The 260,768-nt window shown below is 42.7% G+C and overlaps 3 protein-coding genes and 6 long non-coding RNA genes across 10 annotated transcripts; 5 read left to right on the plus strand and 4 right to left on the minus strand.

The window, feature by feature from the left end:
* Positions 1-1,882: 1,882 nt before the first annotated feature.
* LOC138241252 (uncharacterized) lies at positions 1,883-3,803 on the minus strand. Of its 2 annotated transcripts, none has more exons than XR_011190434.1 (2): positions 3,717-3,803; positions 1,883-2,235 (listed from the first exon to the last, which is right to left on the minus strand). It is a non-coding gene; the product is annotated as an uncharacterized lncRNA (long non-coding RNA). The 2 variants fall into 2 exon arrangements; XR_011190435.1 differs by having other exon boundaries at positions 1,883-2,239; positions 3,717-3,802.
* Positions 3,365-97,323, plus strand: trabd2b (TraB domain containing 2B). Its single transcript, XM_006635278.3, has 7 exons — positions 3,365-3,847; positions 9,132-9,692; positions 56,738-56,884; positions 67,244-67,418; positions 88,876-88,966; positions 96,292-96,537; positions 96,850-97,323. Exons 1-7 carry the CDS (start codon positions 3,740-3,742, stop codon positions 97,049-97,051), a joined length of 1,530 nt encoding a protein of 509 aa, XP_006635341.1. The 5' UTR covers positions 3,365-3,739; the 3' UTR covers positions 97,052-97,323.
* Positions 52,981-107,478, minus strand: LOC107078427 (uncharacterized). The gene is made up of 3 exons (XR_001479363.2): positions 107,443-107,478; positions 54,168-54,218; positions 52,981-53,036 (listed from the first exon to the last, which is right to left on the minus strand). It is a non-coding gene; the product is annotated as an uncharacterized lncRNA (long non-coding RNA).
* A 13,583-nt stretch (positions 107,479-121,061) lies between these two features.
* Positions 121,062-121,740, plus strand: LOC107078483 (uncharacterized). Its single transcript, XR_001479407.2, has 2 exons — positions 121,062-121,237; positions 121,350-121,740. It is a non-coding gene; the product is annotated as an uncharacterized lncRNA (long non-coding RNA).
* An 87,393-nt stretch (positions 121,741-209,133) lies between these two features.
* LOC138241151 (uncharacterized) lies at positions 209,134-248,164 on the plus strand. The gene is made up of 3 exons (XR_011190329.1): positions 209,134-209,372; positions 209,890-209,954; positions 247,666-248,164. It is a non-coding gene; the product is annotated as an uncharacterized lncRNA (long non-coding RNA).
* Positions 222,420-224,714, minus strand: foxd2 (forkhead box D2). Its single transcript, XM_006635061.3, has one exon. It carries the CDS (start codon positions 224,286-224,288, stop codon positions 223,218-223,220), a length of 1,071 nt encoding a protein of 356 aa, XP_006635124.1. The 5' UTR covers positions 224,289-224,714; the 3' UTR covers positions 222,420-223,217.
* foxe3 (forkhead box E3) lies at positions 238,584-241,057 on the minus strand. The gene has a single exon (XM_006635062.3). The coding sequence runs from the start codon at positions 240,777-240,779 to the stop codon at positions 239,529-239,531; it is 1,251 nt and encodes a 416-aa protein (XP_006635125.2). The 5' UTR covers positions 240,780-241,057; the 3' UTR covers positions 238,584-239,528.
* Positions 241,720-245,330, plus strand: LOC107078441 (uncharacterized). Its single transcript, XR_001479375.2, has 2 exons — positions 241,720-242,129; positions 245,024-245,330. It is a non-coding gene; the product is annotated as an uncharacterized lncRNA (long non-coding RNA).
* Positions 248,165-249,522: 1,358 nt separating the features above from the next.
* On the plus strand, positions 249,523-253,593 carry LOC138241152 (uncharacterized). Its single transcript, XR_011190330.1, has 3 exons — positions 249,523-250,665; positions 250,831-250,996; positions 252,040-253,593. It is a non-coding gene; the product is annotated as an uncharacterized lncRNA (long non-coding RNA).
* The last annotated feature ends 7,175 nt before the right edge of the window (positions 253,594-260,768 follow it).

Consider the following 260,768-nt stretch of genomic DNA (forward strand, 5'->3'; position numbering starts at 1 on the left):
TGAGACATTAATGTCTAAATCAAGAATAAAGCAGGTCATGATATCAGTCATAAAAAGGTCTTGATCTGACGAGAATTATGAGGACCATTACTAAATTAACTGGGATGATCTTGATTCTAAGGCTTGAATCTAAGGCTTGAGAAATGGGAGACTGAGAAAGAGGCTTCAACAGACTGAGAAAGTAGGGTTTCAACAAGAAGAACGTTAAAATTCGTTTTACAAAAAGCAGCTGAAATTTTAAAGGAGGCAAAATCTGACACTCGCAGTGAACAGTCTCAAAGACTTGTATTAATGCTTTCGAAATGAGAGCACTCAAGGATGATTTAGGCCCCATTAATTTAAATACCGATATAGAAAAACTCTGCAATCGGCTCATTGCTCAAAGTCAAATATACTGCATGCACATCTAAATGAAACCAACTGGAAATCAGTGTAGTGTTAGGACCTTGTTCTCCCAAACTAAGAGCTTTATTAAACACTACTGAAGTAAACAGGGCTGATAACTGGTCTGATATTTTAGAGCTCACCAGTGATGCGTGTCGTTGGTCAGGAAGGAGGGAAGCAGATTGGGGAGAGTGGGGAAGTCCAAAGGAAAGGTGAACATGTAAGATGCTCCAGAAACCTGATCACACCAATTGGAAAGTGGATACTAGGATGATAATGATGAAAAGTTTAGGAAAACTTTCATGGTTTGCATCCAAATCTTAAGGTGATTCTTGGATTAAAAATGGATTTTTCTGAGGAATGGGACAGGTTATTCCCTGAGGTTTAAGAAACTGCTAAAAGACGGCATATGGAAAAACACTACAATTGAAATTGAAAGGGGAAACAGAGAAAGAAATAATAGGCAAATTGTTTGTAGATGAAGGGCCTTTCAATTTTTCAGCAGATCAAAACATTTTGTAAGATCAAAAGATCTTTCAACAGAAAGATCAGCCTCCTGAAAATTGGCAAAATCACCCATATAATCCACAATGGAGACAACATACTACAACAATGGTTTTGAGCAGGGACAGGGTCAGAGCTGGGGTTGGGATGGCTGTCAGAACCACAATTAATAAATCAGGCAGGCAAACTAAAGACAGGAGTCTGAGCGCACTCCAAAAGTCACAACTCAGGCAGACCAAGGCCAATATCCTCAGACCGAACTAAAGTGGTAATTAAAAGACATTTTTACTCATTCTGGCTTGGGTCTGCGTCCTTTCTTTTGAACCTACAGTATAGAAATAATATCTCTGACACCACCTACTCCTAAATCTTTTTTCCGGGAGACAACCTTTCCAACTTCTTTTTCGCATTTTTCCCCACTGCAAGAATGAGAAAATCCTCTCAAAGTTATGTATTTTCTATTATTTGTCTCAATTAAAATATAAGCCTTCTTTTCTAAGTAAAAATATATTTTTAAAATCTGAGTAGGGGGCTGCATCAGCCTGCGTAGGTTGTGAAGGAACAGGTAAAGGTTTATTCCACGCTGAAAGGAAAAGAAAAGAGAACATTTTGTGTTTCGACTGTGGAGCCTTCTACAGGGGTCACCATTTCACAGCAGAAACGTTGTGTCTCTTTTCCTTTCAGCATGGAAAAAACCTATATCTTTTTAAAAAGCAGACAACACACACTATTGTTATGTTTCATATGAAATCTGTCTTTGAAAATATAACGTTCTTTTGGTTCACATACAGTAAGTGGGTCCTCCTCAAGTCACTATATCTCCTGTACAGAAGTTTGACATCGCCTTCCAGTCTGTAATGCTGGGACTGAAAGAAGATTTCCATAAAGAGACATACAATGACCTACAAATAAAACACAAATTGCAGAATTCCTATGACAGCGCCCAAAAATAGACAACAGAAATATTTGGAAACGAAACAAGATTGCTGCTTACTGTATGTATGTAATGTTTAATCCAAATTTAATTCAGAAACTCAGTGTCACAGACAAAAAAGGAAGGCAGTTTGCAAATCCTTCTCACAACGCTGGGTGCAAGAGACAAATAAAGCTGGTCACAATTCAAAGCAGATCATGTCCAACACAGAGACACATGTACGAAGAAAAAAAAAACACTACAAGATTCTCTTTGTAATGTTAAGCAAATGGAAAAGGAAATCTTGAATAAGGAGTTTGTGGTTCTGGTTATGAAGGATGTCTGCCTTGAAGAAGCCACCCAGGGTTTTCTAGGCTGATGGGACTTTGCTTCAGGCGCAGACCCAGATGTGTAGGAAACCGACAGTTAGTTCTCTTCCTCAGGGTGAAGATTCCAAAATCAACAAGAGAAATGAAGGGAGAAGAAAAAGGAGAGAGAATAAAACTTCAGAGCTGTGCTCACCATGTTTTTTTCAACAGAACACCAGCTTCTCTTAACCCACTACTTGTAAGACACAACAGTAAAGCAGCAAAATAGACTGTCAGACATAAAATGACCAAGAAGAACACACTAAAGATATGACTTGCTTTGACTGTTTGCATACTCGGATTACTATGCAATCTGTAAGGAGAGAATGTTAAAATTGACAATGCTTTCAGTGCTAATGTACTTGAGAATGGTCACATGAGAACTGTTCTCTAGGTCCACTTAAGTCTCACTGTAATATTTTCTCATTCATTTGGTTTTCAAAACTGTTCTGCTATGGTTATGCTGTCTAGTGTTCACATTCACGACAAAGGATACTGAGTTCCACACTTACTTGAACCTATGCTTTCTCTTTTTGTCAGAAAAACACATGGCTCTGCAGCGTGCTGAATTATCAGTGTCTTCAAACAATATTTTTGTCGGTATAAATATATAGAGGTAAATAGGGTCCAGGATTAAATAACACAATGTTTTGTAGTATCTTGAAATACTGTAAAGAGCAGAGAATTCTTGACTAAGCCTGGACTGGCTGTTAAAGCATTGCCACATGATTGTAATGATGAGTATTATAAGAGAATAAACATATCACGTTGAAAGATTTAAAATCCTAGCAAAATATAACGTTTAATTATGATGCGACAAAAACTTAATAAGAAAAAATGACATTCAATAGTTTGAAAATAGAAATCATGGCTCATGAATCAATTGGTAATTACTAAAATCAACCGATGTTGGGAATACATACTGTTTTCTCATACTTAAGTTATAAACCGAAATGATTGTTTTCTTTGAGACTTCTTTAATCAAAAGTAAACTAATAACGTATCTATTGAATTGTTCGAGTCGACCTATTAAATCGTTAAAAAGGACCATCAAAGCCTACATTGTGAGTCATCGCGCCCTCTAGTGGCCTGTGTGTTGTGTGTTTACAATTTTTAAGTTTTAATGGATTTTCTAAAGTTTAGCATTCAGACAAATTGTCAAACTGGGTTCATCCCCGCCTCCCGTGTTGCCCAAAATCAAACTTGAAATCAACAGAACACGATCCTTAACCCACGAGTTCCTGAAAGGAATTATTTCGCCTTCTTTCCTTGTATCTTTAAAAAGAAAAAAAAAACCTTCCTACCTCCTCCTCCGGTAAACAGTAAAGCACAACTTCATTCAGCTTCACTCGGCAGGGTTAGGGGGAACCGAAGCAAACGGGAGCATGGCGGAAATTCGGGCAGACTTGTTCGCTTCTTTCCAGGCAACGTAAGGCGAGGTGCAGTGTGGACCGTATTTTAGTTGTTTATTATATAACCTTGTATAAGGGTTCAACTATTAATAAAAAGACAAGAAAAGGCAGCGCACACTCTGAGGCGGCCGATACCTTTCGCACTTTCAGAAGTAAAGATGCGTTTTCACCCTGGATTGTGCTGGGTCCTCGTGAATGCGCTCCTGCGGTGTGTCTCCTCCAGAGCAGCCCAGAGTGGGACAGGGCATTGCCAGCCGCCCAAGTCGGTAAGTTACCTGTCGGACCTGATGCTCACTGCCGGACCAGTGCTGCGGCACCCACACTTGATTTCTGACGAGACAGCCTGCCTTGCGCTGTATCCCCATCTCACGGGGGAGAACGTATTTATTTTTAAAATACACGTTGTGCGCCTCTTAGCAAAGTTTTCATAGAAGCACGTCTTTCTAAAACAAATCGTTTTTGATTTGGGGGAAAAAAAGACAAATTGGGGAAACCCCACAGCAGTGGTCGCCGACCACTTTACATTTTTTTTACTGACCTGTTAAAATTATTATGAAAGGAAACCTTTGGCATTCTGAATTGGAATTGGCTTAAACTGACTATGTGTTGGAAAAATCTGGGAGGACAGACAGGAACAACAATAATTGAAATTTAAAATAACTGTCAAGAACAGAATTATGTATTTTGTTCACTAGATACATTATTCAGTCAGGAAATATCGCTGTGTCATGGGTTTAAGTTAACATTATCTCGTTTTCACCGCCGTTTTCAAGACGTAAGCACAATTTTACTATAGGAAATGTGAAAAGAAAACATTATTTTGACTATTTTCTTAGTTATTAGATGAACTAAGCGTATCAATAACTGATACAGTAAAATACGGACTGTTATCTGTTAAACTTTATAAGAACGTTTTGAAGATCTGAGACTGAGCGTCGGTGGCTGATTAATTGAGTAATTAATACTAATAATAACCTCCTCAAAACCTGCATTGCTGATAATAGGAAATGAAATGCTGAGTTCTTCATTACACAAGTGCTTCCTACTTACTTTCGATTGAACACCAATAATTGTAGAAGTTGTTCATGTCCACTGCGGTCACAGTACAAGGGAAATAACTAAATTAAATCGGGAAGTACATTTTATTTCTTGTTCTCGTAATAATTTGTTTAACACAGATATGCTTTATATACGCACATTTTATTTCACCGCGCTTACATCTATGCTTGCTTGCGGCTTCAATTAGAATTCTTTCTTTAATAGTGACAAACCCAAATTTCGACCCCAGAGGAAGAGATTGTTTTGCCCGCTTTTGACGCACACTTGAACTTCTCTTATGACAACATTGACGAAACGTCGAAAATTTAAACTAGAAGTGCACGACCAATTACAGCTACACTGCCAGGCTTGCAGTATTTTACCCTATAGGCAGATACTAAATGAACTTCAGATCAGTCTTTTTAATAGAGTGTCAGAAATTTACAAACTCAAAACCACGAGCAAATCTATTGAAAGAAGCATTTGTTTAAACACTGATTACAACACTTTTGTTGAAACGAAAACAAAAGTACATTAAGTGAATTTATTATACAGTACATTAGACTCATAGCGTGTTTGTTTATCGATTTTTGTTACCTTGTTTTGTATTAAGGGTATATCAATTTCGGAAACAGAAAGGTACAACATAAGCTGCTAAATTTAACTCCATCTACGACTGAACTATAGTTGTAGTAATGTTGTAATAACCTACACGGGGGCTGTTCATATACTGTATGTCTTCAGTATTTTTAGTTTAGCAAAATAAAACGGGATTCTGTCATATCCACTTTAAATGCTTATTCATGAAGACGTACAAACAGAACACAACTTGTTCCGATTTGCAGACAAATTAGATAGCAAAATTTAACATAGGGCAAAATTGCGAAACTAATTTAGAGAAGAAATGCAAAACAAAGGTGGGGATTGAGTGCCGAAACATGAACGATGCTCTCTGCGTCGATTGTCCTACAGGAAATTCTCTTTTGCACGTCGGGCCTACAGCATGACTATGGTGCGGGCTATTTCTGGGTTTATTGCCTCACGTCAGTTAATTTCAGCAGTTTAAATCACACCCAGAACATTCAGTGAAAAAAAGTGCAGGTTAATTCCACACAAAGAGTAGAACAGACATCCTTTTCAGGTGTCTCAGACCTGATTAAGGCCACACAACCGAAATGATCCGTATTGTAACTGTACCAGTTTCTTTGTAGACGACACGATGCTGCACCTCTTAACAATTAACACTTCCGTCGTTAAATTCCATGTTTCAATTTTTATTTAGCGACCTAGATTTGACCCACGGACTATAAACATATCAGGTGTTTTAGTGACATAACTGCATATCAGCCCTAAAATCTTAGAATTGACTTTTTTCATTACATTCGGTGCTTATTGTAATAATGTCTTAATGTCCATATCCACTTGCTTCCCTTTTGAACTGTAGCTACAGTACAGTTCAGTACAATTCAAATTGTTGAATTGTCACACTCCCCAGTTAACAGAGGTACAGTACGAAAGCGAAATTCTTCACGTTCCGTTTTGCACATGTGGAAATATCAGTTCTCATTGTTCTTAAGAGTATTATGCCGAGTATTGCTGATCATCTGTTGGACCGGTCTCTGAATTGGATATCAACTATTTAAAACAGGACCATTTGAAATAAGCTATAAAGAGCTATTTATAGACTTTGTACTATGTCCAAGTTTTAAAAAACCCATCTACTCGGGTTTTTTTGCCAGCATCGTTTACCAACCTTTTTATTAAAAAATGAACACTTTTACCCTTGAAAGTTGGGACCTTTTTGTCTACGCTCGCCTTATAATGATTAAATATCGTGTTTACTCATACTGAGTAGGTTTGTCCAGTAAATATGAAGCCAATAACAATGAGGCTGTCATGCTCAATGCTACAGAATGTAGTACAGTATGTTGCCCTTTGTATATCACAACCAGAGTATACACATTCTATTCTACAGCAGATTATATAACAATGTTCTATACTCCCTCTATATATACAATCGATTCAAATTTTAAATATCCTTAAATTGATTGACTAAGTTTACACTTAAATTACAAAGGAAGAAAAACTAATTTCCTATAGGTACATTATCGATGTATTTTGTTAACCGAAACAAAAGTATAACACGGAACGTTATTTTTTCGAGGATATATTTCAGGGACAGGACGTTGGAACAAGCACACGTATTGTATAACTGTTTTCACTGACGTGGTACCGTTAGTCTTTCCCTGCCAAGCCCCGACACAGCCCCGTCAGTGTCCCGTTTGTGTCACAACCCAGATGACCGACTCAATTGCAAAGCAGTAGTAGATATCGCGACTTCATACGCAAAAAAAAAGTTCGTGTGCTATCAGCTTTTAGGGATGTGATATTAGCTTGGAAACGTAATGCTATTACAATTACTGAAAAAATAAATGACATACTGTAGACTTTTTCTGAGGGTGTCAGTTACCAATTTGCAATCGAGTCAGAAACCATATGAAGTCACTCAGAACACATACTGTAATATTACGTAGGAGTGTACGTCATATTTCATGACTATTCCTTTTACTGTATATCATTTTTTCGTAATGTTTTGTTGATATAGAAATATGCCTTTCATTGCAAGGCAGTTTCAACAATTTATGGCACTACTGCGTGCGATCCAAGCAGCAATATGTGGTGCGTACTTTGTGTAGCTTTATCAAGGTAACAATTTCGGCAGGTTATAAAAATGAAATGTCTTCTTTTGAAATAGGCCTTTTTATTTTAAACAAACATGGAAGAACTGTAAAAAGGAAAAAACATTCTGTCCATCTTACAAGTTTAGAGCCAAAGCTACAGTAGCAGCTACAGTATTGATCTGAGGATCTCAGCCAGCTGTCTGATTGACTTTGTCCCTGCTTTTGAAAATTTTAAATGTTCTTTGTAACCTTTGCTTTTCCAAGACAAAATCCATTAAAGGGTGTAAGACTGTACTTTAAGCCTGTAAATATACAGTGTGCATAGCCGCTATTCTACAGTATGTACTCCTGAGTATCTTATTTGTCATTTGGTGACCATATTCTATGTAAGAAAACTAGAAAAATTCATCCCTATAAGCTCTATACTGTACAGTAGCTACAGTAAGTGAAAACACCCAGTTTTTGTGCCTGAAACTCCTGGCTGGGAATCTAGTTCAAGTTAACTTTGTGTAAGGGATATTTCCTTGTATCTGTTCTAAAGAAATTCCATTTTAGTTTCCAATTGTGTTCCTGTGTTCTTTTTTTGTAAACTGAGTGTAAAAGAATGAATTAACTTTCTTTTCCCTGAGGATTTCACAATTGCATCTTATACTTATACCCTTATACTCTTTCTAAGGGTGTAATATAATTTTTGTGGAATTGTGACTAAAACTGAATACTTCATTATTAATGAGGTATTTATAATGCAGTGTACAATTTTAACAAAATTATTTATGACTGAAATTTAATGCTTTCAAATAGATATCCTTACATTTTGTTAATTTGTCTTTGTAATGTTGTCTGGAAGAAGAATTATGTCAAAATGAGCACATATTAATCTCTTTTGTGTTTCCTATAATTCTTTCTGTCTGCACTTACTGTATCTACAATATGTCATTTATTGAATTTACTTTGCTGCCTCTACAGACTTTGCTGCCCTTTCAATTTTTGTATCCTTTCTGTGTTTTCATCTGTTTTGTATTGCTTACTGTGTATGTTCTGCTTGGTTTCATTCATGCTTCTCTCACATTTCATAATACTTTATCGGAATAATTCAGTGTTCAAGACAGACACCCAGAATTGTGATTCTCTTCCAGGATGGGTACATGTGAATAAACCATTATGGCAAAAGATTTCTATTTTCTGGCAGGGTTTGTTTTCTGGTCCATTTTTGAAAGGTTTCATAGTGGGCATTTTCGTTTGAAAAGCTGTAACGGTAAAGAAGAAATTTAAGCACAGAACATACTTGACAAAACATGGAGTATAAGGAATCAAATAAGCCGTGGATTAAATATAGTAAGGAATTTTTTCAAAGCAAATGTTATTTGTTTTTCCGTTATTATTCACCCCAAAGAAAAACACATTCTTCTGTTACTTTCACTTAATGGTGCTGATAAACTGAAGTTTGTAGGGGGGACCAAATTGTAATATTGCACTGGACACTCTTTCCTCACTATTAGTGCAGCAAATACAGCAATTAGAATTTGACCAGACTATTGAAAAGGATTGAATAGTCTGTATCTTCTTGGAGTTTGGAAATACTAGTAACTGTCTGCTCTCAGTTGTATAAATAAGGGTAATTAAATAATTGTTGCCCAGAGTTCATCGTGCTAATACCCCTCCACAGTTCTCAAGGTTGTCACAAAGAGTCCAGACTTCCATCTTCATATTTCCAGGTGGTCATCCTTCAAACCACGCAGGTTAGAGGACAGCCAAATGCTCGGTTGTCTGCAGTTGCTGTATGTTCTTGTGATTTAGCTGCCCTCCAAATTCCGGTCTTTTTTCCTTTCAGGAAAGCGACATGAACTCGTTCCTCTGGAAAATCAAGAGAGATCCCCCTTCCTTCCTTTTCGGGACGATCCACGTGCCTTACACCCGCGTCTGGGACTTCATCCCGGAGAACTCCAAGGCGGCTTTCCAGCAGAGCAGCAACGTGTTCTTCGAGCTCGACCTCACCGACCCCTACACCATCTCCGCCCTCACCAGCTGCCAGCTGCTGCCCCAGGGCGAGAACCTCCAGACGCTGCTGCCCCGCGACCTCTACCGCCGGCTCAAGCGGCACCTGGACTACGTCAAGCACATGATGGCCCACTGGGTCACCCCCGACCAGCGCGGGAAGGGGCTCTACGCCGACTACCTCTTCAACGCCATCGCCGGGAACTGGGAGCGCAAGCGCCCGGTGTGGGTGATGCTGATGGTGAACTCGCTGACCGAGTCGGACGTGCGCTCCCGCGGGGTGCCCGTGCTGGATCTATACCTGGCCCAGGAGGCAGAGCGACTGCGCAAGAGGACGGGCGCTGTGGAGAAAGTAGAGGAGCAGTGCCACCCTCTCAACGGCCTCAATTTCTCCCAGGTAGGGACGGCCGGAGCCCCGTGAAGGGAAATGGGCCGATTTCCCCTCAGCCCGTGAATGAGCCTCAGTGGACTCTACTAGTTTCCCTACTAGTTCGAGCACTTCGGGCGGTTTATAACGGTGTTTCGTGTTTATGTTGGGGGGTTTCCTTCCTTTCGGAAAAAGAAACCAGCGGGGGAAAAAGACAAGTGAAATTAAAGACTTGGTCCGGAAGTGGAGGCACTGACCGGGACTGTTAAGGAGTAGAAACACGCTAATAAAGACATTGCTGGTGCCCTAGTGAGGAGAGTCCTGCAGCAGGGGAAAGTGAAGAAGAGGAAACTCTGTGGGTATAATAGCTAGGCAGTGCTTTGCTTTGGTATTGACCGTGATCAGAATTAAAAGAACAAAGATCTTACAGCCCAAAGTAATACAATATCAAAGAAAGAGCTACGTAATTGTAACATTTAATATAGAAATACTGTATATACAAAAGCCTCCTTTGTTTTTTTCTGCATGTATAACAACTTTTGTTATGAATACAGCTTAGTTAGGTGAGAAAACATAGTTAGGTTCTTTACCGCAATCTTTACCTCATATTGACCTTCAACTTCTTGATCACAACAGCTCAGGGAAAATCATGTATGAGTAGCCAGCAACTTAAAACAAAATGTCTAAAATGTACCACTGAACCGTGATACTGCTTAAAGAAGGAAAACCATTAAGTGAAAAGTGTAAAACAAAGCAAAATGCCTGACTTTTGCGTGACAAAGTATAGCTTTCAGGATCAGAATCAGCCTTTGGGTATATGGAGGTTTTGTTTTGAGGCACAGCAGTGCTGTCAGGGCGGTCTGTGTGAAGGAATCCATCACACATCTGTCAGCAAGCTGATTGGCTACATGACATTATCTCATACTTGGTATACAATACGGTTCCTACTCAGTCAGTAACCTGAGATTCTGTCACAGCCAAAATAGTTTGCTTACCGATGACATAACATCAAGACATTTCATTTTCTGGGGTTGTAGGGTGATATAGAGTTTGAAACAAGAGGTCTTTAGAAGTTGTTTAAGTGATGTCAACTACAGGAAAACGGCTCAATTTAAAGCCAGTGCTGTAATGTAGGAGTTGGCAACCTTGGCACTTTCATTACATTCCTTTGCAAGTCAGGCTCCTTATTTATAGGCGATCTTCAACAGCACAGTCATAGTACATTAAGTAAATAAAATACTTGCTTGATTGAAGTCCTGAAATGGAATGGAATCCCTGATCTAATGAATTTGTAATACAGCGTTGTATAATCTTCTGTCCTCATGAGAAATTCCTCAGTGGGAGTAGACTCCCGCTGATCAGAGCTTGACTGCAGTTCTGTTGGAGAGTGTTAACATGACGTCCAGGCTATTCACGATTTCAGGAGAGCATTGTGACAGGGTCACTAAATTCACACATCTCTGAGGCACTATTGTTTAAACATCAACTTCACACTGAGCTGTCAGTATCATAAGAGCCTGTCTAAGCAGTCCCTCCCACATAAGCCCAAAGCACTGAAGAGGGGCCCGCAGTAGAGAACAAGCTATTGAATTTTTCATGTTTAAGGACATTATGCTCTTTAACTATATTGTTATTTTGCAAATTAGGTTTTTAGATATGTTCAATTAAATTTAGATTAATACATCCTAATTAGACCCATTGTGCAAATGAACAGATCACATTTAAGATCAAGCTGTGCATAGAACCAACAATAGCCTCAGTCCCACTCAGCTCCTTGTCTTGCCTGGCTGTCACAGTGTGACAAACCACGATGCTGGTCTCTTCATGAGTCTTTTTCTCCTCTAAAGACTGTTTTTTTTCACACTGGTGAGCACAAAGGACCCTAACAGACCTTGTGTCCTGTACATTAGTTACTTAGTAATACTAGCAGGACAAGTTTCTTCTCCCCAGTGGAATTGTTTCTTCATGTACCTGCAGTTAAAAATTCCACTACGCTTTCATGCCAATACTAGAATAATTATTTTTCAGCTGCTTAAGAAGGGGCAGGAGCAAAAAGTCTTGAGAATCACACTGCTAATGGCTTTATTGCAGTCAAAGATTACTTAATTAATTGCTGGAGTGTTGGAGTAAGGACTTACAGTGAAAGGGGAAGGAGAGACCCCAGTAATGACAGTAATCCATTGCAGTTCGTAAGCATGCAGCTCCAGCTACTCTCAAGAGCGTGCTCTGCCCCTCCAGTCACACATCCTGGCATGTTGTTTCAGGGCTGCCTGGAGCTGCTGTGCGGTAACAAAATCTGGATATCCTGCTGCCCGCAATAAAGTTGTGCTAATTTGAGAGATTTCCCTTGGCAACCTTTCTCTTTCATCAGCACCTCTTAACTACACTGTCAAGACAGGCTTGTCACACACGTAGTGAGCCACTTAAAATTCACTTTCAGACCAGTAGGCATCTCAGCCAGTACAGTGCAATTCTATACGCAAAGGGCATTCTCCATATAGAAACGTTTGACTGGTTTTCTCTCCTTTTATCCCCAGTGTTTCAGTAATGTACACCGTATTGTAAGGATCTTTAGCTGAGTGCATGTATTGTATGCTGAAGTAAAATTCTATATGGAGATAGCAAGGGTTTTTAAATGCGGTCCGTTTGCTCAAACCAACAGACTGAGTCAGTTACAGCTTTATGAATCCTCTTTTTATATAAACACAAGCTGGCACATTGCGCCACTGTGTCTTAGCTGCTTTTCCCTATGTCTTGTCAAACTGATCGTGGCAATGTCAGCAGAACAGTTTTAGATATTTTCCTTTTAAATTGGCTTCATAACTCTGCTCTCCTCCCCGCTGATAGCTGATGTGTGGTGAGCGTTCTGGCGCACTATGGCTGCCGTCGCATCATCCAGGTGGATGCTGCACATTGGTGGTGGTGGAGGGGAGTCCCCATTACCTGTAAAGCGCTTTCAGTGGAGTGTCCAGAAAAGCGCTATATAAGTGTAAGCAATTATTATTATTATAATTAAACAGATTCATCTGAGCTCAACTGCATGGTCTCATATAACAAAATGTGGATGTTCAGTTTTCCCATGTATGAGGAATCCCTTCTGAGGCTAGGAATATTCTCCAGCAGGTTTTGATGCTACTGTAACTTACAAGTTCATCTGCTGTTGCCTGTGTGAGAATTATGCTGAAAATGATAAACAAATCATATTTATTTAAACTGCCATCTTTAACCCACATCCCAGTGGTGCATTCTGGTGCCCTGTATTCTTAAAGTACTTTCGTCCAAAGACTTTCTGTTAACTGTCGAATAACTTTAGGAAGGCTAGAGTTGGTGCCAATGTTTAATTATTGGAGGGTCGACCTGAAGCCACACTAAATGAAGTATAAATAGGGGTAACAGATGCTCGTTTCCGAATGTTCATTAGTTGGCATCCCTCCCTGTCAGACTCTGTAGCAGCTCTTTGACTCTTTGGTAGTGATTGTGATAGCCTTATCCATGTGGCCAGGCAGTTTGTTCCCTCAAGCAAGCAGGTTTATGCCAAATCTGTATCTCTGTTTACTCTGAGAACTGATTTCTGCTCTTTTCCGTATCCAACATACTGTATAACGCCTAAATAAATAATATCTGCCAAAAGACACAACTTGTGACATGGGAGGTTTTAAGTTTGTTAAATATATTAAAGTAAAAAGTTCCAGTCGCCTAAAATCAGCTTGAAGCTCTTTGCCTTGTCATTTTCTTGGTATCTGTGTTGTTTCAGCTTGAATCGGTTACAGTGGCTTGTGTATCTGAGAATGTTATAAGGGAGGGTGTGTACAGATAGAGGAGACACCGAAAGGCCTTAACTAGAATTTGGGCCAGTATGCAAGCTCATTTGTTTTCTAAAGAGAAGACAAACGCTGAATAAACGCGAGACTGCCAGTTCTAGAAAAGGCTGGTGGTTTGTTTAAACGTTGTCGTTTGATGGCATCAATCTTAACTATCAGCAATTGAAACTGGTTAAGTATGGCTAAAGTTTTTATGTGCTAGTACCAGTGAACTTTGTCTGGACTGGCATGGGCTGGGAACCTACAGATCAATGCATTGATATTACTGTATACCAGATTTAAACTAGTCAGGCCATCCCTCTACCAAGACTTATCTTGAGATGTTGCTTTTGGTAAAGATGCTGTACAAAGGGTCGTAGCCGTGGCAAGTTGGAACTAATGAATCTTTACTGAGGATCACGTCTTGAATGTTATTTACAGTAGTAGCTCTTAAGTCTTGTAATTTGAGTTATTTTTATCTCCTCCGACTGAGGCAATTGTACAATATTGATACTTTTATTGGTGTTTTATTCAAAAGACATGTAAGGACTCCCATCAGCACTGACGGGCATGGAGAAAGGTAAGTTAAGGTTTACTGCCTACTAATCAAAGAACAAATTATTTCACTTATTCAGTTATTGTGGTTCTGTTATGATCAGCCCACATATTACTTGTTCACAATAAAAAACAGCAGCTTACACTATCCTGTAATTAGCCTAGCAAGATTAACTTTAAATGTTTGTGATTCATCTTTTACTCCTGAACTGTGAAAAATGCCTTAGTGCTTTGAAGTAGGATCCTTTCTAAGACACACTAACACTGTATATTCCTGTCAAAGAACAGCACAAACTTCAATATTTCCCCCCCGTTTCACACTCCAATATTTTTCTGTAGCTTTGTTCTTATTTCTAAGGTTTGTGTTAGTTTGTGAATGCTTCATACAGAATGGAAGTCCTGGTAAACAAAAATGTTGTACAGAAAAGCCTCCACTGGTGTATGTCATTCACATTCAAGCTCTTGTTCAGTGTGCCACTCATTGCTGAAACCAAATTAAATTAAAAGGTGTTTTTTCAAACAAGAGTGTGGATGTTTAATCTAGGGCTGCTGGAGAACAATCTGTCCTGACAGCTGGTGGGCTTGTTTACTGTGAAGTGTCTCTGACATTACAGAAAGATGGAGGGGAATCATCTTTCGTTTGTGAGAGATCAGGGCTTATTTTGATAAGTCGAGCAGCAAAGTAGGTAAACAAATTTTGGGCGTGCAACTTTCCCCGATATTTGTTTTTGATTGTATTCTAGTCAGAGCCCACCCCGGTGTCCGTGGGCTGAGGTCACACGAGCTGGCGCCCCGCTCTTGCACAAGGGTCAGAGGTCAAAGCCTTGCTGACAGTGCTGGTTGGTGTCAGGAGACACTAGTCTGTGCAGATTAGTACACAGACTGGCTTTCATGGGGCCACAATTTCTATTTTTAGAGAAATTATTTGCCAGACCTGAACCCACCCCAAGGTCCATCATTTCATCCACGCAGATTGTTCTAGGCACATCTTCTCCATGTTAAGCACTGTGGTACCAACTTACACAATATACTGAAAACGAGCCACTTTAAGTGAACATGATATATTGTTTTAAATGGAAAATACTTGAATTTCTTAAACTAAATTATTTCTATTCTACACTTAATATGTGACCCCCCCCTCCAAGTACTTTAAATGTGGAGAAATAGATATTTCCTTGAAAACTGGACTAAGAGATCAACACAGATGTTGATTTAAAGCTGAGGTTTAGGAGAGAGCAGGAGCTGCAATCATTCTCTGCATTCTAGTTGACATGAGGAGACGTGCAGTAGAGACCCAAGGGACATTGGAGATTTCTGTGGGAATCATGGGAAATGCAACTGTCTGTTGTGAAGAGACAGGCAGACATTTTGCACCAGGTTATTCTAAGCTAAGGGACATCCAAATATTGTGGCACATCTCCAGATGAATGTAATTAAAAATTGACTTAATGAAACCCCTAAGCAACACACGTGATTTAATAGTGATTTCATGACCTCTACATGACCTGCTTATAATAAAATCTCAGAACAAGTTGGATGCCGAGTTTTGAGTGTTTGAACCACTATGGAGTGTGCACAAAACATACAGTTTCACACAAACAAATCTCCCGAAAGAAGCAGCTGACAGTAATGTCCCGATTCTTGAAGATAACCATTACTTGCAATCCTCATACCTGAGCAAAAACCAAGAGCCCTAAACTAACCTGAATGATTAATTACTTGCATTAGAAATACAAAACACATGGTAAAACAGTTATAATATAGTCATAGTGGAACTGATAAAGCCATCATGAATGGTATGCTTTATGATCTTATCACTCATTATGGCTAACCAAATTCTAAAACTGTGATAATGGCAACACCAGACACTAGGTTTCAAATTAACAATACTGCCAGCGTGTCACTATTCATTTCCGTGTTTGAGCGGTCTGTCTTTGTCTTAGAATTTCCTACAGGATTCTAGTTCTGACAGTGGTCCCCTTTTGGGAAAGACTGCACAGTTAACTTTCAGTTTATCTTTCAGTTTGACTCTACAATAGTCATTCCTAAATCGACAGGCACAGGAGAGTTCTACTCAATTACTACATGTCACCCATTTGCAATATTCACTGCATTGTCACTTTTACTCAGAAACACTTGTGCATTGAACCTGGCTTAACATTTAAAAACGTTTTCATTTTATTAATCACTATTCCCCCTTTACAATGGGAAACTCGATTAATTTAATGCTCCAATGTTCATCTTCACACTATGCACTACACAATTATTCTCTGGTTATTATTTTTTTATTAATAACCACTAATTTCCCCTATAACTATCTCCACCAGCTGATCCTGTTTGGCCAGAGACACCACTCTTTAATCAAAACTTGCACCCCTGACACAGCTGCAGCAACAGGTTTGTCAGCACTACAACAGATATTCACCCTCTGCTATCCAAGTTCAGATATAGACTGTCTTCCTTTTCTTCCTGACTTCTCTTATAGTCTTCACAATTAGCCCAGAGATGACCCAATCACACCAGTTCCTCTCCCTTATGTGGAATTGCACTCCCTGTGATTGCTAATTACTTATTCAGAACATCTGCTTCTCTTTCAAATGGTTCTTTCAATGAGCAGTCAGCCTTCCAGACAGATAGTTTGATAGCTATTTAGCATACTGACTTCTGAATATTAAAATATATCCCATAGTGCACTCAAATTCCAAAAACACTTTTGGCCAAAGCAATAGCAATTAGTAAAAAATTACTAAAGATATTAATAATAAATACATATTGTTTTTTTGTATTTACAAAAAAATATTTCAGAAGCTCATTGTCTGTCCCTCTGAATTTGGGACACATCCTGGGGTGCAGCTCTTCTGAGGTTCCCCCCTGCCCAGTAGAATTAGAAAAGCTGTTCTGATTCTGGTAGGAGATGGAATTCTAGCATTAGATTGGTTATTTTAGTGAAGAATGTTTGATCCTAATTTAGTTCTTGCATTCTTGCACTGCAGCAGAAAGTGCATCTCTGTCTCTGTTTCCACTTCCTGGCAGTGGGTGCACAGCCAGGTCTGCCTGTGTTGCCCAGTTTCTACGGCCAGGCTGTAGTCACTGAGCCCGTACTTCATCAGAAACTGTTTCTCCTTGCGGAACCCTAGCCTGCTTAGATACTCAGCTAGTGCGTCTTTTTAGTCTGTTGTCTTTTTAGGGCATAGTAGCTTTCTTATTTGTGTTTGTGTGTGTGCGTCCCAGTGTGTGAGGCAGTGTTGTCTGGTTTGTGCTGTGATTGGTTGACTTTGATTTGTGCAGTTCTGGTTTTGCCGTCCTGAGGCTGGTTGATGTCAGTGAGCTGCAGGACCAGTTGGGTGAGGGATCAGCTCGGCTCTTGGATCAGGGCCTCATGGTGGTAGGAATTCTGGTCACTACATTTTAGGTGTAGTCAATATTTTATTGCTCTTTTCTGTATGTTGGTTAGCAGTGTGTACTGGCCTATTTCAGGCCTCCATCTTCTGTCCCATTTGTTTTAAACCTTGTTTACTATCAGACAGGATAAAAAACCGCCTGGAATTTCCTGTTCTCAATATTGCTAGTACATTCTCTGGCTAAAGACTGACAAACCGCTTAATCTTCACAATAATAAAATGCAGCTCTGGGAAACTGTATTTCTTTTAGTCCATCATACACATTTTTTCATGTCAGAAATGTAACTGAAACTGATCAACTTCAGTTCAGTAATTAAATACTTTAAGAGTGGTGTATGACAGTGAAGAGTCCCAAATGTTTCTGTTGCATTATTATAATACCTCGGTATTTCGAATTTAATTAATTTGACTATTCAGGTGCTTTTCATAGTGAGTTTACCAGCTGAAAAGTCTTAGCTGTCGGAATGGAAATCTTCTGTTTTTAATCTTATTGATCCAGTAGCACTGTGTTTTCTTTTATATTCGCTGCCATTTGCACCTCCCTAACTCTTTTTCCACATTGGACCTGCTGGATTAGGGACCTGGCTTCGGGGATTTTATTTATTGAACGTCTGTCCTCCGTATCCTGAGTATGTTTCTCTCCGTATTGAATGTCCTAGCTGTGAGAACGAATTCTCCACATTGAAACTGCTGATCCCAGCACAGTGTTTTCTGAAAGAAATAAAGGACTGGTATTGAACAGCCTTTTGGTTATGTTTTTAATGCCAGCATAATCCCTGATTCAAAATCCCACACAAATGGATCACTCGTTTCTTCCTTATTTAGCAGTAAGGCATTACAGAAGAGAGGAAAGATTGTTTTTTTAATTTGACACAGATTTTGAGTAATATAATTCATTGACTTTTGAATTAAAAATGGATTCTAAATTATTTCCAAAAACTTTCCTCTCAGTATGTTATGGACATTTTGAATGAACAATGGTATTGTAACTTTGGAAGTATGGAGCATTTGAATTACGTCTGATTATGAATTATTATATAAAAAACCAAATAATCCTTTTAATTTGATAATAATCTCTGTTCAATGTGAGAAAGACTTAGTCTTCGTGTATGCGTTAATTAAGTAGTTTATGCCAAGGACATTAAATTGCAATAAGGATGTGCCCCATCCTATACATTTAGTCATTCACAATGAAGTAGCACCCATGCACCCATAAACTGCGAGGTGAAAAAGATGTGTCAAATAGCAGCACAGTTTTAGGACGATCTACCTTTCAGAATAAAAAAATAGGTAAAGGCTTCTTCCATACTGAAAAGAAAAGAAAATAAAAGAAATGAGACGTAATGTTTTGGCTGTGGAGCCTTTTTGAGGTGCTCTCTTTCCTTTCCTTTCAGCATGGAATAAACCTTTACCTGTTCCTTTCCAGCCTACGCAGGCTGATGCAGCCCCCTACTTGAACTGATAAAAACTAAACGGCATGAAAACGTGTACCTATACAGTACAGCCCTCCCAAGATAGGTTGCTGGGTGGCTTGTGAAGAATGTGAGCCACCTCACAGAGAGCAGGCTTAATATCCCTCTTCTTATGTTCACAGTGTGAACTCTGTGTCAGAACAAAGACTGTATTTTATTAAGAGAACCAATTTGTTCTTAATTGACCTGTCTGGTTGCAAGCGGTAAAAAGAATCTTCTGTGTCCTGCCAACATGTTTGGGAGATCAATGTGAGAAATGGCATACTTTCTGGAATAATTAGCTCTAAGCGGTCAGTCGTTTGTAACATCCCTGGCTTGTTTTGTTTATGTGAAAATCACATTTTCCCATTTTCTTTTTACGGGCTAGATGTACAGAAGCTTACAGGTTGTTTTACAGCGCCAGAATTGTTTCCATCTGGAATCATCTCGCTCTGTGCCCTTGAGGCTGTCTTTCTTCATGAAGTCATCTCTGATTGCGTTAGAGAAAATGTGCCCAGATATCTAAATATCTGTGCATGCACTTTCCAGTGTGAAATCTTACTGCAGGGGTTACAGCTCATCACCTCCTTCACATACCGTAGATATAACTTCCTTTGACTGCTAAATTGCTGTCCTCATTGGACTTTACATTGTTTTCTTGTTACATTTTTCTGAACTTTTGGTGTTGTTGCCAATCTGTTTTGAAATTGTCTTTACAGATGGTGAAGGCCTGAAGATGTATATTAAAATATTTCTCTGAGGGCTATGATGCCTTGGCTTTAGTCACACAGGTGTTGTGCACCTGTTGTGTCTTTCCATTACTCTAAAGAGTTGCATTTTTCATAGGGTAGTTGACACTGTATTTTAATAATGCCTGTGCTATTGTTCATGGAGTGAGTTAGGTCCTTTGTATTATGTAAGTCCTTCAACTGTTGCTGACAAATGTTTTGTGACTTAAGTTTCCCACTGACGCAAAAACCACCAGTTGCAGTCATAAAGTTTTAGTAGTGTGCACATAAATCCTAATTTTTTATTTCCTTCAGGAACACTTTGTGCCCATTTTAAGAAAAAAAAAAGACAGACTCAAATAAACACGCATTTATAGGGAATTTGTGTAATGTTACATGGTTGAATGTGGATTGGAACTCATTTCTGCCCTTTATGCAATTTAAACCAGTTTTCACTTAGTTCTGGTCCCAAAGAGCCTCTGGTTCTCATTGCATCCATTGGGAAGCTTTTAAGGTCATGACCACTGCATTCTTGGAACTGTACCCAAAGAAATGTATTCAGAATCAGGAATCATGGATTAGGTGTACAATAATGTGACCCCATTCACATCAGAAAACACTGACTAAAGCCACAAAGCCCAGTGACCATCACTACAATGATAAAACAGTAAAAATAAAAAAAAATCTTAATAATAAAACACTTCCAAGTCCATAAATGTTTTTAAAAAGATAAAAAAGAATAGGTTCTGCTTTGGAGGATGAAGCACTAGCAATATGTGAAGATATATTTATTCTGCCATAAGTAAAAGGACAGTGAATTCAAAACTGCTACTGTACTTCTGTGGTATGCTCAATATTTCGGATTTAAGATGAAACGATGAATATGAAGCAACAGTACAGAATGTACTGAGTTGTTCTGTGCACATATGCGTTAACTTTTTAGAATAATACCACTTTTTGTGTTCCATCCCTCCCCATTTCACCTGACTTGGGGGGGATTGAACACAAAAAGTGCTATTATTCCAAATATAAGAACAGAAATACCCAGAAATAAAAGGAGGCATTGTGTGTTTCCCTCATATTAATTTGTTCATCTCAAATCTGAATTACATGAGTATGCAGGAAAAAATAGCAATGCTGACTTCATTGTCCAAATATGTACCTTATGGAAGGCACTGTATTTGCATGTCTGTAAATCATTCACAACACATAAACATGCATGAGCACTAGAATGTGGAAAATGAAACAAGTAACAACCTTGCAGTGAACCCTGTTTGCCAAGTATGTTCGTCCTGGCCACTGTGCAGGCTGGGTTCATGGCCTCTAATGCCAAGCCTTGTAATGGAGCCCAAGCTTAGCTCGGCTGTCCTGCTCTAGCAATGCGGGAACAGAGCTGAGTGAAGCAGCAGGCAGGAGCAGAAAGGGGCAAGCAAGTCCCACAACCATGGAACATGGGATTGCATACACAACAGGGAAATCTGTTTATCCCTGAGAGATTATCAAAGGCTTGAATAAAGTGCAACAATCGCTGCCATTGGACCTGACTGATTTGCTGGGTCTTTTCCACTCTAATCTCCTCACTCAGAGACTGACCTGTTGTTTTAAAGAAGGACAAAACCAGATGTGAAGTCTGCACCCACATCCCTCCTAACCCAGGGCTGGCTTGGAACCACAAAACAAGGAGAAAACCTGAACTGCACGATGTTACAATATTACACAGAAATGCTGACTATATTGGAAAAGTCAAGGTTTGTGTTACAGTATATAAACACAGTCCGTCTTAAAGTAGGAGTCACTTAATATAACTTCAGAAAACAAAATGGTACAGTTGCTCTAGTCAGACTCACAGACATTTACAAAACACACCAACACCATATTAGGTATTGTAATATCAGGAAGGTACCTTACTGATAACAGTAGTGCTATCAGTTTTTACTAAGGCGCCTTGATACAGTACTTCTACAAATTAAATGACATTAATGAATCAACTACAGTTTGAAATGACTGTTAGTTTTATATTTTTTGCTACTATCTTCAACTGGCTTACTGCCCTGCATATTTAAGGCAGACAGTTTTTGCTTTAGGTGTCATAATGCCCAAGTTATACTGCATCTGACTCTTTTTCAAAAGGAAGACAAATGACAGAAATTCTCACATTTACAGTACATGGCAGCTGAGACCCAGAACTTCGTAGAAAAAGGTCCAGAAAAAGGAAAACACCAGCTTGAAAGATGAGACCTCAAAGATAAAATCCACATTTTTGAAACAATGTAACTGTTTAGAATGGAAACAAAGGACTGTGATGTGGAATGAAGTAAACCTTTTTAAAAGTCCTTTCTCCCATTTTCTCTTCCATTAAACTACTATACTGTATGTACTGTAGTCAGTTTGAAAACCTTTCAGTTTTCTTGCACTGTTGGCCATAATGAAGTTTAAATGTGAATGAAAAGATTGTATTTTCGAATATGAAACTGGATTTAAATTATTCATATACACCCTATTATTGTTATGTTAAAGACCTTTATGTACAGTACATGTTAGTTGAGGACAGTGGCTTGGTTTGGAGTTTTAATTAAGCTCTGTAGTCACTTGCTCATTTGAGTCCTAAATTTATTATTAGCTGACTAGGAGCACAGCTCCTCAAACGCCATCACATAATTCAGCAGAGTTGGCTCTCTGGGGCTGGCAGTGCATATAGCAGCACAGATGTGTAACAAGCAGATTTCTGGAAGAGCAGTGCTCACAGTCTTCATTTTCCCTGGGATGTACAAGTATTGCAGCAGTGAGCAGAGACGAATAACAATTTGCAACTCTAAATGTGGAGTGCATAAAAATAAATATTACTGGCATTTGTAGTCTCTGTGAGCAGCTATTTCAACCTTTTTAACTGTGATGTGGTTAAGGTGCTTGTAGCTACAAAACAAGCACAAGCCTACTCTATTCAGTGTGGTCTCACAACATTTGCCCCATATTATTATTTTTAATTAACAGTCCCAAATACTTGTGATCATTGACAACCTCTACAGTCTGTTTAATACAATGGATTTGAAGCAGGCTACATTTTAATTAAAAAAAACTCATGAACAGGTACTATACTGTATGTACTGAGAGGGCAAAAAGGACCTAAACTCTTTCTCTGCTTTGAGAGACATGATACAAAGGATGAGTGGAAGGAGATTCAATCTTTGTAAATCATCACCATGGAAACGTGGTGAAACAAAATGAAGAAAATAGGAAAAGGTGATAATGCACTTTAAAGAAATGTGTGGGTTAGGATATGGTCATAAAACATCTCAACCCTTTGCCAGGATGTCAGTATCCTGGGAGACGAATAATCTGGCTCAGCACCTCTGCAGCTCTGAGTCTACACTCATCTCAAGTCACAGGAGAATTAAAATTCATCATTACTCCCTTCCTGGAAAGAGACTGGAGTTGGAAGCTTAGTGTGGCTCCTACATGCGTCTCGTGGAGTCAATGGTTATTTGAAAGTACAGCAGATCCCTTTGGGGGACCTTTACAAAAGTGAATGATGGAGGCACATTTGTAGAAACAAAAAGAAAGTACTATGCAATCAGGGTGAAATAATGTATTGTTGGACGATTGTTAGCACTGTTCTGGCTGCGTATGGTTTCACCGAAATAAATCTCGCTGAGAATATGAACGTTTTATTTCCCAGATCAGAAGTATCAAGTACTCTAACTCTACTTATGGTTTCCAGTCGCAGCTGGGTGTGCGTCCTCGTCCTCCAAAGTTTCCTTGCACTTTTTAGTGCCTCGCTGCCCGTTTACCGATTTAGGCCTTATTTAATTCTCTCTGCAAAGTCAGTCTGCTTACAGTAAGTTTGGTGGAGGAATTGGGAAATTTAATTTGGAATTGGCTCCCTTTTTTTCCCCTAACCTTCAACCCTTCGTATTCAAAATGTTTTCTGTCCAAACAGAGAAGGACAGGCCAAGGAAAATGAACAGACTGACAACTCAAAGAGCACAGCAAGGGAGAGGGGCTAGAGCCACAGTGGGGGAAGAGAGGCTCAGACTGGGAAACATTCTCACAGGAAAACAGGAAACCTTTCAGTTTCTCTATTTTCACTCCTGCCAGGAGATGCAGTTTCATAGTTTTCTTTGCATCAGATTTGAAAGGCAAATCGGTCAATTTCACCTGTCATTCACTGTTTTTTCTTCTTCGTTCGGTCCCTGGAACAGTTTAAATCTAATATCAAACACATGTGAGCATTTAAGAGGCAAATGAGTTGAAAAATCAAATTTACTTAAAGATTACTTTAAAGTTTGATCCCCAAAGGGTCACATTCGTCTGCCAGAGACTGATGGCCTGATTTAATTATACCTCAGGCTGAGACAGAGTGAAGGAAATAAGCACTGAAATAAGCTGACTAAATGGAATTGGTAATAGGAGCATAGTCACTGACTTAGTGCTGGAGGTGTACAGCAGGTGAAAATGCCTTAGAAAGACGATGAGCTGCTCCTTCTAAAATTACTTGGCTTTTTCTCATTTGAAATTCACCCCTGTGTCTTTACCAAATGGTGTTTTAACGAAAATATAGAAACTTCACAGGGCCTTTCCACACCTATATTATCTCTAGCTCACATTCGACTGTCAAAAGTTACCCTCACACTGACCAGCAGATTTTGCACGTCAGCCGTGGTCTTTAGAAAACTCTTTACAAATCAGCACTTATAAAAAAATGTTTGTGGAAAAAATTAACATTCCACCCTGTGGGCATGTGGTGTTGCTGTTGCTAAGGTGCTTATAGGTTCAGAATTCTGAGGTGTTCAGGGACAGTGAGTGTTTCTTGAGGCATCGAGAGGCTCAAGTCTGATTTTCTTCCTATGTAACCGTACAATGAACACTTACAAACTCCCTAAAATGGAACTGGGGAAAGAGGCAACTTCTCCTGCCTAGTCAGTCATCTACAAAACTAAACTAATACTCTATAGTTTTATTATTTTAAAACTTCTGTTGGAATTCTATAGTTGCTCTTTCCACAAAAGGGCATTCCATGAAATGCTGTTTGATATGATTGCCGTGTGTAAACAGTGCCTTCATAGACTTTGTGGAACCTGCGTTGTGATTTCAAGGATATCCAGAATTGCAGGAACAGTAAGATCTGTAACCTATTAATACACCACCAGAAAAGCTCATTTCTGAGAAATATCTGGTTCACTAACACTAACTCCAAATAAACTACAAATTATCCAATCCTTTATTTGCAAGTGAATATTGCCAACTATTTCCTTTTTATGTTCCCAATCAAATTATTTTTCTTCTTAACCTACTGTAGGTCTCCAATATAAATACCGTATGTGTGCTTAGTTTTAACAGCCATCTGCCACTTGTTCCATTGTGAGTCCCTCAGTGCCTATAGGACATTGAGCATGAAGTTGAGGATTCATGCTGAGCTCTGGGACAGAACCATAAGTTAGCAGCAGGCAGGTGAGCAAGGGACACTGTCAGACTCAAACATGCATAACCTCAACCAATTCTGTGCAAATACTTAGGAGATCCTGTTGTCTCTAATAGCATAGCCCAGACCTACATCCATTACTGGGCTGAATCCATAGAATTTATAATTAATAATAATTGGTTACACTTATATGGCACTTTTCTGGACACTCCACTCAAAGCGCTTTACAGGTAATGGGGACTCCCCTCCACTACCACCAATACTCCCCTCCAAAACCCCTACTCTTTTGGAGAAACACCCTGGGATTTTTAATGACCACAGAGAGTCAGGAAGTCAGTTTTATGTCTCATGCCAAGGACTGCATATATTTTTACAGTATAGTTTCCCCGTCACTAGACTGGGGCATTAGGACCAACATAGACCACAGTGTGGACGACCCCTGTTGGCCCCACTAACACCTCTTCCAGCAGCAACCTTAGTTTTTCCCAGGAGGTCTCCCATCCAGGTACTGACCAGGCTCACACCTGCTTACAGTAGGTTCAGTGGGTTGCCAGTTGTGAATTGCAGGGTGATATGGCTGCTGGCTATTCCTCAGAACTAGGGCCTTTAACAGCTGAGCCTCCCAGGTCTTCTTGTCTTCAATATCTATTTCATCTCTTGGTAGATTAACACTGTACAACTCTTTCATCGCTTTGAGAAAACTGAGTGGAAATTTTGCTGTGGAGCAAAATCACTCTTGAGTTTCCACTGTAGTCAGCTGCACCCTTAGCAGCAAAAAGATAGAAATCATTGTTATTTCAATCTCACATATCTCAAATATTCGCAGCGCTTGAGCTTTTCTCAAAGCGAGGCGTGGGTTTTGCCTCTGATCTGAGGTACTGACACCAGTGAGCTGTGCAAGGTGAAGCCCCAACTGTTTGCCATTAGAGAAACAGGATGCTGTTCCAAGATTCCTGCTCCAGCAGGACCTCCTCACCACATGCACATCAACGTCAGCTATTGAATAAGAGAGAACGACTCGAGCTCTTTTGAACACAGAACCCACTCGGATATGAAAATTTAGCTTGGCTCTGAAAGCCTGTGTGTAAACAGTGTAATCGGTTCCTGCTGCCCAGGGTAGAGTGATTCTGCCAGCCTGCTAACCTGGGCATTCACAACTCTGGACTCCCAGGTCCTCTGGAGAAGGCCCTCACTGCAGTGACCCTGATGGCCACCTTAAAGCGGTTTATTTTCCTTGTTGCTGAGGTTTTCAAATTAGCTGTATTGCACAGCAAAAGAGACATGTCATCCATGTTAGAAACATTCTCCATCTGTGTTTATCAGTGAATGATACTATAGAACATAGAATATATATTTTTTATAGTTTAACACATCCTTTTTTTATATCACCAAAAGTGTTTTTAATTTATTTACCAATTCAATGTTTTTTTAAACACACTGGTGTATGAAAAAGGAAAAAAATTATCATAAGAAATGGGGTATGTGAAATAACAACTAAATCCCTAGGTTACTTTGTACAAATAAGGGGTTAATTTAATTGGGAGGTTAAATTATTGGGTAACATGTAAGCATGAAAGCCACCCTGTCTGTAATTTCCTGAGTTTGGTCTTCATCACATAGGTTGGTGGACTCAAACCATGTTACAATCAAAAGACATTTCAGAGGACCCCAGAAAAAGAGTAGTTGATGCTCAACCCTCTCCACAGTGATATAAAAGACATTTCTAAACATCTGGAGCTCCATCAATCCATTCTCAGACACATGGGTAATATTCTTCAAATGTAAAATATTCAGGTCCATGGTGACTTGACCCACGACTGGTCATCCTGTCAAGATCTCCCCAAGAGCAATCCACAAGACTACTGGAAGAATGTTAAATGGAGAGACGAGTCGAAAGGTAAACTTTTAGGCCACGATGCCAATGGTATTGTGTGGTAAAAGCTAAACTCTGACTTTCAACAGAAGAATCCAATCTGAACTCCAAACTGTCAGGCATAGTGGGTAGGAGTATTGTGGACTGGAGTTGCTTTGCTGCCTCAAACCCAGATGGATTACTATCACAGAACCATAAACTTGGTGTTATATCAAAATCTGGAGAAGAATGTCCAGCCATCCCTTCATTGGTTAAAACAATGATTCTTGCCATCCTTTTCAAAATGGCTGAAGACCAAGAAATTTTGCCTTTTGGACTGACCAAGTCAAGGTACACACCTAAACGTAAACACCATTTGTGGGGAAGACCCACAGATGGCAAATTACTGTTCTGTAAGGAATGATTGAACAAAATTAAAGTCAATGTGATAGATACACAGCTACAGAAATCATCTCGTTGAAATCACTTCTGTTCAAGGAGGTGCCACCAGTTACTGAATATAGGAGTTCACATACTCGCACAAGGATACTTACTGTTAGATGACTGTTAATTAAATTTTCCAAATGTATCTAATTTCTTTGTTTTATACATGTAATCAAATTATATCTCTCCCTTATTAAGACGTTTAGTTGTAAAATGTACAGACTATAGACCAACGCAGGAGGAGACACAAACGTTTTAGTGGCAGTGTAGATCAAGTTAACAGCAACCTGGACATGTACTGTACCCAATACCAAATTTATACAAAAGGTTACACTGTAGGCCTTGTTCATAACATAAAAGAGCTTGCTCATTGTTGAGGGTTGAGTTGTATTGGTGTACCAGGAATGGAAGGAGCTCAGGGCTTCATCACTCATAGACAGACACAAGAGCATAATATTTAGTTCTTCCAAAAATCATAACTCATGGCTTTGAAACCAAATTTAGAGCTTAATGCTGTGCTATATACATTTTAAAGAATGTTGCGGCAGACTGGGGCTGCGACACCTAATTAATTAATGTGGATGGGGTACTCGTTCTCTTAATCTGTTTAATTAGCTGATTGACTGTGCTGCAAATCAGTCAATTAGCTGCTCTGGCGGCTGCCTCCAGTTCTTAAAAGAAGCTTTTCAGAGAACCCAGTAGAGTTTTTACTTTTGAGGTTTGGGTTTTGAGTTTATTTATATATATAATATATATAACATTACTTGATTAACCCTTTACAATTTCTTGCATTAGGAATTATCTTTCTGCATATCCCAGCTTGCTCTCCATGAGACACACAGATAGGGAGAGAGCCTGGGATCAGAGTGCAGGGTCTGCCATTGTACAGCACCCCTGGAGCAGTTGGGATTAGTTCTTGCTCAGGAGCCCAACAGAGTAGGATTCCTCTGCCAGCTGCGGGATTTGAACCGGCAACCTTTCAACCACAGGCGCAGATCCTTAGCCACGCGGTTTGGACCGTTTATGAGCTTTGTCTCAACTTATTTTGCACTAACTAGAATGTGTTGTTACATTAACAAAAGCATCATTTGATGGAACCTCCACATGTGTACCATGTTTGCATTAATAAGACCACAATTGCGTAAAGTATTGTAGAGATGGTCTGTCAAAGATAGTTAAGGAGATAAACTAGTGGATGAGGTTTTAATCCAGTCAACATACTTATGTGTCCCACAATGCTCCACACTTTCACCAGTAAAGCTACATCTGTAGATTTAACTTATGAATCTGGTAAGAGGCTGGTCTGCACACCTTCCAGAGTGAGCCACAGCCACAGCTAGCACCTGCCAGTATCTCAAACGTTTGGTTATCTGTGTTCTTTAAACTCTGTACCTCTCCTGTTACAAGATTAGTCCGTGCTCAAGCCTGGAGGCTCTTCGGGACAGATCCTCTCCTGGTGTCTGTAGCAATAAGCAGATTGAGAGCACTTGCCACACCATGAATGCAGTGCCAGTCCTTCTTAGAGTGACCTCCTTTGCTGAGTGGGTAGCCATTGTGCAGTTAAGTGGGCTACAGCAGTTGGGATAAGGTATTGTGCTGAAGGATACAACCAGGAATTTAAAGTACCGATGGCGATGATGTGCAGTTTAACATGTCCTTTAGCAATGTTTCATTTTGTAGAAATGAAAAATGTGGAATTGAACAAGCTACTGGAAGATGCAGAATGTTTGGTAACTCTTAAATGTGCAAGTACAGCAGTGATTGTGCCAGCTTTCCTATTGACTGTGAAGGACAATGTTGAGAACAATGAGTGATAATGAGATCACAGGGCACATTTCTGCATTGTTAAAGCTGTTTCAAACTACATAGCACAAAACAAAACCCTTACTACATCACTAAAACATATGACTCTCTAGCTCTAACAAAAGATAAATCCTGGGATTGTCAGCACTTTTACAGCAAGCTTTAAGAACCTCATTAAGATATCAAGAACCAAAACAGGCAAAATCTTGTCTCTGAAGCTAAATTTTCACCAAATTACTACATTAATAAAGCAGTTATATATTTCAACAACTCAAAAAATCTTTAAAAATCATGGTTAAATGATTATTACATTGGTCATCCTTTTCCTACATTATGGTCATATAATAAGAAAGACTACAGCAGCTCATCGTGCTACTTTTAATTTACTTCCTGCTTCTCCATTTTGTTCGGTACTGCTCTCCAGCCGCCTGTGCCTCGACATGTACAGTATATACAGAATGTATCCATCTATAACTTATGAAGGGATACAAACAAGGACAAGATATTTGACTGGTTTGTTTGGCTTCTACAAGCTAATTGATCTAAGGATCTCATCCTGCTGTTTCTTGAAAGGACCCAGGATATCAGCTTGACAACACAAGAGTCTTCTAGACTGTCAGAGTGTGCAGAGTGTGACATTCCTCTGAGCCTGGGAATGGATCTGGTCACTTTTGTCTGGCCTGATTCCAGAGCAGCAACATCTTTTTTTTTGCAATTTGGTGACTAAACCTTCACACAGCATTCTAAATGAGGTCAACGCATCAGACAAATCCATTGTACAATTTAACTCCATGTTTTGGGCTATTATTGTAAATTTGCACATTCTACTTGCCTTGTTTATGGCTTTTGAGTATGTTGAGTATGATGTCATCATAAACCCCTAAATCCTCATCATAAGCAGCTTTTTTTTTAAAGTGTGTGTCATATTATATTTATAATGTGTCCTTTCTTTGCTTATTTTTATGGAAAATGACAGTGTACTAATACTAATATACAAAGTGTAAAACACACCCCAGACACATACTGTAATCCTGTTGCTTGTGCTGAAGTGAATTCTAAGGTACGTGTTCTGAAACCATCACTGGTGTTTAATGTAGCTTTCTAGTCTGATATTCTTCATGATTCACAAGATCTGAACACCTCTGTATAGCAAAAACCTCCCTATTTCCTTTAAGCTTAGTGAGACAGGCAGGTATAATTTTTGATAAACCAAAAGAAAAACGTTTATACAGAATCTAAGAAAACCAAGACCAGGCTACAGAAACCCTAAGAAAGTTAGCTGTAGATTTTTTTCCCTATTGTGTGTGATAAGATGGGATATATTAGGGTTAGCTAATGAACTGCACTTTTGAAGTTTGGTGTTTGTTACAATGAAAATACTGTAAGTATTGCCTTCACAATGAAAATTAAGTATTTCAAGTCTTTTTACAATGCTTTGTACTGTACATGAACACTGAATATGACTCTTGGTGTGTATATACTGTAGGGGATATAGGTGTGAGGATGACAACACCATACGTTTGGCTGCAGTGTCAGCAGCAGGGACTCAAACCCACAGGCTTCCAGTTAGGGGTACAGAAGCCTTAATGTCTGCTGCATGCAGCTTTTGTTTGCTGTCTTCTTTATTCTATTAAAAGAGTATTAATATTCTTGGACGGCACAGTTAGCACCATTTAGCATTGTGCTGGGGCCCTGGGCTCAATTCCTGACCTGAGGTGCTATCTGTGTGTAGTTTGTAAGTTCCCCCATTGTTTGCATGGGTTTCGTCTGGGTGTTCCAGTTTCCTCCCACAATCCAAAGACACACTCATAGTTTCGTTGGCTCCTGAGAAATTTGGGGGCGTGTGCCCGTCATGTGGCATGAGAGGCTCCGGCTTCCCCACAACCCAGCTTCACTTTGACACAGAAAAAGGTTTTCTTCAATCTACTGTACGCAAACGCATGCATGTTTTTAAGCGAGGGCCCTAAGTGCTGGTCTTCTTGAGCCACAAGATCCTTGCTCTTTTGTTTCACGCGTCTATGAAATTATATAATTGAAAGAATTATTAGCTGAAAAGGGAGGTATAAATGTGGTAATGGCTTTAAATTATTAAAAGATGGCAATTATGAGCACAGTCTAATAAATTAAGTGATCAAACGAATAACACTGTGTCAGATCATGGATTCCAGTAGTTTTGTATGCCACTTCAGATCCTGCTTGACTTCAGCCCGTAAAGGTTGGGGGAAGGGCCCTGCTTTATAGCAGGAGGAGATGGTAATACGAGGGAATATAGACTTTCTTGTGAATTTAATCTCTGGAGCAAGAAAAGTGCAAGCTTTAGGAAAAACAAATGTCTGGGCTTCTCTCCACATGACCTACTGAAATCGCAAAGCCACATACACGTTTTTAATGTACTTGTCTTACACGTACAAAGCCAAAATAATGAAGTAAAGAATTTCCCCAGAAACCGAGGTGAGTACGAGCTGCACTGTTTTCAACCTCCCCTCGACACGTGAAAGTGCACTTTATGAGGGCCTAGTGGAGACTGCAGGGCCTCACTGAGCTTGCTGGAGACAACTCAGTCCAAAAGACTATTCACAGGGCAGACTGACCACAAAACCTGAAGGTCCTTTTGAATCCCAGGACAGGAGTGACACCATTTTCTCTCTGTGAGACTTCAGTTCCAAGCTGCTTTCCAGCAAGTCAGAGATTGTTATTACTGGGGTCACAGTGTTCTCAGACTGTTGGGATTATACAGTAGATGAGATAATCCAAACAATTGTTGGTTGGATCCAAGTTTTTGTTATGGCTCTTAACCTTGGTGTTTAATACATCTATATATTTGATGTAGAAAATTAGAATTTTCTCAATTGTGAATTCCATTCTACACTCAGGGTGAAGGTAGAAAAGGCACTTCTAAGTGTGATAAGCAAAGCATCTTGTAGTGCATCTAAAAGCTTCAAACAGAAGCACCATCTGTTGCGAGATATAGCGAGGGTGTGGGTTTTAAACAGCTGTGGAACTCGAAGAAAAAACTGAAGACAATAGTAGAACTGAGCCAGGAGTAGTGCTAAGAAGTTGTTCATCTGAAGGATATCTTAATAATCACATCTTAACAACTGCAACACACCCTCAGCCCTCTGCTAACATGAAGCCCACATGTGCTTCTGCGACGTGACCTCTGGGGCAGGGTTAATTGGGACATTCACACTGAGAGTACCGCACAATGTCCAAACACTGATAGCTTCTCCAAAACACAGACGAATGCTATCTGAAAACATTCCAATAAAATGTGGAAAATAAACTGTCTGTAACAAGCTGTTTAAGAGACTTGAGAGTCTTTTTTTATTTTATGGACGTAAAGTGAGAGAAAATGATTTTTAATGCTTTTAACACTCTCCTGGTTTAAGATGTTGGCTTGTGCTCGTCTATAAATGTTACAGAAAATGTTTATTTTAATGTACCATTAAGAACTGCCTTGCTCTCTGTGTTCAACAAGAAACCATTGATTATATGTTGTAACCTCAGTTTAAAAAAAAGATAGTCAATTTTGGTTAAGTCTGTGTCATACTCCAAGAATTTCAACAGTCAGCTAGCTGTGTGAGGGCAATTTTCTTTTGAGTTTTTTAGAGCAATTTCTCCAATTATTGTGATACAGTTTAGTGAAGACCCGTGAAGGGTTTTGTTTGTACTCAGTTCTTGCGTCTTTTGGAAGTCGATGGGATTTCCCAGCGAAGTTTTTCCCCATTACACACTTGCTAAAATAATAAAAAAAAAACTTTCAACATACAGTACTCTACCCGGACTGCTAAGAGGTGTACAAGCGTGTCCATGGGAAAATGAAAGAATGCTAACAACGGTGAACTGGTACATTGCTGACCCTTTATTTGTGTGCTTTGAAATTCACAATTCTGGAATTTTTAAGCAGCCCTTTCCTGGCACACCACTACTCTCTAACTCTTGGTAGAGCTGTTATATTGATACAGTCTGTCACTGAAATATACAAAGCCATTCTGGAGAGTACAGCTAAAGCTTCTTCATTTTTTTTCCTTTTGGTTTCCTTGTCATAACAGTGGTGCGGTGCCTCTCAGTACCTAAAGCAATTAAAGATCGAGTTCTGACTCTTACTGTGTTAAGCAGTGTGTCCCTGGATGTGGACTTGACAAGAAATGGAAAAGGCAATGCTGTTAAGGAGTAACTGTCAGAATGCCTAATAATGACGAGCACCTTTAATTAATATGTTTTGCAATTGCATTAAACTTGATCTGTTTTGGATCCATTTTGATTCTGTGTTCACAAATGGGGTATCACAAAGACTTTGTAATGCTTTGTGGTCAAAGCAGTTGTGACTACGCTGGGTCTTGGACACTTCACAGCTTTTCGTGGGCCAGTTGGATCAACACTGAAGCTGACTCCAGCCTTCCTGACAGCTGCTTGCAGACAAAGACTTTCTAGCTTGGACTGGATGACTGTGAAAGTAGTCCCACTGGACTGAAAGTTCGGACAGTCTCTCAACTAATATTTTCTGTTACTCCTTCTAGTGTATAAATATTGGATAATACATTCTGCAGACCCTGTGGTTTTAAATCCATGACTGCCATTTCAGTCTTAAGAGTTGATGAGCTCAAGATAACCATTTCTTCTTCTGACAGATTTAGTTGCTTTTATTTAATAAACACATCTTTTTGGGCTTAACAACAGCCTTCCTGCTGTTTTCCCCACTGTTTAGTTAGCTGAGGGGACGTAACGTTAACATTTTACAACTGTATGAAAGATGATGTTCATTAAACGTTTAGGGAAGTGGGAGCTCTGCTGCAGGGTCTGTTCTCGATTTGGAAATTTTGGATTTTCTTTGTTTTGAGTTTTTAATATATATGAAGAATGAGCCAGGAATGTTGGATCTTGTAGAGATATTGAAGGATTCAAATTAGGCAGCTGTCAATTGCACATCTGGCTAGGCAGGTTGCAGAGGGATTAGAAATCCGTAAAGGTCATCCACGTGTTCATTTACCGGATTCATGCTTCGTTATATTGTTTCTGCAAAGTTGTGTGATGTTGCTTCTTGAGAGATCAATTTGACAATTCAACTAACTGTTCCTGTCGGAATGTTTTCTTTAATGTATTCACAGAGCTGAAAGTGAGAACACAATAGGGAGATTTCACTCACCTAAACATGGAAACATACTGTATAGCATGGCCCCATTAAACCTTGACTTATTGAGCTTTATCTTTTAATGGAGTAACTGGACTTTAGCACTTACAAGCAGTCTATTGTGAAAAAATATTGTGGGGTGTCTGAGAGGAAACAGGCTTCTGAAAAAACTACAGAGTACTTTTTGTTTTGTTGGCATTTTTTAAAGGAAACACAAAATGTTTTTCTTTTCCTCCATAAAATTCACACCTAGCACTGGACACATTGCAAGGAGCAATTCAGGATGCCCTCCTTCTGCAGGTCAGTTTAATCCTCCTAAAATCCACTATCCTGGAAACATCTGCAATTACTCAATCAAACTTTAAAGAGCATGATGAGTGCAAACGGCTGTTTAAACAGGGTGTCTTTTTCATTGAGCAAGCCTGCTTTCACTTTGGTTCGGAATAGAGGGGTCTTCAGTTCAGAGAAACTGAAAGCAGATCCACGTGATACACTAACTAGACATACAAGTCTAACTGGGACTGACAAGCATTTAAAAGACCATGGCACTTTACAGCTTAGTTGGCAATATTGGTTTTCACTGTGAAAATGCACAGATTTGCCAAACATCTATGGACAGCACATTTTGATGTTATGATCTCAGTAAAACGCTCAGGTTAATTGTCTTTGGAATACTGCTTTTGCTCTTAACCTGGTTTTGTGTGAGCTTCATGTCAACCTCAAAACTGGATTAGTCTGATTGTCATTAATGTGTTTTTGTTGATTTTGAACTGATACTGAAGAAGGGATCAACATGCGAGATGACCTAGTAAGTCACAAATAGAAAAAGACACCAGCACACCTCCTTATACTAGGGAAATGGGTGGGTGAGGTGAGGTAGGGGCTGTGTGTTTCCTGCTAAATCACAGAGAACCACTGTTTAACGGTTTAGGAAAGATTGTACTTTAAAATGTTTACATCGGTCAAAGTTTTCCACTTTTCAGAGAAAAACACAATGACTCGGCTGCCTTGAAATAGCTCCCTGCATCACACGCATGGCCCACATCCCTCTGCCTCCAGGTACACCAGCTGCCAGTGGCCCTCCCAAGTCTCTGGTGCCTTCCTGCAGTGACACATGACTCGTTTCAGTGCGCAGTCAGTGCTGGCCCTGGAGTGGGTGCCAAGGTCCTGCCACCTGCCTTCCAACCAGCATAACACTGGCCCTCGCTACAGGTCAGTGCCCAAACAGCATGCCAACGGCTCTCAGGCTCACTGACCCCTTGATTATAAAAATCTCTAGATTGTACTCCAGCCCCACACCACTGTCCAGTATTAGTGATAACGCTAGGGCTGGGCAACCCTTCAGACACACATTCACAAGCTTCTGTCCACTCCGAGAGTTTGATTTAATTTCAAATTAGTGACAGCCAGCCAGACCACCATTACCTTCACTTTACCAGGATGATGATACAACAACAACAACAATAATAATATCCCATCAATCCTGTTTGTTGCTTTCTGGGATTGGGTCTGACTCCCCCAACCCTGAATTGAATTAAGTAAGACTAAGAATCTTATTATACAACCATCTAAATACACAGTATACCTTAAGAATAAAAAACCTTCTGCTTTCAGTTTGTAACCTTCAACTCTAAAAAAGAAATTAAAAGGCTGCAATTATTCTGCTCGGAAATGCAGGTTTAAGTGAATTAAAATTCAGACTGCAGCTAAGAACAATGACCAATATTATTCTTTGACGTACTTTGTAAATTTCCAAACTTTTTAAGCATGCTGAGATGATTTTATCAGATTTTCATTTTGCTCATTATGTCCACTAAGCAATCTGTGACACTAACAACACCACAGGAAATGAAACTAAATGTGAAAAATGTGAAAGTCATGCTATAGTATGTGGTATTGGGTCCCGTTAGTTCTATTTTTGAAGAGCCACTGGTCACATTGTGACTAAGCCAGGGACTCCCTTCTTGGTGCTGTCTGTAAATTGTCAGGTCGGGTCAGGACTGGGGGGTATCATACCAGGGATTTCAAATAGAAGCAGAAGCAGCACCCCCACAAACACACAGGAGATGAGAAGCAGATGCTGCTGACAGACATTCACAGCAAGATAGGTCACTCTGGGAGCTTGTCCATGCGGGAGAATTAAACCTATCAGTCACACATGAAAGAGTGCTCTCAATAATAAACACATGTCCCCGTCACAGGCCTGACTTCGCTCTCTCCTGGTGGGAATGCTGCGGATTAGGTGAGGAAGAATCAGGAAACTTGCTGTCCTTTCATAACACGGTTGACTTTCAGGAGTTTTGAAAGGTTTAGGAAGGGCACCGCAGAGACAATGTCGTCCAGCATCACCATAAAGACTACAGATTGACAGATCCTGGTTCTTGCAAGTCTGTCTGATTGTTTACATTGATCAATGCGTCCTGGTTTCACTGCGTCTTCCCGGGGTCTTTTTGAAGGCATGGAGTATAACGTAAAGAATGACAGGAAGCAAGCCTTTCTTGACTAAATCAGCAAGTAAGTAAGCAGAGTATTACTAAATAGCAGAATAGTACTAGAGTTACAGCTATATTTTGTGGTTAACACAGAGCAGGACAGTTAAATTGGTTGTGGTCCTGCGGGTGCTGTTCCTTCGATGCGTTATCACTGAAGGGGACATACGGCCTTCTCATGGCCCGAGATGCTGCAGCGCTGGCTACTGCTTGTGTTGGCTGCCACTTCTGAGCTCTTTCTCAGAACGCGAGGTTCACTTTCCTAGAAGTCGCCTTCACTGATGATACTCTAATTATGGCCTAATAACGGAGGGCAATTTTCTGTCATTACTGGAGCGCTCTGTTTTGACGCCTGGGCGCCAACGCGCTGCGTCCAGCCGCGGAGAGAGGCGAGGAGCTCCTCCCCGCAGCCCCCCCCCGGCCACATGCTTCAGGGCCTGGGGCAGGGGGATTTACAGGGGCGGCTGCCTCTCGCAGGTGGGACGCTGGCTTTTATTAAGATGCTTCGGCGATGAGGTTTAGAACAAGCAGAATTCCAGAGGCAAAGCCATTACAGCGGCAGCAGATGTACATTGTATCATCTTTAACCAGGTCAGTTCCCGGAGAGCGATTGACATGCAGTGCGATGGAGTGCTCTGAAGTAAATTGGCCGGGTCTTGAATCAGCAGCCTCCTGTTGCCTGTCACATTGCTCACACATTCTGACACCATACACACCCTCCGCTCTCCCCACGCACAGGCCTAGCAGAGCAGACAGGCAGCTGCTGGCCTTTGTATTGTTCTTTCGGGTGGACCCTTACCTGCCTAAACACATGTAGACTAGTTTCATTTTCCTTCAGGACTCAAAGATGACGAAGAGCTACATTTGTTCCTGCTGAATCGCATAATGAATGTTGAAATGCCGAGGGCAAATGGGCACCTATTTGTTCTTTTTCAGAGCGAGGAAAACAATAGGTCTTCGTGGAACCTGAAACTTAAACAGTGCGCTTAGCTTAAACTCTCGAGAGCCACACATTTCTGGAATGAATTCCAGTGTCGGCGCTGTTTGAAGACAACTTAGAGAGTTTTTTTTTTTTAAGGGAGAGGGCAGAGTTTTTCATTCTGCGTGTACCTGCAACATAGATCCAAATGAGGTGGCTTTCCTGGTCACTCTTCTGTGTGCATTCCTACATCCTGAGCTTTGAGATTAGCCACCAAGTTATGTACTTGTGGTGTGAGGACAGATATTGTGGCCTCGGAGAATGCTCTAATGTGCAGTTTGCAACCACATGTTTAAAGCCTTGCAGTCATTCCCCCTGTGCACACAAATAAACATCACATTAATAGCTGCGGTTAACTTGCCAGCTTCTGTGTACACAGAGGTATTTTATACTTTATGCTGGGAGGAGGGACTGTGGTGCCAACAACATGCAGGAACAAAAAATGATGCTTCGCACACACCCACAAATACATAAACATCACACTTCTCCTGCAGCTACACCCACACACACATCTGCGCAAGCAGTCCAGACCGCAGTAGATGCTGAACCAAGGCATTGTTAGCAAAAGAAAACGGATCATTCCTTGACGTGCCTCACTTTAACATTGTGCTATTCTCTGTCGCTTACTGTTCACAGTGTATTACCACAAGAATACTGTCTTCTATTTTCACCAAAGAAAATGTTACCTTTTGTTTAAAAGAGGATGAGTTAGCCAACTGTACGTAAACGTGGACATGCACTCATTTGCAAAGGTTCAGATACCTTTCAAAATGTAGCGTTGGAAAAATGCAAAAGAAAAAAGAGTGCCAGTTTTTAAAAACGGTACCATTTTGTTTGGTCCCTTTTAAGTTCGACGTATTTGAAGATCAAATAGATGAAAATAAAGTGCGTCTGCCAGGGAGATTTTATTACTGTGAAAATAAGTCCATACTGTGATGTGATGGGTGAATGAGAGTAAGTCTCGGTTTGGCTTTACGACCGAGTTCCCTTGAGCAGGAAGGGACGAGCAATTGATTTAAATTATTAAGCAGTTTCTCTGGTGCATGTTGTAATTTATAGCGGACAGCTGCCTATGGTGAACACGTAAACTACAGTACCTCAAAGTTTCCTTTCACCATACTCCACTCTATTGCAATGAGAATGCCTTTGATGGTCCCCAATAGATCTCAGAAGACTACTGAAATCAGTCTGTGGTTGAATGCCTCAGTAGCCCCAAACCATCATTTTGTTTTGGTAAACTTTCCAAGACTGAATCTTGATGAAATCTGAGAGCAAGGTTTTTCACACACATTTTTAGACTTTTAAACTTTGTTCAGGAAGCTGGAGATAGGACAGTCAGATTTTTTTTTCTTTTTCGGGGACAACTAGAAAGGTACAAGCGATATTTAATAACTTAAGATTGGTTGGGGTTTTGGTTCGAGTTCACTTTTCTACCCAAGCTGTTCTTTTATGACAGGCAGGTAGTTTTATTAGTCTGATATTTGTCTCCAAATGTTGCATGATTTCCATCAAATACTTTGTGAAATTTTCCAATGTAATTTTCTACTATTATTAGTGATAATGAGAATCCAGGTTTATTTACTAAAAACATAAATGTTTTTCAAAATAAAGACAAATATTTACTAAACCTGAGTTCTTTAGACTTCTTAGCATCTGAAATGACTGTAAGAGAATACTTCGGCTCTTGAAACTGTCTTGAATTGCAACATTTTTACTAATTTTTACCAAATAGTTTTCACTTATATACTTTTTTCTGTAACATGCTGAATGTCTCATTCTTGCAGCAGTAGAAATGCTGCAAGTTAAAGCACTGCTGGCACTGCATGTGGAGCCTCCACATTTCCTCAACTGGCTCCCCTGGATCCTGGCATATCTTAATATTACTGTATTTATAATGAACTTTCACCTGCTGGACCCACTGATTGGGACTCAGTTAAAGCTGTGTTACACGCAAGTTCCATTGTAGCTGTTTGACCATTTGGCACTGTGGTACAGTGGTTAGCATTACTGTCTGCAGCTCGGGGTTCAATTTCTGACCCGGGGTGCTATCTGTATGGAGTTTGTACGTTCTCCGTGTGTTTGTGTTGGTTTCCTCCCACAGTCCAAGGACTGGTAAGTTAACTCACTTCTGGGAAAACTGGCCCTGGGGTGAATGTGTGCATGTCTGTGTTTGCCCAGCAATGGACTGTCGTTCCATTCAGGGTCGTTACCATTCAGGTCCCATCCTGCCTTGCGCCCATTGCTTGCTGGGACAGGCTCCAGCTCACCAGTGACCCTGTATTGGATATAGTGGTTAGAAAATGGAGGTTGAATGGTTGTTTGACCATTCTTCGAGGACACTTAATATAAGTAAAAACATGGAGGAGAAGTTTTTTTGTGGGGATTCTGGGCAATTATTAAAAAATATTTTAAAAGAAGCTCTTTCTTTTAAATACAATCCTTATTTATTTGTGTTGGTAGCAGTTCTGCGATTTGAAAACGAGTTTTGTGTAGGTTCAACATGACTGTGGCATGAGACCTCTTGGTTGTTGTTGTTTAGGATGTTGTCTCTTGTTCCACGTTGTCCACAACCCTTGTGGATATTCTTGGTAGCTGGCAAGAAGGAAGCACTCAGTGTGGAAAATGAATAGAGACAATAAGCAAAACAAAAAGCCTCATCATCTTTGATGACCTGTAATACAACTTGTTGGTGTGTTCACAAATGTCTTATGCAATAGTTCAGGTGGGGAGCTGCGTCAGCATGCGTAGGCTGCAAAGGAACAAGTAAAGGTTTATTCCAGGCTGAAAAGAGAAGAAAGGAAACACAACATTCTTCAGATGTGAAGGCTCCACAGCCAAAAACGTTGTGTTTCCTTTCTTCTCTTTTCAGCATGGAATAAACCTATTACTTGCGTCTTATACAATTACATCTGGACCACCTCATAGTTTTTAATATGAAATCATAATTCCCTGTGTTGTACAAAAAACTGTGAAAATCTGTCGTAAAAGAATAAAAAATATATCGTGAACTTGCAGAAATCCACAGAAAAACTGATCAATAGGCATATCCACCTCTATGGCTGAAATCGCCCACAGAGTACTAAATACATACAAACAATCTGGTGTATAATCAAAAAACCTCAGAGCTTTAATAGACAGAAGAGCGCTTAGCCGCATTGTGGTCTTTGCTGTTATTTTATCCACCACAAAATCAATCATGGAAAAATGCTTCCCTCACCACAAAATGTTCAAGCACAAGTCTGTTGAAGAGACATGGCTGTGGCCTTATAAGCAGCAAAAGTTTTGTCTCACGATTTACAGGGGAATTTTTTAAACCTTTCTCTTCCAGTGCACATTTGCTACCGTCAGACAAATTCCACCTAGAAGGTCAATTTGATTTCGGGTTTACAGTTACTCTTTAAAAAACAGGAAAGAGTGTTGCACACTTTGGGATTGCACTGCAGGAGGAACTCAGGACATTTGGGCTTGAGCATTGTCTGCCTCTGTCCTATCTTGATATCAGTATCGGTCTGCTGGCAAAAAATATGTCCTGAGATTTGAGAAACCTCTGCATTAGCAATCTGACAGTGGCAATTATTTTTATATCCCTGCAAATAAGCTGTTTCTGTTTAAAGTGTATTTGGTTAACACTGATATGACGATACAACTGAAAACACATTTAAGATGTATTAAAATTAACATGAGGGAGAAATAGTTTTTCTGCTTGCTTTCCAGTTAAATGTTCTTAAAGTAGATGTTATTCTGAGACAGCTCTCAGCCCAGAGCACACATCTTCAGCCATTCCATCTGTCTCTGCCTGTTTATGTGCTTGCCAGACTTGGCCTGTCTGTCTGTGGTTGCCGATGTGATTATCAAGGTTTTGTCTGAGTTCTATCTGGCACCTTTGCATGGGGCAGAAGGGTCATGTGACAGGAAGTGGAGCAGAAATGATATAGTGCACTCCTGCTGCTCTCAAGAACATACTTCGCACTCCTTCATCTGTTTTCAATTGCCTTTCTTCTAGGCTACTTGGACCTCAACTATTCTGTGAAAAAAGTACGATCTTCTCATCTCATTGTGCTGATGAGAAAATCAACATCTTAAGCTTCCAGAGTCGTTTTTTAGGCAAGCTTACTTGTGACAGGGGCTTCAAAAGAAGCTTTCCACATTTTCTTATTTGGAATAGATATATCTTTATCAGAAGAGAGCTGGGGAAGCAGCATGGGGAAGGATGGGGACGCTTGTATGTCTAGAGCAAGAACACAGAGGCGGCCACAAATATTTTCCACAGAAGGAGCAATTCTGGATATTGCCATGTGACCTTCTCCAAGAGAGCACCAGCCAGGATGCTCTGTAACTCCTGATGCCCTGGATGGTGGTGATATTTCAGTGAGATTAATAGTGATATTGCAGAAGAGTTTCCGAAAAGAAAAATGCGGAGCGTCATGGGGTCTTACTGTTGTGCACAGATATTACACGAACACACGTGCACTGGCGTCTCTAGATTCCTGTTCTCCGTGAAATGGAATATTTATGTGCCATGAAATCAGCTGGTTGTGCACGATTACCAGAATTAGGTTTTTCATTATGAGAATGGATTGCCAAAGGATATAAAGAGCATGACCAGATTTTTATGGTTTGCATTTGTATTCCAATCCTGGATCAACACAATCCCCTAAGGCAGCCAGTGGTACATCAGTGAATTTGAAGCAAACCAGCATAAACATGTCGGCTTCTTATGTTTATTAGCCTAGCTTTCTTCAACATGATGACTGAGTGCTTTAAAATAATATCAACAACACAGATTGCTGCCTTTTTGCAACTTAACACCCAGCACGCTGCTCAGCACCATAACAGTGAAGGCAGTGTATCTGGTTGCAGTGTAGTCTCAAGTACAGTATGTTGTAGCGGATTTGGGCATCATGCAGGCTTGGCTCAGAAACAATGTAGAAGGATGATATTTTACCACAGGTGCATAAGTGTTGTGGAAAACCAGGACAACTGAGTAACATTTTAGGTGGGTTATTCTAATATTGCACGGGGCTGTAATAAAAATAATAATAGAAGTAACAGACGCTTTCGGTTATTGGCCAAATCCGGAAATTTAAAGCCTCATCACAGAAACTCGCCAAGGAAATTATTCAGAGCAGCTGCCCGGAGAAGACGCCATCCCCAATCACGAAATACACCCATCCCGCCACGCGCACGCACCTCGGTTCAAAGCCCGAGCAGAGACGGCACCGCGATCAGTCTCCCGTCGCTGTCTCTCTTGCCATCCAGGTAGCCAGGCAGCGGTCAGGAAATCGAGAGTGACGGGGCAGGCCGAGGAAGGGGCGGGGGGGGGGGTGATCCCATAAAGGCTTCTGGCTCGCTTTGATTCGAGGGAAAGGCTCCCACTAGCGCTCCTCCGCTCCGCAGAGATTGACTCTAATAAACAAATCATTACAGGAGGCCGCTGGCCTCGCTTTGTTCCAGGTCCCCTGGCCGCACGCCACCGCTGGGGAAGTAATGAGCTGGAATGGAGCAGTTCCCCTGCCTGCGCTTCAGCGTCGTCTGCTAACTTGAAACACATGGGCGCCGCGATGGAGCTGCACCTCGCCTCACTCTCCCACTGTCTGTCTCCGGGCCGCCTGCCTCCCAAAGGCCAGTGGCGCAGCGGCGTGCGCTGCTCTGTGCCAGGGAGGGCGGAAGCCGGCTCCCGAGACGGTGCCCTCGCACACGTCGGGATCCTCACCGATCCTGTTCTTCAGGCCCATCCCAGCAGTCTGGCCGTCAGGAGTGCGGTTTTAAGAAACTATGTGCTGATTAATCATCCCCTGGTATCAATGAATCTGCTTTTTGTTGTTCTTGTGTAATTTGCCTTGAGATAAAGAAAGTATGGATAGACTGACATTGCCACGAACCCGCCACATTTTGACTTTCTCAGTAATCGAATGAGAATGGATAAAGCAAATCACATCAACAAACAGCCTTTCCAAGTGGTGTGCTCTATCCCAGTATGTAATAGCATTGCGAGTGCTGCAGCAGGGGTTACGTTACATTGTAAGGCACAAGTCTAGACCAAAGCAATGTGTCCAGTGTCTGGATTATTTCTCTTTATAGAACAGGCTGATCCTGGATGGAGTTCATTGGTGAAACCTGCCCACCCTCTCCCACCCATTCCCCAGTCACAAGCATTGATCATTTCAGACCCAAATGTGCTTCACAATATTAGGAAAATGAACAATTCTAATACTGGCATTTATAGTGGCATTTGTTGGTGTTGGCAGTTGTTTGGTCAATTGTCAATGCAGAGTGGAGGATTAATACTGTTAAGTGAGTTATGTTAGAACTTGCCTTTCTATGCTAGAATGTACATGAAAACAGTGTACATTCTACGCAGGACGTCACTGAAAGTGAATGAAAAAAGCGAAGACAAGACATTTAATTGGTTGGTATGACAAGGTGCATTGACTGACAGGGGATGAAGCTTACAGCAGTGTCTGACAACTGTGGTAATTTTCTCGCACTGTGTGAAACACTTAGATTGCACCAGACAAAGCCACAGCAAATTGAAATGGCGTGGTTTTGCTGAAGATAAGGTACAAAATCTGGAAATTCTATACTGGACAGGTCATAGCTGATGGTTTTGTGTGTAAAAACAGCTACAGTATAACATAAAATGGTAATAATGTGAAAAATTAAAGGACTTATCTGGAGCAGAGTCAGCAGAGTATGTCGCCACAATCCGTGGTAAAACAGATTCTATGTTTATTAGGGAAAACTGCAGTCAACTAAGAAAAATAATGATGACCAAGACAGTTTACCTACAGTACTCAGATTGAAGAATTATCCAGATTTACTGTGTTTTTTTGTAAAAAAATTATAATGGTTATGATTTCTGCCCTTCACTTCACTGACAGACGTGAATACAGCTCCAGTTTTCTCTTGGCATATTGACACAACACCTACTGTACCTGCCTGGTTCTTGCTGTTTATCAAGGATTTATCAAGGAAGAGCTTGATAAATCTTGCTATATCAACCTGCTAAAGTGATCACTGATATTTACTGATATTTATTTTCCTGAAAGGACATTACATTTATTATCTGGAGCAGAGTACTTCTTGTGGTAAGAAAAAATAATTACAATACTATATTAATAACAAAGTTGTTCAGAAAGTTTACACCGGAAGATATGTCGGCTAAATGAATTCCACAGATAAGTAAATTAATAATTTAATTTATCAACCATATGGCAAGGAGACTATGGTAGAAAAATGGTTAAAAAGGAAAGCTGGAATTACTTATCATATTAAACAAAAAATAACACTGTTAAATAGAATTTAAACTCATCTGTGTATTTTAGATAAATGAAGACCGGTGAATTTTAATTAATGATGATCATAAAATCTTGATTTCAGCAAGAAATTACTTTGTACATCTCAGATATTCCATTTATTTATTGCAGTTGACAATACAGACCAAATAGCTGCAGTACAGAAAAAAAGGAAGGGAAAAAACCATCACATACTAGACAGAGAGGACAAGCTGCCAAACACAGGATGGATTCTGCAGACCTGCAATGCCAGACCAGTGAGCTGCCTTCACTCTTTGGTGTAGGGTACTGTATGTTCTTCTGAACACGGCACTTTGAGCTTTCAATTTATTCATAAACCCTTTTATTTAAGTAAGAGCTAAGGCACTGGCATAGTTTTATTCCCCCCATTCCCCAGGTGACTATTTATACTACCTGTAAAACAGATTTGTGTAGTTTGGAACACTAGCATGAGGAGTGTCAGTCTTGAGCATAGAGCACGTTGCATATACACCGAGAATCCTAAAATTAAGTCATGCTGATGGTAAGACACAGTTTAAGGCAAATAAAAATAGCATAGTAGCCAATGGTTTCATTCTGAGGTTTACCACCATGAGCACTTCTCCTGTCAGAGTCCAGTCAGCTCCTTTAGGGGGTTTAAATACAAGCAGGTGAGTGTTGACACGAAATGAATTAAATCGTGAATCTAATCACAGACCCGACGTACTGACACACCCAAACGAACAGCAGCATGTACTCAGTGATATTAAATGATGGTCACTGGTTAACAGTAAAAGCTGTGACACACTGTTCATACTATCTTGGAGCCACAGTACATACTATAGTATACACCATGATTTAACTGTAGTTCTCGTTATGAATATTATCACAGGCCATAGAATAGAATAACTATGGTACACATCAAGATTATAATCATAATGTTTTCCATAATATAACCACATTAAACATATTACTATAGTATTACCATAGTATATATTAAAGTGCACACCATTTTATAAATACTACTGTAGACACACCATGCTCAAATTACTAATACACATTGCTCCAGTACAAACCGTGGTTACTTCCTCTGTTTTGACTACATTAATTCCATGCTTCATGCAAGAAAGAATCCAGTTTTAAAGCACGACTGTGCTAGGTTTTTAAAATCATAAACATTTTTGCACAGTGCTGGTCAGGAAATGTGGTTCGGCCTGTAGCTCTGAGCCCCATTCACCACCTGTTTTTGAATTGATCAGCAGGGGAGCTGGGGGCGTCGGAGAAAGGTTTTTACCAGGTCTGTCTCCCTTCCCCGACACAGCCAGTCCCACACTGGCAAAGGTAATAAACATTTTGGAACATGTAGGATAGACGTCCTCATTTTATACTGTAATGAACATTCCAAAACGTGAACGCATTTGAGGTTGTGTATACCTTCTCGTGATTGCAGGGCAATCGAAAACCATTTGAGTTTGGGCCTGTTCCAATGGCAAGCTTTGGAAATCCACACGCAGCGCCTTGCTATCGCTATTAACGGCTGCTGTAGACCTTTAATAACTGCTCTAAGCAGAGAGCTCATTCGTCATGTCCCAGCTGAGTCTCAATCACAGATGCTGCCCTGGTCAAGTAGCCCTTTCTCTCTCTTTGAGTCTCCGAGACCTAGTAAATATTGACACACTGTCCCAGGCGGGCTGGCCGGCAGGGTGGATTGTGAAGAGCAGTTCTGGGGGTAGAGAGTGAAGCGTATCCCAGCAGCCTGTTGTTTGCAGACAAGTGTAAGCGCTCACTGCGCGTTATTAACTTTGCTGATGGGGTCAGAGGGCTCAAGGGGATTTGAGCATATTTCTCATGGGGAGCGTGAGCGGTTGAGAGGGTTGTTGCAGCAGTGGGTTGTTCAGGGCTGGGGATGAGAGAAAGGATTTGTCCCATGCTGGGAAAGAGAGAGACCTACAGTGTCTGCAGCGCCCCCTTACTGGGGCCAAGATTGAAAAAGCCCGAGCAGAAGCCCACCCTTTCTACCTCCTGCTCATTGAAGATTCGGCTGCTCTCTGTTTCTGTAGTAATCCCCAGATTTCCTGTGCTCTGTGGAGCTCAGGAAAGCTTTTCAAAAAGGCAATAGGTTTCCAAAGCTTGTGGAACAGTTCGGAGGAGAAAAGAGAATACTTATCAAACACTTTGAAGAACTCAATATTCTTTGGAACAATATCTTGGGGTCCATTCCAAGGTTCTCTTTAAATCATATCCCCTGTCTTTTTATATTTAATCTTCTATGGCATTGTTAAGTGAGTTTATCCAGATTGTATTTCTACAGATACGAGACTCCTTGGATAAGGGTGTCTGCTCCGCACATAATGAACACTTTTTTTACATTTCTGGGAAATCTCATACATGCATGTGAATAAAGATTTCCCTATCAGACAGCATAGCCAAACTGCAGTGATGTAACCATATTTAATGTACTGCATGTGAGCACTTCCACTGCTTGAGTGTAGCCACTGTCCTGCATTCTCAAAAGTGGCAAAAAATACTCCACGGGTGCAACCTTGAGCAATTTCAGCATTCTTGTTTTACATTTTTCCCTTTCCAAATACAACAATGAGATTTTAAAAGAAAAAATTGGAGAACAACATATCAAAATTCCTATGTCATGTCTCAGCTCGGGTGATGTCTGCCTGGCCTCCCAGTCTGTCTGAGTGTACAGTGCTGTTTTGTATAGAGCTGCTGATTTTTCGACCACTCCGTGAGAGATTGCCAAGGTCACTGTGTAATTCCAAGTTGAGACTGGGAGCCCAACGCAGCCAAGATCTACTGGTGTACTTTCTACCACTGCCAGGTTTTATTACTTAAAAGGGTTGCTTACCTTCAAACAAATTAAAGCTATCACACAGAGAAGTGCCAAAGTGCTCTAAGTGTTGTCAGCAGTTCTTGAACGTGGAAATTCAATTTTGAGGCTCTTTCAGATCAACACCTTTTTTTTGTGAACATTACATTTTATATCAACACCATTCGTAGAACTAACCCTCCAAGTCTGAACAGATCAATCAATGGGAAAGGAAACATCTCTCTGTGAGTCCACATGTAGGGTTCCACAGATTATTGGAAACTGAGGATACACAGAGTACAGTAGGTAGAGAAAGTGGCCGTTTGAAATGATAGGCAATGACCTCGGCATTTTGAAGTAGGCAGCTTCAGCTGTGAGGGCAGGCTGGGGTCACTCATGGTGTGTGGTGGCCAGTGTGGCTCTGACGGCCCAGAAAGGTGTGTGCAGAGGGGGGCAGGAGCAGGTGTGTGGGCAGGAGCAGAATAATCGCTGGGGTTTACTGTGCATTCTTTACCCCCTGTTGCTCTATAGGTCATTGTTCTTCTGTGATCCTCCATGACCTTCACAGGCACTGCAGATAAATCAGTCTTTTACTGCTCTGGCCTGGGGAGATCAGACAACGGGGCATTGAGCTGTAGTCTGAGATCGAGATGAGCTCACCCTCTTCTCGTTGCCATTAAACCATGACAAGCACATGTACTCCCGATGTGGTTCCCCTGTCCCCTCTTACATTTAGGAACTAGATAAGAAATACTCATTGACCAAAGCCAAGAATAAACACAGTGAACTTCTCCAGACTTAAGTCAGTCCATTATTTCTTCAAATTAATTTTTAGAACGGATCAGTATTGACATGGCACCTGTCCTCTTACAGGACGAGTGCACTCACACTTGCAGTTCAAATAGAATGAACCCATTTGCAATGGAGTTACAGTATATTGTGCCTCTGAATGAAGACAGAATTCCTTCTCTAAGGAAATACAGTACTGTATGTGCTCAATACTTTTTATAACAGGTTTGCATAGAATACAGTATCTTTTTATAACAGGTTTGCATAGCAGTCATACTCTGAAACATTTCATTGGGAATGCTTGTGTGTGAAGACTGAACATTAAAGACAAGAAAAAGCTGATTATCCCAGCATTGCCTGTAATCTACACATGTGGGAGACATCATTCATCTGCGGCCCACATGCTGCGGAGTTTATAATTCTTCTGGCACTCTGCATGGCGGTATGGGGACTTCTGACAGGAGCGCCCTCTGCCTTTCACCCCCTAGATATGCATCAGACAATACTGGAGACTGTAAAGAGTTTTAAACTCATTGGGAGAAATGCGTTCCTTCCAAGCCATTATTAGCACCTGTTCACTGCTAATAAAATAATACTAAACTAATAAAAGCACAGTCGACAATTGTAATAATCAACTGTGAAACCGAATTTGATTCAAAGTCAATTGCCTTGTTTTATACAAAAATCAGTAAATTCCTGGTTTCTGGATACTGGCTTTCCAGGAGAGTCAGAAATACTTTGCTTTCAATTCTGCATGGAAAATCATTTTTTCATTACACTTTTAATGCGGTGAGCTCAAGGCAACAAAAATGCATACCGAAGGCAAATTTATTTTTTCCATGATTTCCATTTTATTCCCACCAAAATAACTAGATCAAGTTAATTCTTTTATAACTAGTTTCATCTGGAGGGAACAGCAGCCAAGGTTTCTGGCTGACAACCTTACAGCACTCCGCAGATTCAGGTGGTCTGGCTGAACCCCGTTTTAAAAAGTATTATAATGTTTTGGGCTTTTCAGTTGAAGGTGTTTAAGACATGGTTGGATAGGCGAATATCAGCCTCACTGCTCTCAACTGAGGAACTTTTCAGAAAGTTCGAGGGCTCCCATTCCAACTGCCTTCGAATGGAACCAGTGATTGCAGTCTCACACAACATTTAGAGAGAGGTCAGTCAATTTCTTCATATCTACTGTACAACTTCCTCTTACCCTTCAAACAATAACCTTACAGGTTTATATAAAATTATCCCAATTCTCTATAGAGGCCTATAACTCATTAATAGCATTTTTCTAGAAGGATTGTACATAGTTATCATTGTAAAGGTACTATCAGGTCCTCAGCCCCTTCACTTATCCAGCCTGCTCTACAAGGATTGTTCCTACTCTTGGTCATATCTTATGGTTGGCGGTTATTGTTGACTTGCCATCTCACAATTACTTAAAGAATCTGACAAAATGTGGGCATTGTAAAAAGACGATTGACCAATCCCATTTTCTGTGCAACTGCACAACACAACACGCTGGCCAGTGACATTGGACAAGCAACACTCTAAACTGCCAAGATGGCGGTGAAGCACAGGCCGAGACGGGTCTGAGGTTACGTGAAAGAAAAGGAAGACATGGTTGAAGAAGTATTTGTAAAGGAAAGTACTACAGTAGATGACAAAACTGTGACAGTGTGGTCCGATGCCTTCTCTCATCTTGATAACCTTTCAATTTAATGTGAGCCTCCACTTTTCTACCCTTTTTTATTCTTAATGGTGTTTTGCAATGTGGTTTAGCTTCATTCTGAAAATTAGTAAGAAACAAAACAAAAAAAAATTCATGTGATCCCCTCATCGCCAAGGGACTTGCTGCGTGCCTTGTTTGGATCATTGAAATGTGCGATGTCTCCAGGTTCCTCTGGCCTCCTCAGACAGATTCTGGGTTGCCATGAAACCAGCAATTACCAGCTTTTCTTGTGATGGATGATGGGAAAGGTGGGTGAACCAACAGAATCTGACACCTTCGCCAAACATTAGGGGAATTTTAAAGATTTTTTAAAAGCCTATTTGTGAAATAATAGTACCTCATATGTCTCTCTCAATTCATAGCGTCACTTTATGCATTCCTGTATGCCCAACCAATCACATACTGTAGAGTGTGCAGAGTTATGGGAGCAAGTTTAATTCTTGAACAAGAGCATCCTGGAGCTCCTATGGGTTTTTTGTACATACTGTTATCACCTCTTAAACCCATTAGTTCATTAACTGAGGGTTAGCCAGTTCTGGTAAGCTGTATTGTAATAGGCCATTTGTTGCAATGTTGCCAAAGAACAATGTTGCCTTCTCTGTGACATGCTGATAAAGCTGTGCCCATAAATTACCCAGTGAAAGGACGAATGCTGTCATTTCTAAAACAGTTCAGAATTCTAAATATATTCCATCTGGATTTGTTCTCTCTCTTAATGAAACTCATTTTCTATAGGATGAGGGTTTTCTCTTTTTTTCAAATTGCCAAGGCCCTGCTAGACTGATGAATTGTTTTCAATTTTTCTCATAAATTTTAATGTCTTAGTACAGTTGTGCTCCAGGCGGGAGTCCCAAAGTTTGTTAATGAACACCTGATACTTACAGGGCTGGTTAAACACCACAGTATTAGCTATAGTTTTATACATCTTCCTACATCTTTTAATTGTTTTTTTAAACTTGAAATGACTGCTTTGTACATTGTCAAAGAATAGTACCTCAAAAGAAATGAAAGATGGTATGATTGGAAATTCCCCAAAGTCACAAAGAAATCACATCAGTATGGGCACCACCCTGATAAACTGGGTAAGAAAGCTTTCAGAAATAATTCCTTAAATTTGTAATTCTGTTCAACTGAGCCATGTGAAAGAAGCTATTATTGGTATCTCTGATTTTCCTGTTACTAACACAGGAATGTGCTCTTAGAGCTTGAAAAGGAGTGGAGAACATATTTCATAACTGCTCCAGCCCTCCAAAACGCACAGGTAGAAATACTAGCAAGTTTGCAATGGCAGCTTTTTGGGATAATTTTATAGTTTCCAAAGTGATTTTGTCACATTGCTTATAGTACACATTTCCTTCATTTTTCTAGGGCTAATTCACTCCACAGTTCACCGCAAATCTCTGTATGATTTGCTATAGTTGTACACTGGTATCTTTACAACGAAGTTCAATAAGGCTTAGGCCAGGGGCTGTGCAGAACTATGTATCACTAGAAAAAGCCTTGTACCCACCCAGCTGTGAAGGTCACCCCCCCTTCCCCCCGTGCAGTTAAGTGTTCTCAGGGAAACTCCCTGTTCCTGGCACCACTACAAAGGGCATGTCCACCTCTGCCAGCTGGGCAGCCCACAGCCCTTATTGTATCTGGCACCACTAGAAAGACACAGCCAGGATGCCGCCAGGCTCGTGGGCCAGCTTACAAACACTAAGGCAAGCGGGGGATAAAAACACAACACTACAGGAGCCGTTACTGACCTGAGATTGCAAGAAAAAAAAAACAACAAAAGGCAAATGCGATGTAATGGCTTGTTATTATAAAATCAGCAGGGGGCTGCAATTATTCAGCAAAATATGCAATGCAAAAATACAGAATTAGGGATTAAACCATTTACGGATTACCGGTTTGGCAAACAAATTCCTGCTGAGGTCTGTAATTGAAAAGAGATTTTGTGCAACATGTCTGAAAAATTATTGCTCTTTTAGGGGAAAGAAAAGAGGGAAGGATGCGAAAGAAACGAGAGGAGAATATTCTGGACTGTCAGATTCAGTTGTTGAGATGGCTCTGTGGAGATGAAACAACAAACCAGAATTTGCAGTCTTATTGGATTTGATCCTTGACTTGAAAGGGAGATTGCAGAGATTTTATTAAAGTACTTGAAAAGCCACAGTGGCTATTTACAGTGAGAGAAAACTGTGTAGTCGCTTGTCACATAGTTGGTCTATCTGAACAAGCAGCAGGCCAGTTAAACAAACAACCTCCAAAATAAAAGTAGTGAAGTATGGAGTAGTGTTGCATTACTCCCCAATTCACAGAAGCACTAACTCTCTGGGTCTGTAAGGCTGTGTGACTTGACAACCCCCTGGCTCAGGAAAAGAGCTGCAGACAGATGAGGTCAGGTACCGGAGGCAATAATGAGCCTCCCAGGTTCACAAGTTCAGCTTTAAAAGGGATATTGAACAGAAAATGTCTTCATATCATCTGCTGGCTGACCAATGCCCGGACTGGGAATTAACCATTTCTTGTTCAAGCAGAACGCATCACCTTTCAGTGAGGACTTCCAGAGAAACCTGTGTTTTCTCCGTGCTGATGGATGATCTGCTCACTTGGGGCACAGACTCTTCCCCTGTCAGGCACAGCTTACTTCTCTCTAAGGGGATAAATTTCCTCTTTTCCCAATTCAAAGTACTGCAAGGAACAGCTCCCTTTTTCAACCTGAAGTAGAGAAACACCAGACAGTTTTTGCAGGTTAGGTGCTAACTTAAAGCTGAGTTGCCCCTGATGTGACATTTCGCTGTTAATTTAAGGATTCCCAAAAATCTGATCATCATTTCAGATTTCCAGAATGTCACTAAAGTTATGTTGAAAGGGAACCTTAAGCAACATTTCAGTTCCATATTTACACTAAAGGTTAACGTTCTTGTTGGACATTAATAGTAGAAAAATCTTAATGCTTTTAATGCCTTTTTTCAACACAGATGAAATTCCAAAGGGAATGATACCATTATAGTGAATGAGTATGAAATAAAATATGACAGACAATTAGAAGTGGATTGCATAGAATCTGTTCTTTTTTCTATAATCATTGCATCACAGTACAGTACATTGATTACATGAATTACAATTACATTGCCTAAGAAAACAGTGTGACAATGTTACTTTATTTAAAAAAAATGAAATGTTTATACTCTAAAAGCTGGACCAAAAATAATGTTTAAGCAGATTAAGTAATAGTTTCTGTTCATATCATAAAATTGTTGATATACAGATCTTAAATGTGTAGATAGTAATGTACTGTATTGGTGGTGCAGTATTCTTCTCTTTCACTGTGATTTGTAAAGTATCAGATGGTTTAAATGTGTTATTTACATTGCAGTCTTACTTTTCCAGGGAAAGAATTCACATTATTATGGTGAAATAACATATCCTAGAACTACAAGCAGTTTGGACTTCAAAGCAATATGTTTTCCATTTTTATTTGCTGAGGTCACCAAATTGTACTGGTGTAACAACTTGGATATTACCCTGATTAATAACTTATCAATGGTGAAGCAGAAATTCCAGTTTGTTTTTACACAGTATATAAATTCACCCATTTTGGTGATTTTTTTTGCAGTCACACACAGGAAACTGAGCAAGTGTAGGCAGACTCCTCCTGTCTGCAGGTCATTCATCTTCTGACACATCAGAAACCTGGTTTAGTGATGGCCCAGATTTAGACCCTATTTAAGGCGGAGGAATTTTGAATTTTGAGAACAAAATGGAAGTCAAGCAGCCATCCTGGCTGATGTAGGAACCCATTTCATCGCACAAATTAAATCACTTTTCAGTCCTGTCCTAGCATACCTGGCACGTGCAAACCTGTGAGTCCATCTTTGACAACAGCCAGTTTAAGATCTAGGAGGGAAGAAAATACAAATGAAAAAACTTAAAATCTCTCTTGGCTTCCACTACTTGGAAAGACCAGAAGTCCTTGCAATCTTCACAGGCTTTCACGCAATGGAGCTTGGTAACAAGTAGAGAGGAACTTTGAGTTTGCCCGAGGTCAAGGAACTCAGGGAAACTATGTGCCACTTGGTGAAATCTAACCTCTTCAGAACTCTAAGAAGAGCCATGATATACAGTCTGTCTGAAAACCTAATTATGATTGACAGCTGCATCTTGTCTCCTGGCCTATGAGAGCAGGTGGAAGGGGCGGGCAGCACGCTGGTTATCCCTGTCATGGTGTCAGGTGCTCTGTCACTTGGATTGCTGCTGCCTGGAGACTATAAATCCTCTCTAAAGTGGGTTTACTCTTATTTTTATTGCTGCTGTAAATCTGCTGTACTTGAGCCCTGAAAGGCAGCGGTGTCTATTTTTAAAATTGCTTTTTTTTCCCAGGGAGTTGTGATACTGGGACTTTGCCAAGACTCATTAAATAAAAAAATAATCCCAACTTTAGTAGGATTGCACCCTTTTATTTGAGTGGTGTTCAAAAAGATCAACTGAAAGCATTTTTATTGTGCTAACCAACAGATTAATTTTGAGAAAATCCAGAGAAATACGTCCTTAAGATTCTTTATATATTTGATTCGGAGTGTTTACTTTAGCTCAATTTTAGCAACGCCAGCAGCTGATTTAAGCTTTTATCTGCTGGTTTGTGTTCCATGGCAACATGATAATTCCTTCATGACTACACTGCAACCTTTGTAGTTGACATGCGTGTCAGTGTCTGTCAAATAAAAATCTTAAAATTAATAAATTAGAAACTGCACATTTCACTTAATTATTTTTGGTCTTTTTAAATAAAAACACAAATAAAACCCAAATCATCTATTTCCCATAATGAAAACTCCACATCTTAGACAGCATGCCCCTAGGATGTTTGCGCAGGAAAAACTGTACTTTCGCACAGAAGCTTCCCAAACTTTCACACTTTTCCTACAAAAGAATTATTCTTCAAAACAGAACTGTTTCACCAGACATTTTCAACCCAAGCCTACTCGTGCACCTTCACATCCTTATCAACACAAAGACCACCAATTAAAGCCATCTAGGAACATGCATTATAATTAGTCAATTACACAATTAGCAAGTTATACAGTACAGAATTACAAGTCCTTGAGGCCCTATTAGGCGACCTCTAGTGGCCAGACCTTGGAAATGACAATCCTGCAATGGGACAACCTGTCACCATGCATTCCTTTGATAGACAAATAATCTCCACCTCCCATTTCCTTTAAATCAGATGACACAAGTCAAGCAATATGAACTGTGGAGCAGCAGAGAAAGGTGTGCTGTCTGCTATAGTAGGATCTCTACCAGTTGCTCCTGAAAGAAGCCAAGGTATTGGTTTTAACCACATGGCTGGCTAGCTTTTTTCAGACTCCCACAGCCTCAATTTCCACTTTCTGATTTCTTAGATATCCTATTTCAAGTCTGCTTCATGAAGCAAGACAGCACAGATAGTGTTGCTGAGCCATAGGGGTGGGGAGGTGGAGACGTATAAATAAATGTAAAATGAGAAACATTTTAGACTTTATAAATGAGGACCAAAGCAATCCACTTTTCAAGGTAGTATATTTTAGAAAATGCCAACATAAGAAAACGGTGACACAACATGTACAGTATATGTCAAACAGGGTTTTGTCATAATGTAAGTCAAGTCATTGTGAATGAGGAATTTATGAATCAACATTTTTTAAGATGTCTACCTCTTGTGTAATGCTACAAGCATCCCGATGATAGTCCTCTTCAATTGAATCATTCGTTTTGAATGTACATCGATCCATTTTCTAACCTTTTTATCCGAATCAGGGCTGGAGGGTGGCCACAGCCTATCTCAGCAAGCAACGGGCACAAGGCAGGGGTACACCCTGGATGGGACACCAGTCCATAACAGGGCATCCACAGACACAGACGCACATTCACACCAGAGCTAATTTACCCAGATGCCAATCAACCTACCGATATGTCTTTGGACTGCGAGAGGAAACCAGAGCGCCTGGAGGAATCCCACACAAACATGAGAAGAACATACAAACTCCACACGGATAGCAGCCCAGGTCCAGAATTGAACCCAGGGCCCCAGTGCTGCGGGGCATCAATGCCAACAACTGTGCTGCCTATTTTGATTGTACTGTACATATGAAATTTAAATTAAATTGAAAATAACATGTACACAGTGTGGACTTGCTTCTTTTAATTTTTTTTCTAATGCGCCCATATAAGATTTTGCTCCTCCGTGAACTGTGTGATTTTATTATATTCAGAACAAATGAAAAATGGGAAAAGAATAGTGCAGGTTTTACAGCAGGCATTTGTCATTATTTTTCTTGTTCTTAAATTTGTGTTTCCATAAACAATGTACAGTATGAGCTGGTCAGTGGTGTCGCTGCCCTGTGAACTTGTCGTGTTCTGTGTGCGCTGTGTTGCAGGTGCTGTTTGCTCTGAACCAGACCCTCCTGCAGCACGAGAGCGTCCGCGCAGGCAGCCTGCAGGGCTCCTACACCACAGAGGACCTCATCAAGCACTACAACTGCGGGGACCTCGGCACCGTCATCTTCAACCACGACACCTCACAGGTCAGGCTGCAGGCCTGTGTGGCCCAGTGTCCTGTTTGTGTCAGGCACACAAGCATTTTTGACTAAATGAAATCTGAAAAGCAAAACAGAATGGAGCAAGAGAACCACCTCTTAAAGAAGGTTGTGGAGGTTCTGCCTAGCATGCGTGATTACTCTCAACTTTTTATGTAAAATTGAAGTCGTGAAAAAGGTTTCATATGCAGAGACTCGGCATCTTCTGTTAACGTGAAGATAACTGATCCACATAGAAAGGGATAGTCAGGTCTGCTGTATTATTATGTTACTGAACATCGGTGAATAATTCAATGCATGCATTTCATGTTCTGATGTGCTTCAGGCATACTGTATACTCAGGGCTGTGTTGGAGCCTCTTCTGTTTACATGTTGCCTCTTGCCCAGATTATTTGTGGTCCCTGACTTGGGTTTCAGTGCAATGCTGATACTCAGATACACTTGAAGGCCAGATACTACTGGTGTAGGCTGTGCACTATACGAGAGCCCATCTGATAGTAACGTCAAGCTAAACTGAGGTGACCGAGGTTGCTATCCAAACACGAGCTTTGCTAAATTGATCACTTCTGTTTTAGCACCGACAGTACTGAAATTAAATCCTCGTTGGAAGTTAAAAAAATTGACTTTTCCAATTACTTTTGATGGCCTTGATTTCATTCAGATCTGACTATTGTAATGCCTTACTTTATTTACTGAGCTTCGGTATCAGTATCAGTCCAGAATTCTGCAGCTCAAAACTACTGTATAACCATATACCATATACCAATCATATAACCCATCCAGTGTAAATCGTATCTATTTCCTCTGACATTTAAAGTAGGTTTGAATTTTCTCCTGCCCACATACAGTATAGGGCACTGAATGGTTTAGCTCCAAGTTTCTGTCTGTTTAACTGCTTATTACATGCGAACAGTTCAGTACTACATCTGACATGTGATGATTCTGAGCTCCTTTCTCTAGCAGATACAATCCTCCACACAGCAGGAGACAGGGTTTGCCGAACCTTTTACCCAAATCCATTTGAAACTATAAAACGTTTGACATTTTTACACCTCTCTTATCCTTTCATTCCTCAGTAGCTTAATGTAGATTTTAGTTTCACTCTTGGTTTTACTGGGCAATTTACTGTTTTTCAAATCAAATCAAAGTTTATTTATCAAATGCACAACAGTACGGCATGCAGCAGTAGTTGCTGGCAATGAAATGTCTTTTTCTGCGAGCTCAGAAGAATCACAATAATTACAAAAATTCACAAAAATCACAAAATTGAGGTAACATTTTTGAAATTGAATAAAACTCAATGTGAGTCGAGCTGTTATGTGTCCATGGTGTATGCAATATATACATGTAGTGCAGTTATGCTGAATATAGTGAGAATTGTGTGTCCATGTAACCATTACAGGTGATTTGCTAAGGAGCTACTGGTTGGCTATTTAGCAGTCTTATTGCCTGGAGGTAGAAGCTGTTCCGTAGTCTGTTGGACTTGGACCGAATGCTTCGATACCGTTTACCAGACGGTAGGAGGGAAAACAGTTTGTGACTGGGATGACTGGGGTCCTTGAGAATGGACCTGGCCTTCATCAGAAATCTCGCTGAGTAGATCTCCTGGATGTTTGGTAGCTCACAGCCGCTAATGAGCTGCGCTGGCTTCACCACCCTCTGCAGTACATTGCGATCCCGTGCGGAGCAGCTCCCATACCAGGCAGTGATGCAACCAGTCAGGATGCTCTCAATAGTGCACCTGTAGAAGTTGGCCTGGATATGTGATGGCATCCCGAAGTTCTTTAGCCTGCGGAGAAAGAACAGGCGCTGCCATGCTGTCTTGACCACGGTGTTTGTGTGGTGGGTCCAGGTTAAATCCTCTGAGATGTTAACTGCCAGGAACTTAAAGTTGCTGACCCTCTCCACTGCAGTCCCATTGATGTGAATAGGTGTGTGGTCTCCACCCTGATATTTCCTATAGTCCACAATCATCTCCTTAGTCTTACTGATGTTCAGAGAGAGGTTGTTCTCCTGGCACCATACTGCCAGGGTTTCAACCTCCTCCCTGTATGCAGACTCCTCACCATCTGTGATCAGGCCAATGACTTGTATCGTCCGCAAACTTGAGATGGAGTTTGAGTTATGCTTGGTGACACAGTCATGGGTAAATAAGGAGTAGAGGACAGGACTAAGAATGCAGCCTTGGGGGGCTCCAGTGTTTAGAGTCAGGGTAGAGGATATGTTGGTGCCCACCTTCACCACCTGCGGACGTTCTGTCAAGAAGTCCAGGATCCAATTACAGAGGGAGATGTTCAGTCCCAGGTCCTGGAACTTGATGACGAGCTTTGAGGGCACTATGGTATTGAATGCTGAGCTGTAATCAACAAACAGCATTCTCACATATGTTCCTTTCTTATCCAGGTGTGAGAGGGCAGTATGGAGGGCAGTGGCAATAGCATCTTCTGTTGACCTGTTCTGGCGGTACGCAAATTGCAGTGGGTCTAGGGTGTCAGGCAGTGAGGAGGTGATGTATGCTTTGACCAACCGCTCGAAGCACTTCATGATAACTGATGTGAGTGCAACAGGGCGGTAGTCATTTAGGCAGCTGACTCTGGATTTTTTAGGAACAGGGACAATGGTGGTTTTCTTAAAGCAGGAAGGAACTATAGACTGAGCTAGGGAGAGATTGAATATGCCAACTGGTCTGCACGTGCCTTAAGAACACGGCCAGGGATGGCATCAGGGCCAGGAGCCTTGCGTGGATAGGTCTTTTTAAAAACTTTACACACATACTGTACTCTCTGGAAATGATCAGTGGGTTTCCGTCTTGGATTTCTGGAATCTTCCTGACTGGATCTGCGTTGCTGACCTCAAACCGAGCATAGAATGAATTAAGCTCATCAGGAAGAGAGGCAGACTGTTGTGCGATATAGCTGGGTTGCATATTGTAGTCTGTAATGGTGCGTATACCACTCCACATGGTCCGTGTGTTGCAGCCATGGTAATATGACTCTAGTTTTACTCTGTAGTTGTATTTAGCTCTTTTGATGGCTTTCCTGAGGTCGTATCTGGATTTTTGGTATTTACCCATTTACCCATTTTCTGCTCTTTATGTAGGTTTTCTGAGGGTGTGTATGTAGGTGTGGGGAAGCAATAAATAAACTAACAGACTGCCTGGGTTTGTAGCAATAAAGAGTGAAATATAACTTATTTGTTTATATTTGTGCTTTGCTGGTGTACTGTACATCTGATTTGTTTTGTTGTTACTGAAGCCACCCAGATATACACAAGAATGAATAACTACAGAGGCAGAAGCAACCTTATTTTAGCCTAGGCAACATCCAGGTGAAAAACAAGACCAGGAGTAATTATTTCCTAATCAGCACTTAGCTTGTTCCTAGTTTCTTTTCCAAAAACAACTTGGTCTATATCAAAGAGAACTGTCGGGACAGTTTGTCTGATGGGAAGCAGTGCAGTTCGTAAAACTTTGTAGAAGCAAAAACACCTAGAATAACAGTAAACCATAAAGGCATGTTGCAGAACAAGAAGGAAGAATGTTGTGGCAAAGGAAATTGTTTTGTAATTTCAGCTCTAAGCGGAAGCAATGTGGAAGAAAAACCAGCCAGTGATTGTCTAAATGTTGCTTACAGTAAAACATGGATTTAAGAATAATTCCAGTTTAATGTTTAGCATGCATTACAAGATGCTTAGTGCAACAACTTAACTATATGTCTAGAAGTATTACATACATCAGTATTCTGTATGCATGCTGTTATTATCTACAAATTATGCAAACAGAATTGGATAGCAGGAAATTCTGGTTTGATTAAAACATACATGAAAGATCTGGATATACTAGTGTAGAAGATGCAGAAAGAAAATCTGACCATGCAACAGTCTTAATATCTTTAGAAGTAGGTGTGTCAAGCCTATAGCTTATATAAAAATTTATTTAGTGATCGTGTTAATTGATACTGAAAATTAATTGCAACTTACTGTATCAATTACTAATAACTGGCAAATACAGGGTGAAATTAAACAGGGGAAGGGGGTTAGGAAACACAAAAACATTTCATGTCAATTGCACAACCCCACTAACCTTTCCAGAAAAGCTCGATTTAGTTTAGCTAATAGGTTCTGTGTGATAAGGTATCTTGGGGATTTCTTTTTTTTTACATACCCCATAAATCATATCCCTGATTTAAGGGACCTGTGTTCTCCTGCATCTTATCACTGCGAGGGCCAGCGAAGACTGACTGGACCTGATAGTGCTAATTGGAGCAGTAGAGTCGCTGCAGTCCAGGGGTACAACAGAACAAAGGGAGAGGGGCTTGAGGGCTTTAGAAACCTGAAACATGGGAGACAGGACTCCCTTAACTGGGAAACTTAATGGCACCCTCCTCTTTGACAGATCATTTATCATCATTCATCTGCAGCCAAAAGAGCAGACTACACTCCTGATAAAACACAGCCATTAGGTGCAGATGCAAGGAACAAAAATGTCCATTAGTTGCATTTTTTTTATCACAAAAAAAAGTTCAAAAGTTCCTGAGATTCCTTGATATCGGTATACGAGATGCAACATTTTCAAGGGTTTTTTTTTTACTTGTGAAGTCACTTTAATGGAAGTGATATAACTCTTCACAGGTTCACGGACACCGTAACAAATCCAGGGTCGACTTTGCCTGCTTGTGATGAAGTTGTCCCGATGTGTTGGTGTCGAGATGCCCCTGGTGTCCCTAGGCCTAGGGAGGTGGATTTTTCCACTGCAAAAACCACACAGGGATCTGAAATTCCCCCTTTATTGGGCACCGATGAGAAAAACAAGGCTTAACCTTTTGTGTTAGAGAAGATATTCTAGAAAAAACACTAGGCTCAACCTAGACAAACACAAAAACAAAGGCTCAACAAAGATAAAATGAACAAAAGCTGCCATCAAAGTTTCCTATCCTTTAAGCCTTATCCTGACAGGAGGATTACCGAGATATTCTTTACAACAATATCACCCCTCAGGAATGAATCCCTTAATGCAACAACACCAACACTGTGTTTGCTTGGTCTGTCCTGGTCTTTCAGACCCCTCTGGGATCCTGGATCTAATGTTGGTCCCCTCTTGGGGAAGACTGCATGCCCCTCTTCCTTACAATTGATATTTACTTGGTTCTATTGATTAGAGTTACTGTTAAATTGAAGAGTATCTTCAATAATCTGTCACTTAGGTCAACAAGCCCTGGAGTATTCCACTCAATAACTCCAGGTAACCCATTTACAATATTTTCTAAGTTGTCTCTTCTAGTCAGAGAGTCACCAGTGTGCTGAACTCAACTTAATTCTTAACACCAGTTCACCATCTTCACTTTTACAAGCACTACAGTACCACTCTGCTATCTTTCTCTTCAGCAAGTGACAGATTTTGATTAATAACCATTAATTTCCCCCATTACTATTGCAACCAGCTGATCCTGTTTGCCCAGGAACACCACTTTTTAATAAGAACTTGCACCCCAGACACAGGTCCAAATAGTATGGTGTTCTCCCACTAATTACAATCTAATACAGCACAAGCATGCTACTACACTTGAGTCATGACACAGACTGCTGCCTTTTTCTCCTGGCTGCCCACACAAGCCTCATAATTAGCCTTGATCACAGAGGTGTGACTAATCACACACAGAGTCTATCACACCAGCTCCTTTCCCTCATGTGGAAATTCACTCCCACTGAGTTATAATTAGTCATTAAGAGCTGCTGTGACTCATTCAACAGGATCCTGCAAAATGAGCGATCTGCCTTCCTAACACAACACTTTGTAAAGAACCAGAATTCCTTTACAAAGCTAGAGTCTTAATATGCACATCAAACAAAATAGCAAAGAAAATCTTTATACATCTTCAACTAGACCAATTTTTAGTAGTAGAGTAGTTTATTGCCATATGTACAAGTACATTGGAACACATACCCTTGAGGGAACAGACAGGATAGGAGGGAACAGTGTCACCAAGCAGACTCAGTAGACACAGTGCCATTAGAAGAATGATGCCAAACAGATTGACTCCTGATTCATCCCCAGCATTACAGACAGAAGATTTAAACAACAGAAACAGCTCTAGTTTTTTGGCTGGTGGCCAGGGGTGATGGAGGTACTGTAGGTATTCAGACACGCTGAAAAGGACAATTAGAGGAAAAAAGGAGGCTGGTGAAGGTGAGAGTGAAACACTGGTACCTCCTGACAGGTACAAGGCTCACAGGGTCTGAAACACTTAGAAGGCACATGCAGTCTTTGGTCAGTTCAAACCTCTAACTCCCATGTTATCAGCCTTTCCCTTTGGTATTCGCATACTTCTGGAACACGTTGCACATGATGCGGTAAAAAAATAAAATAATTAAAAATAGGGACAGCAGAATAGGCATTGCTTATAATATGCATTGCTCTTAAAAATGCACATCACAGACGACTGTTTCTAAAAAGGGAATAAAATGTGCCCACCCCATATTCTGCTCATTCAGGGCCAGCACCCAGTAAGAACACAAGTTTCACTGCAATGTTGGTGTAATGTACTATAGATCTGTTGTTGTTCACCAGAATCAATGCAGCACAGAGCATGTCTGTGGGCTCAAAGACCATGGCCTTAGTCTTGCTTAGGGTTGGCTTTTGTTCAATTGTTTATTATTTGTTATATAAAGAGACTAGGCTTTCTTCCCAGATTGAGCTATCTGTGACAAGAAATGTTTGATTCAAGGAGTTCGACTTGATATTATGTGCAAGACAGCCCTGCCACTCCTGCCTACCACCTATATGGAAGCAGTGCCTGTGATTTGCAACCAAGGACAACTCTGTACAAAAAGAAGATTTTCAATGCACTATAGCTCATTTTTAGCAAAATAATAAAAATTTTATTTTTGAGAAGAATCTCACTGTTCTAGATGCAATAATACAGTTTGGCAAACTATTGCAAGCTTTAACTCCTGAGTATAAAAATGACCTATGAAATGCTTATTTCTACTCTACTTTGTTCAACAGGTGTGATATACAGTACTGGATGTAGATACGTTTGTGCTCTGGGAAGCCAGATTGTTTTCATGGCAGACACGCAATTCTTTCAAGGTGTTTCTATTGTTGTGGAATTGCAGGTTTCCTAAACTGAGCGTGTCAGTTAAGCCCTTATTTGATCTGGTAATTACAGGCACTCTTCTCTTACATCTCAGAGGAACATCTACAGAATTCCAAATGCACTTTCCATTAATTAACAAGGATTACTGTGTTTTACAAAGCATAATTAAGTCAATCTCAGCTTTTTTATAGGATACAGACGTATTGTGGTTTGCTATTAAAGAAAAAAAAAACGAGAAGCTGAAAATTACGGGTTATAAGCAATTTGTTAGCGTGATAATTGCACATGAATCCTTTCTTTCTTTTCAGTTAGAGAAGCACTCTATGACTTTTATGGCATTCCTGAGGTTTCCTGTACATCAGGCTTATGTCACGACCTGGTTTGCCATCTGTATATTCGTATCAGAACACCTTTGGATCTGCTTTCAGGTCTTTAACTTCTCATCTTCCCTTAAAAGACAAGTCAGCAATTCAAGCCAGTTTAAGTACCAGCTTCATATAAAAGGATGGTGCTTTCCCTTTGTCCAAGACTCAGAAATGTAAAAGATTAAAATGTAAAAGAGAAGTGTACAGTGCAGCACAACCACACTGGACAGCAACATGTTCAAACAGCAGCACTTTTCCAAGGGGGGTTATTTTACTTAATAAAGCGACTCTTTTTATACCTTTAACACCAAATGGTAAAAGCAAGTATTAAGTTTCCCAGTAAGTACAAAAAGAAGAGAGTACACTGTGGAGCGTGGAAAAGGTAGAAGGAACAAATTGTGCTTTTGTTACAGTATAATGCAAAGTCATAGAAGCTGCAGATAAAATTAAAAAAGGTTTAGATAGAATTAATGACAGGCCAAACACCTGGCAAATGATGTTGAAAGTAGATTAGAGCAGGGTTTTGCATGCAAGCACTAGAAACATAAATTATAAATACAAAATAGGAAACTGAGGTGATACATCATTAACATCTTCCTGACAATGTGTGGAAAATTAAAGAGGTAAACAAAATGTTAGGATATGTAATTTAAAAAGTGGACGTTGCCTCAAAGCATGTTAAAATTGTATAATGTATTGGTCTTATTTAGAATATTGTGTACAATCTTGGTCACCAACTTCTTGAAGAGATAGCTGTCCAGAAAATGGCACCAGATGCTTTTTGAGGTTATAATATTACAAACCCCCAAAGATATTGACAATGTCAGCCCAGTGGGCTTTTTCAGAGTGAACACTGAAATGCAGATCAGGGGACACAAGTGGAAACTTTTAGAATGGAGAACAGGAGGCACGTCTTTACACAAAGTGCTGTGGGAGTGTGGAACAAGAGGTGCGGCAAAGGAGAAGGACATTGATGCTTGGGACAATAAACTATCAGCTTCCAGACTAGAAAGGTTGAATGGCCTCCTCTCATTTCTGACTTTTATTTTCTGATGTCTAAAATACATAAACAGCAAGAACCTTGCACAAAAATACAAAGTCAGATGATTTCTGGTGTCTTCCATAAAGGACAAGCAAAAGCGTTTGCTCTTCAGAGACACTGCTTGCTGTCAGGATTGTTAAGAAAATTAGAGTTGTGCTCTGGCTGATACCGTTCAGTGTTGTGGCAATTGACCTTTTGCACTCAAAACAGTGTTTGCTCAGCATTTTTTACCCTTCTACCAAAAAAGGGAATATTGTATTGCCTTTTCTTGTTTGTTTTCATTGGGTTTCACTTAATTATGATTACGTTTTAAAAATTGATTCCATACAACGTTACTGCTGCTGTGGTCAAAAGTAAATATTATGCTTCTGCAGTGTAATCCAGCATGGGGTCTCAGTTCAACCAGGTTTTTATAACTGCACAGGAGTCTGTCCCTAATAGTGAGGTTACGCTGTGTTCTACTGTATTTGATTAAGATCATTGGCGTGTTTCCTGCGTTCCAGCCGCACCAGAGCAGAGCTAAGTTGCACAGCTCCACACTGTCTCAAGCAGTCCCTCCTGTTGCATACAGACAGCAAGCACATGGCTCCCAGGTGATCGTGTTGAAACCGCTCCTATCAGGAGCACTCAATTAATCACCGTACGAGATTACTGCTGAAAGGGCTGGCGAATCAAAGCCATGTGGGCAGCAATGTGGAGGTCAGGCTCTGATCTATGAAGATTTTCAGTGGTTCTTCCTCCTGGGAAGATTCGACTGACAGGAGCGAACTGTTTTAACACCGCAGCCCTGCACCCCAAATTCACACCCCACCCTCCCTCATTAGGACTGTGTGCCCCTGCAATCACCCCATGAATCACCCAGCGAGCTGTCCTTTTCGACAGAATGTGGACTTCATCACACATCTCAGCAACTCCTCCGTGTGTAAATAGCAGTTTGTGGAAGTGCGATATTGGAAAGTCTTTTTGCAATCTATTTTATTTTTTTAATTACTTCTCTTTTTTATATCATATGATATACAGACTTTGCTGTCATGCTCTCTGGAAGCCTTGTGCGGGATTGTGCTGTTGAAAATATAAAGCAGCCTTTTTGCTAGGGAATGTATAAACTGTAATTTCGTCTTTGATGTTAAGACCAGTCTCATATTTACATATACAGTACAACTCAAGGAAAAAAAACCAATTTGTATATTTCAATTTGGTAGAATGCTGAAAAAACACTGCATTGAAGAGTTTAATTTTTTTTTAATGTAAGTTGCCATTGTGGGCAACCACTGGACTCATTAACAAGTTGGAGGTTCGAACCCCTGCTGCAGACACTGCTGTTGTACCTTGAGAAAGAGGTGCTCCAGTGAACCCAGCTGTACAAGTGGGGACCTTGAGTGTGTTCTAGAGTGGTGATGGGCCCATGTCCCATCTGGGAAGGGATTCACATGCTCTCTAGTCTGCATCAAACACTACAGAGACTCTAGTCTAGACAGAGTGGCTCTAGTCTGAACTTTACACTTTTAAGAGGCTCTACACTTTGCTTAAACTTTCTGCCTCCAATGCAACAGATATAATCCATGTTTACAGAACTTGCAGAGCTCTTTGTTCCAGTGTCATATTTGCTTCGCTTTTGAATTCCAAATAAACTCCATCTACGTTTCCAAAATGTTCCTTCAGACAGAAATATCTAAAAGTTCCATATTGACATTGGACCCTACATTCAAAACACTTTGTTTCATAAATCTCGCATGAACAACAACGGAGATCCCTATCTTTAAAGCTTCCCAAGACCTGGTTAAAATCGGTGCGTGAACTCGCCGGGTCCCTGCTGTCAGTAATAGCAGCTGCTTTGCCTCCCCAGTTGCCTCACTTCGTCAACAGCACCCTGCCGGATCACGAGCGGATCACTGCCCAGCAGATCGACAGCTACTTCCGCCAGGAGCTGATCTACAAGCGCAACGAACGCATGGGCCGGAGGGTCACCGAGCTGATGGAGAGCAGCCCGGGACAGACCTTTTTCTTTGCCTTTGGAGCAGGTGGGTGTAGTACAGCAGAGGGTGCACACTTCCCAACTTAGCCAATCAGGTTAGCAGTGTTATATACTGCTACAAGCAGGTAACAATCAGGTGTACTGCTGGATTATTGCTACTGTATGTTTTAACGTGCTGCACAGATATTACTAAAAGGATCTTTTATTACAATATTTTATGTTTGTCTTGATACATTTTTACCATGGTACCTTTTAATGAACAAATTACATGTATAATAGTTTAATATATATTGTATTTTAATTGATGAGTGAACAAAATCAAAATGAAGGAAGACTTTTATCATGGTCATAGCCAGGCTGGTTGCCTTACTGAGAGGGATTAGTAGTACTCACAATACAGAAAATACCCATTAAAAAAAACATGGAAAAATGACCAGGCAGAAGTTATATATTTAGAGTCATCATAAAAAGACTGATCTTTAAATAGGTTCTAAAACTATCCACATTTTCAGAATCTCTGTTAGAAGAGAGCGATGACAATGCGTTCCAGAATTGCGGGGCTGCATAAGGTTCTGTTGTCCATCTATCAATGAAATACCCTCCCATACCATGCAAAAGTGCAGTGGATATAGCAGAGGTAGAGTACTTTGATGAGTGCATGTTGTAGTGATGGAGTAGTTTGCCAGTCAGTGTAGTAGAGGTGGAATAGTTTGACAATGGAGGTAGTAGAGGTGGAGTAGTTTGACAGTGGGTATAGTACAGGTGGAGCAGTTTGACAGTGGGGGTAGTAGAGGTGGAGTAGTTTGTTATTTGTGGTGTAATGTCAGTGCAGAGCGGCTGATGATGCTGAGGCAGGGACTACAGGCATGGTGGAGGCTGTGTAAGCAGACCCAGCGGAGGTCCTGAGACTCAGAAAAGGGCTCTTGAGGCACTGGGAAACTGTAATGGAGCTGATTGACTATTCAGTATTCCACTGAGCATAAACTGAGGCAGGAGTGGTAAAACCGGTGACCTATAAGCACTCTGGCTCAGCAGGGCAACAGGTAGTGCTGCAGCTGTTGAGCCTTAGTGCTCTCTACATGCCTGAGCTATTTGTTTGAGCTGGGGCAGAATGAGTGATACTGAATGAGTCTGTGCCCATGGCAAGGAAGCACATTGGAGCACCAGGAGGTATTCTGTAATGTGCATTCAAAACACGACAAATAACACGCATTTAACAACATCTAAACTTCACCACGTACACGGAAACAGATCGGAATAATAAAAGCTAACAGCAAGAAAAAAAATCAAAATCGATGTCATTTGTCGTGAAAGCTACAACCCTACAGAGATTCTACAGTCCTTGAGTGGAAACAGATGGCAAAATGCTTACATTTTTATAAACATCTGAAGGGAAGGAAATGGCCACACTTATACAGGCTGTAAAACAGAAATCCCCATCTTCAATACAGTAACGGAATCCCTGAAATTCCAGCCCTCAAAAACCTTCAGATATTTGCCTTTGCAAATGCCTTTATATGCTCCTAAGCCCCAGAGTTGCTTTTCTTATTGTTACATATATAATGCTTTTAGAAATAACTTCTCAAAGGACTTTACAATCAGAAAAAAGTTAACAAGGAGGTAACAAAATTAGCCCAGTTGAAATCAAGGGTTTAGAATGCAAAAGAATATGCAAGGGGCAGACACAGAACCAATTAAGTAAAAGCCCTTCTGAAGACGGTTTTGAGTCTGGATTTGAAAGTGCTCAGGGAAGGTGATCTCAGATATCCTTGGGGATAGAATTCCGGACCTTTTGGGCATAACAGGAGAAGGCCCTGTCACCCCCAGAGTGTAAACGAGCCTGGAGGTCGAACAGGAGCCCAGAATCAGATAAATGAGGGCTTCAAGTTAGGGATAGGAAGACAGGTACTGATGTGCCAAGCAACGCAGAGCCTTATACTGTAGGTGAGCATTAGGATTTTAAAGCGACATGAAACTTGATAGAAAAACAGTGCGAGGGCTCCAGGACAGGAGTAATGAGATCACTCTCATGTGATCTAGGTAGGATTCCAGCTTCCGAATTTTGGACATACTGAAGTTTGTCCAGTGTGAAATTAGATACCCCAGCACATAGGGCTTTGCAGAAATCAATTCTGGAAAGGACAAATGCTTTACAGCTACAGTCACAGTCACAGCCAACGCAGGACGTAGTCTGGCAATATTCGTGAGATGGAAGATGTTTTACAGTATTGCTTTCTGCTGATGTAAAGCTGTGTTCTTCTTACACATCAGTTGTATTGACTACAATATGAAGAGTCCATGATCGTCCCTAGCCTGTTGACATACTGGGGTGGTGGTGTTGCCTGTAGCATTGACTCTGCTCCTCTCTGTGCTATCTGCTCTCTCTGTTTTGATAACTCCATTACGCCACTGCAGGGAAATCTCAGCTGGGTGTGCACAGTGACATTTGATTAATGGTGATCGCAGTATTCCTTCCCGTGTACATTTTTCACTGCTACAGCCGCTCAACATTATTTGTACAAGGCTGCTTGAACTCCATCCAGCTGCGCATTGTGTATGTTCGCGATCTCTGCAGATTCGGCTGTGACCGGAGGTAATTTTGTAAGTTTGTTTTCACAAGTGGACTGAGTGCTGTATTCTAAAGTTTCAGACCTTCAGAGCACATGTTGGAACTATCCTTTTGGGTTTTACGTGTAACCTGACTACAGATTTGGACTTGGTTTTTGCATGAAGTTTGCCATTGAGCCTATAACAGACCACCCATTCCTCATTGTACCCTGTTTCTTGTACTTTGTCTTTTTATAATATTCTCATTTTTCCAGCAGGGCGTTAACTGATCATATTGCTGAACATTCCAAGGCCGAAAGTTTCATTAATCTTTTATTGCCATCTTTAAATTTCAATGTATCGATGGTTTTAGCAAATGCGTCAGAAAATTGTAGTTATTCTTGTTAATTTCATGGCACGAAAACTGGATTAATGGATAATACAAACATTAATTGAACTAATGTGTGTAATGTTTCCAATCTGTGTTGCTTCGCTGTAAAATAATATTATTCCAGGTCTCATGTAACGACACAGAAACAAGTATATTCCAGTAGAACTTTAAAAACAGAGATTATAGCCCATATGAAATTCAGGACTGAGAAGTTATCCTTCCTTACGAAATGGGTTTAGGGTGTGTGCCTTATCATAACATTGATACCTCTAGCTGGTATTAACCGAAAAGGGCTCCGTCCTTTGAAGGAGATGTAAAACTGAGGTCCTAAAATATTTGTTTCTCGAAAAGAACAGGAATTTTACGCTCGTATCCTGGCCAAATTTCCTACTGGCCTTAACCAATCATGGCCTCCTAATAATCCCCATCTATGAACTGGCTTCATTACTCTGTTCTCCTCCCCACTGATAGCTGATGTGTGGTGAGTGTTCTGGCGCACTATGGCTGCCATTGCATCCTCCAGGTGGGGCTGCACATTGGTGTTGTGTTGGGGTCCCCATTACCTCTAAAACACCTTGAGTGGAGGGCAGGGCCGTCGCCAGAACAATTCGAACGGGTGGGCATTTGGTTTTAACCCGGGGGGGCCGGGGTTGCGTGCCAGTTTGAGACACGTGACTCAGCGGACACATAGTAACGATTTTTTTCTGAGCTGGTCTGCGTTAAGGAGAGTGCAAATGTCCTTGTCATTTTTAATGCGCATTTCATGCTCCTTCCATACGGCCATGCGGGTTACATGATCCTTTGAAGTGGAGTGGTTGGGAAACCCTTTGCCTCACTCTGCGGCGTGTTTCCAGTCATGAAACTGTTAAAGTTGAGACGGTTCGCATGGGCACTGTTGAACTTCCTACAGGGATAGCAAAACGCTGCATCGGCTTTGACGCTATACTCCTGCCATTCTCGACTATGGCACCGGCACGAAGGTACATAAGAGCAATTCTTACCCTGAAACAGACGGACAGGGTATCGATGTAGAGTGACCTGGTTGGGTTTTTCAATCCCTAGGTCTTCAGGGGGCTGCGCCAGTGCTCCACAAATGACCAGACAGGAGTCTTTATTGGTTAAGACGGCACCGTCTTTAACAGCAAAATTAGCATGGCTGGAATTAGCGTGTGCACTTCTGCCGTTGTCGATGTCTGCTTTCCCCACTACTAGCCACCCCTTTGGTGGTGACTGAAGATGGTCCTTTGAAACGTTTTCTTATTTTTAGCTTTCCGATTAACGAAATGAGATTAATCAATTTCTGGCTACAAAACCGCCTCCTGTGTTGCATTACAAATCCCGTACTGAAACCTCAGAGGTGACATGGGGCCCAGCTATTTTTTTTCAATCCGCATGACAGAAAAAGGAAAATTTGATGGACTATATTAGTTACAGAAAGATTTTTCAATATTTCTAAAAAACAAACATTTTTTCCACTTTATTAGAAAATTCTTTTTGGGGGAGGCATTGCCCCCCTAATGCCCCCCTTAGTGATGGCTGTGGTGGAGTGTCCTGAAGCATAAACAATCAATAATAACAACAACATTATTATTTAATTATTTCAGGGAACCACTCGAAATTCAGGTGAGCAGAATGACCGAGACAGCCGCCTCTCCTGTTCCCATGTGCTGGAGAATACACCACCATTCACTCTTTTCATCCCCGTCTCACTGGTTTAAGTCTATAGGGCTGTGCCAGAGGAGTCTCAGATCTGGCTCTGCTAGTTATTGAGAAGGAACATCTGAACGGGTTTATCGCAGAGTGAAGGCTGATTGAAAATAATTCTTTCCAAATGAGCAAGTCAAGTGCGGATGCTGTGCAGACGTGCATTTTATTGGTGCCATGAGAAGCTTTTTCCATACATACATATTTAAAATAGTTCTGTGCATCTACCTATCCATCTATATTTCTGTCTGTCCGTTTATCTACATGTCTAATTTACAAAACCACAGCTGAGAAGAATTTCTTATGATTCTTTGACTTAAGTATGCTCTGAAGCCAAGGATATATAACCTTAGAAACCACAGGTCACGGCAGAGAGAACGAGTCTATTTGGTACAACACAATGGCAGATAACATATGAGACCTGTGTGATGTGGACCATAACTTGTATAGATTATCACGCTTCATTCCTCTCAATGATGAAGTCTATGTGAAAATCCGCAGGTGTCTAGCCAACAGAGCCCTGGCACAATCAAAATACCACCTGAATATAATATGGAATATAATGAAATATAATCCACTTGCCTTACAGTACTTATCTACCAGTCATATCACTGTTTGATCTCTGTCAAGTCCTGTAGAATGCACATGGCCAAGCTTTCGATTGTATGTTGCTGAAAGTGCTCAGCATTTTTAGATGAATTGTATTATTCTTGTGTCAGGCTGCTCAATTTAAAGTGGCAGGATTTGTTTATTACCAAAGCTTAACAGGTAGGGACTGTTAAGGGTAGCCAAATACTGCACCTGCCCTTATGTCTTGACACACGTGATCACACAGGACAAGACACTGGGGTCTTTATCTAGTGACATTGCGCGCCATCATTAGGTGCCACCAGGGGAGATAATTTCATTAGCACAGGCAAAAAACGAACTGTAATCTCATGAAGAATAAATAACAGTCAAGCAAAAAAATTTCTGCTGATTCAACAGATCTCCAGTTTAGAGATTGGGATCTTGTACTTTAGAACTGTAAACTCTTGGAACATAAATGAGGGGACTTTTTTTTTGCACTTCTAACTTGCTTGGTTGCTAGTAGCTACAGTAACTGAACTGAGGACTTCAGCTATTTCTTGAAGGACCACCTTCAAAAGCATGTCAAAGGAACAAGCTCCAGACTCCCAACATTTTTTCAGAAAATAATATCCCCAGTTCTCAAAGTGCTTCCTCTTAACTGGAAGTTTTATTTTCCGTCTGTTGATTGTGAAGAAATTCATTGGGGTGACTCAGAATCATGTTCCCTCAGCTTCTCCTGGGCAGTACGTCCCCAGACCATTTTTTCACTGCTGCTTCTCTTGATACAAAACATTCTTGTAAAAAAATGGAAACATGTTTGCTTATAATAATAATAATAATAATAGCTTACACTTCTATAGCACTTTTCTGGACACTCCATAGCCATAGTGCACCAGAACGCTCTGCACACATCAGCTATCAGTGGGGAGGAGAGCAGAGTAATTAAGCCAATTCATAGATGGGGATTATTAGGAGGCCATGGTTTGTAAAGGCCAATGGGAAATTTGGCCAGGATGCCGGGGTTACACCCCTACTCTTTTCAAGAAACACCCGGGAATTTTTAATGACCACAGAGAGTCAGGACCTTGGTTTTACTTTTCATCCAAAGGACAGCACCGTTTTACAGTATAGTGTCCCTGTCACTATGCTGGAGCATTAGGACCCACATAGACTGCAGGGTGAGCGCCCCCTGCTGGCCCCTCTAACACCTCCTCCAGCAACTGACCAGGCTCACACCTACTGAGCTTCAGTGGGCTGCCAGCTGTGAGTTGCCGAGTAATATAGCTGCTGGCACTTAAATAGGTGTATGTCTTTATACATAACTATATAACACGTATGTCCCTGACTATATTTCAAACATCAATATTGAAAATATTGATATTTCTGGTTTCAGTGGTCAAGGAAAATTAAAATTTGATTTTAAGAGAGGTTCCAGTACAGTTTGTAAATGTTTGCTTCAGGACATTGAGCAGCACCCCTCATGAATTTCAAATGGAGCCCTGTGTTCCTCTAGGCACCAGCTTTAGCCATAACACCGCTAGTTAGAAATCACTCTTTATGCGCATATCATTTAAGAAATGCGCAATTACCGTTTGAAGGAAAATAAATCCAGTGATGGCATAAAGAAAGGCAGGATTTCTTTTTCATACATACTCACATCACCTTCACCTTACCATCAGTGGCGTCTCTGGGAATTTGCTTTTGTGCATACAGAGCAGAGACAGTCAATAAAACGTAGCAAATTTTTCGTTCGCTCTTTAAAGGAACAGGAATGATGCCGCTGAAGTCTACTACATCAGAAGACCTGGCACCTAATTTTCAAGGCCTTCCCAATGAAAAAAGGGGCTTTATTGCAGCCAGCAACAGTACGAGAGACACTGCAATTAATTTTGATTGCCTTGATGCATCCTTGCTGGTGGGATAACAGCAAGCACATGCCTTTCTCCAGCCATCTTTATCCCAAGTGACAATGTAATTATAGGGAATTCAAATTCCATTTCCCTTCAATAATATACCAAAAATATGTGCTGTGTAAAATGTGGGTTTAAGCAGAGTGTGTTGATGCACATTATTCTGGAGGGAAGCTTGGTATTTAATGAGTACGGCATTGTGAGTGAGCTGAATTAAATGCAGCTGACACCAGCTGCACACAGTCCTCTGGTCTCGAGTTGCAACCACTCCCCCGTCACCCATGTGCAACTCATTTCAATTCAGACACACCACGGACCGCTGGTGGCGAGCAGTTCAGTTTCGAAAGGCATGAAAATATCCAGCAGTTGGCTGGCGCAGTCGGAACGCGTGGGCGACCAGGAAGAGCTGAGCGTGTCCGCTGGGGATGTGCCTCTGTCACCCAAGCAGGGATATTTGGAAAGCGCCTCTGTCTCGTCCACATTTTCCCCAATGTGTTTGGTGAACCACAAATGGCTCATTTCTTGTTTTTCTCCATCCATTGATCCCTGAGGGTCTCTGCTTTTGACGACTTCTAAAATTAGGATTATCTGTTATTCCGATTTCTTGTCCGTCCAGCTTCAACTTGTCAATTTCTATTCAACGTGCCTCAGCTCTGCAATATCCTCCATCAACTATGTATGGTCTCATCAGCCTTAGAACACAGCCTAGTAAGCCCAGATATACCAACCACTAAAATTGACACAGTGCACAAACTATTATATAGAAGGTACTGTATGAGGAACAAATATAATATTTTCCATTGTTTTAGTTCATTTTCATTGTGAAGATGATGCCCTTGAGATATCTGTGTATGTAGTGGTTTCTGTTGAGAGGGGTGATGGAGTAACCTTTTCATATGAGAAGGTTTTTCATATTGGCATTGCAAAGTGACAATAAACGGGAGAAGATGTTTTGAGGGTAAAATAAACCATTTTTAAAATGGCACCGTCGTGTTCAATCCCAAGAATTAAAGAAGAATAATAATTTTAGAGTAAGTCTCCAATGAGCATGAACATGATGCTGTGACCAGTCAGACAGTTAATGCACTGATCCTTTGTTGAATTGTCAGATTGCACACTGTTGCTATGAGCAGGAAACTCTAAAAGCACAGCCACTTTAATGGGGATAGGAGGTTGCTCAGGCACACACACAGAGGGCTAGAAGGTAAACACGGTATCATTCCAGGAACCTGCTCCAGGAGTCGGGCAGAAATCCATTCCTCTCACTACATTTGTAGAATGTAGTGTAAGCCCATTTAGGCATGTATTCCATCTACCATCTACCTGCACTACACACTGTCTGTAGTAGAAAATAGTGCAGTGTTGTATTGAGAACATTTCAAGTCTTCCATAATTCAAGTCCTGTAAAATGTCTTTAGCACCTAATGTCAACAGAACACTGTCAATAGGTGCAAGTGCCCTGAAACTTGTGATTTATAGATTGCACGCTGGATTCATAGGGAAGAGAATGTTGCTAAACTGGACCTCTGTAGCATTTGTTTGAAGATCTGGAACCCTGTTTTATCAGCTGATTATTTATCCTGGATGGAATTTGTTCAGTGTACTTTTCTTCCTAATTCTCCAGGTCTGTAGATAAACATACGACTTGAGCTCGGGAGAGATTAGTTCTGTCCAGTCAGACTGAGCTGTGAGCTGCTGCCTCCCTGAGATCTGATACTGGAAAGACATTCAAGTCCCACACACGTCTCTTTGAATTTCAACAGCCAGAGAACCGAACAGCACCCTCTCTGTGGGATTTAAACAGCCGCCTTGATTACATGCTGTAGGCAATCCCTCTCCATTAAAGATTGTACTTGATTTATTTAACTCACTGTCCTGGAACTGCAGCTGTATATTCTGTACTTCCCTAAGGCAGCAGGTCTCCCTCCTTTCTCATGTAAGTGCTGTACACCAGTGGTTCTCAATCCTACGACCCCGAATTGGATGAAGAAGTTGGAAAATGGATGGAGAGATGGAAAACTACAGTTGCATTTACAAGAGAAGTAGTCCTGACTAGTCACATGTTTTTTTTCCTGTTTTCATAAGGAATTATTGTGGTAATCACATTTAAAAAGTATATTTCTTTGGTCCAATTGCTTCCCATAGATGTATTATTGCACCTACAGTAATATCCAATCAAGAATTATGACTTGTCAAGATGAAGAAAAAAAAGACAGGCCAGTGCTGCTTCTCTGATGCATCACTTTATATGCTCACATGATGGAGCTCTCAAAATACAACTGAGCTGCTGAGGTTTAGATCAGTTTGTAATGAGCTTGTTTCTGTTGCATAATTGTCAGTTTATTCACAGTCTGGCATTAGTGGGGAACTAGCGTTTCTGCATTGGCCTCAATGGCATACCTGGATCTGTGTCTGACTGTGCCCGAGAGCTGATGTGTGTCTGAGTGTTTAAATGTGGGGGAGCACATGTGGTGCACATTTGCTTGGATTGTGGGTAAACTGGCTGATGCAATGTGCGATCGTTCCAAGAGAATCCAAGAGCCGCTGGCACAGAGTTCCAGCCTGCTTGCCTCACTCCCTCTCTCCTTCCCAAGGATCTGTAGCCCGAAGCGGAGTTGACAGTGGGCTTGATGTGCCGGTTTTTTCATGGACCTAGTGCACATCCAGCCTAAGGAAAGCAGTGCTGGATCTGTGCGCTCTGCCTCTCCTTTCACCACATTCCTATTGAGGCACCACAGAATGCTGTATGGATACACTCATTTCCACTGTCATGCAGAGAGCAGATGATGTCACACAGTTTATATTATATCTCAAGGGCGGTCTGTGGTCTGAACAGTGAAGAGGGTATTTTAGTTTTTGGCTGCAAGATGGCATACATGCTGTTTGATATTAGTAACAAGCAATTTTTACATTAAAATAAGTGCTGCAATACTAAAACTTAATCTTGTCATCTTTCATTTCCTGATAAATACCAGGCCTTCTGTTTTAGTCTCAGTTTTCTCCTCGTGGAGAAGAACATAGGTTGCAAAGCTGAGTGTGAGTGATCTGTTTGGCCCTGTTAAAATGCAAGATATTGCTGTAAACATTTTTATGTTATTAATGTTCTTGCTTTTCATACATGTTTGATCTATCTGCACTTAGAGCTGTGGTAGTTCAAGATATTCCAGTTGTTTTTGGGGGATTAGTAACATTGAGGCCCTGTGCAAACCAGGTCTAACATTACGCTAATGCAGTCCAGTGTTGGATACCATCTGAAATGTGCCAAACAGCCTTTTTTAGCAGGTTCTGAGCTGCCTCTCACATAACAAAAGTTGAGACAAGCTGATCCTGTGTGATTCATATTATGAAAACAGGTGAGAACAGCCAAAATAAATAAAAACGAATGTCCGCCCCCAGATCACACAAGGCAAGGTGAGGACAGCTTGCGGAACAAGACAGCAGCAGCAGATACCACTAATACACAGCACAAGTGCAAACAGAGATATGAAGAATGTGATTTATCACTTTATGAAGTGAACTGCAACTTAAGTAAACTTCATGACCGTGAGGTGGACATTTACCACCCTGAAATTAAACAGTGAAGACTGGACACGGTGGTCTCTGAGTGACAGACTATTATAGAAAAGAGAATTTCAAGGCCATGCAAGTTCAGTGAATCAGCTGGATTTCATTTCATTTGTGCAGAGAGATCATGGACAGAAAACAAAACTGACATGAAGGAGAAACTGAAATCACCATTGCAAACATCGATTTGGAAAACGTGGCACCACATTCTGCTGAAAGAGATGGAGACACTTCTAGATGTGATGCTGAATGGAAGAATATCACTTATCAACAGGCCACTTTCAAATATATACTCAAATTTAATGGAAGCTACAACTATGACCCCATTAGAATTTGGGAATGGATATTCACATCAATGAAGCACTGGCTCGAAAGGACAGTTTGTGTTCAAGTCTATATACAGTATGTGACATCTGTGAACTTGCAGATAGGGAAACACTTTTACCTAAGGGCTCCTATAACTCAGAGAACTGATTTGCCTGTCTCCTCAGTTCTCCACTTAACTACAGCCAACTCACACAATAGGTGGACAGCGCTACCAAGTGCTCACTGACAGGTGTAATATCAGGTATTATCTAGAGCTCAACAGCAAGATCAAAAAGACCCACGTAACTAGAACTGTACAGACCAATGAAATCAAATTGAAAAAAAATCAGGAAAGATGAAAAAAGGGGTGGTACTAATGTTCACGTGCTATTAAAGCTGTGTTACTGTTAAACTACTGTATCTCTGAAAATATACAGTTCTCAATTACAAGAGGTGTAGTTGAAGGGTGGGACAGAACTTGATTGATTTGGTGGACCGCTGCCATACATGAAGTCTTCTTGAAAAATGGTTTCTTGTTTGTTTTATGGCTATTGGAAGGTGCAGTAACAAGCATTGCAATTCTGTGAAATGAATCAAGCTTGTCCTGGGTCAGAACAAACTTCAGAAAATCCTTAATATAACAATTGATGGGAGATGAGCACCACACTGAAGCCTTGTTGTCCATCAGCCGAGAACTCTTAAGGACATAAAGGGCTGTACAGGTTGTAAAGACTTGAAGACCAAGGTAGAGGGCAGACACACTGTTAAACCTTTTCAAAGCACCCAAATATACACTCAGCCAACTGCTTCACAAAGTACGACAAGCTTCAGAAACTCAGATTATGTTAACTAAAAAAGCATTTTATTCCATTTGTTAAAGACAATTTTAATTTGCAGGTGGACTGCAAAGGATTAAAATAAAAAATAACTAAAGCATCCAATATGTTTTCAGTTTGAATTACATTTTGATGTTTCAACTTTTTGATAGTTTACTACGATCTATCGTACGACGATCTGTTTTGAGTTTGCCTTAAAGATGATGTACCTCCTGTTACTTGTACAAGGGGAAATTTGTCTGGAAACTTTATGGTGAATCAGCTCATATAAAAAGCAAAAATATATATTGAGAAAGCAAAATCAACAAATAGTACAACAAATAGCACTGTAAAAACAGCCTGTCAGAGGAGTATGAGGTTTGTACATCATTAGATAGTGCAAGAAAGCTTTCTTTAGGACATCGAAATGTTGAAAAAAGAAAGGCTCACTAAAAAAAAACACTGGATAGGTGGACTTTTGTGTGCAGTTACACAGGAAAACCACGGCTCAGCAGTGCTGCGGTTCACTGGTTTTATTTATTCACAGCTGCTTCAAGATAAGACGCCTAGCCTAGGTGGTGGCGTGATGAGAGGTACAGTAGATTACCATGTGAGTCAGGAACCAGGGACCAGGTGCCGAAATACTGCTGTGATAGAAATACTGCTGTGATCTTGGTCTGTTCATTGTCTCCCAGGGCTTTGACAGTTCAAGTCTGTATTGCACTCTGGCAGCCGCACTGAGCACATTCTTGTACTGTTCCTCAAGCACGCACTCCATTTAGCAGAGCAGAGGCTGGGAAAGGTCAAAAAGCCGAGCTGCCCACTAAAGTTATTGTATTTTCCTACTGGTGCCTAGTGTAGCTGTCACACACAGCGAGCTGTAACGTGCGGTGTGCACCCAGTAAGCTTTAGACAAGCATTAGATACTTAATACCAGACATTCCAAGAGAAACTGGCTATGTGCCCACAACCCTGCCCCCTGCATCTCAGACTTGAACCCTGCCCCCAGTTCCCACTCCTTCTCCTTTTGCTCTCTATGTGAAAATGGCTGTGCACTTGCTCCATACAGAGAAGACATGCACTGTATGCACTCCTCACAGCAGGGCTCTAGATACGGCACATGGGTATTGCATGCCCCTTTTGAGCTGTTTTTTAAGCTTTGTGGCACCCATCTATGTGGTGGGTTGCCGGAGTTCAGCACTGCAAGACAACTGGAGCCAACGAGGCGCTCTGAAAGGAGTGAGGCCCCACAACCACTCAGATAGGGTCCATCCATCACCTTCAACAGGCAGAGCTATTTAACCCCAGAGGTCAACGGTAGCTGTGTTGCAGAATGTCTGCAGTAGCAATGAGGGAAACCGACAGCCTCCAAGACAAGACAGCTCTTTCCCTTTTCCTTCTGCCATCTACAGAGCCTACCACACTTGCTGCTCTACATCAAATGGCCCAACAGCCAACGCAAAATTTAGCTTAACCATATTTGCAAACTGCCAGCCTGAATTCAGTTCACAGACTCTTTCCAGAAAGGTTTATAAATGGGAGCTAAACAACTTACGTGGCGGTATGAATTATTCTCGGCCATAACTGCTTTTGATCACAAACCAATGGTGCAGATCTTGATGGATTCTTCACCGGCACCAGCTGTGGACACTCTTGTCCATATAAATAGTAGCACAAAGAATTGCAGACATCATTAACAGAGTTCAAACAGGACCACATCTTTTAAAACCCCTTTAAAGACTCCCATGCATCATAAGTTGCAGAAATTAAAAGCTTCACTATTAATTAAAAACAAGTGGGATTTGCTCTATACAGTATCTTGCCATAGCTTAAATCAAGCTAGTAGGCCCTGCTATTTTTAAATTTAACAGCAGCAGCTTCCTTAAAGCTTGGCTGCCCTCACAGTGCCTGGTTAATGTGGTTTGACAGTGATCTGAAAGCACACAGGATTTATTTACAAACCATTGACCATGATACACATCATATCCTTTTTATTCAGAGTATTAAAAAAATTCTAACAAGGTTCCAGAACTAGAAAGGTTTGATCCACGGGGCACTAGCATGGCTGAGATTTTCACTAATAAACATGTCTGCCAGGGCTATGACAAATAAGAATGAAAAAGAAAGTGTTGTAAGTCAAAGGAGATGAATAAAGTTATCAGTAGCTTGTTTCCAGCTAATTGGTTTGAGGGGTTTTAGTTTATGTACAGATAATTCTTTCTGCCACATCTTTTGAGTAATAAATGTTTTAGTACCGAGGACATAGTGAAAACCTGTAGTTGAATTGTTACTGCACAAAGCACTGTCTTGTTAAAGTGTTGTCAGTCTTCTGCCTGTATCTAGGACAGAACCTGCATGCAGCACGTGCCAAAGCTGCACCAAATGCTACTGTGTTTAAGTCAGCTCCATTTTATGCTTAGTTTCCCTGCATGTTATTGTTTGTTTGGTATTTTGACTGCTGCTGTACTGTTGTGTGGAGCAACGTCCACCTCATGGGGATTATTATTTGAGCTGCAAGGAAAATGTAAAAATACCTTCTACAAAACCACACAAAAGTTTAACATGGATAGCACTTGCACACTTACAGTCTGCTCCATTAGTAAAACTAAAGACCTCCAGCAGGACTCACACAGACAGTATTCTGAAACATGTATAGCTGTTTATGGGCTGTGAGAAGTCACTCATTGAAAAACCATTCATTTTAAGTGTTATTTTTATTTATTGACTTCTGCGTCACAACTCCTACAGCCAGCAACCCAGTTAATGTCTCCAGCAGGGTGTTTTGGCTGAGCGCAGGAGGAATTTAGCCCTTTGCCGTCAGGAACAAAAACAAATGCTGGGGCAATTCCACTGACCACTTATCGTGTCAGAGTGCTGACCTGCTTCCCGAAGAGCACCCCGACTTCCTGCTCCCCCCTACCTCCCAGCCGGTTCTGCTTCCAGCAGCCGAACGCCGGCTTGTCAACGTTCCACCAGCGAAAGAAAATCTAAATATTTAGAGTAGACGGGAAACAGTTTGTGTTCTTACAGACAGCCATTGACCCCCACAGCTAACTGAGACATCATTCGCTATAAAGCAGCCTTTTTACACCAAGTCAAGGAGACTAACATGGTTTATATTTAGTCTTCTGTTTCATACCTTTATCTTCCGAGGTATAGCTACTGCGATAAGCCACAGCAATTATAAAGAGACCTCGCGTATTTCATCACCAGACATCGCAGCCCTACAAACAAGTTTAAGGAACGTGAAGTGCCAGAGCATAAATGTCTACTTATGATTTTAAACAACCATTACAGACTAAAGCGCTTTTGGTTAGTAAATCAGGAGGGAAAATGGGATTATTTTAGATTTTACAGCCCTCGCTGTGTGAGCAACCAGACTCTTTAATTTTGTTAGTGCTAGACATCCAGATCGTGGCCTTACAGATTCCAGAGTCTATCCATAGTGAATGCAGGAATTATAGAGGGTGGATCTTCATGCAGATCCTGACACCAACACTAAATACGGACCTGTCGTTTTTGTTTCTCAAATATGAAAAGGGTCTAAAATAAAGTTGGAAAAGCAAAAAAATGTGTTATCAATATGAGCACGAGTGTTGAAAAGACTAGGAATTTCCTGTGCCAGCACTCTGTTCTGCTTGGCTTCAGCCTACCATCTAGCCTTCTTGTGTGTGTTTTAGGGCTTTATCACCCTTTTAACACTGAAAGTAAGTAGAAAGGGAGCTGTAATTATGGGAAGGAATGCATGTTCGGCTGGGTGGCCTGGGTGTTCTCTGCCATGCTGGTGTGTTATTTTACAGCCGCCGAGCTGCTGTTTGTTTGCAGCGTAGCAACAGCGTGCGGCCTCACAGCGCCGGCTGTCTCTGGGCTGCGGCCGGCCCGGGGTGGCTCTGACAGGCAGGAAGGGGGGGGGCGTGAGTTACGACGTGCCGCCGGCACTGGAGACGGTATCTCCGAGCCCATCCAGGACAGAGCCTGGGGGGCGCATCCCTGCAGCCCCTGTTCAGTCAGGCTGGTTCTGGGCAGGAGGGCATTTGAATCCTCACAGCCACTTTTACTTCCGCTTCACCTCAGACTGTGGGGGACAAGATGCTGACACGGTTTATTACTGATTGCTGTAGTTGGAACATTTGTTCTTACACTAGCACATTTCATGTTGCCCAAGTCTCACCGGTGGTCCTGGGAATTTTCCAGAAATCGGCGTCTCCCTCAAGTGATCCATAATCTCCCAGAAATCACCCCACCACCACCACCACCACTCCCAAAATATTCTGGTGGCGACACCCCCGGTCCGAAAAATCATCAGCAAATTATTATATAATATGACCTTGAGTCATCTGAGAATCTGCTCAAATCTGCTAAACAAGCCGCATCTCTGTACGAAGGAAGTTTGCAAAGAAAGTGAGATTATTCAACTGGACTAGGATTATAGGATTTATAATTATAATTATAGGCTTTCTAGTGCATTGCATATATTATAGCATCTATCAGTGAATTATTTAATTACATAGCTGTGATTTTTCAAGGGAGACCTCCAGCCCCCGGTCTACAAGTTTTCACTGGAGGGACGACCCACTCCCACCCCCCTCCCTGAAATCAGTTTTTCAAAGCTAGGATGTCTGACATGTCATGTCATCCCAGAGGCCACAGGGTAATCACTCCGTCCACTACTGCAGTGCAGCTGGTTAAAACAGCTCATCAGAGTTTTCGCCCCACGTCTTATTTCTCCTGCTCCGTTCCACACACACCCCCTCGCCGTCCCCATGCTTGTCGTCCTGCTCCCACTTTATCAAAGTCGACCTAGGGAGGTCCTCCCCAGGAGGGGGGGCTCGGGTGAAGTCGGTAAAGGGAGACAGGAGAAGGTGAGACAAAACCTGAAGGTAAAAACAGAAAGCATCCCTTCTCCTGCCTTCCTCTGCTCATTGACAGCCCGGTCATGACCCGAGACCTCATCACCAAGTTCCAGGGGTTAATATACTGTGCTGGTTCACAAGGCAGTATGGAGCCTTGTGAACCAGCCTTCAGTCCACGCCTCCTCTGCACAGTGGCAGTCCTTCAGTGCTGAGGCAGAGGAGGAAGGACAAAGTGTTCAGGAGCTGGTCCCAGCCTTCCTTAAGTTCTGTTACCTGGATATTGCATTTTGCTTTTTGACGTGTTACAGATATTAAAATACCCGACAGCTATAAGGCTCACACACAAAGAAAAAAGGTCAGGGCTGTTGTGAAAACCTTCTGATGATTCTTTTTATTGGAATGTTGTTCATTTAGAAACTAGGATGTCCTACATCACTGCCCCTGCATCGTGTGACTCATGAACAACTGGTCACCTGTGATTCCATCCCTGGAGTTGCAGTCCATTCATTGCCAATGTGCTCTTGTTCCCTCCCCATGGAAATCACAAAGAAACTCGTTCTCTCTGTGGATTAATAATGTCCAACTGAATACCTACAAACAAGTCTTTTCCTACTACTGCATACACATTTTTTATATGAATTATTTTGAGAAATCTTGTTTCCTTCATCAGTAGACTGTACAGTGTGTATATCACTTGGATTAGTGAATGCATCGCCCCTGAGATTACAGAACTTCACTAGAAGGGCAGTAGAGTTCAGCTCTCCTCTGAGCTTACTGCGAATACAGGATATTGGTGTTTACAGTGGCACCTGTACAACCCTGCAACTCACAACTGGCAACCCACTGAAGCTAAGCAGGTGTGAGCCTGGTCAGTACCTGGATGGGAGACCTCCTGGGAAAAACTAAGGTTGCTGCTGGAAGAGGTGTTAGTGGGGCCAGCAGGGGGCGCTCACCCTGTGGTCCACGTGGGTCCTAATGCCCCAGTATAGTGATGGGGACACTATACTGTAAACAGGTGCCGTCCTTCGGATGAGACGTAAAACCGAGGTCCTGACTCTCTGTGGTCATTAAAAATCCCAGGGCGTTTCTCGAAAAGAGTAGGGGTGTAACCCCGGCGTCCTGGCCAAATTTCCCATTGGCCCTTACCAATCATGGCCTCCTAATAATCCCCCTCTATGAATTGGCTTCATTACTCTCTGCTCTCCTCCCCACTAATAGCTAATGTGTGGTGAGCGTTCTGGCGCACTATGGCTGCCGTCGCATCATCCAGGTGGATGCTGCACATTGGTGGTGGTGGAGGGGAGACCCCATTACCTGTAAAGCGCTTTGAGTGGAGTGTCCAGAAAAGCGCTATATAAGTGTAAGCAATTATTATTATTATTATTACCTATTTTAAGACCATTCCAGGGCAGCATCCATCAATTAAAAAGTGGAGCAGAACTATATCAAACCCACGCACTTTTTTACAATTCGCCATGGTGTCCACATGTTTTGGTTATATAAACACATGTGTATGTTTATTATAAATAATATATTCTTACACACACACAGCTCAATTCCAGGACAGCCAGCAAAATAAGATGTCTTATGTGTTTTTAATTGGGCAGATTTGTCACTTAAGAGCAGCTAGGAAGCAGAACATATGGAGCGCATTATGTGCGTTTACCACTGAGGATTAACAGGCCCTGATGGCGGTCTCTGGCCCTGGCCTCGGCTGAGGAGAACTGGGCTGGGGAGCCCAGTGCCAGGGCCCGTGCTGCCAGGGTGTGATGAATCAGAGCCCAGGTGGTGGTACTGACTGGCACAGGAAAGCTGACACACAACTGTCCTGAGAACAGGAGAATTTGCAGTTCTAAATCCACAGAAAGCCTCTCTTCAAACAGCTACAATAAACAAAAACAAAATTGTGTGCAGCTGTCTTCCATGCTTCTGCTTAGCTGCAGTGGAATGTGTAACAGTGCTCTTGGTTAAATATTTGGTATCAGTTTCCCCAGCAGTAGCTCTTTGGAAACTATTTATTGAGCTGGGATAGTATAGGATGGTTTTAACAGTTGCTTACTCATTTTCCATAGTCCATTTTCTGTCATGTATTCTGTGTCGTAGCTTATTAATCAGAATGTGAGAGGCTCTTAAAACTGGTCTCGGACATTTACGATCTTGGCATCCCACAAACAAAAAGCAGAACAGACACACACAGATGCAATAAATGGAGTTTATAACACAAGTTTATGAGGAAGGTTACTGTTTATCCTGATTTTGCACACTTCCGCTCTCGTTTATACAAGTCTCACCCACTTCTTTCCTCCACACATCTTTATTGCATCCCTTCTGCCACTTTATCTACACCCTTGCAGCAGCTCCCTAGCTCATTCCTCACAATACTGAGTGGTGTTTGGACAGCCTGTCCTCTCAGCTAGGTTGCCGTTCCCTAGGCTACAGTTGTAAGAAAGAGTTTGTGAACCCTTAGGAACTATATGGATTTCTGCATGAATAGTTCCTAAAATGTGATCTGATCTTCATCTAAGTCATAATAATAAATAAAGACAGTCTTATTTAACAGACAACACACGCAGCATTTTACACTGTCATTTCTTAATTGAACAAATGGTTTAAACAATCAAGGTCATTGATAGAAATGTATGTGAACCCTTATATTTAGTAACTAGTGGAACCTTTTATTGGCAATAACCTCAACCAAACGCTTTCTGTAGCTGTATAATAATCTGGAGTTATTGTTTCCCATTCCCCTACACAAAACTGTTTCAGTTCATGTGTATCTTCGGGATGTCTTGTTTGAACGGCCTGCTTCAGATCACGCCAAAGCATTTCAATTGGATTGAGGTCAGGACTCTGACTTGGCCATTCTAAAATATGGAATTTCTTCTGTTTGAGGCACTCTGTTGTTGATTTACGCCTGTGTTTTGGATCATCGTCATGGAGGGCCAAGTCTTTAGAAATCCTTTTGTAACCCTTTCCAGTATAATAAGCTTCAACAACTCTTCTTCCGAGGTCCTCTGAAATCTCTTTTGATCAGGCAATATTGCACTTCAACAGACTTCTGTTGTGAAGAGCAGGTAACCACAATTGGGTGATTTTTTTATACAGCAGGGCGGGTCAAACCCACACCTGAATTGATTGGAATACCTGACTCCAATTACCCATTTTTCAAGATGTCATTATCCTAGAGGTTCACATACTTTTTCCATCAATGACCTTGATTGTTTAAACCATTTGTTCAATAAAGATATGACGTTGCAAAATGTGTGTTGTTTGTTAAATAAGACTGTCTATTTATTATTATGACTTAGATGAAGATCAGATCACATTTTAGGAGCTATTCGTGCAGAAATCTAGATAATTCACAAACCTTTTCATACAACCATAGGCGAATCACTCCAAATACTGCTTACATACAGTATTTCAACTCCCTATCGTTAGGATCCAACCTTCATTAGGATCCAACCAAGCTACTGAAACACAAGATGTCAAGGGCTGCAGGAGGTGAGACCTGCACTGGCTCTGATCTCATTTGACATTGACGAGAGTATGGGAACAGATGTCAAAAGGACGTTTGTTCCCCTGTATCTAAACTAGGTGACTGACAGACCAGCACAATCATTAGGTCTGATCTAGCTGCCACTTTACTGAGGTATGCAACTGCCAGGCCCATAACAGCCTTTGATACACCAGCCAAAAAACATACAGCACGACATTTTTTTTTTAACTGGAATTTTCAGCATGTTTAATGAGGCTGTTGAGAATCTGCCTCGCAATGCCAGATTCCTGCCTTCTCCAATCCTTTCATGTCTTTGCAGCATTGCTGAAATGTTTAGAATGAACACAACAGCGCAAAGACAGATTTCTGCTTTCATGACAGCGTTTAGTAAGTTATCATGAACTTAAAGTTCAATTACATGACTGAACTTCAATGCAAGCAAGAGCCTTACATGCAGCTGAGGGGCTGGGGCATGAATGTCTGCCATTATTTGCACTTGCCAGTATGAAAAATTAATCTTTCAGCCTTTCTCCTCCAAGTTAACGTGCTCCTTTTATTATGTCTGTAGAGGGCTAAGAAAAAATAAGTTTTTGAAAAAATATTTAATATAACTGTCAAGACAGAAGCCGTCTCACTACACAGATTAAATGTAAAAGAAAAACTACTGAGAGGCATTATAAATGCAACACTACTGGTTCCAAAACTAACTTGTTGCGTTTTTAATGCCTTTCAGCATAGTTCTATATACTATACAGTATCGTATATTGCTGTCATCGCACACATCTATAATAATCCAAAACTACAGCTTCTAGTCCATTTCATAGCAGTTGGGTTATTTGTTACTTGTTTATTTGATCATTAATTCAGCAAAATAGATGGTATACAGCTGACAGAAATATGTTTTTTTATGTACAGTACATGAGAAGGGAAAGCACGTGGTTAAAAAATGGACAGTGAAGTAAAAAGAAAAAGAGGAAGTCTGTAGACTTAACATGCAGAACAGACTCACTAAGGAGACCGAAGCATCACAAGTTCACCTCCTTGTTTTTAAAACTCTCCTCCACTCTCTGGATTGTTCCCCCTCGTTTCAGCCAGCAGGCATATGGGATGTCTTTCATATACATGACACTGTAGATTAAACATCTAAATTAGTATTAAAAACCCACTGCTCATAATGTTTAATCCTGCTACAGAAGTCATATTTTCCTCTCACCCATTAACTTGAACTGAATTTTCAGGGAAGGATTTAAAGCAGAGTCTGGCATCCTTGTGGGTCCTCATCTATGGATTATTTTGCTCCACCACAGGACTGTGGTCTCTCTAAACAGCTACTCTCTCTCACCTCAGGCCACTTCCTGGGGAATAATAGCGTGCTGGACATCCTGCGGCAGGAGGGCTATGAAGTGGAGCACGTCTCCCCAGGACAGTCAATCACAGGGTGAGTGAGCCATTCTTGATAAACACGGTTCTTCATTTTTAATCTTCTGCAATATTCACTTTTATTTGAAGCTGCCTGTTAATCATTACAGATCTATATAATGTAATACATAAAGTAGCCTTTTAGATTTAAGGATGTGTAGAGAGGAACAAAAACATTCAATGATGAAGAAGACCTGTCGCATCTAATGGACTAATGAGTCCATTAGATGCGATGGGTCATCTGCTTGTAGCTGTGATGGTACTCATCATCATCATGAGCAGCATGACACTATTTTTCTCCACGCCTCGCCAGGGACTCATGGTTTCGCAGTTAGCTCAATTTGTGGTGTTCTAGCTGATCTGTGGCTGGGGTTCTATTGATTGTCCCATTGCTCTTGGGAGACTGTAACCTGAAGACTCCAACCAATTCCCAGATCACAACCACTACAGGACCAGACACCCTGCCTTCAGTGAGCATCTCAGTGTTCTATGGGGAGTAGTGCTCACCATTCAGAAACATGAAGCCGTATCCCAGAGACCAGAGTATTGTAACCTACACCATTAACCCCATAGCCCTAACCTTTTACATGTTCACGTGATCTCAACCATTACAAGATCACATACAACCCTTAACCCATGACCATTCCTACCACTGTGAGCCGTAACCAGCACGGTAGTCTTGTTGTGATAAGATTTAGTAGAGCAGTGCAACCTCTTCTCAGCTAATCCCGTTTGGCCATGGACACAAAACGATTACCTCACAAGTGTCCCTGGCCCCAAAAAGCAACAGCCAAGTCTGCCAACTACTTTAACACCTTTGTTCCTCTCAGTTGCTCACAGGAAACTTTCCGCCTCACCTTATGATGGCGTGTCCATGCTCTTTACCTTCAGAGCTAGCCCATGGGAAGAGCTCACCTTTGCTTCTCCCCTACTGCTTTGCTCTTTAGTGTGAGCTGACCGGGCTTCTTTGAGACTGCTGTCCAGGTGTTGCCTAACAAGTGAGAGACCGTTGTAAACCTAACTGGTTAACCCACACGGACATATTTGTCCCAACCTTTCTAATAACTCTTATTAATCTATTAACCCTTAACTCTACAGTAAATAAAGTAATTAGAGACCCCAACTATGCAAGACCTCCTCAGACTCCTGCAGAACTATTACACTACTATAACATTTCTTCTTTTGCTTGGATTTATTGTCGACCATGAGTTGCTGTGATCAAGTATTTGAAATGTCTGATCAGTGTAAATTTGTTCAGAATTGACGAGTCTGGTTTCTTCACACGCAAGCTGAAGTGTATTCATTGCCTACTATCATTGGAATAGTAGATAACTTTATTAACATACTTTTGTGGCATTAGTATTTGAATTTACAGTATGTCAGTGCTTATTTTTAGTGGATACATCACAGATACAAAATGGCAGATTTAAACAGATCATTCTAACTCAAACCCTAAGAGTTAAAAAAACGGGCTTATTTATAAATACAAGTCTGGTCAACCTTAGGAATGGGAAAGTTAAAGAAATTATATAATTACAAATTACAATCAATTTTCATGAATCACATACATGTACATTTAACTGCCCTGCCCTCAGAGTACTTTATAGTGTCATGATCAAGTGCTCTACACCCTCCCCCGACCTGTGTGTAACATTTCCTGTTCTTGTTTCGATAAAGGCTGCTCCGTTTCCTTTGCCCACAAAGGTCACTGCCTGCACAGCTACTTCTGTCGGTGGGATCTTAAACATGCACTTCAAAGTTTAAATGATGCATAAATCTTAAATAGAAAATAGTAGGAACAGGCCAAGTTTTATATACAGTTCTTCAAAGACTGTGAAAAGTGTGCCATTAGTTTAATGGTCCATGGTCCCACTGTGGATTTGTGTATAGAATTAGACGTTAGAGGAACAGACCACGCACACTGAATATGGCACGTTGCTTAACCTGCTGTAAACACGTTTGAAAAAAAGTTATGTCAATTTATTTTCTATATATGAGATAATTCTGATTCATGTGTGAGAGCCAGCCATGAGCGTGAAATAGAAGTCATTTTTCAAAAGTGACAGAAAAAGTAAAATAGGATCACAATTAGGCAAAATGTTAATAACTGCAGACATACTTGATTTAACACGTTTAGTAAAGCAAAATTTCTCCTGCTTTAAGAGTTACAGTACTCTCAGGCAGCTATTTGCAACCCAAAGTCCAAGGTTTGACAGAGCAAGAGGAACCAATCACAGGCCTGCATAACACAAAGCAGCTGAATCACAGCATGGAAGAGGAGGCTGTAGATCCCTGTAGAGCCCTTCTTTAATACTGGGGAATAAAACAAGGAAAACAGATTCCTCTCTCAGGCCTGACTGTGACTCCACCATGAGGGAAAGAGTACTGACTGGACTCTGGTTCAATGGCAGCTCAGGGCAAGAGGGTTGTCTGAAATGTGTTATCCCGTTTACCTTAAGGTAGCCACAAAACTTGGTGAGAAACTTCACTTGGTGTTTTTTTTGTCACAAATGTTCTATGACTGGTTTAAAGCCAAGTCAGCAAGTTCAAACATAAATAAGACATTTAGATATAAGTCCTACATCTATGTCTGTGACAGATTACAAAGACAACTGTTGGGGTATGACATATAAAGCACATGCCAGGTTTCTGGTAGCTCACACAGGTGTGTGGAGAGCAGGCTTGAAACTAGTAGGAATCAAAGAAAAGTCTTGACCATCAGTACAACGGAGAGTAATGGGTCCCACTGATCTGCTGCCCAAGATCTCACCAGGACTCCGATCCGGATCTGCTGTCTGAGATACTGGGAGGATCTGATAGATCTCTACAATGGAGCCTTCTGCAGAAGAGCCTACCCTCTGAAATAGGCTGTTGGCATCATAAAGGGCATTTTGGATGCAAGTCCTGGCAGGGCTGTTTGATAGCTTTGTGTGCCTCTCTCAGCTCACGCAACCCTGGGCTGCCTGGCACAGCTGCACTCGGAGCTGGGGCATCCACAGCCTGGGTGTTGGAAATGCAGAAAAGCAAAGCAAGGAGCAGAGGAAACATCCCTTATGTTTATAAATCTAGGAAACATAGGAGAAACAACACATTGAAATTTGTTCATTTAATTTTACGGTTGTTGGCGGGAAGCTTGAGATTGCAAGTCATTTGAGTCAGAATGCCTCCAATGACAGGACCTGCTGTTCTAGGCATGAGCTGAGTGCTGTGTGCTGTGCCCAGACACACTGCTTGTAGGGATTGTTTCTAGATCTTTTCCTTTTATTTTCTGCAGGGTGTGAGTGTTTTATGATGTTTCGGTCCAAGCTTTCTATATTTGGGGATTTTCTCGAACCCTTACTGAATAAACCATATGTTATTCTTGTTCTCAGTTTCACTTTCCCACATTCGTGAGGAAGTGAAAGCTGTACATTTGAACTCAATGGGGTCCTCCCCGGTCTTGCGACACAGGAGCATTTCTGCAGGAATCCTGCCGCATCCGACAGACACCTTTTAAAAACAAATTGGAGGTTTATTATTTAAGTATCCCGCTACATGAAATACTCGAGCGAAACGCATGAAATCAAAAGGAGCACGAAGGAAGAAAGAAAGATCGAAAAAGGCCTGCTGCACCGTTTGGGAAAATGAAACGAGGGAAGCCCAGCCCCCCAGTGAATGATTTATATGTGTGTATTAGGTGTCAGCTGTGAAGAAGTGCAGCCTAAGTGAAGCCGACATGACAGAGCAAAGGAGACTACAGGAGGCAATTTAGGAGGCAAATGTTCCCTTCTTTCCAAACCATTTCTTCTAGGATAATGCCGATAGCAGGGCCCTGTGCTTTTTCTCCAAATATACACGGAGTGATTAGGAGGGACTGTGTTTAATGTGCAGGGGGAAAGGAGGAACATGTACGCTGAACCCGAACCCTTAATGCTAACAGTTGCCGCAAAAGGATTTGTCATTTTCCCAAAAGAGGAAGAAAAAAAAAAACATCTCCTTGTTCTTTTTTTTTAAAAAAGAAAACAAACTTCTGGATTCATTTTGAGGCACACCAGGTTGTGCGGCTTTGAAAGGAAATTATTTTGAATGACCGCACGGTTGAGGCTTGAAAGGTGAAGGTGGTGGAACGGGGCTCTGTCTTGAGCGTGTAAGCTTGGAGCCCAGTGTGAGGTAACACTAGATCCATGAGAACCACACTCAATTGAACTGCTGGTGTATTCACAAATACATTGCAAAGTAACCACAGCAAATATAAAGAACAGCAAAAATTGAAGTGAGGAAACTATCCTTAATGTCTTAGACACTCTGAAGGCTTTGCCAAGGCAGAGACAGCTCTTCAGCTCCATTAACAAACTGAATAAACAGGGTTTGCAGTCTTTTATGCCTGATGGTTTGCCTCTTGGTACTACACGTATTGTTCCTTGAAGGTCAACCATACCTGCATAGAAATACACAGAACTACACCACAAACACCACCTCTTAGCTCAAAACAGTGGGCTCCCTTTACATATTTTTTTTAAATGAAATATTTAGGGAAATGTATTGGAAGAATGCAAGCTCTTCTCACACCCAATGATTGAGGTCACCGGCCACCCTCCAAACCACAAGAGGGCGCTATGGAGGCAGACTAGGGGTCTCCCAGTTTCTGTTTTACAGTTTATAACCTCTGGTGGAACCTGGAATATAGTTTCTGTGCCAAATGTAAGCACATGCGTTATCTCCCAAACAAGAAATTAAAATATTACAAACATTTATTTTATCTACGGACGTTTAAAAGTCCAAGTCAATTCCCTTTCCCAGACCCATCCTGTGCATTTTGTGAAACATCGATTCAGTTGCAAGAGCAGATTAAATTTATCTTGCAAGCCACATGAGAGAGCCTCATCACAGATGGATTATTCTATTCCATAACAAATGCAATGTCTTGCCACAGGTTGTCTGAGAGCATGTCAGTGTTTTGCATGCACGTAGTAAAACCACAATCTATACCTGAAAATGGAAAATCTGAGGGACCACAGAAGATGTTTACTGCATGTTGCTGTGCCATTTTCACTTTCTAAACACTGTGGGAAAGCAATAAAAATGACAAACAATTTAAAAATAACTAGGTAAAATGAAACAATTTCAAGGGATCAAGGGATGCCATGTCAAAATTGTGTTGTGAATTAAGATGATTTTACACAGCACCTTCAAGAGTTTCTTCTCAAAGCACTTTACAGGAAAAAAAAAACATTAAAAGAAAAAAAAACACAAGGTATTGGAAATATAGCAAAAGAAACAAGGAGCAGACAGACACCAATTACATAAAGCCTAAGTCTGGATTTGAATGCACTCAGTTCAAATGAGGGAATTTGTTTGGGAATTATGAACAATTCTGATCAGCTCAATACAAAAAAGAAAATGTTCTGGAATGAGTATCCACATACATTCCCAGGCTCGCTGACAGGCTAAAACAGCAGTCTTTTTACCCTCAATCTGAGAAGACTCCAAGAGACCTGATCCACATATTCAATTCCAAAAAGTATTGAATAAAAGGCACTGACAATTAGCTCTATGGATATCTTTAAAATCAACAGTGAAATCTGAACCCAAGGACACAAGGGAAGTGGTTTTAAGCCCGAGAACAGTGTGCATCTTTACACAAAGGGTTGTGGGAGTATGGAGTCAACTACATAAGCCATGTTTTCAAAGATGAAACTTTGATCTGAGCATCCAATGGTTTGCTCAAAGAAGACAGTTACTGTAGCTGCTAAAATCCATAACGTAAGTTTGAACTTTCTTTCATTTGCAAACTGTTACAGTATATCACAAAATAACACTGCGTGCCGACATAACACATATGTTATATTTTGTATTAGATTTGTGATCACAAAGTGTTTAAAACTCCACAACTGCCTGCTATGACAGCCAGAGAAATCCCTTTCACACACAGGTTAAAGAAATCAATTTTAACACGAGATTCACATTTTAAAGCCAATCAAAAAGACCATAAAAGTTCAACAATAAATTGAGGGCCTCACATCACAAGTGAAAACGGTAGGTTAAGGGCTGAAAATAGAGCTTTGTGTATAAAACCATGGATGTGTGGAAGCAGTGATGTGGTTGAAAATTGTAGGGATGCTGCAAGAAACGGCCTGAGATTCTGGGATCAATTAGCTACCAGCAATTAAATGAGCAAGACGGGCCATTTAATACTTGTCCTATGTTCTTATGTACCGAATTCCATTGCAAGTGTAAATAATCACAACAGCCTTTTTTTTATCTCCTCTGTAGGCAAAAGAATACAGAAACATTTTTGCAGAAGTGGAATTATTTATTTTTATATGCAGAGCCATAAATCCAAGAGACCAGGAAGCTTTCCAGCAGCAAGAGCAGAAAGCGCCAGAATTTAACAGCCAAGCTAATGTGGTGTTATCTGAGAGCGCGGGAGCTAAGCTGGAGAGCGCAGAGCAAGAGTTTGGCAGTCAGGCCCAAACCAGAGGCTTTATCCTCACATTTTGGGACGTAAAAATAGATCCCTAAAAGTTTATAACACTCCCAAGTACATTAAAGACAGTCACGCAGCTTGGCTGAAAACGAACTAGCAGCCCTTTGCAAGGCTTTAGTGTTTGTGAGGCAGAGCAGAGCACTATTCACCATTCAGCTTACTGTGTTCCTCAATATTGAGACATTAAGAGCACTTCACTCTCTCAGGCTGACTTAGGCAGGGTTACAGAGTGCAGTGTGAAAGTACAACAGCATTTGAGAGACCCCCTATATGATCTACAACTCTTATGTGTCTCATTGCGCTTTGAAAATGGGAGATCTGCCCTCACGGTATGGGGAAATGTTTTCAGCGCTCTTCTGCTCCATGACCTGGTTGAGCAGTACACAGGAAACTGACTCTAATTAAAAGGCTTGTTTCTGGCATGTGGGGCATTTTTTTTTGTTAACGCTTGTAATCGTGGCATTTTTCTGGAGCTGAAAGAAGGTTCCCGAGAAGAAGACCCATCCTGTTCTGTGTGGGTACATTAGCAGGCACACTTGCATGATGAGCAGTTGACTAACGACGGAAGGAGTGGCCATGTGTTATGTAGCAAGTTATTCATATCCCACGCTTTTCTAACACAGTGTGGCCTACAGTTACCAGTTCAGACACACACTATAATCTTCTCTGAAACGTGATCTATCATGTTAGCAACACGTCAGATAGAGAATTAGAGATTGTCAGACTGAGTGGCTGAAGTGATCAGAAACTATTGGTTTTCAGACACTTTTGACTCAGCATAATCAGTACCAAAGAATTCTCAGATTACTGGATACACTGTGATTTCCTTTAGAAACATGGAAGTGGGACTTTGTGAGCTTCTCTGTTTGTCGGTACAGGAGGCCGGAACAGCCTAACCTAGGACCAGAGGGAACGGAGATCACCGAGGTCACCCCGACCTGGGACACGGGCACCTCGGACCAGGGGGCCACTGAGGATGACCCCTTCACCCCTCACCTACTGCTCCCCGACAGCCTGAGCCAGCTGGAGGAGTTTGGACGCCAAAAGAAGCGCCCCAAAAAAACGCACCGGCACCACAGCAGGCAGCGGCACTTCAGTGACCTGTGGGTGCGCATGGGAGCCAGGTGAGCGAGCTGAGACTTCACCGCAGGCAAGCGAGGAGACTTCACAAAGCACGGACTTGTGGGAACATTGCGCAACGCCAGCTTGAGCATTTCATACTTTGTGTGTTTTGCCCATGTAGCCGACAAGAGACACAATACACACAGCCCTGCCAGAAAAGAGACGAGCAGCTTTGATTAAGGCGTTGTGAATGTGACAGGTCCTGCTGAGGACACCCATGCAAAAGGCTGACCAACTGCAGAGGCAGTTGTTGCTGGAATAATGAACAATTCCTCTGCTCTGAGTAATTACATTTTATTAACTTTTTTTTACAGCACAACTCATCTGCCAAATGTGCGAATCACCAATGGCTACATCACAGTGGAGCCACCCCTGACGTCTGAGGAGCAGCACAGGAGAGCAAAGGCCCACAGCCAGCAGCCTCTGCCTGGACCCCGGTCTTCAGCAGCCCCCACGGGTTCTGCTGTAGCCTTACTCCTCTTTGCCCTCCTCAGTCCGTTGCTGTGTACCTCCTGACCACCAGGCGCGCTCTCTTAAAAGGAGTGTATATGAAAAGACAGAGCATGCTGGGGCTGGCCATGCTCCCTGATGAGTTTCTGCACTGAAAGCAAGGGCATGAGTGGACCTGCTATCTTAAGAAAATAATATATAGAGTTTTTCAGATTTATGAAGCGTCTTATCACAACTCAAATAACTGACACCTTTTCTAAGAGGATCCTGTATTTCCCATAATCCAGTGGGGCATTTGTAAATTATGTATTTGTTCATAAAGAAATATTGTATATTTATTCATTCTTAGAGTATATTTTCATGCACTCCTCCGCATTCAAAACAAAAGGTGTAATTTATATTGAATCTCTAGAGTGAACCTCTGCAGCTTAAAGGTTCAGGACAGGTAATGTCTGTGGCTCTGAGCTGCGTTGTCCGCACTTACAAAGTCCCCTTTTAGTCTATTGTGACTTCTCAACATACACTCTACTCACTCCAGCCAAAGAATTGCAACTGTGAGATTTTAAATTGCACACTGGAGAAGAGGCAACAGTAGGCAGGACTTTGATTTGACTGTTAGCTGAGGCAGAGGGCTGATGACTCATCCGGGCCCTTTATCAGTGTTATGAAAAGGCAAACAGGTAAAGTTTACACTGACCACCACTTTACCTTTTTTAATAATTCAAAGTCGTTTTTTAATTAGAGGGGCAATAGAATTTGATATTTTCTCTTTCCTGTCCCAAAACACAGCACAGTTCACAGTTAGGTGTACAAAGTTTAATGTCAGACACTTGTATTTTTAAAATAAAATTCTTGCCAGATTATCTGTGTGCTTTCAGCACTTTCTGCCCATCAGCGGCAGGTCAGCTATCAAACTTGCCTTTCAGCATTTCCATTAAGCCATTAATTTGAGAAGATGAACCAAAAAATTCAGAAGTGCAAGCTCGCTTGTGTAAAATCACAAGTACAAATGGGCTGTGTGGTTCTTTGGTTCTTTCAGTGAAAGCGTAGTGATTTTGAAGGAGTTAAGTTCAGGGCTGCTCTTTTCTGAAAACTGTATTACAAAATACTTGAGTGCTTGCGTTGTGTGCTGTTCAACTTTAAGAGGAGTGAATGCTTAAAGTCTGGCACAGACGGAACAAGAACAGATGGCTTATGCTCCATCGACAGTGGTGCATGGACCAGCCAGAGAATTGGAACGGCCATGAGACTGTGGTTCATCAGTCTTTACCAAACCTAGTCGCCGCTTGGAGGATGCAGCACAAAATCCGTCTGTGCAAAGGATGAAATTCAATCCAGATCTGGACAATGTAGAAAAGCGTATCATCTCAAATCACTGCACATGCAAACACTTGGAGACTAGATATTGGCTGGCCATCAGGCTTCCATTCCGACTACAAGAAAAATATAAAGATGTTTAAAGCAAGGAGTCTGCAACAAATTAATTTACATTCAACATTACATTGAATCCAATCCTGGAGTGCAAACCCAGGCTCATCTACTGAAGCTGTTTCTCAGAAGAGATCTCACCCTGCCCCCTAATGGCAAAAGAAGAATTACACCTCAGCCCAAATACCTCTGAGTACAATTGAAAGGGTAAAGGTCTATATGAGGGATTGCAGAGCACCTGTCATGGGGTTAACTTCTCACTATAAACCTTTTAGCAGATAAAAAGACATTGGGCTACCACCACACAAAAAAAAACTGTCTTTATATCAGAAATGCTCCCTGCTCATCTGCCACTGTGCTATCTCACTATAAATGTCAATAGTGAAATTTACAGGCAGCCACCAAAACAGACTCACACAATGAAAATGTTTTGTTGCTACTAAATCATAGACACGTGTGTGTACACACACACTATGTACATACCCATCTGCACGTAAATCCTAAATATTTACCAGCATACACATATGCATTCATCTACACACTCAGTTGCTATTTTTAGGAAAGGTATAACAGATGGGATGGAGCACGAGCACAGTGGTAAGCATCGCTACCTCAAAGCGCTGGGGCCCAGGTTCGATTCTGGACCTGGGGGGCAATCTGCTTGGAGTTTGTATGTTCTCGTTGTGTGCTCTCGCATTTCCTCCCACAGTCCAAAAACATACTGATTACTTTGAGTTACTGGGCTAATTGCCTTCTGGGAACATTGCCTTGTGAGACACAAAGATGCACTTGTATCCTATGTGTCCCATCCAGAGCATAGCCTGCCTATTCCCATTGCTTGCTGGCATTGGCTTTGGCCCCGTGACCCTGAGTTGGAAGGAGCAGTTTGAAAATGGATGGATGGTATAACATGGACCACCCTATGACCCTTGTTACCATACGAGGGAGCAAGGGAGAGACTTGTTCTATGAAGTGAGCTGGCTCCTACGCATGTTGGGGAGTTCACCTCCACGCACACATTGTGTGCAACAAGTTCTTCATTCACACTGTTGACACAGATTTCCCAGATTCTCACAGGATTAAGCTACTAGAAATTAGTCAGGACACACCCGATCACCTCTTGTCATTTGGAATCTCTCTGCTATTCAAAATAAGGAAAGGGCAAATCTACTGGCTCTCTCCATATACTGTATCTTTAACTTAAGAGATATGCATTGCTCATCTCCGTGGCTTACTTAAATCCATAGATTGGACTTGGTTGCTTTATCTGCTCTACACTTCCTCTAAATAAGAAGAGGAACTCCGACTCTTCTTCTGCTCCGACTCCGACTGCTCCGACTTTTACTTTAGTCAGAGATGGATTTTTTTTGCATTTTTGCGCCATCACAGGAAAGCTTGTATTCTTTGGTAATATCTATGCACCGGAACCCAAGAAGTCTAATAGGAAGAGAAAACATGTGATAGGTGGTGTCAGTAGTGGGATTCATACAGTCATGATGAAGACCTCCGCAGAGAGCCAGAGGATTCCACTATGAACAAGAAGCAAAACCAAAAACCCACAGACCTACAAGGGCTGAGTAAGAAAAAACTGTTACATCGGACCTACCCCTACCCCTGCAGGCAGAAAGATTGTCATCTTTACACTCATGGTGCCAGGAGATGGCAATATTCGGCAATATTCAATATTCACAGACACAAAACCAGGGGCAGAAGACAAGATCAAAACAGTGCCTCGTGGAGTAATAGGACCAGTTGTGGAGAGTCCTGGACAACAGCTCTGAAGCACTTAACCAGGACAGCATCAGGAGAAAGGAATGAGAGTAGAAAGAAGGAGTTGGTTATACTGTAGCAAGGCAGGATCAGAGCCAATCTGCCGAACCCTGAGCTCCTTTAATAATAATAATAATAATAATAAACCCCTACTCTTTTCGAGAAACGCCCTGGGATTTTTAATGACCACAGAGAGTCAGGACCTCGGTTTTACATCTCATCCGAAGGACGGCGCCTGTTTGCAGTATAGTGTCCCTGTCACTGTACTGGGGCATTAGGACCCACCTGGACTGCAGGGTGAGCGCCCCCCTGCTGGCCCAACTAACATCTCTTCCAGCAGCAACCTTAGTTTTTCCCAGGAGGTCTCCCATCCAGGTACTGACCAGGCTCACACCTGCTGAGCTTCAGTGGGTTGCCAGTTGTGAGTTGCAGGGTGATATGGCTACTTTAATCCTCATTAATAAACCGAGACGCATTGACTCCTGTTTGTCTATTTTTGAACAAGTCAAAACAATGTTGAAAAGGAACAGTGGGTAATCCAGTTGGCAGGTCTACTTTCTGGGAAGTCCAGGCAGACAACCATTGCACTTCCCCTTGAGGAAAGCCAGGGCTGTGTTCGAGTGAGAAAACCTGAATATTACCTGAATATGACATTAGTACCAAAGTCTGCCATCATTACCTCCAGGAGACCACATCTAAAAAAGGAATGACACCAGAAAAGTTTACTCCGTACTGAAACACTTAAAAAATTGCAGGCAAATCAATGTCAGTAATCATTAATCAGTTGGCCCTCATGCAATATTTTAAAGTTAGCAACCTGAAAGAGCATTATAGTTCAGGGACATGACCCATGACTAAGACAGTCTTGATGGCAAATGACATTGAGGGGAGTTACATCTTTGGTATCGCTGCCATCCACAGCAGACTTAATATTTTAGGGCAAGCAGGGAGAAAGTATGGACAGATCAGAGGATGACAGTCACTGCTGAGCCAGTTTCGGTCTTAAATGCATTTCCACTTACTGACATATTTCTAAGAGATGCTGGAAAAAAGGGTTTGATTTCAAAGCCCAGTAGAAGAAGTGAGTCTACAACATCATAGAAACAGATGAATGTAGAAAGATTATTCACAGTACATTTTGTAAAGCACAGATTAAATGCCCATTAAATCCAATAATGGAAGCACTGTTATTCGTGTGTATTCATTCATTCTTCACTAACACTTTTGCACATGCCAAGCTTCCTAAGCAGTACTGATCCAAAAGGTTGTGAGTCTCACAGCATATAAGGTGAAAAGCAATTTACCTGCTACAATAGTACCAGATTAAAGTTAAACTTTAGAAGTTTGCTTTATTTTGTGCACAAGCATGAACACCAAACCAAAAGAGTCCTTCTCTGGTGATTACATGTTAAGGATACAGATTTAAAGCCTTCACTCATCTAGAACTAAACATCAGCACACACTTTCTCCACTCACAACCACACCCACACAAACTGTTAATGGGGAGGCTTGGAAAAAAAACACCAGAAAATACCGCAACTACTGTAGCGCTTAGAATAAGTGGACAAATGAAATAGTGCAGAGTGGTGATACAAATGCTGCTTAGAATGTTATACTGCACCCTGCATGTACATGACATCGAACAGGAGTGTCCTGGAGAAAAGGCATGACAATCTAAGGACTAAGCAAGATAAAGAGAAGTTCATATATAATTTTGTCAGTGTGTCCTTTGCCATTTTCTTAAGTGGCTATGGAACTAACAATTCTTCTGCCACTTTTCCAGACTATGGATCACCTGCAGGTGAAATTCCACCACTAGACCTACAGTACCTGAACTCAAGGCACCTGTTGCTATTAGAACCACCAACAGGATAGTGAAGAAGAGAACAAGATGAAACTGCAACACCCTCTGTCAACACAACTCCTCCAGCTGTAGCTGTGGTACAGTCAGTACCCTCAAGATGCCGCTAACTGGCTAACAAAGACAGAGAAGGTACCAGGAGACAGTCAGAGAATGTGCATTAAGAACCTGTCAGAGTTATTTCAGTAACACTTAATTTGAATGTTGCTGCATAATGCCTTCATAATCCCTTCATCGCTGCTACACAAGGCATTGTCACATGCATAATACGTTATGGGGACTTGTGCAAATGACAACGCGTGCACAAGAGTTCATGACATTTGTCTTAGCATCGCATTGTTCCGAGTGCTGTGAATGATGCTAAAACAAATGTCATGATCGCTTTGGCACACATGATGACATTTGTCCATGCCCCTGTAAAGTGCTGTGCTTGTGATAATCACTTCTTGAGAAGCAGCTGTTATGCAGCAACATTCAAATAAAAAAATTACCAGTATTTCTTTATACAAAAGGTGTTGAAGTAGATTTCCAAAATTCTCACAGGATTAAGCTACTAGTAACTAAACACGACAAGTTCGATCACCTATCATCATTTGGAATCAGCAAATCCACTGACTTTCTCTCCACACATCTTTATCGCTTATATTTATGTATTTGGATATGAAATCTTTTGACTCCATTGCTAACAGGCACGTATTATGAACCTGGCCCCTCAAAGACTGGAGCTGACAGCCCTGTATGTACAGTTGTGTTGTGCCCAACAAGTAGCTCATGCCTGTGTACAGGAACCCAGAAACAGCAAATCTAGGCCACAGATTTAAATGAGAAGATGAAATCACACTTCAATTTACTGTTCCTTTCATGCAAGCAATACAAGTCTTTTTAGACCCAGAGATGACATAGCACCCTCAAAAGAGGATGTTATGCATAACCATGTAATCTATTTTTGATTTTTATAAAAGCACTACATCGTACGTTAAAGGTGGGGGGAGATCAGTAAGAGTTATTTCTCATATTCAGCATATTTCAAGCTGGGCATTAGAAATGATAATTGGGCACAATATTTTATGCAGTGTAAAATGCGCTAAACCTTCTGGGGCATTCCTATAAACCCCAGCAAAAGTGTTTGCGTGAGTAAAGAAGTACAAAACACCAAGCTCTTCCTCCATAGTTTACTTGTCTTTTAATATTAGCAGTTATAAACCGTTACTGTTAAGAAAATCGAGAATGGATTTTTCTCTGGGACAAAAAAAACGTGGTAGTTTGAGCAGCGATCTGAAACACTGCGAGTCTAATTAATTCCACTAGAGGGGGATAGCGTTTCACACATTCTTGACCAGCGTTAATAAAGGTGTTGGGAATCTTAACGTGCTGTTCCGGTAGTAATTGTGGCCCCTAATTGTTGGTTTGTTTTGTTTTCTTTCCAAAAATGTAGTTTACAGTTCATTCTTTTCTTTACTATTTGAGCTCATATCTTGTTTTGATATGATAAACAGATAAACAGAAACATACTTGCTGCCACGAAGTGACTAGTTCTATCAACACCTTCCGCGGGAATGATATTAAATATTAAAGTTGCATGAAAGAAACGGCGTCATCCAGAATTATTCCCAGCCTGCGACGACAGGGTGCCGGGTTATTGATCCGTAGCACTTCAAGTCCCTTTCTTAAAATAAGGTAGCTATTGAAGAAAAAGGAACGCTGTTCACACATATCGAATCATAGTTAAGGACCACCTTCATGAAGTGTAGATGTATACTTTTACTGTAGCTTAGCTGTTCATTACTAATCAATGTGATTTTATAGCTTAAATCGATATTTTCAAGCTCTGGTCTTTGGGCGGGTAGACACCGGCGGTCAAGGTCAAGTCCGGCAGACGTTGAAAGTCTGTCACTGGTTTAGATAACTATCACATCGGAGACAATCATTAAATTATTCGTTAATGTGCGCAACATGTCAATAACACCCCACAGCTGATATAAATGTTTTTTTTTTAAATATTGTATCGGATATGAAAATATTATGCGAAAACAAAAAAAAATAAATTACCTGAAGTAAGATCGTCTACAAATACTTTCTACTAGAATATATCCAGATTTCGTAAACCAATTTAGCAGTAGGGCAGAATGTCTGACTATGCTGCATGGATTATCTTTTATTGTAATGTTAGGCGTGATTATTAATTACGCAATGACGTTAGAGAACTCTAAAAAGATCAATTAAAAGTGACTGATTTTAATGCCTCAACAGGACCGCTCGTTAAATGTGACAGTTTTTTCCTTATTACAGATCTTCAGAGTTCAGTACGAATTACGCAGAAGAATTACCGTGTATGGACCGGGTATTTAAAAGAACACTGTCATGTTTGAATCATTACATTTTTGAAGAATTCACTGTTTTCCGTTTAGTTTACAGTATAAATACAATATATAACATTCTGTTTATTGATACAAATATTGTTTAATGATTTTTATTCTTCATAGAACGCCGTTTATTTTTCCCCTTTATATACTTCGAAATGCGGTAGAACGGATATAAGTACGTCTGTCAAAGGGAATAAACTGAAACCCCTGATTTCAAACAATCCAGTATGAAATGCACAGGATTATTTCTGACCAAGTGTTTTGCTTTGTATAGGAGCTTCAAACGGTGACGAGTATTTGTATACATTGCTTTCAATATTCACCTCAAGAAGAAAATGTTAACAATGCATTAATATATATATATCTCAAAATAACCCTGTGTAAACTCAACGTTATGTTTTCCTTCTGATTTAAATCTCAGAGCGGAACTAATCTCCTTTGAGCGGCTCCTACACAGAAGTATCTCCCTTTATTAACCTCTTGGAAACAGCATCGCTGCGTTTGTGCTATAGTGTAAACGGGAATAAGCCGTTACTGTTTTGTAATTTATGCGCGGAACCTACACGAAAAACTTGAAATCTGTCTATTTAAATAAACGTCAGACAAATTCCATGGTGCTATCTAACAATATAAGGACAAAGGGACGGACTACGTGTTTGGTTCGCTTTTCCCAGCTGTATTTGGTATTTGAAGTGATAACGTTTTAAATCGGAAACATGTATAATGAAATCGACAATAACATTTATCACACGCAGCAAACCAAGTGCTCTCTACCGTTTTTTTTTCCTAGCGTCGCGAATGAGTTGTGTGGTTAAAAGAGCAAGTTTCAAACAAACAGCTATTTCGCCCCTTAAGCCACCGCGGGACAATGTTTGCTTTAGCTAAAACACCATTTTGCCAGGGCTTTTGGGGGGCTTGTTTGACAAAGCGTGTGTCCTGCCAGCGCTCGCAGTCAGCTGACCCGGCGCCGATCTGGAGGGAGAGCGGGTTGCATATAAATAAAAGATTACGTCCGAGAATCAATTTCTGGCAAACTCATTACGAATCCTTGATCCCCTTAAATGATTCCCTTTCTCCAGCCTCCTGCGGTAATTACTTGCACGAGTCGCTTTTGCCCTTTGGTTTGTACGTCTCATAAATGAAGGTTGAGTTTGTTTAACCGCTCCGGATTTGCCAGCCATGTTAAGGCATATAATGCGCGAGCCCCCTCGTGCCCGGCCGCGCGGCGCAGAGCGGCGCTCCGGGACCCCAAGGTTAAGGCTCGCGAGTCCAGGGTAGGCCCATAGTTTATAATCCCGCAGTTCTCACCCCTGCCGAGCAAGTTGAAGGATAAAATAACCTTAGAGAGCCTGTTAAAACACCCGGTCCCCTTTCCACTGGTATCGCTACTGGTACCATCGCTGACAGAGGACTTCTTCCGCTTCTACTAACGCTAACATTATTGCTTATTTATATGGTTCACCGTACTTCTCCCGGTATCAGTGCTGCTGATAACACGCATTGATATCTGCTGTCCATGTTAACACTGTCCCGCCCGGTATTCATTCTCCTGATATCAACGCTGCTGATAACTGGTGATTTAAGGGACTACTCTACGGGTTTTCGCATTCCATTAAAAAGAAAATACTTCCGAAATCACCCGCTTTTTGAAAGCTGGCGAGAATGGTAGACAGACACCAAAATCCTCCTCCTAGACCTCAGACAGTTCGGAAGATACTGTACGTGAACCCGTCACAGTTGCTGATGGAGTACAGCATCATCGGTTCACCTGGGTCTCCAAAACCGTGGGCGCCACTCTAGAGTCAAACTGCCGCTGACGTCATAGGTGGCGATGACGTCTTAAATAAACGTGCGTATTGAAGTGGAAGATTTACTCCAAAGGCTATTTTCTAGTATTTGTAATTACTGGACCTCATATTACTTGTACAGACAATGGTAACAACGCAGAGATCATGCAAAAAAATATACCAAAAAGGATTTTATCTGACGTCATAATATCCACGGGTTTTTTTTACATTATGGAAAGACGCCGAACATGTTGAACCGATTTAACCCAGATTAAATACAGTGGTATCATACAAAATAAACTGCGCCTACAAATTAAACGGAAAGTAAGAGCCGCCAGGCTCCTTCACCCGGGCAGCAGGTGTTGAACAAATTGACAGGCTGGCTAAATCTTGCAGTCGATATTTAATAGGTTTGTTAACTAATGCCATACAAACCGCCAGCGCTGTACGTTATATTCGATGTGACTATTGTAAAGTTCCTATTTCTGTGAAACGATTCTTTTTTTCCACCTTGGCAAGTACGCTGTTGAAGAGAGCCTCACGGGTTTCTAACGGCTCTGCGCGTTATTATTCTGGACAAGGGCTCTTCAGAAGGGGAATGAGGTCTCTTTGATATCGGCGATAGCTTGAGGTGAAAGCGCACTTCAACAGGCCGAGTGAATTTATGCTTAAAAGTTGTATTTTTATTTACCCAGGTCTGCATGTAAAAGACTGCGGGCTTTGATGATGGTGCGGTTCCTATCTGACGAACACTTGATACACTAATGAAATATGGTAATCACAGGTACATAAAAGGATTTTTGAAAAAAGAAAAGCAAGCAAATATGACTTTATGAACTGATATTCTGAACAAAAGGGGGGGGGGATCAATTCTTCTTTTCATAAACATTTTATATTACTAGCAATGATAATTAAATTGACCATCAATCTGGGTTACCACAATAGATACGTTGTAACAGTGTAGAAAGGCTCATGCGGTCCACTTCTTTCCCAACGCTGCTGTTGTTTTTAAGAACAATGCCCAAATAAATCTGTTTGTGAATGAAAAACAAATTACAATTGCTATTTAATTCACACGTCTCCGGTGCTGGGGACAGATGTTTAGCAAGCTCAGTAAAAACAATCCTTTACCACAAAACGGCAAGCAAAAAAAAAAACAGAACGTTCATGTTAAAACCGGTAAACGCCTGATGTAAGAAACCTTACCGTTTCGGGAATTTATAAAATTATTGCAAACGTTTTTATTACCGTGCTGTGTGGTCGGGTGGGCTTTGCGTGGCCGCCATCTTTGTTGGTGTTTTTGAATTTCGCGCGTCCGTTTAGGTGTGGCTTTTACTAAGGTTACTGCCCGAACCACAGCTGGAAGTAGGGGGTGTTAGTCATGAACCGGGACACTCATGTCTAGTGTCCGAGCTCTATATTCGTTTGCTCTTATACACATATATATCTTTGTTCAGAGACGTTTTAGTGTGAAGGAACTGGAGAGTTTTGTTTTGGCTTTGGAGAATCCAATCAGAATAAAATTGCGATGCAGTGGTTGCATTTTCCTGCTACATTAGTATCGCCCGCCCAGGGGGTTTGGGGATTTAAACCATTATCTTGGGTTCTTGGGTTCGGAGAGGTGGTGGTGTTTAAAGTGTCAGGAATTGCCTGGTCAGGAAGGAGCTAAATGATATGCTAAGGATCCTTTTCAGACTTAAAAAAAACTAAGTTTTTCCTTCTTCCTTTTTTTCTGAAAGTGTCATTTTGTTTATTGTCTTCTTTTTTGTTGTTGAAGAGGGTTAAGCCTTTGTCCTCATGTAGGTGCGAAATAAAGGGTGCTATTTCATTTTCAGACACTCTTGCGCTCTCTTCTTATTATGAGAAATTCTGCTTCCCTAGAGACACAGGGGCAGCTTGGTTGGTGAAGGTCCCTCAGAACCATCTTGTCAGGACAACCTCCCCCTATCTCTCAACCTCTATGGTGCTGGAATGGGATGTTAGTCCCCTGTGTGCTCAGCAGCATCCCAAAAGGCATCCGTCTGGAAAAGCGACCCTGTGCATTTGCTGAGTGGGTACGAGATGGAACATGTCTACATCCAGCCAACATGTTCCATCTGCCTTCTTGATGAGCGTGGATCAGATGTTCTAGTGGTGTCAGATGGCTCCATAGTCCTGACCCAGGTCATCCACTGGCCTCCTTTCTTGATAACAGAAAAACAGTTAGAGAGCAGAGGAGAGAGGAGGCCCATCTAGTCCGTTTGCTAGAGAGTAGCTACATGATGCAGGGATCTCATCCAGCTGTTTCCTGAATGAAGCCAAGGCATGAGCTTCAACACCATGGCCAAGAAACATATTTCACCCTCCCACAGCCCTTTGTGTAAAGCACAGCCCCTGTTCATGGTTTTAATGCACTTTCATGCAGTTTCTATTTGTGCCCACTTAGTATGTGTTTCTCCATGGCTGGCCCAGCCCACCCCCTCTTTTCAGGATCGTTGTGTCATTCTTGTAACAAGCAGGCAGGCTCTCTGGCTGCACCAGGGAAATAGTGGACCCAGCATGGACCAGGGAGTCCATCCACTTGTCCCTAATGACACTGATGTCCCTGATGTACCTCTCCACCAGTCCAGCTCACTACTGTCCTATGGCTGGCTTCACAATATTGGGATCAGTTCAGAGGGGCTTCACCCCCTTCAAGACTTCCCCACTAGCATTGAAGGCTGCACTGTTGTATCTTGAGCAGTTTTGCCCGCTTGAGCAGGTTGATACAGCAGCTCTTTATACACTGTATACAGCAGCTGATACACTGAAGCTCAGCGGGTGTGAGCCCTGTCAGTACCTGGATGGGAGACCTCCTGGGAAAAACTAAGGTTGCTGCTGGAAGAGGTGTTAGTGGGGCCAGCAGGGGGCGCTCACCCTGCGGTCTATGTGGGTCCCAATGCAACAGTATAGTGATGGGGACACTATACTGTAAATAGGTGCTGTCCTTGAAACGAGACACAAAACAGAGGTTCTGACTCCCTGTAGTCCTTAAAAATCCCAGGTTGTTTCTTGAAAAGAGTAGGGGTGTTACCCCGTTGTCCTGGCCAAATTCCCCGCCCCCCGGCCTTTACCAAACATGGCCTCCTAATAATTCCCTATCTATGAATTGGCTGCATCATACTATTCTTCTCCACGCTGAGAGCTGATGTGTGGTGAGCATACTGGTGCACCATGGCTGCTGTCACATCATCCAGGTGGATGTTACACATGGAAGGAAGTCCCCATGACCTGTAAAGCACTTTGAAGGAGTGACCAGAAAAGCACTATATAAGTATAAGTATAAGAATTATTATTAAGTCTCACGTTCCCAGGGTGCTAGACCAGTGTGTAGTAGTGTAGACAGGAGCAGACTTTGCTCCACATCAAACAGCAGGCCCCTCTAGAAGCCGCCAAAGCAGTGTCATTCTCTCCTGTCTAGCCCACCAGATTTCTCAGCCACCCATCTCAAACTGGTCCAAACTGGTGCTCCCAAAATGCACTACCATTAAAGACCAGTAGTTGTATCCCTGGATTTTCTCTTCCAGTGTCATGTTCTCCATCTGACTTTCCAGCTTCAGGTTGCAACATCTATCCTTCCCCCCTGACATCACTGTGACAGATCAGGTTTTGACTTGGGTTCTTGCAGAAGTCAAAACAAGACAAGAGCCACAGGACATAGAACAAAGGGAGAAAAGCAAAAGAGAGCAGGAGAATGCAGGAAACAGAACTTGATGATGACAGGTGTGCACCCTTGTAGTGCAAAATCAGGAATTAAACCTGTATGAAGAGCAATTCACAAGTCACTCTGGAAAGATGAATACACCTGGAACTGACACATGCGAGAAATGACTGTTAGATCATTTCAAAAGTTTAAGAAAATGCACAAACATTGTGAATTAGAAGGAAGTCTTTCACATGCTTCATTGTGTGCAACTGCACAATCTGTATGCCCTCTATGTAAGTGGGTAACTCTCCACAGAAGCTCACTATAAAAAAATCTTTTTTCAAATGAGAACAGAGCTTTATATAATACACACGCACAATGTTGTGCATTTTTTTAATGAATGACACTGGCATAGCAAATATCTGAATACTACATTTTTGTTTTAGTCTACCTCTTGTTTCGCACAATGGATAAAACGTTAATTAATGCCCAGCCTTTAATGCATAACTTCCAGTTATTTTTAATTCTCCAGAACCTGAAAAGGTTGGAGGTCCTGCAACAGAGTGTTAATGAGGTAAGGGCCCTTTTGCTGTGGCTGTTATTGATAACGTTCCTGGAAGAGGATCAGAAACAGGAAAATGGCTTGCCAAAATCCCCTCTCCCTCCCACCTCTCTCTCACACAGAGATATACAGAACTGGGCTTTGGGCTTCTAAACCCAGGGCTCGCGTCTGTGGGACTTCCTCCACTGCCAGCACAAACAGCTGTAATTAGTGTCACAGTGTAAATTACAAAGCAGAGTCTGTTGACTAAGTCATGGAAAATATTTAATTCGGAGATGAATCAAAGGAGAGGGCTTTCGAAAAGGGACAGGCTGAGCTTGTCTGTTTGACCCCTGTGTTTACACACCGCCAGACGCGAGACAAGGTTTCCTCCAGGGACTCTGAGGGGCCGCGCCCCAGTACAGGGCCCCGCCTGCTGGCCAGGCCGAGGGAGAGCGGCCGAGGTCAGGGATAAGGTGGAGGTCAACTCTCCACAGATCTGCCTCCTCAAACACGGCTAATGGGACTCGACTGCCAGGGAGCCTATCTGGGAAGCCAATCAGCACTAAACACTCTGGAAAAACACACATCAAAGGATCTATTTACAAACTTCGGAATGAGTAACAATATTGGATGCAATATTGCAGCAGCAATCCTACCTCTGGCCCAAAGACAAGGACATTTAAGGTCAGCGTTGTAAATCACTTTTCAATGTACAGCACACAGGCTTGCAAAAAAAAAACACCACCGGTGAATGAATATAGCCAAAAAATCAAGATAAACCAATGTTTTTAACTGGTGTTTTATTTGGTGTTAAGGTATTAGCTTGTAAGTAGGCTTATGAGCTAATTTGTTGTTGTTTTTTCTGGTGTTTTGTTGTAGGATAATTCGAAGTAACAGCACAAAAGAGTGGTCAATACATTTGGAAGCTGAGAAGGGTCAGTGATTATATGAGATTGCACTCTAAGGAGTAACATCAAGGCAATTGACACAGTCCCTGAAATCTTCTATTAAAATCTTCTGCTTAAAGCCAAGCCACCTTTGAGTGAAAGAGAACCATATAAGCCATTTCGTGAGACATAATCAGCTCAGCAGCTCCATTAAACCTTGCAAGTTTATCATCAGCTTCAGGTGTATCCAGGTAACGTCAAGGACAATCGGCTATTAAAATGCTGCAGTCAAGGTAATTATAGGTCTGTGCCTCATAAAATCTGTTTGCACTCTGTAGCCTCCATTGAGTTCATGATGAAGGAAACACACCAGGCAGAAACACCAAGGTCCTTTAATTATTTACCACTGTCATTATGACTGGAAGTGGCTTTGGAAGTTCACAGTTCTCAGTAACTTCCCACCTGAATCATTCCAGACATCCTTATAGTCCCACTTCTACATCTGCAGACCAGTGCTGTCTATCAGAAAGTCTCTGTGCTGTAGGCCCAAGGTCATTATCTGGCCATACTACAACAGCTGTAGAAGCTACATTCCTATGCAATAACATTTGCAATATCACAGTTTCACACAAAAAAAGATCAATTTAATGCATTTTAAAACATGTTTGTGTCTACCATAAAAAAATGTAATACACAGAATAAGGACACAAAAATTGAACTAGGACATACAATTGAATAATGACATTTCTCACATTAACAAAGAAACATGCTGTTGTCACACCCATTTGTGAAACATGAATAGTGCTAAACAGAAAACACTAAAAAGGTGCTCCAACAAATCCAGCAATGAAGGAGTGTGTAGAGATGGGTAGAATATTCTGAAGGTTAGTGCAGTAGGGTCTTCATTGATCCTCTCCTGTATTTTTAAATAGGCTCATTTACAGCCCATTACATGTATCTCTTAATCTGTCTCAGCAGGCAACACACAAACAATATCCCAGCTCTGTGACTCTTATTAAATAAATGGACAACATTAAGGAACATCTCAGGCAATTTTTATATTTATATCTTGAAAAGAAGTCTAGTCTTTCTGTTTTGCATTTGCCCTGTGGTTGCTTCACTGAGTCATTTCCTGTATCAACAAAGGCATGGCCTTCCCTGTTCCTAAACCTGGTGACTGGTTTTAAATGGCAGGAGAGAGAATTGCAGAAACTGACCCACAGCCCCGTACAGAAAGTACGGAGACAGACAGAACTCGTTCCCATCCTAAACCAGTATTCCCCATTTTCCCTCCTCGGCCACGGCCCTGTGTGAATCCTGGGATGAAGGTGGGACTGTGGCTATAGCAGAGCTAGTGTGGGCAGAGTGACGTCATCGCCCTCCCTGCGCGCAGCAGGGACCTCAGCCGCCTGGGCTGGGGGAGGTCCCCTTTAGCTCATGTGGCTGGCTCCCTGTTGCGTTATGCCGGAGACCCGGGTTCGAGCCCCAGGTTTCCCCTGTCAACACACACAGAGTATGGGGGCTCCTTGTCTGCCTGGAGCTTTTCCATTTATTTCCTTTTGCATGACCATCGCCTTCAGCAATCGCTCATTAATTTCCATCTGTAAACGAGCGGCAGCCCCTGACACCAACAACCCCGCTTTCCCCATCTCTCTTTTTCTCTCGCCCTGCATTATATATTCACAAGAAGGCTTCAAGCTCCAGCGCTGTTTTGATTGAAGTGATGGGCTGATTTCAGCTCTAGTCGCTGGCTTCTTCCCAGTTGAGGGTCCTATAGCAAATAGCGAAATGGGCTTGTTTTGATAACACTGACCTTTTTCACTCTGCCAGCACGACTGCAAATAGGGCTGTGCGTGATCCTGCAGTGGGGGGAAAAAAATGCAAATTTATCAGAAATAAAAGATCTCGGTAATGCTTGTGCTTGTTGCAACTCCCACCTCACTCTTCATTTTTTCTGCATTATTGAAAATCAGTGACATGAGCCTGCTGTAATCATCACAGGATTAGGGCATATATAAAGAGAAAATTATGTAGTACATATATAAAGAGAGACTAAATCTACTCCCTCTTATTTTGCCTTTAAATAGATGATAAAACATTTACCAAGGAAGCATTGTATTAACTATTTTTTTTTTAAATTAAATACAACTTCCACACCAAATGGAAAGAGGACCTGGAGTTCCTTAACACATGCACACATCCCCTTGAAAAATGATTGATGAATTTGATCTTCAACAAGCAGATTTCGTCCATCTTCCCCCTTTTTACTAGGGTCTGTCAGCTTGAGAAGACGTTGTCAACTTGTCACATTCAAATACAAGTCATACTGTAGGTTTATTCCATGCTGAAAAAAAGAAGAAAGAAAACGCAACGTTTCGGCCGTGGAGCCTTCTTCAGGTGTGTGGCTCCACGGCCGAAACGTTGCGTTTTCTTTCTTCTTTTTTCAGCATGGAATAAACCTATGACTTGTTCCTTTGCAGCCTACGCATGCTGACGCAGCTACCCACCTGAACTACTACATTCAAATACAGCTTTATGAGTACTGCATTTCACAGTTCCATCTTTCCCAGTGTTTTCTACATAATGTGAGCCAAAAGGAGGCAGACTGAGCTTGTTGTGTATTTGGATAGAGGCTGGCTTGTGGCTCTCCAGCAAAGAAACCCCTTCTTGGCATATTCCAGGCTTTCCCTGTATCTCGCCTACCCATATTGCATCTGTACCCGACTAATGTTGCCGGTCATTTCCTTTGACCTCTGTTTCAACTCCCAAAGCCCCTCTCTCTGACTCCTCACCCACAGGATAGGGGGAGCAGGAGAAAAAAAAACGAATGAAAAAGGCCAAGCAGAGCATTCGAATTCTCAACAGCTAATTCAATTAGTTTGGTCTTTAGAACACTAAGCTCTAATTTTGTCTCTGCACCTCCACCACAAGGCCCCAGAGGTAGTTCTAAGGCAACAGGGCTAGCAAACCGAAAGTAGTTCCATCCCTTTCGTGACAGGGGTATCACGCAGGAGATCATCCAATCGCTATGAACAGCAACAATAATAAACTTCAACAGCTTCACTGACTTTTGGAATGGAGATTGCCCTGTCAAGACCAGAGGAGGGCTCGCTGAACCTGTTACAACGTGACTAATCCTTTAGGAAAACTGAATGACACCGAAGTCTTCCCTAGTTCTGAGGCCGGGCCTCTCCGCTGAAATGAACCAACCGCGGTCTGAGGTGGCGCTGTGCGGCTCTTTGAACCAAGGCTTCCCCGAGAGACCGGCTGGGGGAGCGCCGAGTGGCTCATACTCGCTTTGCGTATCACAGCGTTGGGATGTTGGACGTCTACAGCAGTCGTCGGTATCAATAAGTGGATGTTTTGTTAACGTTGCCGTTGTGAAGACCTGGAGACGTGCTATACATTCTCTTGCAGTCGATGCACCCATATTTATTGCTTGAATTTTTCCCTTGCCAAATGTTTACAAGACACAGAACGTTATCAGCGGTACTATCTCTCTCCCCTGTTACCATGACCTTGTATTTAAGTGCCAGTTTACGGGGGCCTTTTTGAATAAAACGAAGCGAGAGAGTTTAATACCCATTTAAGGCACGGGAGAAAAGAAATAATGGTTTTCGTGTTGCGCGATAGTCGAGCCTGTTAAAAGTTATTGCGTCGCAATAACCTCTCCCATTTCGGCGTAGGGTATTGTAAAACAACATCGTAATTCCTCATGTGACGGGCTTTTACAGCCAGCTAGTAAATCATCCAGGACAGCCCAGGGAATGAATTGCGTGGATTGGAGGTAATAGGCTACCCCGCCCCTTGTTGTCAGGTTTATTGAAGAGTGTCAAAGTATCCTTTTACAGCTGGGAGTAAACTGTCTTTAAAATAATGTTGTTGTTCTCTAATTAAACCTGTCAGATAATTCGTGATTATTATAGACAGGCAGGGCGAGGGGACTGGTCTTCACCTGCGTGAGTCGTTGAGGCGGAGGCAGGGCCGTCCTACAGCGAGCAGCCCCGGTCAAGTACGACAGGTCTGCCTCGCTTGGCGATACACCCTCAACCCCAACGTCCCCGCAAAATACTGAGCGATAGGAATGAGGGAGGGACGCGAGAAATGTAGAAAAGCAACGCGGGGTCAAGTCATTGGTTTATGGAAAGGGTTGAGAAAGTGGTTATTATAAACAAAGGGTATTCACATGAGTTCGTTTCTAAACTGAAACTTTATTTAGTAATAATTATAAGTACTGACGATTTCACCCTTTTTTGTGCTTTAAACGAGCAAGCCTTTCATCGCTAATTTTAGGACTTAAGATGACATTTACAGCCTCCAGAGAAGCAGTGGATATGTAGTGAATTCTCCACGCAGCCCATGTAGGGATGTTTCTACAGTTGAGGCCAGCGTATTTGTAAAGCATACTGTTTGCCTTAATGCAATAACTGTGCATCCATCTTTTTGAAAACCCGGTCTTGTAGTGGATAAACAAAGCGGCTCCTATTCACAGTCTTTCGTGTGTCAGGCCTCTCAAAATGTCCTTTTTCTGTTGGCTGCTACTCCGAACACAGACGGTTCTGATTTAACGACAGATGTCGTGATATTATCCGGTTAATTGTGATCATGTACATTACAGCGACGTGTTTCTCTCCTGTACTCCCAGCAAGTTGCTTGTGTGTGGTGTATGAAAGGTTAAACAGCCCGATGTGCACTGCTCTGCACCGAGACGTGGAATGATAAATGAGGGGATTTACACACCCCGCTGTAACCCCACACCCGTTAAATGACCGGATTATAGACGACAGATGAAGAGGTTGTTTTCTATCTCGAACACTTCTTCTCAAAGTGAAATACGCACTCGTATTAATAAGTGGAGTTTTGACCCCCCTCAAATCGCAGATTTCAAGAATGGTTAAAGGATTTGCGAAGCAAACTAGCCCACCGACCTTATCATTCCAGCCCACAGCGCTGGATCCTACACTAAAATTCTTCTAAAACATGAGCTATCACATGTTTTAGATTACAATGTTTATAGTTATGAAAAATAAAATACGCCTACTTGTACTGGCAGGCTTTACAGTCATTTGGAAGGAATAAACAGATAAATGTTTTCCCGTGAAATACACACAGCGCCGTTTTCAAAACAGGCATAACTGTGAGCCAGGTTTCAAAGCCGTTTCCCTGAAAGCTGTTTGAGTCAATAATGGCTTTTTTCCCCCAGGTTATTTATAGAAGCCGTGTCACTGTGGGCTAATTGAGCTACGTGTGCGTTAAACACAATCGGTTACATACATCAGGATGGGACAAAATCATTTTACGGTCCAGATCTTATTTTGCCCCTTTTGGAAATCGAATTGAATTAGCACTACTGTAGAGGGTTATTTCAGCACGTCTTTGAGTAAATGAAAACAGATCATTTGTTCGTTTTGGGTCCAAATGATGTCTCTGACGCCCAGTTTGTAGGCGTTGAAGCGGTCTATTCATTTTTTTAACTTGTTCTGAACTCTTCTACATATTCTTTTGCTCTCTGTTCATTTCTGCTGAGCTACGGAAAGAATCCGAGATTTCGTTTTGCTTATTTGATCGACTGGTCACTGCTTTACCAAACGCAATTGCTTTTCTGATTGCTACGAGTCGAGGTGAAAAGAACACAGTAGTTAGTCGTTTTATGTGTTGGGTATTTGTTTTCACGATTGCCGTGCTCATCCGTACTTCCGGAAATCAATGCTACCAAGTAGCCACAATATTAAGATAAGGGCTTTAATAAATTGAATTCTCTTTTGTAATCTTAAAAGAATAACTCAGAACAAGCAACTCTGGTTATACTCTGAATACCAAGTTTCGTGTTTCGGTGTAAGATAGGTCATTATATTTAAGCATACACAATGGACATTGTCTTAACACTTTAGTTTAAATCCATATATGGGAAAGAGATGCTGCTGGAGAATGCGCATAGAATATATTATGTGATGTTAAATTTTAATGGATCTGCGTGCTATGCTGTGCTGTGCTGTGTGGTTTCCTCGCACATTTGCATGCATTTATATTCCTGAAATAAACTTGGCAGAGCATTTGAATAACAAACATTTTAAACACTGGATTACAGGCGATCTGTTAATGAGTCGGTATTTTTTATGTTGTCTTATAACGAATGACAACTCCAGTTTAACTCTTGACTCAGAACTAATAGAACACATATCGATTTTTAAATGGGGGCAGCACAAGTCACTGATAAAACCAGCACAAAAACGCGTGTTTTAATAAGTCATTGGATGACATTTTGTAAAAATACATGAAGTTGCACTTTGTTTTTTGTGGTGTATGGTTTAGTATAGTAGGTTAGTGTTTTAGCCATTTCTGCTACCACCTGTAATGTGCCATTTCATCGCTAGGGGGTACTGTTACGCTAGTACACATTCTGTCCGATTTCTCGACGTACTGGATTAATGTTGCAAAGGCCTTTAACACGTTAGAAGCCACGTTTTAAAACTTCTACATCACCGGCTCAATACTGATAATTTCACGAAGGCATCTACTACATAAAATAGGCGTACTATTTCTCTCGATGTAAAAATGGCTGTGAACTCGCTATTTTGAAACATCTAATTGTAGGTGGAGAAGAGAATAAACGCGTCGTTGTGAACCTTGAATTGTCCGACATTAACGACAAAGCGTTGCTCCCGTGACTGGACTGAGCTACCAAGCAGGTGTTCTCCTGTCTTATCTTAAACACGGCTCCATGCCCCAAAAGTGCTACTGTAGATAACAGGATGAACACCCATCGTTTTGGCCTACACCTAAATCAGTAGTCATTTATACCACTGGTTTCAAAACAGTACTAATGAAAACGTGATTGTAGTATATGGAGTAGTAAACTTTAAGTGTTTAAAAAAATAAAAGTAAATTAAAAAATGCAAAAAAAAACGTTATCAAGAATTACGTTATTATCATAATTACTGGTAACATTACAAACAGAACGGTTTTATATAAAGCTGTTTAATACTAACGTTAGTTACAAAGACAGCTAAGAAAAGGCGATTTAAACCATCCGCTCCTGTTGTTTTTTTGCTTAAACATTCATGGTCCACAGCCCTTAAATGCAGTTGTATCCCATCCGTGGAAGAGAAACTATGGGCCTGTCCATGGGACTAAGCGTTTTAGGTCGTGAGTAACTACTATTGTCGCCGACAATAATAAATAAGATTTTACTTTTATTATTGTCGGCGATGGTGATAACTGTGAGGTGAACGTTTAATTTGCACAAATCTATTGTAGATTATTTTCTGTTTTATCCCAGATTTTACGACGTACTAGAGTCTCGGATTTAAAGCCCGCGGCCTCAAAGCGGTTTTAAGACCATTTTAATTTGATTTTTACGCTTGAACAAGGCCGAACGCGAGAACGGTTAGTTTTTGCGAGGGTCACCATTTTTAGCCATGATTTTAAATCACATGTAAATCATTCCGCTGGGGTGGGTGTAGCTAATCCATTGATCTGGGATGAATACTGTGGCTACTTTCAGACCTTCCTTGGTTATTATGACTAATAAAAAAAAACGGTCTCCGAATGACCAGGGAAAAACTCTTCTTCTAAAACCCCTCTGTTAGTTTGGCTAGCAATTTACATTCCTTTGTGCAAAGAACGTGTAATCCCTCCTCCATCACGCCAAGAATAGACAACAGATTTATTGTCCTAGTCAACAAATCGTTTAGGTCTTTCCAAAGCCATTACCGTGTAATAGACCGAGGTCCCCCTTAAAACTCCGCTTCATCTTATCACACGAACCACTGCCTCCTAAATACTGAGCAAGAAACCCCGGTGTCCTCGCCATTGTCCCCACCGTGTCTATTCATGGCTAATTCACTTCTTCAAACTAACTATCCCCTGTGTGTGGCAGGGTGGGTGGCACGTCCGGCCTTCCCGCCGCCCCGTCCCGCGTCCATTCCCATCGTCCGAGCGCGGCGGGTTCCCTGTCCGCCGGGCGTGCGCACTCCCGAGCGGCGCGGAGAAAAAGCGGGCGGCGTCGTCAGCTTTCCCCTTTCACGAGTTCCGCGCCGCACAATGAAACCTACCAAGGCGTTAGCACTGGGGGGGGGGGAGAGACATGAAAAGCAAACACGGCGAGAGATTACATGGCTTTAAAGTAAGACGAGGCTGAAGAGTTAAAAAAAAAACCCAGGCGAGAGGTGAGGGAGAGGTCTCTTCCAAGGGACTGAGGGTTAGAGAGTTATTAACGCAAGGGGCTAAAAATGCATAACTGTACTGAAAAAGTATCCCGCTAACTGCGAACCACCAAAACCGTACGGAACTACGGGCAGTTTTCTAACCCCCGTTTTTGTTTGCTTTATGTCTTGGACGAACCGAAATTAAAACGATTTGCCTCATTCTTTCTGGTTCCGTCTTCCAGTCAATTCGACTAAACACGCTGGGTCTCTTGGAAACGAGAGCCTTTTCTTCGATGTGTGGGAAATGTGTGCTGGCATCGCTGGCAAGTGTGTCTGCTTTTACAAATTGTGGAAAATAGTTGAGATTAAAAACTGAAAAACCTGCTACTCAAAGTCTGGTACGTCGAAAGTTCGTGTAACAGTTTCAGCGCCCGTCTGTGGGGGGGTAATTAAATATAAAAGCCGGATGCGAAAAATACACAAACTATTTTAATGCTATGCATTTTAAATTGAGCAATTCGAAATAATAAGGATTCTTCGGGGATTTTGTTCCGTTTCAATCTTTTGAGTAAAAGATAAGATATCATTAACAAACAGTCTCGGAACTACTTGGAAAAAAGTAACATGCAATAATCGGAGCGTGTCACGGTTTGGCGAGTTCCATATGATAAATATGCACCTAATTTCGGATTAGGTCGCTCAAATTACTAAGAGAAGAGGTATCCGTGCTGTTTTCCGCGAACTCGCTGGTTCTTATCCCCAAATCCCAGAGCCCACCGCAGCGCTGTTCTTGGTAATCGCGAGCCATACGCACACAAATGGCAGGTGCAGAAAATCACTGAAACCCGGCGACCTGACGAACAACACACTAGCGTTACCACAGCAGAGGACACAGTAAGCAGCAGGACAGTCAGTGTGGTTGCAAATATCTGTAACGCCGTTCCTGTAATTAATTAAGCAGATTAATTGTTTTGATTTGCACTGCGGCATTGGTGTAATTCTACAGAGCGTGATTATTTTCATTAACTTCAGGCAATCGCTAAGCAGCAAGGTAGTCTTCATCCTCCTAAACTACATGCCCACAAAGAGCTCCAGCGGTTTCCCGCCTCTGCATAATGTACGGAATAATATAGGATGGGAAGGAGAAAAATGTTGCGAGACATAACCAGGAATGAAAGTGTTTTTAGTTACAAAAGGATGTAATATATAATAAACTGCAGGTTTCACATTATATAGAATTTACCTTTCAAATTGCTTATCATGGCAGGGCGATGTCATTCGGGAATTCGTTCACTCGTTTACTCATTTTGTTGAAATGCGCTTGTTTTCGTGTTATTGTTTGCTGTAAACAAACATCGGCTGGTTCTACACAAGGAAACCACAGTGTTTGCTGTTTGTTGTTTACAAGCGACGGGAAGGAAAGGTTCTAAGACGCGTAATTATGACTGCTTTAAAGGCAACCCTGGAAAAAAAACACAGGTTAGTTGTCATTTGTCACCCGCGACCACCGAGCTAGAGCCCTGCACTTGCCCGATTCAACTGGCCGCATTAATTAACGTCATCAGTCAGCTGGGCGCAGTGATGGATGCTTTCCAGCCCTTGGCCTAAAGCAGGAACTCCGTCAGTCGCCATATATTCTTATGCGGGCTTGTTGTTTCACCCATAGAGAGACACCCCGAGCAACTACACAACCTATTTTGAAATCTCTTTTATACAGACTGTGAGGGAGAGATGGGGGGCAGAGGTTCCCCCCCACATCTGTCGGCTTTTGTGTGCCCCTTCTCCGAGGCTTAAACAAGAGGTTACCCCCGAGCGACCGTAGAGCGCCACTCGTCACAATCAAGCCCCGCGAAGGCTTTGATGCCTGTGTTTGGACACAGGCAATTGTCTCTAATTATTGTTTTTCTTTTCAGTTTGCCCAACGTGGAGAGGCCTGAATGGAGGAGAGAAAGGGGTTACCCCGGTGGAGTGACCCCGCTTCCCCCCAGCACGCCACCCCGGCGTCCCCCGCACGCACGCTTTCACAGCCCGCGGGAAGACTCCTTCAAGAAGGTCTGTTCGGGGCCACAAGTGGCAAAAAGAATCTTAACGAACGTGAGGAGACAATATGGGCTCGGATCCTCTGAAGACGATTTCTAAAGACGCAAGAACATTTGTCCAAACAAGCCGCAGATGGAGAAGTGAAAACCATTTGGACAGAATGTTTAACAAGGAAGGAAAATGATTTTCAGATGGAGAGGAAGTGGAAAGCAGAGATTAAAACCCAGACTTTCCCACCACTCATAAATAAAACATTAAAACGTCCCTCCTGGTCTATGCCTGTATAGGAATGCAAGAATTAAAAGTGTTTAGTTTTTTTTTTTGTATGCACAAAGTGCCGCCCGGAATAAGCTTGTGTAAAAATGAACATTAAGTAATTAGTGCGGTCGTTTTTAATGCCTATAACTAATTAGCGGGCACTTGGCTAAAAAACGCCTTTGGAGGTTGTTATAACATGCTGCAATGAACGGAGCTCTATGAAATTAATTGCGGATATTAGATTACATGCAGCCTTGATCATCTTGCCAAAATTTAATCCAAGTAATCCATTTACACAGCTCTCCAAGGCTGTACTGTTGACACAAGCTGTTATTTTTATTAACTCTTAATTATTTGGGTAACAAAACTCTCACATGATCAGATGTCGGATTTTCTCGAATGGGCGGGAAACGCCGAATGTAGTAGTCCCTCTTTCTTTCTGTCCTCATAATGAAATGTCATCTTTCTAATGATTTCATTACATGACATCATGGGCTAAAAACGGGAACGGATTCTCATCCCCTCAAAGCAAACGTACGTTGTGTAGGAACCAAAATTAAACCACATGTCTTTCTATAGCTTCCATGTGATCAATTAAATTCATGTTACTCATTTACCACAAAGCATATGTTCTGCTTAGGATGCGTTCTTCTGGACTGGTTTTCATCCCTGTTTTTCCCTGGTTTCCTCGCTATTTGGAGTCTCGGTTATCACTGGCAGTGTTAAAGTTTCCAGGGAGGCGAGGAGCTCTCAGTCCGCTGGATAATAAAGACAGATTCAGCGCAGACGTGTGGGGTCCCGGGTCCAAACATCTAACTGAGCAGGTCCACAATTACAGCATCACCAAAGGTAGCCAAAAATCAACTTCTCCCTGACAACACTCCGCGCAAGATGTAGCCCCGAGACCACACACAAGCACAGAACGGGCTGTTGTGTCTGGAGCGGAGGGAAGGACGAATCTGAGAAGGCGAAATTACAAAGATTTGTTAATATGTTCGAGGACAGCTTAATTCATTTAAGCAAAGTTGATACAAAGGTTTTGATGTGGCACTGTTTTTTTTAAAGAAAAAAGACATTATCACGGGTCACAACACGGGGTAGTTATATGGTTAGCGTTCTAAATTACTATGTATCTAAATGTTCGTTTTCCATTATTATTATTATTATTATTATTATTATTCTATCCCTCAAGGGAATATATCTTCAAGATTTCCTGGGAAGGCTTTTGCTACAAGTACTTACAATTTTATCTTTATCGTAATTTCCACGCTGAATAAACTAATTTAAAACGTTGCCTCACGGCCCAAACCGCGAAACCGTTTCAAAAGACCTTAATTAATAATTACTTGATTATTTCCACGCCTCGCCTCTTTGAAACCGGAACTGAAAGGGGGTTAAAGACATTTATCTGCATCGGCAGTGTCGGGGGGGAGAATCAAATAAATTAAATACGCGCGTTGTTCAAACAAATAAGAAAGAAATTCGGTTTCCTTGAGGTTTACGCAGGTGGCTCTTCCGCCTGAGAGAGACGGGCACATCTGGCAAAGGTTAATACCGCGCTGTGATTGGAGGAGGGCCCGCTGTCACTCTCTGACACCGAGTAAACAAAGGGTTCGTACAGATTAATGCTATTATTGTAGGTACAATCCTGGGTACGTTTCAGGGTTTTAGGCATTCATGTGAAGGAAAACAGAGCTTTCACTGGCCGATTATCAAACTTTATTGATTAAAAAAAAACTAGCAGACCAAACATGGAGAAGAAGACGAAAAAAGAATAACGGACACATTTGTGTCAGAGATGAAATAAAACTTCACTCGCACCAAACACAAAACACTGAACACGTTAACCCAAATATGTCTCACATTATTATGAGTGAGGCTGATGTACAGAACAATGTGATCCACGGGTAAAAAAATGAGTTACCATAACAAATACACGGACTGAATCTCTGGACTACTATTGAAGCCGCGAATAATTTATTTCTTGCCTCTGATTAATGCGCTGGAGCTATGCAAGGGTGTCCTTAATCTAGGTTTTTTACAGTTGGGAACACATTCAACAAATACTTGCAAAACTCCACTTTCTCCACTGGGTATGAAGACCTGCAATATATTTGAAAACTCTTAAACTATGGAACAAAACGTGAAAACCTTAATCTGTTTAATTGAACGATGTGCTGCTTCTTAGAGAATGAAAACATGCTAACTACCTTTTAATCTATCAAACAAAACTCGATATACACAGTACGGTATAAATCGGAGTCCACTTTCTGTTAAATTAGAAATGAAAACTTGAAGTGTTTATTAAATTTGAAGAAGCTGAAATGTCTTATCTTCTGTGTTAAGAGTTGATTAGCAAAGCGAAGTAACTGATGTGATGACACCGAAGATGAGCAACAAGATGTGTAACTTATATAAATAAAAGTAGGACTTTTCCGAACATGTGAGAATATAAATTGGTTATAAAGAAAAATGTTCACTGACTAAAAACAGTATCGACAGACATTTAGCAATGAATTTGGAAAAAAAACTCTTTGGTAACAGTTATCGCTTCATTAATAATTACAAGCCTCACCGCACTCCTCATTTAATTTAGATTTTGTGTAACTTAATCGACGGGACATTGCCAGCTTTGCTGCAATTACTACAAGCAAAATATTAATACTTAAATCACATGGTAACCCCACTCCACACTGTATTCAGTAACGAAACATTACACTAATAAAACATAATACTCAGTATCTCGCACTATCCCGAATTAATTACTAACTGGCTGAAGTTACTCACGAATAATATAATTGGAATGCTTTTTTTCTATCCATTTCAAGTGAATCGACGATACAAAGTGATCTCTACTCTCTCCATCTCAGCTGTAGTCGATAGTTCGTAATTTGGAATGCAATTCGCGCGGTCAGAGAAACGCGAGGCGAAGGAGCGTGGCCTTCAGTGACACTCAATGAGTTCCAAGCGGAAGTGGTGTCACCCATGTCTCATTAGACTCGTGAAAATGACAGGGTGACATTGGTTGTTAGTAGTTTATTGATCTGAAAATATCATCCAGCCCTTTCTTGAGAGTTATCATCGATGAAACTTCAACAACGACCAGGCAGTTCATTCAAGACTCTTACAGCTCCGCTTAAAGACGTGCGTCCAATCTGGAAACCCAGATAAAGCTGCTCATTATTTTCTATTGTGTTTTCAGCTCCCTTTTTCATCGACTTTCAATTAGCCCAATTGACTGAGCTTTCGGGGGTTTGAATTATTGAATCTGATGCCCTTATAATTTACTCCGTTCAAAACTACAAAAAATAAATTCTCTTCATCTATGTTTGTATACCTTTAAGGACAGGACTGGCTACGGTGGCTCTTTGTTCTACTGTTTCCAGAGAGGCTGTTTTGAAGAGTAGTGACAACATTTGTGCCTTACCTTAAATGGGGTCTTCCTAATTCATTTAAACTATTTTAACCGTAGGATATAGAAGATTCTTAACCCACATCTCACGTTGTCGGGATGAAGACAAAAATACCCATGTGACTGCCTCAAATTTCCCCTAGCTTTTCCCTAACAGAAGTTTATTTAATTTAGCAGAGAATGAGATATGAATATGTCATGCAGTATATATTTTTCGTTTAACCGGAACTCTTGCACTTAAACAGCTACAGTACATGCTTTGTAAAAAATGTGAGTTCCATGCATCAAGTCCTATTTGAAGAGATTTTAAGGAAAAACAAATAGAAAAAGAAGACTACATTGTGCATTAAGACATACTGCCTTCCTGTGACACCAGAACAGTTGTTTTTCAGCCAGGTTTTCTAATATGTTGAATTAACTTCACCTCCATTACTAAACCCCAGCACTCTGTCAGTGGATTAAGGAACACCAGGTAGCATAAGACAGACAAGCAAACTAGAGGAGGTTCACCCAGCTCACTGCTACTAGTTATACACAAAAACATAAGAAAACTCACAACTGACAGAAGGCCAATCAGTCCATTTCGGTGTGGTGTGTTCTATTTCTTGAAAGCAGTCAGGATGTCTTTAACAACATGACTGTGCAGCTTGTTCCATACACCTACAACCCTTGGAGTAAAGAAGTGCCTCCTGAACATAGTTTTAAATACATTTCCCCATAGTTTCCACTTCAGTCTTTTTGTTAATGTTTCACTATTGATTCTGAAAAACTAAAGTTCAGTTCTTTCCCATTTTATTCATCCCAAGAATGTGTCAGGTCCCTTTAGCCTGACTTAACTTATCTGTTTCACTAACAATTGCATAACCAACTGCGATCCTCCCTCCTGGATCTTCAAATACTGGTTTTAGCACTACAAGAGCCTACCAGTATTACATACTGTCCCTTTACATAGCACTGGCTTAGCTGTATTGAGATAAGCTGTGCTCCTCAGGAATAGCACACCTGGATAAAATCCAACAAGGTAACACAGTGGCAGCATCTGTATAAAGATACTACACACCTGCCTGTTTACTGTATACTCCCCATACACACAGTTCATGGCACTCTCCCACACACTGCACTGCACAACCCACTCCACACTACACTCGCTGACAGTCTCCCAGCTACACACAGCTGCAGACCTATTACAAGCTACAGAGCTGATAAGCATTCACACCATTTTAAAAGCAGTAAATGAAAGCAATCTAAAAAGTACAATTTTAAGTACACACAAAATATCAGCGGGGGATGTAACTAACTACATAATCAAAATAAGAAAAACTTCTAAATGGATGCAGAGATGGGAAGAATTTGTAAAAAGGAAAATTAACTGTTGAAACAAATACTTCATAACTTTATCCCATATTAACACTGTACCAGCCTTTCTTGTGCCTGTATTACAAGATTATACCACACATTTTTTCATACATATGAACCTTCATTTTAAAATTAAAAGCCATATTTGTACTGTGACTTTTTTACAATTGTAATCAGAGAAACACAGTACATGTATTTATATGTCACCTGTTTCTGGGTAGTTGCTACAATGCTACAGTCACTGTGTTACAGAATGAGCTGCAGCACATCATTATGTGCTGTATTTCAGCTTTGGCTCAGTATCAGTAAAGCTCGGTTTAGCATTTGTCCTGTGCAATGAGAGATGACAGTAAAGACAGAATATACACACTGATTCCCAATGTGAGAGCACTGAATATGACTTATTTTCCACTGAAAAATCACTTCATATTTTAAGTGAAGTAAGTTTGGATTCTCATTCAACACGCCTGACATCACAGCCAAACACGTTCCATGTAAAAACAATTTCCACTGGAGAGGTAAAATGGATTAGAACGCTGTGCTCATGTGGCATATATAACACCATGTGTATTGCATCAGAGCAAAGAATTACTCTTTTATATGGTTCTGTGCCATTCAGATTTCACAGCCCAAGCTGATGTCTGTATCAGTTCTGCTCTCTGATCTTTACTGGCACACTTGAGAAAGCAGGATCTGTTCAGTTCAGGTCCAGGGTAGGCATGGCACTCCTTAAATTACAATGGGTTACAGATATAATTACATGGTAACTACATATGCCATTAAAGAACTACATCTTTGTTGAGAAGATTTGGTTGAAGGTTATAAACTAGCACAATCCAGTTCAACAGCTAATCCTGAAGCTAATCAGAGGAGAGGTCACTATTTAAACATTACTTCTCCAGACAGGTCTTGCTGTCTGTGGAGCTTCTTCCACTTGAAACACGAACTCAAAGGAATAACAAGTAATAATAAATAACACTTTGCAGTACATAAGGTTTCAATTATATTTCCTTTGTTCCGTGATAGTATTTAAAAAACACTGTACAAAATATATCAAGCACATATTGGATGTATGTCCAGACATTCCAATTTGTGAAACAAATGTTGTGATCCAAGAAATAATACATGTTTTATATTATTATTATTTTTATTTTGGTATGCAATTTTGTATCTGTCTTCAGAAGTGCACTTCACCACATTACGTTTCAAATCTGTCCCAGCCTATCTTCACATGCAATTATGTCATCATAGAATGGGTTAGCTAATAAGTTTGAAAAAATCCAGAAAAAACAGAATGAAGTTTAACTTCAGGTTTTCTGCTTCAATCAGTATTTTGTGGACCAAAATATTTCCTCAGCTCAGCTGAAGTTCGCTTTCTACTTGAAATGTGAACCATCCTTGCTCTGTTTGACTTGGTGAAATTACATTGATTTAGTAAAATTAGACAAAACCCATTAATTATTTTTTCCAGACTGAAGGTTATGGTTCAGAGCCAAGCCTTGAAAAGTGAGGCACTGAGATATTGTGATATTTTTCATTAAGGTTCTGAGCCACTGTGCAAGCCAGCAGTTATTTTTTTCCACTTCAGTATTCAGGGTTTATAAAAATACTCTGTCACTGGAATCCACAGGACGCTATTTATCCAGGACAGAATCCATCCACCTTTCAACAGGTTCACTCAAAGTCTTGGAGAGCCACAGAAAGGAGCACACAATCATGTTAAAGTCAAGATATACTGTACTTTCTAACACTTCATGGACATGGAATGACTGAAATATGATTTTTTTTCCAGATGTCTGCTACCAAACTCTTATTTGTTTATTCAAAATATCCTGATGTACAAAAAAAAAACACCGTCTTGGATATTTCATGTACATCTGCAGCTGTCAGAAAGCTTCTTCACACCTAATGAGGAGAAGGAGTTGAGACAGTGGAAATTAGTATTATTACATTCTGAAGTAACTCTCTAGGTCTCTTGGTGATTCTTGATAGATTGGAAACTATGTGGAAGTGCATTAAAAAGAAGAACAGGAAGTATCACTTTACACAAAGGGTTGTGGGGGTATGGAACACAGTTCCCAGTTATGTTGTTGAGACTTATACTTTGGCTTCTTTCAAGAAGAAATTCTTGAATTAATTAGCTACTAACTAACGAATCAGGCCAAAGCACTGGAATCCTAACTTCTGATTCTGTGTGAATCTACCCAAAATGCTTTGCGTTGGGTCTCCCTGTGTGGCTGTCCTTGGGAACCAGACTGTCAATGGGAATCTTATTACCGGTGCATCTTGCAGAGTCCTGCCATATTCAAATGTGCAGCTTTTGTATAAATACTTCAAGGTTCAACTTCAAGGTGTTTGAAAAGTAGCATTTCCTCCCAGCTTCCCCATGTGTCCAAAGGCATGGCACAAAGATAAATGTATAAGGCTCTCAGGATGTCCGAAAGTTAGTTTGTTCATTCTAACATGGAGAGGCTCTACAAAATCGTACCACCCTTAAATCACAGTTATGGAATCACAAGAGCTCTGTAGGAAAAATTAGATTCCACTCACCATAGCTCACTAGGTAGCAAACAGGCGAAATCGATAACAAAACAGCATACTACCTCCAAACCAGTAGTGAGACTAGAAACTACCATAGAGGTGCGATCATTTTATCCTATGAAGTAAATGCAGGGGGGCTATTACTGGCTTTTTGGACACTGCTGGCTCCACAAGTCCATGGGCTGAATGGCTGCTTGCTGTTGTCATTTATTTCCATTTTACTCAACAACTTGTAACTGCTGAGAACTGTGGCTATGGGCCAATGACAAAGAAAGTTAAAGATGAGAGTGCACACTTCATCCACCTCATCAGCTAGCATGGCTCACGCATGTCATCAATAAACCCGATCAGCTCCTCCTTCTATTTACCCTTTAACTCCCACGATTCAAGTCTCTGCAAAGGGATATGGGAGCCCAGGAAGCAGAGAGATAGATGGCTGGTAGAGAGGAACAGTCTGCAGTGTAAGTGATTGCAAGGTACTGTATCTGCACATTTACAGAGCCCTTCAATTGTTAAATAAATCATATCCGTCATAAAGCTACAAAACTGCACACTGTCAGCACTGCAGAAGACAACATATGTCAAAATGTTATTAGCTTTACAGTTTTTGTGCTTTAACTCAAAACAGCAAAATGTAACTAAAACTATAAAAATGTAGAACCTGTTCATAATGCCCTTTTATTTGCTTTTCCTAATTCAGATTCTATATGAAACCCAAGTGCTGGATTTTGCCACATAGCTTGGAAAAACTGAATTGACTTGACACAGGAACTGCCAGAAGAGTCATGGCTGTTTTGTATTAAGAGCACAGCATATGAACTTGTGTCCCACCTGTCCGTTCTTCAGGGGTGAAAGAAAATAGCATTTTTAAAAAATTCTTCAGTCTTTCATCCCAGTGACATCTAACAGCATTAACAGACAGGACAAACCAATAAAAATAAAAACAAGTGGGGAGTACATCTGTCCCCCACTGTTGAGAACAATGTTCATTATTGAATTTCAACCCTGGATAAACATCACCAAAACAGCAGGAATAGAGAGCTGGTTATTTGTTTATTTGGCTATTTGATGATTGTTTTCCACTAAGGAATAGCAAGGCAATATTTAATATTTGAATAAAGAGAGTTAACAGATTCTCCTCCATTAAGAGAAACCAGGATAACTTCTCTTTTGGTATCTTTCATAATGATGTAGTTTAACTCAAGCTTTTTTCTTTAGGTCAGAGAATATAGAGTATACCTCACAAAAGAATAGATGCTTGATACAGTACATGTCCTCCATGCTGCTAAAACGTGTTTTTACATTAATCTTAATATTCATTTCAGTCGTGTCTTTAGTGCAGTAGCCATAAATGGAAATCTTCAAGGTATTGGCCTAATCAAATGTCTTTATAAATCAAGTCAGAGTCGAGAGCAAAAAAAAAAACACAAGACACTTCATAGACTTCACGGTAAGGTCCCTCGAAGCACAACGGATCACTGACTTTTCACATGTCAGGCAAAAAAAACCGAAGTCAATTATGTATTAGAAGCTCAAAAATACAGAGAATGCTTTTGTGTTTAGGGGGTATTTTGTCTTTAGTAGTAACGCAATTGTCGTGTTCATCAATATTAAAGAACGGTGACCTATCGGAGAGAGATTTTGTACCAATATATTAGTTAATTGATTTAGCATGTATAACAGCACTCTAATGAATATTCATCCTATTTTAGAGGTATATATTTCCTGATTCTTCAAACGCGCCGCCCGATATTATTTTTTATAATATACAAGAACGACGCACTTAAATTACACTTGGGCCATCAACTATAACCCCGAGACTTTAAATCATATCCGAATACCCTTCGTTTTCACGAAGTATTGAGAGAAACACTAGCAGAATCGTAAATTCAAATATATCGAATCACGAAAAGGTCGATAACCATCAAACCCAGTTAATTCCCAACAAATTATCTAATCCAGATGTTGCACGTCGAGTGTAAACACCGTGCCCTATAGAATCATAAAATAAATAAGCATGAAACGGTTGAGTTTCAAACAGCGCCTAACCCAGCCCGGGACCTCTGGAGTCCTCATCTTTAAAACAGGAAAATGTAAATATGGTAATATTTAGCACGTGTTTTAAAACAGATCGGTTTTCTTAAGGCCCACACACGACACGGCCTCCCAGCGCCGGCTCTGCTCTGCACGTGAAATCGTCTTCGTGTTTGTTTGCGGATTTAAACCCTGGAGTTCAACTAGGCCTTTCACCCATTGAGACGTGTCACAGACTGCACTGACTGCTGATCTGATAATCTGGCTATATCTAATGTTTCTCGAAAGGAAAAGAGGGGAAACACACGCACATATGGAGATACTTAAGGACCACCAGGTGAGGAAAATTGTGCATTTTCGAATAAATTCAGAAAAGCCCATTTATTGCCTAATTACACGGGATTGTCCATTGATGACATACTTAGGAATTCAGTGGTGTCTTCCAAAACTGATGCCCAGTATTAAAACGCATTTAGTACGTTGGGATCTAGACTTCCCGTATTATTTTGTTAAGGTCCGAAAACGAAAAGGTCCAGAACTTGCAGAAAAACAGGCTTGTAAAATTGCTATCCATATATTAAAACTTTCATCGTATTAGTATTTATAGTTCTTCAGTATATGTTAGTATTTATAGCCAATTTGTTGTGCTCTAATAAATAGAGTGCTCTATTTATCAACACTACATATGGCAGTCATTTAAAAAAAACTAATGGCAGTCAGATGTGCTTGCTTGCAGCTGTACGCTCTTTCGCATTCAGCTTTAAACGCTGAAGGTATGTAAAGGTACAGCAGCGTCGGCTTCCGACAGAGCTATAGCCTTCAGCTTACACTAACTCTCATTAAACAAAAAGCACAAACCGGTGACTTCGAGGGCCTCCTAGTTACTCAAAGCAACACCCTTCGTGCGCAAATAGGGACAACACAATGTCTGTTACAATCGATAGCTTATTGAACTCATAAAAACTAATACTTTTCCTTCGACCGTTTTAACACAAACTAAGCAGTCCCCGTTCAAACAGTAGTGGATGCTTTCGTAACACGTTTTGGGTATATAGCGAGAGAAACATACACGTTGCATATAACCTATGATACAACACACAAATATAATTCCGTAACGCACAAATACACATCTATTATTCCTCTATTTAAAACGTTAGTCTACAAAGCGTTAAATAATGTTTTCTCCCGTACTTTGTCATTTTCCAAGCGGTTGGATACACTTCTTAGAATAAACAGGGACTTCAGTTCTTATAAAACCTAACCTGGTTTTATAAACCGGGCGATGTTGAAACTACGCGATGTAATTTCATTACAGAATGGCGATGGCCATGTTCGTACATCGGATGCCCTCCAGCACATTTTAAATGTAGATAAAGAATATAAAATGTTCCTTTTATGCCCGGCGGCTTGGACAGTCGTGTTAGAAGTCTGGAGCTCTTTCAGAAACACGGGCCTTTTTCTCACTCCTCGAGGGACTTTTCTCTTTCTTCACGTAATAAAACCGCACTGGGATCCGTTAAACATCCTGTTAATCTTAACTCATTAAGACAGTATTTCCACTGAAGTCACAGAGTTCTGCAGAACCAGGATGGGGAGGAACTCCTGGTACACACGACACGATACTTGTTTACATGTCGTAGCGCCTTGGCTCCTTAGTTGTCGTTATAGGAAGGAGATTAATATATAAACTGCTCAAAGGGAAATTTGATTTGCTTGGCATTCCTTCTGTTAGTTGTAGACCCGAGGCTATATTACTGTAAACACTGGATGTTGGACATTAAACACCCACTAAAACAACTTATTAACGGCCTAACAATTTCTCACAATCCTTTCCTAACACTTCCTCCTCGCTTTTCACGTCTAGCAGGAGAGTTGAGCCATATTCGTGGAATGGTGGCTGTATTATTAGTGTGCAGCGGTACTGCAATCGTCTGAAAATACACTGCGCCCCCTTAGATAAAGATGCCTGCTAAATGATTAATAATCTGGTCATTTTTTTCACAATATATATTATACTCGCATTACAGTGAGCAATATTATAATAATTAAAGAAATACACTAGAAAACTGAGTGATGAATTAAACCTTTCGGATTACAGCGTCTTGACACTTTTGCTGCGCTCTATTTTCCTAACATATTCGATATATATATATACATTTATTTCCAATTAATGAATTGTTAAAGTCCGATAATGATTTTTTCCACGACTAACAACAAATGCTCACTTTTATGGTAACCTATATGAAATACAGAATTCATGCACAACCAACAGGCCACAGACATGCCATTGCAATTTCATTTGGCAATTGAATTGAATAAAGTGCGTCATCGGCAATAATTCGGAGAACCCAGGAGCGGAAATTCAGTACACAGAGTGAACAAATTTACACTGCGTAAGCAACAGAACTACTGAAGAACAGGTCAGACCTCTAAAACCCTTGACACCCAAGTTGCTTTCACACCAAAAAAAATCCGGTTCCGCCCGTGCTCTCAGAATTCAGTACAGTCAGTACGAACTTTCCCTTTCCCTCCGATGTAGCACAGGATAAGTTTGGAATCGATTGTGTTTGTTTTTAAAAAAACACACCAAGCCGCTGCCTATGGCTAAGTGCTATACTGTAGCGGTCTTGTGTATGTTGCCAATTAGCTTTGCTATAAATACAGACCTCCATCCATCACTAGTCTCTGGGTGTCTATAGGGGAGATCTAATTGGTTTCAGATGCCCTGCTTTCTGAGCCCGCTACCCGCCTTGGAGACCCGCTGAGAGGACCAAAAGTGCCCCTTGAAGAATGAGTGACAAGTGAACCGGCGAGTCCTCCGGGGTGTCCCGGAGAATGAAGAGCGCCGATAGCAACGGACAGGGACCCTACCGACGTGAATTATTGTATTCTAACTCACTTTCTCAAATCTCCACAGACCTCTGGGGGAGGGGAACGTGGGTCTGTAGTCGCAAGAGGGAGATTAAGGCGGCTTTGACGAATTATTGGTCTCTTTTTGTTTTATTCCCTCCCATCTCGTTCACTTTTACAAGCAGCCCAATCCTCCTCCAAGCCTCCAATTCCCTTGGAATTTTGTGAATGCCGGGAAGAAGCCAAAACAAACTCTTTACAGCAGGTTGGGGGAGGTCACGGACCTGTCTGCTGAGCGCCTCGCGTAAAAAATACAATATTTACACAGAATTTGCTTGAAGAGCAACAACTCCGAAATAAATCTCTCGTATCACGAATACTCGAACAGCTAAAGCCTGCTTTCAATAAACCACTCCAACATTTATCAATCCCCTCTTCTTGTTTCGTCACATTTATACGCAAAAGGGCAAACAGAATTATAGTAGGCGCTCGGTAGGCTGAAACTAAACTTAAAGATGTTCTTTTATTTTAAAACGACCGCGGTTGTTCAGACTGGGCGCTGTCCTTTTTGGAAGTCAAAAGTAGCTATTTTGTTTCTGCATATAAAAAAAACTACACCTCAATTGACTGATGAAACTGTATGTGGAGATAAAGGCAAGATGTGCTGAATCGCTTAATAGGGTGGCCTGGTGCTGGCAGATCACAGCGGCGTGTGCGTTGCTGTGTCTGCGGGGTGTCTGCGCCGGCGACTCGGCTCTCGGTCACACAGTTGCGGGGAGGAGGTCAGAGCTCCGCGGATTAACACCTGGCTCGGCTGGATCGGGCGAGGCCAGCTCCTCGATTGACCTCAGACCCGGGAGAGCGGTGATCAATGCCACTTATTAGCACGAAATTAGTATTGATCCCCAACCCTGACGGCGCGTCATGTGCCTCACGATACGGCGTGATTATTTAACTAACTTTATTTATTGATTGTATTGTATAAAGCTGCGGTGCAGAACTGATGTATGGGGCACCGACGTGCTGTTATCTTATTTATGTGTGCTATTGATATATCTATAAGACGATTCATATGCGCGACAGAATACGAAGAAATTGTTGTTATGGAACGATAGAATTTTAAAAAGCTTAAGCGCTTTGACAAGTATTTTGATAGTAATATTATAACGAAGAATGAAGTCCACTCATCCAACTAGGTTGTCGCACGTTTAAATGGAGTAAATGTATTTTTAACGTCACCCATTATTTTGTGGTTTGTTAACACTGAAAATGCAACGGCCCTTACTTGCGGACATTACAATGGCACATCTGTTACTCAACCCCTCTCTGCGCTTTTCAAGATGTGACACACCGCGCAGGCAGCTGGAGTAAGCGAACTGGCCTGTAGAGGGCGACCTGGAGCGCTCTCGACTCTCAGGTTGGTGGGCATCGCGGCCGCCCGCCGAGGAAAGCTCAAAGAATCGGAGGTGGCAAAACTGTTATTCACTGGGCACCGCTGATCCGGAAAACAACGCCGGTATGCTGTGTAATAAAATATCTCTATTGTGTTTAATGCCCGGGCATTAAAGAAACCTCGTCCTTTTGTAATCTCTAACGCCATTGTCAACTTTTTTTGTCTGTCAGTGTAATAAAGGTGATCGACAGGAAAGCAGCTGGTGTTCCTACTTCCCTTCAGAGCCCAGTAGAAACGCATGTCGAGAGATCAGGATGGCTTACAGGCCCGGGTGAGCAGCTCGTGGCCCTGGTGTGTCTGTGGTGGGTACACTCCACGCCAATTAGCAGGCTTTGGCTCTTAAAAGAGGCAGCAGGACTCGGGCTCTAAAACGCTGTAAATCCCATTAAAGCCCTCTCATTAGAACATGAGCCTCATTAGAGCCCAGCTGAGGGGGCTGGTTCCCACGAGGGTCTGCACAGCCCCTGCGCCACAGCCATTAGGGGTAATACTGAAGCATTTAACAATTACACGCCAATTAACTAATCAGCCATTTCATTAGAACGGAGATTTAAAACGTACAGTACATGGCCGCACACATGCAGTAATATCTGTACCCCCCAACACACACGCGTACTCGTGAGACTTGAGCGGAGAGCTTTCGCATGTTGGACTTCAGGTTTGTTTTATGTGCTGTGAACTTTTTCAAGTCTTTTTTCAATCATTGCAGTTTGGAATGAATCAATTGAGCCTCATGTAGAAACAGATGGGGAAATTAATGCGACGTTTAAAACTGGGTGGATTTGTTTTTGTTAAAAAGAAGGAATTTTCTGTTAATCCTTTGAGTTCAGGCTACCCTGTGGACAGAGGACAGGTATTCACTAATGCACTACAAATCACATGGGGATTGTGCTTCAGCAACAGCTATGACTCTTCCAATCTGCTTTCTAGAAGCCATTGTGTTAAAAACAATAAACAATTAAAAATATGGCCAATAAAGTGATCATATCGTACCCTAAGATGGGTGTTTTTAGCCTAGGGTTAAGAACTGTGCTGTCCCATGAGCAGGTAAGACAGGTGTGCTCATGTTGGGTGAGTCACTGGAGACCCCACTGAATGTTCAGAAGCATTGTTCATGCACCAGGAGTGTCTGTGTAGTGCAGTTCTACTGGGTAGAGATGACAAAACGCTGAAGGTTAAAATACTAAAGGCAAGGTTTTTCTGTCACTATTATGCTGCACTGTAACACCAGGTTCTGAATTAAGTCAAAGCTCTGGCGAAGAGATATTTATAGTCATGACTTATTCACAGTTGAATTGCACTGTGGCCCATTTTAAATGAGGATAATCAAGGTGACTATAAATATTTCTTACTGGATTTGTCAAATGCATTTTTCCACAGTGACATACAGTAGTGTACCATATCTAAACAATCTGTAAAGGTCCAAGTCACAAAATCTCCAAGGGGATGTACAGTATACAAAACCATACAACTTTAATATAATTATTATTAAATAAAAGAATCTTCATATGGCATATGCATATTATATTGTATGCACACAAAAGAATGATGCTTATAAAGTAATCAAATCTGAATAAAACGTTGGTATTAATTTATTTTGTTCTCTTAAACCTTACAGGAGTGTTCATATAAAGACAACCATTTAAAAAACAAACTTTTTTTGGAAATCTGTTCTCTGAGCATGATGCACGGTTAAGATCTTTAAATGTCTGAAAACCGTATTGCTAAGGCATAACTCTTGTTTTTAGTTTTTGAAATATCAGGCACAAGAGGATTGTAGATGCTCATAATGCCCGTTGAGAGTTGCTAAGAGTGACCTGAAGGCTACAGTTTGGAGTGCTAACCCTCATGAAAATGGAGATATTCTAAACCTTTGGTAACCTGTATCACCCAAGATTAAATATTTATGTATGCCATTGTCTAATGGAGCATTTCCTAAGTAGCATCCTTAATTTGTTTTTCCCTGGCAAATTAATTCCCTCCCATCAGTAGTGGTGATAGTAATTACTCACATCCTGTCTTTGGCCTCTGATAAAACAAGCTCTCCAAATATTTTAATGGTCAACCCACTTTACAATTACAATTTTGATCCATATATTTCCATAGATTATTCAGGCCAAGAGGAGAGGTCCACACCAAAGGTGTAGTGGGAATGAATTATCAGAGCGGCAACAATTGAGGCACTTCTAGAAAGCTCAGGATCACAGCCACCTGTCCCCAGCACAAGAGCCCAAGAACTGTCTGGAGAATATAACTGCTCAGGAAGGTGCTCGCGGAATTCATCATGGCTCCGCTAACAAAGGTTTGTCATGAAAGACGTTAAGCGATAAGCCCTTTCTCCACATGGCAAGTGACTCATAATGAACTCCAGGGGGAGGTGGGGCTGCTGAGCTGTTAATATCACTGGTTGTGAAACAGGCGGGATGGTTGCTTGGTTTTCTATTTCTAATTAACGGGAGGGGGAATTGGTTTATTGCAAGTGAAGAACAATGAGAGCAATAACAGAAGAGCTAGTAACATTGTTCCCATTGAATTACAGTGTGAGCTTTCCCAGGCTGTATGTGTGACAGGATCCTGTGCAATTGACAATACCAGGCACCTGATATTTTGCGTTGCCTTATTTTGAAGACATTTGTCCAGACAGGCTTAAGGACTTTTAAAGTGTGCTACACTTTGTATTGGGTGCCCCAGCGTCACTCCTGAAGAGTCAGGCTCCTGGCCTGCAGTGCCCACGGATGTAGAAGCAGGCTTCCACCTAGAATGGAACAACTTACTTGTCCTGCATCGACTGATGGCCCGGCAGCTCGTCCTGTCAAGTCTCGTGTCAATGAACAAAGAACAGATCAGAGCAAGAACAAAGGCCTTGAAGACTACAGAGACAGTGTCTCTTCACTGGCCCTCACTTGACCACTCCCTTCATCAATCGGTCCTCCCTGATTCGGCCTCTCACCTCCTGCTGCTCTGTAACATATTCATTCTCTTCACTCTGCTGCCACATAAGCTGGTCATCACCTCCTCTCCCATCCCAGTGGCGAAAACAGTCTTCTAAACTCTTTTAAACAGCCAGAACTGCAACCACACAACCTATCTTCCAGGCATCATAAAAAAATACCCTCCCTGTTTAAATTACTGTCGCCATTTCTGTCCTTTGTTTATTCTTCCTTTTCTTACTGAAGCTCTCTTTTCAGAGTCACAAATTCAAACATTTGTATCACTTTGCACTTTTCTGTTGCAGTCCTTGTATAACGTGACACTTGTTCTAACTGATTTCTTTTGTTCACAGCAGTCGTCGTGTCTTGCACTGTTAATATTTTATCTCTCATTGACTTTAAGTCATCTCAGACTTTGGAATTCCGGCTAAATTAATCATCATAATAGTCTCCGTAAATCCTGAAAGCACAGTGTGCTTTAACCAAAACCATATTACTTTCCAAGGACAGGACTGGAAGCAAATAGAAACGTCATTGTTAACTCTTGGAAGCAGAGCCATCTGTTGTGGAACGAAGGGGCATTTATAACAAAGAAAATGTGCGAATGATCTGGGTTGAGAGGACGGCACTGTGGCGCACTGGTGAGTATTGCTGCCCCACAGTGCTGGGACCCTGGGCTCATTTCTCGGGGTGCCGTCTGGGTGGAGTTTGTATGTTCTCCTCAGGCCCACATGGGTTTCCTCCAGGTCCTCTGGTTTCCACACACTGGTCAATTGATTTCTGGAACAACTGGCCCTGGTGTGTGTGTGTCTGTGTCTGTCTGCCCTGCAAGCAACTGGCATACCGTCCAGAATGTATCCTACCTGGTGCCTTTTACTAACTAGGATACGTTCCAGCTCCCCCATGACCCTGTATTGGAATAAAGTGGTTAGAAAGTGTGTGGATGGATTATCTGGTTTTAGCTCATTCAGTACCTTGGGAGGGAGATACACTACGTGTTCAAAGAACTGTACTCTGTCAGCCATCCTAATTTCTCAGGTTAGAGTCAAAAACTGATTTGTATTCGCATTCCTGTGCTGGAAATAGACCACCACAGGAAGACAAACTTCTCAAAATGATTGAATCAAATCCCCAGGACTGGATATTTAAAATGTAATCAGCTTTTTAACTTCGATGACTGTGAACATGTATCAATCTAATAAGTCTTTTTTGGAATTACCTACAGGATCAGGTCAATGATTAGAGTAAACGCTGCAGAACTGCTCCACCAGGGATGCAGAGCACTTGTGAGAAAAAGCAGCTCTACAGATGGAATTGGGTTTGGACGGCTCCAGCAAAGAGACAATTCTGATGCGGCTTCACCCTGGGCTGACATCTGAAAGCGAGATCACCCAGCAATTGGAGACAATGGCACCAAATTAACAGAAGCCAGTACTCTGGCGCAGGAGAACGCAGCGCGAGAGGCCTGATTAAAAGAATTGTTTCCTGGGAGAGATCCAGCACACCTCTTGGAGCACGGAAATTGACTGACACGCTGGCTGACTGGACGTTTGAAAGTAGGAATGGCAAGACATTCTTTGCAAATAATTGGAAATGGAAGGTACTCCAAACATCAAGGAGTAGGTCGTCTTTGATCTAACTTAAAACAAGTGCATTAAGGCTGCATTATTGGAAACAAGAATAAAACTGCCCAAGAAGTTCTTACAGGGAGGGAGAAGGAGCCTAGAATTTGTCCCACTGTTCACCTATTATTATTTGTTATTATGATGATGTTAAAACAGGAATGTCAGCCTTAACATTAAAGGCAGTGAGATGTCCTCAGTACAAGTGCCAACACAAACAAAGGTGTTTGTGACAGTGCCCTGCGGCTATTCAGCACAGTAATGCGCCTCTCTAAAGCTCCAGTGATTGTGGCCCTCTCATCTATTCCAGGCTCTCTTACTGGCAGTGCTGGCTGGGTATCCGATGTGCCCCCGACCCTGACTCTCTTGTCTGTCAGGTAGTATCTTTCTGGACAGATCCTTATATGTGAACACTGTTCTCTGAACTCCATGCTTTCAGCAACTCTTGACATGATGAGATTTTTCTATATACCCAGTGATGGACCGTGTTGGTAAATCAAAGAGCAGTTTTGCCATGAATGCGCACTGCTTGATTTGGTTTGGTAGACTGGACGTAGAAGCCACAAGATTCCTCTCAGGAGTATGTTGTTATACCAGGAAGTTTTGCGTTGGTACCAAAAAAAACTTCTGTTTTGTTCTAGGCTTCAGTCGATGTACATTACGGTCCTTACTGGAAACTATACGCACTGACAGCTTGTACTGACGAACACGTTTGGGTTCAAGTAACATGGGTGGAGTGCGTTCAGGGTTTGCCCAAAGTGAACGGTTAGAGAATCCAGGATGTGATGCCAAACTTGATCCAGCTGTGCCCTCACATCACCTGAAGACTGTCGTCAGTGTTAGCTCAGAGGTGATGTGTATTTGCTCTGCCCTGTCCTGTTGGTTTTCTCTGGCTTCCTTGTTTGTGAACGGTAAACCCCCGAGGACACCGGTTGTTGCTGGCAGTGACGAGAGACATTTCCCACATCGTCCTGGGGCTCTGCCAGCCCAGTGGAGTCGGGAAGGAGTGGGAAAGGGACAGTACATTATCCACAGAGGAGCCCCTGCTGCATTGTTGGACCAAGTGGGCAAGGCAACAGGGATCTCAAAACTGCCGCCAGTATGCCATGGGATGGACTGGCGTCCTGTACCAGCTGCAGTCCTGCTTTGTGCGCTGTGTACGCTGGGTTAGGCTCTGACTCATTCAACCCTCTGAGAATAAACAGTTACTGTAAGTGGACAAATGAATAGATATAAATTAACAGGAATCAACCCGTCCCATTGTTTTGTGTGTGGAGAAATAGTTTGAGTTTCGTGCAAATTATGCTGCTGTTCCGTTTACTTTCGGAAACATCTTTCTTGTCAGTCCAAAGGCAAAAGTGTTTATTTGTGGCAAAAACAGATTTTCTGTTGCAAGGGTATGTGAACAGCACAGTGGAGTGTATGCTCATTGAAATTTAAGGTGGTTTCAATTTGCCTGCAGTCAATGTACATTCTAATCCTATTTTGCTTTGCTGTTATCGGAGAAGTGTGAGTGCACACAATATGAGTATAGTTTGTGATTCTTCTAAATTCAACAGTGTTTTGGAGGCCTGACGCTGTACATTAAAAGCCTTTTTTAAAGCTGCAGCATGATTGTGCACGGCGTAATTTAAGATAAAAACTGTCCAATTACTTTAAATGAACTCAGGCTGTAATTTAATTTAGCATATCAAATTCAATCTGAGATACTGCAAACTCAATTTGTATGGAAATTTAGGAAATATATCTTGGAATAATGTTTACCAAGACATCCTAAAGTGTGGCTAAATGGTTTAAAGCCCCTCAAATTGAGTTAGGGGGTCTGGAATGAGTTTCTGCTGAAGTGCAACTCAGTCCAAGCAGGGATTAATGAGTTGTGTGTTGAAATTTCAATGTTTCCACGACTACCGCTGCATGTCATGGAATCACAGATGGTCTTACTTGTCCAATAAAGGAAAGCGAAACATCTCAAGCCAGTGAGAAAATAAATACATGGCTGGTCTATTTACTTATTAAAATATTTGCACATGGCAAACTGAAGACGCACGTTGGTTTCAAGGCAGCATACCTGCAGGTCACTTGCAGTGTTGGATTGCAACAATGCCAGGAAGAGTTTCAAACACAAAACAGAACAGGGGCAGCTTAATCTTATTTGCCACTGAAGGGAAAGTTAGCTTTTTGGGGTTTTTGTTTTGAGAAACATCGAAGGCTGTTTGAGCCCTGAGACACAGACTCCATGGATTGGACTTTGCTAAGGTTATTTTACATAGGAGTACTAATTGCTTTCAAAGTGAATTTTCATTATTTTTCTATTTGCACCTGTAGAAGTGCTTGGTCTATTGCCATACTTAGCAAATACCTGAAAGTAACTTTGTGTCTGGCAAAACAAACCCACAACAATTGGCACCAACCCATTCTCACCAAAGAAATGCTAATTTGAACATCTTTGTGGGCAGGAATAATACTTCTGCATAACTGCTTAGGGGAGGTTTTCACAAAAAGTACCCGACCTGTTAAAAAATGCCCATTTCCCCACAATGCCTTCCTGCTCTCTAGCTAGATATCCCTTAGCTCCTCTGAGGATACAAACAGCTATTGCATGCAATACGCCTATCATTAGTAAGGCATGTTCTTAAAGAAACAAGAAACAAGGATACAAATACAAAAGTAATTATATTTGCATTTTGGGTTTCTCTGTCAGTCATGTCACATTTAATCAAAAGCGTTTACTCAGGAATTCGATGCCGCCTATTCTTTAATTATTCTTGAATTAAACTTTTACTTAAACACTTCTACCAGAGCAAACTCCTGTTCGGAACAGTCGCAGCTGCCAACATCTGGTGTTTTCATCTTTCACATACATCTCAAGGGTAGGCCAGTGTTTGTGTATTTCTAATAATCCCCTTTAATGCGTTTTAGGCAGAAAAGCACTGCTCAAAACGGAAAGGAACCCGTTAAAAGCTTGTATATGTTATTCCATGCAGACGGCCTCAGAATGAAGCTGAACTCCAGAGCTGCCTCAGCAGACTTCTGAGCTGTGGAGGGCAGGCTTCCAACACTTTTATGTTTTCGATTTTGAAACGTAAGTAGTGCTTCGCGAACGAATTACCTAATTGATTAATTATGGCACCTCTGCTGGAGAAGTCTCCTTAACTGATATTTCAGTTGTGCAGAACATTCCTCCAGACAGCTCCACAGGAAGAGGGGTGGCTCAGCTCTCCCAGTCCTGCCACGCTTCACCGCACATTAGAGCAGAGACAACATCGCTGGAAAAACCCGGCACTGAGCTGCTTAGATGACTCCTGGCTAAATCCCTTTTTTAATAAAATCTTGCAAATCCAAGAATGATACTTTTCATTCAAACCAGCTGACCCCCCCCCCCACACACACACACACAGACACACACCACCCTCTCCCTCCCTCTTAACTCAACAACAACAAAAAAAAAATTCCTTGTAGGAAAAGAGGGGGGGAAAAAGTAGAAAGCACGGGGAATCTGTGTAATTCCTTGGCAGGCCTGCGTGGAAGTTAAACAGCTTGCGCTGTAATGGAAACTGCATGTCCCCATCGTTTGCCCTGCTGCCTATCAAAAACTAATATCCTCAGATTGGTGCTCTTGTTTTCCTTTGAAATTAAAAAGAATCTGTGTCTAATGCTGTAAGCCAGTCTGGCTCACTGCCCCTCCCGCCCTCCTCCTCCATGCTGTCTTCAGAGCCAGTTTTGTCTGCTGCACAGAAACCCAAGGATTTAAAGAGCAGCACAACCCCCCCGCCTTCTCTCGCCCCCCTTTTAAAAATACAGTAACACAATACAACGGAAAACTGATATAATCTTTTCTTAACTATAAAAGTCACTCACCCGGAGAAACATCTGCACGGTCAAATTTAAAACAAACTGTAAGGGAGTCAGATAACCCATAAAGAGAGGAGGGCGATGGAGACCCAGCAGTCCTCTCACACCGTTTTACTGTCAGCCTTGATTGAAGACACACGTCCCTCCCTCCCCCTCTCCCTGCTATTCATTTTCTTCTCCTCTCGCTTGCCGGTTTCCTCTCGCCTGTCTCGCTGCTTCCTTGGCGTTTATGCCACCCCATCCCGTTTGCACTCTTGGCTTTCTGTGGCAGTCGCCCGTCTCTCGTGTGTTATTCGCACAATGGCAGCGGCGAGCTCAATAGTGTTTCAGCCGAATCACAAGCGCATCTTCACACTGAAACGAGTTACCTTTCTTCCTTCCCTAACACTCTCCTGCTGCCTGTTGGCTCAGAAGAAGATGAAGAAACGGTGAGGTGACTGGTGCGGACAGGTGTAAGATGTCCATTTTGCCTTTCCGCTTTATCTTTTACTCTTGCAGTATTAAACTGAATTCCCGATATACTGTGTCGTGCTAAATGTTGCCTAATACCCAGGAGGTGTTCCTTTACTCCTCTTTTCTCCTACCACCCACTCCACCCTGCTCCACCCTTTCCCTTATAGATCTCAGTCCAAGAGTCTGTTTCCTGTTCCCCCTTCCCCCAGATCAATCCCCATCATCGCCACCTTCACTGCTCCACTTAAACAGCATCAGAGACCCACTGGGAACTGGAGCACACAACTGCTTCCAGGTGAAAGGTCACCTCACAGTAATGGCTGTGTAAACCACAAGTGCAGTCAAGACCACAGTCAGTGCCACAGTAAGGACAAGCACCCTTCCACACACCATAGAGAGGGGTCGTTCTTCACATGCTCCTGGGTAACAGTTTTTCTAATTACAAATGTAATTAAAATTTGCTTAAAAACAGAGGAAGGTACCTGTGCTCTCCCAGTCCGTGTCGATAAAGCGTTTCAATCAAGCGACAGATCTAGTCTCAGCTGACTGTTGATTGCAGCGAATCTCAGCTTAATGACATAGAAAAGTTTAAGTCTGGATCAGAGGGCGTTAAATAGGTGTTTGATTCAGGTTTCCAAATCATAATCTATACTGATCAGTATAATCCAGGGAACATCTTCATAGTCAGTGAGGATACAAGAGCCCAGAAGGTCAAGAGGAAACTGGGATCAGGTGCATTATGGGCCATATAATCTTATCTCTTTTTTAGTTTTTCTTCTGACCTGTTATGACCTTCTGATGAAAATCGTTCCTTTTTGTAGGATGAGCTCTAGATTTTCAGGAGATTGGAATGGAAGAGTACCTGGTCCTATGTTTTGATGCAAAGGGCATTGAACGGATACAAGAAGAAATGACTCATTTTTATAGCTCATGTCATTGCATGTCCATTTGATTTGAACTAACACACTGCTCAAAGGCGGACTGACTCCTCCTTCCTTCTTACTTGATCTCTGGACCTGATCATCAGCATAACACGTGAGCCAAAACACACAGTCATATCGTCTTTGAAACAACTCAACAAGCCATTTTTGGTTTTCAGTAACTTCATCAACCACACAAGATGAACAGTTTGTTCTAGTTTAAAGTCACCTGGAATTGTGCTGGCCTGGCAGCACTGCAGACGTAAAAATGGATCCCTGGATCTACTGTACAATCCACACCAGCTGTATCATATATTTATATAAATATATGGTACATAGGGGAAAGCACATTACTACTGGGGACACTTCAGACGAGGTCACTCAATGAGGCAAAATAAATTCAGACACAACTCAATCAGTCCCCAGGATCTGCCTTCAGCCAAACACTGGCATTTGAGCACAGGCATCCAGGAGACCTGACAAATGTGAATGGAGGGTCTGAGGCATCAGTTGTCCCTGACACACTCTTTAGGACATACATTCATTTCAATTAATTGCCCTGGCTGTAATTATAGTCCTGCTGGACATCAGCAGCAACACTGGCCGAGTGACAAGGCACCATTCACCCTGCCAGCTAATGGCCTCGATAATACAGAAAATAAAACGCCAAGCCTGAGTCACAGTGATCCAACTAATGTTATCCATGCCATCTCTAATTATTAGCCCTGAAGATGGCTTTTAGCTAAATCATACAGTTGAAGAGCCCATATCAACACAGACAAGAGCTTTAACAATTACATTATGCCTCTCTTTCAGGTCCAACACTATCAATCATTATTTCCAGGCATTTCATTATTATCTCTACACTACAATGGTGTTTTTACTGTGATTTCACGTTAAAGCTTTGTAGAAATACAGTAGGGAGACAGCGTGGGGAGGGGGGCGGGGGGGGGTAGAGTGCTTGCTAATGCTAATGTTTTTACTATTACTAAAAATGTTCTATGAGAGAGCTTGATAGCAAGTCTGCAAAGTTGAGTGTGCAGTCATTTTAATTGATAATGGAAACAAGTCATACACACACTCCCACGCACTCACTCCTACGCACAGACACCGCTGCGTGCGGGCTCCTCCAGGGCCAAAACGAAGCGCTGGAATAAGATTAGCCATTTGTACGGCGCATTTACGGGTTCAGAAGTGCACAGACCACAGCAGACGGGTCCTTTTTATCAATATGCCAGGCAGTTGCCCGACACCAAGTTGCTCTCCAGAGTTTTGAGATAACCACCCAGTCTGTCATGTCACTCGAACAGCTTCTGCTCAATGCTGTAAAAGGGACCGCGCTGTGGGAGCACCTGAATTTAATCACTCAGATCCTGAATGGCACTTGCACAGCCTCATCATGCATGGGCCCAGGACACCGCTTGTCCTTTGTGAGCCCTGCTACGGTAAACAGCACACTTTACTAGTGGGAATTTGCACGGAAATTTGTAAATGAAAGCCCTAACTGCTATAATGGGAATTGGAAATTAAACACTGGTGTGACGTTGAGCCCACAGATGATTCAGACAGGACTGGAGTTTGAACCAACACATTCTTCCCTGAGTGTGGAATATTTCGATCCAATTATATAAGACAGAATGTAACTGGCTGTTTGTTTAAATGACCCTGTGGCATTCTGGGGCTGACCGTGTCTAATGAATTAATACGGCTGGGGTATTTGCTCTCTTGGGCTGCTTAATGGGCATGAGAATATAGGCACACACCTCAGACAGCGCCTCAGATGGCAACAAACAGTCCTTAAAAGAGGCTGATCGGAGAGCCCACCTCAGTTTAGGATGGAGTTGAATTTAATCTATGTGAAAACCCTACCCCTCACAAATGAAAAACCTATTTGTTTTTCAACCCATTTCGAGTTTTACTTCTGTGCATTTTGACTACTGTAAATCAAGCATCAAACAAAACCAGATAAATGGGGTCTGGACGGTTATAGCTCCTGTGTCTTTTCCCAGACCACACGGGATCCAACCTCCTCACAGACCCAATTGTTTGAGGTTGTTTTTTTGTATTATCCTCAAAAATACATGAGCTGTCCTGCAGATAATTTCACTCTAGACAGTTGTGCATGAGGGGTGTCATCCACTGGCGGATCGGGTTGCATTTTTTCAGAGTAGATGGATGTCTGGTGGGATTGAACTGAATTGCTCACAGTGGTAAAGGTGCAGTTTTTCACCTCTGAAAGCACACACCCATATATAACAGCGGGTCTTTAGAATATCTGCTGCCTGTAACTGTAGGAGCTTAAGGGGAATTACAGGTTACGAAGAATGAATGCAGATGGACAGATCTCAGACAGATACTGTTATATCATGTGTATTCACAGAGCCATAGATAATGTTAATGTTTGCATGGCTAACATCATTTATGTTAGAGACGGCACGCTCCAGCTTCTTAATTCTTTTTCTGTTGTCTTTCGGGTATCATATCACATTGGTGCTGGTCACTTTACTCCAAATCCAATTCCCCATTCCCACGTGTAGCAGCCAATATTCGGTAGTCACAGGTCCCAGAGCAAAATTGCTTTTATAGTTTGTAACGTTTTATTTTCTAATCCTAAAGGTAAAAAAATGCATAATACAATCAGTTGCAAAGTAGGTCACTTTAAAGCCATGTAAAATATCATATTCCTCACACCTCAGTTTCATTGTTTTCCAACTGCAGTCTTTTAAAAACTGTTTTCACATTTCATAACGACCAAGAAAATCCCAAGGCTTGGTCTACAGAGCTAGTTTGTCACGTTGGACAGTGTGGGCTTATCAATCAAGCAGATGATGTCATTTTTGCCAAAGTGGATGGAGAAAAGAGATAGGAGAAACACAGAAGTCCTCTGACCAGCTGAATACCACCGTCCAAACTGGCTCAGTACTGTGACTTTCCACCAAGTCCAAATCACCTTGACAGTTCAGCCAATGATGGGCTAAAAGACACTGCGTGTTTATGTATCCAAATTACCACTACATATGCCTTTCCAGTCTGGAGGGGGCTCACTGTGGGAGTTTTCATTGATTTAGTGCACACTGACCCACGCAGAGTCCCGTGGTATGAGGGAGAAAGCAAGGAGATGGAGGGAGGTGGAGAGCTTGAGCAAGAAGATAAGGCAGAAGAGGAAACCCAGGGAGATGGAGAGGAGAGGAGAGGAGAGGGCTGACTCTCTCATGAAGCCGCCCCACCTCAGCGTCTCCAAGCTCCTCTCTCCCAAGGGCAGCTCCACCAGGCACACAGGGGTGGCCCATACAGCCTGAACATCCTCTCAGGGAGCCGAGATGTGGGGGCTCTTTTGTTGCGCTGAAGAGCCCTGCAATCATGCGTTTTCATTGCACACCATCGCATCCTCTGACCCCCCCCTTCCCCTCTCCCCACTCCCCACCGCCTTCACTTCTCCACACGAGAGCCCATTCAAGGGGAAATTACCGCAGACCTGCATCAGACAAATTGGAGGAAGCCAAAAAAAAAAACTCACTGCACGTATATTCACAGAGACACATCGGCACGCACACAGTCGCTCCCACACACACACACACACGCACGCAGGGCCAGAAACGCGCACGCACAAGCACACACGCTTACACGCCACGGAGATGTCCGTACGCCCGCACGTACACACACACGCAGGCCAAAAAATGTTTTCTGCGCCCTGCTTTTGAGTCCATTCAGCACGGCGGTCAGGAGAGGTGAGAACCAGTGAAACGAACCTCTTGTGGATTAATTGTGGGAGGCTTGAGTGGTGAGCGACAAGAGAGAGTGAGAGTGAAAGGGGCCCTTTTGAAATCAGCTGGGCCCCTTTGAACGACAGGGAGACAAACAGGTTTAACAATGAGCTGGTCAACACAGTTCCCCCTCCACACTCAGCCTGCCTTGTTCTCCCCTTCTCTCCACACAAAAAAGGGACCGAGGCACCACTCGGAGCAGTTAAAGCACAGCATGGCATTTTAATAAGGGAACGGAGGCCTGATATTTTTTGGCTTTTTATCTGAATGATTGCCCTCAATTAGATCCTCTTACAAGGAGGTGGAAATTAGGTTCAATGGCGCGGGCTGCTGACTAAGCTCTTCATAAATATTTATCATAAACAGTTGTTTTAAACCAACAGGGAAATATTTTTTTCAGCTTTTTGCTGGTTAGCAACAGCACCCAGTCCACCACCACCACCACCACCCTTCTCCCTCTCGTCCTGCCTGCAGCGGGAACACCTTGAGGCCAGCGGCCCGGCCCCTGCAAGCCCTGGCAGTCTCGCCCCCCGGCTCCGATCGCAGCGATGTCATCACGTCGCTCTTGACTGCTGCATCCTGGGGCAGGCTGGGCCGCCGGCTGTTCGGGGGGGGGTGACGTGCAGAGCAGGTTAGCTGGCAGTGAGAGGAGGGGCCTCCGCGGTGGGCTATGGAGTTGGGGGTGGGGGAGAGGGGGAGTAGAGAGCAGGGAGGAGCCAGAGGATAGGCAGCCCTGTCGATGAGTCTCGCACAGCTCTCCCTCTCTATCCCTGCCAGCCGACGCCACCGGGCCACCTGGCCAAAGCCCGCCTGAGCCGAAACACATCTGCAGGTGCCTTCAGGCGTCCCGCCAGGGCTGCTCACTCGGAACCAGAGCTACAGGACCGAGAGGCAGAGCAGGCCTGGTCAGACGTCACACCAGTGCCTGAGCTTGCTCAGGCCCGTGGGACACCCCTCCCTGATCAAATCTCAGAGGTGTCATTTTGTGAATAGCCGCGTAAGGGTAGGCTGGAGGACGAACTCTGGCATGCTGCTAGGCGGCGCTACGTGGTAACCACACGCCTTCGCAAGACAAAATGGAGTTCAGACCACACTGAGGCAGAGCCACCTGGCAGCACACCAGAGTCCGTCCTCCAGCCTACATCAGCGAGCAGGCAGTCAGTATCTTTCAGACTTCTTTTTAAGAGATGGGGCTCTGTGGTCATGTCCTGACCTGGAGGCAGGGTAAGACCCGATCCTTTTCTTCCACACTGTGGGTTACAGATCTGGCATGCAGCAGTGTTCGGGCCACACGGGAAACCGACACACGCCCACAACACAGCCAACAGCATGCTGCAGTCACCCAGGGGCTCTGATCAGGGATCAGCAGCACTGCCCACTAGTTTCCAATTATTTAGCATCGATAATCGACCTCTCCCTCTCCCCATGTGCCTCCTCTTATGGAACAGGATGTTCAGAAGCCTCCCTCCTCTCCCCCACGCGGCAGGCAGATGAAGACAATAATTTAAGAATAAATGCCATTCCTCCCCTGTTGCGCTGGAAGTGCTTGTGTAGGTTCAGTGCCAGACCTGCAGCTCGAGCAGGGCGCGGCCCTGGCACGCAGAACAGATTCCTCCCAGCACACCTCCACCCCTACCTCAGGGCCCATCGCGTCTCATGGATCGTTGAAATAATACAGAACACTTCCACTTGCACGGGTACGCGTCCATGCTGGGGCTGGGAAAGAGCTGGGTGTCCCGCCCACCACCACACTCTCTGTCCCACAGTTCATCAGTGAACATACAGGTCTGGAGAAGGAGCTTTTTAACCACCAAATTAACGGTGCTTTGAGAACTGAAGATATTGCATTCACACTCGGCATGCACATCATGCTAACAGTTGGGTTTTTTTTACATATAATCCAAAAGTGTACGAAATTCATGCTTTCCAAAGATGCTGGTTTAAACAGGCCAGGCTCTTATGATGTAGAAAGTGACCCACCCAAGCATGCCCTACAGCAGAGAGAAAATTATAATTCTGTATGAAAATGTTTACCTTGCATGTTTGTGATAACTAATGTGATTGCTGGGGTGTTCTATATGCGAGTTTTCTGAAGCCAAGCCAACTCTGAAAACTGGTTTTGTCAACTCTCCATTCTTCTGCTAATGCCCCCTCTGGGCATTAGCAGAATATATATATCTAAAATATACTGTCCTATGGAAATATTAGAGAGCGGTACGTTTCAGGACACCTGTGATAGTGAAGGGTCCTATCCAGGGTCTGGGTCTGCACTGCAGCCTGCGCTTCCAGACCACTCTCTGGGTTGTCATAGCTCTTAGGAGAGACACTTCCTGTCTAAAGCAGCAGGGATAGCAAGCAAACAGCACGTCCCACGATTCCTGCAGTAAATTAATGGTAGACCTGGTCTGTCTGCGTGCGGTACTGTGGGGGAAAAGAAGGCTGACGTACTGTAAGTGACCTCAGAGGAGGAATGACTGTCAGTTCATGAGGCCAAACTGGGCCTGGATAATGAATCAGTTCAGCCAGACTCCCGGTTTTACATAAGAAACACCAACAGGAAACACAATTCAGTGCACAGGAAGAAGAAAGGTACAGATGGCAACTTTGGTGCCCACTGAGCGGTCACAAATCTTAGACAAATGTGAATACACAGTAGAAATAATCTCGCTGCGCCCTGCAGCCAGTGATTTCCACCGGGTGAAGCCCAACACACTTTTGGGGGTGCTTATTAACATTTTGGTAGAGCATTTCAGTTGCATGCATGACAACATCCAGACTTTCCTAAAAAGGCACACACAGAGCACATCAGCTTTCAGATCCGAAGGCCCCTGCTCACCTGTTGCCATATGAAGTTGTGGCAATTGATGCCCTATCTTGACAGCTCCCTGCACTGACTCCCTCTCTCCGAGAGACCGCAGCAGGGCTGCCTGGAGAGCTGGCAGGGGTGCCCTGTGGGTCTGGCTCAGGGCTGCGTGCTGGAGACGCAGTCTGACCACAGCCTGCTGTGGAGGAGTAGCTGTGGATTGGCATCCTGGCCCTGTCCAGAGAGGGCCACCCACCCACGCCACCCAGACACACAATCTCAAGTACACACAATATAACGCCCTTCACAGATGTCAGCACTGTGCAAGCACACTGCACACAAGCTACTGCATACACAGGCTGTACTGGCTTAAACTCTGTACACAAATTCGGCACGCTGTAGTGACACACAATGCATTCACAACACAGAGTGTAACCATACACACATAAACAATGTGCTCCTACAACTTTAAACACACACTGCCAGGCATTTGCAAAGAATGGCTCCACTCTTTGTACACTTGCCTGTTTATGTGCATGTGTACTTCTATATAATTGCCTCTCTGTCCTCATCTACTCTGTGAATGTGCAGTACCAGGTCCTCATTGCTCTATCAGTGTACTTTAACTAAAACTGAATGCCAAAAACAAAAAATTACTTATTGCTAGCTGATATCATTGCGACGCTGTTATTATCAGGTTATATTAATATCCAGTATGCAATGTTTTTTTCTGATTTGGCATGACCATGCACCCCCACCATTAAACCAAGACGCGTGGTTATATTCATGATTATAAATTAAAATGATAACTCAGAAAAATGTGTTTTTTTTTTTGGAGCTGTTATGTGTGGGCAGTCACGATTCTATATTTTTTTTTGCAGTAGCAGGCAGGTGTTGCCAAAGCAGTGCAATGAAGAAGGATCAGTCTCACAGATGACGTGATTACAGGTGAAATGCAGTTCATATGATTTACTGCTGTGATCTTCAGTTCAAGTCTGAGAGCTGGGCCCAGGCTGACTTCCAAAGTATTAATATCATAATAGCAGGATGTTCTATAGCTCTGAAAGAGTAATTGCTGGAAGCACATTCAATCTGAGAGGTCAAACAGTGCAGAGTCCTGGAATTCAAGCCTTAATAAATCACACCCATCCTGCAACTGCACCTACCATGCAGAGATGTAGGCAGTCTCACTGCGCTGTTAACCTCACATACCAGTCAGGGACATATACTCCGATTTACCTTCACACTCAGCAATCAAAATAATAATCGCACTCCAGGATTCTTTCCTAATATTTTATCCCAGGAATTGTCTTCTGCACAGTAACCAGACGCCAATTTAACAGAACAAGTTAGCGTTTGTAATCCTGTAAGTGCAATGCCATTTGTTGACGTGATGAAGATGGCACACAAATGAACTGGAATCCACTGAAATATGATTCACATTCCATATTGACCAGTCATTTTACAAAAACTTCAGGTTATTTCAAGTTAGTTACTTTGCTTCATTCTGTAGATTTACGATATCATGCATCGCTCTTCACCTTAAAGATTGGAATTTGGTGAAACTTGAGTATTTCTCTCTAAAATTAATACAAATACCTTCAAAACACAGCAGGGTTTCTACAGGTGCAAAACAAAGAAATAAGCCATATCTATAGTGCAATTCACCATTACTTACAGCCTCAATTAGAGACATACTGTACAGCAGGAACAGGACTTTGAAATGGCAAATTCATATTCTGTGCTGTGTATTGCTTTGGCCTAATCCTAAACAATATTGTATGTGTGCTGCAACTACCTCTGGTCTCACACACTGATGATTAGATCACGTAGCATTCAATATGTTTCACGATAGTTTGAATGTAACCTGGTAAGGTGATTCATGTGCTGAAAGAAAGTCAGAAACTTCAGTAAGAAATGTTTTAATACTAGTATATCTACAAACCTAATACTATAACTGCTCACGTACTAATGAGAGTCTCTGGCAATGGCTTATTTATCTAATTTATCAAAGAACATTAACAAATCTTGTCTCTCAGTAATGTTACTATTTCCTCTTTTTAACAGTAACATGTCACCACCTTTAGAAAATCATAGAGCTGGGTTTTAATGACTCCTAAAGTCTCTGGATGCAATGTGGATGGAATATGTAATACCTTAAAAGAAAATTATAATAATGCAAAATGACAGCGTTTTGCATTACTGGCCTCATATTCCTTTTTGAAAAAAGTCAAGAGTGCATTGACTTTTCATCTATATTCAGATGATATACCTCCTTAGAACAATCCCTCATATCCCACATAGCACAGGTCGATTCTTTATAGAAATTACCACCGTGAAGTCACATTCACTGAGTTTCAAGCGGGGATCCCCATCCGTGTGCAAATCTAACGCTGAAAAGTAGAAAGAAAAATCACAGTGCTTTCCGCTGAAGAGCCGTCCTACTCGCGCCTCGGGAAAGCTCAACAGCCGAAATGTTGTTTTTTTTCTTTAGACTTTTCAGCTTGGAATTAGCCGTAACTTGTTCCAATACACAGCTGCACTCTGCTTGCTCAGTGCCGACAAGAAATGAATGATGCTCGGAGTGCAATCAATCCCCCCTCTTCTGTAGCGATGCATTTACAGGCATGTGTTACCCAGCTGGCAGGCACCAATATTGTCAGCCAGGAGCCAACACACCCAGGAAGAACCCAGACTCCGAACCGTTTTTTACACTGAACCACACTCTACAGAAACAAGCTCCTCGGTCAGTCGGGGGCCAACATTATGCCTTCATCTGAATTGCATTGGGATGTTGAGTGCGTCTTCAGTTCTCCATGACTCCCTAGTTGATTCCAGGCTTTTACTCCCGAATATCCTCTTAGATTATAAAGGATTTTCTGGTGCTTCCCAGTACATGACACACTGTAATTAAGTGAAATGGAAAAATTGAAAAATACATCCATCAACAGTGGAGAAATGGAGCAGTCCATTTTGTTTTCCCATGACCCAGGTTACGGGCAGATTACCGCAGACATATTTTGGGATGGCAGCAGTTCCAGGCAAGTCTTCTGGTCTACCAGACCTACTGCAAACTCTCTGGTAACAGAATTGCTGATTAATCACACTGGGTGACTTCTCAGCCCACTGCAAGGCTGCGAGACCAGAAGAACACTTCTCAAGATACCACACAGCCTAATAGGCTGGGAGAAAAAACTATAGTGGGATCTTCGAGACATACAAGTCATTTCGGAAAACAGCTTTGTGGAAATTATAACGTTTCAAAATCAATTGAAGCTTATTGTAAGTCAACCGTCTTGTCAGCCATTAACCTTTGCTTTATAGACTGTAGTTGAAGAAGTGCAATGACATAAGCAGAAAAAATAAATGGCAGTGAGAGACTTCATCTTCAATAAATCACTGCATGCATCCACACAAGACAAATTCCTTAGTAATGCATTCCTCTGGAGTTTAATAAGAAATTATGTATTGGTTAATAGTGTGGGTTCTTTCCCATCAGAATAACTGATTTCTTTAAAAGACCCCCTCTCTTCCTTGGCCTTCTCCCACCACCTCACCTCCTTTCTCCATAGGTCTCTCCCTCAGGCTGCCTCTTAATGGTTTAATTTGAAGAAAAATGTCCCGGGTTTCCTGTGAACTCTGCTATTAGTCATTAGAACATTCAAAATGTTTTTTTGTTTTGTTCTCCCCTCGCACAAGATGTTTGGTTGGAAGGCAGCGGCTGGTGTGGTGATTGAGCAGGCAGCACTGCGTATCTGCAGGCTAAAGAGAGGGGCACTCTGGGAGAGCCTTCACATGTGGCTCTAGCACTCACAGCTTCAGAGGCTTTGATTGGAGAGCAGGGGCCAGTGACTTGGTGATTACCCCCTGACCTGGGGCAATTTAGAGTAAGAAGGAGAGGAGAGAGGGGCAAAAAAATGACCAGTCAGGCTTTTTAATCACTAATACCACAGGAAGTGGCCGTAGATTAATGTTTGCGCATCTACGGTAAAAAAATGGCAGACTGCAGCCTGAGGACCCAGACCTCCCTCGTGTGTGTGCGCGAGTGAGGTGGGAGAACAAGAGGAGAAGAGACAGAGAAGGGTTGAGTGGAAAAGAGAAAAGAGGGAGACACACAAATGAGAGATGAAGAAATTTGCAGCCCGATTCTGGGGCTACCACTGTCGCATCTAAAAGAATGATGTGGAAATTGCTCAAGGCAAGACGTAGTGCATTTGACTCATCTAATGACTGGCTGCACAGTCTCTGAGGCTTGCGAGCTGTTGGTTCCATGGTGCAGCCTGTGGCACAGCTGACCAGCCTGCCTGTGGCTGGTAAGGCTGGCATCCTGCCGTCTGGGATTTATGCAGTCGGCACTGACAGAGCCCCACCCACATTATCCACATTGTGCGGTAAGGGTTCTCCAGAAAAGTAAAATGCCTTCGATGTCACATTGGCAACTGTAATTTCCACTAGGTTTCACGAAATAGTTGATCTTGTCGCACAGCATCTTTTGCCGACAGAAACTGCTGCGTGCTGTCTCTCAGGTGCATTTGCAAAACAAGGCACAAGCTGCTGCAAAGGAAGTCGTGCAACAAGATCAACTACCTTGTGCAATCAACAAATTCGAAACACTCCTGCTAAGACATTCAGTCAGTGCACCTGGGTTATGTGGGGGCAACCAGAGAGTTGTGAGGTTACTGGATCACTATGTGGCAAGAAACTGGATGGGGAGGGTAAATAAAAATATTTGATATGACAAGTCTCATACAAGGAGGTGCCTTCATTTCTTCTTGTAAGTAGCCACATTGTAGGCTACAAAGAGGCATGTAAAGGTTCATTCCATGCTGGAAAGAGAAAAAAAGAAACAACGTTTCGGCTGTGGAGTCTTCTTCGGGTGTGAGAGAGAGCGGAAAATCGGCATTGATAAAGCCTGGGAGCACAAAAGCCAGGAGTGGGGAGGAGGTGGGAGCAGGAGAGAAGCAGAATCGACCCTCGGGTGGTATGAAGTCAAAACCTGCAAATGAATAGAGAGGATTAGAAGGCAATGAGTCTGTTGTTGAGAAAAGGGAGAAGGTGTGAACCTAGTTTTAGGATCATTTTGTTTTCAGAGGTCTTTCTGCAAGAGGATTTCCCAAACCCTTCTTTGAGACCGCAAACGGAGAGATCAGTGTGATCATGGCTGTGATCATTTCTTCTCTACCCCTGTGCGGGAGTTTTATCAATACCCCATGCCACACAGTCGGCCTGGGCAGGGGGCGTAGATCCCCCTAGGCTATCAATCTCTCAAGAGCACAGGGAAAAAGCCAAATATTTAGAGAAGGTCAGAGACTCCATAAATCTGGAGCATGAAGTAAAGCGATACCCGTGTTATCGGCTCTGGTCTCAGAGGGGCCCTGAAAAATGTCAATTAAAGGATGGAAACAGACGGAATCTGGGCAGAATAAAGCAACACTTTGTGTGTAAAACACAGTACCAGAGTGTATGTGTGGGAGCCAGAGGGAAGGAAAGTGAATGTGTGTGTCAGAAAGAGAGCGTCTGTGTGTTTGCACGCACGTGTGGGAAGAAGATGTGTTTATGTTCAGTCAAGTGTTTGTGCGGGTTCCTGTGCGTCCGATGGACAGGGCAAAGTTTGTTCAGCGCACACTTCCCCACTGCCACACAGTGAAAGTGTCCTTGTTCAAGAGCACGAGAGCGTGTGGTCCCGTCAGGAGAGCAGCAGCAGAACTGATCTGCTTCCAGACACACAGTCAAGCAACCTGATGAATTCGATTGTAGTAACATTTCCAAAGCCATTTCTTGTCATATAACTGATAAATTGGCTAATAAAGTATAATAGAAGAAAACATAAGAAAAGATAACTGTTTTAAATACTCCAGTACTACAGAGAAAGTAATTTGTACAACAGTGTTAAATGTTAGTCATCTACTGTACACGTAAAGGGTTCACTTGAAGTATCGTTTCCCCGTGGGTACAGGGATCGTACTGAAGACTCCTGTGGGGGGAGGCCTGGCCTTTTGGCCGAGTGGAATTCTCCTCCGTTAGAGGAGCAGTGCTGTGTGGCTCTGAACCTAGACATGCTCATGCAAGGCCAGAATCCTGCCAGGGGCTGAGCCACATCCGTCACACAGAGTCACACAGTCATTGATTGTATCTCAGTCCTTGAAATTAGTACCTGCAGCATGGAATTAAACACAATCCTGCATCTGATCAATTAAAGCCAATACCTCCACCCACAGCAGCATGTATTGTATGTGCCAAATCCCTTACTAATTACATGTTCATTTGCGAAATTTAGGAACACTAGCAAATATAGGAAACAAATAATTGGGTTGGTGATATGTGGCCTTGATGAAAAGGAGATTATTTTCCATTTCCCTTTCAAGAGAAATCCCTAAATCCCACAGAGAAATGCGCAGTTCAATCTCCCATACCGTACCATCACACTCATCAACACCTTAGAGGAAGGTGATCCAGTTGGAAGTAAGAGATGCCAGATGTTTTGGGCCATATGTATTTCAAAAGCTTGTGGAACATACTGTATATCCTGTCCTGTCTAGGTTGTCGCTGGTGCTAACAGCAGCGCAGCACACAATTCAGTAGTGCGGGGGAGCCCTAATATTTTGTCTAGTGAGTGCATGAAACATACAGCAACTATCATCCTGCAGTCTGTGTGGGTCCTAGTGCTCCAGTATAGTGATGGGGACACTATACTGTAAAAAGGTGCCGTCCGTCTGATGAGTCGTAAAACCGAGATCCTGACTCTCTGTGGTCATTAAAATCCCAGGCCGTTTCTCAAAAAGAATAGGGGTGTTACCCCCAACATCCTGGCCAAATTTCCCATTGGCTATTACCAATCATGGCCTCCTAATAATCCCCATCCGTGAATTGGCTTCATCACTCTGTTCTCCTCCCTACTGATAGCTGATGGTGCACTATGGCTGCCGTCACATCATCCAGGTGGATGCTATACAGTCCCCATTACCAGTAAAGCACTTTGAGTGGAGTGTCCAGTGTAAGGGTGATGAATTATTATTATTATTAATGTGACATTAGGGGAAAAGAGTAGCCATATCACTCTGCAGCTCTCAACTGCCTACCCACTGATACTAAGCAGGGTTGAGCCTGGTCAGTACCTGGATGGGAGACCTCCTGGGAAGCTATGGTTGCTGCTGGAAGAGGTGTTATTGGGAGCAGTGGGGGGCGCTCACCCTGTGCTCTGTGTGGGTCCTAATACCCCAGTATAGTGGCAGGGACACTATACTGTAGTAAGCGCCGTCTTTCGGATGAGACGTCAAACCGAGGTCCTGACTGCCAGGTATTTCTCGATAAGAGGAGGGAGTTATACTGGTGTCCGAGCCCAATTTCCCCTCTTGGCCTTTACCGTGGCCTCCAAATTGTCCCCATGTATGATTGGCTTGCACTTGCCCTGCGATTGGACTGGCGTCCCGTCCAGGGTGTACCCTGCCTTGCGCTCGTTGCTTGCTGGGTAGGCTCCGGCTTCCCTGCGACACCGTATGGTATAAAGTGGTTTGGCAAATGACATGACATTAGGGGAAAAGAACTACACCCTCCAACAGCACAGGGAAAAGCTTGCTCTCAAAATACCAGCAGAATTACTGTTACGCCTCCTGGAAGCTGTGTTTTGCCAGATCACAGCTGGGCTTACTGCAGAGATTGATTTAAGTCACAAGGGTCCTGTCCCATTGCATCACACAGAGTGTTGCATTGCCCCCAGTCCGTGCAGATGACTGGACTGCTGCGAGGCTCATGGGCGGGGGGGAGGGGCTGCTGGAGGTGTGTGGTAGGGGGTGAGGGGAGCAGTAAAAGCAATCAGACACACTGCGGCCCCCAGCCAGTTTCCCATGAAGATCACATGCCCACAGCAGCCATGTGCTCTGGAATGCAGCCGGATGCGCAGCAGTGGGCACAGATGGACAAGCAGGGGTCAGGGGGTCAGAGCAGGAGTAAATTGAGGGCAGATGATCCCGGTGAAAATGAGGCTTATTTTTAGAACTCTGCACCCTGATAAACTGCCTCTGGTTCCACCATTGTGTTTGAAGCCGGCCCCTGGAGATGTGCAAACAGCCAGATGGTCAGATGGCCTGGCATGGTGGGATTAGGGCTCGTTCGCTTCCACATCATCCCGGATTTACAGTCTCCCAGGATTATTGATCCCTCCCTGAGCCCCTCACTGCTCAGGGACTCTGACTGCCTGCATCGCCACTGAGGTCCATCGTTCAAAACAGCAGACTCACTCTGCCCATAGGGCTCTCAAAAGACCCTTGGCTACAGAGAAAAATCTGAGCCACTCAAAACAACAAACCCAGAGAAGAGGGAGGAAGTATTACTCCCCAGAAAAACTTTCAAAAAGGCTCAGAGATCTTTTTTTTTTTACTCTGCGCTGTACTTTTCACCCTTGAAACACTGTAGCCTGCGCCACCTTCAAGACTCTATTCTCAGACGTTGAGAAAACAATATCTCTCCTAGCAAAGTAGCTCTGAAATACTCCATGTTTAGCTCATTACAGCACTGAAAAAAAAAATCATCTCTCGCTGAACAGTAAAACATTCCATTCTCTAGTCTAGCCAACACTAAAACGTTCAATTTTCTGCTGAAACACTGAAGTATTCAGTTCTTGGCGCTGCGTTCTTGATATTTAAAAACACAAGAAAATATCAACTTTGTCCCGCAGTTGTAAGGAAAGAAAAACAAAGGCAGAAAAGCGCCACTAGAAAAAAAACGAAAAAGAGAATTAAGAAAAGCAATTCGAAGAGCAAACTGTAGTGTGCTCTAGGGAGCCTGCTGCTGTTTTGAAGAGGAGCAAAGTAGGTTTGTGGTCATGGAGCCCAGGCCACATGTCCCACACTCCAGGTAGGGTTCCACAGTAAGAAAACAATATGACACAATTTATTAGGCTAATAAAGACTCAGCGCTGGTGTTGGCTAGGGAGCAAGGCTGAGCCCGTCCAAACCCAACAGAGACACCAAGGAGCCCTGTAAGATGGAAACCGTTCAGAGTGATTAAATTCATCGTTTATTTTTCTTCCCTGCAAGTCCCATGTCTTATATAACATCTGTGAGCAGCCAATGACTCTATTTAATACACATCCACCTTCACTGATTCTCCGCGATTAGTGATATAGGACAGTGAGCAGGTTAGTGAACCCATTCACTGAGTATGCCGAGATGCAGATCCCCTTTTAGATCGGCGTTTGGCACATTTTGTCAAACCTGCGGGACTTCTTGTATTACTTGTGCATGGTTAGGTGCTTGCGAGGGCATGAATCACTGGTATTTGACACTAAATTCTCCTGCACAGCTTTAAAAACATCCCGTCTCGGGATGACTCGGAATTCTTTTAACTATTCTTTTTTTTAACTAGGAGGGGAGTAAGAAAACAAATTACGTGAGTCATGAAGGGGGAATGAACCAAAGTTCAATTACAAACTAGATGTTGTTGATTGTCTCTCCCATTGCTCCAGTCCCGAGGTAACTTCAGTCCTGATGACACCCCCAAAGCAAGGCAGATAGAATGAAATAAAGAAGTCCTACAAATAATAAACTTTCTGCAAACACTTTATTTCTAAATGTATTGAAAAAAATAGATGGATATGCTTAAGACAGTGGCTCATTTTTACCTACCTTTTTAAGACAGACATCTCAAAACAAAAAAAAATCAATAGAAAAGTTTCCTTTCCATTAAAATAGCTCTGCTCACTCCATTTCTCCAGGGGCGAGCTGGGAGCTGGGAATGGTTGTTGGCTAAATGCCCCTTCCTCCGGTCTGAAGAAGAGATCTACCAATACGTTAAAGATAGGTTAAGGGAATTCTGTCTCCCTGGCATTGCCTGTGTACAGATGTACCTGTGTGTTTCTCCCTCTCTCCTGGTTCTCATTTAAATGTAGACCTGCCTCTGTCCTGTGTCCCTCTGTCCTTATTTCTGTGTGTGTCCTGTACACCTCTCTCTCTCATTGTCTTTCTTCCACTGATGAAAGGCAGTTTCATGGTCTGCACTCCATCCGTTAGTGTCCAAGTTATTCCTCTCTCTCTTTCTCTCTCTCTCTCGAGCTCTCTCTCTCCCCAGTCAGGGCTGCCTCCTGTGTGGGCCGCCCTTTTAACAGTTACCCCAGTGTTTGACATGTGGCTTCCTGTGAGTTGGGGCAGCCTGCCCTGGTGTGTGGGGGACCTCAGCCCACTGGGCTGCCTATAGGCTTCAGGCAGATTGAGTTTTAAACCCCATCCACAGCCACACAGCCCCAGGAGCACAATGCCACACAACAGCCGCTCTGTTCCTGCAAGGCTGGCTGCAGCTGACAGACACACACACACAGGCACACTCGCTCTCTCTTGCGCGTATTCTTGCCGCTTTCCTCCCAAATATTTTGATTAGCTCCCTGTCGGAGGTCTTTATGTCTCTGTCTTTGCCTGTTTCCGTTGTCAAGAAGGAGGTGGAGGGCCACCGGGCTTTAAAAAGCCTGCAGTAGTGAGCACGTTAATGGAAAGGCCCTGGGCGTGAGTGCCACAGGCATGCTGGGAAGAGAGACAATTTATTGACCTTCCCTGGCGCACTGTGGAAAAGGCTGACAGCAAGCATGGCACCAGGATAATATCCAAGATACCCAGATTTAAACCCAAACCTCACAGGACACAAACACCTCATGCATTAGCATAGCTAGCATTAAAATATATATACATAGGAAAATATACTCCTTTTTAATTTCAGATGCCTTTTGAGCTGCTGGCACGACATCGGGGACAAAGTATGCACACCATCGCTTTAAAACCTATCAGCATTGTCCTGATCTATGGCCTCCCTACATGTCTTCCTAATTGGATTTTAGCAAACACTTTACACAGACCCTGACACAGACCGCATGAAAGAAAAGCAGGGTTTTAGGAACACATAATTACGTCTTATAGATCTAATGCGGCACCTAGATCTCCTCTACCTCAGCAGACCTCTGCAGCAAAACCACCTCCTGGTGCTTCCACATAGACATCAATGGAGCAGAGAGTCCCCCTATTGTCTGTGGCTTTAATTGGGGCAATGTTTTGTATTGTCCCATGCTGCAATGGGAGTAGAGGGCTCCATTGTTATCAATTTCAATGGGGGCAAGAGTGTTCATTAGGTGCAGACCTCAATGAAGCCACAATACTCTTATATAGTGGTACTCAGCGGGAACACACTGGTTCAGTGGCAGGGACCTCCATGGTTGCGAATGCTGTACTCGAATGGTTTTCAGAAATGGGAAATGAAGTGCTCCTGCCATTTGCCTTAATGGTGGCATTTGTAGCATCAGGTCTTTGATCAAAGGTGGCACTTTAGTATAGAAAGACGAAGTATTTTTTTAAACGATGGGCCTTTCCAGAACTCCCAAGTTTACTTCTGGAGTAGCTCTTCTAGAGAGGAGCAGGGTATATTCCTGGAGAAGCATCCCCACTGTGTAATTTAAGAAGGGAAAAGAAAGAAAGTGAGTGGTTCAGCTCCAATCTGTATTTTTCCATCCAGAATTTCCAGAGTGTAATATTCTGTAATGTGTACTACAGAGATATTGACTCCCCCATCTACATTTCCCTCTGCCAGTGCAGATCATTAGAATCACAGTGTCTACTGCACTAGCCCAGGTCAGTGGGTAACCTTCATGGCCACAAGTGAACCATTTGAGTGAAGAACTCTGAGTTCACTCTCTGAACTCTGAACTGGTCTTACAGCATCAATGCTATTCTTAAGATTTTTTTATCACAGGTGATCCTGTGAAAGATGTCAATACATTTCACGGGCACAAATTGTCAATGCTGTCTCGTCAAAAGTGCAGGGATTCGTATGGTAGAGAAAACATGTTGGTAAACCGCTACATCAAATAGCCTCTCATCCAGTTATTACATAGAAAAACAGGGAAAATGTATGTTTCATATGTCAACATTGAAAAATCCCAACTCCACACACACACACACACACACACACACCTCTTAAACTATCTTTGCAGGGAAATCCAAGATAACTTAATAAGATGAGAGTAAATGTCTTCTTCAACTTTATGCTGACATGTTTTGTATCAAGTCTCAATCCAAAAGTACCTACCCACAAGTAAGATCAATAGGATTACCTACAGAATTTCTTGACAAGAGTAAATCAATTCCTAAAGAGGCTTTATTTCCAGGATCAGATTTCTTTCTGTGTGGAGTTTGCATGTTCTCCCAGTAACATGCTGACAAGGTCTGATTGTTTATTCTAAAAGTGTGTCTTTTATCTGCTGTGAGATGGACTGGTGTTGCATCCAGTCCTTTCCTGTACACTATTCGTACTTTCCACCAGTCCCTTTCATGCCAACAATGATAAAGGGTTTGAGATTATTTTTATATTATCCATCAAAAGTGCTACTCCCTGTGTTTCAGACATTCTCCCAGCGAAAGGGAGAATAAGGGATGTGAAGAAAAAACTGACTCAGCACCTCCAGTATTTCAAAGCTACATTACTGTATAGGCAGGCAATGATTTGAGACAGACTGTTTCCATCCCTGTGACAAATCACAGGACAGAAAGGCTAGAACAGATCTCTCAATTACAATCAATCCTAAAAATCAGCTTATTCCCCACTTTCATTCATTCCATGTATTAGCATTCTAAAAAAATACCCGCTAGCACAGAAAACCAAACCCAAATCCTTCACTTCAAGACAGCACACCCTGCAGTTGGAAAGCTTACATCTTACGGAAATGCACTCATATTTCTCAAAGAATTTTCATAATGTAATATTTAACCTATACATTCAAGACCTCTAACAAACGTGTTTATCATTGCAAATGGTATGATTTATGAGCTTTGCTGTTACAATATAGCGATTGGGAAGTTGTATATTTAGCATATACCCAGTTCAACAAACACTTAGGTTTGTTTTCTGTCTGTATAGATTGCTCTTTGTTTGCGAGGCCCTCGTACAAGGAGCTCTGAATTCGAGAAAACTGATATACACACATGTACGACTCGAGACAGAGACATGGTCCAGGCTAAACAAAACTTCAAGAAAACATTATGTCATGAGAGACCTTTTACAATAAGCAAATGACAGCACGGTACAGGTTAGGAAGAAAAGAAAGCAGAAGCAGAAGCAGGCAGGGGATAAGTGCTTTGTTATTTTATCATAGATGTACTCCATGCAGTATCAAAAAGAACAGTCGTTTTTTTTTGTAATGATCCGCAAGAGAACCCGCTCTATTGCAGTAAGCTTTATAATGCATCTCATTAAAAAATATTCCCCAGATTTATGGATATCCATTCATTTCCAATGCACTCTGCATTCAATCTTTTAAAAAAAAACTGAAACAAGTACACATTCATGTCCTGCTATTGGATATTAGTTCTGCAATCACCTATCCAAGTGTACTTCAGTTTGTTTGGCATGCATGAGCGCACTGTTTGTATAAGACACCAACTATCAGGAAACATCAATAGATACAATCAAATGAAAAATAGAACAGGAGCCCTGTGAAACAGAGGGTCACATCGATTTAGAAATCCAGTTGCGATATTTATACAAAGCACATTTGGCCTCTGGCGAACTTGTCCCACTTCTGACAATCAGACCCTGGACCTATGGAGCCAAGCTGTTAAGTGGGTTCAATAACGTTTGTGAAAGGCCCCGAGGAGGCTAGCTCATAAACCACCCCACACCCCCCCAGTACGCCCCCCCCCCCCTCACTTGCTTACTCACCAGCCGCCTTTGAGGTTTGGAGACCCGTTTTCTTTCTGGCGAGGTGGGCTGTTCCTTGTTCCCTGACATTCCCCGGCCTTTCCTGTTTAGCCTGGGCGTCTGGGAGGCTGTAAACACCAGGAGGCCTGGAGCCCCTGTGTGACACTGGGAGTCATGGCTGTCAGACCAGTTCAACCATTACCAGCCTGCAGCCTCATTGCCTCCTCGTCACCACTCCTTAACCCTTCCTGCTCTTTCACAAATCACAATTCCTGAAGAGGACCGCTACAGCAACATCTTCATGAGCGATAACCACAGCCAAGAATCAGATGCTTTGTGAATGACTATAGTGTATTTACATACTGTATACTAAGTTTGGGTTTAACCTTGGTTCAGAGGCAGCCTCCTGGCCATCCGATGAGGAAGCTCAATCTCCCATTCAGAGAAAGGAGTTAACGTAGGTGTATCAGCAAAGGTAGAGATGGGATGGAAGCAAGAAAAACTTGCGAGGAGTTATTGTATACAGTATATAGGACAAGGGGGTGTGACTGGCTTGTCTGTTATTATCCCTCCTGAACTTCATTTAAAAAACTTCCATTGTAAAAGGAATAATAACATCCCAGAATCAAACGCTTTGTGAATGTATATTGAGTACTTAATAATAATACATTTTAGCTTAACCCGTTTCGTTAACAGGTAGCCCGCTGGCCACAGGGCACGGAAACATGACCCACAGAAAAAAAATCAAGTGAACCCCAAAAACCACCAATGCAGAAACAGAGACGAAAGGAGAACAGAGAAAGTACAGAAATGTGGATATTACAATAGAAAGAGAAGGCAGACATTAAAAGCTGTAGGACATCTATGGATTGAGCGCAGGGTAGGACACCGGAAAAACCTGGGGCGGAAGAGATGGCATCAGGAGCAGCAGGGGCCAAGAGAGAGGAACCTGGGGTCACTCAAGCCCCAAAACAAACGAGTGAACAACCAACACAGACATGGAAACCCGGAAATAAAGACTCAGTGTTAAAGACAAAGGGCAGATACTAATAATTGTAGGACACCTGCTGACTCTGCCAGTTGTAGGACACTGGACAGACCCAGGACCAAGGGAAGGTATCAGGAGTAGCAAAAGAAGGGAATCAGGGACGAAACTGGATGCAGAGGATAGTGTAAGCTCTGTGAACTGCACGACACCTGCTGACTCAGCCGGTTGTAGGACGCCGGACAGACCCAGGGCCAAGGAGATAGGAGAATTTGAAAGTCACAGGAAGGCTGCTGACGGAGCTGGAGGTCAAATGCCGGACCGACCCAGGGCTGAGGCGATGCCATCAGGAACAGTTGGATGCGAGTTGGATGCCAGGGAACAAAACGAAAAGAATGAGTTAGGATTAAATGAAAGAACAGGAAGAAAGGAAGAAGGAATGTGGTTTGAAATCCTGAACTGCGTAAATGATGTTAGATGAATAATGCCTGAGGCAAACGTGAGGTGAATGCGACAAAAAACACGCGAGAAGAGAAATTAAGGATAAAGCAAGAGTCGGTTGTGATAGCAATTTAAAACAGCTGGGTGGGACTGACTTGTGTCGCTATCAACCCCGAAATTCAGTTCAGTTAAGAACTTCCATTAAGTGTGCCACTACAGAACATTTGCAATGAGCAAAAGCACAGCAAAGTGCAGACAAGTATATTCCCATTCATTCTCAATACAGAGAACTGTTACACTATTACAATACTACCAGTTGCTTTGCCGTTCCTCTCATCCACACACCACCAACAGTACTGGCAGGCGAGAAAGAGAACATGACATCATGCAACTGGTTTACAGCAGTCGTGGGTTTATTTCTTCATGTCTTCTACACCCATATAATCTATTATTTAAATCGGAACATGTTAAGAAATACAAATATGAAAAAACACGTGTTTGATGTCAGCACCACAAACCAGAGCCAAGCAGGAAAGCACGATGAAGAAAACCAGGTAAACCTAGAGCTGTAGTTTTGACATGTCCCTGAATAATAACCAGAAAGCATCCGCCGGGCCAAGGTGTAGTGCATGTTTTAGAAAAGGAAGTCGCAGTATAGCTACCAGTAAGTATTCATAACAACCCAGAAACCAGATTCCAGAACAACTGCTCTAAAGCGTGGTAAAGCTGCAGCCTGGAGTGTTAGAGCAAATGAAGATTGCTTGCTAGTGGATCTGTGGTTGGAAGTCATAATCTTGGTCCAACAGACACAAGAGACCCATATCACTCGCTTAGTTCTTATATGACCATCATGTCCTAAGAAGCCCCTCAAGACACTTCCTAATTGCCCCAAGTCTCAAGTGACTCCTCAGCCCCAGCTGGATGTAGCAGGGTTTCCCATACTCAAGCAGCCCTGATTGTAAAGACGTGCCTCCTAATGTCATGAATAAGGTCATAATCTCACAGTGTCCTGCAGAAAGGTAGCTTGGGGTGACTACACCAGGGACAGCACTACCACATCACCGGAGCACAGTCCACAGTGAGGGCCTATATAATAAATGTGATTTATGCGGCAAAATGCAAAACAGCCACGTCTGACGGAGAGCTCACAAGCAGGTCTGGGGCAACAGCTAGGTGGGGAACACCGCAGCAAAAAAATGGCCTCCACAAAGAAAAGATAGACACAAAAATAAACCCAACCCTCAGGGCCGCAGGGCGGTAGTGGCAAAGAACAAGGACAGCGCTGAAAATAAATAAGCAAGCACAAAAACATGGAGAAAAAGAAAACTGGCTTAAGGAAACTAGGAAGTAGCAAACGTGCAGCAGCTCAGCTAATGACAGAGTCCTGAGTGAAGGGCGAGGGAAGTATTGAAAGAAAAATGAAACTAATAATTAAATTAGAGAAGAACTGGCCGCCCACAGGGAAAGTCTGCTCTAACAGCACCGAGAAGCGTGCTGTCTCGCCTGCGTATGCGGGACCGATCTCCGGCGCTTGCAGAGTGCAGAGAAGAGCATATTAACCAGTATTTAACTATGAGGCAGGAAAAGATGAGGATTCCTGAGAATATCCATGGAAATTGGGAAAAACTAAATTTAGAGTATGGCCTGAAACACAGTTAAGTCTGGAGTCAGAAATGCCCTCAGCATCTGATAGTGAAAGTTCATCAACGTCAGGTCTGACATGGGAATGTTATACACTCAGCACTTAACACCAGGCGTTTCATACAGTCTATAAAGAGACCCTGCTATACAACATCTTTGAACAGGGTGATAAATCCTCCTGGGAAAGTAAAATGTCAGCATTTAAGTGTGAAAAGTAATTTACCGGAGAGAAATCATTGAATGATGTGTGGTTTGGGGCTTCTTCAGCACCCTTTTCATGCCAAAAACAAGAGAGGTTAAAGAAATGCAGCAGCACTTGCTGAGCACTTGAATCCAGCCTTTGATGAGAACCACTGGACAGCAAGGCTGGAGGAAGACTTGAAAAAATCTCCACATGATTGACTGCGAAAACCTTTTGCGATTTCTATCATTATGTTCTGATAAAGAGCACCTTGTTTATCTTATCACTGGGAGTGACCTCAGTTTCTCATGGTGGGCTGTACTGGCTGAACACTGTTTTCGTTGTCGGCACACATTGATGGCATCGGCAGCAGTGGAAAAGTGAGGAAACAAATGTCCACAGTACACGCCCCAGCCCTCCGGTATGACACAAAGTGTGATGTATGGGGACATGGCACAATGAGAACACCAAAGTGCCGATCAGGTTCACTGAGCAAAGATGGGTAATCTAACAAATATCAGAGATGTCTACAAGCATTTGCACCACCCAGCTACTAGACCCATCAATGCTACTGTTCTTTGAACATTGCACAGAGCGATCAATTAAACTGTCCATTATGTTAGCAGCAATGAGGGATTGGTGATACCAAGCCGAGCTCACCAGGTATTAATCAGACTTTGTTCTAAGCAGAAAATACAAGCAAAATGTCAGAACATCCCATACAAAAAATGAATCAGGACTGGAACTGAAGAGCGCCTGCAGGCTACGATCCTTGTATGTTTTGAGATGACTGCGTAAAAAAAAGCTTGCTTTTGTTTTCACGAGAAAACAGTACAAGCCCCATCCGTGAGTTCCTTCAAAGTTCAAAGTTTTCCGCGAACGCAGTTCTTCAATCTGTTCATGCCACTGATTTCCCACGCAACTATTTACCAGCAACGTTAACTGTTCCTCGTAAGAACTGGATACCCTGGGCATGAAGATACAGGGAGCCGATTCCTGCGAATAATATGAGACATGAGAAGAGAAATAAGACTCCTATTGTGAGGCACTTTCAGTCAATCTGGGTTTTACAAGCTTCAGACTCTTGTTCAAAGCCAGGTGCTGGCTAAGAAGTGCATTTTACCTTCTTTCCATTAAATTTGTATTGACAGATTTTGGACTAACTAACTATAATTAAGAAATCTATTTTGTTTTCTTTCTACACCAGTACAGTATGTATAAGAGCCTGCAGGATGAGAAGCCACAAAGAGATCACACTGATACGCAAGAGGAGACTAATTTACCCTGCCTCAACCCAAACTCCATTTTCACTGTGCAGGTAAACGAAAACGGCTGTTTCTGTTCAATATCCTTGTGAGAGATCTCCCGAAGGCTGTCTTTCTGAAGCAAAAAAAAGCCTGGTAGGGTTTTCCTAAGGTAAATGTTGAAACACTTGTTAACGGGCTAAGTTTCGGTTGTGGCAACTGCATGTTTGAAGTCACAGACAACGTTTGGGCAGATGTGCCTGGGGGGCTCTGACCCTGCTCTGAACAGAGGAGGAGCAGTACAGCTGCTTCTCATTAGAAGCTGACCACATGCCTAGGCAGTGAAGTCTGGAAGCAGGGAGATCAGTGGAGCTTTATTAGGCTATCTCTTATTCAACAGGCATGCCTTCGTACTCCTGCCTTCGGGCGAATGAAGGCATCACAGAGTAAAACTATTACAGACCACCCAGAGACCCGGGCATAATGGCAAACAGGAGGGACTCACACCACAGCTGAAGCTGCAGCAGAGCGGTCAAACGGAGAGCTGAAAGGAGCAGGGAGAGGAGGGCGAAAGAAGAGGCACAGAGAGAAGCAGTTACAGGTATAGGAAAAAAGAGCAGCTCCTGGTGTCGCCTCAAAGCCAAAAAGAACTCGACGCTGGGGCTGATTATCCAAATATAAAAGACGCGTGTTGAACCAAGGAGTAGGAAAGGATTAAAACTAAATCTCCTTTACTATAAGCACATTGCATGACCAAGTCAGCCTGTACTACTGAATAAAAAGCATGGCAAAGAACCTTGCATAACACGCGCAGTTTTCTTTGGCAGAAGATGCTTTCTGACAGAACCCATGACAGGAAATCTCCTCTTGTGAGTGCTCTTTCTCGCAGGATTAACTTGAAGTGATACTTACTTGTTAAAGGGAACGCTCAGCAAACAGGAACGACAACATTGTCCTTCTCAGATGGAATGAGGGACAATGCTGCCAGTGCAACTCACAACTGGCAGCCCACTGAAGCTAAGCAGGTACCTGGATGGGAGACCTTCTGGGAAAAACTAAGGTTGCTGCTGGAAGAGGTGTTAGTGGGGCCAGCAGGGGGTGCTCACCCTGCGGTCTATGTGGGTTCTAATGCCCCAGTAAAGTGATGGGGACACTATTCTGTAAATGGGCACAGTCCTTCAGATAAGATGTAAAACCAAGGTCCTGATTCTGTGGTCATTAAAAATCCCAGGGTGTCTGTCGAAAAGAGTAGGGGTGTAACCCCGGCATCCTGGCCATATTTCCCATTGGCCCTCACCAATCATGGCCTCCTAATAATCCCCATCTCTGAATTGGCTTCATTACTCTGCTCTCCTCCCCACTGATAGCTGGTGTGTGGTGAGCGTTCTGGCGCACTATGGCTGCTGTCGCATCATCCAGGTGGATGCTGCACATTGGTGGTGGTGGTGGTGGGGAGTCCCCATTACCTGTAAAGCGCTTAGTGTGGAGTCTCCAGAAAAGCGCTATATTAGTGTAAGCAATTATTATAATTATTACAAATGATCTGTGGAATCTGAATTTTCTTAAACATTTAACTCCTTCATCAAGAACGCCAGAAAATTACTCACATGTGAAGATCTTTATCTTCTGCTCATAGTGGTAGTTTTTCAATTCTCTGATATTTTTCTAGTTAAACCTATGAAAAAGAGCGAGATTCGCAAGAGTTTTCCTACCATGAGTTCCGTGAATCAATGTTTATCAGAAAGTATTTTCTGCCAAGGATAACTGTGCATTTTACGAAAGGTTCTTTCATGTGCTTTATCATAGTGTTGAATTGGAGATGTACAGTGGTGTTTGGTGTCAAGAAAGTTCAATACAGTGGGGTTTGGTGATAAGAAAGCACAGCACACTGGCGTGAAGTGTCACTAAAGCTCAGTACAGTGATTTTGATGATAAGAAAGCTCAGCACAGTGGCGTGTTAAAAAAGTGACTCGCCCGAAATTCACTTTGATTTTGATCTTCATCTTTTATAGATCTTTTTGGATAGTGTAAATGAGATCTGTTCTTGCTCATGAGACTCTTTTGCATTTCTAACTACAGTGTGAACCACAAACTACTTTTTTTTTTCTCAAAGCTCCAACATTTGGTACTTTTTACTTTGGGTACTCAACTGGTACATCAATTTCCCTTCGGGATCAATAAAGTCTTATCTATCTACTCCACACGGTTTTAAGCCATATAGTATACTGTACAGATATGCAAAACTGGACTTGTTCAGTAGTGTGGCAAAATAACAGTCCAAGTTAACACTCTGGGCTACTCATATTACAGGATATTTTATCATGCCAAGCCCAAGTGCTCTTATTTCAGTGCCTTCTCGTGATTCAGCATGTGGTCCAGTTTAATTTTTTTCAAACAGCCATTGACATGAGTTGGTAAATCCCACCCCTCTGCAGGGAAAATAGATATAACTTTAACAGGGAGATGTATAGGCCCATGACAGTATGGAAATTGCCCAGTGTTGTGGTTGCTGTCATTTTCTTTACTTTGTTTTTTTCTGTAACTAAAATTCAGGTCTGACCCCTTAGCACCTTGTACAATTAGTATCTCAGCAACAGCATGCTGATTGGCTTCATGTGAGGGTGTCAGAGCCCTCTGTGGCGCAAAGGCTTCAGAAAAAGATGCAAGCACACAAGAGTAGAGACACAGGAAGAGAGATTTCCTTGTACAAGCCTATGCAGATCTGAGAGTCAGCATAGTTCTTTTTGGGGTTTTCTTTTTCTGGGACAAGGTACTCTTACTAAATGGAATTCGGCAGAATGGTGCTGAGAGTCCAAGAGAATGATTGTTGTGCTGAGTGATTTGGGCCATATGGAGTGCCTGGTTGTTGCAGTGCTGTTAAAAGATTGTTTTGGTCTCAAGCACTGCAGAGCCCTCCAAAGGATGCACAACTTTGCATGTGTCTGCAAGTCACATAAAAAGTCTGCAACTTTTTTATGCCATTTGAATAGGCCTGTCTTACATTTAGTTTTGGGAGAGTTCCGTCTTTATGTGAATCTCGTGTCCGCCATTGTCGTCAGTACAAGCTGAATGGTACTATAGCACATTTTATTAACGAAGAAATATTGGTGTGCACTCTGGGAAATCTTTCCACTTTGTGTAAAATGATGTCTGCGAGCACTTTTGACTGGTGAAAATGAACATTGTGGGTTTCAGTGCCGTCTTCAATTTTTTCTTCTGTCATTGACACCATGGCTGCCCACCCCATACAAGACCGTTATGATGGAAACCCCAGACTGTAAAATTAAGATGTTCTAGTGTTGTGTTATGCTAGGTGGCAGAGTCAAAGAAATTTTTGCCCTTTGTTATGAAAAGTGGCTACATAACTTCATAACTGGAAAAGATTTCAATATCAGAATTTTCTACTAATATACTGAAACGTGTCTTTTTGGAAGTTCTGAAAAGCAATCCTGTCACAGAAACAGAACTAAAGACCTGCAGATAAAGGCACCCTGTTGGCCACCTCTTCAGAGTGCTTCTGTTCTTGGTTAGATGTTATCTGAAGGCTGTACTAGCCTGGCTTCTGAGCTCCCAGCTCATCTGTAATGGGATAGCTAACGAAATGGAGCTGACTGATACCCAGGGGGAAAAGGAATGAGCGGGCATTTAAACAGCGCAGACACTCTCTTTATCTTTGCAGGGCAAGTGCAAGGAGATTCCCTTCACAAACAGTTGAGGGCTGCACTTCTGAGGTTTACACTTCCAACAATGACCTCCAGCCCTGCACTCAAGAGACGTGTTTTGTGCTGGCAGCTCCACAGCAGAGGGTGCAATATTAAAGGCTGTGCTGTTGTCAGCTCAAGTGTTGCATCGTATGAAAAAGCAACTTGAATAAAAAGGGAGAGTATTCATGGAATACATTTCTTACTGGGGAAGCCCTGCTATTGATTAAGCTCCCTAATCTTTTTATAGCACATAGTGAAGTTCTGTACCAGATTATCTGTGGGTTTGGAATCCTATTGCAAGGAGAAATGGAAAACCACAAATAAATTAACCTTAGTCTGTTCAGGAACCCCTCTGCTCTGACAGATTCTTAAGGTTGTCACCAGCACAAGAAATTTAAGAAAGCCTCCCATTAGCCTGAGAAGTTTCTAAAAACAGTCCTCTTTTGGCAAAAAAAAACTCTTTCACATTCCTTCTTTACGATAAAATCAGTTTTCACTGTTCTGCGTTAGTGGAAATTAAGCTCTTGTCCATCAATGCTTCTTGAAATCTTGATTAAGAAGGTTTATTGACACCAAGTAAAAAGTTTCTATTATTTCCTGCATGCCTCATTTTTATCTCAAAAGCAGCATAAATAGATTGAATACAATTACTCCTAGCTGGCCTCTGGAGAAAATAATGGCCTATTTTTAAACCTTCATATAACACAGTGCATCTTTGAGAATTGTCATGCACATTCTCCCCCTCCTTGTTGAAGTAAATGGGGATTTTAAGTCGAGGAGGGCTTGATGATATCTGAGAGCTGCCCAGCTCTGCACCCCGGAGAGAGCTGTTTAATTGCTTTCTAATGGAGCTCTCAATAAGGAGTGCGGCCCTGGCAGTCTCAGGGATATTGTGCTAATGAGGGTCCCAGAGAGATGAGATGAGAAGCATTGTGGTAGACACAATCACAGCAGTAAAATGCAATCTATAATGCATTTCAAATAATTAAAGATGGAGAAGATCACTGAAGACTAGCAATTACACACCTCCACTGAGAATGTGGAGCACAGCAACCCTGAGATTCAACAACAGCAAGATATCTGCTCTGCCACTCTGGGGCATCTATTAACAACCTACTTCAGCCTATCTAATTTGTCTATTAAAGCCTTTTATCTTTGCAAACATTGTACATTTTGCTGCAAAATATCAATTCCCTATACATAATTCTAATAAAATACACACATGGACGGTGTGAACATTAGGGTTTGCAGTTTGTTTGCATGTAAACTAATTAACGTAGGAAAAGCTCTTTGACGATCGCCTTCATATTGGTGGAAAACAGATGCTTATTTTTGGCTGTTTTCAGGCGTTCAGATACCGCAGCATTCCACAAAGCTGCCAACAGAGAATTTTGACAGTGTCTACAGCGTTGCAATCTCCCCTGCATTTTGCTGTATACTCAGTGAGTTTATAACAGCTAGACGCTATGTATTTTGGGAAACATTTCAGCAGCAGTTGGGATCATCTCAAATTAAAGATTAGCTCCTGTCCGTTCCTCAGACCCTTCCAGTGCTCATCTTTGGAAGCTGTAAATTATTTAGCTCTGATCACGACCTTTCGCTGAACAGAGCCAGGCATGGAGCCCTGCCAAGACATGGCTGACCGTAAAGGGTAAAACCTTCAGTCATATCAGAAGTGGAATCACTTCTAGTTGAAAACACAACAACAGCACTAACTAAATTACAATTACTGCAACATTCACTCAAGATTATAGTTGCAGTTCTAGTCATTGTCAAAGAGCAATATTATGTATGTATTTTACATTTAAGCATAATATAACGTCATTGTAATTACTACAAGTTTGTTTTTTTGCTTTTACTTTACCCATTTTAGGAAACCATTTCCATTTATCCATAAGTACTTTGAATAGGATTTAACACAGTCGATTTGTTCACATGAGAAAGCACACAGCATCTTTGAGTTAGGCTTAAGTAGGCAAATTCACATTATAACTGTGATAATAAGATAAAAAACTGTTGATAAGGAGTTGGGTAACTGATCTTCCTTCACTGGGCGAGATAGATGAAAAACAGGAATTCATCACCAGCATTAAAAGAAATGTCATGTCCAAATGTCTAGAAAGCATTGGTGATAATATTCTGTGACAAGTGGGGTGTGTTTGTGTTCTTATTCTATGTGGAAGAAGATTCCACTTTACATATCAAAGATACCAAGCCACAAGCTCCATTTGAAATACCATATCTGGGTAGCTAAAGGGTGAGTTCACCTAACTAGGGCTATCACACTCAGTTCCTTAATGTCCTAGCCACAGTGTCGACAGCACAGGAAACTATGAGGAAAAATGTCCAGTCACTCACAGCTATTAGTAGGATGTTCTCACACTTGCCAAGATGCTCTCACTGTCTTGTCTTCAGTTGCTGTTGGAGAGAAGTGCACATACTCTGACACTCTGCTGATATCTGTGGACAAGGGGACAGGACTGACAGAAGTGAGCGGCACAACTCCCACCTGATTGAATGAGAAGAAGCTCTAGTACAACCTATGCCTTACTGTCCTACCAGAGAGATGATCCTATTGAACTTTTACAGAAAATCCTACTAAATGGCTATGCTTAGTTGCCTCCACAACACCCCCTGAAGTTATGAGGGCATATAGGATTTATGACAGCCCCAGTGTTTGGAGAAACTGACCTCATGCTGACCTATACTGATCGTCAGCTCATCCTTCAGGCAGCCATGCATGTAAAATGCTGTGAATTAGATGTCACAATTAGACTTAATTTTAAGAATTTGTAACAGAAAAATGTCTTAAATGTTGTAATTCAGAATACTTTCAGCTAATTATGACACCAAGATTGGTTTAAAAACAGTAACTACAATTTAAAGGGCGGGGTAGACAATTTGACAATAAACGCCTAAAATGTGAAGTCCTATTTTTTATCCAGCATTATACCCATCATCACTAAATACATCCTATAAGTTTCCTTCTTCCGGGCCTTTGCAATTGATCTAAATGTATGTGATGCTTGTTGATAAAAAAACAACAGCATTAACATTTTTATCTATTGATAGCTTTTGTTGTTTGATGTATTTAAAAATTGTACTCCTACAGTGTAACATGTGACACTATTTTATCAATTTCCCAATCTAATGATTTAAAAAATCATAATAAAGATTTAGGACCTTCTGTGTATGACCTTCCCTGATCTAAAATCAGTCCCTCCCATAGTTATCTTTATAGTGGGAAGAGGACAAGACACATGCTTCTGCACTGGGCTGCAGGCTGGGATGATAACATTGTAAAAAGCGGCTAATCTTTTTTAAAATCACACATAAAATGTATACAACACCATGCCGGCACTTCGAGATGATGATGGCTCCCAATCCTGTCAGTCATAGATACTCTCAGGGTGTACTGGGTACCCCCCTACAGTAAACGCTTCGGGAGTACCATGTAATTTAGCACATCAGGGTATATGTGACATTAAATATACTTCATAAAACGAACCAATACATGGTGTTGAATTTGTATTTGGCATCATTATATGATTATGCACTACATATAGGCATTACCTTGTAACTTTGCTTTGAAACAACAGTGAAATACTACTTAAAAAAGAAAGAACAGCTTTTGTCATCCACACAAAAAGAGCAGTGGGGTGTCTGTCACAATCTGCTGCCGACCTGATGTAAAACCATCTCTGTGAAATTTCCGGCGCTCATCTGCCTGCTCCACTCAAACCGATCTGTTCTTTACTGCCCTCATGCAATGGCGGTGTGTGCACATACTGTACAGGTTCGCAAGGAATTTCGACAAAACTGCAAGCAGAAAAAAAAGCCCAAAATTTCGCTCCTCTCCATGACAGACAGATGTGCAAGCGAGGTCTCAGCCATTCTGTGCCCTCGCCCCCTCTCCCCCCCCCACCAAGGCCAGGAACGGAGAAGTGAGAAGTTAAAAGCTAAGTGCAGCTGACTGTGGGAGGTCTGCCTCCCGACACGTGATTTCGAGAGGGGCTGTGAGGACAGGCACCGAGTAATGGAACTGGTGAGGCGGTAAGGTGCTGCCTCTCTCACCACTTTGATTTCAAACCTCCATCTTGCGCCCGAACCCCCCCCCCACCTCCCCGACCTCCTCGCTGCACCCCCACTCTTGCCACGCCGCCACCACACTGCCTCCCCTAGGAGCTTCCCTTGATTGTTGGCCTGCTTTCATTTTCACCTAATCATCCCGGCGCGCCTTGCCACTTTGATCCTGCCCGCTCTCTCCCCCGGCTCTCGCTCTCTCGGACCCCATGAACAAGCACCCACATACTGACACAAGAGGAGGGGGCCGCCTGAAGGAGCGCTGGAGAGGGTGTTGAAGAGGATGCCGAACTGGGCTGTAATGGTTCACAGGCAGGAAGATAAAGAAGAGGGAAACATCCTGAAGAATTCCGAGGCTGGGAGAAAGCATTGCCGGAGGAGCAGCCTCGGAATCAAACGACTAATGAGGGAGCTGAAGGGACGGATCAGAGCAGGCTTTTAAGAGCAGGAACCCTGCGCCCAGAGAGGCCCAGCTTGTGAAAGAGCTGGAGGAGATGGGTGGACGTCTGCCAGAATTAGAGCTGGGTCTCAGGTTGTGTGAGGAGACCATTAAAACAAGCCATCACAAAGACAGGCGGCCGAGCGCGATATGACGGCGGTGGAACCACGTGGCCTCGTTCTTTGTCGGAGGACTTACAGTGAGCCGGGTAGCCATGCCACAATTTAATCTCAGAATTCATTTCGCTAATGTTCTCGAGGTGGTTTTTTTTAAGAAATACCGAGATGCGAGGCCGAATGTGAGAACGTAATTACACGATGCTCCCCCGCTCCACACAGGACTAACAGTTGACACTGACGCTTCATAAGGGCTCTCAGCGGAGATGGGAGAGTCGTGCCCGAGGGTCACTGGCAGAGCAGGAGCACCCCTTCAGGTTGTGGGGACAATTAAACAGCCAGGGGCCCGGGGTACACAGAGACAGGAGAGGGACGCAGGGAGGAAAGGGGGATGTCAGCCTCAGGGTCTCATTCTCTATTAGATCAGCACACAGCTCCACCCTGATCTCCTCACCAGGGCTTCCATGCCAGCGACAGCAAAGCACAAGCCACGTTTTCATCCCCTCTGCAGCACTCTGAAACGAAACTCCTTCACTCGCGTCAGGTGACAGTGAATGTTCCTCTCCTGGCGTTCATCTCTCCTGAAATGACCCGTGACCCCACAAACAAGGATCCGGTTAGCAAAACTATCCCAGGCAAACGTTTGCCCTGATTGTTTCTTGCATCCCGAAGTCTGTTTTCGTTTTCTGCTCTTTAAAGGAGCGAAGTCTTCTTGGCTTGGCCACGTTTTCACAGTCAGAATGTTTTTGTGACAGATCTGACTTGTGCTGGAAGTTATAAACTACACACTGCTATTACAAAACACCTGCAGGTTTTAATACTTTCTTATTATATTACTTTCAGTTCCACTAAAACGCGCAGCTGCGCTGGAGAGCTGGGAAAGCACTACAAGCACCAACTTTTCAATCTGTTTATGGAGCTGGGTAGAGCACTCACCTGCACAATCACATCACTACTTCACTGGAGAGATTTTTCTTGTACCGTTTAGAATGTTATTTATAAATAGCAGATGATCTTTTTCATATCACATTGCACTCCGTCCAAATTCCCCAAGAATGAAAACAATATTAAATATGATTAGAAGACCACATTATACAGTTTTGGTCTCTTTAACTTTAGCCAGGAAGATTTTTGAAAATCCCAATTAAAAATTTCCCTAAAACTAAAATGTAATAACCTCAGAATTAACAGCCACTGTTATTGTACTTCAGCCAAATCACCACCACATGGAAAACAAAAAGAAAAAGTAACACTACACTTCAGTGTAAGAAGCTCCTTCTGCTGAAATCCTAATTTATATCTTTGTGAACAGTGAAACAATATTCATGTGCAATGCAAATAAAAGTTCTGATTACCTGCTTCATATCTAGAGTAAAATGTGGGAAGATTCTAAAAATGTCACAAAAGGTAATTATGAACATTTCATACTAAAAAAGCTAAGAAAAGTACAAGAGGTTGACATTGCTCATATTTCCCTATATTAATTTCAGGCACTAGTTCTGGGGATTTTCATTTCCTGTCTCTTAAGATTCCTTACACCATTATAAGTTTTTCAAAATGCTACTCCAGATGCTTCGTGGAGGCATTTAGAACAAGATAATTACAGGATTTGCAGTTTTAAAACTGTAGTTTTCATCTCACTCTGAGCAATCTTTCATCCAGAGGCACAAAACAATAACAGCTGCATATCTTAAAATCTGCGACTTTGGTGAAGGCCTTTCAGGAATCAAACCAGACTGGAAAAACAATAAGAGGGCTTCAGAACCAAGACGGGATTGAACACTGGGTGGCATAAAGTTAGATCTGCTTTTAAAGGTTCAACTTTGACATCTTTTCATCATTTGTAAACACATTTTGGTTATGCTTTGGGTCTGGTGATGTTTAGTCATAATGCTGCTATTGTAGGGTACACACACACACACATTTCCTGCAGGCGTCACATTTCATTAGGAGTTAACAAAGTTCAAAACAGGGGTCATGATCATTTTCTAAAGCCACATCCTAATCTCTTACAATACAATACTCCAACAGGTTAATCAGTGCTGTGCAATAATTATGGGTACCAGCAAAAAAAACTCTGCTTATTCTAAACGGTCCTTTTCCACTTCATTCCAACCAAGAATCTTGAATTAAGGAAAACCAGCTGCTCAATGTTTAAGGGCAGATATCCTAAATAAATTTATTACATCCCTGTCCTTTACAGTGGTTAGTTATGTCAACAGTCTAACCAAGCAGTGAAATGAAGGAATGCTTTTCATAATCTATTTCGAGATGCTTTTTTAAAAAAATAAAAATATTTTTGAATGCATGCACATTTCTGAAATATGGACGATAAATGCCAGCTGGTCTCAAAGAGTGAGGTTACAGATGGGAGCTGGACGGAGACCCGTCTTGACAATTTTCACCTCTCTCTCTCTCTCTGCAGGCAGGAACTGGGAGAGACTGAGTCAGTCCGCTTGGCCCTGCTGTTGTTTAACTGTGCTCTTGCAATCTGCAGCATGGACTCTGCAAGGAAATACCGGTCTTTTCCTCTGCTATTAGCACATAATGTATCATACAATCAACGCAAAAGTCTTGGACTAATGGTATAGAGTGTGTTAACCAAATTATTTTTAAATAGATCTCAGAATTATTGTAATTCATGCAACACTTTGTTGAACTATTGAAAAGGAAGCAGGGTATTATGCCTGTATTTCCTGCTGAAACCAGGAAAGGTGGTGCATTAAAGCTAAGGTATACAGTATGAAGCAACAATACGATGACATGAAACACTGCCTGAGGCGATGGGGACTTTTGTTGACTTCTTTCCAAATACAGAAAGAGTTACGAAGGAGAAGAGGCCATGATCACTTGTGTCCTAGGCAAGGCCCTGCTGTCGTACTCTTGATCAAGGCCACACACTCAGATTTCTTCAGTAAAATGACCCACTGTGCAAATGCATTTTCTTGAGAGGCTTTTTGAAATGGAATGGAACGTCTATGCTGTTTACTTACAATCTGGGTGCTGGGAAATTGGATGTGAGTCATGGGCTGAGAGTGTTAGAAAAAGATGAAAATCAATCCAGGCAATATTCCAGGTCGGAAACTCTTTAGTGCCTGTGACAAACACAACACAGAGTGCCCAAACACATATACCCCACAGTTCACCTGTGAAAACCCAAGCAAAAGTCACAACTGTAGCGACGTCACGACTGTAGTGAGGAAAGATTAGCTAGAGGATTACACCAGTATACTTAGCGCACACTATCTCAACACCTCACTTGGTGTACACAACTAAAATACATCTCCAGATCAATGACTGCACTCTTACAATAAAAATCAATACATATTTTTGTTTCCTGTGTGCATTAGACTTTTAAACACTGCACACAGCCTGTGTTTCCAGAACATTCTTTAGAAAATGTTGACCTCATTTTCTGCAGCAAATGTTCAAGTGTAAAAGTAAAAAAAAAATGCTCATATACTGCACTAAAGTACTCAATTGTGTTGGGTTTAATGTTTTTATTGACAGCTCTTTAAACTAAAAGTGGACAGGATAGTCTCTGCAAGGTGATTGAAAACAAGTAGTCCATGTATCAGCTAATGCCCACAAATTAGGTGATTAAAAGCTGAATTAAGTGGCGGGCCATGCTCCAGCGAGTGTGTGAAACTCGTTTCAGGGCTAAGGAATTCGAGCTTTATTCAACTTGAGATATGCATATGCTCCTCTGGTGGTAAAATTTACAACAACGTGGAAACTTGATCGGGCTTCTCAGTCTAAAGAATGTAAAAGAAAACATAGCACACGCACACTGGTGGTTCACGAGTCCTTGCCCTGAACTCCTACACCACTGAGCCTGGAGAAAACAAGAAACACTGCAACTAGCAATGAGAGCCCAGGGAAGCTGTAGTGAGGCTGGAGTCTGAGGCCCGACTCCTCTAGGGGGTCTCCAGCCCTGATGCTGCAGAACCCGAGTCCAGCTAGTCTCAGAGGTCACCTGTTGTTAAAGATGGTCAATACTAGCAAACTGTTAAGGAACCAAGCAAGTGATCTGCTCAATTAAGAGAACTCTGGTTCTTGAGAGCCTAAGCATATGGTGTCTTTGACCTCAAATGATAGGTAATAAATGACTTCTTTCAGCAAATATCTGTTTAATTGTTTGACATCATTGCAAATTAGGGTTCTGGATTTTTCTGGATTTGGGGCTCTCCGGGACCAGGGCTTGAGATGCTCGAGTTCTTCACCTGAAAACCAGGTGGCTCCCTACAATGTGGGAAACTCTCAATACAGCTTCACTGCAATAAACATCTCCAGTTTCTGACTTATGCCACTTTGCTCTACGGCATTTTCCTTGACTTGTATTGAATTATTTTGCCTTTGTGTCATCAATACAATAATGACCACATTCACGGGAGAAAGGTCTGCAGTTCAGAAGTCACCAACCCAAGTTTTTATTAGGAATCGTTCAAGGTTCCTAACTCTAAAGAGTGACGCTCTAAAGGGTTTGTTCTTATAGATGACTGGTCTCTCTTCTAAGCGATTAGAAACAAGAAACCACCCTTGTTTCATTTGCCTATTTGGATGCTAATAATATAGTAATCCAAGGATACAGATTGTTTCGTAAAACCTTCAGGTTTAACACTGTGTCAATGAGTTAATTCCAGTCTCCTGCAGTGTACGACATATCATCTGGTCCTCCTACTGCACAAAGATACCAGATACACAGGCCGTGCATGACTCTGCACAAAGATACTAGAGAAGCACATTTTACACAAAGAGTGGTAGGAGTCTGGAACAAGATACCTGGCCATGTTGTCAAAACTGGCACCAAGACGTCGTTCTTTCTATTGATTAGCTGCAACCAAACATGCGCAATGCATGGAGTTGCTTCCATTCGTTTGTAACTTTTCTTATGTTCTGTGACGATGGACAATATAAAGAAAAAATGTGGTTAACTGCCCTTAGTTGCTGAAGGTTTTAATCACTCTCTGAAAATGTGCCAAAGTTTATGCAATGCATCAAAACAGACGCTAAAAAGATGAAGTATATTACACACAGTGCTTAAGTAGGGTGAAGTTCATACACTATGATTGTTGGATTACGTATATCAGGACAGACAGAGAAGTAGTAAACACGTCATGTGAGATAGGTCATAAGGTCAAGGGTCGTGTGTTAAAATAACAGAGTGGATACCTACTGGACTTTTCTTTCTTTGATTACTGGAACACCCAGACCAGAAACAAAAGGGGCTACCAGATTTCTCAGGAAGTAAGTAATGTAGTCCAGCATAACCACTGGGTCACTAATCCTTACCTCAGTCCTCTGGCCCTGATCAGAGGTGAGAAACAAGACTGACCCCCCTCTCTCCCCTTCACACTCATGTCCTAACAAGTCATAAAGGCACGAGACTTTGACCCTCCCAATAAAAACCCACAGCCACTCATAAACACTTTCCAAGCACTGGGCCTCGGGCTTTCTCTGCGAAGACTCGATCCCAGCCCAATAAATCACCTCGCCAACTCGAGAATCTAGTGCAAGCTCTAGATTTCCCCCAGAATTTATTACCACTGCTGTTCAGGAATTAAGCCCTCACGCGGCTGCACATACCAGTCTGTTCGACCCCTGACAGAAAACACAACTTTTCCCTCGCTGCTCAGCAATAAGTGCTCCCTTCTTCCAGCCTGTTCGCACCTGCCGCCACACTTCATTTACCTGCGACCTACGCTCTCCTGAAGCGTGAGGCTCCGACTGACAGATGCCACATGTTCGGCTTTCTAGTGCTAACTCCTCAAAGAGGAGTGACCAGGTTAAATCCAGGCCTCAAAGGAATTTCCCTACACAGGCTGTGGAATCATTTCAGTTGCAAACGAAGGATATTATTAGGGGACTTGATGCACATATCTGGAAAGGTACTAACAAAATTGAACCTGATGGACACCTTCAAGGTTAACATCGAAACTTAGGCCACAAAGGAGACAAGTGGCCCACAGGGCTATGGAAGTCTGGAACTCTCTCTACAGCCTTGTTTTTGATACCCCTGGGATTAACATACAACAGGATAAGAAAGGGGACCCTTTCACCCACAGCTGAAGTGCAGCACCCACTACAGGTCGGCAGGGGGAGGTTGTAAATGAAATTGCTTGACTGATTCAATTTTGGGGGAGCTTTCTGTATGCCACAATGTGCTAACCCAGGGGGGAATTCAGTCAGAATTAACACCCCAATTCAGAGGAAAAGAGCCTTGGGATGACACAGCCACAAGTGGGGCACTGTTTTTTTGGTCTAGAGGGAACAGCGCTACCTACTGGTCCACCGCCTACAGCGGCAATCTGGTTTGCTTTAGAGTAACTATTTTCTTTGCAATGATCTTCATGCACTTGTTTTATGGGTTGCTAGCTCCTCTCCTGATTTCAGGATCAATTTGAATGCTCTTATAAACAATAAGAAAAGAGGAATAAAAAATGCCACTGGACATGCAAGAAAAAAACTGATATTCTCCCGAGGAAAAAAAAGGTGCAACTCCACTGAATAACTAGTTTGTATTTCTACAAACAAGAATGCAAATGGTATTCTTATTTGTAGAAATACAAACTAGTAAGTTAGTTACTTCTCTTCTGTAGGGTTATATTGCGATTATGATAGCTCAGCTGGTACGTTCCTAAGATAGGCAGGGTCCTTCTTGCCAGTAGAGATGTCTGTACATCCCAGTGTGTCCAGACCAGGGAAGGAGTTTTGCTTACACAAAGGATTTCTGATTTCTTCCTGGTGAAATAATATTAGTTTTTAGGCGACTGAGAAGCGGGGGAGTTTAAAGCTGGCGCTCTGTGCTGAGGCACTGCGGTGTGACAATGAGACAGTGCATAGCCTTAGCGCCACCCTCCTGTTCCGACAGAGCCCCCCTGTGCCCCCCAGGTCAGGCTAGCGTTCAGCCCCAGGGCAGGATGGCGACACACGAGACGTGAAAGAGCCGTCCGTTCACTGCCACTGCATAAAAAAACCACCAGGGAGAACGAAAATATGGGGAAAATAGGAGCAGGCCGAAATCTACACCCACCGTGTCCGTGCATGTCACACAATTTTGGAGACCTCCAGGCGCGTTTAAGGATCAACCCTGAATAAACGACCAGGGAGCGTGACATTCCGGGTTTCGGGGTTCTTGATGTGGTTGATGATCCAGTTTATCGTCATGATATTTGCCTCTGTACAGGACGGACTTTCCTTTCCAGTGCAGAGAGGGGGCAGAAGGGAGAGCAGGAGAGGCAGAGAGCCTGCAGCCCCAGGCGCGGCACACAGCCAGCCCCAGCAGCCCCCGTGGCGAAAGGCAGCGTGTTGCGTGTGGTACCAGGATGTAGAACACGCCAATCAATTACAGCGTGCTTTTTATGAACACATCAGCCGGCCTGACAGGAGAGCGCGGGGCTTCGGAGCTGGGCCCGCAGATCATAAAAACTTCTTCCAATTTATTCTCCCAGATTGGAAACTGCACGCTCACACCTGACTAAATCATCAGGCGGCAACTGGAGCCGGCCTCCCACAGAACTCGAATGAAACCCGATCCCATCTTTGTTTAACGTGCCCAGTGAAAAAGCCTCTAATGGATTCCACAGATGCAGCCCCACCAGCTCGTAATCTGGCCACTGCAATTCATTGGGGCTTTATCAAACTTGTCTTTCTGGCATGGCCCTGATATGCCCCTACTCCTTCATTCTCTCTCTCTCTCTCTCCCTTTCCTCCCCCCCCCCCCCATCTGTCACTTGTGGCCCAGTTGGCGTCTGGAAGCCGGGGTCTCAGCTCAATGGGCTTTGGAAGCAGAGAAGCTCACTTAAGGCAGCTTGTGCTCTCCCGGGTCTCCCTGCTGTTAATGTGGAACACACATGTTATTATTCCACATTAGCCACGGCCATCATAAACTTGACAAATACTAAACAAACATCGCAGGTCGCCAGCAACAGGGCCCAGCTGTGGGAGGGCCGTCCCAGAGCCTGTGTGGCCACAGCCCGGCAGCCCGCCGCACCCCAGCCGAGCTCTCCTCACATGCACCTCAAACCCACTGACCTCACACTGCAGGTTGCGCTTCTGTTTTGCAAAAACTACATTTGTCTCGCATTTCTCAAACACTATTCATTGGTACTTGAAGTCTTGGCTCCTACGATTTGAAGTCACACCAACATAAGCTCTGCTTACAGACATAATGTTTGTTGTGACTCGTGCTCTTCACATAAACGTAGCCTGCAGCATCACCAGCTTCAAGTCTGTATTCACCAAAACTCAGAAGCACGACTAGATGTGGTCAGCACTGGTATGAACTGATCAGAACCAGTCAGAACCGGTCAGAACTGGTCAGAACTGGTCACGGGAAACCTTAAAGGCAGAGAATCCCAATCATGGTCTTGGCCACACACACCTGCCAGTTTTTGTTCTACCTGAGTATTCAATTAATTAATTGAACACTTAATAAACTTAAAAGTGGGCTTAAGTTGAATTCTATCGTTTCCAGGTCCGAAACAAGTAGGAGGTTGCCTTTTTAATGCTGCATGTCTGAAGTAACAGCTGTGCATGCCCAGAGGACCAGAATTGGGAGGCCCTGCTCTCGGGAAAACCAAGCTGCTTCCAGGAGTGGAGCTGGTGGACCAGCAGGTGGTGCTCTTCCCTCTAGGCCAGAAGTTCCAAACCAACTCCCACCATACAGCACAGAGTAAATCGTGCTGCAGGAGGTGCTGTCTTGACTACTCGCTCATTAATTATCTCAGGGTACGGTAACGCTAGTACCTGTTGGGTGTGCCCTGAATTTAACCCTGGCTAAATTCCACTCTGGACTTGAACAATCCAGCCTCCTTACAGTTCCACCTTCATTCATTGTAACTTGACAGCTTTCTGCCCATAATGGCACATAATAGCTGCTGCATGTCACCCAGATGGGCACTGCACTTCTGGGGCGGATAAAGTGGGAGTCTCCTCTTTGCAAAGCCCTCTGGGATCCTTGGCATGTCAGTGCAATGAATTAAAAGCAATGTTAACCTTAGCCCGCTTGTCTGAGGTTACTTTAATACAGGATCAGAGACTGATAGCAAGCGTGCATAAGGGACTGCACACTTTTAGACTGAACCCAAAGACTGAATCTCCCCACAAGTGGCTTTTGTTGAAAAATAAATGCTAACTGTTTTGGGTGGTTTTGACTCACCCAACCCGTAATCTGGGTTCATCCAACAGGAATGGAGAGCGCAGGCGAACACGGCCACGCTGTGCAGAGCTATGTGCTTGTTTTGTTAAATGGGTGAATGAGCAGCAATAACTAATGAAGAAAGCTTAGACAATGAGACTCCTGTGACTTGCGAACAGCACCGGGTGTGAGCCCACACTGGCTCCAGCAGGGACAGGCAGCAAAGCACAGCTGTTTATCCCAGCATAGCTCCCTGATTCCTGTGCTCCCCAGTTCCCCTCATGTCAGGCCGGCCCCAAGCACAAATACAGCTCTCCTTTGGGCACATTCTCCAGGCAAGAGGCCATCCCTCCAGAATCCACAACACTGGAGGAATACTCCCACAGGCCCACTTCTCTGAGAATGTAAAGCACTGCATTTATACCAGAGCTGCCTCTTGCTGCTTAGAAACTGCAGCTAGATAAACAGCCACAGACTTACTATCCTTCTGACACAGGATGCTGCAGAGCACAAGTAGCCAATTTTAAGCGTACATGCATGTGCATAGATATACGGCCTCAGGACAAAAGAATTGAAACCTTGTGTTTATCATTGCCATAATCCAAGATAACGTCTTTTAATCCAGTACACACCTCCCTACAATGTAACAAGTAGCTCTGTGCGTCTTTCTTTTGCCTTTATTATAGCCTTTGGATTTCTATTACAGCTCTAGCTTTTATCAGATCAAGTCACAGGTTACTCCACCGGACTGGGACCCACTGCTTGTGAAAGTTATTCAAAATACACACATTTAATTACTGCGCAGACTCCAACATCAGCAGTGGTGTACATTCAGTCACTGCTTTTAGAAGGATAAACCTCCTTCCGGTGCAGTGGTAGTGGTGGTGCCAATGTACTTACAGTAAATGTCTCGAAACATGGCTTCGATCCCTGATTCTTCAGTCACACGATCGTTGGGAACACCTGCACTGCTGAAATACTCCACATCCGGACTGAAGCACCTCCGTCTTCAGCTGTACCGGCAGGTGTAATGTCCCCAAGGCCTTTGGCTGTTAATCTGGATTGTTTTTCAGCACTACGACAATTGTCCAAACCAATGCTGCCATATTTGAATTGCTGGAAGATTTCATTTCAATTTGTTCCTAGGGTATTTTTGAGTTGCTGTTCAGATTATGTTCTTTTGAACTTCATACTCATTCAGCTCTGGTATGTAGCCATGAACATTGTTGTAGACCATAAGGAAGCAGTGGTCTAACTCCTAACTACCAAAGCCAGCTCTCTGACTTCAGCTAAGAAACAGCTGAATGAGATCCTTCGATCAATTAGCCACTCATTACCAAACACGCTAGATGGGCAAATGGCCTCCTTTTGTAACAGTGCTCCTGCTTCTTCCAAACTTTAAGTGCTGTATTGCAATAAGCCTTTCATTCAACACATTGTCACTGCCTCATTCCTGGCTGGTAACTTTATAATGCATCTTTAAAAAAAATCACACAATAGTTATCTGCCAATTAATATTTTTAATTAGCCCTTTAAATGTTTTGCACATTTCTTATTAAAGGTTCCAGTGTTTCTGCGAGTTTTTATTTTTTTTATGATGTTTGCGTACAAAGTTACGGAAGAAATCTCCAGCATAATTATAACCAAGCCTGGAGATTTACCTCCTTGTTGAACAAGAACTGCTTCAGCCCCTGGTTTGGCAGAATGAAAATGATATCATAGTATTGCTTCTTTTGTTTCTGGATACAACATGAAAAAGTATAGGTGTTCTTACCTTGCAGTGTAGACCACCAAAGTTGATGCTTTGTCTTTAAATATAGATGCAGGCCTTCAGTCTACCTTAGAAAGCTTTTATGAAAACTCAATTTGGAGTAGGAGAGTATTCCATAAAACCTAACAGCTACCTGGAAGAGACTTCTAAGATCTAGTTAGATCAAACCATATGTCAGAGACATGTAGGTGATGCATATTTTCATATCTGATTTAAAAATGACTAGAAACTCCATCTATCCGAGTATTAGATATTTGTGCACTTAGTTATTTCATATGTTTTTGCCATAAACCTTTTTTATCATCACCAGCAGTAAAGCAGTAAATGTTTTAATTTTAGCTGGTTTTGGTGTACTCTGAGTGGGAGGGGCTGACCCATCTTAAGGTAGAGAAGAGTTGTAATCTCTACCTCAGTCTAGTTTGAATTTAGTTGTTTTGTGTACACCTGGTAATCGGTTTGTGAGCCTGTTAAAGGGCTTATTTACTGTAGTGTTTGTCCTGGCTGTTTTATTTTTTCTTTTCAAGTGTGTTGTCTACGTTCATATTGTCTTTTTCGAGAGCGTTGCAAATAAAAATACCCACCTGCTCTCACAATCAGCTCCAGTGTTTGGTTTGTAGCTCCTGCTAACAATGAGGTGCTGACCACAGAGCTCGTTTTTACAGCAAGCAGTGAAATTGTGCTTTTGGGGATTGGCTGCAAAATTGAGATGGTATTGTTCATACATCTATGTTTCCTTCGGCGATCTGGAGTATAAGGTGTTAATTCTTTTCTTGAAATTAATTGCATAAATGGAACACTGGCTTGCCAATATTTGCAATGATGCCAGTACCCACTGAATGAAAGAGACACACTGGTTGCCTGAGTGTTACAAGGTAAAATCACTGGGGCATTCAGAGTGCAAGCATCCACTGTTATTGACCTGGAGCAACTCTAGGGATAGCACTGCAAAAGACCCAGTGTCAACAGAAACATCAGAAGAGCCAGGCAGGGCCACCTACATGATCACTTCTGCACACCAGCATGTTCTTCCAATGGAAGTGCCATAAACCTGTTCCTACTGGTATCTGATGCAGGAATCTCTGCAACGGCTCGGTGTTGCAGCAGACCCTGGATACCGGCAAAGAGTGGAGTACCTTTGTTCCATAGAATGTTTGGCGATTTAAATACAGGAGATGCTAAAAATGTTTTTGCTGGATTTGTGTGCTACATTGTTGTGTTGTGAGTTTATTCTAAACAGTTGATACAACACAGGCGATATTTCCAGTTTAAAAAATCTTTTTGATGTGTTAACTTATAACAGACCCACGAGGCACTCTGGAAAATAAGTACTGCTCAAAAGAAAACTCCCCTCCTTCGTTCAAAAGGCGAAACATTTCACATGCTCTGAATAACATGTAAAACATCTTAAATTTTACAATCCACACTTACATAGGCAAAACAGGTAAATGGTCACCTCTTTACAGTGCAAAACCCAGCATATCTGGTTAGACACAGAAAGTAATTGACAAGTGACATGCTTAAACAATTAGTTTTAAAGGATGAGAGCTTTGTTACAACAATTGCAACACAACACAAATATCATCCTTAAAAAGGAGCAATCCTAAACATTATCCATCACCAAATAACTTTTCTGCTATGGGGTTCATGTCATTGGCCATCTTGATTTGTAGCTAATGGCAAAGGCCACATGTACTAATCATTTATTTTGGGGTAATGCTATGTACTATGCCACTACAACTAGGAAATCATACACCTGCTAGTTTTTGGTCCATCTGATCACTCCATTTAATAATGGACCCCTTCACTAGATCGAATAATAAGTTATATTTGAACCCTGTAATTGTTTTTCATTCCTACAGGAGGCTGCCTTTGAATGATTGTTCTTCCTAACTTGAACTCTCCAACCAGATCACAGAAAAAAACAACTTGCAAAGGCTACAACCAAGCCACGTGTTGGTTCAATTAAGGGTTTTTGTTTAAATAGGTTGCTCAGCTGCAATGAAAACCTGCAGGTTTCTGGGTTCCCAGGACCAGACTTGGGAACCAAATATAAATCTGGCTTGTCAAAAACATTCCCATGAATCATAGCAGATCACACCCCATGATCAATTTTATTGGTATCCTACTTAAAGTCAGTGTTCATCTTGAGTGCATCATTCTGCCTACACACTGAGTATCCAAAGTGTTTCAGTCAGTACACTCACAAGCTATAGACTTACACTGTCACAGATCTGAATTTTGTCAGCCCAGAGGCGCATGGGAAATCATTACTATTTTACTCACAACGCAGTGCACTGTGGGTCGTGAAGGAGACAATGCAGGATCAGGCAGACTAGACTTCCTTGTTCTACACCTCTGCCCCAGGATCAGGATGAGTAACCCTATCCCTCCGGCCAAAAGCCAGATGTTCAACTCCGTCACCCACCACAGGCTACAGCAGCAGGGTGCAAAACACGGCCGGATGTTGCCTCTCCGTTTCCCTAAGAAGCTGAAGAGCAGCTAAGTTTCAACAATGACAAAATGAAATAATGTGACAGGATACTTTGCAGTACAGATAGGACATGAGAAATCGTTCTCAAAAGAAAGGTAATTCATAGTTAAGAGTCTTGCATTGGCCCACTTGAGCTTATATAATGGGTTACTAGACATTCGTATTTCAAAACTACAGACATCTCCCCAAACACAGCCTTTAACCAATAATAACACTGTGATTTTTTTTCTCATTTAAGGCTTATAGCGTCTGTATAGGAAGATCGGCGAAGTGTCTCACTGAAGGATGGCTCCGTGTTTGCAAGAACACGTCCCCAAGTGTATAGTTTGTCACTGAGAAAGCTGTCGGCCGAAGTCTCACAAAATTTGAGGTTACTTGGACAAAACTGTCATAAAATAGGACAGTCTTGTCAGCCTTGACTTGGTTGACATAAAATATTCTGATCCTTCAGGAGTTACAGAAGTCATTCTACCGTTGAGTTACTGTATGAGTGAACAGATGTGTGCTATGGGGAGTATAAATCAGCCCCTCTTTTGCTCAACTTAATAAATGTAATTATTTGTTTATTCTGTCAATTCCCCGCTTTTGGCATCACAATCAGAAGTTCAACATTCTTAAGGAGAAGTTTAAAAGCTCGATTCATGCAGGCGCAGTACATCATGGAGACAGCGTCTTTGACATTTTTTCTATTCCCTGAAAAATGCTTTATTTCTCTTGAGAGCCACAAAGTCAGATCTGATTTGGTTAAAAACAGGTCATCCCCCGCCCTCTGTGCTGCAATCCCAGCCGCCTCATGTCTGTGGATGTTCCTGGGACCTCTCCCCTCCTTCTCTTGTTCAGCACAGTTGCCATATTGCCATAAGGAGCTGGTTAGAGGCTCATTAATCAGCAGTGAAATGTGGATACCAACATCCACAGCAAAGTCAACACAGGTTAGTGCTCCTGCAGGGAGCTCCACTGACAGGCCCAGCAGCCGGGGGCCGGATTTCTTCACAGGCCACCTCCAGGCACTCTCTCTCTCCTTCTTTTTTTTTTGCAGTGTCAGCTTCAAGCTAACTCAACACAATCAATAAAGTCAGGAGAGAGTGTGTGTGTGTGTGGGGAGGGGGTTTAGGATGCTGGTGGAATTTTCGTATAGAATGTTTTCCCCTTGCAAAAGTCCTTGACCCCAGCTTGACTCCAGACAGCTCTCTCCAGAGCGCGCACAGCACTGCTCACAGTGATCCCGGCTGACAGCAGCCTTCGATTTCTGGGTGAGGGCTAGCTCATGAAGTATGAGAGGCAGGAGACGCGGAGGGTGTCGAGAGTCGAGCTGAGGAAGATCCAGCAGGTAGCGTCGCATTGAAAAGAGACAGATGTATTATGTGAATTGAAATATGTCAAACATGTTAATGGAAACACCCTCTCCAATTGTGAGTACTGAGTCAAAGCTAAGACATCTTATCTGCCCTGTATGGGTCTAGAGAGCCGTGCTCCGAGTGGCCTGGAAAGAAAGAGGCTGAGATAAATTCCACTGTTGACCAATTTTTTTGCATTTTTCCCCCCTCTCTTTTTATTACCCATCACTCCAGCTAATTTGACTGGACTGCGCAGACAGATAGAGTTGCACTGTTTCCATTATTCTTTTTCAGGGAGGTTTTTTTTCTCCTTTTCTAAAATGTGGGCCTGTCGCCCTGTGCTCTTCCCTTCCATTTCTCCTCTCGGTGCTCCCCCTCTCCTGCCAGCCCCCCCGCCACCCCAAAGAAGGCTGGCCGGCCGCAGAGAGCAGGTCGAAACGAGGTGATTAAGATTTCAAAAGCCTCTCCATACTCCCCCCCAGCCCCACAGCGCCTGTATTTAACATCTGTAAAGCTGCCAGTCAGCCTGGCCAAGGTAAATAGCCTGGCTCTGGGTTCAGAGGTGAGTGGGTCGAAATGTTTTCCTTCGCCCATGACGAACCAGCCCAGGGGGCCCCCAGGGGCCTCGGATGGGGGTCACTGGGCAGAAGACGCTCCCCCAGCTCCCCGCCCGCTGGCCCTCGCTGCATCTGTGTACACAAACCCTCATTGCTCCCCCTCAGCCACTCCGCATTTCTCATTAAAAATTATTGCTGTGTCAACACAGGAGGCCGCCTGCCTCCTCTCTGGAAAATCCATTGATTTCTGTTTTCCTTTGTTTTGTTTGTTTTCCCTAAAAGGTACAAGCAAGGAGAGGAGTGAAGTCATCTGCTGCTACTGAGTCTTCGAGTTTTTTTCCAGGTCCAGTTTAAGAGCGACAGCTGCCAACCTGTTTGTCCCTCCACATCCCTGCATTTGTCCTGATCCCGTCCTCACTCCGCCTGGAAGCACCAGTTCTTTATAAATATCTCTTTAGATCACTGAAATCAATTGCACGAGGGTTCTGAACAGTCCCAGCCGACAAAGTCGTCTTTATTTGTGGCACGTGTGGCAGAAAGGTGCAGTAAGTGTGTAAGTATAGGGGGGTGTTTGGTAAAAGTCAGAGATGAGGCAAAAGGTAACACTTTTTCCACATTGATTGCACGTGCATGAGTTCTGCGTCTGGTGTCAAATCAAACACTTTTGTGCTTAAACCATTGCTTGTGCAGTTTAAAAACAGTATAGGAACTAGGAGACCTCTGCTTTCACTGGGTTTTTGTCCTACTGGAGTTGTGTGCATACAAAGAACTAACACTGTCTTCAGTCGTCTTAACCGTGAGGTGAACATGAAAATGGGGTGAAGCCACTCAGGGGGCCACGGGAAGCGCAGAAGGGGGCGCAGTGGAGAGGATCTCTCTGGGGTCACCTCTCAGCCACAGGTAGCACCCCACCCTGTGCCTGCTGGGGAAACGGAGGGAGAGATGGAGAACATCCAGGAGCTACGACATAGGCATGGGCACACCGAGGCAGTGTGGAGGCAGGGCTGCAGCGCAGAGGGAGAGAAATGGTCCAATCTTTAATCTTTCACAAAAGCAGGGGACGGAAATCAGCAACACAACGCTACATCACGGACAAGCTTAGCGACAGCCAACACATCAGAGAGCTACAAACTGAGCTGGAGGGCCATGGTAAATAGGGTGAAAATGAACCATCACACATCTTCTGCATCACTAAGCATAACAGCAAGGACCAGCTCATTACTCATACTGCTGGCGTCCTGGCACATCCCTAAATCACTCCCCCCCTAACAGACCCATCACCCCACACGAGTGCCCTTCTGTCAGTGTGGTCCACTCTGTAGCCCTGCTGCACATCCCTGTGGCAGAGATTCCCACACTGCTCCTTACCTCTCCCCAGCAGAGGTCCTAGTGTCCCAGGCAATTCTCCAACAGCAGCCCGGCCTCCTGCTGTCCTATGTCTTGAGGACACTAGTGTCCCGTTATAGCACATCCCACTCCGGGCCTGTCGTGACCTCCAACGATCCCAGCAGTGGAAGCACTCCAGTGAGTGACAGCAGCAACCGGGCACCAGTAGCCCAAGCACGGCCTACAGTGTGTGCTGGGAAGGGAAACTCAGAAAACCCTTTCTTCCTGCCAGCTGATTTCTTCTCTTGTGAGCAAGTGAGCAAACAAGCAAGGAGAAAATAATTCCCCCTAATTTCTGTTTTTACTGGTTTGTCATCGGTGTTCCAGGACAACAGACTTGAAGACTTGGGTATTCAGAACGATTTGCTTCCTTGCTTCCTTTATTATGCCTGATGGGATCATTTGCTTTGCAGCCAGGTATATAGACATAACACAATACACAAGGCATTTAACACAACATGAACTTATTAACAAATAAAAAAACATACAGGCAATAGATTAAAAAACAAGTCAGAAGATTTAAATCATCTTCTCAATCCAAAGCAGATCAACAAAAATATATTATATAAAATATAAAAAAAAGTTACTTGTTCAGAATCAGCAGATTAACAGCTGTGGAATTAAGAGATTCTACTGTTCTTAAATAAAGGTAGACTCAATCAATACCCTAACTGAAGGAGCTCATATTCTCTGTAAAAACGGTGGTCATGAGTCAGTATTGTATTGGTCTTCTGAATGACTGGTTTGGTATAAATGTCTGTTGTGCACCGATGATTTTACTGACTGCTTTCACTATCCTGCCCAGTCTATGTTATTTAGTGTATCTGGGTTACCAAACCAGCCTACTACAGTGAATGTAAGAAGAGATTCAATAAAAGCTCTACAAAATAAGGTCATCATTGTACTGCACACATTAAAAAAACAGAATTTTCTCAGGAAGAACAATTACTTTTGGTTATTCTTTCATATGGTATCCATATTATGCATTACTCAGGTTTCCAAATCTACAGGAATCACACCTTAGGTCAACAGTGGCATAAACAGGAAGAGGAAATTTCTCTTCCAAGATGTGACGTCAGTGTGCAAAGGCCTAGTCATCGCACAGTCTCACAGAAATCAAAACTCTCTTTCTTTCCAAAAAGGTAGAATGTACTTTAGAATCATTTTTGAACTCTCCAAACAATTCGGAAAAGAAGCTTTTAAATATCTTCTTTTCCTTATATACCTCAGGTATCGGCAACCGTGCACAAATAGTCTGTCACATGCTGTTACTGTCCCCAAGGCAAAAGCCTTCAAGTGGCCTACTGTAAATAACACTAACAAGTTTACAGCCCCCAGAGCAGAGTGCTGTAAAATAAACAATGGTTAAAGACAGACAATTACCCCCTAATGAGCCCTACATGGTTTGGACAATGAGGTTTGGTTTTCTCTCTGCTCTCTTCACTAGATCGATGTCTGCTGCAGGTTAATAGCACAGAGGTCCATCTCCTCTAATGGCTGTAAAAAGAGAGAGTGTGCAACTGAGGTCTTTATCGACTGATATACTACTCTCTGCACGGGCTGTAGAGCAGAGGTAAGTGTTCAGTCTATGGTTAGGAAATGTTTGCTGTGCAATGTCATATTAAGATATAAATTAGAGGTTTTATTATTTTAAATAAATCAATTAATGTGTAGGCAGGGTGTGCTTAATGCTTGTTTAATCGTGCATCAGTATTCATAGTCTTTATCAAGGGCTGTTAATGAAACACTGAATAGAGATAGATTTTTCATGACTGATAACTGACCCTGGTCTATTTGGACACAGGCTTTAATGAAGGCACACAGAAAGAGGTCCAGTTTGGGGTTGAAAAGCAGAGGTTCAGATCAGGTCTGGGTAAAAGTTACTGTAGGTGTCTTGTTATTCGTTGAAACTCCAGGGATGGAAGTCCCAACTTGACAGAAGACAGTGACTGTTAACAGAGGACAGTGCCTGTTGGCGGAGAACAGAACCTGTTGACTGGAGACAGTGCCTGTTCACTGAGGTGCCTCAGTCAACTGAGTGCCTGTTCATTGGGAACAGTACATGTTGAGTGGGGACAGTGCCTGTTGACAGAGGACAGTGCCTATCAAAGGGTGATAGTTCTTGTTGACTCGGGACAGTGCCAGTTGACTAGGGCAGTACCTGCTTACTGGGAACAGTTCCTGTTGACTGAGGACAGTGCTGACTGGGGACAGTGCTTGCTGACTGGTGGCAGCTCCTGTTGATTGAGGACAGTTCCTGTTGACTGGGGACAGTTCCTGTTGACTGGGGACAGTTAATGTTGACTGGGGACAAAACCTGTTGATTAAGAACAGTGCTTGCTGACTGGGAACAGTGCAAATGTTTTTTGCTTAGAAGATTCTATCAGTCTGGCTATTTTCCAGCTGTTGTAATGAATAATCCTTCAAGCTCAAGGCTAAAAACCACATCTGCCCCACAAACTAGGTAGTGACTGCCCCTAGTAGTGCAGCTAAGGAAACTCTGCGTGATGGATATTATTTTTCAAGGGTGATATATCTTCTGCAACTTCGTGCTGTCCCCCCTGTTGATGCATTATTTTTTAAAAAGCAGACTCGCTGCTGTCAGGCTGTACTCACTGTGATGTGATGCTGCTGGTATGCTGTGTGTGCTGGATATAGAAATACTGCTGTGTGAAACAGCACACCAGATGCTGCTCTCTGCCTGGACACCATCAGAAATATGATTTTTACTCTCTGAGGGGATGGGTAATAAAGCGTTTCAAAAATAAAACAAATGAACAGAATGCAATTTCACAGGTTACAACACAAATCGGCCGATAACTGTCTGGACTCTTTCCAGAAGAGTCCTTTCGCAGTGTGTGCGTGGAGAACGCCGCGTGTGTGTCTAATTCCAGAGTGGGGGCTGTGAGGAGGCTCCCAGAACCCCATCTGACAGCACTCTTGGCCTGGGGAGTGGGAGGACTGGGATGTACTGGCCTGTCTCACTCACACAGACCTCGAGACAGCTGAGCCCTGAGCAACTGCACCACACTGCTTGAGAACTCACAGCAAACTGCATTCACACACAGAGACGCTCTGGAGGGTCAGCGTCAGCCCAGGACACCGAGAACACACACACAGCGCACACTCCCAGAGGCGAAAAAAAGCCAGGACAGTCTTCTACAATATGCCTGTTTAACATGCCTGTTTTTGTCAGCCACACTACCACAATGTGTCAATTGATTGAGATAGAGGCTTTGAAGCCTATAGTGATTGTAATTATTTTTATTAAGCTTCCAAAAAGTAGCAATCGTATGATTTTTTTTCTACTCACTCTTGAAGCTGTTTGTGTTTGAAGATTAGGCAGACTAGCAACTTCACACAGGTTCCTGGATAAAAAGAGCTGATCCCAAGAGAGAGTCTGAGTCAAGGCTTAGAACAAAGTTTCAATATGCCTCCCAGAGATCAAGGTCATCAGTGCCCAGAAGGATGTTTTACTGGCAAGGAGTGAATTTCTTACCAGACAAGGTTGGTTCTTGTCCAGATTCTGACAAAGTTCATGCTGGGGGCACCCACAGTAGACATTTTTTAGGATGGCACCTGGCGAAGGGCATATCTGCCATCACCAGGATGACTGGAAATCTCACCTGCTTGGTTATACATCTCTAGAGGATGGTGATGATGGGCATCATCCCTGTATATCCAACCTGTGGAGTAGTATATCTGGGAATAGAGCCCATGGCACCAGTGGGAACTTGAATGAACTTGTCAACCAGTAGGTGGAAACCTGCACTGTCATGGAGCTGCTCTCAGAGGTGGGAACAAGTGTAAGATTCTGTGGGCTGGGGTTGCCCGGTGGTGAAGGGGTCAAGGGACCGCGCAGGTCAGGAGAAGAGAGCACTACTGAGACTGAGGTCCAGACCAGGCTGCACAGGACCCCTGCCTACTTGATCACGAAGGTCTCACAGTGATGAAAACCAGAAACTGGGATGTTCAGCTGGCAGATGGGAGCAAACATGGTGTCCGCCTGGTCACTGTTGTGCTCCCAGGCGCAGTGACATGATGCTACAGTATATTCCCCTGATAGCTCTGGGACAGACCAATACAGAGGGGGCTACCCCCTTGGCATTTGCCAAGACCCAGCAGCTGCTGCATAAAAGAGCTGAAGAACAAGGTGGCGGCCAGCAATCTCGCCACTAGACCGCGCCGTTCAAAACTGCAGTATCTAAGCAATGAAAATAGCCCCTCACCGACGCTTTCCAATTCCAGGTGTCATCAGGCAGATCCTCATACTGCGATTGCATCACACAGCTCCTATAAAAGGCCCAACCCTCCTGGAGCAATAGGGAAGCCTCTGAGTACGGGCCAGTCCTCAGAGCTGCAGCGGCACTATGAACTGCAGGCAGAGCAGAGTCCACACTGATAAGCTCCCGGAGCGAGCGATATTGCGGCTTGATATTTTAAGATAATAGTTTGATCTGATTTGCAAAGCAAACAGGAGGAGATGGACACAGAGATAAAAAGCCCTGTCATCCTTAACAGGAGGGGGAAATAAAAAGCTTTAATCACTGTCATTGTCAAGATGCTTTTACAGGTCAGCTCTTAGACATACAGAATATCTCCTGCTGAAGGATGAAATGAGCCGTAGATATTTCTAATAAGTATTTAAGAAAGTAATAAGAAACAAACAGTAGGAATTGCTGTATAGTTATTTACAGACAGTCGTGTGGGCCAATGATCACTTAATTAATCAAGCTTTGCTGACTGTGCACGTCAGCCAGTCTCTCATTCGGCTTCACAAAAATCCTAAAAAACGTCAGCTAGGAAACCCTGGGCAAAAAGCAATGTTGGTTTTCAAAATAGCTTCCTCCGAACAACAAAAATGAATCACTTATTACATTTCCAATTCTAAACATCCGTGAGCCTACATGTTACTAAATAAAGGGTATTTGTATTGCGGAAAAACATAACAGAGTCACTGCCAAGTAGTGAAAGTACTGTTTCCTACTTGAGTGGATGTGGGATTTCAGAAAGTTTCCCAAGAATCCTGCTTGTACAGCAGTGAGCAGCCCCGTGCGCCACCTGCCCAGGCAGCGATCAGGTGAAAGGTGAAAGGTGAAAGGTGCTGTGGGAAAGACAGCAGAGAAACCCTCATGCTCCGCCACCTGCCTCTCTCTTTCACAGCGCCTAACGGCTGCACAGCTCGCAGGCTGGAATAATGCTGGGTCAGTTCTCTTCCTAGCCATGTAATCCACATTTGACTTTCCTTATCCCTGGCGACAGCTGTTTTTATTTTTACTAGCAATTACTGCTCGTAGGTATTTAAGGCATGTAATTATGGCGGACACATATGTGGGAAGCAGCCCTGACACAGTATTTCATGTCCTGGGGTCTGTCGCTCTGGGAAGGAAACCGGAGTTTCTCCGCCAGGCGTCAGGGCACTGTCTGACACAGGTCAACACACAGCACACCCTTACTCCAATTTGCCAGTCTTCTCAGGCCATCAATTTCCCTTCGACAGCCCCTCTTTTGTTTGGCTTTCGAGTAGGTGACTATAAATTCAGGAGAAACAAAAACAAATGCAATCGTGTCAGTTTGGTGTAAAGACAACATGTGGCAATCACAGATATACATCATGCCTGTACGGTTGCTATGATTACAGGTTGAGCCACTTTTCCGTCTTAAAGTATCTACACCCAATTAAACCTCAACAGTATGAAATAGTGGAAATACAGTTTAGACAATCTGAAAACAGGCACAGATTCCAGGAAGATTATAGGATGCTTTGGCAGCAGTGGCAGAGTCTGGCTCCAGGAGAGAGGAGCTCGTCTTGGCCACTAGGGGAGCCTGTGAGCTCAGGCTCGTCCTCACCAGCCCTTCCTGCCCATGTCCTGGCCAGCCTCATCAATCTGCCCACAGCACAATGCTCCCTGACACAGCACCACCAGGCTCGCAGGGGAACCCAAACACTGCGGCGCAAAACGTATTTCCTTCCACCACCACCCCCAGCTCCACGACTATTTAAAGACTTCACACAAGAAAACACACATCCAAGGGAAAAGAGACCGGGCTGCTTAAACAAATAGCCCACGAAAAGAAAACTTCCCCGTCGTTAAAAAAAAAAATACAGGGAGCTCTGTAATGTGCCGGGCTGTTTGCTTTCTCTGGCAGTGTGGCCGAGCCACGGGGAGCAGGGGTGAGCGATCCAGAGAGGACACTCCTCCAGCTGGCTTGGCTCTGTGGCCCCGCTGCCATGCCCTGGCAGGGACAGGCTGCTGGGCAGAGGGAAGAAGAGAGCCCACACACATCGACCGGGCTTCAGCTTTGAAGGCAAACTCCACAGAGGACACTTGGCAACTAAGAACAAGCAAGACCCATGGGGTAACACAAGAACGGGGCAAACCATCGCCTCTTATTCTCACTGCTGACTCACCAGGGCGTCCACACTCTCGGGACAACTGTCCACCGCGAGCAAAGGGCACACTCAGACCTTTTTTTCGAAGGTGGACTTGTGCATCCAGCATAACACCCCTATAGAAATGTAAAACTGTAACAACACCCAAAATCTTCATAGTTCAGGTGGGGAGCTGAGTCAGCATGCATAGGCTGCAAAGGAACAAGTAAAGGTTAATTCCAGGCTGAGAAGAGAAGAAAGGAAACACAACGTTTTGGCTGTGGAGCCTTCTTCGGGTGTGGACACAGCCGAAACGTTGCGTTTCCTTTCTTCTCTTCTCAGCCTGGAATAAACCTATTCCTCGTGCCTTCGAAATCTTCATAGATTGGTTCTGAAAGAGGTCTGAAAGATATAGCAGGCATGAAAGTATTCATAATTATACATAGCATTTGTCACAGCAGAGATATGAATTAGGTTTACACTTATGGTTATAAAAGAAGAGGGAATTGAATCATAATGAATAATTATGTACCTGCTATGCCCATTGGAAAAGAATTAAAATACTATCATACCTCTGTACTGTATGTAGCATCTTTAAAAGTTTTATTTTGGCTACATAAGACTGCTTTTCAACAATGTTACAATAAATCAAGAAAACATGCTGCTGATAGCAAAGATAATAAACGATGATTTGCAACAACCCCAGAAAGAAAGAACACTAAATGAATCTGACTTTCATTTGTGTTTTATTCAGTCTGTAATCTTAATGGCCTAATCAGTCCTGAGACAAATACTTCACAGTAAACAGAAGATCACATTTACACAGCACCTTGCAAAATTATTCACCCCTCTTCCAAGTGTGTCCCCTTTTTCTGAATTGCAAATGATCTACATGCATGTCTAAAGAGGATATTTTTAATCAAAGCTTGAATGCTCAAGCTGAACACTTTCATGACCAAAAAACCTTAAATGTCAGCATAAATTGCAAAGAAAAATAAAAAATAAATCCTAATTTACTGTGTACAGTATAACTAAACAAGACTGCTGTATTTAACAAGACTGCTGTATTTTAAAATTCTACATTTGTCCCATAATATCAATGATTAAATATATTTAGATATGTGTTTACTTTTCTGGTTCTTACTATTAGGTGAAAAACAGATCAAAAAACCAGTGCCTGTGCTGGCACATTATATCAAGGCATAATATTCAACTGGCTCAAAAGGCATTTGTTGAAATTCTCTTTTTCAATTATAGCACTACCTGTTGTCTTCCTCTGCTGTTATTAATTTTAATTTTATGATGCTGTGTTTGAGATTAATAAAAACTCTAGTGCTTAATAGTAATGACTTGCAAGGTGACTCACACTTCTGGGTGAATTACAGCTTTTTTTTTTTTGGTAATATGGATTAATAACATGAATCTTTTTTTTTTTTTTGCTTTCATCACTCAAAATCTCAGCAAAGTTTTCTGCCAGCGGCTCCATCCTGCACTCATTAGCAAAGTGCATTGAGAGCCGAGCCCTTTAATTGATATAATTTACCTCGTCTTGTACAGCTTTTCCAAAATCCACACAAAGGCGAGAGGTTTAAAGCCTGATCTTTTGCAGATCACTTTGGAACATTAATCATTAGGGCATCATTACATTTCTGCTCGCTCCCTTTCCCCTTCCCCTAGCCTCGTGTCTCAATAACCTCTCGAGCCCAGCAATGTCTCCTGTTATCTTGGCCACTTCACCCAGCCCGGGCTGCGAGGGCACTGTATTGTTTCATTACTGCTTTTATTTCTTTTTAATAAGAAACATTTTTTAATAAGACACATTAGTCTGGTCTTAGCTACCTCTTTTCATACTATTTAGCTTTGAACTTTCTGCACTAACCCCCCCCTCCCACCCACCCATCCCAGCTACCCAGGTCTTATTGTAAATTGCTCTCCCATTAAAGGTGCTCTAGAGAAAGTAGCAAGCAGGGGGACTGCAGGGACTATAACACTAAATCAAACAACCCCCCTCGCACCCTCCATGCACACTCGGCAACACTGTTTTGTGGCGTGGTGCATTCAAACGCTTCTCCTTCCAGCTCACGGGTTCAAAAGATTGCAATACTGGCTATTTCACAGTTTCGTTTAATAGGTATTGTGGGATAACAAACAAATGGGAAGGCAGGAGAACGCACACAAAAATCGGAGAGGGCTTCATTTCCACAAATTGGACGGAGTCGTGTGCAAGTCGTCCGTCCACCCTGTTCGCCCCATCAGACGTGTGATAGCACAGCTGGGATTTGCTCAGCGGCGTGACATCTGTCTGCCCCTTCACAGCACCCTTTCCACTGGTGAGCGAGTGGTGCAAGCGTGCAAGCGTACAAGCGTGCAAGCGTGCACCTCAGCCTTGCTGATGTGAGTGTGACTGGGCTCAAGCAGTCCCCGTGTCCCAGAGTGAAATCGCAGCTGAACCAGTCGGAAAACTGTATAGCAATCAGATAGCATGATCTAAATACACCAAAGCACTTCTATGTATACACAGTATGACATCTATCTGCCCCTTCACAGCGCCCTTTCTGTAGTGATGTGTCACAGCAGCCATATCACTCTGCAACTCACAACTGGCAACCCACTGAAGCTAAGCAGGTACCTGGATGGGAGAACTCCTGGGAAAAACTAAGGTTGCTGCTGGAAGAGGTGTTAGTGGGGCCAGCAGGGGGCGCTCAACCTGCGGTCTATGTGGGTCCTAATGCCCCAGTATAGTGACGGAGACACTATACTGTAAACAGGCGCCATCCTTCGGATGAGAGGTAAAACCAAGGTCCTGACTTTCTGTGGTCATTAAAATTCCCAGGGCGTTTCTCGAAGAGAGTAGGGGTGTAACCCCGGCATCCTGGCCAAATTTCCCATTGGCCCTTACCAATCATGGCCTCCTAATAATCCCCCTCTATGAATTGGTTTCATTACTCTGCTCTCCTCCCAACTGATAGCTGGTGTGTGGTGAGCGTTCTGGCGCACTATGGCTGCTGTCACATCATCCAGGTGGATGCTGCACATTGGTGGTGGTGGAGGGGAGTCCCCATTACCTGTAAAGCGCTTTGAGCGGAGTGTCCAGAACAGCGCTATATAAGTGAAAGCAATTATTATTATTATAAGTCATAAGCAGGGTTATATCCTTATTTCCCCCTGCTCTGAAAACACCAAAACTGTTTTGATGTCGTGGTGCAGTGGCGTTGTGACGACGGCTCACCTGGTACTTATCTCATCGTAATGGTGTCGAACTGGGACAGAGCTCCTCTTTACACAATTGCCTCATCTTTGTGCATACACGTCTCCGACACCTTTATTATCCACGGATTCCTATTCTTTTTCAAATTCCCCAAAAACCTCTCTTTCCTGTCGCCTAACTTCTCGCCGGCTTGCACTTTTGTGCTGTTGCTTGCCATTTCTGGTTTCAAATTCAGCCGCGACCGGGTGACGTCATTTAAAAAGTTGGGTCAGGCCTGTCAGCGCTGTGGTTATGTTTTCGCTGCCAATGCATGAGAATGGTTTCAGCTGAAGTAGCCTGGACCCCAGTGGCACAGCCAGGGAAGGTGTCCTGGCCCAGAGCTCATCCTGCAGATGGGTTTTCCCACCCAGACGTGCCCTTCCCCAGCACAACAGCCTGTATTGTTACATTTCTGTCTCCATGGCTATTAAGGAGTCATTAGTTTTGTTTGCACTAAGGCAGCAGATTTAATTAATCTGTCACTGTGGCTTTATTGAAGGTCAGAGTCTAATAGTTGGGTTAATGAGAGCACAGCACTTTGGGGGGAAAACAATCACAGCTCAGCTCGGCAGAGCTCGGTTTCAAAAGTGAACACGTCTCCGAGCATTTTGCATGAGCCCACTTTGAAGTTTCTGTTTTTCTAACACTGTTTAAAGCCCCTGCACCCCTGCAAAAGCCTGCTGTCTCATTAACGCAGCAGAACCTCAGTTCGGTTTCCCTGCAAAGAGCACGCAAGTAGGAAAAAAAACACGCTTTGCGTTTGCTTTTATTACACATTTTTTGTGTCATTTGTGTGCTCTGCGTGTTTTATTTATGGCACAGGCACAGTCTCTCCGAGCTCCATCTGGGCCTCTCCGCACAGCCCCAGTGTCTCCATTAGCCAGGGCTGCTCTGGCCCAGTTTGACAGCTTTCTCTTCCAGTTCACCCAGCTCCTCTCGGGTGATGTCAAGGGGTCATACCAGTGAGGCGATGAGAAGCACAGTGCAAACAGAAAGAGGCCTTACACCAGTCCTTCCGAAACGCTTTACTGGACTGGTGACGCGATACAAACTGAAAGAAAATGGCACAAACCTCTTTTGTATTTACAAGACCCCACCTTGTTCTATGAGATGACGGTTGCTCAGATTGGTATGTTGGCCACGTCGGTTGAGGATTCCTGAATCAAGGAATCGCAAAAAGAGGAGCAAGAGGGAAATGACGGAACACGATCAAACGGGAATCCAAATGCCCTATGTGCCGAGCACACCGTGGACGAAACCGTGCGTAAGACGCAGTGAAACAAGAGCCAGAGGACACAGGTGGAAACTATGGGGAAGTGTATATATAACCGGGAGCAGCAGGCACTTCTTTACACAAAGGGTTGTGGGAGTCGGGCACACAAGCTGATAAAACAGTTGAATGGCATCAGTGGATCAGTTACCTATTAACTAGCAGGAGGGCTCCAGAAACCAATAACTCATCTCATTTGTAACCATTCTTATCTTTTTACACTACAATACTGTTGTATTTTGTATGTGGCCCAGAGCTAGCATGATCCCCCAGGTCTGCGGCTTCCATGTGTGTAATACACTTCCTCATTGGAATATACCAGACGGCCATACCTTGGGAATCTGGGAATTTCTTCTTTGAATCCAGATCTTTCAGGGAAATTCTAAGCAGAAACGTTACCGCTCGGGTTCCTGTCCACTAACTGCAGGAACGTAATTGTGCTCCCGTGTCTCATTATCGCCCGTTGCTTTTGTTCAATTTGGTGTTTGAGTCAGGCTCGCAAAAAACTTCACACAGATACAGTATTTTCAAGAATGGGCTCTCTTTCCTTTGGAGAAAATCAAATTGTCCTAACCAAATACCCTTTCAGGCTCGGGTATGAACTATGAATTCGTTGGTCAAGTGCTACGACAGTTCCTTAATTACTACTGGTGTCGTATTTTCTTTTCTAAAAACTGGAGAGGCGAAAAAGCCTGTTGTAATAAAAATGTATGGCTCGTGCTAAGTCACGCTCACACAGACAGGTAAAAAGACCTCAGCCATTGTGTCGCTTTCAATTTGGGGGTGGGGGGAGGGGGCATAAATGTAAGCTGTTTTCACAGACGGTTTATCTACATTTACGTTTCCTCAGCGCCGTGCTGTTGTATCAGTACACACCTGGATGTTTTTTGAAGTTAGCCCCACCTACTGGACTCCCACAACAAGGGTTACAGGGAGTCTGGTTCAACCGGCCACGTTGTCGAAACCGATACCCTGGTTTATTTCAAGAAACCGCTGGATTGGGATCCTTGGATCAATGAGCTACTAACCACCAAACGCGCTAAAGAGGCCTCTCGGCTATGACCTTCGTCATGTTCTTACGACTGACGCTAAAGCAATGACAGGCCAGTCTGTCCGGGGCCTTTTACAAGCCTGCTGAGCAGTCTGTTCACAATCTCACGTCGGGACCAATACCAAGCTGGACACAGCAGGAGAAAGCAACTTCAAAGCAAACACAACCCAATAAATGCTTACGGTTTTCAGAAATGATTGCTCACTTATTCAACGTGTGAGTCGAATCTCTGTAATAAACTGTTAAAGAGCCAACAGATTTTCCCTGAATAAATTAACCTAATTACGTTATTGCATATTTTTTAAAGTATGTTAGTGACCAGGCGTACAGTATACAAGCAAGAAAGTGCGCCTGAAACGGAAAAATAATAACAATACTCATAAAACACAACTTATTTTCAACTAATTGCATATTGATACAAATAAGTAGACTTTTCTTTACATTAACATTCAATGTAGGGTTTGCAAGAAAACAAAATAGTGACTTACAATAACTCCAAACAACGCACTTTGATTTTTGTTATTTATTTATACACACGAATTATCCCCCTTTTCCCCCCATCTGTACATTGCCGGAAGTTTGACATGTTACGATTTCGCCTTTGTATATAAAAACAAATATAGATATTCTGAAACAAATACATTCAACGCGAACGAAAAGATTTTTAAAAACAGTTACGAGCAGTGGGAACACAATTTTTCGGGCCCGCGCTGACACTCGGGAAGCTCAAACCCCATCGTAACCAGAGAGAAACGAGACAAGCGTTTCTCCCAGCGTTCGAGCGACACTGAGAGTTCAAACCACCTGGAGACGGGTTCTGTGAAAGCAGGGCTTTCGTGATATACTTTTTTAAAAGGGTCTAAGGTGCAATAAAGGAGGATTATGAGTTATTAACGGATATAGGCAAGGGGGTGCCCTGCCTGTCTTCTCCTTTCCAAGACTTCACCCTGTCCATTATCCCGTTGCTGAAGGACCTGCTTGTCTTCAATGTGGGTGGAAGGTTCTCGAATGCGGTTGAACATTAAGAGGCTGTGTCATCCGGGGAACCCAGCCCCATTGTGGAGCCCGAGATCTCTCACACCACCCTCTTCACACTTGCGGCGACAAAGCGTGGATTTGGACCCCCGTACTAAGTGCTTTTGAAAGGAAGCTGTCAATCGCGTTCAACTCCGGGGGACGTCAGCAGCGTTTGGGGCTGTTTTTTTATTGTTAACTATAAACGAGCTAGAAGACAAAAATACAGTCCGCATATCGCGCAATAAAGAAAATAAACCATTAACAAATGGACATGGTATGCATCCAAACCATTTTATTAAATCTCAGAATTATCATCTGTTAGAACGGGTAAATATGTAGGTTCAAAAGAGAATATTTGTGACAGGGCTCGGTGAGCTGAACGGATTACACAGGCATATTTTAAAAGCGAAAAACGCGTTAGCTTTGGATGGCCTGTTCCGATATTACTGTTGCCTACTACACGAAAAATATGTTGTTAATATAACCACTGTTCAAGCAGGAACAACATAGTTTTGTCAATATGAACATACGTAATAAAGAAGCAATCATATGTAAAGTCAGTGTTGAAAGGGGCTGCTGAATTAGTAAATCACGCTACTGGTGAAGGTTTGTTTGAACCATGAAAACTCTTAACCGTGTGTGAAATGGTGATGTATTCGGTCTGTTGGTAAAAGTGAGTGAAACGGTCATTTGTATCGACCATATAATGTAATTATTACATAATGAGGACCTTGTTTTAACTCTCTTCGCCGAAAACATACTCCTGCTTTTCTTAATAATGTAATTGAGTAAATGGATTCGGTGCTCCTCAGTATGCGCGTCGCGTTTCAAATTCCACGACCTTTAGCGCGCGGGAGTCCAACAGGGAGTCCGCGTGAAAGGAAATCACTCAGATTGCAAACTCTAAACGTTGGGAGATCGATTGCACCGACAGCTTTCCGCTGGGCTACGGGCTCTCCCGCGCCTTTCGCTCTCCTTTTAGTTTTCGCTGTTGCTGAATGGGGGGCAGAGGGTTCGGGCGCAACCAGAAACAGAAGACGCCAACCAGTTCTGACGGGGCTCCCAGCTGTACAAATAGAAACAGTCTTTCTCCGCGTAGGCTTACTACAACACAAACCTGGGACGCGGAAAAAAAAATGTCTGGGTCTTTGGAAAGGTCAGATTCCTCACCATATCTAATTCAATTTCACAAACGAACCCAAAAAAAAAGAGTCGATCAGCTGGCGGGTTTTTTTTATGCTCAGTAATACCAGGGCTGCGTAGCACACAGGGCCGCGTGTGACTTTTAAGCAGATCAGAATGCGCACGTCGTCGTCGTGCGCTGTTGGAGTAGTGGCAGTGGTGAGGAAAAGTGAGCGCCGGGTGAAGAGAATTTCTGCACATCAACTTTTAAACTCTCGTTCCACATACTTCTCGCCTTCGCGTGTCCTCTGGTGATTAATGAGGGATGAGATAATTGTCCCGTCCTACGATTGTCTCCGAGCCTAGAAGCACGGGCTCCTGGGTGAGTCTCGCTGGGTCTGTTAAAGACATTAGCGCTCTGCACTGGGCTCGCAGAGAGCCGAACAGACAGCACTCACTTCTCTAAATAAACATTAGTCTTAAAAAGTTTGCCCCCGCGACCCCGGGCTGATCGCATTTCATTCGGGCTATTAAGCTTCGTTTTTATATCGCTCATGCAAAGCACAAAGTTTCCACTCCTGAAAATACACTGCCACTAAGATTTTAATGAACACACTTTTCAGATTGTCTGGCGTGTGGTCTTATTCATTTTTAATGCATGCTAAACCTGCATTGGACACAGTACGTTTTCTGTTTCGGGAAAATAAATATTATGCAGCTGGAGGAGTGTCTGATTGTGGAATTAAAAAATAAAAGAAAATCTCAAAATTCCCATATTTGTTAAGTATCACGGTGTAAAGTGTCAATCTGAACTACGTGGAACACAAGTGTGAATTGCACAAGAGCGAAATAAAGGAAACAATGGCAAATTAAATTAATACAGTGTTTCTCTTTAACAGGCGGCTTTCTCTCATAACCAATCGATACCCCCGTTTTAAGCAGTCCTGTGAGGGAGCGCATTAATGTAAGTCGATCGAAGCAGTTCTACAGCTGTCTGACATATCTGTGCTGTTCCGCGCAAGGATCATTTAAACCTTCAGTGAATTGTGGGCCATCGAACCAAATTGTCTCAGAGGTTGAATGGGAAAACAGAGCACTTGAATCCGTGAAAGCAAAGTTAAAAAAAGGAATAGTATTCGCAGGTAACAGTACAGTAAATGCACTGCGAGTCACAAAACAGGCAACTCTCTAATTTATGGTTTACGTAGTTATAAATTAAATTAAAAAAAAACTTCCCTGGAGGTCTTTGACCTGGGCTCCAGATCGGTGTTTGTAACCAAAAAGTCATTGAAACATACATAAGAAAAGGGGATATTGACCAGGCCATTCAAACTGGTTTGTATCACAGGCAACGATAAACCAATTCTTCAGTACTCATTCTTTTTCTGCTCCAGAATAATCCCAAGGGCAAGAGGGCGACTACAGCCTGACAGTAGTTAGTTAGTATTCCCGATTCTGGCAAAATCTCCTGCTCTCACTGAATACATAAAGGAAGAATTAACAATACGTATCTGCAATACTTTGGCTTCTGTCGTGATTATTTGTAATTGAATATACATACATTTTGATGGGGGGTATTTGTAACTTTCATTACATTGAACGTAGTGAAAGTAGTGCTCAATTGGTGAAAATAATAGGATGTCGACCTGATTTGCCAAGTTTATCCTAATCCGCTGGGGTCTGAGTCTGTGTCCACGCTAAATTATCAGATGACATTTGGCCTTTCCGGAAAAGGTAACGCCGGAATAGATTGGGAAAGATAAAATCTTAGTTATTAAATAAGGTTCCCGTTCACACTGGATAACGAAGTCGCGTCACACAACACCTTAACACCGGCCGTGGTTTATGGCGTCTTGAGTTTTGTGTTTTGTTCCCGTCAGGAAACCGTCAGGTTTGCTCCAGCTAACTTTCCAGTCATTCCTCTTCAGCACTGAGGTTAAACCGCCTGTTTACGATCTTAAACCGAAAGTGAAATGAACAGATGTGATCCTGCGAGGGTCGCGCGCCTCGTTCACTCCAGAAACAAGTGCTCATTGAGCTAAATTGCACACTCCTCCGTGCACTTGCGTCTCCGTGTCAGGAAACATAACATTTTCTCAGTGTGGGGGCTGCAGCTGTGATGCTCTATCATGAGCAGGCTAATAGCGTGGGTCACATGTTAAGCCCTCGCCGTTATTAACATTAATATATTTGTGTCCCTCGGCAGCGCATTTAGCGATTTCTGTTAAGCCAACCCATTGTCAAAACGGTTCACTCAAGGCGCAGTGATCCAATGGGTTGCCATGGCGATCATAATGATATTAAAAGAGGAGCCATCCCGTGAGCCCGGGGAAGCACTCAGGCAGGGAAAAAAACCCTGAAGTTAGCATAGTGCACTCCACTTGATGGGAGACGCTTAGAAGTGTATCCATTTGTCGCGGTGAGTTAAAAACCAAACAGTCAAAACCATCCTCCATACTTCTTGCTAGCACTGGGCCCAACGTATAGATCGAACTAGAAAAGTGTGAAGTGTTTGAAAGGCCATAGAAAGAGACTATACCTATATCAACCGCAATAAACTATTTCCCAAATGTTTACCCCTAGGCTAAATGTTTCGCCTAACCGGATCATTGAATGTATTATTGATATTGTTCTTGTAAATTCTAAACGCAGGTTCCGACACAGAGCCGTCAACACTGTGTGCCGGGGATGACGGTATATTCTCACCAGTCTTCTTGATTGAATTTCGTGCGTTGTGGAATTATGTTGTTATTATTAGTAGTATGACTGGTAGTTTATCAGATAAATGGTAATTAATTTAAGCCACATGTAAACAACAATAAGAATTCCACTATACAACTCTTTGTATTAAGCTTATATACACTTGTATATAAGCTTAATACACTTGTGTGTTTATTGTCGTATGTCTTGTGTTGTTGATGTTAAGACTCCAACAACTGAAATAAGCTACAGAGATGTGTTTAAAACGAGTTATTCAAGATCAATGTCTAATTCTTAAGTGTTTTCGGTTTTGTTTTTGTAAAGTGGACAAGATGGTCATTCACAATCACGTGTATAAATGCGTAAACACACAGAAAAAGTCCACACGCACAAAATGTAACCGGGCATTTCTCATTGTTTTGGCGGTGGCATCGATATTTATTTAACATCTGCTTATGCGGTCCTTTTATTTTTATTTTTTAAAAAGTGCTGTTTCTCTGTGGCGGTGGTTCAGAGTTTGTGTATAAATCTCCTAAGCAAAACTCAGAGGTGTTACCCATTCAAACAAAATGACCCCATAGTCCGGAAACCGCAGTTTTTGTTTTCCTCTGAGTTGGTACATGTAATGGATGTTCATCGAATTTTTTACACATTTATCTTACTTCCCCGAAAGTAATACACGCCAGGCCAGAGCCCGTTACTGCTGCGTTGTGGGATCAAAAAGAAAATGTATCTTTCAATCATTTGATCCTCTGGGGAATTAAATATCATAGGTAGTATAAATATGCGTATTAACGTGATAAATTGTTAATCGTAATCTAGGCCGCATCCTTTAATTTTAAATAGCCAAATAAACTTGGCTCTGAAACTCCTCGCTTCGCCAACCATCTGTGTTTTTAAAAGCCGGACATTGTTTTGTTACATTACGTCGTCATAGCTGTAGTGCCACTTGTAAAACTGTCAGTTTCGGAATAATTTTCAAAAATGAAGTATGAAAAATGATTAAGGGTTATGTTGTGTATATTTATGTAATCGAACGTCTTTATTTATGGAGTGGCAGGTTTTATAGAGGCCCTTTGATTACCATGTTGTGATCATCCAGCACAGGCGCTAAATATTGTTTTGTTCTGTTTCTTAACGAATTGTAATGGAAACTTAACTTCATTCGGTAAAGCCATCAGGGTGGGTGGTCAGAATACAATACAAACTCCTCATTCCAGAACACTGCTATCATTTAGGGACACTGCACTGGGAGTTCAGTGTTAATGTAATAAGCGCCCACTAACCATACCCACACAATGTGAATAGCAAATAAATATTTTATCCCCTTAGCCTAAACCTCTTTACCGTGCTTTACGAATGTAACAATCATGTGCAAATCACAGTACGAAATCCTAAGGTTCGAAAACGTAGAGCAACCTTATTTTAGTAACTCGCAAAATTGTATTTATTCGTGTTATCTGTACACTGTGCACTGAATGTAGGACTATTGTGAGATTTCAAAACATTGCGATTTTTCTATTATATTTGAAGTCCTCTATTATTGTAATACAGCACAATAATAATAATAACAGCGTAGGGATTCGTTTAATACCAGGTGGTGTCCATCTATAAGCAAACAGAAAGTGTATCTAAGTACTGTACCTGACACTATTCCAGCTTCAGGACCATTGTTTAATTAATACAGTAGGTCCTATCTTCATGATTTATACTCTACGTTTAAAATTAAGAGTTTCAGTACATACAGCGACCTTTCAAGGTGTATTTCCCTATCATTGCTATTCTATGCGATTAAACTCTTGAAATTCGTTTTAAGGATAGTTTTTCCTTTCTGCGTGGGCGTAATTTGCGTATTGATGTGAAATGTTATATTTTAAGGATTCTGAACTCAGCGTCTCCTGCTTTTAAACAAAGGGAGTGCAGTCCCTGAACATATCCCACCTGATGTATCGGCTGTGCGGCGGAATGAATGGAGCAGGTGTCTCGGTTCGTCACGGAGAGTTGACGAGACCCAGAGAAACCCTTCCAAAGTTAATATTGTGTTTCAAGTAAGGCGAACGTGCTGTGCTTTTGGTTTATTTACACATCATAAATTCATTAAGCCGAAGATTCCCTTGTCAACTGGGAAAATATGGGTGGGGGGGGATATTTTTGGGAGGAAAAATCAAATTTATTGCGACACCTCATCCTGGAGTCCCAGTGTCCTGGGAATCTTATCTCATGACGAGCATTCCTGAAATGCTACCGCAGTCCACGCCACAGAAGCAAGAGACGTCCCCGCTTCTGTATCCCCGTGCACAGCAGACTGCTGAGCACAGCCGTCTGAGGGAAATAAGACTTCGCCAGTGGAAAGTGAAATCTAAGACATTTTCGTTCTCCTAGCTCATAAACACAGCGCTTATATTTAACACCTTACTTATAATTATCCCGTCGTGCACATAGTTAAGTCAAGACGTTTGACACGATTTTCTTCCGAGGCACCGTAGTGATTTATAAAAACTTCAATACTCTAGTTTTTGGAAAGATCACATCTATGTAAGACTTATTTAGCCCTTTTCACTCATTTTTATAATGTTCCTTTTAAGGCGTAGTTTAACATTGTCCCAAATACTTTAACAACAGTGTGGTCAGCTCAACCACAGAACACCAAGATGGAAAAAAAAACATTCAGACAGCAGACGTGCAAATCGTCATAATCATTAATTAATTCTTATTATTATATACATTATTATATAACAACTACAATATTAGATCGTTCTTATTAGTATTAGCACGCGAAGATTGGTTTCGTAGCTAGATATTCGTCCTAATAAAGTAAAACTTGGTGAAAAATTTGGCCAGGCTGTTGTAGCACACGGGGGTGTGGGAACACATGAGCCGTGGAAGTCAGAGATGGCTGAAAAATCTTCGGGGGAAAAAAAGTCGTTGTAATTTAGGTGTTGGCAACATACAAAGGACGTGAGATGTGCTTTTGGTACAGGTACGGTTAATTGGAGAAAATTAAAATTAAAAGGCGCATCACTGCATAAAAAAATAAGATCATAATTTTCAATGCTGACGCTCGGTTATTGTTGCTGAAGAAGGGAATTTACCTCAAACTGCAGTCGTGTGGCCAACGGACTGAATTACCCACCCACGGTTCACCCAACGGTGAAGATGATGGGTGACAATTAAATGACCTGTAAGCTGTCCAGGGTTGTTTTCGTCAATTATTTTGTTACTGTTAGTGGGGAAACAAATGGCGACAACGCCGATTCCTCACTCTATGGTCCCCGAAGCCGCTGTCGTGTGAAACGGGGATCACTCCTCGCGCGCACACAGGCACTCCAGCGGCCGCAGCTCATCAAAGCGGCCTCATTAGCATACGAAAGCCGCGAGGAGCCGCGAGCCTGACGGATCAAAGCTGAACCCGCGCCTCCAGATCATCCCAACACCTGTTGCTCAAACACCGCAGGCCGAAAGTTTAATTTTATTTTTCAATATTTCTTTTATCGACGCCGGTATACACAAACAAACAAGACAGAAACAAAAAACCGAGCAAGGGTGTGCGTGTCTGAATGAACGGCGCAGAGTGTCGGAGGTGACGGTTCACAAATGTCTGAATATTTTTTTATCGATTGTGCTGGCAACGGGTTTAGCTGTAGACTATTCGTTTTTGCAGTCTTGTACGTGTTGTGGGTTAAATATACATAAAGAACATACTTTAATGATACTTAACCAAACGCACGGAAGAGTTCAAATCAGCTGTTCGAAAAAAAGGCAATAGCACTTCAAGACAAAAATCAACACACACTCAACGTGTCTATTAAACATGGCAGACGGTTAATCTGAACATATTATGTTATACCGTTTGAACACCACTATTGTCCTGTATTCCAAATTGTAAAAAATTGACAGTGCTACATTGCTTTCTTAACAGTGTTAATCCACGTATTTGTTCGTTTCACAACAAGTATCCCCGTGTGATCACAGTTGTTTGTTTGAACTTCAGGTAGAAAGAATATCAGATGTGCTAACAATATTTAAGAAAACGAGGAAAAAAAGTCCCCTCTTGCTTAATTTTCAGGACTTTGTGTTTACATCGTACAGTGCTGGAACAACACAATGGATTCCCCTTGGACTGGAGCGCTTCAAATTTATTTTATCCAAACCGTTATTTGGAGACTGGATTAAAACTCCACTTACATTTCTAGGTTGTTGTTTTTTTTTGTCTTTTTTCCCATGCACACTTTTACAAACCTACATCAAATAAGACGGACAGTGCAGGGGGCGGGCGGTAGGGTCCCATCTGAGATCCGGTCACCCGCCGGATTGTGGTCTCGGCTCTGCCCGCTTCGACACTCCTCATCCTGCACAATGCCCGGGGAGAAGGCCTCTGTGCGCCTGAGCCTTGTACTCGATTCTTTTTGTCCGAAGACGGAGCTAGTCCTATACAGAAAATGTTAATGTTTTTTGTGCCAGCGGTTTGAATCGCTTTCTTTGTGACCGAGGGAGACGGAGTGCAATACGCACAGGTCTCCACGGCCCCGAAAGACACCGGCTTTCTGTTTTTAGATGCATTGGGTGGGGGTTAGCAATCTTCATCTTCCCCTTTCTTCGTTAAAACAATAAAATACATGTCAAACTCGTCGACTAGATTTGAGATTATTGAGAAATAATATCCGAACCCGGTTTAAATTCAGTTTACAGCCTCTTGTTTCCACAAGTGGGAACGATTTGTAACGCTTAATTCCTGTAAGGCCGTTGATACCTAAGGTCGCTGCTGGCGGAATTAAACATCATTGTTTTGCGATGAATCACAGAGATAGTCTTTCTGTGCTCTCTCAAACTACGGGTCTTAATGTACCCGTTAAAGGTGTTTTATTCAGTTATCCAATTTCACTACCGTTGGTACTACTTTTTCAGGTACAAAATGCCCGTTAATCAACTAATAATAACAATCATGTAAAATCAGCGTATGCTGGGTGAGTCGTAAATCTATTATTATTATTATTAATAATAATAATAATAATAATAATAATAATTATAATTATATATTTTAAAATAGCGCATCCGAAAACGATAATTGAATTTATACAATTATACAAGATTCAAATGTAATCGGGGACTGAAAGTTCATTTACAAAATAAATGCGTGTCATTGTGTCTTCCAATGTTATGCTGGAGCTAAAACAATATTATTTTAACATTTAGGAAGTAAAAAGACAGGCAATACTCGCTATTTTTATATCATGTGAAATAGACGAATATATCTTTAAAATATTTTTTCCATAGCAACACGTGCTACACCTAACAACATAAGAACAAACGAAATAGGATTATTGAAATAGGGATACATTTTACTATGAAAACGGCATCGACCGTTTTAATTGCCTCACAATGTATAATTCAGAATTTTAATTCAACGTCGAAACTCCGGTGGAAAAACCATAATAATTATATTTTATTTTTAATCTTGTTATCAATATCTGTAATCAAAACATGAAATATTCCACCTGATGTGGTCTTTTTATATTTAAATATTCTGCTCTAAACGAAAGCAACAGAACATTGTTTACTTTTTAAGAGAAAAGTCAACTAATAGATTGGGCATTGAAATGTAAAATTACACCGAAAAATTTAGAAAAATTGTATCAAACTCCTCCCCGGGCCTTTTTTTTACTAACTGGCACACAAGTGTGTGGACTACAATAAAGTCAAATTTAAGGCTAATAGTGAAGAAGCGGTTTCACTAGGTACACAAAACACCGCACCTACAGGTGCTTTTTCTCCAACCAATTTAGGGAAAAAATGACATTACAGGAAATCGAATTAGAATTAAAAAGGAAGCTAATGTATTCCCCAGAACGACCGGCTTCGGCGAGTATTCAATAGGTAATAGGTCGCAATATAGAAAACATGAGAGAATATATTCCTATGGACTAAAAGCAAGTAAACAAGGCATCTTTGAAATACAATTGCATATTGTATTGCGCGTTTCTAATGCTTAGCTTTGGTGTTGTAATTCTAAGCATGAGTTACCGTGCACGTTTTCCAAAGGCGTCTTTTTAAGACATTGTTTCGATGTTGGAAACAAAACAAATAAAACGAAGGAGGGGAACTGATAGAACAGGATTTGAAGAGACAGCATTTTACCACGCTTGCACTAGCAGAACTCCGTCCAACTGTTGTTTTTTCTGTTCCAACAATTGCCGCGAAGGTGTAGAACAGAGCGCAAAAAGTACATTCATTGCATTGGACTTGTTATTTGCTTGTAGATTACAGAGCATTAAATAATAACACGTTTCGATTTTACCATTCTAATATACAAGTCAAAGGCTTACAGTCTTTTAAGTAAGTCTTACAGTAGAAATAAAAGACAACGGATTCTGGTACTCGAGAGACACCGAGACACACACCTGAAGAGTTCATCTGCATGTCGCTGGGCTAACCTCCGTGATCTGTTAATACACCGTCAGCGGTCTCTGTACTCCGCAGTTGTACGGCCACTGTCCGGGACGCAGCAATGACAGGGAACGAGGCCACATTGCCCCGTTTCTGATCCGTATAATCGCTGGAGCCTCATGCGCAAATGACCGTGAATCAAAGTGTCGCACGGATTTAATTCGATTTTTAATTCGAAGTTGTATAATGAAATGGTCTACCTGTTTGTGTGCTTTTACAAAGGATCTTGACTCTAATTCTACTAGTAAAAATGTGAAGATTAAAATCCACTTATGTTGGGTGAGTCATAAATCGTTATCTATTATGATTATTAATAATAATAATAAAAAAATAATAATATTATCAGTAGTTGTGGAGCTTTTCCACAAGACGCTATTTTCCGCACGTAGACACTGACATAAATCCATGCACAGCAATCTGTCATGATCTACTCCTAGTGATAATACTTTCCATATCCTGTATGTATCAATAATGAGAATGTACTACTACATAACATTTAAATATTATGCATATTAACCGGTGTTTACCTAACGTAAACAGTCCGCTTCAAGCGATTACACGTTTCCCTGTTTTGTCCGTTTTAAAAGTAAAGCGTTTATTCACAAAGACTAATAATCCAGAACAAACAATCCGATTTTTGGGAAGCACACTCCTGGGCCGAGGTAAGAAGGAATAGAAAAACTTCGCAAACACACAGCAATGCGCCGCTTCTTCTGGAAATAAAGTAAATATTGGAATCCCACGCTGTTTCCAGAGACAACCATTCAGGTTCTCAGTCACTCCGAGCTTTTAAAAATAGCATGAAGCTGTTTAATGTTTCTGTCTGTGGCATTCCGCAAAGACGCTCACTTCAGAAACCAGAAACAGCCTCTTTTCACTGAAGAATCCGCCGAAATATCGGCCGAGGTCTGGGTGGTCCCTGCCAATATGCTAATAAGCCACATTCAACAAAATAAAAGCAGAACGTACACGCAATTAGAAATTCTGAGGGATTGTAAACTATAGCTGTAACCCCACCGATTTAATGCTGAGATCAGATTAAAAACATTTATTGTAGGCGGGGTGGTTCCATTGAAGATAATAGAAAGCAGAGCACTGAGAGAATGCATTCAATGTGAGAAATCGAATACCACGGGACACGGAGCAAAACGCAAGCGCAATATGTGAGATAGAGGAAAAGTCCTTTAAAGACAAGCTGTTAATACAAAAAAAAACCTCCGAACAAAGAAACAGATCCACGTGCACCTCTTTTTACACGCGCAATAACGTCATGTGAGCTCAAACTACAACGTGGTCTTCGCTCACGCCGCGAGCTGTTTACATCGTTTTTCAAGTATTTACTTTTCCTTAATCCACGGCGATGTGTGGATTCTCTAAATAGCATTTAGGTGCCTCGCTCGTGCTAAATAAAGTCGGGGGGTAGATTGACACTGTATTTCGAATGGGTCCTTGTTTGAAAACGCGCACCTAGAGTCAACGTGCAAGAGACCGGGGTCCGATTTTGAGCTGGTTCGAGTGACCGCCTTTGCTTTGTGACCTGTGAAGAACGTGATTAAAGAGGCCGGGTTTTCAAAACGCCGCACAGTCCAGTTAACTGTAAATTAACCAGGCAAAGGTTATCTGATCCCGGGCTGCATGCCTTCTTGTTGGCCAACAATAATTTTCACGGTAATAACAGTACAAAACGTGTTGATCTCTCTATACTTCTCGGACTGCCCCTGTTTTTCCCCAACACGTTATTGCATTGTATCGACTTTTCCTTCTTTTGCCTGGGACCGAGATAGTTGCCTTGTAATCAATCCATCCTTAAAAAGAAATCACGGTATTTTCTGAGAATGGATTTTTTAAACAAATGTATTAGGACTATCGCTTTATTCCATGAGCATTTCGAGTTTTGAACCGTGTCGTCCATCCAGCTTGGTGATTATCTTTCAAACAAAGCCCACTATAGAAAAGTATTTCTTTAGTTTATTTTAGTGTGGGCTCATCGTCTATAAATCCTAAACGGTTTGGAGGCAGGAGCCGATAATTTGCCAAGCTGTGAGACAGAGTGGGGTAAAAAGACGTCTCGGATCTTTAGTACCAGGTGTACCGATGTAGAAAAGACATATACTGTGTATATCTCTCGGGGCGTGCTGCCTCTTGCACAGCGTGCCCTGTATGTCCAGTCGTGGGCCAGTCACTGCGCGTCGATTTCTTTATTCTTCATCGCCTCAACTGCCGTTCAAAGAGAGACTTGTGGGGTCCCAGATTGCAGGCCGCGTAAGAAATCGACAAGGAGACACACAAAAAATACCCCCACTCCCACGACACGGCCGCGCTCTAGGTCCCAGAACAAGCTATTCGGGCCGGTTTGGACAATCACGACCCACACAAACTCCCCTCTCCAGCGCGGACTATCCGCCCTGTTAGCCTCTTCCGTTCCGTTTCCCGTGAAATTGACCTAGTCAGCTGCTCTGCTTCTCTTGCATGTAACTGGGTCATCAATGCTCAAACAACTGCAATAAACACCCAAAGCTGTGGTGCTCCTGTCGACAATGATATACCAAACGGTACATTGGGAAACCTTTTACCCCTAAAAAGAGGAAAGGCTTAAGTTTCCCTTTTTCTGGACTACCGTCTGAATATCCGAAAGCATGCTGAAATAAAAAGCCCATACATCAATGAGCCCACAGGCCTGTTCGCAAGTGGGTTCACGTCAAGTCTATTTATAACGACTTCCCCCCTTCGCGCTTGTGCCACATTAAATAACAAATTAAATTTAAAACGCTTGCTTCGTTCCGCAACTTCCACATTGCTCTTTAATTTTCTGCTGTAAGTCTGGCTGGTGGATTAACCCTGTGCTATTCTAGTTGAAAGCGTTGGGTTACACACTGTCGTGGTTTAACGAGCGCCTGTGTGGAGCTGTACAAGACCGACAGGGCTCACCGGCACTTCACGGGCAGAAATACCACCTTCCACAGCCCACAGCAAACCGGCTAGTCCGCCCTGCTCTTGCGCTGCGACCTAGCCGCCTTTATCGTTGCTGTTCAAAATGCGGTACACCATTCCAGGCGAAGGAGCTGGTGTAATTTTTCAGAGTTCTCGGCTTTTCTTCTCCTTGAAACCATATGGAAAACATAGACGCAGAAGCGCACGATAACCGAATCCAGGCATCAAAGCCTATAGAACTTCTTAACTAAAGGAACTGGGAGCATATTTCTGTGCGCATCAAAAGCTCTGGAGGGCAACGGGGGAGGCCCACCCCCCGATAATGAGCTTGTCAAAAACACCCCACATAGCAATTTAGCAATTTGCACACAGCTCCGGTAAATAAAAGGGCCTGTGCACCCCCTTCAGCTTAAAACATGTGCTTGGCAAACTTTAAAACGGATTCATTGGCCTCCTGTTTTCTCCTGCGGCGAGTCCCGCAGGCTCTTTGTAAAAATCTCGAGGAACAAGCAACTTGAAAGAAGACAACCGACTGTCCTGTGAGAAGATCGCTTTTCAAAAGCAAATGTGTGTGTGGCTCGGCTGTGAGACCGCTCGCTGGGACCCTATTCACCGACCAGAGCGGGGGTCTCCAGCGACAACGTCAACAAACTCGCAAAGGCGGCATTATACAGATTAGGCCAGATGCAAAAAAAATTGCTACTACAAATTAGCACGAACCTACAGATCCTGTGGACCTGTACACAAGTCGTTAAATTATGCATTTCCCCAAAATCTGCGGTGGCCATTAATTAAAGGCCAGTATTATGGCACCATTCCGGGTAATTATTTGTCCTTTCGTAGGAGCAAATCAAAGACGTTATGTAAAAAAAAAGTATCCGCACAGTGAGGATTGTGTCTCAATGACAGGAAATTACTGCATGTTCGTGTTTTGTTTTGCTGGGGGAGGGCGTTATCACACAGCTCTGTCCAGACTCCCTTTTTAAAACGTTTTTTTAAGTAATGTTTTATATTTATTTGACTTCCATTATTACTATATTGAATGTTTACTATATATTTAATACCATATATAGTACTATTGTTATTATTATTTTAAGGTTTAGAAGAGATTCTCAGCTCCGTAGTCAATCTTAGGAAGGCTTTGCCTTTGTGTTGATGTCCTTTTAAGTTTTCACGCCATTAATGGTGTAATTAGCAGTGTAATTATTACGGGTGCGTGTACTGATAACGCCTCTGGTAAGCTCATTCGGACTCTCGCCCACCCTGTCTCTCGCCATGCAGTTTTTTTCGGCCAAATCGCGGATATCTGCGAACGTGCTGAAATTATCCAACAATTAAATAACTTAACGAAAACTTTTTTAAAAAATTCACAGACATTTATTTTTTTTACATCAAAATGACCTAGGGGACATTTTTGTACTTTTTGTTTGTTGTTGTTTTTTTTTATACAGATACCACCATTTTTCACAGATTCGCTCAATAAAATAGATCACAACTGATGCACAACACGGAAACATAATACGAGGTATCACGCTGTACACCAACAATATTATCTATCAACAAAATAATTACAATTTCACCAAACAGAGATTAAGATAATGGGGCATATTAGTGGAAAAGTAAATTCTATTCTTTACAGCTCCCATCGTCTTTTGTAATGTGCTTTTAAAATAATCAAAAACCTGAGTTTTTCGGCCTAGATATTCAGACAGTGCTAAAAACAAACATAAAAAACCATATCAACCACCAAAATTGATTGCTACACAGCCAGTTGGTTGACATTCACGATTGTTTTAAACCAGATACCTTACAAAATGTTATTTGTACTTTGTATGCTGAAGGTGTGACGAACAGACTTTCCTGCGTTAAAATGTAAATTCGGCTGCTTGACCCTAAAAATTACTTTCTAACGCGATTGATTTTCTGTATAAATCTGACATAGAATTACGTTTCTCCCTCAGAGTATGATACATATTTACAAGTCATAAATATATTTTTTGTTTGTTTTTTTTAACTTTTTTTTTAAAAAAGGGGAAAAGAAAAATAGTTAAGTGATCTGCAGAGCCGCAAAAAGTGTTTAAATCCTACCTTCACATAGGATACAGGACGAAAGACAAGTTTTTGATTGTGTGATATATATATATATTTGCTTTTAAAAATGACAGCTGTTAAGGTTTGTGATTTTACTGGAGAAAGCCTGTCCGCCGGCAGACTGGAGAAGGTTTTCGTGAGGCAGGTTTAAGTGGCTTGAGGCGGACGTAAGTGCCGGGGTCAGTACTGCCAGGATTTGCGCCTGGCTGCCCGTCTGAGATGGGTACGGAGAGGCCGGAGTACTCGCCGCGCTGCTGACCCCGATAATGTTGTCTATGGAAAAGGACGGCCTCGCCTGACCGCTGCTGTCCGCTTTCAAGGGCTGCAGGCTGGGTACCGTCGGGCTGAGCTGGGGGTAGAAGGGTTTCCTCGTCAACTCGCTGCCCAGCAGGGACGGGATGTGCGGTGCCTGGAAAATGGAGGCCGGAGACGGCAGGGCGCACTGCGGGGGCTGGAAGGGGAATGCGCCGCCGTGGTGGTGGTGATAATTCTGCAGCTGGATGCTGTAATTGTACCCGTATGGTCCGTACCCGAATCCGGGCAGGAAGCTATTGGGGTCCCGCAGGATTTCGGTAGACTGGTGCCTCTTGAAGCGCTTTCGCCTCCTCAGAAAGCTGCCGTTGTCGAACATGTCAGCGGACTCCGGGTCCAGGGTCCAGTAGTTGCCCTTCCCTGGGTTGCCCGGCTCCCTGGGGATCTTGACGAAGCAGTCGTTGAGGGAGAGATTGTGCCGGATGGAGTTCTGCCAGGCGGGGAATTTCTCCCGGTAGTAGGGAAACCTGTTGCTGATGAACTCGCAGATCTCGCTGAGCGTCAGCCTCTTTTTGGGGCTCTGCAAGATTGCCATAGTGATGAGGGCGATGTAGGAGTACGGGGGCTTCACCAGGGTGTTCTTGCCTGCTTTCTCACCCCCTCCTCCACCCCCTCTCGCCGAAGTGCATTCGGAGCCGCTCAGGGCCGGCGAAGGGGCGCCCTCCCCCGCGTTCCGGGACGAGTTGTCGTCCGAGTCGTTGTCCGAGTGGAAATCATCATGGTACTTTCCGTCTTTGACGACGCTCATGTCCCCAACGACGTCTATATCCACATCCTCAGACAGAACGGAATTGTCGGACATCTCCGTCCCTAAAGTCATCGTTGGAATGTCTCCTCTTCCGAGCGTCCCCCCAGTTCCCTATGTCGACCCCCCCCCTCCCCTGCCAACGCTGACACCAACACCTCCTCCACCGAAGCTGCGGCACCAGCGAATCCCCGGTCCGCCTTCACGCGCAGCCTCTTTTGCAAAACATCAAATGCGCAAAATGAGTTCAGTTGCAATGCGCGCTGCGCGACGGGGCCGTGAGAAACTGTGCAGTGGGCGCACACAGCTGCATTCCCCGGCAAGATTCTGGCCAGCCGTTGGAAACAAAACGAAAACAAAAAGAGAGGAATCCGTCGACGTTGTTATCGGTTAGTTGAACTCTTCTGCTTGCTTGTTTTCTTCCTGTTTTATTTCGTGAGACCCCTTTGCGCACGGTCCAGAACGCGTCCAAGTCCCGTGCGAGCCTCTAACTCTTTCCCCTCCAAGCTCTCAAAAGACATTTATCCAGCTCCCGCAGTCACGTGCCCAGCGCGTCACAGCTGCCAGGCGCGCGGCCTCAGCCAGCCGGAGCACAAGCCAGGACACACAGAGAGACACCCCGCGCGTAGACTCCAGGCTTTATTTATTCTTGTCCATTCCATTCTTTGTTTCCGTTTGTCGTTTCTTCAAAAAAACAAAACAAAACAAAAACAAAACAACGAAATTGATCTAAAACCGATCTGGAAAACAAGTGACGTTCTTTGCCTGTACTCCAATGCGCAAACTGAGTGTTTCGGTTCTTGCACACCGTTTGCGTGAAAGTCCAAGTCACAGCTGTCGTCAGATCAAAAACCAAGATCGGCGGTAATCAATAATCAAACAAAACACACAGGACTGATGCACGTTTTCAGTCCGCTTCACACTGCGTTTCCACGCATACCCGCGCAAAGCGCGTTCAACCACTATAGCGATATTGACGGGTTTCTTTTCGAAAAATAATCTTATAGGTTTGTATGCTTTTGTTGGTCCGACTACAAATGTCATTGAAATTGATAACAGTGAACCCGTGGTTTCAATTGAGCGTTTGGAGTATCTACAGTTCGACATTAAATGTCATACGTATTCTGCTGTAGACAAGCATTTTTTTCATTAACTTTTAAATATGTTGGAAACGGTACCCAGCTGGTGAAAACTATCTTGATGAGCCAAGATTCCTAAACTCCGCGGTGGATTAAATCGACATTCATTCTATATTGTCAGATAAAACTCCGTGCTGGAAGGATAGTAAGTTTCTGAACGAGATAAGGAGTTCATTAAACATTTAATGTGTATTGGCGTTTCTGGATTAACTTCGATTTGCTTTCCTGCAACTAAAATGTAGCTTTATTCACACTCTGTTCTCCAACTCTGATTCAATAAATAAAGGAGTGTTCTTTGTATTCCGAGACAGTCTAAACTGTTGTTTTTACGCCATTGAAATATTCTGGGCAAGGTTATTCCGATTTGATTTCCTATGTTGTTCTATATTCTGTTACGTTCCTCTTCCTATCCTCTCACACAAATTTCAAAAGAATGAATATCAATGCAGTTACTTTCCCTCATAGCGCTTCTGGAGCCCGGTTTGATAATAAAAATTACGCTCTCTAATTTGCATTCCACTTGGACATTCATCCGAATATGTTAATAAACCCGCAGTGAATCAAAACATCTTTTCAAAAGACTTCTGGAAACACGGCTAATCACATGAACTGTAGAGCGCGCAATTTTTATTTTTCTCTCGTTCGCTATTCGGAAAATAAGGAATAAAAATGTTTTCGTTTTTCAGTGACCTGTAGGAGCAAATATAGATGTGACTTGGACGTGCTTGTCGTCATTCTTCCTCAGGTTTAACGACATTTCACATACAGTAAAGAGTCTCTTATACAGTCTTTCTTGCACATAATTAGAATCTTCTCAAACACACAATACCAGTTAAAAGCTTTCTTTAAATATGTAGATGTTTATTATATTGTTGTTTTTGTTCACTGGAGTGGCATTTAGATTCTTCAGGATAAAAAAATAATCTTGGAACACTTGACAAGATTCGTGCGCAGTATTTCTGACAGTCCTCCCTGAACCTCACACGCGGAAAGCGCCCCTTATTTAAATCGATTACCCTCTTTGCTCGAGTATAAATCAAGGCAACTAAATACTGAACTAAAAACGCTTTAGGTTTTCTCTAAAGAACTTTCTCTGCTTAGATGCCTGAATGTTCACACGAGATTCCCTGTCACTCACAGGAGCCTGTTTTCAGGTGCCGCAGCGGGCGCCTGCTGCTTAGAGTTCCGTGTCTCAAAACCTTCAGGTAACAGAGTTAAACCTGTCGTTTACCAGACGCAAAAAAATGCCAGGAACAGGGGAAAAAACAATACATGTATTTTGATTTATGCGTAACATATACGCACACGAACATACATCAGACTCGTGTCAAAAGTACATTTGAAACGGATTTCAGCATTCGTATTAGATGTTTGAAGAGTACCTTTCCGCAACTTCGTGTTTTTAGTGTGAATTCATAAGCCATCATTACAACAATTTGTTTCTTGTTTAATGGTATGTGCTTATTTTTCGTCTACTATATCCGAGCGATCTAAGGTAGGGCCTTCTGTATCTGCCACTACCTGATTACGCATCAGTTGTTTCTCCTTATCATTGTACTTTGTGTACTGAGTAACAGAGCTAACTCTGAAATTGACACTCTCCTCATTAAAACCTGTCACCAATTCACGTAAGCCGTTTGGGCGAAAGGGGGTCTGCTAAATAATAATAATAATAATAATAATAATAATAATAATAATAATAATAATAATAATAATAATAATTGCTTACACTTATATAGCGCTTTTCTGGACACTCCACTCAAAGCGCTTTACAGGTGATGGGGTCTCCCCTCCACAACCACCAATACGTCTTATGAAGTAGTACACATACAATAAACACGTAGTTCTTATTGTAAAATAAAATTATTGTGAAATAGACTTGGTGTGTAAACAACCTAACGTGTGCGATGACCTGTGTACCTGTCCTATCTGAAACACAGACCAGAGTACCCTGCTCAGATAGAGCTAGGTCACAGAATGATGGTAACTGCTCCTTCAGTTCAATATCAGCCGATACCAGGCATGACCTCTCCGTCTGCGAACAACACTTATGGCAACATTCTACGTATAAATCCTGATATAAACCTGTACAAAATTATACTGTTTTTGGAATAAGACAATGACTGGTTACTCTTAACATAATCCCTTTTACGTACTGTATGATCTCGCCAGTTAGGAAAGTAAAATCCGTTTTCCTTTTGTAATGTACACCTTCAAAGCCTGCAAAACGAGTTTTTTTAGATGAGCTTTTTCAGAATCTATTATCGCCACTGTGAATTATTCTTGAGGCTCAAATCAAGCGATTTGAGTTGAGGAGCCTGTAGAGGCCGCTCCATAAATCGATTGTACCGGAGAAGTCAGTGCCGGGGGTGGGAGAGGGCGTTATCACTCCCTCCTTGAGGTTGAGAGCCAAGCAGTGTGGAAGTGGCGTCTTAACAGGTGAGCTTCGCGTCTGCCGTATAACAACCAGTGCCCCAGTTTTACTGGGGGCACCCGACTTTCTCACCCTCCCCGGCCGGCACTGAAAATCCCGCTTCCCAATTATTACAAATACATCTCCCGTCACAGCCATGAAAAAAGTAATTCTCTGGTACTGTACGCGCCATGTGCTTGATCCATATAGACTGTAGTCAAATACACGGAGCTTCCGGGATTTCTCTTAATCCCCGAATTATTTCTCAAGGTCTTCGCGTCAAGTAGCCATAATGTCATTTATCCACATTGTTCTCGCTTTCCAAGCTACGCTGCTTCAATTTTCTTCATTCCAGAGCCCAAAGGGTTTAAAATATATGTAGCCTAAGGCTAGCATACTTCATATGCGTCTGCATGCTTCACAAGCGCCCGTCATTACCTCCTTTTTGTTAAACAGGTGCCCTTATGGAAGCTTGATTTCTCCTGATTTCAATAAGATCAATTTTACAGCACCATATACGCGACAAGTGATACACGCGATCACTGTGTGTAGCGCCGTTTCGCTAACTCAATGTTGTTGTTTTTTGGTAACGATAAATATCATATTTAATATCAATATATCAATCTAACAATCTAACGTTAATCCTAGGAGATAATAGTTTTTTAAAAAGACAGTACTGGCCGAATTTGTGTTTTCAGATCTGGAGTTTATCGGTCCTTTCATCAAGATGATTCCTGATCTGTTTTTAACCTTGTATGATGGCTTCCTTCGAATTTAATTAAAACTATTGACAGTAACAGTGCAGCGGTGCCATGTTTCTCAATATAAACTGTTAGGGTACCCGCGGGAAAAAATTGACGTTTTCCACACGAAAATGTTTTAATATAGCAGAAAGTATGAAGATCAGCGGCGCGGTAGGCCTGTTCGTACTTTACAAACAGCGAAATGTTAAACTTAATTTGATCAATATAGTTCATACAAATGTAAATAATATGTAAACGCGCTCAGAATAATACAGTCTAAATAATAATAATCCTTTGCAAACCCAAGCACGCTGTATATAGTCATAAGGAAAAGACAAAACAAATCAAAAGTATATAAAATGAAAGAAGAGCATACAAGATAAACTGGAAGCCAAGCAGACATAGGAGGACTAAATAAAAGGGAAGTTTTAATTTTGGATTTGAAAAGAGTTAAAGAATTTGTCTCTCGAAGAGTGGGAGAAAGGACATTCCGTAACACAGGAGCGGGGAGAGAAAAACACGGCCGCCGGTATTCGGAGATTAAGAGCCTGAACTGAACAGAGCCAGCCGGGGGAGGGCGAACACGAACGAGCTCAGAGATATATGAAGGAGCCGGGCATCAGGCTGCATTTTTAAGACTACAACACGAGCACTAGATCCAAACGATACTCAGCAAGTTAACAATGATTAGCGTGCACTCTAATGTGTACTACGGTACATTGTAGGAGTAGACAATGTAGTTAAAAATGAGAACCCAAAAGTCAAAACTATGTTTTCATTACAGTCCTCGCGTGAAAATATTTGCTCACTTGGTTAAACCCAGTCAGCTCTGTAAACTAATCATCTAAGCCCTTAAAGCGCTTTCATAATTTATACAAAGAAGCCGGTAAACCTCATCTGATTCCTCCAGTCTGCATAGTCAGTGACTGGGAATCGCTGTTCCGAGTGACGGACAGCAGCGGCGAGTCCCGACTGAAACCTCAGGACAGCCGTGCGCTTTCTCCGGTCTGCTGTGACCGGTGCTCATCATGCGCCCAGAGATGAGGGAAAACCTCACACCCCACTACACGCCAAGCCCCCCATAACGATAAACACCGATATCTATCACTTCACGCTTCCCGGCATAGCAAACAGACGTCTTTGGTTGTTTTGCGTGATTTTTTAAACGGCGATACAGAGACGATTTCACGACCTCGTTTCCAGTAAGCTTTACACGGAATAGTCCGCGGGCTAAAATATAGAGTAAGGACATATTATTATAGTACAGGCTATTACAGGTTAGCATATAGCCTATTAAAAAAGAAAACAAAACACGAATTAACCTTAAAGAAAAACAGAAACGAGAAGGAAGGGGGAGATGTCAGCAGACCGCTCCTGTTGCGGTGACGGCTCGGGCGGTGAAGAGCCCTGTTCCAGATCACGGGAGGTAATAGCGCACCGGGTCGCGGCCAAACCGAATTCATCTGGTAAACAGACCGCCCTCTTGTTTAGTTTCCCATTTCTGTCTACGATTTGTGTAAGAAAAAAAACTTTACATTTTCTTTCACCTATTTTACTTCGTTTTAATTTCAAGATTTAATTTCCAGGAGGTTTAGATCACTATACATTTAGACAGTTCTTGAAGAATAGCCTGGCGACAGTACTTTAGTCTACTTTAACTTTCATTTCTTTAAGCTTCTTCTTTAAGTTTCTGCTATTCCAGCGAAAAGTCTTTCTTTCTGCATTATTTTTTTAATAGAAAGTAGTGTTTGTTAAGCGTAATTAACGAAAGGAAAGCGTTATCGTCTCAAAGCTTTTCGGAAATGAACGGAGGGCTTGCCCTGTTTGTTGATTGTTGTGTTACTGTGGACTCTGGAATATACTGAGGCGATTTCCGAAGAAAATGAGCTTGTAGCAATTACTCTTCAACTAATTAGGGTATAATAGATAAACATTTAAGTTACGTGCCATGTATCGACATCAAATCTTCTCAGCGTAGGCCTTAGAGATATTTAATTTACAATTCGATGTCTTCGATAAAACCAAACACCAGAAACGATATTATCGATGAGCCATTGCTTACCAATTGATTTTTGATTGACGTTACGGAATTCCATTTTAGAATTCCGATTTTATTCTGTATCTATTATAATAAGAAATCTACTCAACGAGAAGAGGTTATTCGGTCCATTTTATTGTAGACATTATTTTCAGCAACGATGATTCTCTGCTATTCTCAATGAAAGGCGGTAGGAAATACATTCAGTTCATATCGATATCAGAGAGGGGACCATTTGCTTATGATATTCTCTTTGTAGAAACACATTTCACTGCTAATGTGACACTACAAGTAACCACATTAACTTCTGATCTAAACTGGCCTCATGATCGAGGAATTCGTGTCAATCATCTATGGCATCATAAACATATAATCAGGAAGGAATTTGTTAAAAAATGGAGTTAAAAACGAATTATCGAACAAAATCACTACAGCACCTCAACCTTTATGGTAATATGAAAATTATTATATCTTTTGCAATATAATTTTGCCGTTCAAAGAAAGTAAATAATGTTTTCCTCGAAACCTTACGAAAAAAAAGAGACAGGTGTCAAGAGAGTTCATCCGAGCAAAAATATCCCAGGAAGCAGCATTGCGATGAGTGGTCCAACAGTTCCATCTAGCGTTGGACGACAGAATCACACCCTGCTCCTTCCCAATCGGTCCCGTGTTAAGGACTCAACGGATCATTGGAAGGCATTGAATGCTGGTCACAGATATGAAACTTCCGCCACTGTTTCTGCACAGAGTGACAACTTCCTTATCTACTAAGAAAATCGGGCCTTTTGAATTCTCATCTGTCATATTTTGTGAACAGATACGGGTACAGAGCACCAGAACGTTCACCAGAAGGATCAAAGAAGAAGTATCTCGACTGCTACAGAAAAACTAGGAGGATTTAAATCAAAATGAATGCATGTGCAGGGAAACTGCTGCAAGCTAATATGAGCATCAATGAGCTGGCTACTGCTTGTTAGATCTAATTTCTGTACATCTAGAGACGTTTCAAGGGCTAAGACCCATTCAAATGCTTCTTTCGGTCAGCCAGTATGGAACACGTTGAATGCCATCTCTTTTACCTTTCATTTTTCTTCTTTGGAACCTTCCACTGCCACTAACAGCGCAAGGGTGGACTGTACATCAATAAGAGCTTTGCAGAGATGTTTGTGGACAAAATGTAGTACTGTAGCTTGCAATATCCATTTCTTTCCCACCATGCTGTCGGAATCACAATACCTTCCCCCACAATCGTCTTGGGTCACTTGGGCTGTTCAACACTGACTTGTATAAATAATAAAAGGAAAGAGCTCCTGTCAGCATCTGTGGAGAACATCTATTCACTTTCACCCAGCTCAAGTGACTCTGTTCACCACGGCAGCCCCAGGTTTGACACCAGTGATAAGATGTTACTCACTAGCATTCTTTGGCATTTTGCTCTGCGTTTTCTGTTTTTTTTTTTGTAGCTCTCGCTTTGCCTTTTGCTCATATTGAACTTCCTGGCTTTGTCATTAAATTCTGTTTTAATGAGGACTAGCAAATGTTTTAGCTTGTTCAGTTTAATAATACCAAGGTTGATGACGAGTAGCGCAAGATGGACTCTTTGTGGTCATCAATTCCTGAGACAAAACTATGAAACACAGAGACACTTTGGAAAACATTCCAAAAGTAGCGTGCAATGCATTTGAAAATGTTTTTACACACTATGTATGAATGCTTAAATACTTTATGTATGCTGCATGTGAGAAGTATTACATAAATAATCACAACAACTGAAGAACAGGATCCTCACCTAAATGTGAAGTATTGTGGGATTCTTTGTCTTTTGGCTACGTTTAACACACATGCAATTATTATTATTATTATTGTTGTAGTTGTTGTTGTTTTGAGAGTGTGATTTTAGATGGAAATGAACAGGGAAGTGTGCCCCAGAATAAATGTTGAATGATTGCTGGGTGAATATTACAATAAACAACTGCAATGACATCCCAGAATCCACCAATCCAAGGTGTCTGGTATGTCATTCGTGAGTCATGTCATCTTGCAGGTGATTGGTGCAACTCGCTCACTCACACCTTGTTAACACAGGGCTGAGGAACGCACAACACACGAGCATCAGGACATCCTCACACCCAGTGGGATTCCACAACAAACACGGACAGTCAGGTTTGTTTGCAGCACAATGGTGATCCTTTTTGTAGACATTCAAACATTCCCCTAGAATTTGGTAACACTGACCACACAACCTGAGATTAATGGTTTGGTTGCCCATAGAAAGATAAGATTCTTCATTGCACAGCAGGACATAAAGATCGCCTTGTAGACAAAGATCTTAGCCTATCATCTACCAGTCAGAGAGGGATTGGCAGCGAAGCAGAATACTGTTGCCCCACAGGTAGGTCTCATAGATGAATGTCCTGTTAAGAGGAAGTCCTGTTACGATCTCCACCACAACATCAAATAAAAAGGTTACAAATAAGAGGAGGTCATTTGGCCCTTTTAGCTCATTTGGTAGTTAGTAGTTCATTGATCCAAGGATCTCATCCAGCCATTTCTTGACTCCAATACTGCAGCTGAGTAGCTTGTTCCATACACCCACAACCCTTTGGGTAAAGCAGTGTCTCCTGATCTTGGGTTTAAATGTACCTCCACAGAAGGGAAAAAGGTGCCACATGGATTCGAACCTATGGTCTCATGTTAACTTGACAGGTGCTTTAAATGAACTAAGCCACACTACTGCTTCTGCCAGTGCTGCTACTGTTCTCATCAGAAGGTCATATTTCCCATTAAATTGTCAAAGTAACATTAGTCGGGGAAGTTCTTTTGTCCCTAATGATTCAGGTATAATTAGAGGTAATGTTTGTGCCATGCTACAATTTAGTCCACAAAATACTCCCAGCAATAAAAATCAGGCACATTTCATTTTCTTGGGATTTAACATAAAAGATGAATAACTTTCCACCACAAACGGCAAAAGGTTTTTGTTAAACATGAAGGTCTGTGCCAAAAAAAGAGGATTTTGTCCATAACGCAAAATGCACTTTGTAATACTTTCGTCCACCAAAAACCATTTTATGGATAAAATGCATTGTGATACAAACACCGCACAAATTCATCAAGATCATCAACAGTGACACCAGAGGAAGTGAAGTTTAAGAACAAGGAATCTAAAACCAGATTCTCAGTCACCTGTGATGGCCTGTGGCTCCGAAAGGCTACAGCCAGCCAGGGGAAGATTCATGCAAAGACTGAGACAAATGTTATTCAATTGCACTAATGGTATACATATTGAGATTGGAGTTATCCTGCACAAATTACCAGTTCATTGTTCAAATACCAAAATCATTGCTTTCCCTCCTACTTTAATTATGCAAATCACAGTGGAAATAAAATGCATTCCTCTAGGCCAGGAGACTGCTTGGGGACACCATGTCTGCAGGTGTTCTAGGGCTCTCCGATGCACCATCACATGAAGAACCTGGAGAAGCTGTTAGATTGGTTTAATTTAGCCAAGCAATAATGGGGTGGTTAAGATCATTAAGAAATGATCTGGTATGATAACCTGCAGACACACTGCCCTTCCAGGTCCAGGTCTGGACTGGATATCCTTGTCCTTGACAGTCAGAAGCTGCCCATACTAAAAACGTTTTTTCAACAACACCGTATAGATAAGGATGACCAAAAACAGACAGAACTACCTTTCTCTCCTAACACTCCTTCGTTAGCCTTAATGCAGAGAAGTGTTTTCTAATCTTTAAGGCAGAGGTACCCAGCTCTGGTCCTGGAGTCACAGTCCGGCAAGTTTTAAGTTTAGCCTTAAATCCTTGTATTTCCTTAAATCCTTACACCTGTATTTTAAACACCTGTGAACATTTTGTTCTATTCATTGACTTGTTGGATCAGTAGTTTAGAGATCATTTGAAATTAAGACATCTACATCGTGTAGCTCTGCGTGGAGACATAGTCCTGAACACATTAACCACGATGATCCAAACACGTGTGAGAAAAACCTGCAATGATAACGACAATACTTTACGTTTCATTAAAAGTATCGTGACTAAGGGTAGATTAAGCTTACCTCACAGTTCAACTTTTAACGAAGGACACACATTTAAACCTGCAATATTCAAATTATCTGTTAAAACTTTGCCTGTAGACCAGTCATGTGTCCATGGCAAGGTCGTGTTAGCAGGGATTCTGCGGGGTCCCACAATTCCATGCTTAAGCAATAAATCTCTCGGGTCTTTTTAGGCGCTTTGTATCTTAGTAAAAACTTGCGATACTTGGACTGTTACGTCCGAACACGTTCATTTCTGTGTCAAGTGAATAGCTTTGTCAATGCCGTTGTCTTTATAATATCATAAGAAACGTAATTCAGAAACACTAAAACAACTGAGCAATCTTGTTTCCGACATCCCTCATAAAAAAAGAATGAGCTGGGAATGCCAAAACAATTGTCTATTTTATTGCGTAAAAACGAAAGTATTTCGCTTTATTTGCGATTTCCTCGAGTACAGAAAACTCGACGGAAGAGATGGAAGAACCGTGGATTAATTTGGAAATTCGAGTCAATACGGTGGACTGTTTAAGATTGTTCACTGGGAATTCACCAGGAATTCGGCCTAAGTAGCTCCCTGTAATTCTCCTAAAGGACTAGTTTTTTCGTCTGTCAAAGAAACTCCGATGATCTACGTACAGAGTCCGCATTTACCAAACGTTTTAAAGCGGAAACATTTCTCTGCGTTTTGATTTATTCATTCGACTGTCGTCTCTAATTGAGACTAGGCCCATGCGTTTTTCAGGACTTGTGTTTTCTTACACATGTGTTGACATGTTGCAGAACAGGGCCTTGAAGCCAGCTCACTTGCAGAAAGCCTTACGATTTTATTTTTTAACACAATTTCATTTGCAGACATATTTATATGCGTCTTGCAGCAAACATTTATTTTCCTGCATCAGTTTTGGAGTGAAGAATAATTCCTGCTGGAACTGCGTACACTCCAGCAACGTGTGCATTTTGGTATGGGGTTGATATCCTTGGCTTCATAAGGGTCTTAATAATCGGCTAAGGGTCAAATAGCACAAAAGGCTAAAAGCTCAATTGGAAAGAAAAGCAAAAGACACAGGGATACCCCAGCACCTAGGATAACCTGAGGACCAGTGTGCAGCTTGTCCAAAACGGGATATATATATGGCTTTCAGATTCCCTGTTTGAAACCCATGAACACAAGCCAGCAGTGAAATTTAATACACTTCATTACACTAAAAAGATGGAGCCACCAGATGGCGCTAACACCTTCCTCATAACGGTTTCGAGCAGTGTGGTCTGAGGTCAGGGCGAAGAGGAGGGCTGGCGTTGAGTCAGCCTTACTCCGAGGACGGCGGCCAGATTCACAATACAACACATCTTACACACGCCCTTGAAATAATCGATTTGTAGAGATGTAAAAGAATCAGGTTAGCACTTCAGTAGACAATAGACAATATTCGAATGACCCAGTCGGGGTTGTGGTGGATTCTTACGGCTAAACTCTTACTTCCGGTCTTCATGGCTGAGATCTGCTGAAACGACCCATCTATAGGTCCGCTGCATCAAAGACACAATCACAAGGAAACAAAACATTCGTATCCTGACTGTAGTACCTTCTTGTTAACTGCAACTAACACATCGACGGACTTATAGATACTCGATTCAAATAAACAAAGTCTGACGAACTGGGGCCGGGGTTCCAGAACCACAGTACACGTCTAAACCTGGAGAACATGCCGAGACGTAGTGCGATGTATGAGGTGCTCACGCAAACTAGCAATATCTGGCTCATACTGTTTGCCAGAATGTCCAGAAATGTCCATGTGCTGCCATGTGTTTCCCGAGCAGAAAACTTGTACTTCTTCCTGATGTCCATCAAACTCATTGTATGTGCTGGATTACATATGCGGTTTCTACTTGCGGCGAAACCTCTGCAAACCGCCTAGTTCTTCCATTCCAATTCTCCGGCTCATTAACTCCGGTCCCCCTATTGGCAGTTATTGATAAATTAAGCATGCAGTTTGTTCAATTAAGGTATTTTTGGCCCTTCGGGGACAGTGGGCCCTCTAACTATTTTGTAGTATTACTTTAAACAATTACTTGCTTGACGGCTGTCAAATCGTTCAGGGTCTATGGCAATTCACCTTTTAAATGCTGCCTATAAAATCACCTGATGACGGTTACAATTGTCCCTGGAGTATAGAAGTTGATCATTTAGAGGCTATAAAACCAGAGGAACAGGGGTTCTCCATAACTAGGGAGGTGAAGATCGAGACTGGCAGATAGTTTGCTTTTTACTGTAAGACCAGGCACCAGACTCAAGCAGTCCGCAGCAGCAGAGACGCGGTTGAGGTCTGGGAATCCCTTCCCCTCCCGGTGCTGAGAACGATTACATTCCTGGCCAGACGAGAACCTGCCGTGCCTCAAATTAACACCAGGATTCCCAAGTTACGTTAAAGGTGGGACCGACTTGGAAATAGAACCGGATACCACGGTGCTTTCGAAAGCCCCGGCGTGATCCGTTCACAAGGCTGAAAGACACAAATTAAGCTTTTAAATCGATTTGTAACCTGTTTTTTTTTCCTTCCTTTTAATATTTTCTAATCGGGTGTGCTTTCAGCAAGCGGATCCGAATGAAAATTAAAGTTTTTAAACACTCAGAAATCTGTTCGCTCGTTCTGATTGTTCTTAAAAATTGTGTCGGTTCATTTAGGTACACCTGCGTCCGCTAGGAATATTTAAATACCCATGGAAAACACCCTGCCCAGCAATGGAAAAGAGCTGCAAGAATTCTGGAAGCTACCCAGTCATGTGGTTAAAGCCGATACACTGGTTTCGTTCAAGAATTGTCTGGATGAGATCCGTGGATCAAGTAAATACTTCGAAACTGGCTAGACTCGCCGTGTAGAGCTGTTTTTACGTTCTTTAAATCTCTTTCTTTACGGAAATAAAGCAAATTGAGTAGCTTTCAAAAATGTCAGTTCCATTGTTTCTGTTATTATTTAGAGTCAATTTAATATCAGTTTTGCTTGGATTTTCGTTAACAGGCAACATCAATAAATTCTAAAAATGTTTCATTCTATAATTCAAAAGTGGACTTCGCAGTGTCGCCTGCGTCAAAAAACAATCACAACAACGCGAGTGTCCGTTAACGTTAATTCACAACATACATTTTTGAAAGGCGTGAGTTTTGTTACCCTGTCTCCATCGCAGTTAGGACTGGACAGCCCAGTACAGCTCCATACTGTTCATGCGCTGGGCCACACTGAAACGCCGCCCTCGGGTGGTTAGTGACCGGGTCGGACTGTCCAGTTTTGGGGGCTTTCAGCGTCCTCGCCGAAACTCTCTCAGACATCCTATTTGCCTCACTCTCAGAATTTCTCGTTTTCGTCTCCTTTGAAAATATTAACAGTAGACTTGCAGTTGGCACGATTCTTTTTCGGGGGAAAAAAAATCGAAATCGGTAAAAAAAACAATTTTTCTCAAGTACAAACTTGCTTAGTTTAAAAAATATTTCTATTGTTGGGGATGTTATCGTTAGTTTGGTATGTCAGACGGCACGGAATGTTTGTCAAAAGGGTAACAATGGAAATTATAATTAACATGTTAACATAATGAATGAACATAAGTATATAGAGAAAACAACTTGAAAAAGTTTTGGGGAATTCTTTCCCAGATTTAAAGTTTAGAGTTGATCGAAAAGGTTGCGATAAAGAAAACGTTGCTCCGCATTTTAAAATAACTTAAGTCGAAACGTTTTTAATACCCACACCGGAACGCAATAGAAATTAACAAGAACCACAATGTGAAAGGCAAACCGCTCGGAATCACTGACATGAAATTTATTTTTTTGTGTTAGTAAAGGTATAAGCAATTATGTCGTTTTTTAATGTATTGATAAACAATTTTATTCGAAAAGATCTGGATTAGGACTATAATAAAATGTAAGAACTCTAAACTGAGAAAAAAAACAATGTAAATGTACATGTACATGTTTCATTGATGCGTTTGAAGTGTGAAATATGGGAACTTTGTCATTTTATTTTATGTAACACACATTTGCGCACGTAAGTTTGCACAGATCTGGTTTATTACCGTAAAGGTCCCCAACACTGACGGAAAATATAAATAAAACTAGACTTCATTGAGAACCTAGTTACGAGAAGTCTTAATTGGCCAATCTGACGCTAGACAGGTAACAAACCACATATATAGTTATACAGTATCTTGGCCTTCCAGTGTGTGGACTGTGCGCGGAAGCACCAGGCCTCAACGAAACATACATATTTCAGGAAAAAACCGTTACTGTATGAATTCAACAGACGAATTGGCCCAGGAAAAAGAGCCGAGTGGCACAGAAGGTAACGAGACTATTGTTTAACAAATAAGACAAAACTCCAGATCCTCTGAAAAAAATTAAAAACGGTTAAGCGCCGCTTGATTCCTTCTCTGAAGTGTCACAGGAGTTAGAAAAGAAGGGTGGGGAGCAGAGGGACAAATTGAAGCTCGTTTTCTTGTCATTAGTTATTCTATCTTCATTATGAAACGTCAAATGTATATTTTGGCGTTACAGTCTTATACGAATAATGACAACAACTGTTTAAACGGTTTTTTGTTCACATTAACAAGATTACGAAACTCCGATTTGAGACATGTTAACGACATTGCATACTACTGTATTTCCACTTTTGTGAAATTCACCCAAAAATAAACACTTTCCTCTCGGCTCTCAGAAGTCCAACTTTGCGGAAACAGCAGTCAAAGACCACACGGTTTTTGGGGTACAAAAGAGGTTTGGTCAGCTGGAATATAAACAATAATATTCTTGTACTAGTTAATATAAATATATTAAAAAGAGATCACTCTCTTGGAATGTTTTTAAGTTTGTCCTTTTCTTACGAGCCGCACCAAAGCAGTGTTTGGCTGCGGTTTCGACTGTTACTAGGCTGTCTCTTTCACATATACCTCTCCAGACCGGATGCAAAGTTCGCTTGTCTCACGTACGAGTTATTGGCACCGAACTGGCCGAGACTGTTCATGGGGGACCCCGACACGCCGAGCAGCTGCTCCGTGTGCTCGGCGCAGGAGCCGGACCTCACAGGCGGCAGGGAGAGGCGGTTTCCCGGGCAGTACATCTGCGAGGCGCCCGGGGAGAAGCTGGCCTGGCTCATCGCGGGCAGGTGGGGTGGCGACGAAGGCGGGTAGGGGTACGCGGCCAGGCTCGATGAGATGGCGCCGCTGGCTCTGCTCAGCACGCCGCCAGAGGGGTTGACGGGCTGGGACTGGAAACAGGAGGAGGCATCGGGGACGCTCACCGAGCAGCTGGGAGGCATGCCCCCCAGGTCCGTGTTCAGGCCGAGCGCCGGAGCGTTGAGCTCCACGGCCGCGGCGGGCTGCATGAGCGACTGCTGGCTGATGAGGTTGTCAATGCTGAACATCCTGTGCTGGCCCTGCCCAACCCCCGCTGAGCCCTGGTAGTGGTGCAGCACTGCGGGGTGAGGGGAGCCCATCTGCGGGGCGTACCCGGAGCCCATGCCCGGGTACAAGGTGTTGGGGTACGACGGTCTGCCCACGGGGGTGGGGGTAAAGGCGCTGGAGGTCTGCATGTAGCCCGGGTAGGTGCTCACATCCGTGCGCTTGAAGCGCTTTCGCCGGCGCAGGAAGCTGCCGTTGTCGAACATGTCCTCAGCCGCCGGGTCCAGGGTCCAGTAGTTGCCCTTCCCGGGTCGCCCCGGCTCCCTGGGGATCTTGACGAAGCAGTCGTTGAGGGTGAGGTTGTGCCGGATGGAGTTCTGCCACTTCTTCGAGTTCTCCCTGTAAAAGGGGAATCGCTCCATGATGAACTTGTAGATGCCGCCCAGGGTGAGCTTCCTCTCCGGGGAGTTGGCGATGGCCATGGCGATCAGGGCGATGTAGCTGTACGGGGGCTTTCCTCGCTGCACCGGCCGCTTCCGGCGCCGGCTGCCCGAACTGGGCAGCTGCTCGTCAGCGTGGCCCGGAGCGTTGTCCTCCCGGTCCGCTGCCGGGCTGCTCCCCCTGGGCTCGGACTTGATCAGCACGCCGTCCTTGCCTTGGCCGGGCACTGGAGAGTCCAGGTTGACGTTTGGAGAGACGCCCAGGGGACTGGCGGCCTCGGTCGGGGAATGCTGCGACTCGGCCGTCATGTTGCACATTCCCGAAAAGTAAGTGAAGTTTGCAAGATTCATAAACGGCTGTTAGAGCTGCTGCCCTGGCAGTGACTGCACCTGAACTCAGAGGGGGTCGAGGATGTACCTGACTGTCTGTGCGTGCGGCCCCGCGGGGATTGACTGCTCCGTGTCCAGGTGCGGGCAGTCTTATATGGCACCGCGGGCTGGAGTGACGCCACCCAGCGCTCAGCCCGCACGGACGCGCTCTGTAGGGGGGGCTGTGCTCGCTGCTCACGGCTCTGTAGGGGGCGTCCCCGCAAAACCCGGCCCGGTCGTCCACATTCGGCATTGATTTATTTATTTTCCTCTGTCAGCGCCTTTCGAAGATTTCAGCATCTTTACTTTCCAATGTCTTTACTGGGACTGTTTAATCTCAGCCTACAGTGGAAGTCGATCGTTTCCGTCGAACTCCAGCCTCGTCTTAGTCAGGTGCATTTTTTAAACGAGAAATTGAAAAATGGCTCACTCACATTATGAACCTCGGGCTTCGTTCATTTTTACACATAATCACACATCTTTTTAACGATTACCATATTGAAATAAGGACGATAGGCAGCAGTCTCATGATAAAAATCCAGTTTTTTTCCCTGATCAAATAATTACAAATTCTGAAAGCAGTCTATGTGTAGAAATGTATACAAGAACGTTATAAATTATTTGTATATTATTTTTCTAAAGGTGCGGATCCTTAAAATAAAATTATACGGGTAATAAACTCGGTGTTTCAAAAAAGCTATGTATGAAATACACATAGTTCACTAAAAATATAAATCAAGTTTGTAATTCATCGGTAGTTTTCTACTTCTCTAGTAGTCATACCTACTCTATAATATTTTTAAATGCAATTTATGACAATATTTGTCAAGCAAGCTAAACGGGTAAAATAAACATTTTTATCATCTCTTTCGGCAGTCATATCTGATGAAATATATCTGTATAGCTGTTATTGAGCAGATATTTGCTGTCAAAGATAATAATCCTGTTTGTGTTATAAATATTTTGTGTTCAGTTTGGGCACCGTGTTACAAAACAACGTTTACCCTGGAATCAGCACCACGAAGAGTACCCAGACACGTTCAAACTTTGCCCTACTCTGACAGGCTAAAGGAACTGAATCCTTGTTGGACTGAAAAGAGATGTCTACCAGGGCACCTAATTCAAGTAATCAAAATCCTCAAAGACGTCCATAAAGCCCAGACAGCAGACTTTCTCTGACTCAACAGGAAATCACAAACCAGAAGACACAACTGGAAACTAAAACTGAGAACGGGAGGCACCTCTGTACACAAAGGGTTGTAGGAGTGTGGAACAAGGACGATCGACAACTATCTGACACCGATCCCCTGGTTTCTTTCAAGACACAGCTGGGTGAGCTTCTCGGATCACTTCCGAAAACCAAACAAGCTAGATGGGAGGGGACGCCCTCCTCTCGTTAATAAAGCATTAGCTTTATCGTTTTATTTCGGATAAACAGTGACTATTCTACCATGATCTGCTATCGACTACTATCTACTATTCAGTGACGCCTCATTTATTAACCTTGAACCTTCTTTAAAACAGGAACCGTAAAGCATAAGCGAGCAGACCTTTTCTTTTAAGTATTATTCATAAAGTTCGACTGTTTTGTGGGAGGAGCGCTCACTGATCTCTTGTCTAGGTCCAATTCTTCCAAAGCACCGGCTCTTAATGTGGTGCATTTGAGCTTCCTTATTTAAATACAGTAATCGATTGTATTGGTTTCTGGCGTTGATTCTCGTTCAGCAATCGCCGAAGAACGTAGTGAAAAAGGCATTTTTTTTTGTCGAGTTAGTCCTTTTTAAATTAGATCAGGTGGGGAGCTGCGTCAGCATGCGTAGGCTGCAAAGGAACAAGTAAAGGTTTATTTCAGGCTGAGAAGAGAAGAAAGGAAACACAACGTTTCGGCTGCGGAGCCTTCATCGGGAGTGGACACAGCCGACACGTTGCGTTTCCTTTCTTCTTATGCTGAAAAGAGACGAAAGAAAACACAACGTTTCGGCTGTGGAGCCTTCTCACCCGAAGAAGAGCCAGACACACCCGAAGTTTTCTTTCTTCTCTTTTCAGCAAGGAATAACCCTTTACTCCTTTTTTAAACGATACTGTTAGTGTTTCCCTCTTCGAACTGACCTCCTAGACCGTATAGCGACAGCTATATATTATTTCGGTATAAAATAGATCGCACGAGTTCCTTCTTCGTTATGGAATATGCTCAGAAAAGCAGAAGAATTGGGGGGTGGCCTGTTACGGCACGATCACGCCACAGTTAGACAAGTGGGGACAAGGGCTGGGGTGACGGAGAAATACTTTAAGCACACAGGTCACTGAGAGACAGGATACCAGCTGCCAAATCACGGACAAACCTCTCAAGCAATCAGCCAGAGAGATATTATCTGCCCAGTCGCTGTCCCCATTTTGAATGTCTCCCAAAAGCCTCTAACATACTACCAGTAATTTGAATTAACCGCATTCTAACATACTCTAAAATATTCTGCTCAAATGAAATCAGTTTTATTATCACCAACGTTAACTGTAAGAAAAGTGAATGCTTGTTTTGTAGCCTTCTGACCTCGAACCATTTCCGTTTTCCCAAATAAAAAGACCGCTCTCCAAGGTCAAAGATGAACGGCAAAAAATACCTCTGTTCTCTTCTGTTTCCCCTCTTGTTCCGAGCTTACCAGCTGTTAGTATGCTGTAGATATCACAAATCCCAAATGTCTAAGCTTCGTCAAGTTTACAACAGCCTATTACAATTCTGCACGGGTACAGGTGAAACCGCGTGATAATTAATTTAGCAAATTCGCGCGCAATCTTGGCTTATCAACACCTCTTGTCCGGACTTTTCATTATAGCCTGGTAGAATGTAAATGGGAAATAATTTTTATATCTTTTTCATTCCTTTTCACCTATAAAATGTTTTTTTTTTCTCCGAAGTCAGCAATAAATGTGTCTCGCAGGTTAACAGCAGTAAAGTTGGTATCTGAGAGTTAACTAAGTAGTGGATCCTGCCGGTCGTCGTCATTTCTTTAAATATTACAGGATTTTAGCAACAAAGTTAAGTCAGATCTGTCTAAACTGTGTACAGCTCTCAAGATTCAAGTACTCAGTTTATTTCCAACGAACCTTTTACCTCTGCTTTTTAATTAGAAAACGGGTTCTGTAATATACAGACGGGAAATTTGACGGAATTCGTCAGTGTTTTCCACAACATAACCAAACCCCTTTGAATTTCACTGGGACGGTAAGAGTGTTATCTGCAGAGCTCTGCCGCCCTTGTGTGCACTCAGTCGCTGGAGGACACGAGTCGCCTAGAGAATCCTGTAACCAGTGTGAAAACACCCCTATAATCTGGGAAGACCTTAACCACCGCAACAAGACTGACCTCTAAAACCCTTCCGATGAAGCCAGACTCTCACAATCTTCCCAAGACAGGAAGCTGATCCCCCGAGATAAATAGAAAAGCGTTGTTGCCTTAGGTGACCCCCCTCCCCACGCCCAAATCGACTTATTTTGTTAGTTAAGTCATTCTGTGCAGCATAGCTGAGCGGGCTGTGTGTGGACATCAACATCATGACCGTCACAGCTCTCTCGGTCCAGCGCAGCGCCCGTTCCGCCCCCCTTTTTTTAAAAAAAAGCCTCTTCCGCCTCTATTGAGCCTCTCGGTGTGTGACGAAAGCGGAAGCTCCTTCCCACAAATGTCTGAGCAGGTTCTGCACACCTATCGCCTCCTGACAGGAGGTCTTCCCCTCCTGGGATTAGTTCAGGATTTCCTTGGACTCCTGAGATCGGTTCTGGAAATCCCCGCTCTAGTCGTCATCTGTTCTGTTGTTTTTTGCTACAAGTCCACTTCATTGTCATTTCATCATCTTTTCCTGATACCTCAATCGCACACACGCTTCCACAGATGAGACGCCTGTTGTCCCTTTGCTTTTTTGTCTTTGGTTTTTGTCTTTGTGTTAATACCAGCAGCACACGATGCTAAAAGACCTTCTTTTTTAAGGCACTGAGCTATTTGCAACTTTAGAATCATATTGGTTTTTGGTTGGCCTGTCCTCTTGTGCCATATACTTTGATTTTCTCAAATAGGGTGTATGTTAAACATGACATCTTGTCGAATTACTTTAGGGCCGGCTTTCACGTTACTTTCTTGAGCGTATTGCACTTGGGGCTCTTGTGGTTTGGTGCAAACGTAATATAATGTCCTTAAAAAGTACAGATGCATTATTTCTGAAATCTTTTTCGTACAGCCCTCCACTGTGTCATGCTAAACGTACTCATGCGACTGTCTGGCGCTCAGTGGGCAGCAGGGTTTTGCCGAAGAGGAGGGAGTGTTCCATCAGCTGGGGCGATGGTGCCGAAGATGAGGAAGATGCAGAGTCCTGCCGTGGCCCAGCGCGTGCAGGGCCAGCCTCATTCCTCGGATGCCCGTGCCGACAGCCAGAGGAGTTTGCTGTGCAAATCCGCCCTAGAAACAACATGTTTGACTTCAGCTGGAGCGCTGTCACGCCGCCTAAATCAACCAATTGAAAAATAAAAACAAATCATTAAAACAAACGATTTAGCTGTGAAAACTCCGGGGGGGACGTGTGTCAAAAAGTAATGATGTCTTTGCTTTCAAACACTCCCTGGGCACTGCAACGAAGGGAAGCCTCTCTGAAATTTCTTGTCTCGTACTGTGTATTGATCCGTTTCAAAGGGGACACATGTTTGCAGGTGGCGCACAGTCATCACTGCTCAGTACAGAGAGGGCTGGAGAGGCTGTATCTCCGCCTAATCCCTGTGCTCTGCCCTCCTCGCCTCTCCCCTTCCCTTCTGCATGAAGCGGACAACTCGTTTAAAAACTGTTTGTTCGTCTGCACCAGCCTGGACAACTGCTTCCCACTCCTCACAGATTTACACAAAATAGCCAGTGTCCAAAATTGTGCACACTGCCAGGCTCTTCTGTTGTCACCCGTTTCTTCAGAGGTGCACACTAGTTTTATTCTCCCAGTTGTGCCTTGTATGTTGCCCGGTTATGTTTTTTTTCTTGTGGACAAATGCAGATGTATAGATGTATTTGTACATCTCACACGCACGTGCCATGAGAGCATGCTTACATTAAGATAGCATATGTTGGCATGTTTGAGGGCTCCCAGCTTCTTAGAGGCAGAATTGTAAAGAAATATTTTCTTGAACATTATTCTGTGTTGTAGATTCAAAAACCAGGACTCCCCCTGAGTCCTACTCAATCCCATCGCATCATCACAATTTCAGATGCCTGCCGACTAATGAGATAACCTCCAACTATTGACAAGCACACACACACAATCAGAATGTCATGTAAAACTGCTGCATTTATGCGGAGCAGTTACAGACTGGTTTGATTAATATTTTTCTGCAACGTGACTGTGTTGTGTCTTAGGTCATTAAGAAGAGGCTTTTTTCACACTTTGGCACAGAGACATTTTTACTGTACTGCCTTTTGAAAGGCTTAGTGCGATTCTGAAATGGAACAAAAGATCTTTAAACTATGGTCACCTCTTAAAGAGTATTTGCCAGTGGAGTTAACAGAATTGCTGTGTAAGGGTCAATGTGTTAAACTGGAATCTCCTTAGGGGTTCTGCGGACTAGGGAAGGCGGGGAGTTATGTGGATGAGAAGGACGAATGGATCTGGAGAGGAGACAGGATAATTATAATAATAATTGCTTACACTTATATAGCACTTTTCTGGACACTTAACTCAAAGCGCTTCACAGGTAATGGGGACTCCCCTCCACCACCACCAATGTGCAGCCCCACCTGGATGATGCGACGGCAGCCATAGTGCGCCAGAACACTCACCACACACCAGCTCTCAGTGGGGAGGAGAGCAGAGTAATGAAGCCAATTCATAGAGGGGGATTATTAGGAGGCCATGATTGGTAAAGGCCAATGGGAAATTTGGCCAGGACACCGGGGTTACACCCTTACTCTTTTCGAGAAACGCCCTGGGAATTTTAATGACCACAGAGAGTTCACACAGAGTAACATCCAGGATGGACGTAACTAGAGAGCTAGAAGTGAATTGGAGACTGGAGAATTGTTTTTGTATCTGCATCTTTCTGATATTGTATACTATTTTCATAATGGTGTTTTCTTGTTCTCTTAATCTTACTGCTCTTTAATGATTGTATGTGAATGTTGTTGAAAATTAATAAAAAAGGGAAAAAAAGCAACAGTGTACAGATTAAAAATCACACTGTTTATTTTTATATTGTTACTTTTTTTTTAAAAGAGTCTCAGATTTATCTGCAATGGACTGGCATCCTGTCCAGGCTGTATCCTGCCTTGCGTCCTTTGCTTGCTGGGATAGGCTCTGGCTCCCCTGCTACACCATACTGGATAAAGTGGGTTAGGAAATGGATGCATGGACAGTGTCATGTTTATCAAATTGGAAAGTTATTTTTAAATTGTATAAGTGACAGCAACAGCCCGATAGAAAATGATTTTGTTTTCCATTTACCCGTGGTTGGGGAAAAAACGGTTGGAATTCTCTCAGAGCTGAAGTTGGACGTGCAGCTCACTGGGCATCAGAGCAGAAGGCTTTGAAAATGGTCACAATTTTCTAGTCACCAAACTAAACAGAGCGCAGATGGTCTCCCTTCACTGAACAACACGAGTGCTGACATCTGCGCGCTTTCTTAACACTACCCTGACCAAGATTGGAATGGAAAGGCTCCTCCACCTTCTCCATGACTTGTATCAATGTTAACATTGATTATGAATGTTTCGCTCTTTTTTGCCTGAAGGAAAGAAGACTCCTGATGTTAATACACTAAAAAGGAAATGTTCAACAACTGCCGGGACTAGAAAGATTTCTCTAAAAGGATGTCTTGATACAAATTCAACAGCTTTTTTTTTCCCCCTCAGGTAAATCGCTGAGGTAGACGCAGCGAGGCAAGGTAGTGGCTTATGAATATGACACCGCTTGCTCCAGGGAAATATTCGGGAAACATTTCCTCAGACAGAACATAAAAGAAGAATTGGAAATGGGCCTTTCACGGGCTGGCAGGAAAAGACTGGGCAATGATTCAGTGCAGAGTCATACCGCCCCTCCCCGCTCGCCCCCCCATACACAAAGCCAGTGGAAGGGTGCTCACAGACGGCTGCCTAACAGCTTCGGACAGCCGTGGGATCCTGCCTGGCTCTATCTGAGGGGAAATCTGCCCCTGGGAGCGATCAGGTCAGGCTTGACAAACAGGCATGGAGGCCAGGAAACAGCGCCTGGGGCAGCAGTGGCCTCGCGCTAATCCCCCTGCCACTCCGCGTACACAGGGCCTCGTCACAGTGCTGCAGCACTCCCCTCCCTCTCACCCCGCCACAGGACACTCTCCTGTGTCTGCTGGCTTCTCCCTCACCTCTGTCTCACGCTGCCCCTGCTTGAGTCTCACTCTCACACTGACACTCCTCTGTCTCACGCTGCCCCTGCTTGAGTCTCACTCTCACACTGACACTCTTGTCTCACACTGCCCCTGCTTGAGTCTCACTCTCACACTGACACTCCTGTCTCACACTGCCCCTGCTTGAGTCTCACTCTCACACTGACACTCCTGTCTCACACTGCCCCTTCCTGAGTCTCACTCTCACACTGACACTCCTGTCTCACACTGCCCCTTCCTGAGTCTCACTCTCACACTGACACTCCTGTCTCACACTGCCCCTTCCTGAGTCTCACTCTCACACTGACACTCCTGTCTCACACTGCCCCTTCCTGAGTCTCACTCTCACACTGACACTCCTGTCTCACACTGCCCCTTCCTGAGTCTCACTCTCACACTGACACTCCTGTCTCACACTGCCCCTTCCTGAGTCTCACTCTCACACTGACACTCCTGTCTCACTCTGCCCCTTCCTGAGTCTCACTCTCACACTGACACTCCTGTCTCACTCTGCCCCTTCCTGAGTCTCACTCTCACACTGACACTCCTGTCTCACTCTGCCCCTTCCTGAGTCTCACTTTCACACTGACACTCCTCTGTCTCACACTGCCCCTGCCTGAGTCTCACTCTCACACTGACACTCCTCTGTCTCACTCTCACACTGACACTCCTCTGTCTCACACTGCCCCTTCCTGAGTCTCACTCTCACACTGACACTCCTCTGTCTCACACTGCCCCTTCCTGAGTCTCACTCTCACACTGACACTCCTCTGTCTCACACTGCCCCTTCCTGAGTCTCACTCTCACACTGACACTCCTGTCTCACTCTGCCCCTTCCTGAGTCTCACTCTCACACTGACACTCCTGTCTCACTCTGCCCCTTCCTGAGTCTCACTCTCACACTGACACTCCTGTCTCACTCTGCCCCTGCCTGAGTCTCACTCTCACACTGACACTCCTCTGTCTCACTCTCACACTGACACTCCTCTGTCTCACACTGCCCCTTCCTGAGTCTCACTCTCACACTGACACTCCTCTGTCTCACACTGCCCCTTCCTGAGTCTCACTCTCACACTGACACTCCTCTGTCTCACACTGCCCCTTCCTGAGTCTCACTCTCACACTGACACTCCTCTGTCTCACACTGCCCCTTCCTGAGTCTCACTCTCACACTGACACTCCTCTGTCTCACACTGCCCCTTCCTGAGTCTCACTCTCACACTGACACTCCTCTGTCTCACACTGCCCCTTCCTGAGTCTCACTCTCACACTGACACTCCTGTCTCACACTGCCCCTTCCTGAGTCTCACTCTCACAGTGACACTCCTGTCTCACACTGCCCCTTCCTGTGTCTCACTCTCACACTGACACTCCTCTGTCTCACACTGCCCCTTCCTGTGTCTCACTCTCACTCTGACACTCCTCTGTCTCACTCTCACACTGACACTCCTCTCTCTCACACTGCCCTTCCCTGTGTCTCACTCTTGCACTGTTTCACCCCTCTCTCTCATTCTGACACTCCTCTCTCTCACACTGCTTGTCCCCTGTGTCTCTCTCACTGTTCACCCCTCTGTCTCACTCTGACACTCCTCCCTCTGTGCCTTTCTGTAACACACAGCCTCCTTCTCTTCTCTCTGCTCTCTGAGTCCTGATGGACGACATGAGTCCACGTTCACATAAAATTACATTTTCATTCGGAAAACACAGAGGGCACTGTGCAGCCGACCTGGACACGATGGTAAAAGAAATAAGTTCTGGCAAAAAAGCAGTCTTTTCATTTTCTACAGATCTGATGTTTGATCTCCTCCAGAGCTGTAATAATCCTCTTCTGTTGAGAACTGACACCAACAAAGACGTTTCTCACTGAGGCATCACAGGGCGAGAGTCTCAACCTAGAGGAAAGTCTACAAATAGCGGCACAGCCCCTTCTGTATAAAATCCCATGAGATACTTGTTTCCCTTCATCTTGTGGTTGTACAACCGTGCGCGGTGCACAGGGCCCGAGCGCGGACGCGAGGCGAGACCCCCTCTCCCTCCCAAGCCCTCCTGGTCACCCAGGTCAGAGCTGCTGAGTAAACACTCGCAAGCCAGTCATTCAGGGCAGTTCCCAGGCCCATGAGAAAGAGAGCAGTGCGCTTTCTTGCAGGGCCTGGGGCGGCTCAAGCTCATCAAGCACGGCCCAGGGCCCGTGAAAGCACAGGGATTAGCTCCTGGCCTCTCTCCTTGCCTTGCACAGAGAGGGGCGCGCAGGGCTGGCACGCCACTCCGCACGGATGAAGGCTGGGGCCGGCCCACACCGCCGCCAGCGGGCAGACAGTTCTCACGCTCACTGCGCCAGGTGGGAATCTGGGGGCGAGGAGGGGAGGCCCAGGCAGGAAGAGAGCTTGTGACACCGCCCGCAGACCAGATAACCTTTCCACAGCGCCACAACCGTCACTAACGAGAGCTCAAATGAGGAAGGGAGAGCAATTTCTCAACTTCACGGAGACAGGTACGGAGACACCCCTGAGGGTCTGGGATCTTTGAACAAAACAGTCTGGGAGGATAACTGTCATAACAAAAGGAACCAGTTTTTGCTCCAGAGACTTTCCTTGCTCATGTACAGGAAAACTGTACAGTCTATCCATCCATTTTCTAATCTCTGGATCCAATTCAGGGTCCCGGAGAAGCCAGAGCCTCGCACAAAGAAGGATACACCCACACCAACCTGGAGAGAACATGCGAACTCCACACAGACATCACGCCAGGTCCGGAACTGAAGCCAGGACCCCACCAATGGGAGGGAGCAATGCTAACCACTGGAACACTGTGCTGCTTCAGTGGTAAAGTCTTGTTTCCTAAAATATCTGTGAAACCACAGGCTCTGTCTGACACTGACACATCTGGGAGGGTTGAGGTAATTGTCTGTTTTAAGTGGGAACAAAGGGCTTTAGGCATACAGTCTCCAGGTGGCTTCCCAGCTCTTGCTGGTAGAGCAGTATAAGTAGCTACTGCGAGGCTATTAGGCTCTAATCTCAGGATAGTGCAAATCTCCATGAAGCTCTCTGGCTTTCTGGTCGAGTTACAAAAGAGCAGAGTAAACAGAGCAGGGGGACAACAATGACAGGTCTAATGTCTTAATACTAAGATGTCAACACCCTGCTCACTGCCCACTCCCAGCCTGCATTGCTGCAGTAGATGGCTCCTACATTACAGGGAGACCACTGGCACAACACACAATTAATCTTAACCGATTATACAACACTCCCTGCAAGGATTTAAGAACATCAGAAGGTTTTTGAAATCAGGGGAGGCCATGTGGCTCAACCAGGTAGCTAGTAACCAATGGAACCCAGGATCTCATCCAACACTGAATAACACTAACACTGAATATGTGGAAATAATTTGCAAACACACAACATAGTAGCAGGTGTCTGAAATTATACACGATTCTGCCTCCATTTTGTGCAGTCTGACAGTCTGAGCAGGTACTACAGCAGCCAGGAAGATGATATCTGTGCACTGGGCCCTTTCCTTTCTGGGTCTTTCTTTTGTGGAGTTTTTCAGGACGTGGATACTTGGGTTTGGAGACCAGGCAGCCCAAGTTACTGCAATGTATATCCCTTACAGATTAAATCCAATCATTACCTTTCAGGAAAACTTAATCACTGAAGACCGCATTCGCTAGATGCATAGATATGCACATATACATATAGAAGCTATCCATGCCTCCAGTGAGAAGGTTTAAGACCAGTCAGACCCTGCCACATCACCTGGCTCTACCCAACCTGCTCTCTATAGAGAGTCTGCTCTAGTTCTGTTTTTTGTTCCTTGAGAATCAGTCTCTTCTCTGTAGAGCACTTGACTAAATTAGCTTAATCAACAGGCCCCTGGGAATCATCACTCTGGCACACGGTTGGCTGTGAGGACTGTGGCTCCCCCTTCCCCGGAGCCGAGGGCTGCTGGAGGATGCCAGGCCCTATGCTCTCTCTGGGTCCGTCTGGCTGCCGCGTCAGGACGGAGCGGACAGAGACGTGCACTGGCACTGCCTGGCCTCCCTCAAACTGCTGCTGCCGCCTGGGCCCCATGAAACTCTGCCCCTCGTGCCAGAAGCTGGCATCTCAACTGAATTCTCCCCATAGAAGGAAATGAAGCATGAGCCCGCGCCGGTGTTTTAACATTCACTGGCTCCCGTCCTCACCAGCGCGGTCTCTCTGCTGTGGAGAGGCAGGGCAGGCCGATCACTAAATCCTTCAGCACCCCCCTCTTCTCTGACCTTTCAGTAACACTGGATTTGCTTCTTTCCACTCAAAGAAGCTCCCTTGTCTGCACACAGCCAGGATCCTTACTAAGCTGCGCAGACTCCAGATAAGGAAGGATGTGTCTGACACAGGGACAGTGAAGGTGTGTTGCTACCTGAGAGCGAGAGGGAGTTGAAATCACACAGTTCACAGTAAGGATCAATGACAGTTGTGTAGAAATCTACCTATTGTGCAGTACATGTGCTGCAGGATCTGTACAGGAAGTGAATAGCCAGTTTTCCAAGGAAAAAAAAAATGGTTAGAAGTGCCGAATAATAATAGGTGGTCGCAGAAGGTCATTAAAAAAATCGTACATATTATTATTGAAAAGATCCGTCTGTTTTGGTGAAATGTGACATCATTCCCGCAGCCCAGCCTGAGCAAGGTTGGAAGGGGTGTTTGGAGAAGCAGATTCCTCGGCTCTTACCAGCCGCAGACGGGGCAGTGGGAACTGATCCAGCTGGTGGTGACGGGAATCCACCAGGAACCCCAGACTGCAGTCAGACCAGAGCTCGCTCTGCCTGCATGGCCAGGGATTAGCAGCGTCTCTCGCAGACTCCACACCTCAGACAAAGCAGCACAACTGGTCTGCACACAGAGCTGGGTGAGCAAGCAGCTGTCAGAATGCCATTCCACACCACTGCAACCAAACCTTCCCCCAACTACTGTACAGCCCCCCCAATTACTTGAAAAGGGCTTGAAACCTCCAGTCCAAGATTGCCTAAGAAAGAATCCAGAATTGAGTGTCAACACCATGAAAAGTCTGCTCCAGAGGACAGTGGGCTCCGCACCCATCTATTAACATTGCTTACAGAAGCAACCTGGTTTTCCTTAGAGGTCTCTCGTCCTACTATTGACCAGGTGCAGCCTTGCTGTCCTTCTGAGATCTGAAGAGTGGAGAATTTTACATATGCTCAAGAACGAAACAGCACACATATTCAAGTTAGATGGATCTTAATTGTGCTGTCATAAGAAATTACTAGCCCCCCAACAAAATTGCCCACTAAAAATTTTTGCTTTAAGAATGTGAGGCAACTAGTCTGCGGATGTGCAGATCTGTAAGAGGCACATTGGTCGGTTTTTATCACTCAGATGCAGACACTAGGAGCACCTGTGTGCAGTATATCCCTCTTTCTCTCCCACTATCCCTATCGGTCTCTTTCCTTTTAAGTTGTTGGAGCAGTTTTGTCCGTTTGTTTTCTGCATAACACCTGACTTAATTAGCTTCTTCAATATTTCCTGGTGGTTTGCAGAAGCACAGGAAAATAAAGCATGATTTGCTCTAAAATAAATGCCTCTCTTCTATTCCTATTTCTTCTTTTCTCTTCCCTGGGTTATAGTCTGGAGACCACCCAATTATACTAATCAGAAGAGGTACAAAGCAAGGCTGGGCACCAGAACTGGTCAGACTCAGGAAGTTAAACAGGCGAGTTAAACATGGGTGGAACAATTTACTGAAGCCACACTTTTTAAGGAAGATCTGGGATTTAAGGTATAAGCCAGGTGCTGAATAGCCTCTATTCAGTGTTTCAACACCTCTTCTCATCAACATTGAAACCAGACTCCCATCTTGCACACATGTTAAAATGCATAGATTAACCAGCAAATCCAATCTACAGATCTCTAAACTATCATATTGAAGTTATAAGAGGTTCCAAGGTTAATACAGCAGAAAACACCACACACTGTGCCTAACGTGCTTCACAATTTCAAAGAATTAACTATTTTTGACTGTTCAGCTCAGTGGTTCTCAATCCTGTCCCGAGTTGAAAAGCTTAATGAAATATCTCATTGTTATGAAGCATCTGCTAATTAGGCAGTTCACTGTTCAACACTGCCCTCATTCAGGTGTGTGAGCTGAAAAACACTGTGAGAGGTGCCTGATCCAAAGTCATTCCCTGTTCCCCGTGTCTGTTCATCATCAATTCATCATGTCTACTAAGACATGTTTACTTGGAAATCAAGATGAACATTCAGATTGTTCTGTGTGCTGAAGCTGTCAGAAATAAGCACTTAAACTTAAAGGTGTTCTTGTCAGCAAGGACTGAGAGCAGAAAAAAAGCCTAAACCAGCAACAGATCAGCTACTGGCAGAGTCCACTAGCTCAGGTTTGTCACCAACAGACAAGGCATATGGAGTGTGTCATAACAGGAAAAGCAATGATCTCAGTCTTGGTGCTTCTCTATTGAATCCCTAATAAACTGGTTTTCCAATAACCCTTAAAGTCTTCCACACCTCTTCCCCTTGCATTAAGCATTCACAAATCACCAGTCATTATTTGCATTAGAAATGCTGAACCTTTATAAATCGCGCAGCAGAAACTCTGCCGGGTGAGTGAAAAGAAAGCTTTCCCAAAACTTAAACAACAATGTGAACAACGACAGGAAGCTCAAAATGCACTTATGCTCGGCGGCCTGGGTTCTCCATCATTGCCTTGAGGAGTATAGATCCTGAAACTCAGCTGCCCGCACAGCAGAAGAGACAGGGCTGGGCACGTGTTGCACGCTGGACGCCGGACACAAAGACAGCGTCTGACAAGGCCTTTCCAGAGAGACGAGATAAGGCAAGGCCGTAATTAAAGGATCCTGAGAGACACAGAGACAGCCGGAGCTCCTCCTCGTAATTAAACTGGAGGAGCGCATCACTGCCGGCTTCTCCGAGAGATAAGGCTTAGCCTTTAACAGCCTCTGCAGGCGTTCGGAGCTGCAGACTACAACACACACTCACGGCCTCCGCCACACTGCACTGCCTAACCTTTCCCTCCACGAAACCTCATTAAGACGGAAAGGTCATTATGAAACGGTTGTCAGCAGAAAACGCACTGCCCGGTTCGTGCGTCATCTCTGATTTACATGTTTTTCAAAAAAAAAAAAACCCGAAACAAAAATTACTTGAAATGATTAGCAGGGAAGAGGGACAGAAATTGTTGCTGCGTCCGAAAGCTGTTTGCTAAAGTTCTTCTCAATGTGAAAATACAGAATGGCGAGGTTTTCTGTGTATTCTATTAAAGACTGGAATGAGACAGTGGTGTTAAAACACACCGATTTTCTTTATTAAAACAAAGTCAGACAAAACCTATTTAATCATAATCCTCAGACTTACATGCTGCTTTTCTGGACACTCCACTCACGTCACTTCATGGGCAATGGAAACTTGCCTCCACCACCACCAACGTGTAGCCTGGATAATACATGATAATTATGTGTACCTCAGGACTGATGTTTTATGGAAACAGGTTTTATTTGGTGGGTCAAAAGCAATTCACTTTCACAGCCTTTAAACTACTATACTTAATGTACATCACTTATCAAATAAACACACAGATGTAACCATGCATTGTCCTGTAAATCAGTCATATAACACTCTGTGAGGCATATTCTTACTACCTGGATCCTTTAATTATGTTATTAGTGGGTCCTGTACATTCATGGCCCCAGAGTGATCCTGAGTGGACGCAAACTACAGGGTCCTGTGTGGATACTGTGGGACCTTCGTTCACATACTGAACTAGGCGCAATGGCATGTTTAATAAACAGGACTCTTCAGTAGAAAGATTAGACAGGCCTTGTGATGAAGCAAAGAATACTGACCCATGCACACCTCACAGACAGTTCCAAAGAATCTAAAGAATGCATTAAAACCGACCCAACTCAGGAAGGGAACAGTGGAGAAAGCCGGAAGGATGTTTGCCGAGTTCTCTGCAGGGATTAGCAGGTGGTTTAAGGAGTCGATTATCCCCTGCGCAGTACCCTGTGCGATACTGTGCTGCTCAGTGCAGACTGGCCCCACACACAGCTGTAGGTGCGCCACACCCTCTGCTCTGCTCTGCTCTGCTCTCTCTGGCCCTCCTGCGCTGACGTGTGAAAGAGGCTGGACAATAGCCACCAGATCCTAATCCCCTCCCTGAGCCCAGCACCATTGTCCGGGGAAGTAGACAGATTTCGGAGTCCACTGCCTAGGAAAGCCTGCGCCGAGCAGGTGGGCCTGGCACCTATTGTCTTGGTAGGGGTTCCAAATACAAAAAATACACAAATAAAAACTTAGAGGGCATTACTGCCGACATACACTCCCTTTAACCTGCACGTTGACGGTGTACAGCCCGGTTTCCACTTCACACAGGTGCTCAGACAGAAAACGGTGATGGCTAAGAGGATTCCAAACCTGCTTTATTAACAGGGATGCACTGCAGCTTTATTTCATTTTAATGGAAACAGCTGTGGAAACAATTGCTAGGAAAACGACCGGGCGCGCGGGTCAGAGCACAGACTGAAGGCTCACAACAACACAACAGGGCGGCAGATTAAAACTCGCCAACACAATGCTGTGTGCTGTACTGAACACCCAAGAAAGGTCTCATTTAAAACCATCAGTCAAGACTGTGTCTCTCCCGATGGTGCTGGTCCATCAGTGTCTCAGAGTCAGGAAAACTTGTGTCTTCTGGTTTATTTTCAGCTGAAAATCACCATCATTGTGCACATCAGCTGAAGTAAATATTAATGAGAGTTGGTGGGGGTCAAATCCAGCTCTTCCATTCGATTTTTCCTTTCCATGGAACTGGAATTTGAAATTGGTCTAAAAAGAGGAATTGGAATGAAAAAAATTGGAATTTAACCCTAACCCTGTCATTGATGATTTCTAACGCCAACAGTGTGATAGCTAGTGAATTTATACATTTAAGACACCACAAATGTTGCTGAATAAGTATTCATGCTGTTTCTTGAACTCATACATTTTCTAATAATATGATTTAAGGACTCCTACTGTAGCCCCTGAAACACATTGGCTTTGCAGCATATATGAAATGTTCATAGCTGACCAGACTCATTATTTTATAACAACATAAGAAAGGCTACAAATGAGAGGTGACCATTTGGCCCATCTAGCATGTCTGACAATAATTAATCCAGCTGCTTCTTTAAACTAGGGTATTGACTTTAAAAGCATGGCTGGGCAGCCTGTTCCACTCTCCCACAACCCTTTGGGTAAAGAAGCAGCTCATGTTCTCTGCTTTAAATGCGCCTCCACATTGTTTTCACTTCTTTTCTCTGGTTTGTATGTCATGGTTTGCTCTGAAAAAGTCTGCTGGGTTGATTTGGTCAATATCTTTGAGGATTTCGAAAACTTTTAGCGTTTTCTCTCATAGTCTGTTCACACTACAGAAACCCAGTTCCTGCAGCCTGTCAATGCAGCACGTTCCTTTAAAACCTGAGATTATCTGGTTGCTATTCTCTGAGCTGATTTCAATGCAGCTACATCTTTTCAATAACATGAAGACCAATATTATACATAATATTTTAAATGAGGCCTTACTAGCACATGATACAATTGTTCAGGTGGGTAGCTGCGTCAGCATGCATGGGCTGCAAAGGAACAATAGGTTTATTCCATGCTGAAAAAAAGAAGAAAGAAAACACAACGTTTCAGCTGTGGAGCCTTGTTCAGGTGTGAGCACCTTCTTCAGCTCACACCTGAAGAAGGCTCCACGGCCGAAACGTAGTGTTTTCTTTCTCCTTTTTTCAGCATGGAATAAACCTATTACTTGCTCCATGATACAATTGTAATAGATCTAAATAAAGAGTCTTGTGTGTCGATTTGACCAATGTCATTTCTTGTTGACGTCTTCCTTAGTGAATACTATTCAGTATTCAATTTACACTTTTTCATTTCCGCCCACTGCTCTGTCGGTTTACTTCGTCTTGTACTGTTGTGCTGTTCTTTTGTTGGCTAGAGCCGTGGTGAATGAATGGAGTCCCACCTGGCCATATCGCGGTGACGCAAACTTTCAACAGCCCCTACACCGAACAGTGTTGAAATAATGTAAATACTTTTAAGTACCACTCCTGTGTCATCCACAATTTAAGAAACGACCCCCCAAAGCAGAAAATAGATTTTTCCCTCTGGATTAACAACACAATTGGTAGTGCAGTAACGGAAAGCAAGCATCCGGTACAAGCCACAAACTTCAATTTTAAGACCTCATGCGAAAACTAACTTCCGGTAAATATTACTGTTCGGTAGCACTTTCCTCTGCACCGCTCCACACAAAAAAATAAACGAAGTACCCAGCTTTATTTATAACTACAAGATTGCTCTTGAACCACCGACCCTGAACATGCCGACTAACCTGAGGGAAACTTCATTCAGCAGAGGCGTGCGCGGAGTTGGAAGCAGTCCTCTCTGGCGAAGACGACCTGACCGCAGTCCAATCCGACTCCATTGGAGGCACCGATTTGAGAGCCTCTCACCGGCGTCTGGGCCGAAGTGTCTGCGCTCGTTTCGGCTCCTGTCCCCCACAGATCGACAGCCGGCTGACAAGTGCTGACTTGGTGTGAACTCAGAATGACTAACTGGTACACAAAGTTAACACAAAACAAAACAATTCTGTTCTGCGCTTTGAGAAGCCACCTTTAAAGGCGGTATATAAAATAACGTTTTTTTATTATTATTATTTTCTTCCACAACCAATTCATCAGTAGCGCAAAAATGTATGTTTTTTTTTAAATCAACCTAATTTAAATGACTGTTTCTACAGGAAGTAGACCGGGATTAGTTATAATCAGAGTCTGTGAAACCACAAGCCAGTAGTGAGATACAAGAAGTTAATTGCTGCTTTATGCTGCATTTCTTTTGGGCTGTTGTCCTATTTCTGCACCCCATTATCTTCCATTACCTCCCTTCTCATTCAAAAGGAGTCAATCCAGCCCCTGTAAACAACCCCCTGTGCAAAACAGATTGCAATGGCCAGGCACAAGGACTCCTTCGTGGGAGCCCCATGATCTCATCCATACACGTTGAGCTCAGATCTTTATTCTGTATGTTTGGTCAGCTGCAGGGTCTAGGCACAATCTCAAGAATGCCACTGATTTGGCCCTGGTTTTCAGCCTGTTCAGCAGATCTCCGAGTTCCATCTGCATTAAAAGAGGACGTCCTCTTCCACTGTCACCTTATCATGGCTCCTGGCAGGCAACTGTAGTAGAATCGAGGTCTGCTGCTCTGTATGTTTCTCTTAGAACTGTTCTCAGTCACCTCTTTCAGGTTTTCAAGATAAGATCCAGAAGTCACAGCACACTTCAACAAAGGTTTGACATAAGTTTTAATTTGTTCCTAAAAAATGCTATTTTCCAGAGAACACCCAAGATGAGATACAGTGTGGAAGTGTGCATCTTCCTGGAATACTCTTTAATGGATGGGTTATAATCTGAATACATTCACTCACCACGAAGTTTGGAAGTGATCATTGCATATGCATTACAAGCTATACAAAGATGATTCCACACATGGCACAACGGCTTTTTTCACAATGGTTATTTTCTGAAATGTCACATACAACAGATGTCTGCCCCCCCAAATTCAGAATGAACCCCATATTAGATTGTAGAACCTAATCGGGTATTACAGTCTGATTAGGCTCCCAGACAGTGCTGTTCCTCCCTTGCATTTGGTAGCTTCCTGCTTCCAACACTGTATCTTGGAACTCAAATAAATCATATATTTTTTCACTCTCCTTACTTTAAGAAATATCCTGGTTAAGGATTTATATTGTCAAGAGATTCATTCAGCCTATTAAAATCTTGCTGCTGTCCACACCTTCAGCGTATTTTTAATAGGTCGTGTGCAAACACAGGAGGGAACTACACATGCAAAACACTTTCTTAAAAAGCATTTTCTACATGAATTTAGCACCAGCAACATGCTTAAGGTGAATTCACATTTCAAGTGTCTAGAAGCTAAAAAATGTCTACTAAAAGTAAATAGTTCAATGAAGGGGTTTGAACCAGAGGCTAGCTGGATGTCAACTCTGTGCCACAAGTGAATCAAGTGCGTGAAACAGAGACTGAGGCTGACACCTGCTGGTTACTTCTCTAAGGCCCATATTTCAAATGCAACTCGAACACAAACGAAGTCAGTGCCACTTGAATTTCAATTAATTTTTGCTCAAAATCCATTCCTTTTCAGGAGCTCCAGTTGAATACCCGCAGTGCTGTGTAACTTAATGAGCGGTACGAGACGTGGAGATGCAGCTCAGCAGTGACCTTACTGACTGAAGGACTAGCAGCCTGGTTGTGAGGCGGACCCAGCCCACTCCTGCGGCAAGAGGTGAAGCAATGCATCCTGGGAAAGAAGAGCTCATGGTCCATACGTACACTTACACAGGGGTCCACCTTCTCACCCAAACCCCCAACTGCGGCCCCTCTCTCTGCAGGCTGTCCTGCAGGTCCGTACAGCCAAGAGCTGTCTGGCTGTGTCTGAACCAAGCCCAGCTAACACATGCACCGTGAGGGAGGCCAGTCGGCCCAGCCCTCTTGTGATTGGC

Source organism: Lepisosteus oculatus, chromosome 9 (assembly GCF_040954835.1).
Source record: "Lepisosteus oculatus isolate fLepOcu1 chromosome 9, fLepOcu1.hap2, whole genome shotgun sequence".
In the NCBI taxonomy this organism is placed as follows: Eukaryota; Metazoa; Chordata; class Actinopteri; order Semionotiformes; family Lepisosteidae; genus Lepisosteus; species Lepisosteus oculatus.

Excerpts from the sequence above, each read along its gene's own strand:
- foxe3 (XM_006635062.3), bottom strand. The coding sequence starts at position 240,779 with ATGAATCTTGCAAACTTCACTTACTTTTCGGGAATGTGCAACATGACG.
- foxd2 (XM_006635061.3), bottom strand. The coding sequence starts at position 224,288 with ATGACTTTAGGGACGGAGATGTCCGACAATTCCGTTCTGTCTGAGGAT.
- trabd2b (XM_006635278.3), top strand. The coding sequence starts at position 3,740 with ATGCGTTTTCACCCTGGATTGTGCTGGGTCCTCGTGAATGCGCTCCTG. Across the intron at positions 56,885-67,243 it reads TCAACCACGACACCTCACAG|TTGCCTCACTTCGTCAACAG; the intron begins GTCAGGCTGCAG and ends TTGCCTCCCCAG. Across the intron at positions 96,538-96,849 it reads TGGGTGCGCATGGGAGCCAG|CACAACTCATCTGCCAAATG; the intron begins GTGAGCGAGCTG and ends TTTTTTTTACAG.